Genomic DNA, 261,926 nt, shown 5'->3' with positions numbered 1-261,926 from the left:
GGAAAGTACAAGGCAGACATATTGTTAGGAGTTCTTTTTCCACTCCCCACTGAGGTATCTTCCTATGCCATCCTATGTCTGCTGAAGCTTCTGTTTTTACTATATTACAGACAGAAGTCCTTCACAAACTCGCCAAAGTAAGTACTTAATTTGTGAATCTCGATGTAGAGGTTTGGCAGACCGGTTTATCATCAGGGCCATCACAGTACAGTCTGATTTTGTTCCCATCTAATGTCTACATAGACATTTCCCAGAACAAGTCAATGGATAGAAATCAGGAGCTGGAACCCTTCCCGAGCCCAGGAAATAAGGGTTCCCCAAGTGCTGCTAAAACTAGGTCAGCTAATTTAGCACAGAACAGGAATGAAACTCAGATTTTCTGGTCAGTAAAGCTTAGTGCTGGAAAGTGGCTATGCTTTAGGCCACTGGGGGAGCTGCAAGTGGATAATATTTAATATCACTGTTTGTTGATATATGTTTTATTTATACATCAGTTTAAAAATCATTTCAGATAGTTTCAATTATTTTTGTTTGCTTATGTCTGTGTAATGGGAGGTGACATAATGGCATTTTTTGATGCAATTGAAAGCCCACAATTAATTGTGTTGGTGTATGCTATAATAGAATAACAGATTCTGTAATAAACAAATACCTACAAACTATAATTATACTAATTAACTAATAGCATTTTAACAATGCTAATCACAGAAAGCAAAAAACTTCCAGCAACAAAAAATTCAAAGCAAAAAGAATACAAAGAAATCTAAATGCAATGGTACAAAATCTCATAAAATGAAGTTTGTAAGTAACTACAAATTATCTACACCTTTCTAAACTCAAAATAATATCTTTGTTGCAAGGAATACTGCTTCATTAGCAAAAGCTTGACAGATGCTATTTAATGTGGAAATTACATTTAATTATTAAGGATATTTGCAGTGGATGTTGTATAGCTACAGTAGGCTATATTATTCAACAATCTAGATGTAATGATATGATGGAATTTTTTGTATTAGTGTATTGTTAGCATTTACTGAGTTTGAAGTAAACATTTACTTTTAATTAGTGCTAACATGGCACATTTAGAAAGGATATTAATTTAGTCTGATTGTTGCACGTATTTTGTTGAATATATTTATCTGAGGCAGCTCGTTTATAATGTATACAATCTATAAATTAGTTTCCATATTGGGTAGACCCCTGGTACTGTTCAAAGTTTTTGTATTGAAACAGTAAATTGTTCTGCATTTCTAGTTTGAAATCCAGAGGGTATAAGTCTGATAAATGTGCCCATACAAATAAGTTTGATATTATGTCAATGGCAGATAGGGTAATAGATATTTAGAAACATTCGCAGAACACTTAATTTTTGTAACTGAAGTGAATTGCTTCAAAGTTGATAGTATTGGACTTATTTTAGCATTGTATTATTTGGTATCCTAAATTGTCATTCTCAGATTCAGTGATCGAATGTGTTTGTAAATGTCTTAAAATCATTCAGATTCATTGAATAATTTTCAGACATTCAATCTAAAACAATGAAGATGTCCGCAACTCAGAGACTCAAATGTGGGATCTCAAATTTAATTGGCTATATCCAGTGTAATTTTCATTTAGATATGCCATTGATATGATTTACAATGGATGTCCTGAAATTTATAGATTTCTTCTAATTTATCAAAAGAATTTAATAAATTTCATAAATGTGATCTATATTAAAGGTTAAAACAATTTCTCTTGAAATCAGTTTTAAAATATATTGTTTAATAGTGCATCTTGAGGTTATCTGGAAGGCATTTAATGCAGTCTTCAATTATATTTAAGCTAGGTCAAGATATGTCAAAATAAATGTGATATATCAGATATCTTTCAATGATAATTTGTGTTGTACAATTACCTTGAGGAAGTAGAATTCTTTGGTCTTTGAGTTTACGAATTGAATACTAGTTTGGATTAATGAATGAAAGGAACATATCTTTGTCATATGCTTGATAAATTGATCAGGAATACAGTGAGAAACCTCCTAGATGTTAAAATGTTCTATGTGATCAATGAAATACTTGGTAATGTAATACACAACTGCTTAAATTGTTATCTCATGAAGAGTCAACAGAAGGTTGTGCGTTTAAACAAAGTGTAGTAACTACTTGAAACAATGTCATTTATAAATGAGAAGAGTTAACCCAAGTTCCATAATTAATATTTAAGAAGTTAACTTTGTATCAAAGAAAATGTGAAATTTTTGATTTTCCTAAGTTAACAGTTGATATATTTTACTGAACTGTATAAGTTACTGAAAATGTGATATTAAATAAATTAACTATTGGTCTTTTTTTTTAACTAATCTTGATTTAAAAATGTACATAATTGGAACATCGATATTTGTTTAAAGTTAGTTATTGCCTTTAATCACAAATTGTAGTCAAAAGTCTGAGGTGAGAAATTTGGAGTTGACAAAATGAAGTCTTTCGCTTAAGAAAAATAAACTTAATGTGTAGCTTTAGCACAGAAGGAACATCAAGACTGAAAAAAAGTCAAAACCTCAATAAATTAGATAAATTGTCTAATTTCAAAGTAAGTCGACAATCATTTTAATATCACTAAGGAAAAGACCTGTTAAGATATCTAAAACACCCCCATTTTTTTGGAGAATGTGCCTCAACAAACAAACCCTAGCCTGCAAAACAATTATAACCTTCCCAACTAACAACTTCGAAGCCAATCTTAAATTCATTTTCACAGTTACTTTCTACTGACTTTTTTGTTTATATTGTCCACAAATTTCAGTAGCCTCAAGTGTTGGGTTTTTACTATTCAAGATTTGCTCTCACCAAAGTCAAGTTTTCTACAGGATTTATTAATTTTGGACAGAATTTTCAGTGTAGTTTTTAATATAATCTTTTAACTTTCCACTTGAGAGACATTTATATTACACTTTCTTTTTACCCCATTGGTTGGAACAGTACATTGGTTGGCAAGCAACTCTGATTGGTAGGATTGGTAAAAGCATTGCTATGGAGAATGCACCAGTTAAATGATGACAGTTTATTGCTATGCTTTGTTTAAATTTATAACTGGGTAAATTGACCCGGACTGGTGAAGGCATTTCTTGGCAGAATGAACCAGAGAATGGCTGTTGCCTATTTTATTACGTTTAAATACGCACTTTGTATGCATTCGGTTGCTTGCAAAGAACAGGGCCCTGTGTATATCTGTAACTTCCAGTATGTTCAGTGTACTACACTACAAGTCCAATGACAATTTTAAATTGGTTTCACCATACATCTCACTACAGTCGGTGTGATTTAGCAAATATTGCCCAAGGAGAGAATCACACCTAATTTTGGATGCTGTGTTTTGAGTTTTGTATGCTCAGATTGTTTGGGTATGGTCAGTACCTATGGTCTGTTATAAACTATCAAAGTTCCGTGCAATTTGATACAATTTGCCGATCTTTGGGACATATCTCTCTGTACCTAGCATCACATTGGTATTGAAATTCATGCATTCATAACTCATAGGAATCCTGATTGCTTGTCTTCAGTTAGGGCAGCAGGGTGGCTCAATGGTTAGCACTGCTCCCTCACAGCGCCGGGGCCCGATTCGATTTCACCCTGGGCAACCATTGTGTAGAGTTTGTACATTGTCCCCATATCTACATGGGCTTTCTCCGGGTACTCCGGTTTCCTTCCACAGTTCAAAGATGTGAAGATTAGGTGGATTGTCCATGCTAAATTGTCCATAGTGTCCAGGGGTGTGCAGGCTACGTGGGTTAGCCAGTTAGCCATGAGAACTGGAGGTTTACAGGGATAGATTAGCGGTCTGGGTGGGATGCTTTTCCGAGAGTCAACATGAACTTGATGGGCCAAATGGTCTGCTTCCACACTGTAGGGTTTCCTATGATTTCAATGCTACACAGCTCATTTGAGCAATAGGCAAAACTTCTTTCGATTTCCAAACACCATTTCTGTTAAGCATCACAACAACGTGAATCAACTTGGTTCACCTTTCCTTAGATTTTTGAGTTATATTACCCAAATGTAGGATAGATTTAAGGTGTGGAAGTGGCAGCCTTAAGTAACTCACCCAGACCCATTACCCCACTACTCTACATTTCCCCCAACTGGTGTACCTAACCTACACATCCCGGAATACTATGGGCAATTTAGCATAGCCAATTCACCTAACTTGCACATCTTTCGACTGTGAGAAGGAACCGGACCACTTGGAGTAAACCCACGCAGACACGGGGAGAATGTGCAAAAACCACACAGATAGTCATCTGAGGCTGGAATTGAACGCGAGTCTCTGACGCTGTGAGGCAGCAGTGCTAATCACTGAGCCACTATTTCAAAGGTGAATTTTGAGTGCAGAATGGAGCCCATCAAAATATATAAGGAAATTGTTAAATACAGCAACCAATTCACATATAGTAACTATGTTATCTGCATATTAGGAATATCCAGGGTTAGGGAGGTTAGATGTTATTCCATCAATTACACGATTTTCATGAAATCCAAAAGACATTTGTGAGAGCTAGACCTAGCAGGAATTCTTTTGCAACATATCTATTTCAGAATGCATGGCCTCATTAAAAATTGAATTCATAAGTTCAATGATTATTGATTCATGATGGTGGCAGTTCTAGATTGCCATGATGTGGTCGTGCAGTTTATGTGGCTTCCTTGAAAACTAGTGAACAGGCTAGCAATGTCAAGAGCACTGCTATTGGTATGAAAGGCTTGCTGTGTTCTTGCGAATGTGAAGGATTCTGTCACCACATAAAATATTTGCTACAACCAGGTTTCATTGTGGAGAGCAGAAATTGGGGCAATTTTAGAGGATGTTGTCATGGCCACAAACACTGCCTATGCCAAAGCAAGCACCCACTCCCAGCCTCTAGTCCCTGTACTCCAAGGGTTGATACTTGTACATCCACTTAGCCATAACATACTTTACAGAAGCAATATACCCTGTAGTGACAGTTAGATATGTAAACAAAAAAGGATTAAGTCATAACTTTTCACTTAACACTTCAGAAGAACCTCCATTCATTGCAACTCAATAACATTTTGATAATTCAAATTATTTAAGGTTTCAATAGGTGAGATGTCAGGGTTACTTGAAACAATTTAAGCCTGTTTGAATAAAAATCCAACAAGGCAGAACTTAGTGCAAGGCAGGTGACCGAAGTGTCAGTGGGGGAGAACTTTGGGGCCAACAATCATAATTCTATTAGTTTTAAAATAGTGATGGAAAAGGATAGACCAGATCTAAAAGTTGAAGGTCTAAACTGGAGGAAAGTCAATTTTGACAGTATTAGGCGTAAAATTTCAAAAGTTGAATGGGGGTAAATGCAGGTAAAAGGATGGCTGGAAAATGGGAAGCTTACAGAAATGAGACAGCGAGAGTCCAGAGACAGTATATTCCTGTTAGGGTGAAAGGCAAGGCTGGTAGGTGTAGGGAAGGCTGGATGACTAGAGAAATTGAAGTTTTGGTTAAGAAAAAGCAGGAAGCATATGTCGGGTATAGACAGCAGAGATCGAATGAATCCTTAGAAGAGTATAAAGGCAGTAGAAGTATACTTAAGAGGGAAATCAGGAGGGCAAAAAAGGAACATGAGATAGCTTTGGCAAATAGGGTTCAGAAGAATCCAAAGGTACGTTATAAATATATTAAGGAGAAAAGGGTAACTAGGGAGAGAATAGGCCCCCTCAAAGATCAGCAAGGCAGCCTCTGTGTGGAATTGCAGGAGATGGCGGAGATACTAAATGTGTATTTTGCATCAGTATTTACTGTGGAGCAGGACATGAAAGATGTCGAATGTGGAGAAATGGATGGTGACATCTTGAAAAATGTCCACATTACAGAGGAGGTGGTGCTGGATGTCTTAAAATGCGTAGAAGTGGAAAAAAATTGTAGGACCTGATCAGGTGTACCCGAGAACTCTGTGGGAAACTAGGGAAGTGATTGCTAGGACCCTTGCTGAGATATTTGTATCATCGATAATCACAGGTGAGGTGCCAGAAGAATGGAGGTGGCTAACGTGGTACCACTATTTAAGAAATGTGGTAAGGAAAAGCCAGGGGACTATAGACCAGTGAGCCTGACATCAGTGGTGGACAAGTTGTTGGAGGGAATCCTGAGGGACAGGATTTCCATCCATTTGGAAAGGCAAGGGCTGAGTAGGGATAGTCAACATGGCTTTGTGTGTGGGAAATCATGTCTCACAAACTTGATTGAATGTTTTGAAGAGGAAACAAGATTGATGAGGGTAAACCAATGGATGTGATCTATTTGGACTTCAATAAGGCGTTTGACAAGATTTCTCATGGTAGACTGATCAGCAAGGTTGCATCTCAGAATATAGAGAGAGCTAGCCATTTGGGTAGAAAACTGGTTTGTAGGTCGACTACACTGGGTGGTAGAGGGTTGCTTTTCAGACTGGAGGCCTGTGACCAGTGGTGTGCCACAAGGTTCGTTGCTGCTTTTTGTAATTTATATAAATGTTTTGGATGTGAATTTAGGTATAGTTAGTAAGTTTGCAGATTACATCAAAATTGGAGGTGTCGTGGACAGCAAAGAAGGTTACATCAGGACAATGGGAACGATCAGATGGGCCAATGGGCTGAGGAGTGGCAGATGGATTTTAATTTAGATAAATGTGAGGTGCTGCATTTTGGAAAGGCAAATCAGAGCAGGGCTTATGCACTTAATGGTAAGGTCCTGGGGCATGTTGCTGAATAACAAGACCTTGGAGTGTAGGTTCATAGTTCCTTGAAAGTGGAGTGGCAGGTAGATAGGATAGTGAAGGCGACATTTGGTATGCCTTTCTTTATTGGACAGAGCATTGAGTATAGGAGTTGGGAGGACATTGGTTAGGCCACTTTTGGAATATTGTACATAATTCTGCTCTCCACCTTATTCGAATGGAGGATATTGCCAGGATGTGAAACTTGAAAGGATTCAGAAAAGATTTAAGAGGATGTTGCCAGTGTTGGAGGATTTGAGCTGTCGCGAGAGGCTGAATCAGCTCAGGCTGTTTTCCCTGGAGTGTCAGGAGTCAGTGGGGATATCAAGGTTTATAAAATCATAAGGGGATAGATAGGGTAAATAGACAGGGTTGTTTCCCTGGGGGGGGGGGGGGGGAGTCCAGAACTAGTGGGCATAGGTTTCCGGTGAGAGGAGAAAAATTTAAAAGGGGCCTAAGGGACAACATTTTCACCCAGAGTGTGGTGCACGTCATAGAGATGTACAGCCACTGAAGGCTGGTAGAATTATTAAATTTAAAAGGCATCTGAATGAATATATGATTTGGAAGGCTTTAAGAGGGACATGGGGCATGTGCTAGCAAATGGGACTAGATAAGGTTAGGATATCTCGTTGGTATGGACGAGTTAGACCAAAGGATCTGTTTCGTGCTATGCATCTCTATGACTCTATAACTGTCAATCAACGCGGAGTTCAGATGTTTTGCAAGAGTAATGATGTTTGGGCTCTTGTACATTAACAATCTGGACGAAAGAATTAAGGGCATTGTTACAAAGTTGGCAGATGACACAGGAAAGGTGGAGTGACAAGTCATGTCAAGGAGGTGATGAGGCTGTAGAAGGACAAGGACAGGCTAGTACATGGGCAAATAAGTGGCATTTGGAATACAACATGGGAAAGTGAGGTTATGCACTTTGGTAGGAAGAAGAGGTGTAGACTATTTTCTCAATGGGAAAGGCTTCAGAAATCTGAAGCACAAAGGGACTCGAGTATTTTTCAGGATTGTCGTCAGGCTAACATGCATGTTCAGCTGGCAATTAGGAAGGCAAATGCAATGTTAGCATTCATTTGTGAGGGTCACAGACTAATAGCATGAACATATTGCTGAGGCTGTATGAAGCTCATCATTCTGCATTTGGAATATTGTGAGCAGTTTGGGTCCTGTCTCTTAGGAATGATGTGCTGATCTTGGGTGGGTTCCAGAGGAGGTTCACAAGAATGATCCCAGGAATGAAGGACCTGTCATATGAGGAGTGGTTGAATGGTAATGGCTCTGTACTCAATGGAATTTAGAAGGATGGGGCATGGATCTCATTGAAACTTGAGTACTTAAAAAGCCTGGATAGACTGGACATTGAGATGTTTCTACTAGTTGGAGACAACAAGATCTGACTGCACAGTCTGAGAGAGAATGAACAACCTTTTAGAACTGAGATGAAGAATTTCTTTATTTAGAGGGTAGTGAATCTATGTAAGTCATTGCTGCAGTAGGCCATGGAGACATTGAGTGTATTTAAGACAGAGGTAGGTGGGTTCTTGTAATGTAAGGGCTTTAAGGGTTAGGGACAGAAGGCAGGAAAATGGGGTTGTGAAACATATCAGCCATGATCAAATATTGGAGAAGACGTTATGGGCTGAATAGCCTCATTCTGCTTCTATATCTTATGATTTTATGATGTATGGTCTCTCAGCCAAGCCTTATTGAATTCTTGATGTGGAGTTGATATAATGCTAATGTCAGTGGACTTGCAATCCAAAGCTCACAATGCCGCTGCTCGTTTAATCAGGTTATACTGTCCATGGCCCTTTTTGTTTTTAAGAGAGGTCGTAAAAGCAGCAATTCTAAAAGGTCTGGCTTGGATGGGTTTTAAGGCCAGTTTGATTATAGCTAACTGATACTGTTTGGCAGATACTCAGACAAAAGGCTTTCAAGTTAAACAAAAACACTTGTACAGTCAGCTTTTCCATTGCTTGGTTTAGTTTTAGCAGGAAAGTTTGAACCTGCTGCACCCAAAGAAGCAGGTCTATGCTGATCCTCCACTCTCTCTCTCTGACATCTCTTGTAAGATACTGTTTGATTTTACCTTCTGTGCCAAGGGATGTTTATGGGGATTGTTACAATATTTGGAACAACATAATTAAATAGGGGTAATCTGTTAGGTTTTTGGACAGGCTGCTATTCTATGTTCTGTTCTCTTTTGTGTTTCATTTGGTAATCTTGAAAATAAATTCTATTTTGTTTAAAACGAAGTGGTTTGACAAGCTGCGTCACTCCTATAATATCCACACTACACCTGCTTAAAACAACTATCAAAGTTAAGGTCTGGACTACCTTCTTGACATGTTTTGAGGGGGTCTAGCCTGGTCCATAACACAATGCTGTAGGAACATTAATTCTAGATTTCTTTTCACTGAATTCAATGATAACCATCTAACCATTGTCAATTATCACAAAAAAACCCCTCTAGTTCACCAATGTGAATTGGCTATCTTTACCTGCTTTAATCTAGCAGTGACTTGCAACTCCAGACCCACAGCAATGAGGTTGATTATGAATTAGCTGGAGTCAATTAGTTCCAAAATAATTAGAGATAGGTAATTAATGCCAGCCTTCCCAGTAATGTCCATATCTCAAGAAAAGAAAGTAAATTTTTCTTGTACTGTAGCAATGGGAGTTTCTTTTTAAAAAGTGGTTTTAACAGTGAAAACTTGAGTGAATCTTCTTTAATACTTGTATTAAATCCATGCAAGTGTCACTGTCGGGTTTGTTACTTCTATACAGTGAATATTTCTAGATGGTGAAATAGCATGAAAATGCCATACTTTGACAAGAGGAGGACCTTCAGAATTTAACTTGCACAAAGTTTCTCCATGCAGACTATAATTCACAAAGCATTTTAATTGACACGAGGGTGGTTGGGGGTGGGGGTGCTCAACAGATTTTGATAAAAGAATGGTACATATTTGGAATGGGAATTATGTACCTCAAATAGCTTTGGAGACTCAATGACTGAGTATGTTCAAGACAGAGATGGATAGATGTCAAAACATCAAAGGAAATGAGGATAGTCTGAAAAAAAATTTGGCATTGAGGTAGATTAGACATCATATAGTTGTGGCAGGGCTTAAGTGGCCTTTTTCTGTTCCTACTTCCTAAACTATCTACAGATCAAGTATAGGCCTAAATATGATTTTTGGTAGCCAGGGAAGCTGGCTATTTTACAGATCAGGTCAACTGACATACCACATATACACAGACTCTCACAGCACGGAAACAGACTCTTCAATCCAACCAGTCCATGCCAACCATAATTCTGAACTAAACCAATCCCACCCTACCCCTTCAAACCCTCTGCATAACAAAGTTGCACCCCCCTTCATATTTGCCCCAAATACTTCTCTCATCCCAAAAGATATATATCCCCCTAGTTTTGAAATCCCCTACCCAAGGGAAAAGACACCTGCCATTCACCTGTTCCTCCGTCAATGCGTCCTCTGGTACCACTCCAACCCCAAGTAGCTGCTGGAGTTCTCTGTCCACACCTGCCTCTAACCCATTGTTTCTTGCTGACTTTAGCTGACCTAAAGTACCATTCTCCCACCGTGCGGCCTTGGAACTACTCATTCATTGTCTTCACACCATTTCCTGATTATCATCAGGAATGTGTCCTGTTGTAAATTGCTCTTGCCTTCAACAGCTGACAGGATCAAGTGCTCACCACTAGATGGTAGCAAAATTAGATTTTTTTAAAAAATGACATTCTTATGTTGTGACACAGGGCACACCAATAAAAGACAAGGCTGCAAAATAAATAAGTCACAGAAATCTGCATATGTGGAAATTGTATTGTTATGCTGCATGAGTTTTATTACAACTCCAATAATACTAGAAAGCTAATTATGAATAAATAAATATCATAAAGCCCAGTGATGTTGAGTCTTTCTCCCTCGTGTGGGAATCCTTCAAATGCTACACAGTTGCAGGAGAAGGGATCTGCCAGTAAAGATAAGAGGGCCATTTGACCCATTGAGCCTAGGTCAGCCCATAGAAGTTACATGGCTTCCCACATTGTTTATAGCTTGTGGTGGCAAACAGAATTTTTTAATTAGTCTGGAGAAGGTAATCACAGGATAATATGACACAGAATAAGGACCATTCTGCATATTATGGCTCTCTTGGCTTTTTGAGTCTTGTAGACCTAGAAATGCTTCCTTTCAAGTGTTGATCTCTCAGCACTGACCCTCCCGACAGTGCAGGCCTGCCTCAGCAATGAGCTCCCCACCCAGAGGGTCACTGACCCTCTGACTGTATGACTCAGCTCCATCAGTACTGCGCTATCTTAGCACTGACCTTACAACAATGCGATGTTCCCTCAGCATTGCCCACCTCTTTCCACCCCGCCCCCGATAATGCTGTGCTCCCTCATCACTGACTCTCAACTGTATTGTCTGGCCCCATCAGTACTAACCCTCCTCCTTTTAATATGTTGTACTTGGATTATAAAGAAATCTTCATTTGAGTAACAAGTTTCATATCTACAAGATGGTAAATTTACTTTTATTATGAATAAAATGATAATGCCTACAGTGAAAAATATTTTATTTTCCAAAAAGCAAACAATAATTCAAATAAGTTCAGTAGATGTTTTCTGTTTCAGTGGTAGAAAGTACATCATTTCTAAAAGACAAAAAGTAAAAGTGATACAAAAACAAAATGCCATTGATGCTGGAAATCTGAAATAAAACGGATAGTTAACACTCAGCTTGTGTGGCAGCATCTGTGGAGAGAAGAAAAAGAGTTATCTCTAACAGACCTGAAACCTTAACTCTTTCTCTCTCAGGTACTGCCACGATGGAAGTGATGTTCTAATTTCAGTCAAGAATTGTTAAAGCTATCCAGAAGCTAGCTATAAAAATACATTGAGAAAAAGTCAATATTAGGTCAATTTTTAGGTACATTTCATCAAACTAACAAATGTTTTCCTTCACTGAAGGGGCTCTGCTGTAGTGTGTTTCAACTAATTTCTTCTGTGTGGGTTATTTTCACTTAACAGTGTTAGATACCAACTGAAACACATTCAAAGTTTCAAATATCTTGTTAAACAATTCATGATACACTAGTAACCTATCCAAGAGTTTTTTAAAAAAAACTATGACCTTGACTTTTCAATTTTGACACAATATTTCACAAAAGTTTGGCATTTTGTGAAGAAAAAAATTTTCCACCCCCCCAAAAAGTCATTGGTGTTTCACAGTTCATATTACCTGTGGATGTAAACTTGTAGCTCTGAACAGCTGCACACTCCAGTCTAATATCTTTCAAATAATCTATCGCTTTCGTTCTCCTTTCTGTGTTCTCTTCTTCTCCTTTTCTTTTCTTTCCTGTTTGGCAAGTTTATCTTTCTCTCGCTGTAGTTTATCTTGCTCCTTCTTTTTTTGTGCATCTTCCCGAGCCTTCTCTCTTTCTGCTTTTTTTGCAACAAGAACTGATTCAACATTTGTGTTTTTGAAAAGAGCTAGTATCAAAATTAAGGAATTATACCAAATGGCATTGTTACAAGGGTACTAATAATTTTTCTTCATGATTTTTGTTTAATTTACTACCTCCTTTACAAATTATTTTGAAATAGAAGAACTGAAAGAAAATAAAAATACAGCCTATGGTGAAGTCAAAGAAGCAGAACTTGGCCCCACTTCCGTGGGAGGTGTCCTTATTATAAATATACTGAGGATACACACTCAACTTAGCCTACTCTATTAAAGCCACTTTCCTGATCAAACCCAAACAGCAAGTCTAATTTTCACTTTTCTGTACGATTTGAGGTTTTCTGCCTATCTGATGTCAGGTTGCCTAAAAATCATGATGAATGACCAAGGAACATCCAATTTGCCCATAGCAAAAAGATAGTAATCCTATCAAAACACCTCATTTTTAGTTAAATTCATAAACAGATGAGACAGTGCAACATCAGTAAATCAACAGTGCTTTCTCACAGAACTTGCTTAGCAACGCACAGTAGCAGCAGTGGTGTTGTCTAAATGTACTGCCGAAATTCACTAAGGCTCCTAAGACAGTACTTTCCAACCTATGACCATGACAATCTAAAGAGGCATGGGCAGCAGATACATGAGAATAGAACCAACACCTGCAAATTCCACTCAAAGTCTTTCGCTATCCGAAATTGGAAATATATTGCCATTCCTCGACTGCTGATTGGTCAAAATCCTGGAACTCCCTCCCAAAATAACACTGGGGGCTACACAAAATGTACTGCAGTGGTTCAAGGAAGCAGCTCACCACCTTAAGGGCAGTTAGGAATAAGCAATAATGCTGGGCCTGCCAGCAAAGAATTATAAAATACTTTTCAGATGTATATACAGAATTGGCATAGCATGTGCAAAGCATCATGGGTTCCAAAACACCAGAACTAGCATACTAACAACAAAACAGCCTCACATTGGAGGTTACCAAGAATTTGGGGAAGGGGCAGTGGGATCCTGGTGCCCTAACGGTTGGAAGTTCATCTGATAAAATAAATTCAAGATATAGCATTACAGCTGCTTGAAAACAGGTGAAGTCTATTTGATTTTTCCTTGCCAACTTCAGAATCATAACCTAATTTAACATGAAGAGTCATCATATCAGACTTGAAACATTTATTGTGTTTCTCTCTCCAATGCTGCTGGACCTGCTGAGTTTCTCAAGCATTTTCTGTGTTTGCATCTAATCAACTTGCAAGGCATGTCTTAATCAGTTGTCAAACTTAAGAACACAATTATTGCCTTAAAAGTTTTCTGTAAACTTGGCCCCATTCAACAGTTGAAACTTTGTAATAACGTCTTCCAACAGTCAAGATGACATCCTGGCATACAGCAAGAATAAGCACGAAGACTGTTTTGAGGAAAATAATGAAAGGACTTCCCATCTCTTCAAACAGCAGCAGTTCATGATTGAGAAGCATTACAGTCATCAACCAAATAAAGCCTACAAAAATGTAAATATAATTTCCAGTGGGCTTGAAGAAAAATGCAGAGTGACTTGGTACAAAGCAACACCCATTTTGGCATGACCCATTTTCCAAATGTGAAGACGATACATTAATCCTTAATTCTTTTCTCTCAGCTGTTAGGTGTAATCTTCGATATGGCAGCTGTAGCAGGGCTCTTGTGGCACAGTGGTAGTGTCCCTAGATCAGGAGATCCAGATTCAAGACTCACCTGTCCCAGAGGTCTGTAATAATATCTCTGAACATGTCAATAAGAAAATGTCAATGGTTGTTGTAATGTAAAGGTGACAAGTCAATGGGATGGGTTGCACAGAGTCAATACTTCAAGCCTGTTTCGTGAGGACCAAGTCAACTGGAAGCACATTCAATTAATCCAACAGAATGCAAAGTATTTGCTCTTGTATTTGGTGTCACAAGATTCCATACATACCCATTTGAGCAATTCACCAAAAAAGCCATTGGAAACAATTTGGCACAAACTACTGATACAGGCAACAGTAAGTTCTGCTACTAAAATAGTTCTCTCACATGCAGAGTAGATTACCAAATCTCAACATGAATGATGAGGTGGAAGATGTGCCCAAGATCGATTTGATGAATTTTGCACAAATGCAATCAGCTGCAGAAAGATACAGCTAGTGATCTACAAGTGAAAGCACAATGGAAAGTTATCACAAGATGGCCTTGGATGATACATGAAGTGCTGCACGCTCTCAAATGCTTTTCTCCATCCACGTATGAACTTGATATCTCAAGAGAAAGACTTTTATACGCAAAACTCTTTGGCAAGACACACTGTCCTGGCTACATCTAGGAGATATAGTCCCATATCTAAATGCAGACTTGGACAACATCCACACTTGAGTTGAAAAGTGACAAGTGGTCACACAGGAAAAGATGCCTGTCACAGGACATTATAGCGTGGCCAGAGATTAACAATGCTAATGATAAGACAGTGAGGATGTGGGAGATATACCAGAGTCATCAATCACAACAGCGTAAAGAAACACCCTCACGAGATTCCATCAATCCCCTGTCCAAAGTAATAGAAGATTTATTCACCATACAGAGGATAGGAAGGAGACCAGAATTGCACGCAGTATTCCAACAAACAATTGGCCTAACCAATGTCCTTTACAGCCACAACATAACTTCCCAACTACTGTACTCAATACTCTTAAATCTTCTTAAAAAAAAAAAGAAAAACTGAGATGGTATATTACCACATCTGGAATACAGTGTGCTGTATTCATCTTATTTCAGGAAGGATAGAAGATGTTGGAAGCAAAACAATGTTGGTTTATTAGACTCTGCAGCTCCAACTGACCAATTTCTCTGTTAAGTAAATCTGTTTGAAATTCAGGTAAATGGAGTCTGTTAGTTACTAATGAATGGTAATTCATGTTAAGGAATACAAGACAATGACAGGCACAGAGCTCAAACTACCTACAATATCCACCGTCTAAGTGTAATAGCCGGACAGCATTACAAACAAGGTTTTCTATGGGGCTGGGCTCAAAAGTTGAACAGGCTACATCTCTTGCATGACCACATAAGCTCAAAGCAGAACTTCTATAAGCAATGTCTCAGGAAAAATGATATAAAGGTGGGCAAGTGCCAGTTCAGTAAACTTACTTGCAAATCTCACGTTGGACTACTTAGTTAAAAAGATCCACATTCATAATTTGAACATGTTTGAAAAGATCAGAAATCTATCATACAACGTATAAAACTTTGTACATGTGGAGAAGGTATTTCAATAACACTATAGGAAGAGGTTACTTAGCTATTAAACGTGTACCAGCTCTTTTGAAAAGCTCTTTTCTCACATCCCATAATTCCTTTTGTCCTCTGGCAGAAAATGTACTCAAATACACCTTTTATTTATGTGTCAGAAATTTGTTCCCCCACTCTACTCTGAATGCCCCTTCCACACTGAGATAAAGTCCCCCAATATCATCACTCCTTCACCTCTCAGCAACCTCTCTCTCCCATTGCTTGCTAGTCTATTAAATATACCACGTAGTATATTCTATTGGCTACAGCAGTTCAATGTAGAAATTAGCATACAATGACTAGAGCAGCTTTTTTTAAAAAAGTTATTGGTTTGCAAAAAACACTATATTCAAGATTATTCTGCATATCAAATGTGCAGATTTGACTCTTAAAACTCAAATGAGAAAGATTTTTATCCCGAGTAATTGTTTTTAAATAACTATTTTAATTAGAGTCAAATCTAATTACAAACTATTACTATTGCAACTGATCTATCAAAGCAACGAGAAAAATAACCAAAGCTTTGCACGTTCCCCGTGTCTGCGTGGGTTTCCTCCGGGTGCTCCGGTTTCTTCCCACAGTCCAAAAATGTGCAGGTCAGGTGAATTGGCCATGCTAAATCGCCCGTAGTGTTAGGTAAGGGGTAAATGTAGGGGTATGGGTGGGTTACGCTTCGACGGGTTGGTGTGGACATGTTGGGCCGAAGGGCCTGTTTCCACACTGTAATCTAATCTTTAGGACATTTGATTGATCATAGTTACTGGTGGGTATTGAGGTCAGAATGCTGAAGAACTCATCTGATAAACTGTAAACCCTGTTATAGAATCCCTAGTGTGAAAGCAGACCATTCGACCCATCGAGTCCACATTGACCCTCCAAAGGGCATCCCGTCCAGACTCACCCCCGAGCCCGATAATCCTGCATTCCCCATGGCTAATCCACCCAGTCTGGCCACGCTAAATTGACCATAGTGTGCAATCGACCTAACCTGCACATCTTTGGCCAGTGGGAGGAAACCAGAGCAACCAGTAGAAACCCACACAGACAAGGGGAGAACGTGTAAATTCCACACAGACAGTCACCCGAGGCTACAATCAAACCGGAGTCTCTGGAGGTGTGAGGCAGCAGTGCTAACTACTGAGCTACCGTGTCACCCTAAAGCTGTGAAGTACCAGCAGCTTTTCCATGCAACCAAACACTACAGATAAACTTTATACGACAATTACAAATGGCTTCTTAAATAAAGAGATTACAATTGTTGCCCCACAATAACCTTCAATAGTTTGTGCAATTAATTTTAAGTAGATCAAGATATTGCATAGTTTTGAATGATATTCTTAATTTGCAAAGAAGTTGTGACTATGATTAAATTAACTTAAGCTGTTAACAGATGATCAAGATAAACACATCAGAAAAAGGATACATTTGTCTTCAAAGTTAAATGCTCCACTTGTTCCATGGGATTCTTCATCTTCAGTGCTCAAGTTAAAGAAACTAAAAGTTTACACTATACGCAACAAATAACATCAACAAATGATTAGCATTGGAGGACTTTTAATTTGATCACACTGCTTTTTTTTTTATATATGACCTATAACCAAACTGAATTTAGCCAATTTCATTCAATATCCACCTTTCCAAAATATGTAGGATTAATTTTCCTCCTCCACTGCTCACATCTGCATTTCTTTTAAAAAGCAGCAGGAATGAACTGACAGTAGCATTATGCAACCTCATTTATTAATTCCCAAAGAAAGTAACTTGGAGAAGTACTGCAAACAGGAAAACAAATAGGCCAGGCAAAGAGGCTAACCGAATTAACCTGCAGTCCCTTCACCTCTGGGAAAAAGGTTAAAAACAAAAGTAGTATAATAAAACATTTTGTAAACAAACATTAATTTGGTCAGTATCAAACAAATTTCAAATGGAAGAAAGACACAAATGTACAGGCCGTTATGCTATAATCCACGTTTCATTAACACAAATTAGCTATAACGCGATTTATGAATTGAGGACAGTTTCTAAAGGTAAATGTTTAAAACATGTGTTGCGATTCCATCAGCAACACTTTAAGCGCCATTTCTAAAGCAATTTGTCTATAATGCGGGATTGCACAAGAACACAACCATCATGTTACAGGAGAACTACATGTACCCATAATTTGGCATAAGGTGGCAGAAGAAATACTGGGACGCGAAGAATAACCATCACCGAAATCTGTCTGAATAGACAGATTAACATCTACAATTAAATGGAGGACTCAATGACTCTCAGGTTTAAAAAAAATCCAGATACTAAATGCAGGCAGCAGTTCAATGGTAGGATGAAAGACATACAGAACAAAGATGAAACCACCTTTAGCAGATCTGGCCATTAAAAGGTGTTAAAATTAGAACAATAATTTGTGATTTCATCCTCAGAATGCCCAAGGAACAGTTATAAATGACAGTGAGACTGGAAGTATCAGGTTTTGAAAGGCCCAAAATGATGAGGCACAGTCCTCAAAATGACACAAGAAAGCAAATTCTGTGGACGAGGATAAAGATAATGGCAAATCAAAACAAATGATACAGATTACATGACTACCTTGTGATCAATGTGTTGGTCATTGATTCTTTTACTGTGCAGTAGCAATTCTCACTTTATATGAAACAGTTAAAATGTTACTTTAATTCATTTAAGTTGTGAAATTTACTAAAGTTGAAGCACTACTTACTTTAGGTTTGCAATAAATTTGTGGATAGTAAAGAGAAAGGCAAATTCCACTAGAAATAGATGGTGTTTACTTTCTAAACACTGATTTAGTCTTGTGGGTTGTTCACACTCGACTAAATTTTTAAGAAAAAGGCACAAATTAAGCTTAACAGAGCGCAAGGTGTTTTGGGAAGTCTGTGGTTCTGCAATGAATTTAATCAAGACATCATTACAAAACCTCAGCATGTCAAATATTAATAGCATCAATTGATAAGAATCCAAAGAAAAGCAAATTATCTTGAAGTTATATAGACAAGATTGTTCACTCTAACTGTTAATACTTAAAATCCTACAATGGTTAACACAGGGTAAATGGGAGGGATTTTAAGAAATGTCCATTCAGTAAAAAAGTGAAGGACACTATCATGTCTGACTGTATGCCTTCTATTGACTAAAGGTATGGGACAAATACATATTTTCAGTCCAGATTTTACAAAGAAAAGGCAAAGTCCCCAAAATAACACTTGACTAAGTGAATTCAGAGGAAGAGGACCAGATTCATTCTTTCAACCATATTGTATGGCTTGGAGTTATATTATCTCAGCCTCTTCATCACTGAACAGACGGGTGCTTCCCTCCAAAAGGGGAAAAAACAAATAGTTTCCTCATGCCATTTTCCCCACATTACTTTCTCAGCAATTGATTCAGGACCCTCTCTACAATTGTTCTGGGAAGCAAAATGGAGGTTTTCACATACACATTGATAATAGCCAATTCATTCCCATCACTACCTCTTTCAATTCTTCCACTGTTGCTAAATGATCTGATTGTTTATCCAAAATCTAGTAGTGAGCATAGATTTTCTCCAGTTAAACACTAGGGAGATAAACTATTATCTCCAGACCCTAAAAGTTCCAAATTTTATTGCTCTTGCTGGTAATGAGGCTGAACTAAACTGCTCCCAACCTCAGTGCCATATTTGATTCAGAGATAAGCTACTGACCACTCACCCATGTCAACACCTCGACCATTTATTTCCATTTTTGCATTGTTGCCTCTTAGTTCATCTGTTACTAGACCATCATTGATGATGCCTTTAATCTTATGTATTTTCTACCTTGCATAAATTTGAGGCCATCGAATACACTCAGTTAAATGGGATTTAGTGTATCATCCAAGTGCTCACAAACTGATAATATCTCCCACTCAAGCAATGCCTCCTTTTTAAAGATTCTCAATCCCTCCATGGCTTCAGCCCTACTTAACTCTAATCTTCTCTAACTCCACAAATCAGAAGAGGGCTCAGCTAATTCTGGTCACATAACATTCCAGATTTTAACTGTTGTACAATGCCTGGATTTATTAATTTCCCATTTAACAAGCTCTGGAATTCCCTCACAAAATCACTCCTTCATTTATCCCATACCTGACAGTAGAATACAGGTATCAGAGTTTTGGATGAGCTCAGGTCTGCAGAGGATGCATGCCAAGAGGCCAGCCAGGCAATTCAGTCTTTGGAGTGTTAAGGAAGCGAAAGCAGTGGTAGCTAAGGAACAAACATTGTGGAGAGAACCAGAAACCCTCTTCAGTCCTCCCAATACTTAGTTGCAACAAATGTGTTCATCCAATTGTAGAAGAAACACAACAGAGGCAGTGGAGGGTTTGAGATAAGCAGAGCTGGTGCCTGTGTAAATGTGAATCCTGAGGTTGTGACTTTGCATCCCCAAGACATCCAAAAATGCTTTGTAATCGGTAGATTATTTGCACAGTTCAAAGCACCTGCCAATTTGCAATAAATTACAATACATTAATGCCAGAAAAGTGGTATTCACAGGCAGCTGAAAAGACACAGATGAGCCAGAAATAGAAAGAGATTTAATTTCATCATGTCTACTTTTTAAACAATACAAAAAATTATATCTTTGACCCAGTTTTGATCATTAGCACTTTCTTCATTCATATTAAAGACATTCATACATAGGAAAGATTGAGCACTGCAATAATATTACAACCTGCAAAATGTTTTACTAACATTACCTTCATTCATTTTCTTCCTTTCCAAAGTTTCTTTTATCCAATGTCTTTCAAAAGATTTAGCTTTTTTTTTACAAAAATCATTGAACTGTCCAATTAAATTTGTACCCACTAAAAATATTCACTGATTATGTTCTTTTACTGGAGAGGAAGGATGGAAAAAGAGAAAGCCTAGTCTTTCAAATCAATGTCAGGAAAATAATTCCACTGAATAAATCTTAATTCTTCTTCCCAAAAGTCAGTACCAGAAAGGATATTCTTCCTCATCAGTTATATTTGCATACTGTGCAAGAACTGCAGCTTTCCTCGATTTCTCCTCTTCTGAAGTGTCTTTTTGTTTCACAACAATCTGAGCCTGTTTCTCAATCATACTTGCGATGGCATGTACTTCATCTTAAAAAAAATAAGAAGAACTCCAGTTAGATATTAAACTTGTATAATTCAAACACCAACAGAAGCAATGATTTTTCCTTCTCAAATTATGTTCATAGTAATATCTAACATTTATAAATACAACATACTCACCCAATTAATTGACTTTATGCATTTAAAATATGCAAAAATACAGCAATTACTGGACATCTGAGATTATCCTGATCTTTACCTTCAACATTTTTTTCTTGTGTGATACTGTTTGTGGTTTCAGACCATTTCTGAATTATATCTTTGCAAATTACTGCCAATGAATCTTCATCCTGAAAGTAATAACAAGAGTAGGATTTCAGATGTATGTGCTTATATCCGAGGAAAAATTAGCAATGAATTCATGATTAACAAACAGAGTCATGTACAAGGATCAAAACTGGTTTGGCCTTTTGTGAAGGTGTTCTGTCCACACACAAAAAAAGGGCAAATTCAACCTAAAAAAATTACCATAATATTTCACAGGATCCCGACAGAATGGAAACAGGCCCTTTGGCCCAACAAGTCCACATCGGCCCTCCGAAGAGCCACCCACCGAGACCCACTCCCCCATCCTTATACTTGACATTTACCTATGACTAATGCATCTAACCCAAACATCCCTGAACACTTTGGGCAATTTAGCATTGCCAATTCATCTGACCTGCACATCTTTGGATCATGGGAGGAAACCGGAGCACCCGGAGGAAACCAACGGGGAGAATGTGCAAACTCCACATAGACAATTGCCCGAGGCTGTGATTGAACCTGGGTCCCTGGCGCTGTGAGGCAGCAGTGCTAACCACTGCACCACCATGTCTCCAATCATCAGTAAAGTCATCATTAATTCCATCAAGCAGTGCTGATGAACTGTTCACCAAAGCAGTTTGGGTTTTATTAAGACCATAAGGTTCAAAACAAGGACAACGAAAGTTCAACTGCAGGCTGAAGTAATCATGACCACCTTTAACATCAAAGTTATTATTCAGCTTCAGCACACTAGAACAGATATTTCTCACATTCTTAGTGTATTTTGGCGTAGCTCAAGATTCTTCGTTCATGATGTTGTTACTATACAAGGATCAGCATACTGGAACCCGGCACTGATCATTTTGGTATTCATTTCAAATTGCAATTCCACAGAAGTTTATAATCATATTCAACAAGACCTGGACATCCAGCCTTAGGCAGATAAATAGCAAATAACATCTCATCTAATCCAACCATTTTCCCTTGATGCTCAAAGGCATTACCATCACTGAGTCCCCAACTATTAGTTGCCATTGACTAGAAACAGGAAGAGCATAGCTATACAAAAACTGTGGCTGGAAGTTTTAGGGTTGGTAATTGACTCCAAAAGCCCACCACCATCAAGAAGGCATCAAATAAGAAGTGTTATTGAACAGTCTCCATTTGCCTGGCTAAATGCAGCTCTAACAACACTCCAAAAGCTTGACAGCATGCATGATAAAGCAGCCAGCATAACTGACACTCCACCCAGCCATCACCTTTAGCATTCACTCCCTTCACCGGTGATGCTCAGTGTCAACAGTTTGTACCATCTGCAAGACGCACTGCAATAACTGGCCAAGGTTAATTTGACAGCACTTTCCAGAGCTGTGACCACTTCAACCTAGAAGGATAAAATGCAGCAGGTGCCTGTGAACACCACCACCTACACATTCCTTTCCAAACCACATACCATTACAATTTGCAACTGTAATTGCTGTCCTTTTACTGTCTCCAGTCCAAAATCCTGGAACTTTCTTAATGTCAGTGTGGATGTCCCTGTACACCCAAAGACTGCAATGATTCGAGAAGGCAGCTCATCATGCAATACTCTAGGGCAATTAGGGATAGGCAATGAATTCTGGTCTAGCACAGAACACATGCACAAATAAAGAAAAGACCTGGACCGAGACTAGGTAGCAAGTCACACAAGTTCCCAGCCACAATCATTTTCAATCAACATTCAGACCTTCACCCATACCAGAAATAACAGATTGCAAAAGCAGTGATGTTTTCAGTGGAGTGTTGTTATCGGTCATTTGGAAGAGGAAGTGGACACTACATGAGATGGGGAAATAATTTACAAAATGATCTACCATGGGCCCAAGAAGAGAAGTTACTGGTCTGGAGCATCCTGAAAACGGAGTTGTGTAAGCAGTAAGTGGTCACATGACTGAACCCAGATTACAGGGGGCATGAACAGTGGGGAGAAACTAAAAAAGTAATGCGTGTTGTTTAGTACAAAATTTGCTGCCATGAAAATAGCCAGACCTGGATCAACACGTTATGTCATATGCATGTGGTCCTGTTGTAGTTCTTATATGTCACAGAATTTGTGACAAGGATGTCATCGAAAAATCAATACTTATTCATAACCACCAATTCTCTCAATGAAAAGTCTCAGTGAGGAGGAAGACTCAAAAAAAGTGTTGGTTTGTTTTCTGTTGAAGAAGCGAAGCTGAGGAAGGAGTCTGACTGAGGCACACAAAATTGAGAGGTATAGATAAGGTAGATCATGAGAACCTTTTCCCCATGGCAGATACTTCTAAGACCTGAGGGCATAAGTTTAAGGTGGGGAATAAATGGTTCAGATGAGATCCAAGAAAACGATTCAACCCAGAGGGTGGTAGAAATAAAAAAACACGCTGCCTGAGAGGGTGGATGAGACTGGTCCTCTCACATTTAAGAATCATCTGGATGAGCGAGTAGGCTATGGATCAAATGCAGGGAAAATGCGATTCTAGTAGCTTGGTTTTTGTTGGTCAGCATAAATATGGTGATCCAAAAGACCAGTTTCTATATGACCACCTTTGTATTTCTGTCGCTTTTAAAACTGGAGTTCAATGTGACTATTTTTGAAGACTGCATTTACCAGGATAGTTGCATAATTTCACAGTAAGGAATTTGATACTGAGCCTAGGAATGTTATAGTGAATAAAGGCTGGAGTGAGATAGAATACTCCAGAAAAAAAAAATCTAATCTAATACTCTCCTGGATGAGTTCAATTCTAACAACTTTGAGAACCTCAGCACCATCCAGGACAAGCATTTTATTGCATTTCAATGCAGTGCAACCTCCAATGCTGATGTGCATAAATATGCTATTTAGCAACTCCACAAAATTCCTTCTCAGCTTTCAAATCTGCAACCTCTACCACCGTATGCAGCAGACACAACGGAACACCATCATTTACTCGTTCCCTCAGCCAAATACTATCTCTATATATAGAATTGTACTGCACTACTTTCATTGCCTTACGATCAAAATGCAGGCGCTCCCCAGTAACTTGTCCAAGTGGACAGCAGTTGTTTATCTGTACATACTATTCCTGGACTATAGTATTATTGGACAAGTACATAGATAGGAAAGATATAGCGGGATGCAGGCTAAACAGGCAAACGGGACTAGTTCATTTTAGGAAGCCTGGTCGCCATGACGAGTTGGACAGAAGGGCATGTTTCCGTGCTGAATGACTCCATAACCTTGATTTATCCCTGCTGTATAAAAATGAATGACCCATAAATCACACAATGTTTCAGACACTGGGCCATACTTGCATATTCCCTGTTTTTTTAAAATCTAGTCTGCAAACCTGATCATTTTCGGAATCCGTCCACAGTTAATTTGAATCATAAATAGTTTAAGAGAATAAAACTCCAAAAATAAATTCTGGAGAAAGCCGTGAGAATTAAATCAATTATTTGAGCATTGCGAGAAACGACTTTCATATCCAAATGAAAATTTTAAAAAACGCTAGATAAGCAGTTTTCTTCCTCTCCCTTAAATGAAATGTTTTCAGAACAAAATACAGAAAGCAGCGCATAAAGTGCATAACATTGGGAGCGGCTCAGGGTAAGTGTGTCTCAGATTCAGTAGTGACCTGGTGGAATATTTCGTCTTTCTATTTTCATATAAACACTGTTGGCAGCTACGTGAGGGGAGATGGCTAAATATACCGCTCGGTGGAACAGAATTAGCCAGTGTATCGAATAACAACAAACATTTCAAATTATTGCAACATCAGCACTCGAAACAGATAAGTATGTTTCCCAATGTTAACACTGGAGCGATGCGTTTTTTTTTTAAAAAAATAAACTGCAGAAAGTACACTTAACAGAGAGTGAAGGTGGAGAAAGACTCCGACCAAGCCCACACAGCCATGTTTCAGGACTGCACTCACCATAAAAGCGGATAATATGGCTTGAAGAGCTTCAGACTTCTCTTCTTCGTTTTCTTCCTCTCGCAAAATTCCGTTGATGTACGAGCCGTAAACATCTTCATCTATTTCCAGCTCCTCCAGCCGTTGACTGAGCCATACTCCAAACGGTGCTACCGCTGCCTCTCCCCTGGGCGCCGCCATCTTGTGGAGGAGGAGAGGGGGGGTCCTAACAGAACAGCAGATGCCCACGGCGATGCCTGCCTAACATTCCAGATACCTCTTTCCCGCAGAAGACGCCGGAACTACTGACCCCGCCCCTTCCCCACCGGCCCCGCCCCTTCACTAGCTGATGCCGTCTCTACCAGATATTGACTCGGCCCCTTCACCACTGACCCCGCCCCTCAACCACATGGGGAGACCCCTATAGATTGCACGCGGACTCCCTTCCCCTCCCACTCTTATCCCCTCATTTACCAACCGCCCCGCCCCTTTATGTAAATACAACAGCAGTCTCCGCCCCTCCGAGCCCGGCCCCCAGTGCAGCCGCGGAGTGACGCCCAAATTAACAGACCCCTCCCCCTCCCCCCCCCCTCCACACGGCTCCTGCCCATCCCCCACTTGTTCCGCTCCGCTCCTCCCCCTCTCCCTGCGCACGAGCGGCCGCCGTCTCTGGGGCTGTTGGCGGTAAAGGTGGAGCGGGTTTGAAATCCTGAGGCTGGTCGGAGCGTGCCCGGAGCGGCTGGAAAGGTATAGCTTTACCCAGTCAGGAATAAAGCAGCTTTGTGCTGGTAACGGTGACCCTACCCCCCACCCCCCGGGATCGGCCGGCTGCTGATTTGAATTCAGTTTGAAACCCTCCGTCCGCACGGTCTGGGGCCCTGTTTGACTCTGGAGACGGCCTCGGGCCATTAGAGAGAGGCCAAATCGCGGATTAAACCCCATTCGGTGGGAGGAACGGGCAGCTTTTTGTTTGGGTAAAAGTTGTTTGTTGTTTGGTTCAGAGACAACATGTATATAATCGGTTATTTATTTGGGTTCTATCCAGTCAATATTTGTATTTCTGAGGGAACTTTACATAAACTTTGATTCTCACGCATGCATTTTCCCATTATATTGGTGTTAATATCCATTTAGACGTGTAGATTCAATGTCAACAAAACTTACGTTTATATAGCACCTTTCACGACCACGAGCACCACCTTCCGCCCACTCCACCCCCAAGACTTCAGGAGACAACGGAGTACTTTTAAAGCACAGTCATGTTATAATTTGGAAGTGCAGCACCTAATTTGATATAATGTCCTCATATCTTTCCCATCTACCTGAGGGAGCAGATTTACTTCAATCTCATGTATCATTCAAATATTGTAATAACTATCTCTGACAGTGCATTATGCCCTCAGTACTGCACTGGAATGTCTGCCTTAATTTTTGTGATCCATTCCAAGTCTGGCACTTGAACTTAAAGAGTTCTGATTTAGAGATTAAATTGCCACTACCTGAGCTGATGCATGAAAATTGTTATTATGAAAATAACAAGTTTTTTCCCAATATGAATAGAGAAATGTATAAGATGGATGCCTGTGTATGTTGATTATATCTGGTGTATTGTAAGACCGTGCTTGAAAGGTGTAGAAGCTACAACTTCAAGTAAAACTACTTCAAGCATTTCCATGAAATGGCTGTAGTTAAATTCAGTAGAATCTGTCTCATCAACGTTTCTGTGTCTACCCTGTCAAGTCTCAAGATTCTTGCATCTTTTAATCAGGTTGCCTCTCATTGTTCTATATTCCAACAAACCCAATCTAGTCATAAGGCAGTTCCCTCCATACCTAGTATTATCCTTGTGGACTTTGCTATCTGACTATCATTGTTACTATAGATCCTCCAGTTCACAATTGAATCCAAAAGATGGTAACCATCCTTGTCACATTTTAAACCAGTGACGAACTGGCTGTTCACTTTGGAATTTCACTTCTCTGTTGCATGAAACTGCTACTTCTGCTTTTGTTTTCAGAGTTAGTTTAGGATCCAACTCAAAGGTTATTTTGCTGTGCATCGATATTCAAGTTACAAAGGTACAACTTCGTTATTTAATTGTCACTCACTAATGCTAGAACTTGAAATCAACTGGCCAACACATGAAGAAATATATTTTTCAAATGCATCTTTTGAATATCCAAATTTAGATGAACAAAATCTATTAGTATACAGTTGATTTTATTATTCAAAAGAGAAATGCATGAAAATCCTCGGAAATATTTGAAGTTGTTTCAAAATTGAGAAACATCTCTTTCATAAGCTTTATGTTAAGCATATTTTGAAAGCTATTTGCTAACAAAGAACATAAACAGTAGAGTTTACCCTACACATCAAACAACTGTTATGATCCCAGCTGATGATGTTATTGGACAAATTAGATCACAGACTGAAATCTGGCTTGATAGATCAGTTTGTTTTGCTTCTGTTGAACGATATATATACACACAATGTTGCAGATTTGGTTTTAACAATAAAGTAAACTTATTTCACAATAAATGAAATTAAAAATGAATAAATCCAAACTGTTTACATAAAACACAAGTTCAAAGATTTTGAAACTTGGAATTTAATTTCATTAATTCAAAAACATTATTTGCACATCTTAAAAATGCCCTTGTGCAGTTCTCCCTTTCAGTGAATGGGATGCACATGACACTCAGTTCTTATTGCACCTTCCCCTTTCTCAATCTATCACCATTCAGGTAATCGACCTTCCTGTATTTATGACGAAAGTGACTAACCTCACGTGTATTCATGTTAAACTTCATCTGTATGTTTCAGGGACCATCGTTAAGGAGCAAAAAAATGGTAGAGTGATAATTTCAGAGCTTAAGATCTTGGCAGCATGGCCACCAGTGTTGGAATGATTAAAATTGGGATGTTCTAGAATCTAAATTAGAGGTGCAGAGAATTCTCAAAGGGCTAGAGCAGATTATAGGAGATACGGTTAACAGCAAATGTTAATGTTTTACTTCACTGAATGTTCAATATCTTTTCCCTTCCAGATACTGTTTGACCAGCTTTCCAGAATTATCAATTACTATTTCAAGATCCCAAGTTTCCTGATTTTTGAATAGGGCAAAATATTTTTATCACAAAAATGGTATCAACTGTACAACAATTGGTTCAAAGTCTGTCTTTTTGAAATAGGTTTCACAACTGTAGTAGCTGTTGGTTTTCAGGCTTTTTTATAGAACTTATGATATATTTACAGTTGTTTCAGTTCATGTCAAAACCCTGAAAACATTTTGTTTCAATTACCTATTCTCAACAAGTGAACACTGCAGTAATGAGTTGGTTTGAACATCTTGAAAGCTTTTTGCTTCTTTCTTTTGAGCAAGTGTTGTTGTTTCCCCTCATACACATTCATTTTAACTGGAAGGAGAACTTGAAGAAACGTGGACTTCATTAATGATAAAAATGAACAGTTAATATAAGCAGGAGTAGACTGCACAAATCATTGAGCCTGCTCTACCATTCAGTTTAATTAAAACTGAGCTTTTGTTTAACTCCACTTCCATTGGTTTCCTGACAGCCCAAAAATCTATCAAACCGAAACACATCAAACCGAAAGCATCCACAACCCTTGAGGATAGAAAATTTTAAAGATTCACAATGCTGGAGTGAAGAAGTCTGCTCATCTCAGCTCAAATGATTGTCACCTTATCCTGTGATTATACCCTTGTGTTTAAGATTCTGTAGCTAGGGATAACAATTTCTGTGTCAATCCTGTTAAACTCCTTCAGAATCTGATCTTTTTTTTAAAATTAAGATCACCTTTCATCCATCTGTACTCTCTAGATTAACTAAATTACTAAATTTCCCAAGATTGGTCAACCCAGAAACAAATGTAGCTATTGTCAAGCAATTTTACAACCTTGAGGTTCCAATAAGTATTTTTTCAAGTAGCTTATGATAGTTTTTGGGTGAATATTAACAATATAAAGTCACCATAGTCTTACCAGAGCAATAGGGCTGCATAGAGAGAGAAAATTGGTGATGGTTTAACCTGAGGGTCACCATGCCTCAGCTGGTGCAGGAATTAAACCCACACTGTTGGTGTCACTCTGCATCACAAACCAGCTAACCAACCAACTCAGCTGAATCAACTCCCACTAACAGAGTCTAACAGGAATCAATGTCACTCAATGATATTAAGATATTGCAGTTACAAAATTAACATTGTTTTACTTCAAAAAGTAATAAATTGATTTAAAGATACATGCACAAAGGATAGATTTCTATGTAGTGGCAACAACAATGTATTTATAAAGCTCAGGAGTCCTTTATCTAATACTTTGGGACCAACCGGTTTTTGGATAAAGGATATTTTCAGTTTTCAAATACACTTACCATTATGGGTCTGGTTTGGTCCTTTGGAAAGATCTTCATTATTTTCCCCAAAAGGTCATTTTTAGCAAGGTCATTGGGGGCATTTAAGAGACTACAGGACATGCATATGGTCACAGAATTTTGAGGGTGCATACATGAGGATCAGTGGTCGGCACAACATTGTGGGCTGAAGGGCCTGTTCTGTGCTGTACTGTTCTATGTTCAAGGTCCAAACAGGCCTAGAAGCTAAGTTTTTTTTTCGAAGGGCCCAAACTCAGCATGTCTACAAGTCCATTCAGGTCTACTTTGAAAAGATCTTCAGGTTTAAAGTCGTCTTGATTTTCAGACTTGCGAATAAAGCACACTTGAACAGTGTAGCATGTTAAATGTAATGAAATGTGGTAAGGATCTTCACAGGACTGTTAACTAAACATAATGTGACACTGAGCTACATAAGGAGATATTAGGTCAGATGACCAAAAGTTTGGTCAAAAAGAAAGGTTTAAAAAGGCTCCACTCACTTCTGCTCTGAAGCTCAGCTCCTTTGTCTGCGTTTGGACCAATTTTGAGTAGCCTGGGCAAGACCCAAACTGAGTGTCAATGCGCTGGTTATTACTGAACCAGTGTCATTTGAAAGCACTGTTAACAAACTTACTTCTACACTGGTGATGGTTAAGAGAAGATTAATGAGTCAGTAATTAGCGAAGTCAGATTGTTCCTGCTTTTTGTAAGTAGGAGATATGTGGACATTTTTTAACATTACTTCTTAAAATTCAGTGTTATAGCCTTGCTGGAACAGCTTGATTAAAGGTGTATAGCCTTTACAGTATTCAGTTCCTACAGCTTTTTCTTGATATCACATGCATCAAATAGAATTGACTGAAGACTGGCATCTGTGATCCTGGGGATCTTAGGCAGAGGCCAAGATGGATCATTAACTCAGCACTCCTGGCTGAAAAGTATTGAAACATTTTCAGGCTTATCTTTTGCTCAATGTTGTGGGCTTTGCAGTGAGGATGGAGTTATTTGTGAAGTTTCTCCTTCCTATTTTTTTTTAAAATTATCCACCATAATTCACAGTTCGATCTGGCAGGGCTGCAGATATGTGTTGGTTGTAGGATCATTTACCTCAGTTTACTGGTTGGAGATTCAAGAACTAGCAGGTACAGTCTCAGAATTTGAGCTAGACTGTTCAGGAGAGGTGTCAGGAAGCACCTCTACACACACCTATGTGAAATTATCCACACACAGCAATTGATTTTGGAACAGTTGTTAGTTTTAAATCTGAGATTTTTTTAAGTGAAGGTATTAATGGACATGGGCTAAAGGCAGGTAGGTATGTGGAGTTTGACCAGCCATTAACTCATTAATTGGCAGAACAAACTCAAAGCACTGAATGGTCTATTCCTCCTGTGTTCCTCTGTTATGCAGCTTTTGAATTTGCTATGTAAATAGTCCTGTAGCATAGCTTCACCCAGGTTGACTAATCCCAGGCCAGAATCCCATCACCAAGTCACCCTTTATTTACATGTGCACAGTACCAGCGAGCTCAGAGCCAGTCCCTAGATTCAGGAGACTGTGAAACTCCTGTTTATTTATTTTTTTTCCTGTTTATATTATATTTTATTAAACAAATTACAAAAACAGTTTACAACAGACAGTTACATTTACAGCTGCATACAAGAGACAGCAATTTTACAAGGGAGAGGAGCAGCAAAGCCAGGCCCCAAACCCTACCGTTCAAACAGTTTACAGGGACATGAGGACAAACCTCAAATCCCAGTTTCACATAAAGATATAAAGAGACAACAGCAATGACAGTTGTACATTACACAGTACTGTTACATACAAAAGTGCAGACAATACAGACTCAGCAAGCCCCCGCCCCTCCCACCCTCCGACCACTAAGGAAGCCCGCCCCTACCCATCTTCCGGTTCTCGGTCCACCCCATGCCCCTTCCAGTTCTCGGTCCGCCCTGACACACCTTTCGACCACCTCTAGGACAGCTCGTCCCGGGAACCCGCCAGGGGTGACAGTGGTGAAACTCCTGTTTGTATCTGTCCACCAGGGCTCCCTAATTGGCCCAGGTTAAAAGCCCCAAACAGGGATCGCCTACTCAATGAGTTCCACCTAGCCAACCTTGTTCTAATCACTACATCCTCCTACACTCTTCATTGATCTGGTAATGGTAGAGTAGGGATCATGCTGGATCTTGAGGTTATAGATCATGGTTGACTATTACTCTGTTGCTGTTGATGGTCCAAAGTACCTCTGTGTTGCCCAGTTTTGAATTGCCACATCTATTTGATAGATATCCCATTTTGTCATAATGCCACACAACAAACGTGAGATGAGCCAAGACTTTGTACACGTTGCAAGGGTTTGTATTACTGGCGTTCTAATCAAGGTTCTTTTAAGGCAGAATATTGAGTGCATCTCATGTTCCTGACATTGAGTTAAGGTTTTATGAGTGCTACAAATGTTTATGCTGCTCCTGCTGCAAACTTGTGAATCTCTAGCGGTGTTCCCAGCATGTGGAAGAGAGCGCTATTCAAATGTTCTTAGTTGTCCTAAAGATGTCAGAATGAAGACTCTATAAAGTTTGTTTTGAAGTGGTTCAGAAATATGCACTAATTAGTGCTCCAAGTAGATTTCACAGCTAAAGGGGCTTTATTGAGAATTTAAAAAGAGCTACTTTAACAACGTGTGATAATATAAACTTTATAACTTTGCTAAATCTTTCAATCCATGAACAGTTATTCTTGGATGCTGCCTGACCTGTGCTTTTCCAGCAACACATTTTCAGCTCTAATCTCCAGCATCTGCAGTCCTCACCTTTCTCCTCAAGATGAAAGGGGCAAGGAGAAACTGATATAAAGAAGTTAAAAGCAAAGTGTGAACTAACCATCTCTGGGAAGAAGGAACATTTAAATATCTGTTTCTTGAAGAGAGAGAAGATTACAGCTGCTTAATAGCCTACTGCCCCATGACAAATGGGCAATTAAGTCTGCCTGAAGAAGTAATGTTCTGAAGTAAAGGGGTTAATTGCAAGAAAAGCTATATTTTAAAGAGTTAGCTAACCTCAAATGTAATGAGGAACAGGGGCGCTACTTCTGATAAGAAGGCAGGCCACAGACATGAGGTCTTCAAAAGTGTAATAAGTGTTGGGAATGAAAGAATCTAATTATTTATCAATAATGTCACACCTAACCTTGAAAGAGAGAAAATTGTAAAAGAATCCAAAAACAGAATTTTGAAGAACAACATTGCACAACGATCGAACCCTGGATACTTCCAGAGGCAGACCACTGTTGGTGGGCTTGTGGCCAAATTCGACCATTAATCAGGTAATAGCCAAGGTTGGGTTTGTGAGCCTTCGCTTGCTCACTTGAAGGGTCTTATTTTGTTTGCTACATGCAATAAAATGTAAGTAATTGTTTTTGTACTTGAGTCTGCAATTTCTTAATAAATAGTCAAATTAAAGGTAACTTGTTTGCTCATGATGTTGGCTGGCCAGCATTTATTGCCTGTCCTTAGTGTCCTTGAGAAGGTGGTGGTGAGCTGTCTTGTTGAACCACTCCATTCCATGTGCTGTAGGCTGACCCACAATGTCTTCCTGGAGGAAATTCCAGAATTTTGACCTACAGACTTGTAAGGAACAGTAAGGAACAGGCCCTGAAGAAGGGCCTGTGCCCGAAACATCGAATCTCCTGTTCCCTTGATGCTGCCTGACCTGCTGTGCTGTTCCAGCAATAAAGTTTCAACTTTGATCTCCAGCATCTGCAGACCTCACTTTCTCCACAGTAATATATTTCCAAGTCAGAATGGTGAGCTTCTTGGAAGAAGTATGCATGTGGTGGTGTTTCCAGTTATCTGCTGCACTTGTCCTTCTCGATGGAAGTGGTTGTGGGTTTGGAAGGTGCTATTTAAGGATCTCTGGTGAATTTCTGCAGTGCATCTTATAGATAACACACGCAGCTGCTACTGAGCATTGATGTTGGATCAATGTGGCACCAGGCAAGTGGGGAGTGCAACATCACACTCCTGACTTGAGCTTTTTAGATGGGGGACAGACTGTTGGGAATCAGGAGATGAATTATTCATCCAGGTATTCTTAGCCCCTGACCTATTCTTGAAGCACTGTGTTTATGTGGCAAGTCCAGTTGAGTTTCTGGTCAATGGTAACCTAAGGATGTTGATGGTGGGGCATTCAGTGATGGTACAACCATTGAATGTCAAGAGGCAGTGGTATGCTCCCACTCACCTGGTCAGCCACATTTTTCTTTGTTCCTTGTTTTTGTTTGTTTTGTTTCTTCATTTCTCTTTTATATTAAAGTTCACCTTTTCTTCTTTTCTGTGGCTGAGGTAGAGTAAGATGGTTGCGGGGGCCTGTTGTGGCAGCGGCAGAGTGATGGATCCAGATGTCCATTCCTTGTGGCCACAGTGGGCACAGCTTTATTGTCAGTGGGTCTGTTTCATTCTTACTGGCCAGTGATGTAGCAGTTTGTGGGAGTTATAATGGTGGCGGCATGGTGGTTCTGGATAGTTCCTCGTGGCTATGCCAGAAGTGGCAGTGGCTTCATCATCCCCCACTTGGTAAGTCTGGTCTATCCCTTATTGCTGTGGCAGCTTTGCAGTGGCTTTGGTGTCTGTATCTGCAGTGGCTGCATGGTGGGTACTGTCCAGATATCCTTGCTTTAGCAACTTCAGGGGTGTCTTTGGCTGCATCCCGCAGCAATTCCATAAACCCAGATTGCCATGTGGGCACCAAGCGATGAACTTTGTCCTAACTTTGTTTCAATTATTTCTTTTTATAATTTCTGTAATTAAAATGGTACCGAATTATGGCAATGCATGCACATCTCACTGCATTTTCATAAATACAAGTAACAATAAATTGCTATTCTGTTCTTAGTGGTGATGTTATTGCCTGGCATTTGTGTGGTATGAATGTTACTTGCCACTTGTCATTCCATGCCTGGATATTGTCCAGATCTTGTTGCATTTGAACATGGACTGCTTCAATATCTGAGGAGTTGTGAATGGTGCTGAACCATTGTGAATGGTGAGATGTCCTAAGCCCAGCAAGTTTGTTGCTGATACTCATTGATTCCAATTTTGCTAGGGCTCCTTGATGCCACACTCGGTCAAATGCCTTCCTGTTGAAGACTGTTGTTCTGACCTCTCCTCTGGACTTCAGTTCTTTTGTCCATGTTCAAACCAAGGTTATAATGAAGTCAGGAGCTGAGTGTCCTAATGGAACCCAAATTGGGCATGAGTGAGCAACATATTGCTCAGGAGGTGCTTTACTGATAATGGAGAATGGGCTGGTAATTGGCTGGGTTGGATTTGTCTTGCTCTTCTTGTACAGGATGTACTTGTCCAAGCTCCTCAACTAGGAGATGCGGGTTTAAGTTTCACTTCAAACGTGTCTTAAGATGTCTGAACAAATTGAATAAAAGACATACGTAAACAAGGATTCTTGTGGTTCAGTCGTGGTGTCCTTTCCATTTAACCAAGAGACCTGGATTGAATTGATCAGTGCATTGAGTATAGGAGTTGGAAGGGTACGTGAATAAGAAGGATTTAGAGGGATATGGGCCGAGTGCTGGCAAATGGGACTAGATTAATTTAGGATACCTGGTCGGCATGGATGAGTTAAACCGAAGAGTCTTGTTTCCGTGCTGTATATCTTTATGACTCTATGGTGTTGAGTACTGCCTGTTCCAGAGTTGTGCAATAACATCTGAATGGGTTAATTAGAAAATATCCAGGAAACATTCTTTACCACAATCATTGGAGTATCAGTTTCACACAGTACAAATAGGACCATGATGTTCTTCTAGTAACCAGTTTGATTAGTTTTGTCAGACATCTGTCTTGGTTACAGTCATTAGCAGGTGTCATCCAAAATTTGCAATAAACTACTGAAGCTTTGTTATGCTTGTTTTCTATTTAGCTCTGAGATTATAAACATTGCAAAATCAGTAATTTTGCTCTTTATGTTCTGAATTTGTGGAAGGCAGAACTCCAAAATGGTATGTACTCAAATGCACCCATAATTCTATACTTTGAGCTCCCAAATACAATAAATACCGAAACTAACTAAAGGATCAGTCATTTGGCATCTTAAATTACAAAGCTGATACTTTTTGTTTTAAAATGTTTCCTTAAGGTGAAGAGGTATAGTGATCAATCTAAACTCTGCCCAGAGACAAGCCCGTGTGATTTGTTTGTTGTGGTAAAAGGCCCAGACCATGGCTACAAAATATCAAGTTTTAGTTTTGTATCTTGATACAAAAGAGGAGTAACTAGTTTTCTGGGTACAGTGATCCACAGGGCTGGACCAAAACAGTTATTTTCCTCTGATTTGCACAGCAATATCGTGTTGGATCAGCCACTAATAAGGATTCAGATATGAATTGGTTTCCTGCTTGAAAAGATGGGATTTGTGAAAATTTAAGGTCAAAACAGTTGTTTGAGTGCCTTGCTGTTGGAATTTGTCTTTGGAGTTCTCAAAAAATGAGTAGAGTGGCTTTCAGAGGACATTGGAAGACTCGCTGTGATGTTGCAGGCAGAAGTGTGGGACAAAATCATCAAGGCTGCAAAATTACACGGAGGGTGACATAACATACAAACAAGCTGTAATGTATTTGATATGTAAGTTAACAGTGAAAATCGTAACAGTCTAAACTGTGAATGGTGGTGATCTTCGCAACCAAGCTTTTTGAATTTTAAAGTTGATAGCACCTTGATTATATTAGTATTCAAACTTGCTATCTTTTTTGATAATGATATTTGATTGATATCTAAGAAAATGATGCACCATTACCAGAAATGCAGTAAAGTAGCCAACATAATTAGTTTAATACAGTAATCTAATACTATGTGGGCCTATTTAACATTAATTTCTTGACCTGAGCTGCAACAAAATGAATCGAAGGACAATAACAAAAGATGGATTTTATGCTTTTTGAGTAAAATTGGAGAAGTTAGAACACTTGTCCAGGATTTGAACCTGAAATTTAATTGAAATTTAACTGAAATTTGATATTTAATAGTTCAGCCAAGCTTTTTTTTTACAGCAAGTTTTGGTCAATTAAATGATGAGTAGTTACAGCCACAGAAGTATTGTAAAGCTACTTTGATAATCCAAATTTTGCAACTGTAATGGTAGCAAAAAATGATAGCAAGGTTTGGCTGTCATCACACTGTAAAACCAATGAGTTCTGATGTCTGTAGTGTTCTATGTGATGTGCCTTTGAAGTCTTCCCAGTCTCTCAATTTCTGCTTGACAACCTCTAGATTTGTGTAATAAATTTTATATTTGAAAAATACCATTTCTCTCTCAGATTAAAAATACCATAAATTAAATGAGCTTGTAAAAGATTTTATAATAGCTACCATAACCCATGTATATGTCCAAACATTTACTCTAATACTTAAAACAGTGATTGATAAGACCTGATTCTTGCACACTAATTTTTACCAACATTGTGGCTGGTAGCTCTGTGATATCACTATCAATAGGCATGAGGGATCCCTCTCTGGTTAGTGCTAGAATGAAATGAATGTCAGGAAAGGTGAAATCCACAGGCACAGCTAGCAAGGTATTCATGGACTGTAGCATGAGCATTACTTTGCCATTGTTTTCAAAATCCAAGTCTTGTTTAGTCTAATCAACTCCTAGTACATGAGCGTTTGAATCCATAATAACAAAGCAAATAAAGTAACAAATTAATTGCTAAGGTGAACAGCTAGGAAAACCGCATTTCACCCCAGTTTGTCTACTTGATAACCATAAAGTTTTCTTCATTTCAACTGGCTAAACAATATCCATACAACTTAAGCCAACACAACTGGAACCATTTGTAAACTGTTTGTAGAACAGAACATCAAGTTCAGGTTACCTCTTTGATGGTCAGTTTCACGTGAATTCACAATTGAATGTGTTGACCTGTAAGTTTTTTACACAGTTGACCTATTTCTTTTCAGAAAATCTTCAAGGACATTTGAACCACAGAAGATGCCACACAGGTGCTTGGTGCAAGGGTATGAAAATGGCACAGTAAAGAATTGTTTCATTTCTGGCAAGACATTTTACTTGGATCTTCCAAATAATAAAAACTCAAAGTACCTGGAGGACATTGTAAAGAAATTGGGAGGGGTATGTACATCTGAAACTTCCCATTAACCCTGTTATTGCCTTTTAAAATATTTTGACCAACTATATAAGAATATTCCAACTATCCTTAACAATTTCATTACAAATAAGGAATTGGTTTGATTGAAATTTAATAATTGCATGTCATACTGTTTCCGTGCAGTTTCACAGTAAGCTTTAGGTTAAATAGTTAATCAAGAAAGTTGCAAATAAAACGATATTTTCAAACTAGACTTGAAGAGACTTGAGCTCTTGAGAGATGCTGTGCATAAGTACACAAAATAAACCCAGAACAATTACGAATTAAGTAATGGAGGGTAGGACAAGAAGACACCGGTTCTAATCAATAGAAATTTAATACCAATGACAGCAAATGTTTAAGATAGACTGATCCGTGAAATGGGCTTCTAATCAACATAGTTTAAATTAATTTGATTCCATTATGATGAATGTTCTCTCCTGTTTATGTGGATGAGTTAAAGTGAATTGAAAGTCCTCCTTCATCCACTTCCAGCTTCTGATAACTGGGAGCAATAAGTATAAATGATAGTAAAATGACAGACAGGTCTGTTGATTTTTTTTTCTCTTTAAAATCAACCTGTTCAGTCATGTTATGACATACCCCTGGAGCAGGTGAGATTTCTGACATTCTGGCCCAGAGGTGAGGAGAGTACTCATTTGCCACTTGAGACCTTTGTACAGCCAACATTTTGATCCCTGGGTTGGACTTGAACCAACAACCTTTCAGTTAGTAGCCAAACATTGTAATCAATGGCCAGGCCAGGTGTCAGAACTCTTGGTGAGAGAGCACTTCAGTGATAATGATCACAGCTCCCTGACCTTTATTGCAGGCATGGAGAGGGATAGGAGCAGACGTTATGGGAAAGTATTTAATTGGGGGAGGGAATAGCACTTCTATTAAGCGTCTAAATTGGGAACAGATGTTCTCAGGAAAATGCATGACAGAAATATAGAGGTTGCTTAGGGAGCACTTGCTGAGAGAGTTGGATAGGTTTGTCCCACTGAGGCAAAGAAGGAATTGTAGGGTGAAGGAACCTTGGCTGACAAGGGATGTAGAACATCTAGTCAAGAGGAAGAAGGAAGCTTATTTAAGGTTGAGGAGGCAAGGATCAGACTGGGCTTAAGAGGATTATAAGGTAGCCAAGAAGGAACTGAAGATTGGACTTACGAAAGCTAGAAGGGAGCGTGAAAAAGCTTTAGTGGGTAGTATTAAGGAAAATCCTAAGGCATTCTACACTTGTGAGTAGCAAGAGGATGACCATAGGGAGGATAGGGTTGATCAGGGATAGTGGAGGGAACCTGTGCCTGGAGTCGAAGGTGGTAGGGTAGGTCTTTAATGAATAGTTTGCTTCAGTATTCAGTACTGAGAGGAAGTTTCCTCATTTGAGGACAGACTGAAACAGGCTTATATAATCGAACAGGTTGATGTCAAGAAGGAGAATGTGCTGAAAAATTTGAAAAACATAAGAATAGATGAGTCCCCTTGGCCAGCCAGGATAGTACCAACGTTGCTACAGGAAGCAAGGGAAGAGATTGCCGTGCCATTGGCAGTGATCTTTGCGTCCTCACTGTCCACTAGAGTAATGCCAAATGATTGGAGGGTGGCAGATGTTATTCCCTTGTTTAAGAAAGGGAATAAGGATAATCCTGGGAATTACAGACCAGTCAGTCTTAGATCAGTGGTTGACAAACTTTTGGAGAGGGTTCTGAGAGACAGGATTTCTGATTACTTGGAAAACTATAGTTTGATGAGGCTTTGTGAGGGGCAGGTCATGCCTCAAGCCTTATTGAAATTTTTGATGTTAAAAATCACACAACACCAGGTTATAGTCCAACAGATTGATTTGGAGGCACTAGCGTTTGGAGCGCTTGTGCTTCCTGGTAAACCTGTTGGACTATAACCTGGTGTTGTGTGATTTTTTTTAAACTTTGTACACCCCAGTCCAACACCGGCGCCTCCAAATCATGAATTCTGTGAGGATATGACAAAACACATTGTTGAAGGTAGAGCAGTGGATGTGGTGGACATGGATTTTAGCAAGGTATTTGATAAGCTTCCCCATCATAGGCTCATTCAGAAAGTAAGGAGGCATATGATACAGGGAAGCTTTGCTGTCTGGATACAGAATTGGTTGGCCCATCGAAGACAAACGGTGATAATAGATGGAAAGTATTTAGACTGGATCTCGGTGACCAGTGGTGTTCCAAAGGGATCTGTTCTGGGATTTGTGATATTTATAAGTGATTTGGATGAGGAAGTGGAAGGTTGGCTTAGTAAGTTTGCCAATGGCAAGAAGGTTGGTGGAGTGGTGGATAGCGTGGAGGGCAGTTATAGGTTGCAGCTGGACTTTGACAGGATGCAGAACTGGGCTGATAAGTGGCAGATGGAGTTCAACCTGGAAAAGTGTAAAGTGATTCATTTTGGAATGTCAAATTTGAATGCAGAATACAGGATTAAAGGCAGGATTCTTGGCAGTGTAGAGGAACAGAGGGATCTTGGGGTCCACGTCCATAGATTTCTCAAAGCTGCCTGGTAGGGTTGTTAAGCCATATGGTGTGTTGGTTTTCATTAGCAGCGGGATTGAGTTTAAGAGCCGCGAGATTGTGCTGCAGCTCTTTTAAAGCCCTGGTTAGACCACACTTGGAATATTGTGTTCAGTTCTGGTTGTCTCATTATAGGAAGGATGTGGAAGCTTTAGAGAAGGTGCAGAGAAGATTCACCAGGATGCTGCCTGGACTAGAGGGTATGGAGTGTACGAGATGATGAGGCATAGATAGAGTGAATAATTAGATACTTTTTCCCAGGGCAGAAATGGCTATCACAAGGGGGCATAATTTTAGTGATAGGAGGAAGGTATAGGGGAAATGTCAGAGGTAGGTTCTTTACACAGAGAATGGTGGGTGCATGGAATGCGCTACTAGCAGTGGTAGTAGAGTTAGATACATTAGAGCTATTTAAGCAATTCTTGGATAGGCACGTGGATGATAGTAAAATGTAGGGTGCGTCAGTTACTTCGATCGTAGAGTAGGATAAAAGGTCAGCACAACACCAAGGGTTAAAGAGCCTGTACTGTTCTATGTTCTAATTGCACCTCATTGACTGCCATGGAGGGTTAGGTGAATTAATGCTTTTCCCAGAAACAAGGGAAAACGAGAGCTTTAAATGAATTCAGTAAGTCAGTGTTTAAAGAAAAATGTCAAATTCTGGATGTGTTTACTTTAATTGTGTGTAAAGTCATTAAGTTTTTAAGTTTTGAATTATATACAGAAGATATGGTGTATTAAAAAAAATTATTGAAGGAATTTTAAAATTCTGTCTTAGGAATATCATTAATCTCATTGCTAAACTGAAAATTTAACAATCTAAGGCCTTCAAAAGAAAAAGTGAAGGAAAAGATGGGTTTGGATCGGTCACTCCATCATTATGTTCTTGTATATAGAAGTAGAAGAATTAAGTTGTCAGAACTGAATTTTCATTCTAATCATTATTCTTCGATTCGGAGATGCCGGTGTTGGACTGGGGTGTACAAAGTTAAAAATCACACAACACCAGGTTATAGTCCAACAGGTTTAATTGGAAGCACACTAGCTTTCGGAGCGACGCTCCTTCATCAGGTGATTGTGGAGGGCTCGATCGTAACACAGAATTTATAGCAAAAATTTGCAGTGTGATGTAACTGAAATTATACATTGAAGAATTGATTGTCTGTTAAGCCTTTCATCTGTTAGAATACAGTGATAGTTTCACTTCTTTCATGTGTAAATCACAAAACCCTTTTTTTTAAAAGTTGCATTCTCAGGTTAGCTGTTAACAATGGTGATAGCTAGACAATGTGTTGAAGGTGTTAGCCCCCTGTGTTCTCTGTCTATGACCTGATGGTTAGATTGATTCCAATCTAAAAAGTGAAATAACAGAGTTTTACATAACTTCATGCAGTTTTTGAGCTCAGAGTTCGACATGAATCTATGTGGTTTTTGAGCAAAGTGCAATGTAACTTTGTACCAAAAAAATTCACCACACACAAAATATGTGTGTGCATGTGGGTCTTTGTCTGTCTGGGGTGGGGGTTGTGAGTGTGACAAAGTGTGTGTGTGTGTAGTGAGTGTTATTCTTCGAAGATTGTTTAGGTTTGGATGTTTAAAATTGGGGATATTTGATGTTACAACGAAATCTATACATAAAAATATTTAAGTATCTCTCAGGAGATACCATAACTGAACATATGATGTTTGAAAAATAATTTTAGGAACCCTTCAATGTCTCTTACTAAAATTACCTGTTGCAATTATAACAAATCTAGAAACAGAAGCTCTGAATTTTTTCACATTATCAACTCTGACTACTGCGGCTTGAAGACTTCCTTGAAAGCGAAGCTGGTTTGTCCAGCAAGTAGTTGAAATACAATTCAAAAAGTTGATAAGTTGGAAGTTGTTACCTGCCCTTTTAATTTTACTTGAATTATTGAAAATACTATTATGGGAGCTGCAATTTAACTCTGTCACATTGGAGTGGTAGGATTAGGAAGATAAGAACAGGTTTTTCAGATTTTCTGTTAATGTTGTGCAGTGACTTCCCATCAAATCTATCTGCAAACGTTAACTGATGCGATCCCAAGTGCTCTTTACAAATATAAAAGCCGTTTTTCTTCTCTTTTCCTAACAGTACAGCATTTGCTTTCCAATATTTCGTCCATCACTGAGCTACCTATACTGAATCTAATAAGAGGGGGTTGTAATGCAATATTTTTAAATCTTTCAATGAAAACGTATTCAAGGCAAATGTAAAGTTACTTATCTGGGGTTTATCGTGAGTTTTCTGGGATTTTATATTTAATGAGTAAAGTTTTCATTATGATTTTTCTGATTCACATTTTTTCCTTTTAGTACTTTTCTCCTTTCTATTTCAGACAATAGAAAGTTTTCTCAGTAAAGAAGTGAGTTATGTGATTTCCAACAGCAGAGAGGCAAAGCTGCAGAATGCATCCGTCAATTTAACACCTATTCCAAACAGAGAGCGTATAAAAAACAATCCAGTTGGTACCCCTCAATCTGTCAGTCCCAGAAATAGCCAGATGGTAAGTGAGCAAACTAGAAATGGTACATTTTGCATATTTATGTTCTGCTGTATAAGGTGCTGAATGTAATTTGATGATGTCTACTAAGCTGAGAGTTTTGTTTTAGATCCTCTTAGTGCTACTCAAAATAATTGGCAATTCATTTTGGCTGAGTTTGTTGCTTAGGCAGCAAATTAGCTGATCGCATTTGAGATTAACTTCTGTGTTCTGTAGGACCTTAAATAATCAATGAGCAACAGTTTCTTGGGGGCTTTCACTCCTAGAAAGATGAGGATGAGAAATTTAATTGGCCTTATTAGCCTAATGTTTGAGTCAGTGCCTTATCAACCTGGTATTGGAGTGGTGCTTGGATGCGTAGCACTCTTTACATTCAAGAATGGGAACTCTGCCTGCCATTGGGAGTCGTTCCGTTAGTTTAAGAGAATCCCATATACGGAGCATAGGAGTATGTTTGTCTCTGTGTATTTTAAGGGATGATGTACAGTCAGGCATGGGTATCCTCAATCCCATGATGTTGCATTAGACCGAAACAAATGTGTTGAATTATAGCTGCACCTAATTTTCCTGGATCAATCAGTTCAACAGGGATAAGTCATTGAACTTGGGGGAACTTTGTAATTTGTGGTACTAACGAATGGGCTGCAAGGCCTTCGGGATCTTTTTAAGTAAATAAAACCTGTGATGGTGGTGACTGGAGAGGCAGTGACACATGAAACGAAAAATTATTAACCTTGCAGAAATTAATTTGGTTTGTTATTAGCTTGCATAAACTGCTTCTGTCTGTAAGATTTCTCTTTCATTGTGACAAATAACACAAATGGGAATTTGAGATGGATCTGATTTTAGTTTTATTATAAATTAGGAATTATATTTAGAATCAAAATTTGAGTGAAAATGACAAGGACGTATGGTATCCTGAACTCTACATCTTAACTGCTTTCAATAACTGGGACTGAATAACTTTGTCTGCAGTGATGTTATACAGTCATAGAGTCTTAGAGATGTGCAGCACGGAAACAGACCCTTCGGTCCAACCCGTCCATGCTGACCAGATATCCCAACCCAATCTAGTCCCGCCTGCCAGCACCCGGTCCATATCGCTCCAAACCCTTCCTATTCATATACTCATCCAAATGCCTCTTAAATGTTGCAATTGTACCAGCCTCCATTACTTCCTCTGGCAGCTCATTCCATTCACCTACCACCCTCTGTGTGAAAAAGTTGCCCCTTAGGTCTTTTTATACCTTTCTCCTCTCACCCTCAACCTATGCCCTCTAGTTCTGGACTCCCCAATCCCAGGGAAAAGACTTTGTCTATTTATCCTATCCATGCCCCTCATAATTTTGTAAACCTCTATAAGGTCACCCCTCAGCCTCCGACACTCCAGGGAAAACAGCCCCATCCTGTTCTATAGCTCAATTTCTCTAATCCTGGCAATATCCTTGTAAATCTTTTTTGAACCCTTTCAGGTTTCACAACATCTTTCCAATAGGAAGGAGACCAGAATTGCACGCAATATTCCAACAGTGGCCTAACCAATGTCCTGTACAGTTGCAACATGACCTCCCAACTTCTGTACTCAATACTCTGACCAATAAACGAAAGCATACTAAACGCCGCCTTCACTATCCTATCTACCTGTGACTCCACTTTCAAGAAGCTATGAACCTGCATTCCAAGGTCTCTTTGTTCAGCAACACTCTCTAAGACCTTACTATTAAATGTATACGTCCTGCTAAGATTTGCTTCAACCCCACCTTAGCTCATGGGTGCTAACATCTTACAGCTTAAAGCTTCCAGACGAAAGGGGTAGCCATGGGCACCCGCATGGGCCCCGGCTATGCCTGTCCCTTTGGCTACATAGCACAGTCCATCTTCCGTAGTTACACCAGCACCACTCCCCACCTCTTCCTCCGCCACATTGATGACTGCACCGGCACCACCTCATGCTCCCGCAAGGAGGGTGAGCAGTTCATCAGCTTCACCAACACATTCCACCCCGACGTTAAATTCACCTGGACCATCTCTGATACCTCCCTCCCCTTCCTGGACCTCTCCATCTCCATCAATGACGACCGACTTAACACTTGACATCTTTTACAAACCCACCGACTCCCACAGCTACCTGGATTACACCTCTTCCTGCCCTACCTCCTGCCAAAATGCTATCCCGTATTCCCAATTCCTCCGCCTCCACCATATCTGCTCCCAGGACGACCAGTTCCACCCAGAACACACCAGACAGCCGCCTCCTTTAAAGACTGTAATTCCCTTCCCTCGTGGTTGAAGAGTCCCTCTAACGCATCTCATCCACGTCCTGCACCTCTGCCGTCAAACCTCACCTCCAACTGCAACAAGGACATAGCCTCTCCGGACCTCACCCTCCACCCTACCAACCTCCCCATAAACCACGTCATCCGCTAACATTTCCGCCACCTCCAAACTGACCCCACCACCAAGGATATATTTCCCTCTCCACCCCTTTTCTGCTTTCCACAAAGACTATTCCCTCTGTGACTACCTGGTCACGTCTATGGCCCCCAAAACCCACCCTCCCCTCCTGGCACCTTCCCCTGCCACTGCAGGAATTGCAAAACCTCCACACCTTCCCCCCCCCCCCTCACCTCCATCCAAGGCCCCAAAGAGTCTTCCATATCCATCAAAGTTTCACCTACACATCCACCAATGTCATTTATTGTATCCATCGCTCTGGCTGCGGTCTCCTTTACATTGGGGAGACTGGACGCCTTCTTGCAGAGCGCTTTAGGTAACATCTCCGGGACACACGCACAAATCAACCCAACCACCCAGTGGCCGAACATTTCAACACCCCCTCCCACTCTGTTGAGGGCATGCAGGTCCTGGGCCGCCTCCACTGCCACTCCCTCACCATCTGACGCCTGAAGGAAGAACGCCTCATCTTCCACCTCCTGAACACTTGAACCCCAGGGCATTAATATGGACTTCACCAGTTTCCTCATTTACCCTCCCCTCACCTTACCCCAGTTCCAATTTGCCAGCTCAGCACCATCCTCATGATCTGTCCTACCTGCCAATCTTCCTTCCCACCTATCTGCTCCACCCACCTCTCTGACCTATCACCTTCATCCCACCTCCATACACCTATATGACCCTTAGCTACCTTCTCCCCAGCCCCAACCTCCCTCCCATTTATCTCTCCATCCCAGAGCTCCTTGCCTCATTCCTGATGAAGAGCATTTGCCCAAAACGTTGATTTTCCTACTCCTTGGATGCTGTCTGATCTGCTTTTCCAGCACCACTCTAATCTAGACACCTAAATCTTCCCAGCCTATGATGTATATAATCCAACAAAGTTGTGCGCAGTTGTTACTATCGACTTCATTCTCTACCAACTGCATGAAAAGCTGAAGTCTTGGCAATTTAATAAAAATATATTGGTTCAAAATCTTGAAAGTAATAGAAGATAAGTAAAAGGAAGTACGATAATTTCACACACTTGAAGTAGCCTGGAAGCATCTGCATTTCACTACAACTCACAAAAACACTAGAATCTTCTGGCCCCTCTTGCTGCAATGACTTTACCACATTATGCTATAATGCGTCCCTGACTTCTTGTCACAGAAACATTTCAGACCACCTTGTCAGCCACTTGCACCATGATGAGATCCTGGTACAAACACCATCTGCACTGTAAATTTTTGTATGTGTCTTTCCTCAAATGGAGTGTTGTCCAAGCACATCCTTCTGCTACTTCAAGTTTGTACAGGAACAATTTGTCAGATAGCTGATTAGCTACAGTTATTGTATGCCTCAAGATGTAGAGAACCAGTTACACTCAAATCAGAAAATACTCAAGTCATACCTTTATTGAGGTAGTTTGTCAAATATATTAAAGGAAAGTTTTTTTTATTTTCCTACATTTGATCAAAGTAAGCAGGTGTTTTCAGCTGTTAAAAGTGAATACAATTAAAATTTCCAGAGTTCTCCTTGAAATAATGCTAAAACTGTGAAGTTGATTATAAAAGCATTTAAATTGTAATCTTCCACTTTCCTCCCTGAACCCTCTTCTCTCAAAGGATAACGAAGCAAATGTTAAATTCCATGGGTAATATACTTCCCAGTCAGCTATTTGCAGGCTATTTGACTGCATAATTCATTTCCAGTTGAACTTGATCCTATTGATGTGCTCAAATTCTTCTTGATCTCTCTTTCTCCTCTCTACTCTGCCGCCCACCTGACCCCCAATTGGCACAAGCAAACTTTCTTTAGGCATTGGTTTTAAAATTTGAAAATGGCCTGTGCTGCCATTTCAAGGATTCCACTTGGAGTTAGGTATTAGAATGCCATCCATGGGTGGGGAGGAGGAGGCTGCAAGGTGTGACTGATAGGAAGGAGGAGGCTGCTGCAAGAGGGACGGGTGCGTACCCGGAATTAGAGATTTTGAACATATCTAGCAACTCAAAACTTGATTTCAAGCCATCTTCAAGATGCAACCCAGCACTTACCAAGATAACTTCAACAGCAGTTTCCAAACCCATGACCTCCACCCCTGAGAAGGACAAAGGGAATGGATGAAAGGGAACATCACCACCTCCAAATTCCCTTTCAAGTCTGTTACCATTATGCCTTGGAACTATATCTATGTTCCTTCAGCATTGCTGGATCACAATCCTGGAATTCCTTCCTGACAGCACTCTGGGTGGCCCTAGAATCCAAGTACTACAGCAGTTAAAGAAGGCAGCTTGCCACTACCTTCTGTAGGACAATTAGAGATGAACAATGAACATTGTCCAGGCAGTGGTGTCTAGATCCGTAAATGAACCAAAAAAAGAAAAAAACGGTGGTTATTTTTGATTGTGGAACAGGGAATGATTTTGGCAGATAAGGCCAGAACCTAATGGGGCTTTTCTTTTAAATTAACCAACCTAATCTGGCAGTTCTTTACCATAACCATTCACTCTGTGTTCCCTGGGCTTGAGGGACTGACACAAAAGAAAATAGAATTCAGATGGGGTGAGTGACAGAGGAAAGTGTAGCTGGAGGTTGATGCATAGATGTGTTCAGAAATTTCCTTATCTGTGATTGTGACTATGGGAATACTGAGCCCATGAGAGTTGGCATGATGAAGAGAGTGAATATGGGTCGTATAGTATTCAGGTTATGGAGGATAGAAAAGCAGTTAAGTCAACAGAGAGAAAACAGGATGAATTGAGATTTAAATCACAAAAGTGTGCAGCATCATTTAGTGTCACTAGTGCGGGAGAAAAGCAATGAAGAAATCTCATTGAAAATTTTGTAGAACTTTGGGTGAATAGTAAGGAACATGGATTTCAAATTTGAGACAAAAGGAGAAGACAACTAGGAGGGATGCTGAAATGAATAGAAAGGAAATAAGGTGTGTTTTAGTGGTGAGAACTTAATTGTTACCAGTTATGGCAACTGGTGAGTGGTCGAAGTGGGGAGTGAGGTTTCCTTGAGAAGGAATGTGTTTTCACTTTTCAACCAGATTTCTATCAAGGACATTTACTGTCCTGAAACATTGCTCTGATGTTTGTAACTAATCTGTTTTTCAGATGCAGATCAGCAGGGGAAAACGATTACTTGAAACGGTGATCAAGAATAATGTAAGAAACATTTTACAACACAGAGGTGAACCCCTCTGTTATTTAAACTCAAACACCCAGAAAAGCACACCTTGCCTTGTAATCTGTTAAAATATGAGTCACAAGGAACTCCCAAATTCCACTACTTAAAGAAAATAATGTCAATTTATTTTTTTAACTCTAAAAGGGAACATTACACAACAACTATTCATAACTCTAAGCACCCTCCCTTCTCTTGACTGCTTATTATCTGCCTCCAACTCTATAACAATATACTGTTCCAATGAGACACTTATTAAAATTATATCAAATTAATTTCAAAAGCACACAGCCACTATTGTCTTCTGTGTCTTCTGGCTGAGGATCTCCCTGCATTGTCGTCTTTCTTTTACTGCGATTATGTTTCACATGAGAAGGTTCTTTCGATAGAGAGTGTTTCCTAATTTCTCAGAGAGCAAAATGTCCCTGTGTTTCTTTCTCAATGGCAATTGCTCTCTCTCCAATTTTCAAAATGTCTGCATCTTTGTACCCCCAATATCGGATTGTCTCATTGATTCGATGATGGCAAAACAATAAATTCAAACTCGATTGGATTTTAGTATCCAGGGCATAATTTAAACTGGTTAAATTTGAATTGTTGTCAAAACAGCAACCAAAACTCAGATATCAATTTCACAGTCAAATGTTGCATTTTCAATTTTCCAGTGTACTCGCGGACTGCCATCTAGTCATATACACAGGTGCTTGTAAGCTCTTCAGTTCAGAACAGCATTCACTATCTCTTCAAGATATAGTACGTGCCTTCAACTTCGTTAACACCTCCCCCCTTAAGAAAAAATGAACCATCATAATGAAAAGATGTCTTCATTTTTTTTCTAATTTTTAACCCCATTACAATGAAATGCATAGGTTATTAATTTGTTATACTTTTCATATTAATTTCTGCACACGCTTATGACATTGGAATTTGTCCAACCTTATCTATACTTTTTCCTTTAAATCCAAGATAATGCTATCACATTTTTATGACCCACAACATGTACAATTTGTAAATTAAAAGTCTGTAATATAACTCTCCAACGAAATAGTCTTATGTTTTTTTCTTTAAATCTTTGCAAGAATGTAAGAGGATTGTGGTCCCTGTATACAACAGTCTCTGACACATTATCCATCACATAAACGTTAAAATGTTGTAAAGCTCAGACCAAACTCAATAATTCTTTTTCGATAGTAGCGTATTTTCTCTGATGGGTGTTGGATTTCTTTGAAAAGTAGCCAATTGGCCATGCAATTCCATAATCATCCTCCTGTAGCAGTATAGTTCCAACTCCTATATCGCTAGCAGTGATTGCAACTTTGAAGGGTTTCAAAACATTTGGTGTCGCTAAAACTGGTGCAATCGTTAATACTGCTTTTAAATTCTTAAATACCTTCTGTCCATCAAGATTTTGTGTTCTTCTTTAGTAAATCTGATAGTGGTGCCACCATGTTGCTGAGTTTGGAACAAGCTTCAGGTGGAATCCATTTCATCCCAAAATCAAAGCACCTTTTTCTTTGAAGATGGTCATGGAAATTCCTCTATGGTCTTTGTCTTCGCGTTCCTTGGGGTCAACCTTCCATGACCAATGTTATGTCCCAAGAACATAATCTCTGCCTTCACAAATTCTGTTTTCTTTTAATTTATTACCAGTTTTGTTTCTTGTAATCATTCAAATTTCTCTGCCAACTGTACCAAGAGATCTTTCCATGACTTGCTAAAAATCACTACATCATCCAGATAAATGGTACAATGTGTTAATCCGGCCACAGCTCTGAGAGTCTTTGGAATGTGGCTGATGCATTCTTCATTCCTAAGGACATCAGTTTGAATTAATGCAGCCCATTTGGGGTTACAAACGCTTTTGCTTTCTCTGATACTGTGTGGTTATTGGCAGAGAAAGTAAGTCCAACTTGGTGATAGAAGTGGCTTGTTCAACTTTTTATATACAGTCCTCCAATCTTGGTATTGGATAGCAGTGCGTTTTTGTTACGCTGTTGACCTTCTAATAGTCAACACAAAATCATTGAGTCCCGACAGATTTGGGAACTAACACTATCGCGAACCCCACTCACTGACTCGGTTCGATAATATCTTCATTGAGCATCACATCCATTTCCTTCTGGGCCTGTGTGGTTTTGAGAGGAGTAAGTCTATAGGGGTGGTGTTTTATCAAAACAGAATTCCCTACTTCCACCTCCTGCACGATAGTATTAGTCCTCCCCATCTTATTCCTGCATATGTCCTCATTCTGCTGCAACAAACCTTTCAACTTCGTTCTGTGGTACTGAGACAGAGCTCACTAACCTATCCCACTCCTCAAAGACTTCCTCATTATTTAATGTATTTGGAGGCACATCAAAAGCCATGGCATCTGGATTTGATTCCTCACTCTGCAGTGCAGTAACTAACACCTGATTTTCCAGTTCCCTGCCTGTATTATAGTAAGGTTTCAACATTTTCACATGACATACAGTTTTTTTCTATCTGCATCTTAACCAGATAGTTTACCTAAGTCAACTTTTCCTCGATTTGATAGGGACCACTAAATCTGGCTTTGAAGGGATCTCCTATTACTGGTAACAATGCCAATACATCATCCCCATGGGAAAACGTCTGAATTTTAGAGTTTTTATCTGCCACCTGCTTCATTCTATGCTGTGCCATCTTCATGTGCTGTTTAGCTAACTCACCTACCCGATTTAATCACATCCTCAACTCCGATACATAATCCAAATGTGAGATCTCCAACTTCAGTCCGATCAATTTTTCTTTAATTAATTTCAAAGACCCTCTCACTTTATGTTCGTATGTTAACTCAAAGGGAGTAAACTGAGTAGATTCGTTTGGGGCATCTCTAATGGCAAACAATGCGAATGGGATACCTTTATCCCAATCATTTGTATAATCCTGACAGTACACTCTTAATATTGTCTTCAGAATCTGATGCCATCTTTCCAGGGCTCCCTGGGATTCAGGATGGTACACACTGGATTTAAAGTGCTGCATGCCTAAGCTATCCATGTCTTCCTTAAACAGCCTAGCAGTAAAGCCTTTAGTCTGACTGAATTTCTCTGGGTAGCCCATACCATGTAAAGAAAGCTACCAACTCCTCCTCCACCCTTCTTGCCTTAATACTTCGTAGTGGAATTGCCTCTGGAAATCTGGTAAATACATCCATTATGGTTAGTAAGTACTGGTTCTCACTTTTAGACCTACGCAATCAATGATAACCTGCATGAAAAGTTCTTCGAATGTGGGAATTGGCAACAAAAGTGCTGGTTTTATGACAGCCTGTGGCTTACCTACCATTTGGCACATATGACATGTACAGCAAAATTTAACCACATCCTTGTGCAGTCCAGGCCAATAGAAGTGCTTTTGTACCTTACCCTGAGTCTTCCTCACACTTAGATTACCTCCTACAGGTAATTTATAACCCATAACACTACCTGGCTCTATGCTACCGGCAGCACAATCTGGTGCACTTCCACCCATTTCTACTCTGCACTTCTCTTCTAACCTGCTGTGGTCTCTGTTTTTGTCTTAGGATTCTACCTTTAAGATGATAACCCTCAGGAACACATTCTGATTCCATTTCTGAGCATGCATCAATAAAATATATATATATATCTTTCATTGTCTTGTCTTTTTCCGTTGTAAGTTCATTAGCCTTTCAGGGCTAAGCACTTTTTTGCCTGACCTTCTGCCTGATCCTCTACCTGTTCAGGTTTTTCCTGCAGCATTACATCAAACAGTGTGTCAGCTAACTGAACCTCAACTACTTTGTCCTTCTGTTTAGGTTTTGCTTGTTGCTGTGACATATGACAGTGGGATCTTGTTACTATAGAGTTTGGAAAAACTCCAGGGTATTTTTCTTTTTATTCCTCAGTTCCCTGGTCTTCCTTTAGCTTCTCCACAACAAGGGGTGTCACTCCCACCTTGGATCCTGTTAAATCATTCCCAACAACAAACTGTATTCCTGGAACTGACACTTGTCAATCACTTCCACTGTTACTGCCCCAGTCTTGATTGGCTCTCCAATCTGATCTTACACAGGGGAATGCTAAATTTGTGTCTATTCCACAAATTACCATTCTCTTGGATAACATGTCAGAAAGAGTGCATATGCATTCCTCTTTTACGATTTGAGACTGATTAGCTCCTGTATCTCTCAAAATTTTAACTTTCCTTTCTCCCTGTTTTCTTGAGTAAACTTTATCCACAGATGAAGTTTTCATAGAAATCAAGCACTAACTCAGTACCCAGCCCCTGCCCCAGCTGTGCACATTACTGCAGCTCCTTGATTTTTCTTGGGGTTTCCTTTACTACTTTCACTAATTCCACTGGCTTAGCCTCTTCTACCACATCTTTTCCCACAGTGCCTTTCTTCAACGACCAGTACTGTGATCTTGTGTCCCACCTTCTGGCAGTGCAAACACCTGAGGCCTTTCACCTCCATTCCACCCTCTTGGGTTTCTTTTTTAACCTTTGGTAAACAATTACCAGTGTGCTCTACACTTTGTTTTGTAGTGTAAAATCTCCCCTTCTTCCAATTTCTATCATTCAAGGATGAAATTCTTGCCGGAAGCTACATTTTGCCTTATGCACCAGTGCATATTCATTTGCCATCTCTGCTGTTTTTCTTGCGTTTTGAACTTTATTCATCGACATGAATTTGTATCATCTCTAGAAACTCCTCCAGCAGAATAATTTCTCTTAGAGCTTCATAGGCCTTATCTATTTTTAAGGTCCGTACCCATTGATCAAAATGACTATATTCAATTCTTTCAAACTCAACATAAGTCTGACCTGGTTTCTTCTTTATGTTTCTGAACCACTGTTTATATGCTTCTGGTACCAATTCATAAGCACTCAAAATAGCCTTTTTGACATCTACATAATCTCTTGACCTCTCCTCTGATAGCACTGCAAATACCTCACTAGCTTCACCTACCAGCTTAGTCAGAACAAGCATTACGTACAAGTTCTCTGGTCCTTCTATCTGTCTAGCCAATTTTTCAAATGGAATAAAGATGACTTCAAAATGTGGCAATGTTTTAACTTTTTTTAAAATCACTACCTTCTCTCTTCATCTCCATCCTGTTATCTTGACTTTCCTGACTAATTCACAATTTCTGAAGTTCAAATTCTCTCTCTCTTCATTTTCTCTCTCTTTTTTGCTCAGCCAAGAACCTTCTCTCCTTTTCTTTATCGTTAACTCCATGTGCTTCAATTGCAGTTGAAGATTTTCTAACTCTTGTACTTGTCTGTTTCTCTGGTACATCTAAGTGCTTGACCAACTCCATTACAAGTTCAGCTTTCCTTTTGTCCTTCGTTTGGAATTGGGTTTAACTATTTGCTAATTCTAACAGGATATCCTTTCTCTGACCTTCTAAACTTTCCAGGCAAATTTGGGAAGCATCTTCAAAACCCAGAACCTCTTTAGCAATGTTAAGAGCCATATCCCTCACTTTTGTTTTTAATTTCACCAACCACAAGTAACTGAAATCAAACAAATTATCTCACCTATGTTTTATTTAAAGATCTAGGACACTAATCGGCAAGTGTTTAAATCTGCTGAGACCTTTTGTACCCCACATCTCTTAAAATCTGTCAAGTCTCAGACTGGATCTGTCTCAACCTGTCCAAATCTCAGACCTGAGCCCCTAAACTATTACAGCATTGAGGTGAACCCCTCTGTGAATTAAACCCAAACACCCAGAAAAGCTCACCTTGCCTCTTAATCTGTTAAAATATGAGTCACAAAGAACTCCCAAATTCCGCTATTTAAAGAAAATAATAGCAATTTTTTTTTAAAACTCTAAAAGGGAACATTATACAACTATTCACAACTCTAAGAACCCCCCCTTTCACTTAGCTGCTTAGTGTCTGCCTCCAACTCTATAACAATATGCTGTTCCAAGAAAACGTTTATTAAAATTACATCAACACAATTTCAAAACCACGCAGCTGCTGTTGTCTTCTGTGTCTTTCTTCTTGTGGCTGAGGATCTCCCTGCGAGTACGTCTCATATGAAAAGGTACCTTTTGATAGAGAGCATTTTCTAATTTCTCAGAGAGCATGTTAGCTGTCTCTGTTACTTTCTGAATGGCAGTTGCTCTCTTCAATTTTCAAAATGTCTGCATTTTTATACCCCCAACATTGGAATGTCTCATTTGGTTCGATGATGGCAAAACAATAAATTCAAACTCGATTGGGTTTTAGCAACCGGGGAACAATTTAAACTGATTAAATTTGAATTGTTGTCAAAACAGCAACCAGAACTCAGGTTTCCATTTCACAGCCAAACATTACATATATTCAATTTTCTAGTTCACTCTGCAGCTGTCATCTAGTCATATACACTGTTGCTTGTAAGCTCTCAGTTCAGAACAACATTCGCGCTCTCTTCAAGGTATAGTATGCCTTAAACTTCATAACAAACTGTTTTGTGAACATTTATTACATTGATAAAACTGGATAGTGGAATGCTTCCCTGTAATCCACAAAATCTGATGTGGCTTGACAGATGAGTTGTGGTATCAAGCATTGTAAAAGGAAAGTCCCAAACTTCAATCACTGGTCAGTTGAGTTTGCTGATCTCAGTTGGTTTTGCATATAGATGAAATGTTTGGGCTTTGGGGATACAAAAGACAAACATCAGCCACGTTCCCTCCATATTTATTATCTAGCAACTCTATATGGTGTTAATAAGGCTGTAGCACTGCATGGAAGCTTCTACATAATGAGGACCCACCTAAATAGTGTTGATTCAGTGAATCTAATAGACCTCGAACATCTACTGTATTTAGGCTCCTTGTTCACTGCTTGGGTGGATATATCCTTGGATATGATTGTAGCAGCTTCTTGTCCAAAGTTCTTGTCACCTTCTAGTGTGTACTGTCTGGTACATCTCTCTTTGACTATAGATCTTTTGATAAAATTACATTTTTTCACTGCTACCCGCACATAAATTCCTCAAGATATCTTATCTGATGATCTAGAGCTTTTGCTTTGTTTTTCCCACTGTTTATTTCTCTTTTGTTGTTTCATAATTTTAAGATGTCCACAGTAAATGCCATTTAAAGATATAATGGAAAAGTTAAACTACTGAATTAAGGAGGGATCCCAACAAGGTATTTTTACAAAAATGATATGAAGTAACTGCAAATTATTTTTTTGAATCCAAATAAGGAAAATAGAACTAAATTATGAAACTGAATGAAAAATAAGTTTAAAAAAGTTTTTTTCTTAGGTTCAGTAAAATGTTTGTGATCTGCCTAATAGTGGTTAAACATTAAAACTTCTAAAAAAAAAAATGAATGCAAAAGTCAAACATTTTGAGCATTCGAGAGAAAAACTTCATTTGGCTAACCGGTCTTAACAGTTTTGTGTCGAAGTTATATTTTTACAATTATAATAATGTGTACAAAAATAGAACATTTTTGTCTTTTCACAGAATTACTCTGAAGTAAATCAATTTTTAATTTAATGTAAATGATTTAAAAATAAGTCTTGCTAATAAACTAGCTAAATTATTGTAGCAGATATAGTTTATTCTATCAAATAGCAAATGTTTACTCATATTAATGTAACTTTTAAAAGCAGAAGTGGAAAAGCAACACTGCAAAATGTCCTCTAATTCTTTCTTTCTTTTTGACAGGAATGTGGTGGTAGTAACAGTATTTTGGTCAACGCACGTTCCTGGGGAGTGAAAATCCTACATCTTGATGGTATCCTTTCTAATTGTGTATGCATATTTGTATTATCATAACAATATTAAAGATATCATTAAATACATTTGTATTTTAATATTTAATATGATTATTAATTTGAATTTTTAAAAAATCATTTATGGGATGTGGGTGCTGCTGATTGGCCAGCATTTATTGCCTGCCCCTAATTGCCTTTGAGAAAATAGGGTGAGCTTCCTTCTTGAACTGCTGCAATCCACCTGCTGAGGTCTGACCCACAATGCCAACTGGGGAGGGAATTCCAGGATTTTGACCCAGGAACGGTGATATATTTCCAAAACAGGATGGTGAGTGGCTGAGGGGAATTTGAGGTGATGGTGTTCCCATGTATCTGAACTATTTACAAATTGCACGACTGTGCATGTTAATCTGTAGTAGCTTAAAGCTACCACTGTGTGGCAAATGCAGTGTGTGTATTTGTCTTAACATGAAGTTTGAAAAAAAAGCCTGAATTACAAAACCGATGCAATAGCTACTACAACCTAGAATGTTAGCAAAATAGTCTATCCTTGGGGGAAAGAAACCTACAATTTGTCAACTAAAAAAAATGTTTTCTGGCTTTGTTGAAATTCCAACATAATTTTTGTAATAGTATAGTCACTCATGGGATGAGCTTTCTTCCTTTACTTAATTTAAATGCACCCTTATAGAGTATGCATATTTTGCAAGCTTCTTTTTTACTTTTTATTTCTAGGATATTGGCACTTCTAGCAAAGTTAATATTAGTTGCTGTCCCTACTTGCCCTTAAGAAAAGGGTGATGAGTTACCTTTTGAGCTGTTGTAGTTGATCTAATGGAAATTCTTCTTACAATATTATTGAGCAAGGAATTCCAGGCTTTCTTTTTAACTCAGCAACTATGATGGAATGGAAATGAGATATATGTTCAGGTATGTGCTCTAGAGGCTAATTTGAGTGATAGTGTGCCATTTTGTTACCCCTCTAGGTGGGGAGCGATTGTAGATACTGAGATGCTTTTACCTAACTGTAAAGTTTTCATAAATAGCTGGTATAATTCAGTTTTTTAAATAAAAAAAAGCCCTTTAATTATCAATCATTATATACAATTAGATAAAGTTTCCAATAAACAGCATCCCAATTTTCAGTTAAGAATTCTTTATACCATTTTAATTCATTTCCATCCATTTTGTTATTTTTAACCAATACTCGTACCCACAGTTAAAGTCCCTCTCTATCAAATGCCTCCTTCATGAGCAATGCCACAGAAAGTTCACAACCTACAGAAAAATGTTTTTTTTCATGAATTATATGTACTCTGACAACTGTTAAAAATCTTTATTACCATCTCTCAAAAAATGCCTTTAAACCTTAACTACTGCCAAGATTTACTGGAACATTTTGAAAAAAGAGGTGTTAAATTACTACATGCCAATAGGAAAATTGAGGTGTGTTTTGCATGTGTACATATGTTTTATATCTGAAGTATCTGATCAGCCTGTGGTTCAACTAATAAAGGTTAGAACAGCAATTTTGAGAGCTCTGAACAAAGGTATCACGCTCTGCCATTTATGGATTTTTTTGTGTGTTCATTAGCTTCAATAAAGCAATCAACATTTTAAGGAGATATCTCTAAAGTGCCAAAATGCTGGCCTGGTAAATCTTTGTTTTAAAGATCCACAATTTCCGATTTTACTCTATAAACTGTTGCTACTGTGTTAATCAGTGTAACAACTGCAGTGTTAGAACTGTTAGTAATTGTTTTCATAGCCCAGGTTTACTGCATGAACATCATACCTGCTTTTACGAGTGAGTAAAACTGAAGTAACCTCAGACATCTTAAATATGCCCAATTAAACATGAAAATCTTTAAATTCGAGTCTACAGCTCACTTTTATTCTTTGCTGATGGCATCTACACAGAACTCACTGTAATGCTGTGAACAGGCTAATTACTCACTGTTCTTGCTCTAAAGGCAGCTATGAATGTTGGGGCTTGTACAATCAGGCGTGGCTGAGTTTTTAATAGCGTAGTAAATGAACCTGATACAATCCTGTAGAATGATTTAAATGTAATTAGTTTTTTATGCTATTTTTACTACCTGCATTGAGGTCTGAGTGTCTGAAGGGATTATTAATATTGATTGGAGAATCTCCCTGCAGTTTATCCTGCTCAAAGATCCCACAGATCCCCTGTAGAGGGTGCCACAGTCAAACATGCTGGCTGACAAGCTAGCTTCACAAACAAGTTTGATAAATGTACCGAGATAGTGATAGTCAAGGTGAATGGTAAAAGACATTCCTTTGACACGCTACACAATCCAAGTCTACAATATAAATATTCAAAACAAAATTAAAATTTGTCAGTTGATAATTTCATTTTTGTTTTTGTTTCTTTTGTCACCTGAACCTCTTGAATGAATATGATAACAAGTACTTCATGCCATCTGTGGTCTTTGATCAGTCAAACATGTATTATATCAAAGCTTTAATTGCTATATGTTTAGCCTTTTTGTAAAAATTATTTAAAAATATAAAGTTGTTACTAAGAACAATATCAATCCTGAAGACAAGTTACTGGTTAAACTGCGATGCAAAATTATAAACTGTTTCTTGGTAAATTTTATATCATGAGTCACACTGATGTGTGTACTCTTAATTAACCTACAATGCATTGCTCGCTTTTAAGGTGGCAGGAAAACGTACTTGACATTAAAACTCTGTTTTAAGTAAAACTTTCCATAAGTACCATTCTACAAATAAATTGATTTGTGGGTGTTTGGCAGGGAAATGGATGTTTGCCTAAACCCATGTGCAAGAATACGAAAGGTAAGTTATGATGGAACTTGAGAATTTTGCATGTAATTTTTAATGCCCAGTGACAAAAATAATTTGGCAATATATTTGTGCAGTGTTTGGCTATAGACATGTAAATATTGGCTATTGGCAATGTTCTATACATGTAGAGGCAATTCATTTTTGTTAAACATAACATTGTTGTTGCTTCCATGCCCCCCTCAAAATAATAGATACTCTAAGTTGCTTAGTTGCATATAGGGGACTTCCTGCTGTACATGTCGGATTAAAATAGACCATTGTGTTATGCATTTCCATATAAAAGATGGTAGTATAAACAAAAGTGAAACTCCGACAGAATGTTACACTTCTTAAAAGATGTGAAAATAATGAAACTTGACTTTTAATTGGTGACGGTAAATTTTGGAAACAAGTAACCACATCTCATTTCAGGACATATATATTATATATATTTTTAATTTACATTATTCATTTATGGGATATGCTGCACTGATAGCATTTAATGTCCATCCCTGATTGCCCTTGAGAAGGTGTTGAACTGCTGTCTTGAGCTGCTGCAGAGTATGTGGTATAGGTGTACTATCAGTGCTTTTAGGAAGGGAGTTTGAGGATCTTGACTTAGTAACAGTGAGGGAAATGCAAAATAGTTTGAAGTCAGGGTCATGTAGTTCTTGGAGGGGAACCTGCAGATGCTACATTCCTGTGTATCTGCAGATCTTGCTCTTCTACCTAAGAGAGATTATGGGTTTGAAAGGTGTTTTAAAGATGCTTTGGTGAATTACTTTAATGGATTTTGTTGATGGCACACGTTGCTGCCTATGGGTGTTGGTGGTGTGAAGAGTGAATGTTGATGGTAATGAATATAGTGCCAATCAAGAGAACTGCTTTGGTTATTAGGCCATCAATGATGTATGAGTAGGAAGGGTTAAGAAGGATATGGCTCAAGTGCTGGCAAAAGGGACTAGATAAGGTTGGGATATCTGTTCGGCATGGACAAGTTGGACCGAAGCATCTGTTCTGTGCCATACATCTCTATGACTCTAAGTTCTCCACACCAAACGACCATTGGAGGGTCCATGACCTAAGACATCAAGTCTGATTCTCATTCAACATCTGGTGCTTGACCTCAGTGCTACCAAGGTTTTCTCTTTTCACGTTCTTGGCAGTGTTTTTGCTTTTAAACAATGGAATTATCACATCTAAAGAAAAGGAGGACATAAAATGTAAAACATTATCTACTTATTATGTTCAAAGGTACTTTGGTAGTCAGTTGAACTGTCATAAACAAAGCCAGCATTTTGAACTTTCACAAAACTAACTATTTTGTAAAAATAATTAATCAATCATCTGCTTTAGGTGTTGGCAGAGGAATTACTCTTCAAATAGAACAGTAGGAACTTTTATATCCACCCAAGGCCAGATGAAGCCACTGTTTATTGTCTCATCTGAAAGTTTGCAGTTTCGACAGTACAACACTCCCTCAGTACCACGCTGAAATGTCAACCTCAATTATACGTTCAAGTATAATTGGGCTCCTACAACCTTCTGATTTTGGCAAGAGTACTACTCCTAATCAAAGGCTGGCAATTAAGAACAGTCAGACTGCACAGGTTTGAAGAAAAGTCAGTTCACAGTAACAGACATTGTGTACTACATCATGTCCTCAAAAGATTGCATCACCCAAATTACGATAGCATGTTGTGGAAATAAGAATTGCAATGTGACTGAGCTTGATCCACAATCCAATTTTGAAGTAGAGCCTGTAGAAAATTACAGCATTAACAATTTGAGATTTGAATGAGTGTTCAGCACAGTGCAATTAGAATCAATGGTTAATCCTGAGAAGTAATTTCATGTTATAACATTGTCATGTTAGTCAATGCTGGTCCTGTGTACAGCAGCTCCTGTTGATCTAGAACTGCTGTTAATTGTATTTCATTTTATTTGTGTTTGGAGCAGTGGGAAAACTAAAGCAGCCTTTTCTTAAAATTGAAGACTCCAGTCGGTAAGTCAACTGACATCATGTCCATACAAGAGTTGCATTGTGTCATTTAAAACTTGTTTATAACTATATCTTGAATATTGAACATTTGGACACCTTTCAAAATTAGTCCAGTGAACAATAGGTATTTATTAAAGCCTAATCAGAATATTCGGCATTAAGAATGAAACATTGATAAAGTGAAGTGAATTATTGTAAAGTGCTTATGACTTATGTGAAATAATTCATTGCATACTTGTAAAGCTTCCAAAGTTTTTAAAAAAAACTTGATTAAAGGAGCTAATATCATGTTGTATCTGTGGAACTATTTCTAATTGTTGACAAATTGTATGTATACAGGCATTTTAGACCTCTCTATCAGCAATATATAAGCTATCCAGAACTCAACTATGAATCTCATAGAGGATTCAGTGCATTTGATCCTCTGAAGAAATCTGAGAATGCACATCAGGAGCAAGAAAAGAGTAAACTTAGGTAAATATTTATATATAGATTTACTGTGCTTTGTAGTAAGTATTTTGATTTGAATTTTAACTCTCAGAAATTAGGTATTTCCACTTTTTAAATTAAATATTTAACTGCCATGTATTTAATCTAAAGTGCCATTGAGTTTGTACTGTAACCTTCCCAATTTATTATTATTATCTAGACCATCCAGCAATTAAGTTTCACTGAAGTAAACCACCATTAAGCCTTTACAGTTCCTCATTCACAAAATCTGTTACTGTTGCCTCATTTTTCTCTCTCGAAATCATCAGGAGAGGATGTACAATTTGTTGAGTTACGAAGCAAGACTGAAAGGTCTAATTTATTGAACTTGTAGCCATTGTCTGACAGCCATCATGACCAAAATATTTTGCCATTATAGTTATTTTCTTTATTCCATTTGGAATATGGTTTAATCTTGTGCTTTTTGATTTGAGTGAAGACACTATATTTGTTTGTAATCTGAATTAATTACCATTTTAATGGTTTCCATTGGGCAGGGGCTGGAGAATGACTAACAGTGAGAGAGATGAGGAATCTCTCACAAAACCAGCAGCAATGCATACAGAGAAAAAACGACAGCAGCGATTCTGTGAATGTTGCCATGAGACATTCTATAACCTTGTTGAAGTAAGCATATGATCTACTTAAATGGTGTTTAACATAAGACCACGTAAAGTCTTTATAATTTATTCCTTTTGTTGAGCATCGGGAGATTGGCTATTTTGTTTTTGCAGAATAATCTCTCTGTAAAATCTGAAGTTTTCTGAGCTTCTGATGGGTGTTAACTATTTGTCTTCTAAATAGATCCTTGGAATTTCACTTTCATATTAGACCTGTTAAATAACCAGCTCACAATTCAAACAAGGAGCTTGAAGCAGATTAGCACAAATCTCATTTTTCTACATTATTTATTAATTTTCCTTCCCTTTGTGCCTCTCATTTGTTGCATTAAGTGGTTACACATCTTAAAGAAATCTGCGTTGGTACAAATCTTGTTTGTTCCATGTATGACACATTCTCAGTTACTGCTTGTCTGTTTACCTATGCAACTTCGAGGACACATCAAAAAATGTCTGTTATAGGATCAAAATGCCTTTTCCACAATTTAATGTCTAACTGTCTTTAACTGTCTTCATAAATTCTAATCGTAGATTCTCTCTACCTCCCTCGTCTATGACCTCAAGTCAGCATGGTAAATGACCAGCTTAGCTATTCATTGTCATAATTATATGACTGTCTCAAGTTGTACTTTGATCTCCTTCCATGTCCAAATCCAATTAGTAGTTCAAAATAACCTTGGTGCTAGGAAAAAGTGAACGGCATCACCAACAATCTTGTCTTACCCTCATTTTCGATATTAGATGCAACAGATCATTAAGTTTTATTGAAATCTGCACAGTTCATGAGATGTAGGCTCTTCCCATGACTACTTTTAAAAACTTGTTCATGGGATAGAGGCATTGCTGTCGAGGCCAGCATTTATTGCCAACCCCCAATTTTCCAGGTGACACATTGCTATGGGTCTGAAGCCAGACCAGAAAAGCAGGACACATTTCATTTCCTAATGGCCACTAGTGAATGAGATGGATCTTTCCAATAATTGGCAATAGCTACATGGTCGCCATTAGCCAGTTCTTTTATTCTAGATTTTATTAAAATCGTGTTTCACCATCTGCCATGGTTGGATTTAAAGCCATGTTCCCAGAATGTTGACCTGAGATTCTGGATTACTAGTCCAATGACAGTTCCACTACATCAAACTTCCCTATTCACCTCTGTGGCTATGTCTCCACCCACCACATACTCAGTCTTTCCTTTACCTCACATCATGCTTACTTATGAAACAAATTACCTACTCCCTTGGTTCTTTGCTGTTTCATCCCATCTTTATTCCACACCTTAACTTTTACTGCAACAGGAGCCCTGCTTCCTTCAAAACTATACTTATAACCATTGTTTATATGGGTTTAGCATAACCTCCCTACTTTTGTGCTCAATGCTACTATTTATGAAGCCCAAGATTCAATTTGCTTTGTTACCTACTCTTTCAATAAATAGACTTTGCAAACTTTGAAATACATGCATCCTGAGGCCTTCTGCTGTTTTCACTTCTTAGAACTCTGCAATTTAGACCAGAGTGCCTCTCTGTATTCCATCTGCCACTTATCTGGCCACTTTGCTCGTTTATTGTAATCGATTAGTATATTATCCTCCCTATCAACTGTACTGCTAAGGTTGGAGTCCTTGACATGTTTAGATAAGTTACTTTACATTCCAAGACTCAAGTCAATTAAATATATCAAGATATATATTATATACTAGGACTCGAGGGCACAGCCTTAGAGCGGAGAGGCCACTCTTTAGAACTGAGATGAGGAGCAATTTCTTCAGAAAGAGGGTGGTGACTTTGGAACTCATTGCCATGGAAGGCTGTGGAGGCCAATTTATTGAGTGTCTTTAAAAGAGAGATAGATAGGTTCTTGATTGTAAAGGGATCAAAGATTACAGAGAGAAGGCAGGGGAGTAGGGTTGAGGAGCATATCAGAGCTGAAAATGTGTTGCTGGAAAAGCGCAGCAGATCAGGCAGCATCCAAGGAACAGGAGAATCGACGTTTCGGGCATATGCCCGAAAAGTCGATTCTCCTGTTCCTTGGATGCTGCCTGATCTGCGCTTTTCCAGCAACACATTTTCAGCTCTGATCTCCAGCATCTGCAGTCCTCACTTTCCCCCCTGAGGAGCATATCAGCCATCATCAAATGGCAGATCAGATTCAATGAGCAGAATGGCCTAATTCAGCTCAAATATCTTGTGATCTAAAACACTCGTCTAAGCACTGACCCTTGGCAACAGCATAGTCTGCCATTCTCCAGTCTGAAAAGCAGCTGTCGCAGCTCACTGTTTTATTAAGCCAATTTTTAAAACTTCAATTGGACGCTGACAATCTTATGAGGCTCAGATCTGTTAACCTGCCTTTTATGTGGTACTTTATCAAATATTTCTATAAAATCCATAAAAGAATTGTCCATTGCTTTCCTTTAATCAACTTTCTCATTTCATCAAAAAGTTCAATTGGATCAATGAAGCACAATCTACCTTTCACAAACCCATGCCGCTTCTCCTTAATTAACTCCAATCTCTCAGACCAAGTTCCTGTTGATTGTTTTTTTTTTCCCCTGATTTATTTATAAAATCTTGCCTGCTGCCGATGTTAAAGTGACCAGCTGTAATTACTGAAATGTCACTGCATTCTCTTTTTAATTAAGGTGTCACATTTGCTACACCTTCCCATTATATAGGGAAGATAAGATTAATGGCAAACCATTCCACCAGCAACCTGTGATGTAAATCACCTCGACTAGGAGACAGACCAGCCTTTCCAATACATCCTTCAGATCACCCTGTCCATATCCCATCCAATACTTTACCACTGCCACTTTTACCAATATTTTGGCAGCATCAGCTTCCTAAGTAAACAAATACAAAGTATTTAAGTATTCTCAGCTCACTCTGCACCTCAAAGCATATATCACCCTCTCTTGCCCTAATAAACCCCACCCCACCTGTTAATACCTTTATTATTTATGTGTGAATTGAAGATTTATGGGTTTCCTTCTGTGTTATTTGGCTTTCTATCCTAATTCTCTCTTGGCCAGTCATATTTCCCGCTCCTTTCAAATTACTGTAGTTGGCCTGATTCTTTCTTGCAGAATTCAACTGATATGTGTCATGCCCTTTTTTTTGTTTATTTGTTTAGTCACATTCATTCTCTTCCCTCCCCATTTTACCGCATTCCTTTACCTTTTCCACCTCATTGGAATGAACCAAGTCTGTTTCTAAAACCCCATTTCCTTAAAAATCTCCAGTGTTCCATTTCACCCTGGCTAGCTCTCCTCTCATTCCGTTCAAGTTTACTCATCCAATATTGAAGTTTTGCTCTATGTTAATTACTAATCCAGCGTTAATCTATATTTTAAAATACAGTGACCCTCTGTGCATTCTAGGTCCAGTTGGCCACCTCATTCCACAGCACCAGTTTTAGCAATGCCTCCTTCCTAACTGGACTAAGGACATAATAGTCAGGCAAGCTCAAACACTTTTTTCACAATTGATCATCTTCCGTAGCCTTTATTCCCAATATCCAAAATAATATTTGGGTGACTTAAATCCCCCAAGCTCTCAACTCTATGGCTTTTGCAGATTTACTTTTCTATCTTATATTATTTGAAGCCCTTTAGATGCACCTGACGGTGTGATCATCCCCTTTTCTGCTTCTCAACTGTAACCAAATAGATTCTGTCTTTGTCTCTTCCAGAAGTCCTCTCTTTCATCCCTTTCTTCTCTGAACACTTGAATATTAAATGCCCAAACCTCTCTATTTTTTTAAGCCATGCTCCCCTTGACAGTACATGATGTGCCTACATAGTTAATTGTGCTTAAAATGTGCAACATAAAGCCGCTATATTATGCATTTTGTGAGTCTGACTTGGTATTCATCAGACTCCTTCTCAGTCTGCACATATCTAATATGCTGGAAAAGCGCAGCAGGTCAGGCAGCATCCAGGGAACAGGAGAATCGACATTTCGGGCATAAGCCCTTCTTCAGGAATCCTCTCATTGTCTCCTTTGTCAATCTACATTAGCACCTTCCTGAAGAAGGGCTTATGCCCGAAACGTCGATTCTCCTGTTCCCTGGATGCTGCCTGACCTGCTGCGCTTTTCCAGCAACACATTTCCAGCTCTGATCTCCAGCATCTGCAGACCTCACTTTCTCCTCAAACATATCTAATATGGTCCTGCTTTCTTCTCACCTACTATCCAAGCTCTCACCCCTTAATGTTGTATTCCTCCTTTCTACTTCTGTGTTGGTTTCTCAGTGCTTATATAATTTAAATTCACCAGAACAACCCAAGTGAATTTTGCTGCAAGCACATTGGTCCCAATCATGTTGGTTCCATGGCGAGGAAATTACTATGTCATTTTAATAGGTGTATCCTGTCTCTGATCTGATCCTAATGCCCCAAGAATCTGCAATCCTCCATTCTGCATCATTCCCTGAAGTGACAAATTGATTTTCTTGATCTTAATATTTCCATTCTCACTTGCAGAGGGTGTAATTTAGATATTTCTACTTTTTGAGATACTACTACTTGATTTTCTCCCTAGTTCATGAAAATATGATTTAGACCCTAATCCCTGCTTTCTCTATGCCACTGATAATAACGTACCACAACATCTGGCTCACTTCTCTTCCCTTTGCAGGATATTCCTGTGCATTATTAATCCTATGTATTATTCCTACACGTTCCTATGCATTATATTCTTTGGCATGTTGTGGACTCTGACAGATACAGATAATTATGCAAACAATAACAACTGCATTTCTACCCTTGCTGTTCTCTCATGTACATTATTATTAGCATTAGTGCCTTTAGCTGAACTGCAAACTTCAAAGTGTCACACTCCCAGCACTGTCCAAAGCTATGTCTCTCATGATGTAGGATTGCAAACAATATCACTCACCCATCTAAGTAATTTTCATTCCCTTTTTTAAAATCTAGTTTGCACCTGTTTAAATTACCAATTTTATTTATTGCCTCTAAACCTGCTTTTTATTAATTTACTTACTATTATATCCGGCTTAAATTCTTGATTTCCTAGTTTAGAGAGGGGAAAAAAAAGAAATTTTACCAACAAACTTGCCCATTTTCCTCTGACATCGCACTTTTATTTGTTTTATCTTCTTTCAAAAGTGCCTTGCTTTGTAAATAACTTCCTGTTGCCATTTTAAACTAAACATTTCTGGCATGATCGCTTTCATCCTTATTGCTCCACTGACTTCGAGGCACCACTTTAAGACCATAAACATATGAGCAGAAGTAGGCTGCTTCACCATTTAGTAAGATCACAGCAGATTTGATGACCCTCAACTCCACTTTCCTTCCCTTTCCCTATAACCCTTGATTCCCAATGAAACCCAAACATCTAAACAGAAAGCAGGTTACGCTACCAGTGCTTAATTCGGAGGTTCACTGAAGATGTTACCTTGTATGGTGACGAAACATCTGAAAACGAACCTTCCAGCTCAGCGAGCAAACCTACGTCCAAAATGATTTAGATAAAAACAACACTGATCCTGAGAAAATAGTTTTATATTTCTGAAATGTTAATTTTCACCAAATTGTATCATGTTTTAAATATTTTCACTTTGAACTTCAAATAAAGTTCCATGTGTATTATTTCAAAAAAATTAAAAGAGAAGAAAATTGACAGTTTAAACTTTCTCATCTGCCTGAAAGTATACTTCAATGGGATTGGCTATTTGCCCTTCTTGGTTATATCTGTTACCGGAAATGTAGCAATCCTGTAATGTGGTGCCAGATCCTCACTGATATCAGGAAAGGGGAAATCAACACTTAGAGGGAACTTATTGGCCGGTTGTTTCTTGGTCAGTGAGGATTGGCATCACTTCATTGCAACATCTGAGCCAAAGTTTTTAATGTATTACTTATGCTAGACATAAAAGTCAAGGTATTATTTGGGTTATACTTTCTAGTACTGAACTAATTGGTTATCACTAATTGAGTTTGTGGTTACAACATTTTTTAAACAAAAAACAAAGTAGGAAAGGTTAAACATTTGATGAACTTTTCTTTTGCAGCATCTTCTCTCCAAGCAGCACCAAGACTTTGCCAGTGACCCTTCTCAGTTTGCAGCCCTTGACGATATTATGTCTCAATTAGAAAATGAATTTGTAGAGTACCAAAGTGATGGATACAGCCATCGGTAAGACTCTTTTATATATATTTGACTCTAGAACAATTTTGTGCGGTGTTTATTAAGAATATTTTATAGGATGCTGTTAAACAGAAAATTTTGTTGTTTTATAAATTCCCTCACATCACTTGAATGTATTGAGTCACTGTCAAATTATAAAACAGAACTTCTAGTTTTCGACTTTAAAATATAGGGGAATAATTGCTACCACAAAATATATTGCATTTCATCTTCGAAATATGATTGTATTTTTCAATGATGACTAAAGATCCTCACATAACATAGTTCTGGCCAAGTCTTCTGGGCCTTATTGGGAAGAGGTTAGATTCCTGTTTCAAATGAGTCCAAAACAGCAAACAGTAGTTTCATAGGGAGAATCTCTTAAAGGACAAAAGGAGATGTTGAGGAGTAAAGAAAAATCCTGCTGGCAAGACCAGCATGTGTTGCCCTTGAGAAGATGATGGCAATCTCCTTTCTTTGATAGATTTGAGTGTTTGCTAGGCCATTACCCATAACAGTTAATGAGTTACATATTTGCCAGATTAGGTAAGGATGAGAGTGCATTAATGAACCAAATGGATTTTTACAATGGCATGATCTCTTTGAAAGACAAAAACTAAATTTAAAGTTTTGAAAATGTTTTGAAGATGATCTGATGATGTTGGTACCATATTCAAGTCCACTCATACCAAGCAAGTCCATGTCTATATGCATCATGACCTTGACAACATCCAGGCTTGAGCTGAGTAGCAAATAATGTTCATGCTACACAAATGCCAGGCAATCACCATCTTCAACAAGAGAGAATCTAACCATCTGCCTTGACTTTGCTTAATCCTCCAAATTCCAAATCTAGGAAGTTACGCGTGACAAAAAAACTAAATTTGTTACAAAAGGCTACAGTCACAAGAGCAAACCAATGGCTAGGAGTTCTGCAGTGAGAAACTCACCTCCACGTTCCCAAAGCTTGCCGATAAAGCACAAGTAAAGAGTGTGATGGAATACTCTCCACTTGCCCAAATGAGTGCAACTTCAACTTCATGCAAGATGCTCAACAGCATCCGGGATGAAGCAGTCTGCTTGACTAGCACCCCGCCCAATACCTTCAACGTTTCCTCCATCCATCAATGATGTAGAATGGCAGCAATGTGTACCAAATACTAGTTGCTAAACCACAATGTCTGCTACCTAGAAGGGCAACCGATGCATGCGAAGACCACAACTTGCAAGCTCCTCTCCAAGCTTGCATTATATGGCTTGGAACCATAGTGTTGTTCCTTCAACATCCCAGGGTCAAAATCTTGGGACTCCTTTCATAACAACACTGCCTGTGTACCTACCACTATGAATTACCCCTATAGATCAACTGATTGCTGATTTGCCACCTTCTCAAGGGCAATTAGGGATGTTGATAAGTGGTGGTCGAAACAGCAATATGCATAACATATGAATTAATAGAAAGTAACGTCTAATCCCTGAACTGGCTTTTTGATGAAGGCTCCCAAAACATTTGGTGAGTCTTCCAGTATTGATTAAATCCTCACTAGTTTTATCTCTCCAATCTGAGCACAAGCTGTCTATGTTATTACTTGCTGCCCCTTTTTTTGACTCCCTCTGTCTCATTCTGACAGAATCTTCAATAAAGTATAGGGTTTAGTGATATTTTTAGGAAAGCACCCTATAAACTGATAGGGCTTCCAATGGACTCTCCTGCTCCTCAGATGCTGCCTGACCTGCTGTGCTTTTCCAGCACCACACTCTCAACTCTCCTCTCTCGCACCCTATCCTCGTGCTACTGTGAATCAAATAGACCTTGCATCCAGGTAGAAATTATAATTAGCTGAAAATGTGTTGCTGGAAAAGCGCAGCAGGTCAGGCAGCATCCAAGGAACAGGAGAATCGACGTTTCGGGCATAAGCCCTTCTCCAGCATCTGCAGTCCTCACTTTCTCCTCAGAAATTATAATTAGTCAGTCTTCAAGCTCCCATATTTATATAGAAGTAGAACCATTTCCAAAACCTGACATACCTCATACCTTAAACTTTGGAGATTAACAGCTGTTACAACAGCTGTTTTTGTCATTAGTTACAGGTATGAAAACCTTGTGTTTTTTTTCCCCAACAACCTCGGCTCTTGTTAATCTTTAACATCCAAACCACTGAAACTTGCTGTCAGCAGAATTTGGAACCGGTCACTTTGTTATTTCTTCATTCCATCCAATCCCAAAACATAACCTTATAAAACCTCTGATTTGTAGCAGTGACAATGCAGTAGTTTTATGTTTACCATTACTGATATTAGCTTTTTAATCGTTGCCTCCTTACAGATATTCGAGACAGGTATTTGCATTTGAAGTAGTTCAGCGGGAACTCAGTGGGCAACTTACCAGGATGAAGGGGTTGTCCTCCGAGGGAAGGTTGAACTTCGAACACTAATTTTATTTTTTTTAATTTGAAGAGTATCAGGGTGATCTTAATGAAAAATAGAAGCTTCCAGGGTAGCTTACCAGCATAGGTGCTGAAAGCATGTTTTTTTGGCAAACTTTGAACTAGGGGATACAATTTGACAATAAAGTGACTCCAGTTTAAGACAGAGATGCAAAGGAATTTCTTTTCTTAGATCATTGGCTTTCCAATCAGAACACTGGAAGCAGAATCACTGAATGAGTTCGACAGATATTTGATTGACAAGGATGTTAAGGGCTCTCCGACAAATAAAAGATAGCTGTGATGACCATGGTCAGATCAGCTGTGATCTTACTGAATGTGGAGCAAGCTTGGTGGATTCACTGGCTTATTGCTCCCATTTCTTATGATCTGTCTTTAATAGACCCCCACCCCACCTCTTTCTACATTCTTAATGTTTCTACGCCAGTTAGTGTTCTGGGTTTCCTTCTGTGTTCACTGACATTCTATTCTCACATTCTCTCTTTGACATCCATTTCCCCCCCCTCCCACAACTTATCATATTTAGCCTGATTTCCAAACGTACAATTCACCCGATATGCATCATTTTTTGTTTCATCAGATTCTCACTTTCCTTTATCAACCAAGGGATCTGTGCCTATGGCTCCTTTACCTTTTGCATTCATTAGCATGTACCAGAAGTGTCACTTTACGAAAATGGGATTGAATAAATATAAGGACAGGGTGGATAAATATGATACGAACTACTTATTTGTGTGGGTCAATGCTGACTGTTTGGGCTAAATGGTCTGTTTCTGTGTCATAACCATTTTTTATTCCTTTGCCTGGACCAGTCTATAATTCTAAAAATAAATACTCAAGGTGTTTTGTTTCCCCATTTTTAAATAAAGGCAAACTCCAAAAGATTAGAAAATAATCTATTTTGTGTCTAAATGAGGATTTTTTTCCCTATGAACACTGTGGCATTTGTTGAAATTGATTAATGGTGAACAAATTGAATAATTAAAATTCCAAAATGCAGGAGTTGGAACTCTTAGCATCAACTTCACTTAAAAATTATACAGGACAATGGCAAGATTTCAGGTATATTGAATTTTACACCTGTATGTTCATGTAGGTTTATGTTTTTATTTCAGATCCATGAAACCTGCTTCAAGCTCTGGAATTTTACTGTCCAAAATGTGTGCAAAATCGATACAGGCTGTTAATGACTTTGTCCTTGGAGAAGACCGATGTCCACTTGAGCCTATGGCTGCAAGCCAACAGATAAACCTTCCTGTAGAAAATCTGGAAAGAACTGATGAGCACCATGTGAAATCTGACAAAACAACAGATAAGCCAACTGCAGAAAGCCTGGAACTTAATGGACACAGATCCTGCCCCCTTGAGCAGGAACATGAACTGGCATCTTTGAGCTCTCTGGGTCAAATAACTGCATGCCCTAAACAGTTGGAGGTAAAACCCCCAGGTTGTATTTTACTAGACTTCAACGCAGGAATATCAGCAGAGAGGACAACTTGCTACATTGTTAATGAACAAATAGGTGAAGTTAGTATTGTGCAAAACAAATATGGTGCTGACAAAGGTGAAATTTCAGATGAAGAAGAACATGTGAAATGTACATCAGCTGAAGCTTCGTATTGCGTAGGGGCAATTCCTAACTCATGGAAGGCTGCTTGTGATATAATTACAACAAATACCAACTATAGTTTTAAAAAACGCAAACGCTCTGACAACACCAAATCGCAAATTGAGAGAAGTCCAAAATGCAGATTGGATGATTTGACTGGTGTATGTGATAGTTTCTCTTACCCTAAAAGTGGCAATTGCCTTACCAGTAATTTCAATGCGCACATTTTTCAACCACATACCAAATTGCTTTATTCATCAAATCTGAATAAAACCTTTTCTGCTCATTCTTGTATTGAAAAGAACATGTTCAATGAACACGCAGAAGAAAACATCTCCATGGGAGAGCATTTTGATTTAACTGGCAATTTCAGTTTACACAGGCCTTTGACTAGTAAAGAAAGACTTGTAAACTTGCAAAACAGTGGAGCCAAAGGTGAATGTGAAAACTGGGAGAAGTCACAAATCGTCATTTTGGATTCAGAAGAAAAACCAAGCAACTTAGCAAATACCACATCTGCAGCTGATCGACTTGCTCAACCCAGGGGACCTCTGCATTCTGAAGAGCAAATTGCCATTCCTTTAAGTGGAGCGATCATTCAAGCTGAAAAAGATTTGCTGTCCCCTCTTCAAAATATAGAAAGCTTGACTTCTCAAAGCAATCAAGTTGTTCTTGATGTTGAAGCTGAAATTCAAAACACAAATGAGGAAATTGAACACTCAAATGTAGCAGGATATACTGCAATGCAGCTACTTTCTTCCTTTAACTTCAATGGCCAGAAATCTTTGGGGTCTGATGCTCTCCTATGTACGAAAGCTGATTTTCAAGTGGATGACAGTAGATGTAAAAATTCTGTCAACCAAACTAACTTATATCCATCTTCCTTTAAAAATAGCACATTTCACACAGATACCTTTTCATCAGAATCTGAATGGGATATTCAGTTGCCTTCAAGACTTGACAATAGACAAATTAAAGACCAATCTGTTGACTTGGAGCTCTTGCGAAAGACTTGTGTTAGTGTGAAAGATGCCAAGTATGAGACACAGTTATACTCTGTACTCAAGGACAAAGCTGGAGTAGATTGGACCAAAAAAGAAGAGAAATGTCTCGTGAGCTGTCAAGCAAAAACATGTACGCCATGTTATTTAACACTTGTGCCCTATCTGGACGGTTATACTAATTAATAATACTGTGCCAAAGTTATTTGAACGATTCAATTGACTCTTTCATTACACTTTTCATAAATTGTAAATGATTTTACTTCTGAGGGCTAATGGGTTCATAAATCACTTTGCAATCATTATTAACATTCTAAGTCTCAGGTTAAATTAGTTATGATTGAGTTTATATTCCAAACTAACAAATACAACGCATTAGAGTAAATGGCGCATATACATCTAAAATAAGAGCTTACTTTGTCAAAAGGAAGTGCTTTTACTTTCCTATTATGCATTCTTTCTTTCCCTTCCCAACTACTATGATTTTGCTACACAACAGGAACAAAATAAAATCTAAACGCTTACAAGAAATAAACATCAATGTTCTAATTTGGTAATGCAATGAAAGAGCAAGTTCATTGTGCTTTTCCACCTAACAGTAGGATATTTTTGTATTCACAGTCAGGTACCAAATCATTAGAAAAGCTGAGTATTTCTTGCCTTCCCTGTCAAAAAGCAACGATTAAGCTTATTTCATCTTAACTCTTAGTTCTGACTGAACATTCAACTGACATTGGTGTAGGTCTAGGAGCATGTTACACAGGCTGCTTACCTGAGTACATAATGTGGTAGTATTTAACATTCATGTGTTCAACATTATCTTTATAGGTGTATGCATTTACCAGAGGAAGAGTATATTAAATTAGAAATTAGAGTGTGGGGACTGTTGGCAGCTTTTTGAGATAACTGTACAAAGTGTACCGCATGGCAAATAAGTCCACCTAGTTGTATTTAATGATTGAATTTTTTTTTTTATCATTTCAAGCAATATGAATCTTGTTGAGATGGTCCTGCAAATATTGCATAAAATCATTAATATTTACTCAAAACCATCAACTGTGACCATTCTGCTGCATTTATTGACTTCCTGTATTGATGTAGAGCTTGTTAGCAGTCTGTACAAGGTAGGGTATGTAATTTGCATTTGCTGTTGTCAGAACGCAACAAAGGCTACAATGCAAATATATGCTAGAAAACATTAGATGCAAACCATCTGTAGGCATGGATAAAGGCACAAGCCCTTCTTATACCTTTGTTAGCCTGAAAAAAAATCTGTTTGCGCTTGGTGTTACTAGCATTTAATGTATTACATCCTTAAACCTGATATTGAGCGTCTCCATTTCACTGATTTGTGATGTGAATGTGCATATCCGTTGAACCAATTTGTGTTGAATTATTTGTCTTGCTATTGGTTCCCTTGGCTCAGACACCACCTAATCAGCATATCTGCTTCAAAGAATGGAAGTTAAAAATTTAAAAATGCTGTTTCCATTTAATAAAGGGCACCAATATGGTGAGGAGTTAGGAAAAGTAAAATAGGTTTATGGAGACAGATTTGTAAAATCTATGTTATTAAAAGCATTTATATCTTCTTTTACCCAAATAAAATGGTTACCTTTTGTAGAATTTACATCTCTGATGTTGTGAGCCCTTAACAGCTCCACATTTAAATAAAAATCTAGTTTAATCTAAAATGCTTATGTTAAAAGGTACAAGTTTTATTTTCAGTAATTAATTTTTAAACCAAAGTAGTTGCCTTTGATCTTTGAAAGTGTTAAAGGAGCAGCAGGATATTTGTTATAGTTCTGTCACTAGAATTCTGCTAATCAAATATTTTTTCTTTAAAGTAGCACTTGCTGCTTTTCTGCTGTTGGCATTTTGAACAAGGTGAACAGATTGCAGTTAAATTCCTTCATTATCCAGGCAAAGTGTGATGTAAAGATAGATGCAAAGATAGGCTGGATTAGATTGACTAGAGTTACTAGATATGCCAATTGGAAAAAAGTTTCCTGCATTATCCTAATCATTCAGATGTTTACAAGTGTTCATTTGTCAATATATCTTAAAAATGAATCTAATTGATAATAGCATTACTTGCGGTATTTTCATTGTTTTCTAACTATGAAAACTCAATTTTAAAGTAATTTAATGAACAGGTTCTGTACATAATGTCATTCTTTTGATAGCACGGTTTTTGTTCATTGTTTTTAATTTGTCTCCAGTAAATCCTTTGTACTATAAAACATGAGCTCTTGAAATCTGTACAGATGTATAGTTTTAATCATGACATGTACAGGCAAATAAATAATTTTGTGCAAAATCATTGAATTAAATGTTGAAATACAACTTTGTCCATAAAATTAATCAATTTGAAAAACTGGAAGGACCTTAAAGACCACCTATTTGCAAAAGTACAGCTCACAGGTATGTATGTAGTTCCTCTAATGTAATTAAAGATCATAAGATGCTTCACAGGAATGTTATGCAGCAAAATTTGAAACTGAACTACATAAGCTTTGGGTGATCTGTCCTGAAATCTTGGTCGGAGCAGTAGGCTTTAAAGAGCAACTTAAAAGGAGTTTTAAGGAGTTTATGGAGGGAATTCCAGAGCTTGGGGCTTTGGCACGTGATGGTCAAACACCAGTGTTGAAGTAATTAAAATCTGCAATAGTCCTGAGGTCGGAATAAGTGGAGCACATTTATCTCGCAATTTTCTTAGTCTTGTAATCTCCTCCAAGAGCTACAGATATAGAAAGGGAAGATGTGAGGAAAGAATGAAGACAAAACTCAGCATTTTAAATTCTAGGTTTGCCAAATCATAAGTCAATGCAGATAATAAACAAATGGAAATAAGAGTTAGGATATTGTAGTTTTTGATGGTCTCAAAGTTATGGAAGATAGAAGGATGCTGACTAGGGCTGCTTTAGAATATTCATGTTTTGAGATAACACAAAAACAAGGATGAAGGAATCAGCAGCAGTTGTCCTGAAGCTGGGAGTGAATTTTTTTTTTTCATTTTGCTTCCTTCTGTTCAAATTAATTTGACTAAAACATTTGTTTCTTAAACTGGTTTTAAAAAATCCTACTTGCCCAGTTGGAAGAGACAGCTTCATTCTGATTATTTCCTGTTCATTCATTCCACTGAGAGAGATATTTGGAGAGAGGAAAATCAGAATTACTCCCAAATAATAATAATGGAATTTCAGAAGAACAATAGATTAATGTAAACTGGCCTCATATGTCAGAAGATATCTGTGAAATACTGTCTGTTTTGATAGAACACAATAATGCAATTTTGCATTATATTGGCGCCGTTTAAACTAATGGGGCAAGAATCGTATTATAGCCAATACGGGTAAGGAAAGCTCATGTTCTACAAATAATGATCTAAATTCTTCAAAAGCAAAAAAGTCAACTTGGTTTGGAGAAATACATATTATAGTAGAACCAACTGTAATTGGCACACCTTTACTAATTCTAACACTGCCTTGACCTTCCTGTTAAATATCTGTAAAGAAAAACTACATCAGTTCAGACTATATTCACTGAAGTTTAGAAAAATGAAGAGTATCTCATTTGAACCCTCTAATATTGTAATGGGACTAGACAGAATGAATGCAGGATTGATGTTCCTGATGATTGGGGAATGTAGAACCAAGAGTAACAGTCTATGGGTAGGCCATTTGGGACTTAAATCAGGAGAAAGTTCTTCATCCAGAGTGTGGTGAACCTGTGGAATTATCTGCCACAGAATGTGGATAGTGAGTGTTTCAAGAAAGATTAAATAATTATTGGGAGAAAGCAGGGACAGGGTATTGAGCTGATCAGCCATGATCCTATTGCGTGGTGGAGCAAGCTCATAGAGCTGAATGGCCTACTCTTATCTTCTATGTAATGTGTTTGTATGTGTCTTTCAATGGTCTATTTATCATTATTTATCCTTTAAGGAATGGTATCTGCCATCGTTACCAAATCTAGCCTATATGGAACTTGAGGTAAAAACAATGACTGCAGATGCTGGAAACCAGATTCTGGATCAGTGGTGCTGGAAGAGCACAGCAATTCAGGCACCATTCGAGGACAGGCAAAATCGACGTTTCGGGCAAAAGCCCTTCATCAGGAATAAAGGCAGAGAGCCTGAAGCGTGGAGAGATAAGCTAGAGGAGGGTGGGGGTGGGGAGAGAGTGGCATAGAGTACAATAGGTCAGTGGGGAAGGAGATGAAGGTGATAGGTCAGGGAGGAGAGGGTGGAGTGGATAGGTGGAAAAGGAGCTGGGCAGGTCGGACAAGTCAGGGGATCATGTTGCTGGAGGCTAGAAACTCGGATGAGGTGGGGGAAGGAGAAATGAGGAAACTGTTGAAGTCCACATTGATGCCCTGGGGTTGAAGTGTTCCGAGGCGGAAGATGAGGCGTTCTTCCATGCGTCTGGTGGTGAGGGAGTGGCGGTGGAGGAGGCCCAGCACCTCCATATCCTCGGCAGAGTGGGAGGGGGAGTTGAAATGTTGAGCCACGGGGCGATTTGGTTGATTGGTGCAGGTGTCTCGGAGATGTTCCCTAAAGCGCTCTGCTAGGAGGCGCCCAGTCTCCCCAATGTAGAGGAGACCGCATCGGGAGCAACGGATAAAATAAATGATATTAGTGGATGTGCAGGTAAAACTTTGATGGATGTGGAAGGCTCCTTTAGGGCCTTGGATGGAGGTGAGGGAGGAGGTGTGGGCACAGGTGTTACAGTTCCTGCGGTGGCAGGGGAAAGTGCCAGGATGGGAGGGTGGGTCGTAGGGGGGGCGTGGACCTGACCAGGTAGTCACGGAGGGAATGGTCTTTGCGGAAGGCGGAGAGGGGTGGGGAGGGAAATATATCCCTGGTGGTGGGGTCTGTTTGGAGGTGGCGGAAATGTCGGCGGATGATTATATGGAACTTGAGCCTTTTCTGCTCTCTAAAGTAACCTAGGAAGTCATTCATCTTTATCAACTGGCAGAGGTTAAAGAAGAAGGCCTGTCATCACCTTCTGGAGCTATGGGCAATAATGCCATCTTGAGTGATGCCCATAACCTGTAAACATTATTGAAAAATGTGGCCGTGTTTATGTATGCAGCTCATTTCAGGAGTGATTTTCTTCCACATGGGATCAATGTCCTCAAACACTTTCACCAAGGTCTACCAGCCAATTGATGATCTCAGTAAGTATGTTAATAGGCTTAGTATGTTATTTAGTGACAGATTGTCATTTAAATAACAATTCCATATACCCTCAGGAGTAAACCTTCATATTAGCAGTATTGCAGACAAGTGAACTATGATTGACAGAGAGGCACACCTCATTTAGATTTAAAATTAGGTTTATTGACACATGTACTCAAGTTACAGAAGAAAAAGAGTGCACTGATAAGTGCATAATGTGACCCGGTACAAAGTGCCGAGGTACAAATCTTAGATGCAAAAGGATAAGAGAAAATACAGAAAAGCAGTTACAATGCATTATGGTAACAGCATAAGTTAGCAAAATAAGAAATAAAGCTTTTAAAAAAAATAGACATTACAGTCTCTCCACAAGAGCTTCCACGTAGTCTGACCAGGTTCCACTGACTCCCAATCAGTAGCCATCTTTGCGCCAAGGTTGTCATTTGGGCCAGGAGAACAGAGGAAGAGCAGGAATTTGATACCTTTTCGTTCAATTCTCTTTGTTTTATTCATCTCAGTTGATCCAAGATTTTATGCATTCTTACGTTATAATGATGCACCATTTCTGAATGGGCTTTTCATACCATTGTGTCTGAGCAAAAAGAATATTCCAAGACATTGGAAGCAGATTGGATAAATAAGGTGACAAAGTACTCGTAGGTGATGCCAGTTTGTGATCCTGACCTGCTTCTACCCTCTTGCTTTTCCCCAAGATAGCATTGAAGAGAACCAGAGAAATGCCCCCTGACCAGTTGGGTAAATAGAGATTTTGGTGAGGTAGTTAATTTAATTGAAAAGTCTGAAAGCCTTAAATCCTAGATTTACAGGTATGGAACATGCCCTGATGAGATGCTGATAGATCAGAAGATATGCACAGTAAGCACAAATGTTCTGATGAGGCTGATAGCCTAGAAAGGCTTTAATCTGTGAAACTGAAGAGACTACTGTTCAAAGTACTTATCTCAGTGTGCTTTCACTGTTACACTTTTTTAGAAGGCACTTGACCTGCATAGCACTTCCTGTGTCACCTAAACCTGAAGAAAACGGAATAAGAGTATATTTTTCACTTTTATTTTGAGTATTATTGACTTCTCACATTCAGCAGTGCTTTGTTGGCAGCCCTTACTGCAGCAAGGGAGCAGATTATGCAGCTCCACTTTGAACTCTTGTGAACTAAGGACAAATATCATGCCACCATTAGCAATTCCAGCAGCAGCCGGAACAACGTGTGTAGCAGCATCATCTCCTTAGCTGCAAGCTCCTCCATAGGATAGAGAGATCCAGCTGGAAGGAGACAAGAGCATTGACACTGTCATCAGGCAGAGGTGCAGAGCCCTCTCGACTATAGCTGAAAATTCATGCCTCAGAAGAGTCAAAGTTTCACAATAGGTTGTTTCTGGCACCTGAAGCTCCTTGGAAGAAGACCACCTTCCCAATTGCAAATGGACAGACCTCAGTAACTGATGAAGGACTTGTGCCCGAAACTTCGACTCTCCTCCTCCTCAGATGCTGCCTGACCTGCTGCGCTTTTCCAGCACCATACTTTTTTGACTCTGGTCTCCAACATCTGCAGTCCTCACTTTTTCTATACCTGAGTAACTGCTGACAAGGTGCTTACCACTGGAGGCTAACCTGCTCCCTCAGTCACCAGGTTATGTATTTTCTTCCCTGAGATGAGGGAAACTGGTGTGACAATTCAAAATCGTTAGCTGCAGACAATGGAGATGAATCATTTATGAAGGATAACTAAGGCTTCAGTGGGAGAGAGCAACAGGGAGATAAATGGCCAACCAGATGAGGATGTGAGGTGCAATGGAGAGGCAAAGAGAATGAATGGAGCTGTCCAATTTGGTGTTCTGAGCTTTCTGTTGCAGGGGGATGCTGGGAAAGTCAAGTGTTTGGGCTTGGCACCTGCAACTATCATTCACCCCTCTGACCTCTCAAATGTCCTGATTCCTCCTGGTGAACTGTACCCAGATTGGAGGGAGCAGAAGTCAGCTGCTGTCTCCTTGGCCACTTACATGTACATCTACTTGGTTAGAGAGCTTGTCGACTTCCTCCCATCTTTGGTAGAGCGCACAACGCTGTGTCCCTCTGATTCCCATAACCTCTAGGTAAGACTGAAAGATCTGGAGCAGACCTCCACGAGGTCCCCTTTCCATTTGTGTGATTACTGAGAGCTGAAAAATCTTAACACTGGTGATTTACATACTGCGGTCCCTTTTAATTAGAAATTCTTGCTTTGACAAAATGGACTCATCATCCCACCCACTTCCCAAAATGATCAGGGGACACATGAAGAGGATATCAATTGGCTTGTTCTGATAAAGTAAGTGGTGGGCATGTGTCCAGAGAATCCAGTTTCAAACCAAAACTGACTCTGTCACCTTTTCCTTAAGGACTAAGGCTGGAAGATTCTCCTCATAGTCTTAAATTTGGGTCGTATGACCTCCTCTTACCTTCGTTCTGATCTTTACTACTGCTTCTCTGTTGATATTATTCTTAATGGTAATTGTCTAATCATTCACCTGAGATGGAGCTATTTGACACCCTTTACCTTTATTTTTATCTTCAATTAGCCAGGAAGGATCCACTATTCTACCTCTTCCTCCCAGTTATAAAATTTGCATCGAACATTACTTTATACTATTGGAATAATTAAGATTATAATTGTGTCCTTGACTTCCTGATATAGCACACATACTTAAAGACGTAGGCCTTGCTTAATGAATCCATAAGGAAGTCATGGGTCACAGTTTTCATAGAATCCCTACAAGTGTGGAAGCAGGCCATTTGACCCAGCAAGTCCATACTGACTCTCCAAAGAGCATCCCTACCAAACATGCCCCTCTACCCTATCCCTATAACCCTGAGGTAGGGTGTCACCCCACGATAGTATGGGGTGTTATATTTTAAGGTATGAGGATTGATCATCTTCACAGTTGCATAGTTTGTAACTAAAAAGCAGACCGTAGCAATTAAATTTCAGTCTCCATCTACTCTTGCGTTGAACATTCTGAAAAGTTAAATAAAAGCAGCCTGTAATTGCTTTGCTCTTAATGTCAAGGATGTTACTGAACAGCTGTAGAGTACACTGATAGTTTAAAGAATAAGAGAAAGGGATCCAGCAAAAATATTTTTGGAAGCTTGGAAGGCGATTAACAAGTAAAGCCTCAAATACATTCCAGAGGCAAACAAAGTAAATAGGAGACTTAGGAGGGAGGAATTTATTTTCCTGGGATATTGGGACTGGTTTTCAGGTAGGTGGGATCAATAGAGACCAGAAGATTACATCTTATCAGAATCAAAAGCAGTAGTATGATGGTATGAGAGATTTCTTCTGTCCTGGTTCTCTTGAAGAGAGGTGTTATCAACCTGTTGCAAAGATGTCTGCTCTGTGGAAAGCAGAGTAAATATGTTTGGATTTTATTTAGACAAACAAGTATGAGTGGGTGGAGTCAGGCTCACACACACTCATGGCGTTTTAGTTTTTGCTTTCAGTTGTTCAAGATGATTTTTTTTGGGGAGAAGAATTGAAGCTGCTAGAATAAGCTCTCTCGCTGCTGCAAAAAGCTTGTAGTGTCTCTCTCCATTGCTAGATTCATTCTTTGTGTTACCTTCCTCATGGACTGGAGGAGAGAACAAGTGAGCAAATTTGTTTTGCTGAATTTGACCTTAAAAGGCACATTTATGGGATGCTGCTGTACTGAAACAGTGGATGAGTAGTAGTTAAATAATATTTTATTAAGTATTTCAGTAGTTATAAATTCTTTGCATTATAGCTGTATAAGCAAAATATATTTTGTTCTTAAAGTCTAGTCAGTTTGACCAATTGAATCACACCTGGAACACAATGCCTTACACTTGCCTTTAATCAGATAAAAGTTAGTATCTAAGCTTTCTCCTTGATATATTTTAAGGGGTGGGGGGTCATCTGGTCTGTAACAGTGGTCTGGCAAGGCAGTTTGCCAGTGGTTTAAGAGTTTAAAATAAACTTGCAGGTTAACAGGAGCCAAAGGAGAAAGAAGGTGCACAAATATTGGAAGAGACATGCTAATAATGTAAGAGTTAACAAGGTGTGGTCAGAATAAGAGAGAATGTAATAACTTTGAAATTACATTGTTAGTGTATCTTTGTAAGCACATAAACCATGGTAAATACATTGATAAACTATCGTCTTTTGACATCAACAGGGACATGGTCTGGAAAAGTGGATGTTAAACATTTGTGGATTTGCAGGAAAAAAAGAATAGGAGAAGTTGACAAAGGAGAACTTTATTGTTAGTAGGGTTGGCCTGGAGTGGCCAGATCTATTTGGTACATAGCAGCCATAGTGCCAAGGGGGAGTGAGTACTGCAGATGTTGACTGAGCTGTTAATTAAGCAGGCTACATTGTCCTGGATGGTGCCCAACTTCTTAAGTTGCACTCAACCAGGCAAGTGGAGAGAATTCCAAACTATCAGGAGATAAAATATTCACTGCAGGATTCCTAGTCTCTGACTTGTCCTTTCAGTAACAGGATTGATATGGCTGGTCCAGTTCAGCTTCAGTCCAATGATGACCCAGAGGATGTTGACAATCGTGCACGTTGGCTGCTCGTCACTGCCAGGCTGGTAGTCTGTGCTAGTGGTAACCTGCCTTTGGGAAGAATGCCTGGATTGTGTCTGGCCATCAATGAAGCACCTCAGAAATTCCTCCCAGTCTCACCTTGAAGCCTGCCCCTATTGGACAAAAAGGATTCCACCCAAAGTTCAGATCAGTGACCTTTCATCAGAGGAAAAGACTTTTATTTCATAAGTCCTTCAATAAATTCTGTGTAATGCTGCATATCATTTTGCAGAATGACATCTTTCACAGGGCCAAGTTCTTATTTTTTTTTCAGTCACTGATCTCGACCTCTGATAAATAATTTGAGTAAGCAAATGACTGACCTTTGTGCAAATTCAAACTTTACTGAAGAAGTCAACTTTTCAACAGCGGGTGGTAAGTTTCACTCAGTCTTAAGAACAACAATTACCTGACACGGGGTGCGCTGCACTTACAACAGGATTTGTCAAAATGGCGAGGTTAGGAGCTGAAATTTTGGCCTCCAGAAAAGCACTGACCATGTCGAGCTCTGACTGAGCTATTAACAACTGCTCTCGCTAACAGAACCGTCCCCCCTCCCACCATCACCTCCCTTCTCAGTGGGAGACCGTGACTATTTCCAAGCCAAATAGGATGACAGTGAATGGGAGGGTGGGAAAGGAGGAAATTTTGGGAAGCACTGGTTTAGAGAAACAGCTCTCATGGGGGGGCGGGGGCATGTGTTATCTAAAGAAACGATTCTCAGTCAACTCGCTTTGCAGCTGATGAATAACGCGATTTGATTGGAGCCAAGTGGTTTGATTTCCCATCATCGAGAAGAAAACAAACAGTGGTGACATTATTGTTCCTCATTGCAGGATTCTGGGATGTAGGCTGGCTTTATCTGGACTGCTGCATCGAACTGGAATGCAGCAGGTGCCAAAGGCTCGGAGCGGGATGAGAAAGAATCTCCTCTTTCATCCACGGAGTTGCTGATGGAACAGACTGCGGGAATATGATAGACAGCTTCCAGCCCCTCTGCAGATCCCCATCATAACACCTTCCTTTGTATGAAGAGGGGGCGGGGAGGAGGGGGCCCAGGCAAAGGGTGGAGGGTGGGGGGGGAAAGTAAACTTCAAATATAGATTTTAACCTTCAACATTGTGTAAAAAGATATGCAACCATGACTTTTGTGCCGTCCTGGATTTTTGTTGTAATCACCTACCTCACTTGTCCTACAGGTAAGCTAGTGCACTTATTTTCCTTTTGAAAATTGGCGCTTTTCGGATAAATGCCGATGCATCCGTTTTTTTTCCCCCCCCTTCTCGTCTGGGCGAAATTTAGCTTACACTTTATTTTTGGGAACCTGCAATTCATCCATTATTTTCAATGCGGTTGCTGCATCGACACGATCTGCATTGCTCAGCAGGGTAGGGACCCGTCATCACCACAGCGTCGCCTCATGGGCTGTTTCTTTTCCTCACAAAATTAGTCACCCTTCACATCCAAATTTCAGAATCGATCCCTAATCGGGCATCTTCGATCTTTGCAGTGCACTTTTTCACGGTGCTGTCGTTGTTATTGTTCTTGAAGGGTTTATCAAAGCTGAGCTCCAGGCGGGGTGGAACGTCAGGTTAGTCTTACAAGAGACCACTCAACCTCAGCGATTAATCCACAGTGTTCACTCAGGAAAGGAAATCAAACACAACCGACTGAACACCAGGGTCCGGAACAACAGCACAGCTTCTCATGTAGGTTTTTTTATTTAGCGTTCTGTGTCCAATTGTGTTTATTTTTTTAGAAAAAAAGGTTAAAGATGTTTTTATTTCAATGCCATTATGGACAAGACTTTATTTTTACAATCAAATAAATGTTCGGCAGAATGAATTGTCTAGTGACAATACTGTAAATGGTGCTTTGGGACAGGACTGTATGCACAGCCTGTTTAACTCCTGCGGGGATCTTGTCTTTTGAATAGTTTTCTCAGGTTAATTTTATAAACCATACATGGAACAGGATTCCCCAGCAGGCGTGTTGTCTGCCACTGCATTGCATGCGTCAGCTGGGGCTCAGTTGGTAGACCCTGTTGAGTCCCAAGGTTCTGGTTTGAATATGAAAGTCGAGGCTGACAGTGCAAAGCAGGACTTGGGGAGTGTTGCCCCATGGGAGATAGCTTTCTTCAGATGAGACCAGAGCCTCAGCAATTTACCAGAGTGAATTTAAATAATCCCCTTTAGTACAATGTTGAGGAAAGCAGGGGTGTAGTTTCCAGCTGTCCCACCCAAGGATCATTCTCTGCCAATATTGCAAAATCATTATCCAGGTCTTGCTGGGAGCTTGCTGTGTGCATATTGACCACCATATTCCTGTATGACAGCAATGACCACACTTAAAAAAAATTCCTTGGCTGTAAAGCACTTTGAGAGACTGATAATTATGAAAGATGCTAGATAAGTGCAATTGTTTTTATTAAAGTCAATAAAATGCTGGCGAATTAGTTGCAGTTTACAGTATGTTTAATGTAACAGATACCAATCAAATCCTAAAAAGAATTAAACGTACATTAAGCAGTTTAGTTTTTGTTTGATTTGCATTTAAAATGTTTGGAGATAAGGTCCTATTGGAGTATTTTTAAAATTGTCATTTTTTTAATAACACCGTCTATTCTGTTTTATAGTTTATTCACCTTGCACAAGCAAGCTTCCTGATAGAAGTATTTGGTTCATCCTTCATTTTGGACCTAGATTTGAACCAGTGAGTATTGTATTCAGAACTGTCAAACAACAGGTGAATGTGAGTGGAATTGTTGACCCAAGAGAGTGCAATAAGTTTAAAGGGGCTGGGATTTCTGATGGCCAGATGATCTTTTCTGCAGTGTAGATGGGAATTGCACAGGGAAACCCTGAGGAATTGCTGAATTCCATAGCTGAAGAAAATGTCTGTGTAAATCAGAGGGTTCAGCACTGCTGCCTCACAGCACCAGGGACCCAGGTTCAATTCCAGCTTTGGGTGATTATCTGTGTGGAGTTTGCACATTCTCCCCATGTCTCTGTGTGGGTTTCCTCCAAGTGCTCTAGTATCCTCCCTCAGACCAGAGATGTTCCTATTAGGTGAATTGGCCATGCTAAATTGCTCATAGTATTCAGGAATGTTTAGGTGAGGTGCATTAGTCAGGGGAAATGTACAGCAATAGAGGTAGAGGTTGGGGAATGGGTCTGGGTGGGTTACTCTTCGGAGGGTTGGTGTGGACTTGTTGGGCTAAATGGCTTGTTTCCACACTGTAGGGATTCTATGAATTGAATACATAGTTTAACCCTTCAGTAACTGTTAAACTGAATTTCCAACTTCATGCACACACGGATCCAAGTATGCCTCCTCTTGACACCATATGCCCCCCAGATACCCTACAGCTCTCCTCTGGGACCCAGCAGCACACTTCTGCCCAGGATCTAACATACTAGGTACTGGACACAACTTTGTATGCCATTCCTGGAAGCTGGCTCCTCATCACATCTCTTCCTCCCAACGCACACACACAGGCACAAAATCAAATGCGAGCAAGCTAACACCCCAACCCCGCCCCTTTAACTGACCAAGGTCAAGGGAATGAAAGATTATTGGGGGTTATGCAGGAATGTAGAGTTGAGCTTAAAATCAGATCAGCCATGATCTTATTGAATGGTAGAAGTTTGAAGGATAAGAGAACCTATGTTCCTTTTTTTTGTTGCATGCTTATCTTGTAAAGGATGTAATAGCATCGGCATTGTAGGCAGTGCAGAGATCAGGAGGAATTTCTTCTGAGGGCAGTAAATCTGTGGAACTCTTTGCTGTCAAAGCTGTATATGTTCAAGGATAAAGTTAACAGATATTTAATTAGTAACAGAATCAAGGGATTTGTGGTAAAAGTAGAAAAATGGAGGTGAGAATGATCAAATTTGCAATGATTTCATTCAATGGTGGAGCAGACTCAATGGAGTGAATGGCCTATGTCTGCTACTGTCTTATGGTCAAATGGTCCAAGCAAGAATCAGGTGGAGACAGTCACATCCCTACAGATCCCACTTTCTCCAGACTGGTGTCAGTTCCAATGAACCATAACCCAATTATCCCACAGCAGTGTTTGAGCCACATCTTAATCTCTCTCATCTGATCTGCCCATGCCAATTTGCACATGGCACAGTTAGTAATGCAGAGATTGCGACCTTTTAGGGTTCTGCTTATTAATCTGGCACCTATCTCCTCATACTGACCATAAGAATTTCCATGTACATCCTGCCTGTGTCATTTGTTCCTACATAAACCACAATGTCTGTGTCCCCCTACACCCAATGCAAGACTCCTTCCAGCCATGACTGATGTCCCAAACCCTGCCACTAGGCAGGCAGCTCAATTATGTAGAGAAATTGATTAAGATGTGCATCAATTTGGTTTATCCTTAGTTCTATCCTGCCATCATACTGGGAAATATGGGATGGATGAATGCAAGTTTCAAGGTATTTGGAACTTAGACAGGGCAGGGAAGCAGCTGTGGATAAAATTGACCTTTGATTGATTTTCAGTTGACTTTAAGGAGTTCAAACAGCATGTGATTCTCTAATTAGCCATTTTGTGCTCACATTAAAGACTAATTTTACCTCTAATGGGTCACTCTTGAGAGTGCCATAAATGCTGGGGATTTTAAATTATTTATTGAATGAACTGAGAGAAATTTGAAATATGACAACGTTGAGGAGTGTTCAGCAGCAAAGTGTTGAGACAACCAATTTTGAAGATTGTGAAGTAACTGTGCTTTTTGGAAAATAATGTTTTGTGAAATAAGCAAACCATTATCCAACCTCTTACATGTTCTGATCAAAATGTACGCACTGAACACTTGTCAAATCACAGAGAAAGCCCATTTACCACGTGGATATGAATTTGGCCATCTTCTCCCAAGTTCCTTGATTTTTGTTATTCAAGACCTGAAACAATCGTCCAAAGTATCTGATCCTTTGCTTCTCCCAAGTTCTTGCCCAGTGATGAGGAGACATACCGCAGCAGCCTAGGAATAAAGGAAAAGTTTTACTTCTCTTCTTCAGAAGGAGTTCTGATCAGCAGGTTACCAGCCCAACAGTGTATGAGAGGAAAACTTTCTGAAGTTGGGAAGGAATGCAGTTGGAGAACTGAAATTCCAGAGGGAATGCTTGTGTCCTTTCTTCTGTCTTACTTTGCATTGTTGATCGCTTTTTATAAAGCGCTCTGAAAAAGTAAGAGCCTGTGATGATAAAATTAACCATCTAAATTGTGGCAATTAAAAGGAAATTGCAATTGCTATTAAAATATTTGATTTATTGAGCAATAGATGAGTATTTTTAGCAAAAGATGTCAAACCAATGCATGTCCAGATGCCTGGTTTCTTGTCTCCAGTTAGTCTTGAAGAGAGCAAGTTTGAAAGTGTTTTGTAAAATCTAAATTGTTGAACCTCTCCCATTTGTTAGTGCTTCTGGAATGACAGTATGTTGTGTTACAATGTAACAATCAGATATTGGGTCACATTGGATGTTCAAGAATTAGTAGCAGATCAAAAATCCCAATCAAAGCGATTGACAGAATAGGATGTGAATGCTGAAAACTAACAACACAACAACTTTTTTAAGAAAATCTGACGCAGGATCTGAAAGTGAGCCTTGAGTAATTAGAAAGTCATTATCAATCTTGCAATGTGGAAGCGTACAGTAGTACTTATGAACAAAATAAAGAAAATAAGATTAATTGTAACAAATACTCTGCTAATGCAGTTGTAATTTAGCTGCATTATCTTCATTGCCACTTGTATCTGGGTGAGTTTTACAACTGTTTATTCATTTAGACAGGGTGCAATGACTGAATGTTAGCACTTGTATAAAGTGATTGTCATTGTCAAGGCCAATCTTTATTTTGCTCTTTGCTGGGTAGAGAAGCTTTGTGCTGGGAATTATTGAAACCGTTTTTTTATTGAAAGATCTGGATAGTGCCTCCCCCTCTTCTTAGGAATGTTAGGGATGTTATCGAACAAAAGTCTCCAATTTTCCTATCTCCAAAATGTCCTACAGCTAATGTAAAGCGATTCAAGAGATTAGGTAAAAAGGTACATAAACTTATTAGAGCCCATTTTTATATAGACAAAAGGCACTAGGTAATGTAGTGTATTGTAGTCTGTTGGCAAAATTGAAGAAGCATTAGTAGTGTGGCTACAAAACTGATGGAGAAACAGAAGCAGAGAGATTGGTGAGTGGTTGAATTTCAGATCAGAGAGAAATGTATGGTAGGGCCACATATTTTATATATTAATAACTGGGACATGGGTATTATAAAGGGGATAATTTCAAAATTGGAAATAAAGGAATAAATAGAAACAGAACAAATTAAATGGTACAACTTTAAACAGAAGCAGAGTAGGTTTCACGGGTACAAATCTTTAAAGTGGGAAGCAAAGTTGATAGCTGTTTTTTAACAAAACATGAGGTCCTAGGCTTCATAAATACAGTTATGAAGGTGTACAAAATATTTTGAAATCACTGTTTATGCTTCAGCTGGTGTTTTCTGACTATTTCTGCATACATATTTTCGGAAGGATGACAAAGCTTTAGATGGGGTGCAGAGGGGATTTACAAGAAAGGCAACATGGATGAAGGTGTTGTTGTGGTTCTGTTTGCCGAGCTGGGAATTTGTGTTGCAGACGTTTCGTCCCCTGTCTAGGTGACATCCTCGATGCTTGGGAGCCTCCTGTGAAGCGCTTCTGTGATGTTTCCTCTGGCATTTATAGTGGTTTGTCTCTGCCACCTCTGGTTGTCAGTCCCAGCTGTCCGCTGCAGTGGCCGGTATATTGGGTCCAGGTCAATGTGTTTGTTGATAGAATCTGTGGATGAGTGCCATGCCTCTAGGAGTTCCCTGGCTGTACTCTGTTTGGCTTGTCCTACAATAGTAGTGTTATCCCAGTCGAACTCATGTTGCTTGTCAGCCGCGTGTGTGGCTTCTAAGGATAGCTGGTCGTGTCGTTTCGTGGCTAGTTGGATGAAGGTCTCCAGCTTTGTGCTAAATGGGAAGATGATCAGGTTGATCTCCTTAGAACAGAAAGTAAGGGCAGATAGGTGTACAGGTTTTCAAGATGATGCCGAATTTTTATGGAGTGGTGAGCTGGTATAAATTGAATGGCCTTATTCTGCACTGTATAATTCTTATAGTCTCCTGACAAGTTAACAAGTTAGGAGTCAGGAGTGTGGTGCTGGAAAAGCACAGCAGGTCAGGCAGCATCCAAGGAGCAGGAGAATCGACATTTCAGGCAAGAGCCCTTCATCAGGAATGAGGCTTGCGGGCCAAGGAGGCTGAGAGTAAAATGAGAGAGGAGTGGAGCTGTGGGGGGAGGTAGCCGAGAATGCAATAGGTAGATGAAGGTGGGGGTAAAGGTGATAGGTCAGAGAGGAGGGTGAAGCGGATAGGTGGGAAGGACGATGGACAGGTAGGGCAGTTCAAGAGGGCAGTGCCGAGTTGGTTGGATCTGGGATAAGTTGAGGGAAGGGGAAATGAGGAAACTGGTGAAATCTACATTGAATCCATGTGGCTGGAGGATCCCAAGGGGGAAGATGAGACGTTCTTCCTCAAGGCAGCGGGTGGTAAGGCTTTGGCGATGGAGGAGGCCCAGAACCTGCATGTCTTTGGGGGAGTGGGAGGGGTAGTTAAAATTTTTGGCCGTGGGGAGGTGGGGTTGCTTTGTGCATGTGTCCCGGAGATGTTCTTTGAAGCGTTCCGCGAGTAGGTGTCCTGTCTCACCAATGTAGAGGAGACCGCATCGGAAGCAACATTGACATGGGAAATTACAGCTAAATCTCTGACAGATGTGGAAGGCACTTCTGGACCCTTGGATGGAGGTGAGGGGGGAGGTGTGGGCACAGGTTTTGCAGTTCTTGCTGTGGCAGGGGAAGGTGCCAGGAGGGGAGGGTGGATTGGTAGGGTGGTGTGGACCTCACAAGACAATCGCAGATGGAAATATCTTTATGGAGCACAGGTAGAGCTGAAAATGTGTTGTTGGAAAAGCACAGCAGGTCAGGCAGCATCCAAGGAGCAGGAGAATCGACGTTTCGGGCATGAGCCCTTCTTCAGGGGTATGTTTGTAAATGGGAGAAATGGGCGGAGGATGATGTGATGTATCTGGAGGTTGATGAGGTAGTAGGCGAGGGCTAGAGGGATTCTGTCCCTGTTGCGTTTGGAGGGGTAGGGTTCGAGGGACTGGATGTCCATGGTGAAGATGAGACTTCGGGGGTCAGGTAAACAAAAGCCGTGGAGGAGCTGGAGGGCATGGGTGGTGTCCCGAATATAGGTGGTGAGTTCCTGGACCAGAGAGAAAAGACGGTGTTGAGGTATGTGGAGATGAGTTCAGTGGGGCAGGAGCAGGCCGAGACAATAGGTCAGTCGGGGCAGTCATGTTTGTGAATGTTAGGTTGGAGTTAGAACCAGGCAGTGTGGGGTTCCCGGACTATGAGGTTGGAAGCTGTGGGTGGGAGCTCCCCTGAGATGGAGTTGTGTACAGTCTGGGAGTTGATGGTTTGGTGATGGGAGGTGAGGTTGTGGTCAAGGGGGTGATAGACAGTTAATAAGTAAACCAATCATCTGTAATTTGATTTCTAGCATCTGTAAATGCTCATTGTAAATATTAAACTGTATTTGGAGGACAAGGTCATGAATTCTGGAGGTTTGACCTGTCTTAAAATTGTAACGCATATTTGATTTTAATACTACTGTTCATAGAATCCCAACAGTGTGGAAACAGGTCATTTGGCCCAACGAGTCCACACTGACCCTCTAAAGAGTATCCCACCCAAACCCATTCCCCTACTACTCTACATTTCCCCTGACTATTGCACCTAACCTACCCATCCCTGAACTCTGTGGATAATTTAGCATGGCCATTTCCCCTAACCTGCACACTTTTGGACTGTGGGAGGAAACCAGAGCACCCAAAGGAAACCCACGCTGACACGCGGAGAATGTGCACACAGACAGTCGCCCGAGGCTGGAATCAAACCTGAGTCCCTGGCGCTGTGAGGCAGCAGTGCTAACCACTGGGCCACCGGGAAATTCCAGGGTTGACAGTATTGTTAGAAGCTTAACTGCCCCTTTAGTTTCAATCAGTTTCTTAATTTTAAGCAGTGGGAAAGGAAGTAACATTTTCAGAATGACATGATTGAGAAACTTTATCACAAAAAATTGCTATGCTGGACATCAGTGACCGATGTCAGTGAGGACGGATGTCATTTACTGTATCAGAAATATTGTTCAATATACATAAACATGTCATCAAGAAAACCTGTGGACGTTTTCCATACATTTGAACAATGCTTTGTATCTCAGGACTGCCTTACCTTTCAGAGTCCTGTTTTAAATTTTGAATCAAAAAACGAAGGTACTAATTATTGGCTTTGCTTCACCAATCGGACACAAAGATGCAAATAGTGGAGCATCCCATGAATATCTGACCTGACACAGAGAGGCTCAGTATAGAATCCTCACATTAACTGAATAATTTTTGAAGATCTAAGATGTTTATCGGATTTATTATTTTGAAACAGTGTGCTGAATTAAGTATGGATTGCAACATGGGAGAAATGTGTTCTGTTTGTATTTTGCTTATATTTAATCCTTTTAAATATGATTATTAGTTGAAGTCAATTCAGTTTCTCAGATGTTTTGTGTTGAAGGACGTTTTCAAAAATTTGTACACAGGGTGTACGAGTATGAAGTGTGGCTACTTATTGCCCATCCCTAACTGCTCTTGAGAAAGTGTCGATGACCCAGTCCATGTGATGTAGGCACACCCATGGTGTTGTTAGGAAGGGAGTTCCAGCATTTACACCTAGCAACAGCGGAGGACCGATGATCCAGTTCCAGGTTAGGATGATATATGGTTTGGAGGGGAACTTGTAGATGTTGATGTCCCCACATATCTGCTGCCCTTGTCCTTCTAGATGTTAGATGTCACAGGTTTGGAAAGTGCTGTTGAAGGAGCTTTGACAAGTTGCTGTGTATCTTGTTATGGTGGACGCTGCTGCCGTCCTATTTTGGTGGAGAAGGGAAAACGGTGTGTTGAAAATGTGTTGAAAATGATGGGTGGGGGGCCAATCAAATGGGCTGCTTTCACTTGGATAGTGTTGAACTCTTGAGTGTTTTTGGAGCTTCATTAATCCAGACAAGTGCTGAGTATATGATCCCACTCCTGACTTATGTGTTTTGTAGATGATAGTCAGGCACGGGACAGTCAGGAGATGATCATACACCACAAGAATGCCAAGTCTTTGACCTGTGGAGCAAGCTCAAGTAAGAAGATGGCAATGTCATATACTCAACACTTGCCAATTCAAAAGAAAAGCCCTGATCAAGATTCCAAGCTAGTTTATGATAATTCATTTTTAAGCAGTTTAACATCAAATGCAGAAGTAATTTTCCATATCCTCTCTGCCAGCAAACAGCTGTGTCCACTGGCGGTCTAAATCAGCAACACAGTTTTGCATTATGCACAATCCTGCATTCCAGTTTTAAGATTAGACAATCATGGGCTGTATATGCCCAAATTTCCAAGGAGTTGTCAGCCTCCCTGTTGGGTCTGCAAATCTGGAAAATGACTTGATACATGTTTCCTTAACGACTTTGTGGAACTTCAATCAGAGATCTCCGGTTTTGTATCGACTTGATTGATCTATACTTTGGGTATTGAAAATGGTATCTAAATGGTAAGGAACTTCAAACTATGGAGAAGTAGAAGGTTTAGGATCTGTATACAAAATAACTAAAAGCTAGTGATGGCAAATAAATATTTTTGATGGCAACTTATCTCAAAGGCTGAAAAGGAAAAGTGTGGTAGTTAGGTTACAGCGATGTCACATTTATGTTCAGACCCTCTTAAGAATATTGTGTCCAGTTCTGCAGAAAACACCTGAGGAGGAAAGTACTGACCTTGGAAGGTTTGCAGTGAAAACTTACCATATTGATATCAGGGATAAATTATGAGGGGTGGTTGCACAAGCTAGGTTTATAGATATTTCCTGATCAGCCTGTTCAGAAATGTTATTGTACTCCTCTGCAGCAGGTGGAACCCATACTTCCTGGCTCAGAGGTGGAGACACTACTACGGTGCCACAACAGCCAGATCAAACTAGGTCCGCATTCCCTTAAATGTAAACAGTTTGGGGTGATACAACTGAAGTGTTGAAGATTAAAGAATTTGACAGGGAGAAGAAATTCCATTGTGAGAGAGTCCAATAAGGGACAATAACCCAAATAAGGGTAGCTGATGGCATAGTGGTAACCTCACTGGACGAGCAATTTAGAATGGGGAGAAAGTGAGGTCTGCAGATGCTGGAGATCAGAGCTGAAAATGTGTTGCTGGAAGAGCGCAGCAGGTCAGGCAGCATCCAGGGAACAGGAGAATCGACGTTTCGGGCATAAGCCCTTCTTCAGGAATGAGAGCAATTTAGAATCCCAAACTAATGTTCTGGGGATAAGGGTTCTGAAACCCACCATGGCACTATGCCCATCAATAAATTGACTGAAAAAGTAAAACTTAGATTCCATGAGATGTCACATTCCTGATGAAGGACTTGTGCTCGAAATGTCAACCCTCCTGCTCCTCTGATGCTGCCTGACCAGCTGTGCTTTTCCAGCGCCACACGTTTTGCCTCTGATCTCCAGCATTTGCAGTCCTCACTTTCTCCTCTTTGATGTTGCTCTATAGATGTAAGTTTGCTCGCTGAGCTGGAAGGTTTATTTTCAGATGTTGCATCACCGTACTAGGTTACATCATCAATGAGCCTCTAGTAAAGCACTGGTGTTTGTGACCCACTTTCTGTTTGTGTTTAGGTTTCCTTAGGTTGGTGATGTCACTTTCTGTGATGTCATTTCCTGTTCATTTTCTTAGAGGGTGGTAAATGGGATCCAAATCGATGAGCATGTTGTTAGAATTACAGTTGGAAATGTCTGAAAATGAACTTCCCAGTTCATTGAGCATACTTACAAGCAGAACCTCAACTTGAGTTAGAAATCTTCTCAAAACTCGCCATGTTGCTATATGCTTTCTTCCATAATTGTTACCGCTAATAGTCTCCTGGGAATACTAGAATCCAACTGTTGATGGCATGTGAACATGAGACAGCGGAGTTTTAAGATGAGCTGATGGTTTCTGACAGTTGGAAGTTCTGTTTACAGAATAACAACATAAGAGTTAAATACATTCCAACTTGTATTCATACTTGGTTCCCTCAGCAGCTGCCTCCTCTGAAGGCTTACCTTCAAGGCAAGTTGCAGTGACATTTTTAAGATGAAGTGGATGCTTCTTGGTGTAAAAGCACCAGATTTTGATGATTATTCTCGCTGCATTTATAAAGTTGTGCTTGGAAGCAGGTAAGGGAATAGCATTAGAATGATTGTGAATTCACATATGGTGCAGGGAAATCTCCATTTCACAAGTGTAGTTTCTAATAGTGTATAATTGCAATGCTGACATAGAAATGTGGAAGTACTCAAGTGCTGTTTGAGTTTCATAACTTAGAAAGCTTTTGTCATAGCTGAGGAGTGAGTCTACACTATGCATACTTGAATTGTTGTCAAGCATGAAGATCTGCAAGACAAGCCCTTAATAGTCAATATGAGCATAAACAGAGTGTAGGCAATCAGTCACATCGGCCTGACAGCATTAAATATCGCTCGCTCTTAATGTTTTTCAATATTTTTATTTTTACTACAGTGTAGTGAATTATCAAATCCTAATCCAAGCTCAAATGTACTGTTACCCCCATAAGTAGATTAAGTCCTTCATATTATAATAGTTGACCAGGAACAGTGATCTGATCTGCTTGGCTATTTGCGGGAGAGCCTGTAACAGCATGGTGGCTACTGGGAAGATGGGGAATGTACAGGACCATCGGAGGGTCAGGACAAAATGACAAAGGAGCAATGACCACTGTCAGACTAACAAAATATTGGCAGAGATTCAGCAAGAACTTACATTCATACAGTGCCTTTAACATCGGAAAGATTGTAAGGTACTTTAGAGAGTGGGGAGAAAAGAACAAACTGGACAAAAGGAATTGATCCTGGGCTATAAACTGAAAAGTTAGCAGAGATGAAAGAAGTTTGGCTAAAAAACTGGACTCTGAGAAGTTTATTTTAGAAACAGAAAAGTGGCAGTAAAATTCAATGGATAGGTAGCACAACAGGTTTTAAAATTAAGAAACCAACACTGATATTTAAGGATAGAAATGATATGCAAGTTAAAGTTAACACACGTGAAGATTTATAGCTGGCCATGTTTGGATAAGTTGGAGTTCATTGATGCAAGAAGGTGAGAAGCTTGCTGAAATTGAGCATGTAGTTTTCTAAGAGTGACTGACTAAGGATTTGCAACAGCATTGGGAGCAGTGGTTGGCAAATGTTACACAACTGGAAATAAGTCTTTGGTGATGAATAGGATATGGGAAATGAAGATCAGCTCACCATCAGTCAGGCAGGCAAAATGTTGAGACAAAAACAGAAATTTCTGGGAAAACTCAGCAGGTCAGGCAGCATCAGTGGAAGAAAAAGTAGAATTAACGTTTTGGGCGCAGTGATCATTCTTCAGAATTGATTTTACCTCCGAAAACAACTCATAAAATTAGGGCCTGGGCTACTTTCTTCTAATGTTTTGAGGGGATCTGGCCTCATCCATAACAGTCTCCCAGTTTGCATATAGTCTCTCCTATGTAGAACAGGCCACGTTGTAAGCAGTGAATAAAGTAGACTATATTGAATGAAGTGCAGGTAAATCGCTGCTTCACCTGGAAGGTGTGTTTGGGATCTTGGATAATGAGTATACAGGCAAGTGTTGCACCTTTTGCGGTTGCCATGGAGCTTGTAGAGGAGGGAGTGCTATTGTGAGTAAAGGAGGGGTGGGCCAGCATGTTTCAGAGAGAATGGTCTTTGTGAAAGGCTGATAAGGGATAGGAATATGTGTCTGGTGGTGGCATCCCACTGGAGGAGGCAGAAATGGTGGTTAATAATCCTTTGGACATGAATGCTGTTGGATAGAAAGTGAGGACTGAGGGACCCTATTGCTATTGTGGGCGGGAAGAGAGTTGGTGAAGGCCATAGTGCGGGACTGAGAGCCAGTCAACAACAGTGCTGGGGAATCCTTGATTGAGGAAGTTAACGTCGAAAGTGTGGTGCTGTAAAAGCACAGCGGGTTAGGCAGCATCCGAAGAGCAGGAGAATCAACATTTCGGGGAAGTGCTCTTCATCAGGAATGAGGCTTGTGGGCCAGGAGACTGAGAGATCAGTGGGAGGGGATGGGGCTGGCGGGGAGGTAACTGAGAGTGTGATAGGTAGGTGGACTTTCAGAGGACCCCCTGGTAGATGCTGGCATCATCGGAAAAGATTCAACGGAGACTGAGAAACCAGGAGAATGGTGTAGTGTCTTTACAGGAAGCAGGGTGTGAGAATGTATCGTCCATGTAGCTGTGTGAGTCAGTGGAAGCTGCAGTGGTAGAAGCCTCACTATCCACTAATCTAGCTTCTTGTGGCACATTACAGGTGCAGGGCAGGCTTGTTCAGAGACGTCAGCTGACACTGACTTGCCCGGCAAGGGTCAAAGCCATGAACAGCCTGCTCCCCTGCCCCTATCATTTTCTCTCCCATCTTGGGGATAATGTATAGCTGTTGGAGAACAGCCAGCACAAGGCTACCCACGGCAGTAAATCCAATGCTATCAAGCCTCTGAAAATTCAGTTTTGGGAGGTCTTGAATTTTCAAGGTTTTAGTTAGACTTGAAAGGATTTGCAGCAAAATAAGTGTTCCTCTCCTTTGGTTTTGCAATAGTCAATCATAAGAAGATTTCACAACAGCATAGATTCCATTGAAGCTAAACTCAAACTTATTTATTTATTTCCCTGTTAATTAGTGAGCTGCTGTGAAATAGTTATGAAGATACCTGAAGCTGTCTAATGCTTATTAAACTTTGATTTTGGGGTGAACATTGAATAAACCCCTTTGTATGTTGCCAAATTCTTTGGCTTCTTCCCTTGTTTGTGCGTAGTATGACACTGAACTCTACCCCTCATGATCAGCCTCATGATGAGCTTTGATAGTATCAGACAGGAAGGCTGACACAAAGTCATGGATGGGCCAACACTTGCTGCAACTGAACGTCAAGCAAACCCAGCTGCTCTGGGACAAAATCTGGGAATACAAGCAAAGCCAGAATTGAAAACACGCTGAAACTTAGATTGGTTCTAGGGCAGGAGGAGGTAAAATGTGTGGAGGTGGGAAGCTAGAGGAGGAATGTGAAGGATAAATGAATATTTTAAAACTGAGGTATTGAATTTAATTTTAGATGTGAAACAGTGTTTGTCCTTGATGGAGCAAGTGTTCCTTTACAATGGGATGCAGCTTTATATTCTTGTATTATTTAAGACTAGCTGTATCGTAAATAATGTAAAACTGTGAAATTATTCTGGATGACAGAAATTCAACATGACTTGTATTGCTGAGATGGGGAACTGGTGAATATTTCATGTAAGAAGAAAATTGTTTTTGAAATGAGCGCATTTGTATGCGGAACTGCACTGTGCAACCATAGCAGCTTCTTTATGGAAAACATTCGCTTTCCACTTTTTTCTTGATATCCCTGAAGGCACGGGCTCTTCAAAAGTGCACTCCATTGCTTCCTGTATTCAAATCGTGTAAACCCATTTTTGTCTTGATATGGCGCCTGTTATATCTGTCTGCATTTCCAAGCATGGATCACCAGATGCAGTTGAGAGTGGAGTGGGTTCCAGAAGCAGTCAAATATAAGAGGGAAGTATAAGGCAGGAAAGTTTCTAGCTTTCAAGCTCCAACAAGACTCAACCAGCTTGGTACGATCCCAGACAAAGTTTGACTGGTACCATATCCATGAACCATCACATAATCCACCACTGATGTTGAGTCACAGTCGTGTGTACCATCTATAAGATGCACTGCAGGAATTCACCAAAATTCCTTCAGACAGCACCTTTCTGAGTTTTACTTCTGGCACTTGGAGAAACACTCCGGTGCCCTCTGGCCCACCAGTAGTGCCAGGAAACCACTTGTTTAATATAGAGTCTTCAATTTATCACTGGCAGGTTTTGCAATGCTTCAGAAACCCACACCGAATCAAGTAAATTTAAATCGGATTTCCAATTGCAGGTGCAAAGCCTATTTAATTTTTTAAATTCATTTGTGGGACATGAGTATTGCTGGCTGGCCAGCATTTATTGCCCGCCCCTAATTGCCTTTCAGAAGGTGATGGTACAGGTGCAGCAGGTAGACCCACCATGACCTAGCGATAGTGAAGGAATGGCGATATATTTTCAAATCAGGATGGTGAGTGGCTTGAAGGAGATCACAAAGGTCATGGCATTTTATGCTGCTGTTCTTTCAGATGGAAGTGGTCATGAGTTTTGAAAGTGCTGTCTGAAGGAATTTTGGTGAATTCCTGCAGTGCATCTTATGGATGGTACACACGGCTGTGACTGAACATCAGTGGTGGATTGAGTGATGGTTCATGGATATGGTACCAGTCAAACTTTGTCTGGGATCAGACCAAGCTGCTTGAGTCTTGTTGAAGCTATCCAGGCAAGTGAGGAGTATTCCATCACACTCCTGACTTGTGCCTTTTAGGCTTTGGGGATTCAGGAGGTGATTTACCCACCACTGTATTCCGAGCCTCTGCCCTGCTCTTGTAGCCATTGTGTTCATGTGGCGAGTCCAGTTGATGATAAAGTTCGAGATGTTGATAGTGAGGTATACATTTACAGTAACACCACTGAATCTCAATGAGGGGTGCTTAGATTGTCTGTTATTGGAGAAGGTCATTGCCTGACAGTTGTGTGGTGCAAATATTTCTTGCCTATCAACACCAAAAGCAGTGCATGGGTGGGCTCGGAAATCATACAACGTTGCAGCACAGTACAGCACATTGACTCTCGATGTTGTGGTAACCTGTGGAACCAATCTGAAGCCCATATAACTTACACTATTCCATTCTTATCCAATGACCATTTAAATGCCCTTAAGGTTGGTGAGTCTAGTACTATTGCAGGCAGTGCATTCCACGCCCTTACTACTGAGTAAAGAAACTACCTCTGTCATCTGTCCTAGATCTATCTATAACCCCTCAGTTTAAAGTTATGTCCCCTCGAGCTGGCTGTCTCCATTGGAGGAAAAAGGCTTTCACTGTCCAACCTATCTAACCCTCTGGTAATCTTTTGTCTCAATTAAGCCGCCTCTCAACCACCTTCTCTCTAACGAAAACAGTCTCAAGTCCCTCAGCATTTCCTCATAAGACCTTCCCTCCATACCAGGCAACATCCCAGTAAATCTCCTCTGAACCCTTTCCAATGCTTCCACATCCTTCCTGTAATGCGGTGACCAGAACTGTATGCAATTCTCCAAACCAGAGTTTTGTACAGCTGCAGCATGTTCTCATGGTTCTGAAACTCAATCCCTCTACCAATAAAAGCTAACACACTGTATGTCTTCTGAATAACACTATCAACCTGGGTAACAACTTTCAAGGATCTATTTACCTGGACACCGAGATCTCTCTGCTCATCTACATGACCAAGAATTCTGCATTCCTGTTACTACTTCCAAAGTGAATCGCCTCTCACTTTTCCACATTAAACTCCATTTGCCACCTCTCAGCCCAGCTCTGCAGCTTATCTATGTCTCCCTGTAACCTACAACACCTTTTGTCACTATCCGCAGCTCTACCGGCCTTAGTGTCATCCGCACATTTACTAACCCATCCTTCTATGCCCTCATTCAGGTGATTCATAAAAATGACAAACAGGAGTGGACCTAAAACATATCCTTTCAGTACCCCACTAGTAACTGAACTCCAGGATGAATATTTCCCATCAACCACCACCCTCTGTCTTTTTTCAGCTCGCCAATGTCTGGTCCAAACCACTAAGTCACCCTCAGTCCCATGCCTCCTTATAAGGTGGGAAACCTTATCAAACACCTTACACACCACATCAATCACTTTTCCCTCATCCACCTGTTTGGTCACCTTCTCAAAGATTTCAATAAGGTCTGTGAGGCACGACTTATCCTTCAGAAAACCGTGTTGACTATCCCTAATCAACTTATTCCTTTCTCGATGATTATAAATCCTATCTCTTATAACCCCTTCCAACACGTTACCCACAATGAAGGTAAGGCTCACAAGTCTATAATTTCCAGGGTTGTCTCTACTCCCCTTCTTGAACAAGTGAACAACAGTTGCTATCCTCCAGTCTTCTGGCACTGTTCCTGTAGACAATGACAACATAAATATCAAAGCCAATCTCCTCCCTGGCTTCCCAGAGAATCTTAGGATAAATCCCTTCTAGCCCATGGGAGCTATCTATTTTTACACTTTCCAGAATTGCTAACACCTCCTCCTTATCCACCTCAATCCCATGTAGCCTAGTAGCCTGTATCTCCGTATTCTCCTCGACCACTTTGTCTTGTCCTAGTGTGAATACTGATGTAAAGTATTCATTTAGCACTTCCCCTATCTCCTCTGACTCCATGCACCACATACAACTACTATGCTTGATTTGCTCTAATTTTACTCTCGTCATTCTTTTATTCCTGATACAGCTATAGAAAGCCTTAGGGTTTTCCTTGATCCTATCTCCCAATGACTTCTCCTGTCCTCTCCTGGCTCTTCTTAGCTCTCTCTTTCGGTCTTTCCTGGCTAACGTGTAACTCTCAAGCGCCCTAACTGAGCCATCACATCTCATCTTAACGAAAGCCGCCGCCTTCCTCTTGACAAGAGATTCAATTTCCTTAGTAAACCATGGCTTCCGTGCTCAACAACTTCCTCTCTGCCTGACCAGTACATACTTAACAAGACCTGCAGTAGCTGGTCCTTGAATAATCTCCACATTTCAATTGTGCCCATCCTATGCATCCTAAATCTTGCTTAATCTCATCGTAATTGCCTTTCCCCCAGTATAACTCTTGCCCTGCGGTATATACCTATTCTTTTCCATCACTTAAGTAAACCTAACCGAATTGTGGTCACTATCACCAAAGTGCTCACCTACTTCCAAATCTAACACCTGGCCGGATTTATTACCCAGTACCAAATCTAATGTGGCTTTACCCCTTGTTGGCCTGTCTAGGTACTGTGTCAGGAAACCCTCCTGCACACATTGGACAAAACTGATTTATCTAAAGTACTCGAACTATAGTATTCCCAGTCAATATTTGGAAAGTTAAAGGCCCAATAACAACTACCCAGACACTCTTGCTCCTATCGAGGATAATTTTTGCTATCCTATTCTCCTCATCTCTGGAACTATTCAGAAGCTTATAGAAAACTCCCAACAGGATAACCTCTCCTTTCATGTTTCTAATCTCAGCCCATGCTACAACAATCGACAAGTCCTCAAATGACCTTTCTGCAACCGTAATACTGTTCTTGACTAACAATGCCACACTTCCCCCTCTTTTACCATTTTCTCTGTTCTTACTGAAACATCTAAATCCCGGAACCTGCAATAACCATTCCTGTCCCTGCTCTATCCATGTGTCTGAAATGGCCACAACATCAGAATCCCAGGTACCAACCCATGCTGCAAGTTCACCTGCCTTATTTCAGGTGCTCCTGGCGTTGAATAGACGCACTTCAATCTAACTTCATGCTTGCCAATGCCTTTTTGCAATCTTGAAATCTTAGTTCTGACTTCACTATTGTCATCCTCCCTGATACTCCAAGTACAATTCAGGTCGCCAGCCCCCTGCTGAATTAGTTTAAATCCACCCAAAGAGCATTAGCAAGTCCCCCCACCCAGTGCAGGATATTGGTACCCCTCGGGTTCAGGTGTAGACCATCCTGTTTGTAGAGGTCCCACCTACCCCAGAATGAGCCCCAATTATCCAGGAGTCTAAGTCCTTCCTCCTGCACAATCCCTGTAGCCATGTGTTCAACTACTCTCTCTCCCTATTCCTCGCTTTGCTAGCACATGGCACGGGCAACAAACCAGAGATTTGTTGTTCAGTCTCTAAGCTTCCACCCTAGCTCCCTGAATTTCTGTTTTAAATCCCATCTCTCTTCCTACTTATGTCGTTAGTGCCTATGTGGGCCACAACTTGGCGCTGCTTCCCCTCCCCCACAAGGATCCTGAAAACATGGCATCGCGAACCCTGGCACCTGGGATGCAACACACCCACAGAACCTCCTATCCGCCTCCCTAGCTATGGAGCCCCCAGTGACTAATGCTCTGCTCCTCTTTTCCCCTTCCCTTCTGAGCAACAGGGACTGACTCAGTGCTAGAAACCTATACCATTGTTGTTCCGCTCAACAACGGTTGCTGAGGGGAACGGCCACAGGGGATCCCTGCACTGCCTACTGCTTCCCTGTCTGTACCCTGACGGTAACCCATCTACCTTCTTCTTTTACCTGAGGCGTGACTACCTCCCTGTAGCTCCTCTCAGTAAGCCCCTCCACCTCCCCAATGATCCGAAGTTCATCCAGCTCCAGCTCCAGTTCCCTAACATGGTTTTTGAGAAGCTGAAGTTGGGTGCACTTCCCACAGATGCAGTCAGCAGGGACACTAGTGGTGACCCTTACCTCCCACATTCTGCAGGAGGAACATTCAATTGTCCTCCCCTCCATTCCCACTATTCTAAATTCTTAAAAAAGACTACTGAAAACTTAAAAAAATAATAAACCAGTCAACTTATCAATTGGTGCACAGAACCTTTGTTGGTTCGAGGAGGAGGACGGGTGGGAGACACTACCCAAGTAGCAGTTCGGGTAAAGCAACCACACACATATAAAGTCTCACTTATTCAGCCGCCCAATGTCTGCTGCTGCTCAGTGTGCGCTCCACCTATACACGAGGTAAACTTTTTATATCTTTTAAAATTTACCTTCCCATCGGGCCCCTGGTCCTCACTGTCGCTCCTCCCATTCCAACTGCCGCCAAGAAAAAGTGAACAACGCTGAGCTCCTGAAGTAAGCTATTATATCTTTTAAAATTTACCTTCCTGTTGGTAGAGATTAAAATCAAGCACAATGGAAAACAGGATAACAAAGCTAAATTCTATGGCTTCAAACACGGTTGGTTGACTGGTTTTGGCTTATGTCGTCTTAGTTTGGCCATGAGTGTGTTAAAACATACAGCAGGTATGAAGTTTTTCCTTTGGCAAACTGTACAGCTGGGAGATCATTAGAGAAAGAAACATTCACCAGTTTCTCCCTTGCAATGCTGCTGCTGGTGTGTTTCGCAGTTGACCTCTGCTCTCCGAGCTGAACCTCACTTGATGACAACATGGACTGCAGAATCATGCACAAAGCTCAATGATTTGCCTCCTGTCTGATCTTGCTGGAATTTACTTCTGTAGCAGGAAGATCACTTTTGCTGCAAATGGAATTGACTCAATCTGATTTTATTTTTTGCACTGAGAAGCACTGAGAATTGGCATTAGTCAAAGTTTGAATTTAAATATATAGATATTTTCTAATCAGCATGTTCAGTGATGTTATGATTCACCACCTGGAACAAGTGGGACTTGAACCCAAGATTCCTGGTTCAGAGGTGGGAACACTGCCACGGCATTACCAGAGCCTCTTATACTGAGCCAGTGTTTTCACTGTACAAAATACTTAGTTCTCCAACAGTGTACAGTTTAATATCTGGTTTGTCATACATCTAGAGACTTACTGTATATCTGCTGAGAAACAGAGCACTGCCAGAAAACTGCTCACTTTCCACAAATCATTACGCGTATTTGTCTAACCCAAATTATACATGAGACTTCGATACATTCCCTCATTAAAGGGAAACCAATCTGCTGGATTTAAAAGAACTGAAAAAGACAAGATGTTCCCTTACAGAATAAGTAAGTTTATTGAGGTCCTCTATTTGGAATTATGCTGCATTTACACTCTGAACCAGGGATTGAAAACTCGCTGTACCGATTGCAGTTGTATTGCAGTCTGCATTGTAAGCCAACAGATGTAATTTAATCAGTTGTTCAAAGTGAACATTGAGAAATCGTTTGTTGATGGAGAGTGAGCTATTAATAACTTGGTGCAGAGTACTTCAGTTATCACTGATATTGTTGGCCTAGCAACAAGGAATGACCTGTATTAATGTGACTTTTTCAGCTTCTCTGCTTTCATTTTTGTTTGGCGTGTTAGCTGCATTATTACAACTGAAATTGTTCATAACCACAAAAGTTGTTTTGATAAAAACATTAATCTCTGGCATCGCATATTAATCAGTGTACTCTTGTATAAGATCCAATAATGATCGCTTGTCATGAAACAGCAGTATTGATAGCAGTCTAATTTCTGATGGGGTCTGCAGTAAGGTAGATGTTCACACTTTGGAAAGGCCTGAGGGAGTGGGTTGGGAATATTTAAAACACTGCCCATATATCTGTGATTCAGTGTTCTTACATAATTTACATTTCTTTGGGAAGACAGTTCAAACCAACTTATTGGGGAAAGCAGTTCAATTGAAAGATGCACAGAGAGCCTGAGAGATGAGCAACATTGGAATAAATCATTGTTCAGAATTGGGTGGAATCTGAACAAGGGAGAAAGAAGAGGAAGCTTCATGCAGGTCAAGTGGCTAAATTCATTGAGCTGGAATTGTTTAAAAATTGTGCCGAAGGTACAAGATTAGATTAGATTACTTACAGTGTGGAAACAGGCCCTTCGGCCCAACAAGTCCACACCGCCCCGCTGAAGCGCAACCCACCCATACCCCTACATTTACCCCTTACCTAACACTACAGGCAATTTAGCATGGCCAATTCACCCACCCTGCACATCTTTGGACTGTGGGAGGAAACCAGAGCACCCGGAGGAAACCCACGCCGACACGGGAGAACACGCAAACTCCACACAGTCAGTCGCCTGAGGCGGGAATTGAACCCGGGTCTCTGGCGCTGTGAGGCAGCAGTGCTAACCACTGTGCCACCATGCTGCCCACTAATAGCCAAATAGCCACATGATCTAATAACAGTAATAGAGACCTGGCTCAAACAAGGGGAAGAAAATCTACTTAATATTCCAGCCTACAATGAACTTAGGATAGGTAAAGTAGAGAGATGCATTGCCAGTGTTACTGCCACATTCGAGCAAACTCTGATATGCTGGAGAGTTCAAAGACCCTGGTCTGAATTAAAGACTAATGGATGAGCTGCTCCATTTATACTATAAAAGACCAAATAATTGCAAGGGGTTAGAGGAGGACATTTGGTCAGGCAATTGCAAGTGAAATAATAATGGGGATTGTCATCTATTCTAATATAGACTGGAAAAATAGCAATGTGAAGGCCAACACGGGAGGGAAATTTCTGAAATGTATACAAAATAACTTTCTGATCATTTCCCCAAGAAATGTTTGTTTGCCTTCTTATTTACGATCGACATTTTGACCGCATAGTAATATAATCTACAGGCAGAAGTTTGACTTCACTATGATGTACTTCTCTGTCACAATCATCAACCCCAAGGCAGTTGCATTGTCCAACTGCTTGCCTGACCTTGAATCTTGAATGTCGTGCTACTCAGTGTCATCAAATGCAAACACAACTATCAGGCTCTCGTCTGAATGTGCCTCAGGGCTGCATCACCTTCTTCTTCAGTTGCTCCATGAAGCTCTGCCAAATGGGCACCACCTTGATGCTGCTTGACTGAGTTTCCATCCTGACAAGTCATAAGATTACTATCATCTATCTCTGGAATATCTCCTTTTTTGAATCTCTCCTTGTCTCTCTCTCTGTCTCACAGATGCAGACATTCTCTCCCTCAGTAATGTGGGAAAGCATGAGGTAGGAAGAATAGAAAATTGGTGAAATGGAGAGAAATGCAGTGGTGTAGCGATATCTTCATAGATGAAGTACAAAAAGCTCATAGGCACAGCAAGTACAAAGGAGGCAAATAGAACCTTGGCTTTTGTGTACTGTTCAGGTCGCCACATAACCTGAAGGATGTGGACGTTTTGGAAAGGATACAGAAACAGTCTGTTAGGATGTTGTCTGGTTTACAGGATTTTGGTTATGAGAAGAGATTGGATAAACTTGGTTTGTTTTCACTTGAATGTTGAAGGATGAGGGGCGACCTGATAAGAGGTTTACAAAATTATGAGAGGCATGGATAGAATGGATAGTGAGAGTCTGTTTCACCTGGGTAGAAATGACAACGACTAGAGGACATGGATTTCAGGTAAAAAGAAGGATGTGTTTAAAGGAGATGTGAGAGGCATGTTTATTTACACTGAGGGTGGTAAATGCCAGGAATGCACTGCCAGAGGTGGTGGTGGAAGTGGTTACCATAACAATGTTTAAGAAGCATCTTGACAGATGCACGAGTCGGCAGGTAATAGAGGGATAAGATCCGTGTAGAGGCCAAGGGCTTTAGTTTAGATGGGTGTCATGTTGGCATAAGCTTGGTAGATTGAAGGGCTTATTCTTCGGTTGTACTGTTCTTTGTTCTTTATCACAGTCTCCAGCTAATCCAAAATACCTCTTTCATAATGTCCTGTATTATCCTCTTTGACCTGAGAAAGGTCCACTCTATCTTCAAACATATTTTGATCAAGATCCTTATTCTCACTCCTAAGTCCTGCCTCAGATTCAATTTGCCAATATCTGCCCCAGCCATATATCCAAACTTGCTCTATTAATTCTCCCAATTTTTTTATCATTAATAACTATATCTACTGTCACTGCTCCCCTGCCCTGTCAACACTTTTCTTGTAATTTGTGGTTCGATGTTTTTTCTGTTATGATTGTTGTTCAGATTCAGCAGATTCTGAATTGTTGCTTCTGTCAACTGGTATTTGGCACTGACTCCTGTACTTAATATTTGTTGTATGATCATCTATTCAAGCAGTTTTTCTCCTCCATCCATTAGTTGGTAATTGTCTGATCTGAAGCTAGTTAGTTAGAGGGGAGCCAGATTCTTCAGAAAGGTACTCAACGAGAAACCAGTGACACTGACACCCTGAGCCATTGTCACATATCTCCTGATCTCGAGTGTTTGGAATAAATAAGTGACCTGTCATCACAGTAATAGCATGCAGTCACAGGAAATAACTGCCCAAAAATTGAAACAATTTGCTTTTTAAATAAAAGCCTCACCATTTGCAACCCTATCTTAAAAGGAAGTTAAATCATGAGCCTTTTATGATTCAGTACATTTGTGTCTGTGCATGCAGCTGGCAAGCTATTCCATTAGAGTGATATGCCCTCTGGACAATTCAGTTTTGCCTTCCATCTCCTGATCATAATCTTTTTTTCTCTTTGTGCTTTCCTCTCCCAGTACTATTCAGTCTAGTATGCAACCTGACTGTCTTAATTAGTGAGTTTGTTCTGGGGTGAAATGGCTTCTTTCTTCATCTTTGTGTCTTTAAGTTTTTTTGGTCAGAGACAGAGAAATAATATAATAAAGTGAAAATTACGGTGTTTGAAATGAGGAACTCAATGCAAATTTATCTAAATCAAAGCTGTTAATATCTGAAACTGTAGAACATTACACCATAAGGGTAAATTATTCAGTTAGTCAAGGTATTTTATTTTCCATCCCCCTCCACTTTTTATTTGCATAATAATGTGAGATCTAATCTCTTGTGAGTGAACAATATTAGGACTTATTAAACATTATCATTTACAGAGGATGGTAAGAGAGAGCTATGTGTTCTGACCTCATGATATGGCTCCTTTTGCACATGCTCAGTAGCTATACTTGGAGTCATGGTAGAATTCCCTTTACACTATGATGTGGAGGTGCTGATGTTGGACTGGGGTGGGCAAAGTCAGAAGATATATGACACCAGGTTATAGCCCAACAGGCTTATTTGAAATCACAACCTCTCGGAGTGTTGCTCCATCATCAGGTGAAGTCCAGAAGTTTGTGATTTCAAATCAACCTGTCAGGCTATAATTTAGTCTCGTGTGACTTCTGACTTTGTCCCTTTACCTTGTAGTGAGGTATTCCTCTTTCCAAGCAAATCTAAGCCGCTTTGAAAGCACTCCAGCACATTTTAACCAGTGATGAAGTATTCTCTGCACTTACATGTATAACTGATCCCCTGTCTGTATTGACATCCTCATTGTCAGTCTTAGGTCCATCTCTCTGAGATATCTCTATTTGTTCATGGTCTATTATACTCACCTTAATTTCTGTTGAGCAATTGACCATAAGATCATTATTATTAACTTGAAACTGGCCATACCATCTGGTGTCACCCATAATCTTAATTATTATACTTCTGGCATTTCTCTCATCACTAATGAGCAAGGACAGTTAGGAACATGTGATAAAAATGTTGAATTTACTACTCACAGCCAAATGCCAAGAATTAATTAAAAACTAAAAAAAGGTAGGAATCTAATTAATCTGAGGAAGCCTATTAGTAAACAAGTCTCACTGGAAGGCTATCCTATTTAAAACAACCATTTATAAACATTTTCATAGCCAATTTATCATCCATCTTCCAACTTCATTCCACACTATTAGATCAATGTTTATTTTTTGGCAATCTCTCATGCCAAAATACATCAAAAGCCTTTAGTTGATGAAGTTTACTAAGTCTCCTTGATTATGCATTCAGAAACTTCCGGGTTCAGTGGGTGTGATCTCTTTGGGTTGAATGTTCCCCGTAATCTTAATATACTCTACATGCTGACTTGTACTCCTTATGGTTTGTCTCGCACTGTGTTTTTGACATTGCCTATTGTTTCTTGGATAAAAGATGGAAGAAGAATAGGGAATATGCATGTGGACTAGGCCGAGACAAAACAGATTTGTAAATGCTTCAATAGGGATGTATCAAATGAGATTAGTGCAAGCAAATATGCTTCCTTCAGAGACAGAAAGCTGAATACTGTATTGAAACTGGAGTCCATTGAACTTCAAAGTCAGGACAGGGCCCATTTCAGCTTGGCTAACTGCAACCATTTAATGGCTGTTAATTGATTTCAGGCAAAACTTCCATCCTACTGAGGAGAAAGTCTTACCTCCAAGAGCTGCTGTCATATCCCATTTCCTCTAAATCCATGGGACGGTCATGGACACTCACATGGGCCTGAGCTACGTCTGCCTCTTTCTCAGTGACATTGAACAGTCCCTCTTCATACATACACAGGTACTGTTCCCCAACTCTTCTGCTGTTACATCGATGACTGCATCAGTTCTGCATCCTGCACCCAGGCTGAACTGGAGCAGTTCATCGACATTGTTAACAACTTACACCCTGTCCTCAAATTCATTTGGTCTATCTCTTCACCTTTCTTGACCTCTCTGTTTCCAGTTTATGGACTGACATTTGCTATAAACTTACAGACCCCCATAATTACCTGGACTACACCTCTTCCTATCCAGTATCCTGCAAAACCTCCATCCCATGTTCCCAATTCCTCTGTCTCTGTCACATCTGCAGTGTCGAGAAGACATTCCACACCTGAGCATCCCAGATGTCCACCTATCGTCCTCTCTCAGTCATCCAGACAGCCCTCCACTGGGCCCGTAAGGGGAAACCTGGACTCCTGGTCACCGCCCATTTCAATTCCCCCTCCCATCTGCTCTCTGATATGTCCATCCTTGCCCTCCTCCATTGCCACAGTGAATCAGACTCAGGTTAGAGGAGTAACATCTTTATCTTCGGCCTGGGCAGCCTACAGCCCGGAGGGCACAACGTTGAGTTCTCCAATTTCAAATATCCTTCCCACCCATCCCCTGACTGCCTTTCCAGCCACTCCCCCTCCCTTCCAATCCTCTGGAGGATTCATTCCTCTCATCGACCAACCAAGTTGTACGCACCATCTGTCCCTACCTCACTATGCCGGCCCTTGCCCTACCCAACATCCCCCACAGCCCCACATCTGCAACTCTCCTGCCCCCCCCCCCTTACACCCGAAACCGTAAGACCATAACATATGGGAGCAGAAATGAAACCATTCAGCCCATCAAATGTCCTCTGCTATTCAATCATGGCCGATAAAGTTTCTCAACCCCATTCTCCCACTTTTGTTGACTTCTCCACCTCCTGATGCTGCCTGGCTTATTGTGTTCTTCCAGCCTCCTGCTTGTCTACATCATTACCAGCAGCACCACCAGATCATATAACCTGTTGAAGGACTTTGCCTGAAATGTCGATTTTCCTGCTCCTCGGATGCTGCCTGACCTGCTGTGCTTTTCCAGTGCTACACTCTCGATTCTAATCTCCAGCATCTGCAGTCCTCACTTTCACCCAGATAACCTGTTAACCTGACATCAGTTGTAGTGAAAATGCTGGGACATATTGTTAAGAAAGTGGTTTCAGCGTATGTGGAAAATCATAATATGACTGAGAAAAGTCAGCACATAATCTGATAAGGAAGTTACGTTTGTCTATCTGTTAAAGTTTTTTTTTGTTGAATTTATATCCATTAGGTTGGATAGGGATAGTCCAGTGGAGGTAGATTTGGATTTTCAAAAAACATTTGAAAAGATGCCACATGAAACTGTTAAACAAAATGAGGACTCATTAAATTGTGGGTAATAGGAGGGCGTGATCTTGATTGATTAAAGGACAGCAAATAGACAGTAAGAATAAACAGGTCATTTTTGGAAGTCTGTAGATGATATGCTACAGGATCACTATTTGTGCCTCAGCTATTTTCAACATATCAATTATATAGGTGAGGCCACCAAGTGTAATGCGTTGGAGTTTCCAGGTAATAGAAAGCGAGGTGGAAAAGTAAGCTGTGAGGAGGATACAAAAGGCTGAAAAACAATATAGACATGTTAAGCAAGTGTGAGCGAGCATGTTAGATGCAGTGTAATGTGGGGAAATGTGACATTATCCATTTTTGAAAAGTCAAATTCAAAAGCAGAATATTTTTCAAATGGTGAACGTGATGTTCACAGGAATCTGGGTACATGAATTGCAAAGTTGTTATGGAGCTACAGTATACAATTAAGAAGGAAAATGATGCATAGTCTTTATAACAAAATAAATAAATCTTACCACAATAGTATTAGACCTTGGTGAGATCACAGCTAGAGTGCAGCAAAGAATTTGTATCTGCTTTGCAAAGCAGGTACAACAAAGATCCATTGAAATGGTTCCTAAAGTGAGAGAATTGCCCTTATGATAGATTGAGTAGTTACCTTGAATTTAGAAGAATGAAAGGTGATCTCATTGTTACACATAATCAAACAAGAGACAAACTCAGAAAAATACATTAGTGGAATTAAAGAGGTTAATCCAAAGCATTATTAGAAGCAATAGCAGAACTAAAGGGCAAGAATATAATCTGATCAAAGGCAAGCTCAGATCAAGTTCCGAATGTAATTTTTCCATGTTAAGTGTAATTAAATAGAACTGCCATCTGGCAAAGCAATGTCGGTGGAATCCCTGCATTGAATTAAAGTGTAGTTAGAGATTGTAATGGAGCGACTGGGATTTAATTGTAAATACCTTTGTTATCTTTTATGATGCTCAATATCCTGAAGTATACTGACAAATTGAGATCTAATCCCTGTAGAATACCAGGTCAGTTTGTATGCTCACATTTCCATTTTTTGTTCCCTTGTCTTTATCAGTGAATTGCTGTCAGCACATTACGTTGAAAGGCATTTCGGGGATGAAGGAAAGACCACACAGGCTTTGGTAAGACAAACATATTACTGGCTTATGGAACAATGACAAATTAAAATGACAATATAAATACATAAATAGTGTGTGAACAGTTCAGAATAGGAAGAAACAGCATTTGAGCAGCAGGTAACACGAACACACAAACTTCTGCAGCAATTACAAAAGATTTCTGAGACATTGAGGCGAAAAACCCCAAGTGATGTCCAGAAAGGAGCCTCCAAAAACTGCAACTAATTTTATCTGAGGACCCCTCCACTTCAACAACCTATTCTGATTTGTATGGACTATTGTTGTGAGTAAGAACTGTCAAACGTCAGCCGCATAAAGATGAAAATGACGCTGAGGTCTCAATGACATTTAGATTTAATCTTACAGTAGGAGCTTAGCTTGCTTCTCTAAACATATGGGAGTTCCCCCCCCCCCCCCCCCCTTGAGAAACTAAAAGATCTGGAGGCAGTATGATTGAGGCCTTTAAAATTGTGTCTGAGTTGGACAAGATGGATATCAAGAGACCTGGGCGGCCTGATTGTATCTATGGAGAGAGTTTCAGTATATTCAAGATTCTGGTTACTTGTGCTGGAACCAGAGGTGGAGCACTGTCTGTAAATGCAGTCTGTGTCTGCGATGTCACTGTTAGCAACATCCCCTGGATATGTTTGTATTACAGACAGCCAAAGATTAAAGAGAGAGATAAAAGAGGGATTAGTCAACAGCATTCTGGATCCCCCCTCGCCCCTTTCCCAACTGCTGACAGTTTCTCATACTGGACCCTTGCCACTCCCTTCACTGCTCCCTTGTATTAGCCTTTTACCCTGTTCAGCCCCTTGCTGCTTTTTTAACCACTCCATTATATCTCCTTGCATTCCACCCCCTCCAATGCCTTGCTGCTTCATCCATTGCTCCCTTGCATTTCCCCATTAGCCCTTTGCTGTTCCCTTTGCTCATCTCCCCCCCCCCCCCTCCCCAACGTCCTCCAATCCGCCAACTCCCTCCTACTTTTCTCCTGTCTGCCTCCGTGCTCCCTGAACAGTCCTCCACCACTTCTTCCCACCCACTCGCCACATACTCTGTTGCGGTGAGGGGCCTTGGGAAGATGTGTGGCATCAGCAAAGAGAGTGGTAATGTGTGGAGGACGGGGTGGAGGAATCAGCAAAGAGACTGGTGAGGGGAAGCAAGCCCATTGTGAATGGAGCAGTGAGGGGATTGGGAAGGAGAAGGCCAACGATGCATTATGAGTGAGATCTAGAATTTCAGGAAGAGGATAACGGGTGGTGGATGTACATTGGGATGTCAGTGATTGGAGAAACAACATGTGCTCCCACAATTGGAGCGAGAACTGACTTAGTGATTTGCTGTCTGGGGACTGGTTGCAATTACAGGAAATACTCAAGTGTTGAAAACTTCCCAAGTGTAGGTTGAAAAGGACATAAATGCTGCAGAAGTCAACATTTCCAACAACTCCTGATTTAATTCTACCACTGGCTCATTTTAGGGTGAAAATGGGGCAGTAACAAGACATAAGCCTCCCTTGGTGTCTCATTTTGAACAACCTCTTGTGTTAGAATATTTCATTTCATTATTCAAGTTCATCTTTGTTCTTCACATTAATTTTTAAAATGCTAATTATCATTTACCAAGATAGCAAGAGAACATTGAAGGAATGCTGCAATATCCAATCCTGTGTCTCAACAGGGAATGCATTATATAATAAGCCTAATGGCCGGCTAAATTTGCTATTCGTAAGGTCTCTTGGAGGAGCAGGTTTTGTACAAAACTAGTGATTTAAATGAACATGACAATAATAGAAGATTACCAAGCCAGTAGCAGTTTAGTTCAACTCATTCATGAAAGGGAATAACTTCCATAATGTTTTTTCTTTAGTAAATGCACTAAATAATTGAAAGTTCTTATCTAAACACTATTTAGGAAGGATTGCTGCTCTCAAGATGCATGACGATTTGTGCTCCAACCTTTCTACTGGTTGAAATTGTCAGTACTTTAATAGTATCGACCAGAAGGAACCTTACTTCACAAAGGGATTCTGGTGCACTCTTTGTCTTCCGTGACTGTTGTTGGTCTAAACTCTTGTTTGAGTGCAGACCTGAAAATAAAGAAATTGAATTTATGTAGCACCTTTCACATTCTTCATGTCCAAAAATGCTTCATAATTAGTGAGTGACTTTTGAAATAACACCAGTGAAGCAGAATACTCTTTGCATACCAAACAGAAGGGAGATAGTTGTTCAATTGATTAGTTTGGGTGATGGTTTTGAAGGACCAACGCTGCATTTTGTAAAGACTGAACCAGTCTTTGAATTCTTCCTTTAGTTATTGTTGTTGTTTTACTATCTTGACAAGATGTCCAAATGCTGAGGGTTTAACTTGGTCTGACAACACCTACTTTCAAACTGACTGAAAATTCACAAATTGACCCTGACTGCAGGAGTTGCCAGCTGAGAACAAGGTACTGTAGATGCTGAAGACACGAAATAAAAGAAATGGAAATGTTGGAAATACTCTGGTCTACTGGCATCAAAGGAGAGAGAAAGAGTTAATACTTCAGTCCAGTTACTCTTGTCAGACCTTCAAGAGAGTTAGGGGGGTATTACCAGGAGGCAAGATGAATGTTATGGATATACAGTAAGCGTCCTCTTAGTAGAAGAAGAAAGTCAATTCCTCTTTTAAGATAATCAAGAGTTAGAGGTCACTCACTAAAAAATCAGGTCATCCATTTAAAGAAAGGTGAAGTAATCAGTCTTGCAACTTAGAGGGGGCATTCAGTTGGAATGCAGACTTGCAGTTACAATCCGATCAGCCAGGATTTTATTCAGTGGTGGAATGGACAGGCTTGAGGGGCTGAATGGCCTACCTGTGCTGCTAATTTGTGTCTTTGTTTATATCTATATATAAAAATCGCACGCACGCACACACAGGCTCCAAAAGCAGAATCAGAATTAGGGTACAGAAGAAGGCCATTTGGTCCATCATGCCCACGCCAGCTGTGTTATCTCTCCTGTTTGGATTATCTAGTGCCAACCTTTTGCTTTTTCCCCACATCCATGCACACCATTTTTATCCAAAAAGCTATCCATTGCCTTGAGTGAAGGTCGAAGCCTCAGAATGCAGTGGCAAATAACTTACCTCCTGACTCCAAAATTCTGTCAATTGTCTATAAGGTACAAATCAGGAATGTGATACAATATACTTCACTTCCCTGGGGGCTGCTGCTCCAACAACAGCTAAGAAGCTCAACACTTTCCAGGACAAGGTAGCCCATTTGATTGGCAATGCAGCTGGCAGGTCAATCATCTCAGTCACAGGACATCACTCCAGGCATTACACCAAGATGGTGCCTTAACCCCAAATATGTTCAAATGTTTTTTCAATGACTTCTCTCCACCGTAAGGTCAGAAGTATGGGTGCTCGCTGATGATTGCAGTGCTCAGTAATAGTCACAACTTCTCTGATAGTGAAGTAACCATGTCCAAATGCAGCAAGATCTGGATAATATCCAGGTTTGAGTTGATAAGTGGCAAGTAACATTTGTGCCACTCAAGTGCTAGTCAATGGTCATCAACAAGACAGGATCTAACCATCAGCCCCTAGCATTACCATTAGTAAATCTCCCTAGATCATCATTTTGGGGTTAATATTGACTGGATCAGCAATAGAGATAGTCTATCTACAAGAGCAAGTCAGATGCTAGGCATCCTATGGCAAGTAAATCACATCCTGTCTCCTTTAACTGTTCACCATCTGCAAGGCATTTCTCAAGAATGTGTTGGAAGAATTCTCCACTTGCCTGGATGAGTGCAGCTGTAACAACACTCAAGTCTGACACTATCCAGGAAAAAATGGCTTGTATGATAGACATCCTGTTCACCACATTCAATATTTGCTCCCTCCTCCATTGACAAGTAGCAGCAGCGTGCCATCTATAAGATGTGTTGCTGTAACTTGCTAAAGGTTCTTTGACTGCATTTCCAAACCCATGACCTGAAGGATAAGAGCCACAGACAAATACAAACACCATCACCTTCAAGTTCCCCTCCAAATCATACCCAACCCTGATTTGGAAATAAATTGCCATTCCTGTATCATTCGAGTCCTCCTTCCAAACAGCACTGTAGACAAGCCTCCAGTGTACAGACTGCAGCAATTCCCCACTACTTGCTCAAGAGCAATTGGAGAAGGCCAATAAATGCTGACTTAACCAGTGATGTTGGCATTCTATGAACAAGGTAAAATAGGACCATTATGCCTTTTCTCTGTAGAACATTTATGGTAAAATCCAGTATATATTGAGACATTGTAGTCGATGTTTAAATGATTTCAGAGTAGTGGAGAGTGAATAATTCATCATTGCAGATTACAATCAATATACACCAGCTGCCACATTTTAAATATTTCTAACTGATTACCATGCAGTTTCAATGAGTCATCATTGCCCTATGTGGCTGAGTGCTGATTCTAGGCATATATCTGGGAGACCCTTTTGTATTTATTGACAGGGAGTTGGGAGGTTCAAAGGCCATACTGTTGTATATTTTTGAAATGTAAGAGAATGCATTTTTAAAAGATTTGAGTGTATACGTCGGAGAGCAATGGGAAGGATTAGAATTGCAGTTTCCCTCAGAAATTCAACAAACCTTTGTCCAGTCAAATATTTTCCTGATAAACTTTGACAGGTTTTCTTGATAAAGGAAAATTGGAGGTTCTGATAATCATGAAGAAAGCAGATTAAGTAGATACCCACAGACCAGTTTATCAATATTTTGTTTCATTGTGATGCTATTATCCTGGATAAGCCAACCAGATTGATTAAAACGTGAATAAAACGATCTTCTTGACGATATGAAAATCGAAATAGTATATGAAATCTGATACCATAGGCAAAATTCTCTGTTTGCAGTAAGTAGCTGAGGGTGATTACTGTACATTTGAATGAGCTGTAGACTTTCTCTATCACAGTAATCTCCTCCAGCATGCTAAAGATCCCTGCATTCCTCCAATCCTGCATGCACGCATGCCAGGCAGTGAAAGAAAGGAATGGAGCCTAATCTTTACACACTGAAAAGCTTTTACTTACAGAGGGAATCATGCATCTCCCACACTCAACTGCCAGTTTAATTCTGTTCCTGTAAAGATCCAGCCATGGATCACTGCAGATCTGTATGAGATAGACTGCATGAGCAGACAGAGGATATTATTGTTTATTCTTAGTGAAAGTACAACATTTTACAATGTTGTCTTGAAGGCATTTTCTACAGAATAGCACATTTTGAAGATTAAAAGTATAAAGTTCTCATAAGAGAGAAAATCAAGCTCCATATTCAGAATGAAAGTAATTAGAGGAAACCTCGCTCGAGTATGTAAAATATTAACCAGTACAGATGGTAATTATGGAATATTACTTCAGTGTAATCTAGGACAGCAGGATCATAAATTAATTTAAATTTCTGAAGCTTAATTTGAAACTGATGTTCGGAAAAACTGCATTAGACAAAAATTTCACTTGCATAATTATAGTAATTACTGTCTTTGGGGAAAAAATGGGCTGATTGTGAAGCAGTGTGAAATCTCCTTCGCACATGAACTATACTATAAAAATAGAAGGTTTTCTTCTATAATGTTTGTAATCTGATTGCTAGGAGCAGGAGAGGCAAGTGATTAGATACATTCAGAGGGCAATATCATGATGTGACAACAGTTGGGTTATAAAACGAATGGATTTCGATGGCACAAATGGGTTTTTCCCATTCTTCATTCTATTGTTTGTTGCTAATTCAAAAATGAAATTAAGCCTGGTGCACAGAATCCTATCCAGAAATGGGTGTTGTTTGCTTCATGCTCTATGTCAATTGAAATGAGTTGTCGATCAGACTGTTACAAACTTTTGACTTCCTGTCAGAAGCTCAAGCTTTTCAAATGTAGCATCTATAATGTGCCCATATTCTGCTATTTAAGTCTGTCTTCCCTGTTACATGTATAGAAGTTTTTTTTAAAGAAAATAAGATAGTCAAGTGAGGGGAGGATGCTAATTGTTTTGGCTGCTTTCTGGCTCACCTAATCCAGGATGGTTCCCTTCCCAATCAGTCCACTCCATCTAATCACATTAATTCGGTTCAGTAGGCGATGGCCTGGTGGTAGTATCGCTAGAATATTAACTCAGAGACACAGGTAATGTTCTCCAGACTGGGGTTTGAATCTCACCATGGTAAATGGTGGAGTTTGAATTCAATAATAATCTGGAAATAGGTATTTAATGATGACCATAAAACCATTGCAGATTGTCATGAAAAACCTATCTGGTTCAATAGTGTCCTTTAGGGGAGGAAATCTTCCATCCTTAACTGGCCTGGCCTACATGTGATTGAAGATCCACAGCAATCTGATAGACTCCTAACAACCCTCTGGACCATTAGAGATGGGCAATAAATGCTGGCCTAGCCAGAGATGCCCTCATCCTGTGAATGAATTAATAAAACTTTATATAATCTGTTGAGTTCTAATCTCACTGTATTGCTGGCTATGCTTTAATGTTCCCTTTAAAGTTCCTGCTCCTTTAACCAAATGTGTTGAGTTTTGTTAGATTAAAATGTATCATATTTTGAGTTTTACTTGATGTGAATAACTGAGATCTCACCGAGAAAATCACACATTCTCTTTTGGATCCTTGGTGATTCATGGGAATGTTAATTGCAAGTTTAGAATAATTTAATTTTTTTTATTAATCGGTGTGTTGGAATAACACTTTAAATGCCTTACAATATACACATATGTAAACTACAGTTTATTGGAAGTTCATGTAATACTCTATCCAAACCAAGACAAGTAACTGCAGTGGGCTACATGGAGGAGTGTCTATGCTTTGTTCTTTGTTCAAATTCAGAAGCAGGGCATTCTTTGGTGAGCAACTCACCACCCGTCTCCTACACACCACTTATCCACCATCTACAAGGGAGAGATCAGGACTGTAATGGAATGGAGTCCACTTGCCAGGATCCGTGCAGCTGTAACAACACTCTAATATCTGACACCATTCAGGCCAAAGCAGCCGCTTGATTGGCACCTCATCTGCCTTTAGCATTAACCCCCATCCTCAGTGATGTACAGTGACAGCATTGTGTACCATACAGAAGATGCACTGCAGTGATTCAGCTCGGCTTCTTCAACAGTGCTTTTCAAACCTGCAACCTCTCCCGCCTGGAAAGACAAGAACAGCACATACATAAGTATACCAGCAGCTACTTGTGAGTTCTCTTCCACTGGGAAGGGAAGGTGATGGCTTAGTGGTATTATCACTGGACTGTTAATCCAGAGGCCCAGGTAATGTTCTGGGGACCTGAGTTCGAATCCCATTATGGCAGATGGTGGAATTTGAATTCAATTTTAAAGAATCTGGAATCAAGAGTCTAATGATGGCTATGAATCCTTTGCCAACTGTTAGCAGAACTCATCTGGTTCACTAATGACTTGTAGGGAAGGAAACTGTCACTCTTAGCTGGTCTGGCCTACATGTGACTCCAGACCCACAGCACTATGGTGGATTCTTAAATACCCTGTGGGATGGGTAATTAATGCTTGCCTAGCCAGCGATGCCTTCATCCTGTGAATGAATAAAACAGAAATCATACACCATCCTGTCTTGGAACTGTATCACTGTTCCTTCACTGTTGCAGAGAAAATCCTGTATCTCCCTAACACATGGACTACAGCAGTTCAAGAAGGCAGCACACTTTTGTGAACAAAAAAAAAGCACAACTGCTCCTTTTAAATGTGTCTTAATATCATACCAAAAAAGAATCATTCCTTGGGAATCGGTATCTATTGAAATCTGCTTATCATTCTTCCTGAAAAATGGTTATAAGTATTTTGTCAGTCTAAATAACCCATTTAGTTAAATACCTGCATATGCAACGTATGATAAAAGTAATCCAGAATATCAGTGCATATAGTGCAAGTTTGCAATTGTTGTTAAACATAGACAATTTTAATTAACAAGTATAGATGGCCAGTTGCACCGTGAAAGATTACAGAAAGAGACCATCACTGTAAGTGTCTCTGGAAGTTGTTCTCTTTCTCAATCATGTCAGCTATCTTGCTTAATTTTCCCCTATTTGGTCAGTGTCTATACTGTCCAGTAGTTAGCTTCGGCAGCACGTCTACTGAAATTGGAAATATACAGAGACAATTAGCATGGCCCCTGCACAAGGATGACAGGCACATTCGTGAAGTGTTCCATATTTCACACTTCCACCACATTACATTTAAGGGACGGCACGGTGGCTCAGTAGTTAGCATTGCTGCCTCACAGCACCAGGGATGCGGGTTCGATTCCAGCCTCGGGCATCTATCTGTGTGGAATTTGCACATTCTCCCAGTGTCTGTGTGGGTTTCCTCTGGGTGTTCTGGTTTCCTCCCACAATCCAAAGATGTACAGATCAGGTGAATTGGCCATGCTAAATTGCTCATAGTGTCAGGGGTGAATATAGGATAGGGAAATGGGTCTGGGTGGGTTAATCTTCGGAGGGTTGGTGTGGACTGGTTGGGCCAGAGGGCTTGTTGCCATACGTAGGGAATCCAATCTAGTTTAGGAAATGTTTCAGGTAATTTGTCCTGTAAATTACTGTTGTAATTTTCCTGACCTGCGGAAAATACTGTGATGAAGGAAAATTTCAGCAGCAAGGATACAGAAGATTATATAGAGCTGGATATTTTGCTGCGATGGAGGAAAGTCTTCAGCTAATCAATGACTACATAAATATTGACTTGTTTTTGTTTGTTTGCTCTTAGGATATAGATAACACTGCAGATTCAGTGCTTACTTTATACCATTTAGTTCCTGTAAAAGCATTAAGTGTCAATGTCAAGGTGTAAGAGGAAAGTGATACATAGAGACTGATCAGGTGGGATCCTGAAGGACATTAGTGTTTTTCTGATCATCATAAAAAATGGCGGAGGAGTAGCAGTGCAATGTGCAGGCTTCTCAGCCCACAGCTCATCTGCTCTTCTGCTTTTAATTTTTTTAACATGTTTCCATTTATTATGGTACGTTACCGTCTTTTAACAACTTCGGCAGAAGGCCTCTTCTCCTGGCCCAGGTCCAGTAACGAGGTGGCTTCCAGTGGTCCAGAATGGAAGTATGGGCCTGGTGCTGGGTGCGGCAGTCTCCTGGTTTGGCTGGTTTGTTCAGGAGGGGTGATCTTGTCCCGACATGGACATCTTGTTCTATACTAGTGGTCCTCGGCAGCCTCTGGGTATTCCAGCAGCTCTGTACAAAGGTCTAGTCTCTGTGTGGGGTATCACCTTGGTGTGGAGGTCTTGTCCTGGCTTTAGAGGTGGCTTCTGGGTATTCCAGTGGCCCAGTGTGAAGGCCTGAGCCGAGCATGGAGGCCTCGTCTCGCAATCTCAGTCCGGATTTCCAATGTACCCCAAGCCCAGGGGCCGTTAACTGAATTGTGATGAGTTTTTGCTTATTTTTTCTTCTTATTTATGATTTCTGTCATTAATTTAGGCACCTATGATGACTCTGTTCTTCACCTGAGGCCTAGCCATTTTTCATAAAGATTTTAGTACAACTGATTGGTTTCCTTGTGTATTGTGATTAAATTATGGCTTAAGAGGTGTATTTTATCCCCTTTTTTTGTGAAGGAGGGTTGAGACAGAGGTGCAGAGCAATCTGCTCAAATCGAATAAAGTAAACAACTTGTGGAGCCTTGGGCTTTTTTTAGGTTGGGAACAATAGAAGCAACCTGAATGGAGGGGGCGTGGGGGCAAGCTCCCACAGAATCAGAACCTTTGGTTTGAGCTTTCTGCAGTTGCTGGGTCTTGAAGCTGGATGTGGGAACTCTTATTTTTCTCTCTCTGTTACAGCTGAAATTCTTCCTGCTGCTAGAATTACATATGAGATAATCTATTTTACTGAATTTGCCTTTGCCAAGAGGATAGTTATAGGATATTACTATCATTGGAACAGTCAATGTGTAGTTTATTATTTTAAATATTTCAGTAGAGTCACAATTAAGCTGATCCTTTTCTTCTTACTTTATTCATACACTATGGTTAAAATATGTTTTGCTTCAAGCCTGGTAGCTTGACCAATTGAATTGCATCCAGACTGTAAGGCCTGGCACCTGCCTTTAAAGTAAGCAAACGTTAGGGTCAAGGCTATTTTTTTGACATGCTTGGAGGGGTTTTGGTCTGGCCAATACTCAATTCCTCCACTAATAAACTAGTCTTCCAAACACTACAGCCTTCTCACTCGTCCTGGCATTTTCAAAGATTTTTGTGCATCCATCTCCAGATTTCTCTCTGTTCTTGCATTACCTTTGAAACTATGACAGTTCATATCTCATCTCCTCATCATTTCTGCCAAATTATTATCAATTCACACTTTTCTCAGTTTAATTTAATCTGCCAGTTTTCTACTTCACTCTGCAATCTGTACTGTCTTCAGGATTGTCCCCCAATCCATAAACTTTGAAGTAGTCGCCTGTTTATCCATGTTCACTTCATTAGCATATACTAGAAGTGCGATGGCCCGAGAGAGTGCTGTTATATACTTCCCTGCAATCTGCAATACAACTAATCACCATCATCTCTGCTTTCTGTCTCCCAGCTACTTTTGTAACCATGCTGTCACTATCCTTTCAATACCAGGAACTTTAATTTTGCAATCATGTCCATTATGTGATACTTACTCACATGCCTGTTGCAAGTTGATAAACACAGCATCAATTACACTATTATAATCAGCTCTTTCTCTCTGTGCTTCATCAAGTAACTCAAATAAGCTGACAAAAAGCAATTTGTCTGTAACAAATGATTTTAATTTATTAGTCCATGCTCTTCCAAGTGGCAAATAATTTTGTCTTGGATTATTGTCTCTGGAAATTTCCCCATCATTTGATAAGGTACCACATAAAAGGTTTTTGCACAAGTTAGGAACTCATGTTACTGGACTAAGGTATTAGCATGAATTGAGGAATGTTTAATGCACACAGGACAGAGAGTTAGCATTAGTGGGTCTTTTTCAGATTGGAATGCCACTAGGATACCTCAATTATTTGCAATCTGTATGAATGGGTTGGAGGACATCAGAGAGCAATATATCTATATTTGCTGATGATTCCAAAAAGATATGGAACGGCATGTTGTGATGAGGGCATAAGGAATCTGGAAGAGTATATAGATACATTGAGTGCTTGATTTAAAAACTTGACAGATTGCGTTTAGTCTAAAGGTGTGTGGTCATGCACGCTCGGAGAAGAATAAAAGGCAGATTATTACTTAAGTAGAGAGATTCCAAAATGTGAAGGATAGAGGGATCTGGGTATTCACACAAAAGCTTTTCTTGTAAATCATTATGAATCCAAAGGTATTTTGACCTTTACTGGAAGGGGGAGTTTAAAAATAGAGAAGTCTTGATCCGACTATACAGGGTGGAGGTGAGTCCACAGCTGGAGTGCTGTGTTATAGTACTGGTCCTTGTGTTTGAGAAATACTATTGGAAGCTATTTAAAAGGGATTCACTAGGCTGATTTCTGGAATGAAGTAGCGACTCATCAAGAACAGCGAAACAGGTTAGACTTTTATTCATCAGAATTTAGAAGAATGAGAGGTGATTTCATTGAAGCTTACAAGATTCTGAGAGGGCTTGAATGATTGATGTTGATAAGATGTTTCCACTTGTGGAAGAGTGATAAACTGGGGCATGGTTACAGAGCAAGGAGCATTTGTCTAAAACTGAGATGTGAAGGAATGCAGAAGATGGCGAATGTCTGGAATTCTCAACCCCAGAGTATTGTGGAGGTTGGATCACAAAACATTGAAAAAGGTAGATTGACTTTTGAAATATTGAGGGCTGTGCTGAGCTGTTTGTCATCGAAGAGAAGTCAAAGCCTGAGACTGATCAGGCATGATCATAGTGAATGGCAGGGTTGACCTTGCTTGAGGGGCTGAATGGTCTAATTCTGCTCCTATTTCTTATGTTCACCATCAACATAAAACTGAGTGGATTGTAGTTACTGGCTTCTTTCCTCTCTTCCTTTTCAAACAGGACTGTAATATTTGCAATCTCCAGTTCTCTAACACCATATCGCAGGTGGGTGGATGATTGCAACTGGAGCCAACTCAGTTTCCACTCCTTCTTTCCTCATAACTTAAATAGCATGCCATCTGGAATGCATGACTTCTGTGAGGAATATAGAACTTCTAAATACATCCTCTTTCTCTATTTTTATCCTATTCAATATCTCTACCTCCGCCTTTATTGATACCTTGGCAGCATCCTCTTCTGTAATGAAGGAAATTGAATCCATTATTGGCTTAGTGGCAAGAGGCAGAGGGTGATTGGCTTCTTTTTTTGTGACAGGAAGTCTATGTCAATGATGTACCACAGACTTCGATGTTGGGTCTCTCATTGTTTGAAGTGTACATCAATGACTCAGACACAAATGTAGTGATATGATCAGTATGTTTGCTGATCATGTGCAAATTCTTTGTGTGACAAGTAGTAAGGAAAACCAAAAGACAAGAAAGATGGGCTGTCGGGGTGGGGGGCTGAACCTTGACAAATAGAATTTATCTAGAAAGGTGTGAGGTGATGTCTTTGGGAGGAAGAACAAGGCAAGGAAATACTGATAAAACCCTAGGAAAAGTACAGCATCAGAGGGAATTTGGTGTTCATGTCCATAGGTCCTTGAATACAGCAGCACAGATGGGTAAGGTAATTAAGAAGGCATACAGAACACTTATCCGTATTAGTCAAGGTATTGAATACGAAAGCAAGGAGGTTTTGATGGAGCTGTATAGGATGTTAGTTAGGCCACAGTTAGTTAGGCCGGAGTACTGTGCAAAACTCTGGTCACCACAATATCAAAAGGACTTCATTGGAAAGGGTTCAGAGGGAATTCACCAGGATATCGCTTGGGCTACAGTGCTTCAACTATGAAGAGAGACTAGATAGGCTGGGTTTGTTTACCTTAGACCAGAGAAAGCTGAGGGAGAGTGGACCTGGTTGAGGTGTACAAAATTATAAGGGGCATAGATAGTCCTAATAGGAATATATGCTTCCCTTTCATAGAGTGGTCAGTAACCAGAGAGCGGGGAGTGGAGGCATTGATTTAATGTAAGAGACAGGAGGTTTAGTGGAGATTTAAGGAAGACTTCTTTTCGCCCAGAAGGTGATAAGAAGATTTCCTTTTAGATTCCTTCATAGAACCACTATTTTTTGACTATCCTTTTGGTCTTTCAGTGATTATACATGTCTTTGGCTTCCTTATTATGTTCGCCATTAATCTATTCTCAACTGTCTAATCCTTTCAATCCTTTTTGTTTTAATCTCCACCCTACTTTTTAGGTTTGCCTTGATAACTTCTTATTTTAATTGACCTAATCCTTTACTTTTCTGACTTTTATCTCTTTATCTTTAACAATTCAGGAAGCTGTAGCTTTAGTTGGCCTTTCCTTCCCCTTCATGTAAAGGGATTTAGACTGTGCTGACCTGTCTTTGTGAAGGCCTCCTGCTCAATTATTGCTTTGCTTACCAGGCTTTTATTGCAATGGACACCTTATGGTGCAGTGGGTAGCATCCCTGCCTCAGAGCCAGCGGTTCTGGCCCTGAGTCCACTTTAGAACATGATGACCACACGTATGTTAAAAATGCTGCTAACAGGTTGATTATCAACCTGCAAATGTTTTCAACACACTTATGACAGCGGTTAGGAGTGGGTTTGTCCTCCTAGCAGAGCGCTTTAGGGAACATCTCCGGGACACCTGCACCAATCAACCGCACAGCCCTGTGGCCCAACATTTCAACTCCCCCTTCCTCTCTGCCGAGGACATGGAGGTCCTGGGCCTCCTTCACCGCCGCTCCCTCACCACCAGACACCTGGAGGAAGAACGCCTCATCTTCCGCCTCAGAACATTTCAACCCCAGGGCATCAATGTGGACTTCAACAGTTTCCTCATTTCCCCTTGCCCCACCTCACCCCAGTTCCAAACTTCCAGCTCAACACTGTCCCCATGACTTGTCTTACCTGCCTCTTTTCTTTTCCACCTATCCACTCCACCCTCCCCCCCCGACCTATCACATTCATCCCCTCCCCCACTCACCTATTGTACTCTATGCTACTTTCTCCCCACTCCCACCCTCCTCTCACTTATCACTCCACCCTTCAGGCTCTCTGCCTGTATTCCTGATGAAGGGCTTTTGCCCGAAACGTCGATTTTCCTGCTCCTCGGATGCTGCCTGAACTGCTGTGCTTTTCCAGCCCTACTAATCCAGAATCTGGTTTCCAGCATCTGCAGTCATTGTTTTTACCTTGTCTCCTACTGAACCATATTTGATACAAAATGGTGCCCCTCAAGCTACAGCTTTTGGTCTCAGGTTAGTGACCTTTTTCAAAAAGAATAATAAATAGAAACAGATTTTTATGTCAGACTCATCTGCCTCATGTTTCTCTAAATGTGAAAATCTTCTAAGTTCATGATTGAAATTCATCTCGATCAGATCCATTTTTAATTCACTGAAATTAGCTGTTTTCTGGTTAAATTATTTTGTTTGATCATAGTTGACCTTTTCCATATTTGTTTGAAATTATAATATGATCATTGTTCCCCAGATGCTCTCTTACTGTAACTTGCTTCACTTGTCCCACTTCATTTCACATCCATCCTCATTAAGCTGGAAACAAACTATTAAGAATGTTCTCTTGTACACATGACTGTCATTCTTTCACCTCCCTGCCATTTATATCTTCACTAGTGGAAGTTCCCCATTTGTACCAACTAGTCTCCATCTCTTGCATCTTTCTGTAATTTGACTGTAGGTTCTGCCTTTCAGTTCTGAACGCTGTCACTTTCAGCGCTGTAATAGTTTGCTCTTTGTCATTTTGCAGAGTTTTAAAATTGAATTTTGTAACCTGTCACAACAAAAATCTTAACTTTCACCCTCTGAGTTAACAGTCTGTTAGGACCACTGGGGAGAGATACCACATCCTTAAATGGAGTAACAAAGTATTGCCAGATGTTTTGAACATCATGTTGGTGTGGGTTAACAGAGAAAGATGAGAGCTCTGGGTTAGAGGGGGATCAGCGAGCAGAGGAGAATCTATTATTTCTGTCCTGTCTAAACCTGAAGGCTAGTCTCTCTTGCAGTGGGAGCAATTCCCAAGTCTTCAAAATGTTTCAGCTTTAAACTGAATTCATGTGAGAGATAGATTTGGGGTGATTGACTGTATTAATCAATGCATGATGGCTAGATTTGTTTCTAAGCAAGAAACAATTGCTTTTCCAGAGGGAAAGTACTTTAGAAATGGATCATTTAAGTATTTGATGACTGTGCTTTTTAAACCGATAGAGAAAAGTAATCAATAAATGCAGCAGTCTTCTCTGATGAAAGGGTCACTAGACCCAAATTGTTGCTTCTGCTTTTCCTCCTCATGCTGTCACATTTGCAGAGTTGCTCTTGCAGTATCGGTTTTTGGCTCAGATTTCCAGCATTTGCAGTTCTTGGTTTATATCAATGCACTCGTTTTGTTCTGTTGGTCCTTAATTTTTTAATGGATCTGTAATAAATAAATGTTTAAACATCTAGAAATTTCTTGGTGGCTTTACTGGAACACAGAATTCATTTCACGACACCCATTGCTGCACATTTTTTCACCCAAACACTAATATTTTGGACAACATCTTTGGAAGCATAAGAAAGACAGTTCCAATACTGTTACCAAGTCCAGAAGTGCCTGAGTCTGTTGCATGGAAAGTACTAAACATGAACTGTTGGAATGATTCACAGGAATGAAGTGGATCTTAAGTGCAACTTAAGAAGTGCAGTCTTCTCTAACGTATGATTATTTTTTAAAAATCAGTTTTAAAAGATGCTGGTTTATAATCCTGAATTGATGCAACCTTTAAAAGTTCAAAAGTAGATTTAGGTTGAGTCACTTTTTATTGGCTAGTACAGATTTGATTGAGTGAGCTGTGAATTTTCTGTGTTTCTAATTGCTTGGATGTTATGAGGATAATGAATTGGACCCACGTGTAAACTTGAAAACACTGGGCAGTCAGATTACGTCAGATTGTGTGCTTAAGAGCATTGAAAGGCAGGTGGGATCTATCTGAGAGGGATTTAAAAGGCTGGGGGAAAAATGAGAAGTTGTACATGTGTAAAAGCTTAGAAATCTTGGTGTGCAAGAGCTAGCTGCACTGATCGTGGGGCTCCAGGCACCACATTACATTAATGCTGAGACCTCCCAATGATTCAGGCATGTAGGCAATACTTGCCTTCTCTGGCTATTTTGGGTGTTAGGAAATCACAGATGTCTCATGCCTCTATGCCAGCCAGACTCTCATAGAGGAAAATTGCCATCCGGTTACATGGCTGGGAAACTTTAGGGATGAGAAAAATGTTTTTTAAAGAGGTTTAGAATCTCTGATACCTCTCTGAAGGTTCATGTCTGAAATAAAAAAAAGTTGGAGTAACTCAGTGGGTCTGGCAGCATATGTGCAGAGAGAAACAGAGGTATTTCTGTTTGTCTCCCTTTCAGAAAGGATAACTACTAATCACTGATCCTTGAATTGATCTTTGTGACCTATCAAAGCACTCTGAGACCATCCTGCCCTTGTTAGATTGCTGGTTACAGGTGTTGGAATATCCTGTGCCTTGAATGTTACAACCTCTAGGTAACTCTCTCTCTACAGTTGCCAACTTCAGAACATTAGCAAATGACTTTTATTTGGTTATGCCATCTTCAAGTTTTTTTTTAACCCCTACTCATAATACCAAGTTATGTCCATAAAGGATCAGTCATCAGACCTGATGGGATGAATGGCTTACCAGTACTTCAGCTCTTATGGACCGAAATGTTTCTAGCTGGGGAAGAATCTTGGCCAAGTCATTCTGATGGTCAGCATTATCTTCTTGGATGGTGTCTTCTTGTTTAAGTGCCCAACATGATATTGGGCATGAGACTGACATTCAGTGTGTAATTCCTGACTGCTGCTGAGGTAGCAGACTTCAGTTATCGTGATCGTGGGTCTGTCATTATTTGGTTCCTAGTACCTGTTTTGAATGACATTTTCAGGAGAAAGCATGTATGTTGAAATAAAATAGGAACTAAGTCATGATCATCTGTGATATCCCTGATAGTATAATTTCATACAAAGGACTGCTATGGAATGCTAACCTGGAATAATGTGGCATTTCCTGGAGAGGATGACATTAAAAACATTTATAATATTTTGCTGCATGTGTGCAGACGTATGAATAAGTGCTGAGAGCTTTCCAGAAGAATTCCTGATGAAGGGCTTATGCTCGAAACGTTGATTCTCCTGCTCCACAGATGCTGCCTGACCTGCTGTGCTTTTCCAGCACCACACTCTCGACTCTGATCTCCAGCATCTGCAGCCCTCACTTTCTCCCATATGAATAAGTGCACCATTCTTTGTATAGATGTTCAGATGAGAAAGTAAAGGTTAAATTGTTCTTGTTCAAAACAATGAAATAATGGGTCAATTGTGGGAGAAATTTAAACTGGTTGGAACAGTTTAACTTAACAGTTGACAGGAGTTTTAATTATAACTTGAAAACACCAAGGGAACAATTTTATTATAGGATCTGTAATTAATTTTGAGGGCAGCAGTCAAGACAGTAAAATGCTATGATGTGATCAGGAAGTTATGCAAGTCTCCATATTGGTGATCAGTTAGATATTGAAGAGCAGGTGCTCATTAGAATATTTCTGTAAAATAAACACTAATGCTCCCTTATCCATAGATTTTTGACACCAGTTCAGAAGCCACATACTGTGTAAGCATGCTGGAGGGAATATATTGCTTCATTAGTCTAACCCTCTTGTTATTTCAGGTGCTTAGACTAAACATTAAAATGAACATAAGTGCCTATCTTCCTTTCCACCTATCCACTCCAGCCTCCTCTCTGACCTATCACCTTCATCCCCTCCCCCATTCACCTATTGTACTCTATGCTACTTTCTCCTCCCCCTCCCCCCCCCCCCCCCCCCCTCTCATTTATCTCTCCACTCTGCAGGCACCCTGCCTCTATTCCTGATGAAGGGCTTTTGCCCGAAACATCGATTTTCCTGCTCCTCGGATGCTGCCTGACCTGCTGTGCTTTTCCAGCACCACTCTAATCTAGACTCTGGGTTTCCAGCATCTGCAGTCATTGTTTTTATTCTGAACATTAAAATTGTCCGTTCTGCATATTAGTACCAACAATTCTTACTCGGCAAAACATTAGCTTTGTTTTCTCCTTTTTGGTCTGCACATCATTTCCTGGCAGAACAACCTCCTATGAGAGTGACCCAGACTCATCTCCCTCCCAATAGCCTTCCTGCTGTGTGGGACAATGAGCTCCTCATTAAGTTCCCCACTGGCAGATGGAACAACATTAAAATTATGATTAAAATATATCAAGTAATATTAAAATTAATACAAAGTTACTAATGTCATTTCAGTTAATTCTTCACTGACAATTTGATGGATGAAGAAGTGACATTTCATTTTTGCCAATTTTGGATTTATCAGCAACGATTCGCAGAGATCCATCCACTGACACGGGTTTTAGTTGTGTTGTCAAATGGACATTGAGATGCCAGCAGCTGCTCTCTTCAATATGGTCATAGAAAATATTGACATTTTTGGAAATATTCTGCTCATTGTTGTTGTTTTGTTTTCACTCATCCACCTTGGCCTACAGTGATTACACTCAACTTGGATCAGCTTTATTATCTCCTAACTTCACTTAAATATTTCCAAGTGTTGATGCTTCCCTACATTTAAAGGTTATGACTATCTTGACTATCTTTCTAGCTGCAATTCCTAGTCCTGAGTCCATTTCTCTATTGCCACCTTTTCCACTTTTCTCTTTACCCTGCCTGCTCTCATACCTCCTTTCTTTTCTTTATTCCTCGGTACTAAACCTTCACAAACTCCAGTCATTTAGCATTCGTCATCTTGCCTGTTATTCTGCTACCACCTTAGGCTTAACCTTAACTTATCTTGCAACCCCTCTGTGTCTCACTTAGTCTCTTCCAAAAGATGCACCAAAGTAGTCATCATTGCCTCCCAATGAGCAGCACTCCCAATTGCGCCATTGTACTCTTGCCCCATTGTACAGGCTTCCCAGGGGATATTCTTGATAACTCCTCTTTGTGCCTCACTTACTTCCTACTTCTGACATATGGAGCCCACTTTTCCATGCTAGTACAAAGCTAAGGTTTACTGGGTAGGCTTGGGTGGCACATAGAAGCCAGTCCAGGATTACAGACCCAAATCTGACATGCCTATGTCCAACACAGAAGCCATTTTGGAGCTAGCAGTGAGCAGTTCGCCAGGTGTCCATCTCTGGGTTACAAGTCAATTTTTTGCAACATCTGGCGTGTTTGCTGAGTTTGGTAAGATAGCTTAATATTAATGAGGTGGATATTGAAGTTAACCAAGCTATAATTCTCCTTGAATTAGCAGCTCTCTGTTGCCTAGTGAAAAATTCAAATCACTGCCACAAATCTTGCCAAAGGCCACATCCTTCAGGCCATAATGGATTCTGCTGAAAGGCACTCTGGAAATACGAGGAATATGATAGCCTATTTGTACACAGCAAGATCCCACCAATAGCAATGTAGTAATGACCAGATAATAGTTTATTTTTGTGCATGTGCAGGAATAGTCTTTTTTGTGACATACTGGCTTGGAAAAATCTCTGTCACTGTACTTCAAATAGTGCCATGGGATCTTTAATCTCTGCTTTGCCTGTGACAGGACCTATGTTTAACATCTCCTCTGAAAGGTCACCCTTCTGACAGTGCTGCACTCCTTTCGTACCACATTGAACTTTGTCATTGTTTGAGGACACCTTGCCTGTCATAAACAGCAAATGCCATCATTTTGGTCTCTCTTCTGGTTTTGCCAGAAACACAGATGAAGTAAAATTAACATGTACATCACTTTCTGTCAGCAAGAATCCAAGAGCTGCAAATACATTGTCCAAAACGCTCCAGTGAATTGCATGTTCTTGGGTCAGAGCATAAAATATTTGTGGCTATAAGTTGTGACTGCAATGTCACTTGATTAGAATTTAGTTAATTAGAAATATGAAATGGAATATGGAGAAGGTTATTTCTCCTTATTCTGTGAATCTGTAGTGGTAGTAATTTTTTTTGAAAAGGATGGCAATTGGAGAGGGGAATCCCTTTTGAGAAACGGGACAGTTCTAATCCAGACTAATTCAGCTGTGAAAGAAGACCCAATGCTGTAGCTACTTTCTCAGAGCTACTGTCTCAAAGCCCTAATCAGCTGTGTGACATCGTTTTTGTTTAGCTATTAGCTCTTCAGTTGTTAATTACAGAGATTAAACTGCCTTTAAAGAAAATAAGAAAATAAAGTGCTTGCTGGTAGGATGTAACACAGTGTTGTGGGAACCTTGCAAAGGATTTGATGCAACAGCCACAGGCTGACAACAGCTGTTGTCGAGGAAGGTTCAAACAGGAAATAGAAAGTTTTTTTATGAATGAGCTCATTAGTGTCAAGTAAAAGCAAGTTCATACTTTTCTGATCCAAAGAAGTCGTTCTTTCAGACACTATGTTGATGTAAACATTTTTCTCATAAGATAGTGTAGCGCTGAGATAGGTTGGTATCTATTATCCATCTCTTACTGCCCTGGAGGGGGTGGTAGTGAGCTATCTTCTTGAACTGCTGCATTCCTTGAGGATGTAGGAACACCTGCACAGCTGTTGGGAAGAGAGTTCCAGGATTTAGACCCAACAAAAGTGAAGGAACGGCAGCATAGTTCCTAGTCAGGATAGTGAGTGGCCTGGAGGTCAATATTGCAGGTGATGATTTTCCCCATGAACTTGCTGTCAAAGGAGCCTCGGTGTGTTCTCACAGTGTATCTTGTAGATGGTAAACAGTGCTCCCACTCTGGCCGGTGGTGAAGGGAGTAAATATTGAAGGTGGTGGATGGTGAGCAAGTCAAGCGGGCTGCTTTATCCTGGATGGTATCAAGCTTCCTGAGTGCCATTGGTGATGCTGAGGTGGAGAGGGTACATCACTCTTCTGACCTGTGTCTGGTAGATTTCTTTTTACAGTACCAATTGTAACTTAGCACATAAGCCTATCTTCTATCTAAAAAAGGATGCAAAAAGATTGATGCAGAAGGCATTGCAAATCCTGAATTGGAACTATAAAATTCTAGGAATGCACAGTAAGTCTGTTAAGACCGGTAAAGGGAATAGCAAAGGCAATATTTGGGAGGAGACACTTCATTGGCTGCTATGGATTTCTTTGTTTTTATTTTAATGTCGGAAAGCTACAAATAATCTGAATGGAGAAAGTGAGGGCTGCAGATGCTGGAGATCAGAGCTGAAAATGTGTTGCTGGAAAAGCGCAGCAGGTCAGGCAGCATCCAAGGAACAGGAGAATCGACGTTTCGGGCATAAGCCCTTCTTCAGGAAGAAACGTCGATTCTCCTGTTCATTGGATGCTGCCTGACCTGCTGCGCTTTTCCAGCAACACATTTTCAGAAATAATCTGAATGCATGATTTCAGTCTTCCAGGCAATCACGGATTCTTTTGGCTTTTCCATTTTGTGCTATACGTTTTTTTCTCAGAGTTGTCAGTGTGAAAGATTTCCGCTTGTCGAAGGGGGAATGAATTAAGCATCAAAACATTGTGTCGATAACCAAGTTATTTTCTCTGAAGTCAGTCATTTTTTTCAAAGTGCAATTCAGTCACGTATACACTAACTGTTAGCAAACAAATCAATCTCAGTCATAAAACAAAGAACTGCAGATACCAGAGATCTGAAACAAAGAAAAACACAGACATTGCTGAAGAATCTTGACCTGAAACTTTAATTCTCTTTTCTCTCCCCAGATGCTGCTAGACCTGCTGAATTTCTCCAGAAATTTCTGTTCTTATTTTTTTCAAATCTCAGTCACTTTGTGCATTTTCAAATACATGCAAACATTCTGTGGATACACCAATTCCTCACCATCATACTTTTGAAAGTGCAAAATGTAATCAAAACTGTATTGCAAAAAAATTTTCATGACTTTAAAATATGACTCTTATTACAAATGGGTTATTTACAAATGATAATATGGAATATGTGGTTTGAACGACATTGTTGTTTGCCACTCCCCAGTACTGATGATTTCCACCTTGAAAAATGCACTATTGACGAAAATCTGAACACATTGCCTGATATTGGTGGTGGGATAATAAATTATAAATTTAATAGTAGTCTAGACATGGCAATGAGCTTTATATATTTCATGATGAAGGATTTCAGTGACAATAAACTATGAACATGCACTATGTATTTTATTAAGCATGGGGACCCATCAGAATTATTGAAAATTGTGCTACTTGTGATAAAGTGCTTAACACTTGAATGTGATTTGTTTGTCCTTCTATTGTGCACACTATTAAAACATCAATTCCAGTTAAGAATGTAAGAAATAGACATAGGAAGAGACCATTCTGCCCTTTGTATCTGCTCCACCAGTCAATACAATCACGCTGGATCTAACTTGACTCCACACTATTCCCATTTGACTTAATTCCTTTATAGATATTGAAAACCTGGTGATCTCTATTTTGAATCTATTCAACGACTGAGCGTCTACTACTTTCTGGAGTATCTAATTTCCACATGGCAAACTCTTCATTCTGAAAATGTAAGCCCCAAGGCCCTAGTTCTTGACTTTTCACTCAGAGAGATGTCACTTGAGCATCTACCTTGTCAAACCTGTGAAGAACTTTACATGTTTCAATAAGATAACTCCTCACTCTTCTAAATGCTCAGAAACATAGCCGTAGACGACTCAATCTCTCCTCAGGAGAATCTTCTCATTGCAAGAATTAATTCAATTGCATTAAGGTAAGTATAACCTTTCTTGTGTATTAAGGCCAAAACTGTATACAGTACCCTCTGCACTGCCTGATGCAATCGCCTTAAGACTTCTTTTACTCATGACAATCTCGTTTAACAAAAAGCTTTCTAATTGATTATTGTATCTACATGATAACTTCCTTTGACCTATGTAGAGGGACACCAGGGCCCCTCTGAATCCCACCTTTTGGATTTTCAGAACTTATTCTGTTTTTGTGTATTTCCTTCTAAAATAGATAACTTTGTATGTTCTCACAAAAGTTGTGGGAAACCGATTTATGATCATAATCAATAAGCACTTTGCAAGGTATGAAGTCCATTATCAGACACATGAAGATGAGCTGATTAATTGGCCTGTATGTTATATATGAATAATGAATAGATATTATATTAAAGCTTGGTACATAGATTTTCTCTCTGTAAAATATTACTAACTCCCTCAAAAATTGATATTACTAACTTAACATCTGCTTGAACTTATAATTTGAGTCCTTTTTTTTCAAGGAGTTGAGAGATATGTAGTCCACATGATCTATCACAAAATCATTTCACACTCAGAATTCATAGTCAAGGACTAGAACTGTAAGAAAAACACAGGATGTAAAGCTCTTTTGACATGTTATGCTTGAAACGCATCTTATGATGTACTGAAAATTCTCTGACCTGTGAAAGCTGTTCACTGTTGCTGCAAACTCTCGTGCTTTCGAGTGATACAAGAGAGACGTGGTTTCACTGGAAGTGCATTGTCCTTGATGAGAAGGTTGTAGGTTCAGATTGCTTTCTCGGGCTTAAGACAGTTGTCAAATCCAACATTCCCGTGCAGTACTAATGGAGTGCTACTCCTGCCTTTTATTAAACAGGCCTGCCTGCCTGCCCTCTCCAGTGGCCATAAACAGTCTCATGAAGCTATTGTAAAGAACAGCAGGGGAGTTATTCCTCTGGTCATTATCACATTGACTTTAGTAGAAACTCTGTGTGTGCAAATTGTAAAGCATTTTGGGACATTTTGTGGTCATGAAGAGTGCTATATAAATGCAAACCTTTCTCGCAGCAAGGTTTATCCCCTGCATAAATTCCAAACTTCAGGCAGTGATCAGAGATGCAATGAGGGTAGAAAAGGGAATGGTGGGGGTTGCCATGTCAAGTCAACCAGCTGCTTAGCTCTCAGTTGTAAAGTATTGTTGGAGCTGAGGTGGGTTATCATGTACATCAAATTAATTTATTTAATCTGCCTTAAAACTAGAGTGGACAATCACTGGAATCAATGAAAAAGAAAGTCTGGTGGTGTGTAAAGTTGAACATTGTTTTGCTTTTGCACTGTTGCCCAAAACCAAATTTAAGTTCTTCCCTCTGCCCAGCCCATAACTCCGGTTTTTAGTTCCCTCATAGCAATTTGACAGTTTGCAAATGTCACTTAGTTTCCTATTTATCTCTGCTGAATTATTCAGATCAGTGCAACTTTAACCTGAATTTCAGAGAAAATGGCTGTTCTTTGAGAATATAGTCTGATTTCTAGCTACCTGTTGTAACAGGCATACAGTCCACATCCAACTGGTACTGACCTCCAAAAGAAAATCCATTTGTGACCTCCATCACAACAAGAGTAAAGCACAAGGATAAAGGGGGTTGAAGAAAATAGACTGCTGTTGAGTGAGGTCTTAGAATGGTCACTGTCCAGTTTGATTCCTGAAGAAGGGCTTATGCCTGAAATGTTAATTCTCCTGTTCCTTGGATGCTGCCTGACCTGCTGCGCTTTTCCAGCAACACATTTTCCAGCTCTGATCTCCAGCATCTGCAGTCCTCACTTTCTCCCACTGTCCAGTTTTACACTTACTAGCTTCAAGCCTATTGCAGAGCAGGGTTAGCACTAACCAGAGTGGTATTGATGTTGTTTTTCAGGGCAGTGAACATTGTTATTACCATGGAAACATCAGAGGAAACCCCAACTCCTTTGTGGCTATGTCAACATGTCATGGACTGAGGTAAGTAAAACTGCCAAGGATGCACCTCTGTGCCACAAAGGCTTTGGCTGTTTATGTCTATTGGGTGGAGGGACAGGGAGATACACATGCAAGGAGAAAGCATGGATGTGATTGGAGCACTGAGATCCTGTTGTGTTTGATAGCAGGACCTCTTTAGCATTTGTATTTCTCAACATCCAGCCGAGTTGCAAAGGTGGCTGACTGGCAGAAAATGCTGCAGCAGAATCATAGAAGTCCTACAGTGTGGAGGCAGACCATTCATCCCATTGAGTCCACACCAAACCTCCAAAGAGTATGCCATTCAGACCTGACCCCCAACTCTATCCCTGTTACCCTGCACTTAACATGGCTAATCCACCTAGCTTGCAAAAAGGACCTGAGGGCAAACTTTGTTACACAGGGTGATGCGTGTATGGAACAAGCTGCCTGAGGAATGGTGAATTACAACATTTTAAAAGGCATGTGGATTGGTATAGGAACAGGAAGGGTTTAGAGGATTGATATATTTTTAGATTTTAATGAAATCAAGGGATTTGGAGAGACAGTAGGAATAGGGCATAGAGGTAGAGGATAGTCCATGATCATATTGAATGGCAGGGCAGGCTTGAAGGGCCAAATGGCCTCCTACTGTTACTAGTTTTGATGTTCCAATGAGAAATTGATGTAAATATGGTGATAAATTGTCCATCACTGATACTGGGATGCCCAATAGACACAGTCTACACACACACAAATTCTACACGCATACACACATTGTAGAGTAACAGATGGGTTGCTGTCATGTTACATAATTCACTCCATTGGCTCTCTAAAAATGCTACTCAACAAAATAAAGTAATTGCTGGAGAACTTCAACAGATCTGGTAGTATCTGTGAAGAGACATAGAACAGTACAGCATGGCGCAGGTCCTTCGGCCCTCAATGTTGAGCCAACCTTTTATGCCACTCTAAGATCAAACTAACCCACGTACCTTTCATTTTGCTATCATCCATGTACCTATCCAAGAGTCATTTAAATGTTCCTAATGTATCTGACTCTACTACCACCGCTGGCAGTACATTCCAAGCACCCACCACTCTCTGCATAAAGACCCTACCTTTGACATCTTCACTAAACCTTCTTCCAATCACTTTAAAATTATTCCTCCTTGTAATCACCATTTCTGCCCTTGGAGGGATCAGTGGATGTGTACGGCAAGATCCTTCTGTTCTTCCACACTGCCTAGAAACCGACCTTTAACCCTGTAATCCCTTCACACTTTTCCAGGTTGAACTCCATCTGCCACTTCTCAGCCCAGCGTTGCATCCTGTCCATATCGTGTTGCAACCTACAACAGCCCTCCACACTATCCACAACTCCACCAACCTTCGTGCCATCGACATACTTACTAACCCACCCTGCCACTTCCTCATGCAAATCCTTTCCAAAAACCACAAAGAGCAGACGTCCGAGAACAGGTCCCTGTGGAACTCCACTGGTCACTGAGTTCCAGGCTGAATAGTCTCTATCTACTACCACCCTGTGTCATATCTGGCCAGCCAATTCTGTATACAGCCAAATTTCCCTGTTTCCCATGCCTCCTTACTTTCTGAGTGTACCCACGATGGGGAACATTATCAAACACTTTGCTAAAATCCATATACACCATCTGCACTGCTCTACTATCATCAATATATTTTGTCACGTCCTCAAAGAATTCAATAAGGCTTGTGAGGCATGACCTTCCCCTCACAAAGTGATGCTGACTATTTCTAATCAAGCTATGCTTTTCCAAATAATCATAATCCTGTCTGTCAGAGTCCTCTCCAATAATTTGTTCACCACTGATGTAAGACTAACAGAGAAAACACTGGAAATTGTCAGCAGGTTTGGCAGCATATGTAAGGAGAGAAAAGAGCTGACGTTTTGAGTCTAACTGACTCTTTGTCAAAGCTAAAAAAAGGGAGAAATAGGGAGGTATTTATACTGGGCTGAGAGAAGGTGAGTCATGGCTCCAGAAGCAAAGGTAGCAATAAAGAGGTGATAATGACTGTGCATGGAGAGATTGTAGGGAGATTAGGAGCTGTGAATGACCAAGGTTGAAGCCAGTGCTATGTGACAAAATATGGGGGGGATGGATGAAGCAGAGGCCAAACATTAAATTCAATATGGCCTTCCCTATAGTTGGCATATCTATGTATTGAGCCAGGAATCCTTCCTGGGCATACCTGACAAAATCTGTGCCATCCAAACTATTTGCAGAAAAGAGGTTCTAATCAGTATTAGGGAAGTTGAATTCACTCATGACATCAACCCTGTTATCTCTGCACCTTTCCAAAATCTGCTTCCCAATCTGCTCCTCCGTGTCTCTGTTGCTATTGGGCTGAGGGGGGTGGGGTGTTGGATCCAGGTAGGACGGTTTGAGAGGGCGGTGCCAAGTTAGAGGGTTGGATCTGGGATGAGGTGGGGGGGGCAGTGAGATGAGGAAATCGGTGAAATCGAAGTTGATGCCGTGTGGTTGTAGTGTCCTAATGTGGAAAATGAGGTGTTCTTCCTCCAGGTGTTGGGTGGATTGGATTTGGTGGTGGAGGAGGCCCAGGACTTGCATGTCCTTGGTGGAGTGGGAAGGGGAGTTGAAGTGGTTGACCACAGGGCGGTGGGGTTGCTTGGATGCTGCCTGACCTGTTGTGCTTTTCCAGTGCCACATGTTTTGACTCTGATCTTCAGCATCTGCCGTCTTCACTTTCTCCTGACCTTAATTAGATAGGTTAATATTTGAAGAATAAATACGTGTTGCAAAAATTATACAAAAGGAAATTATTCTAACTATGGGTAACAAAAGAAACAAAGAATAGCATTAGATCTAATGAGGATTCATATAAAGTTGCTAGAAAAAGATAACAAGCCAAAGGATTGGGAGAAGTTTAGAATTTAGGTAGATAAAGTAGATGGAGCTGGAAAGTATGGGTGCATTGTTCGTCATCTTCCAAAATTCTGTAGATTCTGGAACAATCTCAGCAGATTGGAGGGGCAGATGTAACTGCAATAGTAATATTTTTTTGAAAAAGAATGGGGGAGAAAACTGGGAATTACAGACTGGTTAACCTAACATCAGTGGAAGGGAAAATGCTGGACTCCATTATGGAGGATGTGCTAACAGGACAGGGAAAAACACAACAATGTTACACAATGTCAGTATGGAATTAAGAAAGGGAAATCATGTTTTGATAAACCTACTAGAGTCTGTTGATGATGTGGCTTGTAGAATTAATGATGGACATTCCGTCAGTGTGGTCTCTTTAGCTTTTTGGAAAGCCTGAGATGAAGTTCCACGGAAGAGATTAGTAGGCAACATCAAAACACATAATGTTGGTGGTAATATACTTGGCGGTATTATACTTGGCATGGATTGAAAACTAGTTCATAGACAGGAAACTGAGATTAGTAATAAATAGTTTTTTTCCCAGAGTGGAAGGCTGTGAGAAGTGGGAGGGCTTTTGCCCGAAACGTCGATTTCGAAGCTCCTTGGATGCTGCCTGTACTGCTGTGCTCTTCCAGCACCACTAATCCAGAATCTGGTTTCCAGCATCTGCAGTCATTGTTTTTACCCTGTGAGAAGTGGGAGTCAGTTCTTGGTCCGTACCTGTTCATTGCATATATCAATAGATTAGATGGGAATCAAATGTAATATTTTACAATTTACAGATGACTACAGAGTGAGATTGTGAGTAGCGAGGAAGATGTAAAAAGAACTTTCAAGGTGATTTAGACCAATTGAGTGAGTGGGCTAGTGCATGACAGATGCAGTATAACTTGGCTAAGTGTGAAGTTGTCAACTTAGTTTGGGAAAACTGAATGGTAGGGTCTGTTTTTGGAAAAACCGAATGACAGAGTAATTTTTAAATAGATTGAAAAATGTTCTTTTAAAAGGCACACAAAGGGACCTGAGCATTCTTGTACATGGGTCACTGGAAGCAAGCTTACAGGTGCAGCACACAGTTAGAAAGGCAAATGGGACATTGACATTCATTGCAAGAAGGTCTGAGTCTAGGAGCGGGAACATATAACTGCAGCTGTCCAGGGACTTGGGGAGAGAGAGCACTTGGACGGTTGTGTGCAGTTTTGGTCTCTTTACCGAAGAAAAGGTCTACTTGCAATAAAGGGAGTTCAGCAAAGTTTCTAGAGGCTGCTTCCAGGGATGCTAGCTTTGTCTTATGAGGAGAGATTAGGGCTGATATTCTCTGGAGTTTAGGATAAAAGGATATCTCACTGAAACATATAAAATTCTGACAGGGCTGGACAGACTGGATACAGGGATGATGTTTCCTCTGGCCATGGGGTCCAAAACAAGGGTTTACAGTCTCAGGATGCTTGAATTATATACCCCTGCTCCCATTTTCCTTTGTATCTATATTTCTAAGCTAGTGCAGCTCATTCTCTGGCTATGATTAGCAGATAAAGCAACTCCAACCCAGAGAAGAATTGGTGCGGTCAATTGTGTGAAAAGCTGCAGACGAGTTAAGTAGGATGAGGGAAAATAGGTTTCTTCTGTTATAGCCATTTAGGATATGACCAGTGTGAATAATCGATCTTTGAGTGAACTCCCACACTTGCTGTTGTTAGTCAGTGTACATTATTTACTTGGGTTGTAAATTATGATGTATCTCTCAATTCACTGTGGATTCTCTTCAACATAAAATGATTTATTGAAAATATAGTTTACATAAATGCTATACTTGATCAAGAGTTGGTACCTGGGGAAGATGGATTTCAACATTGTGGGTGTATGCCGATATACAGAAGTGACCAAAATGATTTATAGGAGGAACAAAAGGTCCTGGGAAAAGAAATGACTAATTTTAAAAAAAACAGATAGAGGTTATAAAGAAGGACTGCGTTTTAAAGATAAAAGCAGGTTTTCTATTAATGCAAACATTTCTAACACATATAGCCTACAAGAGATCAGTCAGGATTGTGAATATACTTTGAGCTAATACCTAACTATGAATTCCTTCTCTCTAGTGGTGTGTTTAATGATGGAAACTTCACTTACGTTATTGAAGTAATGCACGGCAAAACCGATCAGGTAAGCCCAGATCTTTATGTCAGATCTTTATGTCAGATCTTTATGTCAGATCTTTATGTCAGATCTTCATGTCAGATCTTCATGTCAGATCTTCAATAACTTTCTCCATCTGTCCAATGTTGTGCCAGTAAAATATTTTCTTTGGAGCTCTAGCCATTACAAGTAGGTAAAAGAATCTGTCTTTCAAATTGTTTTGAGTGTCTCCTTGAAAGGTAAGATCTGAAGTAGTGCAGCATGGTGAGCTGGAAAAATCTTTCTTTGATAATTGCATAACAAATGTTGTTCTTGGAGACTGTACTGAGAAATGGCATGGTCATTCTGATTGTACTCATCTTGCTTTAGTGATAACAGAATAAGTTCACCTTGTGCCTTACAAGAAATATGTCCCAATACATCTGCTTCCTTACAAGCCTCATTCCTAATGAAGGGTTATACCCGAAACGTCGATTCTCCTGCTCCTCTGATGCTGCCTGATCTGCTGTGCTTTTTCTGCACCACACTATCAACATCTGCTTCTTTGTCTAGCCTTTTTAGCATCTAACAGAATAACTTTATTGGCTCCTGTGAGATTAGTTTAAAAAAAAGTAGCAAGGGAGGTGGTCTCTGGACTATACTGAGCTGTCACTCAGCAACTTGGAGAGCATTGTCCTCACAGCAGCTAATCTATGTGTGAATGATCCATGTGCTAACATCCGAAGTAAGGAATTAATTACAAGTAGGTCTAGTAAGCAAAGTATCACCTGGAAATCTAGAGTATCAAAATTACTGATATATTGCAAATTGAATTGCATATGTCATTTCAATTGGTTGAAGATTGCGATCCTAGATTGGGTTACCGTCTGCTGCAAGACATAACATTTGATGGGGCATGTTCATCTATCCAAGGTTTCAACACTATTGGAATTACTGCTCAGTATAGAATGGTGTTCACATATATTGCAGATGAGACAACACTAGCTATACTGATTAGTTATGTTGCTTGTCTCACCATTTGGCTCTGCTTTCAGTAATGAATGACCACGTAGTCTGGCTTATTGTACATCTGCCACCGAAAAGCTGAACTGTCCCCAGCCAGTTTTGGATAATCCTGTATACCAAGGCCCAAATGAGCAGGCTGATCCTGGCTGAACAAGCAACTGGAAGCTTACCTGTGCATACAAGCTTTAGATGGTAAACCTCCAGCAGCACACCCCTAATCTGTTGAAGATTTTATGAACTCATGCCTGAGTTCCCTGGGTTAAAAATGTATCGAGAGATTCGAATGTCTGATGCACCTGAAAATGTATTGAGATATTTGAATCTCCAGCAGTTTGTAAATAAACATCTTGCATTGTTGTTTGGAGACTTGGCTCCCTTATTTCACAGGATTCTGAAAGCTCAACCAGGTAAACATTTTGAGCTGGATTTTCGCCAACGAGGCGGGAAGGTTGAGTCAGAAAGTTTCTCAGCTTGGCAGAACCGTCTTCTATAAAAGTGCCCCCACCTGCCATAAATTCAGTTCAGGGCTGCAGGGATTGAATCTCTAGGATGGGAGCTTGCTATTTCTGGAGGTGGGTGAGTGCTAATGAGGAATTATTAGAAGGCCAATCTTGGTTCTCTAAGACTTTGGCCTAGTTATACTAAAAGCCCATTTGCCCTTTTCCCTCCCTCCCTCAAGTTACCTCCTATCTACTTCCAATAATACCTCTATGCCCCTTCCTCATATATATCCTTTGCCACTATAGGCAAACCATCTCCTGTGGAGATGAGTGTTATCCAACTTCCAATAATCTTCAAGATTCACATTCACACTTGATATTGTAAAAAAGCGCATTAAAAAAAATGTAAAATTCTCACAAAGTCTCAATAATTTCCAAAATTAACAAAGATCTACTCACTTAGCACATTGAAAACAGCTAATCCTTTAATAGCTTCTTAAACCCATGAATTAAACTCTGAATGTAGAGGCCCCCCCCCCACTGAAATAAGTAGTCTTGAAGCTTTTGAACCTCAGCCAAGCAATCATAATGAGCTCCGTTGTAGTAAGAGTTCTTGAGAAATGGCAACAATTAAGTCCACTGAATTTGCAAGAACAGATGAATAATGATTTCTTTTTGCCTTGAGCTACAACAAATGGCCTTTTAATCAATTCCCTTGGCAGTGGATATCTGCTTTTTTTTTTACTCAAAAGAGCTGCAATTTAACTTCATTTCTAAAGGATTTGGAATTTAAGTCACTTCAGATAATGACACACAAACAAGCCCAACCACCCATTATAAGCATTTACACTTCCTTCTCAAGATCATAGTGCCCATGATACAGATTGAGGCCATTAGAGCAGCAAGACTTCTGCTTATTGGAACTCAGCATTAACTTCAAATGGCCTTGTTGAGTCAAGCTTTACCACCTGCATGATCATGCCGTTTTGCCAACAATACTGGGATTTATGAGAAATGGGTCAGGATTTCCATATCTGGATTACACGTGTTGTTTTTAAAGGCCTGTGGAGTTTACCCAGTATCACACAAATCTAGCCCTCACACACAAATTGACAGTGCATAGGTTTCTGGGTTAACATAAGATAACGAGAAAGAGGACATGAGGAAAGTATTTGGCCATTTGAACCACCTCTACCATTTAATAAAATCATAGCTAAGTCTCAGCCTCACTTTAATTATTGTCCACTTGAGCCCCCTCTTCCTGAAATAAAGCAGTTTTAATGCCAATCAAAATAGTTAGCTCACAGGGAGAAGATCCTGGCCTACGAATTAAAATTGTGCCACCAGACAACAGCAATACTACCAGATGCTTTTATTAGAACAGCCAGTTAAATGACATTGTGGATTTGATTGCTGAGCTGCTGTGTTTATCTGCAGACATTTCGTCACCTCGCTAGGTGACATTGTCAGTGCAGAAGTTACACCGGCTCGGTGAACGAATCTACAACCTCATCCACAACCCGAGCTACAGATCTTTTCAAACATTCGACCCAGTTAAACATTGAAAATCCAAATATGCTGATCTATTTATAATTGTAGTTTAAATGTTACAGCACCTAGTAACGTGCCTTACCATTTTATCGTTGTCACCCATCGTTAAACTTAGTAACTAACACAAGACTCTCCAGCATGCAGTATAAATAAATCAAGATGTATGGCAAACCATTGAAAACACAGTCACTTTAGTGTCATAGCTCATATTTACTGCAGTGTTGACTTGGCAATGAACTGACATAGTAATTAGGTTACTGCAGTGCAGGCAGACATACAGACAGGATTAGATTTCGTAAGAGTTAAGACTGTCAGACTCTGCGAAGGTCTTAGGAAAATAGAAAAATTGTTGAATGGTCAGGGAAAAAATGAAGAATGCTAACCTTGTTAGTGATCCCTGAAAGGGTCATCTGTATTAATGACTCCAATATAATGCTGACAACGGCTGTGATACCTCAAGCGCTTAGAGGAGAAAGGGTGATTTCTGGCTAACTCAAAATCACACGTAAATGGGGTGGAACTGGCCAGAAAATTCATTGGGCATGTTTTTTGCCAGACACAGTCTGGCCGTAATGCCCAGCATATTTTTGAAGAAGTGTATTTGGATCCCCAATGCGATGCATGCTCAGAGCTTCGATTGTTTTGTAAGAGACCGTGAGGAAAAGCGTCATTCTATCTTTTATCCCGTGAATGTGTTTTTTGCCGCTGTCTGAGAAATGAACTCTGATCGTCTCTGCCTCTACCACCCGTCCCCTTCAGCACTCCCCACACCCAAACTCCCATCATCTCATCTGTCCATTTCAGATCGTACTAATTAGATCCCTGTGAGGTTATTTCAAGATCCCAGTACACACATCTCAAGGTTTCTATCACAGGTCAAGAAAGTATTGATGTATCTCTAATATCCCGTGGTTTGCATGTGGAATGAGCTTCCTGTGGAAGTGGTGGATGTGGGTGCAGTTACATTGTTTAAACGCCATTTGGATAAGTACGTGAATAGAAAAGGTTTGGAGGGACATGGGCCAGGAGCAGCCAGGTGGGACTAATTTGGTGAGGGATTATATTCGGCATGGACTGGTTGGACCAAAGTCTCTATTTTCTTGCTGTATGAATCTGTGACTGTACGAGGAGGAGACCTGTACCTTCATAACGCCTAGCACAAATGTTAAACAACCAGTCTCAATAGAGTCATGGCTTTGTACTAGGCCCTCACTACTTTGCTGGATATGGAGACTGACACCCTTACACATCATAGAGGAGAAAGTCAGGACTGCAAATGCTGGAGATCAGAGTTGAGAGTGTCATGCTGGAAAAGCACAGCAGGTCAGGCAGCATCCGAGGAGCAGGAGAAACATCAGGAATGAGGCTTGTGGGTCGGGGGCTGCTGAGAGATAAATGGGAGGGGGAGATGGGAGTGGGAGGAAAGTAGCCGAGAAAGAAGGTGAGGGAGAAGGTGATAGGAGGGTGAAGCAAATAGATCTTTCAGGTGATGGAAAGGCCACACCCCCCCCACCCCAGTCCTCATTTTCCACTCCACCAACTTCCATATACATCACATCATCCTTCGCCACTTCCCTCCCTCACAAATGGACGCCACCACCAGAGACATATTTCCCTCCCCGCCCCATCAGCATTCCGGAGAGACCATTCCCTCGACGACTCCCTCGTCAGGTCCATGCCTCCCACTAGCCCACACCCCACTCCTGGCACCTTCCTCTGCCACCGCAGGAAGTGCAAAGCCTGCATTCACACCACTCCCCTCGTCTCCATCCAAGGCCCCAAAGGATCCTTCCACGTCTGACAGAAATTTACCTGTACCTCCACCAAAGTCATTTACTATATCCATTGCACCCGATGTGGTCTCCTATCAGGGATACAGAACGCCTACTTGTGGATCCTTTCAGAGAACATCTCTGGGACACTCACACCAACCGACCTCTCTGCCCCATGGCTTCAACTCTCCCTCCCAAGGAAATGCAGGGCCTGGGCCTCCACCATCGCCAAACTTTTACCACCCGACCCTGCAACCTCATGGGATCAATGTAGATTTCAACAGTTTCCTCATTTCTCCTCCCCCCAGTTTATCCCAATCGCAAGCCTCCAACTCGGCACTGCCCTCCTAACCTGTCTATCACCTATCTGCTCCAACCTCCTCTCTTGACCTATCACCTTCTCCCTCATCTTCATCTACCTAATCACTTTCTCAGCTACCTTCCTCCCCAGCCCCACCCCCTTCCATTTATCTCTCAGCTCCCCCACCCTTCCCCGGCCCTCAAGCCTTATTCCTGATGAAGGGCTTTTGCCCGAAACATCGATTCTCCTGTTCCTCGGATGCTGCCTGACCTGCTGTGCTTTTCTAGCACTACACTCTCCACCCTTACACATCATGCCCTTCACAGATTTCAGAACAGGCACACAGGATCCCAGAAGTGTCCAATAATAAAACTATCTTTAACTAGCTAGAGAAAAAAAAATCTTTGTATCTGCTGGATATCTCCCAGACCCTGTCCATCCTTTTACCAATCTGGTGTGATGTTGAACACTCCGACGCCTTTGCCATGGGTTAGCCCTGAATCAGATTTGATTATAACATCACCAGAACTGGTCTACATCTTTTGTAGGACAGAATCTGTCCTATTCACAGCTGAGTCATACAGCATGGAAACAGACCCTTCGGTCCAACCAGTCCCTTCGACCATGTTCCTAAACAAAAATGTTTGGCCCACTTCCCTGCAAATATTTTCTAGTTTTGAACTGCCTCATCCTAGGGGAAAAAAAAACCCTCGTCATTCACTGTACCCCTCATGATTTTACAAACCTCAATAAGGTCACCCCTGAACCTCCTCATCTCCAGTGAAAAAGTCCCAGTCTTTCCAGTCTGCTCTTATTACTCAAACCCTCCATTCCTGGCAACATCCTGGTAAATCTTTTCTGAACCCTCTCCTGTTTAATAATATCTTTCCTATAACAGGGAGACCAGAACTGCACAAAGTACTCTCGAAGAGGCTTCACCATTGTCCTGTACAACCACAACATGACGTCTCAAGTCCTATATTCAAAGGCCTGAGCATTGCAAGTGTGCTGAACACCTGCTTATACGTGACGCAAACTTCAAAGAATTGCATACCTGAACCCCTAGGTGTCTCTGTTGTACCTCACTACCAGGACCCTACCGTTAATTGTATAAGTCTTGTCCTTGTCTAGGTTACCAAAATGCAATACCTGATATTGCACAATATTCCAAAAGCTGTTTGACAAAGCCCACCGTGTCCAGCATGGCCTTTTTCAAATTATGCATACATTCGAGGACGTAGCCATGATCAAAATAAACAACCTGAATGGAAGAGTTGAACCATATATCCATTCCCTGAGAAACCCCTGTTAATTCTTTGAACCACGTTTGCTTTCAGATCCATAAATTCCACAAAGAGCATTAGTGAATTGGGAAGGGGAAGACCCAGCCTGTCAGATAACTGAGTAAGACCAAAGGAATGCATGGAAACAGATCTAAATGAACACTATCTGCAGCAGAATGTGCATGGTCCAGTTCGTTGTCCTTACGGAACATCATACTGAAGCCTGAACTAATCATGCTTAGAAATTAATGAGAGACACATGCTCCTCTTTCTGCCGGCCTTTTGAACAAGATAGTAGAACACAGCTTTGAATACGACAAGTCTCGTAATTCATGTAGATCTGGGTTTATGGTTGAAGTGTTTAATTACTAGAGCAGCATTGCTACTACAAAACAGCATGGGTCCTTCTGGAACTATCTAACTGCTGTCACTTCAGAGGATCACTAACCACAGCAACGAAGCATCACTAGAGCGCACGTTAGTCAGAAAAGGCACAATATGAAGTGGAAGGAAATACAAAGGAAACCAATTACTATGAACCTAGACTTCTCCCAGACAGATCCCACAAGAAATGTGGGTGGCACGGTGGCACAGTGGTTAGCACTGCTGCCTCACAGCGCCAGAGGCCCGGGTTCAATTCCCGCCTCAGGCGACTGACTGTGTGGAGTTTGCACATTCTCCCCGTGTCTGCGTGGGTTTTCCTCCAGGTGCTCCGGTTTCCTCACCTCTGGTTTCCTCCCACAGTCCAAAAGATGTGCAGGTCAGGTGAATTGGCCATGCTAAATTGCCCGTAGTGTTAGGTAAGGGGTAATGTAGGGGTATGGGTGGATTGCGCTTCGGCGGGTCGGTGTGGACTTGTTGGGCTGAAGGACCTGTTTCCACACTGTAATGTAATCTAATCTAAAAAATAGAAATGCAATTAGAAGTCTCCACAAAGGACATTGCCCAAGCTTTGCAATGCCAGAGATCAGATTTGACAACTGCTAACTGAAACAACTTGCCAAATGTTGTCAACTTGGCTGGACTCCCAGATAGCACTTTGTGTGCAAAACATAGTACCTTAACATGCAGAATGATTAAAACAGCAAAATACTGCAGGTGTTGGAAATCTGAAATACAAACAGAGCTTGCAAATACTCAGCAGGTCAGGCAGTTTCAGTGGAGGGAGAGAGGCAGAGACGGGTGCATTAACCAATTCGCGGTGTTATTACTGTCTAGTTACGAGTACCTGCAGTAAAATGGATTTCATGCAAATAGAAGGAAGCTGGATAAGGTTCTGTTTGAGTGGGAAACACATATGTTTGTCCAATAAGGAATAGACTTCACCTTGTTAGTAATAAAGGTTGTGTTTATCTACATTACATTTATACAGCTTGCTTTTTATTGGAGTAGTATGCAGTGAATTATTTGCTCTGTCGTTGACAACAATAGACAATAGGTGCAGGAGTAGCCATTCTGCCCTTCGAGCCTGCACCACCATTCAATATGATTATGGCTGATCATCCTTAATCAGTATCCTGTTCCTGCCTTATCTCCATAACCCTTGATTCCACAATCCTTGAGAGCTCTATCCAACTCTTTCTTAAATGAATCCAGAGACTGGGCCTCCACTGCCCTCTGGGGCAGAGCATTCCACACAGCCACCACTCTCTGGGTAAAGAAGTCTCCTCATCTCTGTCCTAAATGGTCTACCCCGTATTTTTAAGCTGTGTCCTCAGGTTCGGCACTCACCCATCAGCGGAAACATGTTTCCTGCCTCCAGAGTGTCCAATCCTTTAATAATCTTATGTCTCAATCAGATCCCCTCTCGGTCTTCTAAACTCAAGGGTATACAAGCCCAGTCGCTCCAGTCTTTCAGTGTAAGGTAATCCCGCCATTCCAGGAATTGACCTCGTGAACCTACGCTGCACTCCCTCAATAGCCAGAATGTCTTTCCTCAAATTTGGACACCAGAACTGCACACAGTACTCCAGGTGTGGTCTCACCAGGGCCTTGTACAGCTGCAGAAGAACCTCTTTGCTTCTATACTTAATCCCACTTGTTATGAAGGCCAGCATGCTGTTAGCCTTCTTCACTACCTGCTGTACCTGCATGCTTACCTTCATTGACTGGTGTACAAGAACACCCAGATCTCTCTGTACTGCCCCTTTACCTAAATTGATTCCATTTAGGTAGTAATCTGCCTTCCTGTCCTTGCCACCAAAGTGGATAACCCATACATTTATCCACATTAAACAATGGGGAAGCTCAAGGCGATACCATGTCAGAAGTAAGATGACACCAGTTTTTTTCCTGCATTTTAAATCAATTTCCTGCCACTAAGTTAAAAATCACACAACACCAGGTTATAGTCCAGCAGATTTAATTGGAAGCACACTAGCTTTCGGAGCATCGCTCCTTCATCAGATGATAGTCGGTGATGCTCTGAAAGCTAGTGTGCTTCCAATTAAACCTGTTGGACTATAACCTGGTGTTGTGTGATTTTTAACTTTGTACACCCCAGTCCAACACCGGCATCTCCAAATCCTGCCCTAAGATTTTGAACTGAGATATTCGCTGAAATTGTAGTTGCTGATCTGGATATGACTTATGTTAATTGTTTGAGGAAATGCAGCTTTCCGCTAACTTCCAAGAGTTAATTGAATGGAGGAGTGCAGAGAGAAAATATGGCCTTTAATGAGAATAAATTCCTTTTTGCTGGGGGCAATTTATATTTTATAACTTCTAATGGATTGTGTTCAGCCATGGTGGCTTTTAAGTTTAGATAATTGAAAATAGGTATGCAAACAGCAAGAAAATGGGTACCTTACAAACAAGACTGAGTGGTTTGCATTTGCTGAAATTACTAGGAGCCAATGCATATCTCAGCCAAGTTAGTTTCAAGGGGTGTGTTAGCCTGTGCATTTTAAAAAAAATAATTCTCAGTGTTATGTATTGCTTATGAAACCATCCTTGTAGCCTGAAGTTTTAAGACTGCCTTCTAACCACATGGTTAGAAGCTCAGTATTCTTAAAATGCAGCTCCCTCCTCTCCCTTTTGTGACAAAACTATGGCTTTAAGAGGTGTACATTGTCTGGTTTATTATGAAGAAAGGTTGAGAGAGAGGTAGAGGGCAATCTGTGCAGAGCCAGTAAAATAAGCAGCTTGTGAGGCCTGAAGTTTCTTTTACACATTGGAACAATAGAAGCAGCCTGAATGGGTGGGGTCAGACTCCCACAGAACCAGAATTTCTAGTTTTAGTTTTTCAGTAGCAGTTGCTGGAGTTCAAAGTTTGTGAGAAGATTTGTAGCTCGGGTGCTCGTTGCTGTGGTTCTGTTCGCCGAGCTGGAAGTCTGTTGCAAAAGCTGGAGTCTTGAAGCTTCATGCTGAAGATGTTTTCCGTCTCTCGGTTACAGCTAAAAGCTGGGCGATTCTCTTCTTGCTGTTAGAATTGCATGTGAGACGATCTGTTTTACTGAATTTGCCTTTGCCAAGGGTGTGTTTATAAGATGTTGCTATTATTGGAACAGTTACTGTTCAGTAGTTAAAAGTTTTGTCATTCTTTTAAGTTTTCCGGTAGAGTTGAAGTTATTCCAATTTCTTTTTTTTTGTTGTCTTTTGTCTATAGTATATGAATAAAGTGTGTTTTGCTTAGAGACTGGTAGTTTGGCCAATCAAGTTTCATCCAGAATGCAATGCCTGGCACTTGCCTTTAAAATAAGGAAAAGTTAGAGTTTAGTTTTCTTAATATATTTTGAGGGTGTTTGGTCTCATCCTCAACACTTTCTGCTGTGATTCATTTGGGACGGCTGCCATCTCTTAGCTGGAAGATTGTGAATTCCAAGTGGATATAAGTACCTCAAGCAACATTAGACAGATGTGTAAAGTGCTCCCATATTTCATACATAACAGAGACTAGAAATCCACAGTGAAGACGAAGTGTTGGAACATTTAGTGGATCAAGTAGCATAATCCTTCAACGTCATTGACCTGAAAGGTTAACTCCACCTCTCTCTCCACAGATGCTGCCTGGCTTGCAGAGTGTTCCAACACTTTCTGCTTTCACTTCAAAAATGCTAAATCAGTTGTAAAGTGTTTGGAGGTGACCTGAGGCTTTGATGGATACTTTAAAACTGCATGTTGTTTAGCCTTTTCTCTGTTGCTGAAACAGGCAATGGTACCTGATTCATGTAGACTAAAGCAGTAACAGAGATGACACAATTGACCTTGATGTCCCTGGATTCCTTCTTCTGCTCCAGCCAGGTTTCCTCCTATTGGTCACTCTTCATTGGGATGACAAGAAGTAGGTTAGTGAGGACAAGAGAGATGGGTGAGCAGAATGATGTAAGATGGTGGCAATGATCATACTCAAGATAAAGAAGAGTTTAGTTTAAGGTTGAATTTTGAATGCATAGCAATCAGAATAAGACATCAAAACTATGGAAAAGATTTTATGCTGCAAGATGGTGAAATGTGCAGAGGTAGGCAGCATTGAACAGGTTTAATATATGCTCCTAACGGCCTAACTCAGCCTGAATGAACACCCTCAGATAGGAATGGATTTGAGGACTTGATCTTTGGCTCCTTCTCCCGGTATATGTGCAATATGGTGAGACTGCCATGAAATTTCAGAGAGGGCCAATTCTCCTTCCAACCAGTACACACTGCATCACTTCCAATTTCAGATATATCCTACAGGGAGATGGAGGTGCTGAATCCATCATCAGTTCCTGCAGACTCATACATTTTCCTGGGATTCCCTTTTCCATCATTTTGCCAGTCACTTTTCAGTCTTTCCTACTTCAAAACATGATACACAGAATATTTCCCAACTGGCCCACTTCCATTGCAACGATGTACTCAGAGGAATTTAGTCAGTGTCACCAAAGAATATGGTGAATTAGAAAATTAACCAACTGTGAGACCCTAAATAAAAACAGGAAGTGCTGGAGAAACTCAACAGGCTTAGCAACATGCCTGTGTTTCAAATAAAGGATAATAACAAAATGCTGGGCATCTCAGCTTCTTTGGAGGCAGGAATAGTACTAAAATGTTTTGAGTGGGAGAAGACACAGCTATGTGTCCAGAATGGGCAAGAGTGAGGACTGCAGATGCTGGAACCCAGAGTTTAAATCAGAGTGGTGCTGGAAAAGCACAGCAGGCCAGGCAGCAGCCGAGGAGCAGAAAAATCGACGTTTTGAACAAAAGCCCTTTGTCAGGAATGAAGCGCTTTTGCCCGAAACGTCGATTTTCTTGCTTCTTGGATGCTGCCTGACCTGTTGTGCTATTCCAGCACCACTCTGATCTAAACTTTACGTGTCCAAAATGCATGTGCTTCATATTGTTGGTCATTCCCAGGGTACCCTCAGAAAAGAGAATTATGGTCCACAATTGAGCATATTGACAATTGGAATATTCCAGTAGTTTAACTGATTAGTTGTTTGCAAAGTGAAGCAAATATCAAAGTCTCTCAAAGTCAATGTATTGTTAATTTAGTACTTTTCATTTGATAGCACCTGCTATCTTCTTTTTCAAAAAAAATATTACTACACTATCACCCTTGCTGTAATATAATTTTGGTTTATTTCTGATGTGGCCACATGCCATGGGTAAGTATTATAAAGTCCCTTGCAAAGTGACATTATGTATTTTACACTTTTCTGTCCCCACTTCCTGCAGTGTGGTAGTTTCATGGCGCTCCCATTTTGTGCTGACTCATGTCGTATTATGTTAAGTAATTACGTGCAAGTGCTTAACACAATCTATCCAATTCCTTTATTATATTAAGTGAAGTGGTAATTCATTTAAAGTAATGGCTACACTTTGAACAATTATAATTCTGTTTTGAACTGCTGTCAATTTGAAAATTACGTAATTGTCCATCTGTGCTGCTGTTACTTTTCAGTGATGTTAGAACTTTGCCTAGAAAGAGATTCTTGCTCCCACTCATTCTGCACTACTTCATTTCAGAATACCATCTGACAAGAGAAATAGTTTTTATTTTACTAGCTGGTGAATTGCTCCAATTTCTTCAGGCCTCTTGAGAATTGATGTGAGATATTTTTATGTGAAAGTTGTGGTGTACTTATTTGATGTACTTATACTTGTGTGCTGTATCTGCGGTATAATTTTAGGAATTCAACAACTGACAGACTCTAAATAAAATTAGGAAGTGCTGGGGAAAGTCAGAGGGTTTAGCAACATCTGTGGCCAGGAAAACAGTTAATGTTTCACTCTTCTCCAAATTGTCAGACTCCACCTTGGCAAACATATATCATTTTGAATTTAGTACAAATTACTAGTGTTTTTCCAGTGTTTTCATAGGTTAAGACTGCAGACTGATTGTCTGGGAGGAGGAAGTGCAGGCAATTTTTGTTTCAGGTGCACCAAACTGTAAATACTCTTTTATTTAAATTGCATATAGTTTTACATGAGAGTTTGGAACAGAAATACCAAGACTTATTGATTTGAATTTAAATTCCACCAGCTGCCTTAGAGGAGCCACAAGGGGAGCAGGAAACGAGGCAGTGAGGATGGCAGATAACACAGAATGGTGTAGCTGAATTTTTATTTAGGCTAGATGTTGTATTTTCAGGAAGTTCCATACATCGATTGTAAAATATACATTTTCTTCAATCTATTTCAGTGTTTTGTGACAGATGTTTTTTGAGCCAACTGAGTTTTAGCTCCAATATACTTTTCACATAAATTAGGATTTAAAAAATGGTGTAAGCATGCCTAAAATTGTAACAACTAATTAAGCAAATAACAGTGTTAATGTGACATTAGTTCTTCAACATAGAGTAAAATTACCTCAGTTCTATTTTTGTCAATGTTCTGATTTAGATCAGAATGCAAAGTTTGTTCCTGATAACTCATACTATCATTCTGGTCAAATACAGTTCATTTCAGTTTAAGACTATTGTGAGTGAATGAAACCAGTGAATAGTGATATCCAGTGGTGACCTTTTGTAGTTGATTTGCAAGTATCCAAACCTTGCAGTCATAAGAGCAAGACTCTAAGCTTTTCAGTTACTCTTAAATCTTTCTGATAATGTTAAAACTTAATCAGCAACAATACACAGTAATGTGATCAAATTCATATTTTTCTAGATTAGGATTAGGATAAATTTGTCCTGGTTTACAAGTTGCTTTATTTTGAATGGTTCCTCGGAATACTGGCATGCTTTTTCCTTCAGATGTTTTCCTATGATTGTATTTCACTGCAGTAGTTAGATGGTGAAACAATAGAATCATTTATCCTCTAACATTACATTACATTATGCAGAAAATGACCCTTACAATCTAATAATGGCCTGCTGTGCATTATTTAATGTTTGCACGCAAAATATCACTTTGAATGCAAAATATGTATGAATGCATAATCACATAAATAGAGATCTTCTCAAATTGGGTCCTGAAATGTATTCAGATTCATCAAGTTATAGGGTTAATTCAACATGTTCGACACTGCTCAGATATAACATTGTTGTGCTCCTCTTACTTATAGCATGATCAACAACCTCATATTATATACAGATCTCCTGGGTTTGAGATCCCTGTGGGATGTACATCATCTGGTAAGGAATTTTTCTTAAACTATTTTCTGCTACAGATATACATTAGTTGAGTTAGTGTCAAATGAGAGGGGACGAAATATAAATTGACCATTGTCATGTTTCACTCTGCTCTAGCTGCCATCGAGTTGTTACATTGCACAGCCCAACTCTGATTAAGAACATTTTTTCAATTAGAGCATTGGGTGCAATTTGATAAAGGAATTTTGCAGTCAGAGAATAGGTTGGTACTGGAGGACGTGTTGTATAAAATAATGTTTTGGAAGGAATTTATGTTCAAATCATGTTGAATGCCACCATTTGTATTGATATCACTGTCTGTGAGTGTAGATAATGAGTTCTAGACTGTCTGGGGAGCAAATGTATTCAGTACAGCTCCTGACAGTCAAAATAACTGCCTGACTAGTAATGTGGTTGCTTTTGTTGCTTTCATAAACATCTTATTGACCAAGAAGAATGTCTTTTCTGTGCATATCAATGGCAGTGTCTCCTTTACAAATGATCAATAGATAGACCATACACACTTGGTGAGCTACCAAAAACAACCTTTCACTCTAAATGACGTTTGTTGTGGCTGTACAGGACATTGATTAGGCCACTGTTGGAATATTGCATGCAATTCTGGTCTCCTTCCTATCGGAAAGATGTTGTGAAACTTGAAAGGGTTCAGAAAAGATTTACAAGGATGTGGCCAGGGTTGGAGGATCTGAGCTACAGGGAGAGGCTGAACTGGCTGGGGGTGTTTTCCCTGGAGCGTCGGAGGCTGAGGGGTGACCTTATAGAGGTTTACAAAGTTATGAGGGGCATGGATAGGATAAATAGACAAAGTCTTTTCCCTGGGGTCAGGGAGTCCAGAACTAGAGGGCATAGGTTTAGGGTGAGAGGGGAAAGATACAAAAGAGACCTAAGGGGCAACTTTTTCACGCAGAGGGTGGTACGTGTATGAAATGAGCTGCCAGAGGATGTGGTGGAGGCTGGTACAATTGCAACATTTAAGAGGCATTTGGATGGGTATATGAATAGGAAGGGTTTGGAGGGATATGGGCCGGGCGCTGGCAGGTGGGACTAGATTGGGTTGGGATATCTGGTCGGCATGGACGGGTTGGACGGAAGGGTCTGTTTCCATGCTGTACATCTCTATGACTCTATGGCAGATATCAAAAGATACCCATAGTGGCGCCAGGACAACAACACATAGTGAGCTACACTGTGGATTAAAATTCCTTGCAGAGACCTTCATCATGAGGAGATGATCCAGAAAATGAAATTTGGAAGACAGATGTGTTTACCACTTTGAAAAGGATTGCCACTTTAAGAATACAGATCGTCAGCAGCTGAAATATGATAACCAACAGAGAGAGAGAGACTACAGCAACTGTGGAATTAGCAACAGGACAAGCTTAGAACCCCAAAGACAAACCTTCAACAGCATTAGCAAAGGAGGGAATGAAGGGAAGGGTCCAGGAGTAAAATTTGCTATTCCAAAGGGAAAGGGGATAAACTATGAATAAAATGCAAAGACCAGTCAGGAACGCCAGATAGTGATAAAAGAGTTTTCCCTCTCTCACAGTGAGTGTCACTTCCAACAAGATTAGGCTCCATGAGGTGTGGCTGTGTAAAAAACATCAATGAAAGGCCAGAAAATACATTTATATACGCTCTGTGGAATTGAGAAAACCTCTAAATATATTTAAGCATGCAAAGAGCACATTTAAATAAAGCTAGTGAAAGATTCTAGTAGAAGAAGAAAAGTTAGAGAGATTAAAGATTTAAAATGACTAAGTTACAAAATTAAACTGTATAACATTTATTTTTAGAAAGTTGCGTAGGAGAAAGCGTTTAAGTGTTTTAGACCATGCAGGCTAAGAAAATATTCTTTTTGTACAGGAAGAAATGGGAAAAATAAAAATCATGAAAATCCTGGAAAGGATAGGTAGTCACCATTTTGACCAATAAAAATGAGGAAAATCCCTACAAAAATGGTGAGGATACCGTATTACAAATTAACTGTGTTTAATCGTTGAAAGTAAATCATGACAAAACAGAATTTAAAACTTAGTTAAAGAATTTAATAAATAATCACTGTTAAGCAGAATTTGAAAAGGCCAGCAACTAAAACATCAGAGCAAGTTCGACTGTAATTGAACTTAAAACAGTACTGATGAATATAAGAATATACGATATACTGCTTCAGGTTAGAGCTCTTCTTATAAAGTTTCATATTCTCCACTTGGATTCAGTAATTACCCTACCCTGACCTACAGTATCTCTCACATGTGACTTTCAACCCTATCTAACCATGTGCCATTCCTGGAACAACTCGTCACTTATCAGATATCCCAGAATTTACTGGCATTCCTTGGGCATGTGCCATCTTTAAAAGGCTGTTGTAGACTGAACAAGCTCTTTCAGCCAGTCCGGACCTGTCCCACATGGATATCAACATTTCCCTGGATATCTATGGGGAGATGCACAAGTTGGACTGCCTCCGCCCTTTGTCCCAGCAGTGGGGAACACAACAGCAGAGCAGGTCAGCCTGGTCCAAGATTGTCATCCTGGTAAAAAAAACTGCTAGTTGGAGGAATGCCCAACACTGTAGGAAAACTGTCGATGTCCATCTCCACTCTGCTAACGTATGCACCACCATCTTCTCTCCAATACCACTCGCTCACTCTACCTTCACTACTGCACTCACCTCTCACCAAGACTCATTGTCTACCAATCTCCTGATTGCCTAAAATATCTTCTCTCATCAACCTAAATCCCAACACCACTAACATGGCCAGGACTGGCATCAGATACAACCCTTAACTTTCTGAGCCAGCAACAATGACATGGCAAGGCACAATGACATGGCAAGGCAGCAGTACTATGAGTCTGATGTGTCTGGCTGAGTGGACAAGGTGCAAAAAGGCAAAGCAATGCAAGTCAGTAACGCTATGAGCATTGAGACAGGCTCAGAGTGAGTGAGCATTAAAACGGTGAGTCTGATTCAATCCATTACCTGAGTTCACGTACCAGAATGCATAGTATCCTCGCCGTAGCATTACAATGGCAGTTGTCAGTGCAGCATTGCAGTGCTGAAGGATCCTGTAATTGGATCGGAGATGTGCCAAGAGCGGCTGTGGAGGCTGTCACGTGTCAGATGACAATGGCGTAGATGTGGCTGAGTGTGGCCAGTGTCTATGGAAGGCTCCCACAGATGCTGGTGCCCAGTTTCTAAGATGGACATTGGTTGGAGAAAGTGAAGAGCTGAATTTGCCATGCATTCATATTGGTTTCCATGAAGCATTTTCCTGACATCTCATTTATTGGACAAGTTTGGTGACATGGGAGGCTGAATACTAATGTGTCAAGTTGAGCTGCTAACAAGATGTTTAAAACGTGTGAATCCCCATCTATTGGCATCTTGCCTCTGCCCAGTGAGAATCTCTGCACATTGCTTGTGAAAACAATATAAGCAGTATTGAGGTGATTTATTGCCCATCCCCAGTTGCACTTGAGAAGGTGGTGGTGAGCTGCTTTCTTGCACCATTGCAGTCCATCTGCTATGGGTTAACCCACAATGCCCTTAGGGTGTGAATTCTAAGATTTTGACCCAGTGATTGTGAAGAGCAGAAATATATTTCCATGTCAGGATGATGAGTGGCTTGGAGGAGAACTTGAAGGTGGTGGTGTTCCCATATATCTGCTGCCCTTGTCCTTCTAGATAGAAGTGGTCATGGGTTTGGAAGATGCTGTCTGAGGATTCTTGGTGAATTTCTGCACAATATCTTGTAGGTAGAACATATTGCTGTGACTCAGCATCAGTGGTGGAGGGAGTGGATGCTTGTGAATGCAGTGTCATGCACAAAATGAGCTGCTTTGTCATGGTTGGTGAAAAGCATCCTGACTGTTTTTGGGGGCTGCACTTATCCAGACAAGTGGGAAATATCCCATCACACTCCTGACTTGTGCCTCTCGATGGTGGACAGGCTTTGGGGAGTCAAGGGGTGAGTTACTCGCCACAGTATTACTAGCCTTTGACCTGCTCTTGTAGACGCTGTGTTTATGTGGTGAGTCCACTTGAGCTTCTGGTCAATGACATCCTGTTGATTTTAAGTTTGATACAGGACTAAGTGTTGCTCTCTTGTCAGACCAATTACCATGGCTGAAGAAATAGAAACTACAGCCTACAAAAATGAGACTGCCAAACGCAATAACGGTCAAGAAAATGGTACAAGTCACATTGCAACGCATGTAAGAGATTTGAAGATTTTTATGTTGTTTGTACTCAAAAACTTTTGAGCTTGACATCAAATTATCAGAAGAACTGGAGAACATGGACAACCCGACCCCAGAGAACAACTGGTTCAGAAACAGTGTTTTTGTTATTTATTTATTCACTCGTGGGAGGCGGGCATCACTGGCTGGACCAGCATTCATTGCCCAACACTGGTTGCCCTTGAGAAGATGGTGGTGAGCTGTGGTCCGTGTGCTTGTAGGTAGACCCACAATGCCCTTAAGGGGAGAATTCCAGGAATTTCACCCAGTAACAGTATAGAACATAGAACCACGCAGTGCAAAACAGGCCCTTTGGCCCTCGATGTTGTGCCGACCTGTGATCTGATCTAAGCTCATCCCCCTCCACTATCCCATCATCATCCATGTGCTTATCCAAGGATTGTATAAATCTCTCTAATGTGGCTGAGTTAACTACATTGGCAGGCAGGACATTCCATGCCCTTACCACTCTCTGCATAAAGAATCTGCCTTTGACATGTGTCTTAAATCTATCACCCCTCAATTTGTAGTTATGCCCCGTGGAGCGGTGATATATTTCCATGTCTGTTTGGTGAGTAGCTTGGAGGAGAACTTGTGGCTGTAGTGTTCCCATGCATGTGCTGCCCTTGTGCTTCTAGAACATAGTATAGAACATAGAAAAGTACACACAGAATAGGCCGTTCAGCTCATGATGTTGTGCCGAAGATTATTTCTAATCTAAAACAAAATAACCTAGCCTACTCACCCCTCAATTCACTGCTGTCCATGTACCTGTCCAGCAGTTGCTTAGATGTCCCTAATGACTCTGCTTCCACCACCACCGCTGGCAATGCATTCCATGCAATCACAACTCTCTGCGTAAAGAGCCTACCTCTGACGTCTCCTCTATACCTTCCTCCTAATATCTTAAAATAACGACCCCTGCCCTGGGGAAAAGTCTCTGGCTATTGACTCTATCCAAGTCCCTCATTACCTTGTATACCTCAATCAGATCACCTCTCTTCCTTCTTCTCTCCAGAGAGAAAAGTCCGAGCTTAGTCAACATCTCTTCGTAAGACAAGCCCTCCAGTCCAGGCAGCATCCTGGTAAACCTTCTTTGCACCCTCTCCAAAGAAGGCTTCCAGGTGGAAGTGTTCATGGAGTCGCTGGTGGAATTTTCCATTGGGCTTCCTAGACTCATAGCACAGCCCAAACAGAAGAAAAAATCCACTGAGATTACTCCGAATTAATATAGATCTGTTTAATATTGTTAACATGGGGGACATTGGAGACTTCATAGGGCTGATGGAAATGTACAATTCTCTGTGTTCTAAAACAGTCGGTGCCTGTAACAGAAATAGCCTCAAGTGTGCAGTGATCTCTTAGTAACAAGGTAGGGAGTCTAAACAATCTACTTCAGCAGTCAAGCCATCACAGAGGGCACCTGAAGATATCCAGCTTGATCAGTAACTGAGGGGAATAAACTTTAATAAATGTCATGAGATTCCATGCCCACAGATTCAGGATACTCTCAAGAGCATTTAGAATATTGTGAAACAGAGACTACTTCTTCCAATTACATATTGCCCAGTCAAAAATCTAATCTGCTACAAAGTATAAAATGCTTGTTTCATGGAGCAGCCATCTCCCTTGATGGACATTCGTGAGTTTAAGGGTCCCCCTGATGATGTAATGGGTCAACTACCTCAGTTCGCAGGGAAGAGTTCAACCTTGGGTGACTGTCTCTGTGGAGTTTGCACGGTCTTCCTGTGTCTGCGTGGGTTTTCTCAGGCTGCTCCGGTTTCATAGAATTCCTACAGTGTGGAAACAGGCCATTGGGTCCAGCAATTCCAAACCAACCGCCCCCAAAGAGTAACCCATCCAGACCCCATTCTCCTACTACTCTACATTTACCCCTGACGAATGCTCCTAACCTACACATCCCTGAACACTATGGGCACTTCAGCGTGGCCAGTTCACCTAACCTGCACATTTTTGGACTGTGGGAGGAAACCAGAGCACCTGGAGGAAACCCACGCAGACACGGGAAGAATGTGCAAACTCCACACAGACAGTCGCCTGAGGCTGGAATCGAACCCGGGTCCCTGTGAGGCAGCAGTGCCAACCACTGAGCCACCATGTGGCCCCACAGTTCTCCCACTGTCCTCAGATGGGCAGGTTATGTGGATTGGCTGTGCTAGTGTTCGGGGATGTTTAGGTTAGGAGTATTAACCAGGGGAAATATAGGGTGACGTGGATAGGGGATGGTCTGGAGGGTTGGTGTGGGCTTGTTGGACTGAATGGCCTATTTCGACACTGTGGCGATTCTATGAAGAGTTTCTGTGCAAAGGAAATTTAGAAGATTGAGGATCCTCCAGATCAGCAAATGAACGAGCACCAAAGTCCACAAGAAATTATATCCTCTGCAAAGGATAACTCAGAGATAAAGATCCTCCAGAAGTGATCAGAACCAAGCTCAACAGTCCTCAAGGTGAGGACGTACTGATTTTCCAAGTCTGAACAGTCTTCAATATTCTGAGGTTGGAGGCTGGGGATTGAGATAGGATAGTAGTAAATGTTATATTAGATTAGATTAGATTAGATTACTTACAGTGTGGAAACAGGCCCTTCGGCCCAACAAGTCCACACCGACCCGCCGAAGCGTAACCCACCCATACCCCTACATTTACCCCTTTTAACCTAACACTACGGGCAATTTAGCATAGCCAATTTACCTGACCCGCACATCTTTGTGACTGTGGGAGGAAACCGGAGCACCCGGAGGAAACCCACGCAGACACTGGGAGAATGTGCAAACTCCACACAGTCAGTCGCCTGAGTCAGGAATTGAACCCGGGTCTCTGGCGCTGTGAGGCAGCAGTGCTAACCACTGTGCCACCGTGCCGCCCACATGTACTTGTGTTCAATAGGTTAACTAATGGGAAAATAGCTAGAGGAACATTGTATAATGTAATGGTTCTGAATGAGTGAATGTTCCTGCTACACTGAGCACCACCCACACAGTTTGTCCATGGAGACAGTAGGCTGTACACTAGCCTTCGGGGGACAGCTGTATTTGTATGGCTCCCCAGAGTCTGAATAATTGTGCCTGAAGAGTAATGCAGTTGTTCTTACTACTGTCATGCTGACGAGAAGCAATGCCTCTTCCGGTGGGAATTTTCTGATGGTGTATCCGTGACTTGCATGTACCAAAGCAGGGGGTGGACCTTCTCGATCCTAGGTCACTGTGAACCAATCTGCCAGCGCTCAAGTCATACAGTCAAAGAGATATGCAGCATGGAAACAGACCCTTAGGTCCAACCTGTCCATGCCGACCAGATATCCCAACCCAATCTAGTCCCATCTGCCAGCACCCTCACATCCCTCCAAACCATTCCTATTCATATACCCATCCAAATGCTTCTTAAATGTTGCAATTGTACCAGCCTCCACCACTTCCTCTGGCAGCTCATTCCATACAAGTACCACCCTCTGTGTGAAAAAGTTGCCCCTTAGGTCTCTTTTATATCTTTCCCCTCTCACCCTAAACCTATGGCCTCTAGTTCTGGACTCCCTGACTCCAGGGAAAAGACTTTGTCTATTTATCCTATCCAAGCCGCTAGGACCTTACCATCAAGTGTATAAGTCCTGCTAAGATTTGCTTTCCCAAAATGTAGCACCTCTCATTTATCTGAATTAAACTCCATCTGCCACTTCTCAGCCCATTGGCCCATCTGGGCAAGGTCCTGTTGTAATCTGAGGTAACCCTCTTTGCTGTCCACTACACCTCCAATTTTGGTGTCATCTACAAACTTACTAACTGTACCTCTTATGTTCACATCTAAATCATTTATGTAAATGATGAAAAGTAGTGCACCCAGCACCGATCCTTGTGGCACTTCACTGGTCACAGGCCTCTAGTCTGAAAAACAACCCTCCACCACCACCCTCTGTCTTCTACTTTTGAGCCAGTTCTGTATCCAAGTGGCTAGTTCTCCCTGTATTCGGTGAGATCTAACCTTGCTAATTAGTTTCCCATGGGGAACCTTGTCGAATGCCTCACTGAAGTCCATATAAATCACATCTACCACTCTGCCCTCATCAATCCTATTTGTTACTTCTTCAAAAAACTTAATCACGTTTGTGAGACATGATTTCCCACGAACAAAGCCATGTTAACTATCCCTAGTCAGTCCTTGCCTTTCCAAATACATGCACACCCTGTCCCTCAGGATTCCCTCCAACAATTTGCCCACCACCGAGGTCAGGCTCACCGGTCTATAGTTCCCTGGCCTGTCCTCACCCCCCCCTTATACAGTTGCACCACGTTAGCCAACCTCCAGTCTTCCGGCACCTCACCTGTGACTATCGATGATACAAATATCTCAGCAAGCGGCCCAACAATCGCTTCTTTAGCTTCCCACAGAATTCTAGGGTACACCTGATGTGGTCCTGGGGATTTATCCACCTTTAATCGTTTCAAGACATCCAGCATTACCTCCTCTGTAATCTGGACATTTTTCAAGGTGTCACTATCTATTTAACTACAGTCTATATCTTCCAGAAAATCCACAACACTGCAGTGGCAATTAATTTCCAATCACTCATTAGGTTAGATCTTTGTGTTGATTCTAAAATGTGCCAGGAGACCTTATTTTTTACTTCCATTCAATCAAAACAAAATATTGAATTGCTGTCATCCTTTTCATACAATTTCACAAATTTAGAGTGGTCCCTATTATGTTTACCTCAACAAACATATTTTGATCATGGAAAATACTTCCCATTTTATCCAAATCTCTTGAACTATTGTTGCTAAATGTGTGAGTAATTTAATCCTTTGGAGTCTCTCGTGTTTCTCAACATTAAAATTTTCAGATGTGAAACATTCTTCAAACAGACAAGGAAGTGATTGATGAAAGGAGAAAATTCTGTGTAGAAAGATCATATTAAAAAAAAATTAATTAACTGCTGCACTAAATTATTGGTCCAATATATACAAAGCATTATGATTAAGTGCAGTCAGTACTTTGCTCGTCAGAACCAAGACTGCTGTGCTTGCTAATTCTTTTACTTTCCACTGTCTGTATGAAGAACCCATCCATTTCTGAAATATTATGTCTATATTACACAGAGCGACCATATTTTTACATATTCTTTCACTGTGTGTCTTCTTAGGGTGCTTTACTGATGCCAACATGCAACAGAACTCTCCTCCAGAAATTCAAAGGACACGAACCAAACGACAGGTGATTGTAAAGTCTTCACAGTCAATTAACAAGGAGATGGTGGTGGATTCACCTGCTGTGACAACTGCAAACAGAAATCACCAGAGGTTTAGTTGAGAAGAGAGTTGAATTCAGAAACAAGTTTTAATTTCTCTCCTGGCAAGCATTTTCCATTCAAACCAGCCACCACAACAAGCAGCGTTTTTTCCAGTTTGTGAAATCTTCTAAACCAGGAGGATTTTGGATTAGAAATCTTTAGGTGGTTAGAATTGAATAAGTACACCCCATCAGAATTATGAAAAGTTCATACTGTCAGACTCTGAGAGGAATTGTAAAATTGTCAGCACAGTTCAAGGAAGAGAATCTGGATTGTGCCAGTTGATTAGAAACTTCAGGTTGAGATAGGGGTATACTTTTGCTGGGCCTGAATCTTTGTAATGGATAGTGTTGAGAAAATTGTGGAATCTTTGTTTTAATGTTTGTGTTAAAATCTTTCTAACTGATTACAGCTTTGTTTGTATACACTCATTCTATTGTTAAAGAACATCTACAGCCATGTGAATGTGATTCAGTAAGTAACCACCTGGTTAACTGAGTAAACTAAAAAAGGAGGACCTATAAAATCAGATTGTTTTTCTTGGATCTATCTCATCTAGTAATACCATCAACTGGGATTATAGCACTAATGGTTAACTACTAGAGCAATTCCCCAAAACTCTGAGCATCAAATTTGGAATTGTAACCACATGCCTATCCAGATACCACCCTAATTTTTGACTGAGTTTCATGAAAGGGGAATTATGTTTAAATTTATTATTTTTATGAAATTCTACAGGAATTAGTTCTGAGGCCTCAATTGTTTACAGTCTATTTGTGAGGGAAAAGGAGGTGGCCAGTCTATGGTGCAAAGGTCTATGGATAGGTTGTGATTCAGCAGCTGGAATGTACAATGTGGGAAATTCTGAATGTGTCTGTTTTGACAGATAGAATAGAACGGCAATATATTTAAATATAGGGAGTTTACAGAACAAGAGGAATCTGGATGTCTTGCTGTGTGAATCTCTCAAAGTTGGTTTGCAGATGCAGCAAGTGATTCACAAGGCAAGTTGAATTTTTAAGTTCATTTCCAGAGGAATGAAGTGTAAAAGTAGGGAAATTTTACTGATCTGTACTTGATGAGACCACACTACTGTGCACAGTTTTGATCTCCTTATTTCAAAACTGAAAAACAGCTCAGTGAAGGTTCTCTTGACTCAGTCCTCAGTTGAGAAGTCATGGTGGAGGATTGTGTCCAGTTCTAGTTGCCCAGTTATAGGAAGAATATTATTAATCTGGAGAGGGTTCAGAAGAGACTTACCACGATGTTGCCAGGTATGAAAGGTTTGAGTTATAAAGAAAGGCTGGGACTTTTTTTTTACTGCTGCGCAGAAGGTTGAGCGGTGACCTTACAGAGGTTCATAAAGTCATGAGGGGTATAGATAAGGTTAATGGTGAGTGTCTTATCCCTAGGGTGGGGAATTTCAACACCAGGGGGCATGTTTTTAAGATGAGGAAGTTTTTTAAAAAGACACAAGAGGCAAATGTTATACACAGAGGGTGGTTCGCGTGTAGAATGAACTTCCAGAGGAAGTGATGGATGTGGGCACAGTTACAACATTTAAAAGACACCTATATTAATACACGAATAGGGGTCTGGAGGGATATTGGCCAAGTGTAGGCAGGTGGGATTAGTCTAATTTGGGATTATGTTCAACATGAACTGGTTGGGCCAAAGAGTCTGTTTCTGTGCTGTATGAATCTATGACCTATTCCTGGATGAGAAAGGGGTTTGTACAGATGTTCTGATAGTGTTATTGGATTGGGAAATGCAGAGGCCGAGGCTAATGCTGTAGGGATAAAGGTTCAAATCCTACCACAACAAGTGGTGGAACTTAAATTCACTTTATACCTGTGATTTATAAAGTTCGCCTCAGATGGGGTGCCATTAATCTATCATCAATTATCACACAAGTAACCTGGCCCCTATACCTAAGCCTCCATGTGACTCCAGACCCAATGAGGTTGACTCTTAAGTGTCCTCTACAATGACAAAACAAGCCACTCAGTTCAAGAGCAATTAGCAATGACCAACATATGCCAGCCTTGCCTGAGATGCCCACATCCCATGGTAGAAAGGAGGAAAAACGGTTGAACAGTTTGGGCTTTAACACTTGGATTTTTGGGGTAGCTAAACTGGATGCTGAGAGAATGTTTGTCCTTAACGGAGAGGCAAGGAGAAGGGACACAACTTTAGAATTCAAGATCTAATTTTTAAGACCGAGTAAGATTTTTTTCTGAGTTGTTAATCTGCGGAATTCTCTTCCCCAGAAAACATGGATTTATTGAGGCTCAGTTAGATTATAAGAAGTCAGGTGTGGCGGAAGCTGCAGGAACAGGGTGGTGAGGGTGAGCAGGGTATCTCGAGCAGTTGTCCAGGACCTCCAACAGCAGGTGGCGTCATGAGTTGGTCGCAGGGAATGGGCATCAAGCTGGGCTTTTGGAGCAATTAAATGGACTCTTTCTGGAAGAAAGTGTGTCTTTGGGGGAATGAGGACTCTTGGAGAAAAGGATCAGATAGACAAGGAATTTCCTCAAGCAGATATAACCCATAAAAGGACCATGTCTTCCTTGTTTCCATGGACATTTTCTCACCACTCCCCCACCCAACCTTTGAAAGACATTCACGCTGTCTCTCAATCTTACTGAGTTCCCATTGGAGCTTTATCTGCAGGAATCTAATCCCTTTCGTACAGATGGTTTTCTTGCAAGTTCACTCTCCAGTTTTGTATTTTAATCAGTTGTAGCACTCCTTGTTATTAAATCAGAATATTGTAACTGACGGAATGCAGTGAGTTTTCACACACTCCATAGCTGCCCAAGTGAACTGGGCTCATCTTACCTCATGATGTCAGTCTTCATCTTGTTAGAAGATTTCTGCCTCTGCAGGTTATTATTGATGAATTCCTTTGGTTTTCTTGACCATCTTATGAAGTAATAGACAGGCTTTAATATTTGAAATGTCTTTTGATCTCTTCCGTTTGTAGGTACACCGAGGCCCTCATACTGTTCTGAGAGAAACCAAGTACATTGAGCTGATGTTGGTCAATGACTACACCCTGGTACGTTAACCATGTTTGATTTTAAATTGGTTTGTCAAACACTGTTGCAGTTTTCATAACATTTGCAGACTGACTTCAGATGATAATTGCCCTAGTTGAGGTTTAAATCGATCCCTCTTCATATTGGAGCTAAATTAGGAATTTTCTTTTGTTGAGAAAGTGGCTGTTTGAAAACAAAATAACATGGAAAGTACAACAGATAACAATAGCAGATAGCCCTTGATGGAATCATTTGACCCATTTCCACTACCTCAAAAGTAGCAATAACCAACCAATGTGTAAATTAAACAAAGGAATGTCACATAAATTCTTTTAGATTCCAGTCACTATTATTAACAAAGGCTATTTTCCAATCCCCTAATGTGTTGGTCAAGTCTGTATTGATATTCTCTGCTAATCCTATTGTTTTATAAGCTCATACAGGTCTTGAAATCTGATTGTTTAGAAATAAATCCACACTTCAAAATATAATAATTTTAGAATGTTATAAGTAACCGATGTTAGAATTAAGCTAATAGCTTCAATTTGAAGAAGCACATGGGGATAGAATTTTATTGCGGGCAATGAAAAGTGTCCCTCACCAAGTTTCTGCTCAAACTGATTTTAATATCAGTAAATACAAAATCTGTTGCGAAACAATAAAATCAGTCAGAATTTCAGCTCGGAATCTAAAAAGGCTTATGATATAATATTCTTTATGTATTTAAGAATGGAAAACATGGTATTGGTAAAGTTTGACATCAGATGAATTGGTTAAATATTTAAATTACTCTGTTTGTCAGAGAGAATTTTCTCTCCATTAAATAAGGCACCTGAAACACTGATTTTTCTTTTAATGCTGAGCATTTATCTCTTTGTCAGAAATCAAGGGTCTTAATGTTTATAAAAAAAGGAAATTGATAATAAAATAATACCCACATCTTGTATAGTGATTTATTCTGCCTGTTTTGCTTGTATTTCACATGCACTGAAATTCAGTCTTTGTGCTCAACAGTTCACAAAGCGACACTACTCTGCTTCACTTACAAGCAACTTTGCCAAATCAGTTGTGAATCTTGCCGATGCTGTAAGTACTTCTGTAAGAGTCACTGTCCTCCTGTGTAATAAATGTCAACTACAATGTTTAAAAAGGGCAACAGTGTTGCTCTGTTGTTCACTCTATAATAGGGATTGCTATCGGATCGTGAACGAGATCGTTTCTGAGCTCTTTTTGTTAATTTACCCATTTAAACTCAGGGTTTTAGTCAGTTTCTATTAGCACCAATTCAAATTAACTCAATCTGTAATCTCGTGCAGTGATCTGTTTGCATTCATTTTGATAAAATGCAGCACATCTTTTTAATTTGGCAAGAAGGAATGCCGTGTCGATTTGTATTCTCAGTGTGTCAGTCCTTCAAAGTATTAAATGATATCACCTTTTCTCTGGTCAATAGAGATCATTTGATTAGTCAGTCAGTGTGAAGCTGATTCGGAATCCAAATGTGGTAAATTGCATATCCAATTATGTAAAAAGAATTAATAATGGACACTGTCTTTTGGCAAATACTCTCATGCTCACATGGCGTAGGTGCATACTTGGTAAAATAATAAGATGAGAAATACTTTATCTCTGGTTTCTGAATGTTTACAACTGGTGCTTATGCTACATGCAAAATAATTTACTTGGGTCCCATCTTCAAAGATTGGTAAACAGTGTTGACCAGTACCAGAACAATAATAACATCAGAATATTGTTCCTTATTATCCCAGAGTTGTGCAGAGGAGAAAGTCACCGGATTCTTGCACCTGATCTCAGGCCTCTTTGTGCAAAGCATTACATATGTGCCGTGTGTATAAGTAACATGTAGGGTAAAATCAAGCTTAGACTGACTGTATATCAGTGTAGGGTGTCTTCTATGACATGATGCTTATGACCATCCAAATTAAGAAGCCTTTCAATCCCTTGAGCCTGCTCTGCCATTCTGGTTTTATCTTATTGTATACTCAAATATGAATTCCTGCCTATCACTGACAATCATTCCCTATCCCTTAGTTAGCGAAACCTATCTATTCCGTTTGAAAGATACTCACGGATTCTCCTTCCACCGTCTTTTCAAGACGAGAGTTCCAAAGACTTGAGGGGAAAAAAAAAATCACCTTACCTTGGTTTCCCTGATTTTTAAACAGTTGGGCCATAAGAAGAAACATTGACATTTATTCTTGTCAAAATCCTCAAAGTTTTATATGTTTCAATCAGGTCACCTCTTACTGTCCTGAACTCCATGGCATATAAGCCCCTAATGTGTCCAGCCTTTCTTTATAAGGTACCCTCTCCTTCCAGGTATTAATTTGATAAACCTTCCCTGAGTTGTATCCAGTCTATTTATATCCTTCATTAAATAAGACAACCAACACTGTGTGCAGTGCTCCAGATGCATTATCATCAATGTTCTGTATAACTGAAACTCTATCTCTCTATTTTTGTTTTAAATACCCCTCGCAATAAATTGTAACGTTCTATTAACTTTCTTAATTACTTGCTATACCTGCATACTGATCTTTTGTGATTTCTGCACAGAGCTCTCAGATCTCTCTGCAACTCTGCACTCAATGATCTCTTCCCATTTAGCCATTTTTAGTGTTCTTCCTGCTGAAACAGGGAATTTGTGACGGACAAAATTGACTTGCATTGTGCACTGCATGACCTGTCCCACCTGCCAATCTCCCTTCCCACCTATCCACTCCAACCTCCCCTCTGACCTATCACCTCCATCCCCACCCCCATTCACCTATTGTACTCTTTGCTACCTTCTCCCCACCCACCCCTCTCCCCCATTTATCTCTCCACCCTGGAGGCTTCCTGCCTCTATTCCTGATGAAGGGCTTTTGCCCAAAATGTTGACTTTCCTGCTTTCGGATGCTGCCTGACCTGTTGCTTTTCCAGCACCACTCTGATCTAAACTCTGGTTTCCAGCATCTGCAGTCCTCACTTTTACCTTGCATTGTACTCTGTTTGCCCTATCTTTGCCCACTCACTCACCCTGCCCATAAAATAGGTTCTGGACCATGAGGCTGCTCTCAAATTAGACATAAGGTGATTTAACCTGAGGGTCATCATGCCTTAGGCAAGCAGAAAGATTGAGAAGGAGATATTTTCATGCTAACCTCAGGCTGTACCCTGCATTCAATCCAGCTGTCCAGCCAACTAAGCCAACTGATCCCCATATCCTTTGTGCAGGACTGTTGTGTCCTTTTCACAACTTAATTTGTGTTTCACCAAGTTTCATAACCTCACTTTCCATCCTCTCAGCTAAATCATTAGTAAAACTTGTAAACAGTTGAGGTCCCTGCATCGATCTCAATGGCACAACACTTGTTACATGTGAGGTGAAAGTGAGGACTGCAGATGCTGGAGATTAGAGATGGAATGTGGTGCTGGAAAAGCACAGCAGGTCAGGCAGCATCTGAGGAGCAGGAGAATCGACGTTTCGAGCAAAATGATGAAGGATTTGTGCCTGAAGCGTCAATTCTTCTCCTCGGATGCCGCCTGACCTGCTGTGCTTTTCCAGCACCACATTCTCGACTTGTTACATGCTGCAACCTGAAAAAGACCCATTGATACCTACTTCCTGTTAGCAAGCCAATCTTCTATCTATGCCATCCCTACACCATGAGCTTTGACGTGGTACCTTATCAAATGTCTTCTGGAAATCTGAGCACAGTACATCCCAACATGTATTATCGCTTCAAATAAAGCCAGTCAGTTGGTCAAGTATGATTTCATTTTAACAAAAACATGTTGACTCTAGCTGATTACCTTGAAGCTACTTAAATGCCTGCTATAACCTCTTTACTAAATAGCTTCTAACATTTTCCCAAATATTAGGCTAACTGGCCTGTAGATTTTTGCTTCCTGCCCTTGCCCTTTTGGCAAAGAAGAGTTGTATTTGCCAACTTGCAAACCACTGGGATCACCTCGGAATCAGCTCTCTCACTAACCATTTCTCTTCAGGCTGTTAAATGAAATCCATCAGAACCCAGGCATTTGTCAATCTGCAGCACTAACAATTTACTCAGTGCCACCTCTCTGCTGATCCTCCTGAGTTCCTACATCCCTTTCAATTCCTGATTTATTGTTGCTCCTGGAATGTTACTTGCATCCTCTACAGTGAAATCTGAGGCAAAATACCCAACTCACCTGCCGTTTCCTTATTTTTAATTCTTTATGTTAAGATTTTAAAGGACAGTCAGTCTGTATGGCATTAAATTCTGCCTTGTCTCCAGAGAGGATCAGACAAACTTCTGAAAGTCATGCCGTGATGGATACCCACTATACGAGATCACAGTGTAAGCAGAAGTATATACTGAAGTTTCCTTTTTAGTGAGTTGGTCAATCTAGGTACTCTGCCAAGTAAAAGTGCCGAAACAAAGGAAGGTTTAAGTCAGATGCTGAGGCTCTTTTGTTTAAAATAGGTCATGGAATGTGGGTGATACTGGTGAAGCAGATTTCTGTACCTCCTTATCGGAGTCATTACAAAAAGTCGCATCAGATGATGAAAAGTGTGTGACTGAGTAAAGTTAGAACAATGGGCAAGATGGCTAAAATTTACAAATTGTTATGGACAAGACCAGTGTGGTAAATAAATTCCTCTCTTTTCACTCCTGGCATTGATATGACAGAGTGTTGATTTTTTTTTTCTTTACATGTGCTTCTATCAATCCAGTTGGTGTTTAATCCGATGTGAAGTTATGAAGGACAAAGCCGAACAGATACCTTAAAAATGCAAGAGTTTGTTCTATTCTAAACTCGCTCAGTCAGAACTATAAATATTGTCAAAAATATAAAATCCATTCTGAATTCTGCAAAACATATGCCAATCGATTATATATTCCAATTTTGATCTTGAAGTTTCCATTGTGGCTGAGCTGGCTGTTCTCCTCAAGACGATCTCTTTATATTACAATGGCATTTGACATTCCACTGATTTTGAAATTCTCTATCTTTGTAATATATTCCAACTTGTCACAGTGGATGTGTGTATGAGAGAGAGAGAAAACATCCTACAATGGCTTCTCATAGGAAGGTGTTTTGATGTGTGAGTACTGGCTGTTCACCCACAATGGAGACAATCCATTTTTAACATTCCACTTTCCCCAGATAACTTTTGACACAAATTAATGGTTTCAATCCTTCTCTTTGTGTAATGGCTGTCAGAAGATGGTCTTTGTTCCAGCTATACCTGTAGTACAGAAGTCTCATTCCCAGACACATTTGAAGTTTGACCTGTTAGTTATATGTTCCAGATGATGATTTCAATATCCAAGTATTAACACTTGGAACACCTTTTGGATGTATGGTAAACAGCCGCAGCCATGCTATTTAGATATTTCTAACTAAGTTTTTGTAAGCTCAACTGTTGTCAGGTCAGGTGACTTTGACAGTCATTTTAAAGTGCCACAGATCTTTTTAACTCTTTCCTTTCAAATCAAAGTTCAAGGTTTTTGAGTTAGTCAATGCGATTCAAGAATTAATGGTCTGTATTTATGCCAGCATGACAAAATGGAGAGGAGAATCTGTTTTGGCAAGTATAGGTTTAACATGTTGCTGATATTTTTCCTGAGAGAGAAATGTTCAGTCTGAACCATATTAAAGAAAGAGGTTATGTTAGAAGCCTTGGGCCACCCCTGGGATACCATAGCCCCCTCCAAACGTTGGTCCATAACTCTAGATATGCATGAGCATTAATCATACATTCAAAATATATTTCTAACAGGAGATTTATAACTGCAATCATCGATATTTGGTTTGTGATGTTTTCGTTTTGTGCTTTAGATATTCAAAGAACAATTGAATACACGGGTTGTGTTGGTTGCTATGGAAACTTGGGCATCTGGAGACAAAATAGATATCAATGAAAATCCACTGGTGACGCTGAGAGATTTCATGAAGTACCGACGAAGCTCTGTCAGAGAAAACAGTGATGCCTTTCACATGCTTTCGTAAGATGACTTGGGTTTTGTAGGTTTACATAATTTTATAAAGAAGAAAGAAAGTACATCACAAAGTTCTTACGTTGAATGTATTTTTGAAATTTGGTGTTTCTCTTTGAAGTTCGTCTTCTGTTGACAAAAAAAATCATCTTGTTTGTTAAACTTTAATGAAAAATTACTGCTATTTGATGACAATATCAGCCTTGATTGCTTATTTCCAATTAGGTAGCATTAGGACTAACTTGCGATTCATCGCCATGTTAACTATTTTTGCACGTTGTATCCAAAGTTTACGTTGCCTTGGATCCCATCAGGTTTTACTTTCTTAGTCTCCTTTGAGGTACTTTATCAGAGACCTTACTGAAGTCAACGTAGACTACATCTTCTGCACTACCCTGTCCTATACAAACAGTACAAACCTCTGGAAGCAGATCAACCTTAGCATTCACTGTGTGCCAGCTGGAACCTTAACAAGCATCCTCTAAGTTTTTTGGGTTTTGAAGAGTAAAATCATTTTACTTTAAATCTGTACATCCCAAGCTCTTTCTCTATAAGAGTGGGGGTCAGCAGCTGTACCTGACATAACAAGGTATGAACATTCAGTTTAATGATCAAATTTATGAATTCACTAGAATTTATTAAGAAAGATTTTATAATTAGTTATCAAAAAAAGACGACAAACATTTCTTGTTCTTCAAGGCCCAGGATTATTTGAATGCTTCCAGCAGAAGCCATGGTAAACAGTGCCAACAAGTACTTTGAGCTTCCGATTCTTATCCCCAATGTTGAGGATTTTCTCATCCCTTAGTAGGAAATAATCTGAGTTGCACCCTTTCATTGGCATCAGGTAATTGTGATCTGGTGTCACCTCACCTCTGGAACTACATTCATGTAGTAAAAAAAAAGTCAGATTCTATTTTCTTAAACCTCAGAAGTTACATTTCATTGTGTGAACAAATGATATAAACTTTTAGATATAGAGTAGTTGTGCAATTATTGGTATCAATAGGTATCGATATTGAAGACAATTAAGAAAAAGTGTTCCTAACAGAATTTCAGGATGTCCTTTTAAGTTGTGGATGTTTTGTCTGACACACGCATTTGAGAGATCACGACAGTCATTAAACTATTTTTTAAAAAGTGTCAAACTCAGTTTCAGCCATTGGGTTCAATTTCTTTTTACTTATTTCTTTGAAGCTGATAAAAAAAGTCTTGCACCTATTGTAATCAACCAGACTAATTGAAGCTAGACTGTTTGGCATCTTTAGCGCAATTTAAGCCAGGGAGATCAGTATTTTAAAATCAGCTGCCTTAACTGTCACTAGAAGATATTCAAACGAAACTATGTAGAAGGATAGCTGAGACAAATCCTAAACTGTTACATCAAACTAACATAGAATTTATGTGGAGCCCCAGGAGCTGGGGCAGATACTAAAAGAGCATTTTGCATCAGTATTTACGTGAAAAAGGAGATGGAAGATATAGAATGTAGGGAAATAGATGGTCACATCTTGAAAAATGTCCATATTACAGATAAGGAAGTGCTGGATGTCTTGAAATACATAAAAGTGGATAAATCCCCAGGACCTGAGCAGGTGTGTCCTAGAAGTCTGTGGGAAGCTAGAGAAGTGATTGTTGGGCCTCTTGCTGAGATATTTGTATCATCGATAGTCACAGGTGAGGTGCCGGAAGACTGGAGGTTGGCTAACATGGTGCCGCTGTTTAAGAAGGGTGGTGAGGACAGGCCAGGGAACTATAGACCAGTGAACCTGACGTCGGTGGTGGGCAAGTTGTTGGAGGGAATTCTGAGGGACAGGATGTGCATGTATTTGAAAAGGCAAGGACTGATTAGGGATAGTCATAATGGCTTTATGCTTGGGAAATCATGTCTCACAAACTTGATTGAGTTTTTTGAAGAAGTAACAAAGAGGATTGATGAGGGCAGAGTGGTAGATGTAATCTATATGGACTTCAGTAAGGCATTCGACAAGGTTCCCCATGGGAGACTGGTGAGCATGGTTAACTATCATGGAATGTAGGGAGAACTCGCCATTGGATACAGAACTGGCTGAAAGGTAGTAGACAGAGGGTGGTGGTGGAGGGTTGTTTTTCAGACTGGAGGTCTGTGACCAGTGGAGTGCCACAAGGATCAGTGCTGGGTCCACTACTTTTCATCATTTACATAAATGATTTGGATGTGAGCATAAGAGGTATAGTTAGTAAGTTTGCAGATGACACCAAAATTGGAGGTGTAGTGGACAGCGAAGAAAGTTACCTCAGATTACAACAGGATCTTGACCAAATGGGCCAGTGGGCTGAGAAGAAGCAGATGGAGTTTAATTCAGATAAATGTGAGGTGCTGGTAAGGTAATGGTAAGGTCCTAGGGAATGTTGCTGAACACCGTGGGCGGCACGGTGGCACAGTGGTTAGCACTGCTGCCTCACAGCGCCAGAGACCCGGGTTCAATTCCCTCCTCAGGCGACTCTCTGTGTGGAGTTTGCACATTCTCCCCGTGTCTGTGTGGGTTTCCTCCGGGTGCTCCGGTTTCCTCCCACAGTCCAAAAATGTGCAGGTTAGGTGAATTGGCCATGCTGAATTGCCCACAGTGTTAGATGAAGGGGTAAATGTAGGAGAATGAGTCTGGGTGGGTTACGCTTCGGCGGGTCGGTGTGGACGTTTTGGGCCGAAGGGCCTGTTTCCACATTGTAAGTAATCTAATCTAATCTTAAATCTAATCTAATCTAATATAATCTTAAAGAGACCTTGGAATGCAGGTTCATACTCCTTGAAAGTGGAGTCACAGGTAGATAGGATAGTGAAGAAGGCGTTTGGTATGCTATCATTTATTGATCAGAGTATTGGGTACAGGAGTTGGGAGGTCATGTTGTAGCTGTACAGGACATTGGTTAGGCCACTTTTGGAATATTGCATGCAATTCTGGTCACCTTCCTATCGGAAAGATGTTGTGAAACTTGAAAGGGTTCAGAAAAGATTTACAAGGATATTGCCAGGGTTGGAGGATTTGTGCTGTAGGGAGTTTGAATAGGCTGGGGCTGTTTTCCCTGGATGTTGGAGGCTGAGGGGTGACCTTACAGAGGTTTATAAAATTATGAGGGGCATGGATAGGATAAATAGACAAAGTCTTTTCCCTGGGGTGGGGGAGTCCAGAACTAGAGAGCATAGATTTAGGGTGAGAGGGGAAAGATATAAAAGAGACCTAAGGGGCAACTTTTTAATGCAGAGGGTGGTATGTGTATGGAATAAGCTGCCATAGGAAGTAGTGGAGGCTGGTACAATTGCAACATTTAAAGGGCATCTAGATGGGTATATGAACAGGAAGGATTTGGAGGGATATGAGCGAGGTGCTGGCAGGTGGGACTAGATTGGGTTGGAATATCTGGTCAGCATGGACGAGTTGGACCAAAGGATCTGTTTCTGTGCTGTATATCTCTGCGTCTATGACTCTGTAACTATTATTAATTATAGCATCAAAATCTTACAATACCAGATATGAATGTGTTCATCTTTGCCTCAAAGATGAATAAGAAACAGAATAAACTGCTGCAGTCCGCCTTCCGTCTGATTAATTTCTAGTGACAGTATGTGAGATGAATCTGTATTATAACATTTTAATTAATCATAAACATTATGTTTCCTTTGAAACTGCATAACATATGAAGGTGGTTAAATTACTCCATGATTTACAATTCATATCTGGAAACAGGAAAGTTCAGAGATGCCAATCCATTAGCTAATTATATCAGAGCTTTAAAAAACATCTCTATGACTCTATAACTGTCAGTCACACACTGCTTCCTGGCTTCTCTTGTTCTGCACCTTGTTTCACAGCACTAATAATCGTCGTGTCCAAAGACGTCCTTGAATATTAATCAAAACAGTCATGCATTCCTGTGAACTACTTCGTCGAAAAGTTTAGTATTCTGTGAATGAGCAATCTGAATGCCGGTTTGCAGCCAGTTGGAATCTGGTTAAATGGGTTGTCAAAATGGTGTCTTCTGTGTGCTGGCCCATCAAAATGAGAGGATCTCAAAGTACCTGCTCTTCATCTGTATGAGAGGTTGGAGATAAACTTTGTAAAGGTGCATTTTCAAGTGCTGATACTGACCAACCTGAGGGGAATTCTTATTTGCACATGGGATGTGAACGTCCCTAGCACGGCCAGCATTTGTTACCTGTTCCTAAATGTCTGTAAGAAGGTGATGGTTAGGTTTGGTCCTTTAGTGTGGGTAGGCCCACTGTTCTGTAAAGGTACAAGTTCCAGGATTTTGTTCGAATGATGTCTGACCCCGCGGGGGGTGGGAGGAGGGATACCTAGTAGTGGTGGTATGATGTTGGGGTGGGGGGGGGTTACCTACTGGTGGTGTGGGCAAAAAGGCATGACCCATTCTTTAAGACTGAAAGATCAGAAATATAGTGTTTTCTCTCCTTAAGGAGCAATTTCAAAGAGACTCAGTAAACTTGGTAAATCTTGCACATGCAAGGCTTTGAGACCGAGGCAGATTTGAAATTGTCCTTTTTTTTTCATTTTAGCAGTTTCAGTTTGGGTTCATATTTGGTCTTTTTAAATGTGATCCATCACAATAAGTATTCAAGTCAAAGCCAGGTCATTTGTGCTTAACTATTCTACCATTTTGCCACAGAGCCAACAAGTTTCATCTGATAATCACAGTCAGTCTTTTGATAAAGCACTTTGTATTCATTATAATCCTTGAATGTATGGACTGAGAAACTGTTTCATGTTGTCTCGCAATTCATTTGTTCAGCAACATTGTGCCTGTGTAGGTGAGTCAATGAGGAGAAAGTGAGGAGTGCAGACGCTGGAGATCAGAGTCGAGAGTGTGGTGCTGGAAAAGCACAGCAGGTCAGGCAGCATCCAAGGAGTTGGAGAATCGACGTTTCTGGCAGAAGCCCTTCTTCAGGAGGGGTTTATACCCAAAATGTCGATTCTCCTGCTCCTTGGATGCTGCCTAACCTGCTGTGCTTTTCCAGCACTGTACTTTGACCCTGTGGAGGTGATTGTCTGTCAATAGGGAGCACATTATTGAGGTTGGTTATTATAGGTTTTTCTCTTTAATCATGGAATGTGGCCATTACTGGCAGGGCCTGCATTTATTGCCCATTCTTGTTGTCTAGATTAAAATTTTAATTTGTGTTGTGATATCCCTTACTGATGGTGACTGTCCCTTATTGGCTTTAGAATAGTTGGAAGTATTGTGTGACACATTGAGCAGGATTTTTCAGCCTTCTGCCAGCATGTTTAAAAGAGAGAGTGCTCTTAAATCACAGCACGTGACCTGCTCGCCATCTTCCCCTGTTTTAAAGAAAGGCAGTGGAGCTTCATCCGTGGTCCAAATTAGATAATTAAATAGCCAATTAATAGTCATGGACACTCCTTAACATGCTGATTCCCCAAAGCCTGACCATTCCCCTCCAAACCACTCTGAAGAAGCTCTTCCTTCAGTGTCATTAGGTCAAAATCAAATTTGCAAGTGATTCTACTTACTGCCATGACATGAATATGCAGTATATTCCAGGGCATACATAAAGTATCATTGGTGGCATTAAGAATTAAATAAAGGCTGTGTAAATGGAACTTGAAAAGGGTTGGTTTACAGGAGTCATAGAGTCATAGAGATGTACAGCATGGAAACAGACCCTAAGGTCCAACCTGTCCATGCCGATCAGATATCCAACCCGATCTAGTCCCACCTGCCAGATTTGGTCCCAATACAGCAGGAGGCAGTAAGAGTACTAAGTCTATTGTCATGTCAGCTCAGTTTAGAAAGTAGACTATATATAATTGAGCCTTTCAAGCAGATTTTCAAAGAGAAGTGCTTTTGAGAAATAAGGCAAGTTTCATGAGAAAACCCCAAGTATGGGAATGACCTGTTTCCAATGTGATTTGGGTATCTGGTTTTCTCTTCCACAGAGGCCGGACATTTGAGTGTAGTCACAGCGCAACAGCCTACATTGGAGGAATGTGCTCTTTATCAAAAGCCGGAGGGATTAATGAGGTTTGTTGTTTTGTTGTCCTGCCCCTTGCCTTGGCAGTTTTGTCTATATTCTCTTTCCCCCTATCCATTTTAACATAACTAACATCCCACCCTTGTTTCTGTACTTGATACATATGTGACTTCTGTTTACCATTGACTCCTCTGGTATAACCTGTTGCAGCAACATCATCATCTTCAAGTAAAACGGCATCAACTGTTAACTTTCTGGTCACAGGATCCTTCCAGGCAATAGCAAGGGTCAGTAATGCATTACTAATGTCTGGGTTGACCCATCAGGAACTGGATTAATTTCAGCACTGGGTGCAACAAGAACAAGAGGGACCCACAGGGTGGAACGAGGTTGTCTTTGTGCTAAACTGATGAAGCAGGTCAGCAGCCTTTTATGGAATTTGCTCAGGGGAGGAGCATGGATTAGGTCTGTTCTGCCATATTGCTGCCCACTGTGAAGACAAAAGTCTATTTCCACAGAGTGTTACCAATGCACTAAGTGTTTACACAGGTTTTGTATCTCTCCATGTTGGCATTTAACAATTGCGCCACACCCCAAACAATTTCTTTTCTTCAGGTGTGTGTGTGTGTGTGTGCGCGTGCGCGTGCGAGCACGCGTGCGCTGCTGACTGGCCAGCATTTATTGCACTTCCCTAATTGCCCCTCAAAAAGGCAGTGGTGAGTTGCCTTCTTGAACTGCTGTAGGTGGACCCACAGTGCCCTTAGAGAGGGAATCCAATGATTTTGAAGGAATGGTGATATAATTCCAAGTCAGGATGGTGAGTGACTTGGAGGAGAATTTGTTGATGGTGGTGTTGCTGTGTATCTGCTGCTCTTGTCCTTCTAGATGGAAGTGCTCATGGGCATGGAAAGTGCTAAGGATCTTTGGTGAGTTTCTGCAGTGCATCTTGTAGATAGTGTACACTGCTGCTACAGTGATGGAGGGAGTGGATGTTTGTCAATGTGGTGCCAATCAAGCAAGCCCCTGTAATTGAATGCTGTCAAGCTTCCTTTCATCAACAGAAAGGATTCTTATATTGTAAGAAGCAAAATTATCTGCATTCATTGCTGAAGGATTCTAAATGTAGATGCCGCTGATCAATAAAGCCTTGGCTTGCTCATGTTCAAAGGGATCATGAGTTTCCCACTTACTGCAAGGTGACAATAGGTGAGGGATGTGTTGTTCAGAGCTGTATTTAACGCACTGGAAATGTGTTTCTTGACACTGATAATTAAGCTTTATAACCAGTGTCATCACAGGCTGTGCCTGTGAGAGGTAGAAAACTCACTGTGCAGACATTTGTGGTGCAGAAGCAATGGGCCTGACAATTTGGGGCTGGAAAGTGTGTGCCTTGTCAGGTATGTGAGATGGACATTGAGGTGACAAACCCGAAAACAAGGGCTTCTCACCAGCCCCTCCTGAATTCAGTGGGAGGATCAGTTTTGAATTGCCTCAACAGGTTTCCTGTCCGACAACAAGACTGAGGGGCAAGGAGATGAAACATCCAGTGGCGTGGGCTAGAAAACAGTCAGTCAATGGCTGATGACTTAAACGATGGGCTGAGTCATTTTGGAATGCACCGCTGCTCCTCTTGTTCCATGTGGGATGTCATAAAGAGCTCCTAAACCATGGATTCAGCCGTTCTCACTTCCTTTTCATTTTGCTGCATTTTCCAAGGTTTGGAAAACCGGGCTTGCAAACCTAATCCTAGCGAGATTGTCATGGAAGTGTGGGAAGTGCTCAGTTTTAGCTTAACCTGTTGCATATATGCTTCTCAGAATGTCTTGAAGATTCCTGATAATTCATAGAATTCAGTCGTCGAAACACTTATATCCTATTAAATCTGCTGACTACGGTTCACCTTGTGCATGTAAGCTCATCTGTCTGAAACAAGTACTTATTGAGTCAGTTATTCCAAAAGCATATCAGGGCAATTATTGAGCATCAAATAAAAACCAGAATCCTGCATTAAAATTGCTTGTTCAGCAAATGCAAATGGAGCAAGTTTGGCTCGACTTAATCTAATTCTTATAGTAATACCAAGCCATCTGTGATCTTTGCTGAGCTGATAGTCTCAGCCAGAAGATCGTGAGATTAGCCAGTTTGGCACTGAAAAAACTTGACCCAGTAAATTGAAACAAGGAACTAAGGATGCTGGAGTTCTGACATGAAAAACAGGAATTGCGGGTGGAACTCAGCAGGTCTGGCACCACCTGTGGTAAAGAAAGCAGAGTTAACATTTTGAGTCCGGTGACTGACGAAGTTCTGATGAAGAGTAACCAGACTTGAAGCATTAATTCTGCTTTCTTCTGACGGATGCTGCCATTCCTGCCGAGTTCCATCAGCAATTTCTATTTTGTTTCACACAGTGGCACAGTGGTTAGCACTGCTGCCTCACAGCGCCAGAAACCTGGGTTCAATTCCCACCTCAGGTGACTGACTGTGTGGAGTTTGTACATTCTCCCTGTGTCTGCGTGGGTTTCCTCCCACAGTCCAAAAATGTGCAGGTCAGGTGAATTGGCCATGCTAAATTGCTAAAGTGTTAGGCGAAGGGGTAAATGTAGGGGAAATGGGTGTGGGTGGGTTGCGCTTCGGCAGGTCAGTGTGGACTTGTTGGGCCGAAGGGCCTGTTTCCACACTGTAAGTAATCTAATCAAATGTTCTGCAAGCTTTTCTCAAGTTGGGATCATGAACTGTTGAATTTTACTTTTAGCAGCGCTCGTGGTGGAGGCATGACTGTTGGAAAAGAAATACAAGAATATCCCATTCTTCAGCACTGCCACCTGTTAATTTAATTTAATTTAATTTTATACAATAATAGGAAGGAGACATTATTTGGGGACAACAACAACTTGGTGCTGCTTCCCCTCCAACCACGTTACTTCCTCTGAAATGCGTGTGGAAGCAAGTCTTCCCCAAAGTAGAGTCACAGGAGCAAGTTGCCAACCAATCTCTGCATTTCCAAAATATAAGGAAAGAAATATCTTATGACGTTATATGAAGAAAAGCTTTAATATCCCTGGGATAGAACCAGGAGCTCATTGGGAAATCTGTACCCAGGGCCACAGGGTTAAAATTTCCAATGTGCAGTCTCACACAATCCAATGTGCATATTGCATTGTGTACAATTCAATAAAGTATTGGATAAACTGTGAACTTACTCATGGAATTGATAATAAGAATATTTTATGAGGTGGTTGGGATATTCCATACATCTTGTGTTATTGTAAAGCTGAGTCCACTCTATTCTAAGCTGTTGCCTGCAGGAACTAATTTTACCCCTTAACAAGTGACCAAATAGATACTTCACAATTCTTGGGTGTGTGAAAAGTTGATGAATGATTAGCTGCTTTATGAAAAAAAAAGTATTATAAATAATGCGTTGAAGCCTCTTACTTTTTTTGTTTAGTATGGAAATTTAGGTACAATGGCTGTCGCGCTCGTTCAGAGTCTGGGTCAAAACCTTGGAATGATGTGGAATAAGCATCATGCAGGAGCAAGTAAGTTATTTTAATTGAATTCTATACACACTGAGCAATCACATGCATAAAACAATAAAAATGGCTATTGGAACAGAATTACTGCAAATTAAACTATGTTTTAGTTTAGATTAAATTCCTTACAATATGGAAACAGGCTCTTTGGCCCAACAAGTCCACACTGACCCTCCGAAGAGTAACCCACCTAGACCCATTCCCCTTCCCTTTATTTACCCCTGACTATGACCAATTCACTTAACCTGGATTGTGGGAGGAAACCGGCGCACCCTGAGGAAATCCATGCAGACACGGGGAGAACGTGCAAACTCCACACAGTCAGTCACCCAATGTGTGAATCTAACCTGGGTGCCTGGCGCTGTGAGGTAGCAGTGCTAACCACTGAGCCACCATGCCGTCCTGAATGCTGTTGGCATTTTGATGTTCTAGAAACTGTTTCTTACTGCGATGTACATTAATTTCAACTTGTGCAATCCTTTCAGCAATTTCTTGTTTTATTTTAAGATAGCTGGCTGGTCATTCTCAACATTGAAACTCATTCTTTCTTTATATTCAGATAATTTTGGTACATCCAAAGTTGGCATATTCATGGGCTTTCAGTAATGGCACCTCATTCCTCTTACATTTCCTTTGTAGGGTTGAGGATAGATAATACCTGGTTCTGATGCCTCATATTATGGACCAGGCCAGACCCTCTCAAAACATTTCAAGAAGGTAGCCCAGAGCTTAACCTTTCTCATTGTTTTGAGCAGGTGTAATTCAAGAGTAATGCTGCTGGTCAAAACCCCTCGGTTTTCAACAAAACAGAACTTATTTATAGAGTACTGAATGAAACACACACAAAAGGGAACAGAATACAGAATAGCTTAACCAATCTGAAAACCCAGCAGATTATCCCAACTAATGAAGCTGTTCCAAATTCCTGCAACAATCTCCATAAACATCCCTTTGCAAAAAAGGTAATATCAAACACAGGGTCTTACAAGAGAGAGAGAGAACAGATAGATTCAACATCCATGTAGCTGTTTCTTTTGGATTCCCAGCTAACAACTGACCAGCAGCTCTGAACAGCCAGACTGCAAAAACCAAACCAAACCAGAGAAAGGCAGGGCTGGGTGAACTGGCCACTCCCCTTTCATTGTACAAATGTTATTTTTAAAACTTAAAAGCTTCTTCAAGTAGGCAAATGCCGACAGACAGGAACCTCTGTCTTTACGCCCCCTCTGAAAAGAAAAACTAAGGACAACCTAACCTTGTTCAAGGAGCCGTATCATCACACTAACATATATCAAAATCCTGTAAGTTCAGGAAGACTTTGTCCTGTGCATGAGTGAGGTGAATACTTGATTAAAAACATGACTTCAGTGAAAGTGACTCGGTTGAGTAAAATAGCCTTGTTTTGCATTTATAATTCTTGCTAATTTAACGAAGGCCCATCTATATTTTCCACTGCCACTTTGGACAGTTGTGTTTTGGTGAGTGAAAGTAGACAGTGTTTCTGGCTTCCCTTCCGTTGTGCAATGTCTCATCTGCACCTGCTGCAGGTGGTGGAGTTTGAATCAGGACATTGCCGTGTTGGGGATAACTGTGTGAACCCCCTGGATGCAGTCACCTTTCAAAAGGGACAAAGTTGGACCAAATTTAGTTAACTCTTTTATGCTGCAAAATTTTTTATCATGCAACAAATGCTCCCAACTGTAAATGATGACAATGCTTAACATGGATGGCTTATGCAAAATATAATTATTGCTAAGTCATTTATGTAAGCTCATAAATAGCATATTAAAGGTTCAGCATATTTATTCATGCTAAATAGGCTATGCATCACCTTACATCATTTGGAAGCTGTTCTCTTTTTCTTCCTGTTTGAGTCTGGATAAGATAATCATCATTAGGATAAACCTCTCTTGTTATTGCTCATTTAATGCTTTTACTCTCACTTTTGCCCATTCTTTCATGTTTGAAATGAGAATTCCTCAAGTGCCTACACTTTATTCATTATACTCTGCTGCTGTTAACTAGATTGACAGTTGTTTATTTCTTCTTCAAAATCAACATGTTTTTCAAAAACCAACTACAGATTCTTCACATCTGAGACTCTCCTGTTACTCTGCGGCAGTTTTCAGTGACTACATATTATAAACTCTAAAATACACGAGAGAAAAGATTCTGTAAATATTTCATGTGTCACAGTTAGATGTAAACATCCCAACAATGGTAGAATTATACAACATATTTACCATAATCACAAACCATGTATTTAACAGCTGAGCAGACTGTCCTGCAATGACTCTCTATCAGTACCATCTTGAAATTTATTCAAATTCACAGGTCAGAGCCAACTTGACATGTATCTGTGTCTGACCTCCAGGTGGCAGTGTTAGCTGGTCAACTTTATGACTATATGTCATAAAAAGTTAAGATACAGAGTTATACAGCATGGGAACAGACCCTATGTGTATTTATTAGTGCACGGAAGCAGAACACTTTGCAATTCTAATACTCAAATCTAGCATCAGGTGCACCCAGAGACTGAGTAAAGCATTTTACCCATATAATAAAGTACAGCAATTTCTACAACCAGCCCTGCAGTCCTGCCACAGTCATGAAAGGTGCCAGACAATTAACAAGAGGAGGCTCCATAAACATCCTCCTCCTCAATAATGGGGAAGCCCAGTACATTAGTGTAAAAGAATAGGTTGGAGCATTGATATCCATCCTCAGCCAAGGTTGCTAATTCACTGTTCCATCTTGGCCTCTTCCAGTGGTCCCCAGCATCACAGATGCTAATCTTCAGCCAATTTGATTCACTCCACATGATATCAAGAAATATTTGGAGGCATTGGATACTGCAAAGGCTATGGGTACTAACAATATTCTGGCAATAGTACTGAACATTTGTGCTCAAGAATTACCGTATCACGCCATTGACGTGCCAAGCATGTGATTTTTTTTTTTAACTGAGTATTGTACTAGAAATCTAATCACCATGGCCTGCTGTCTATGCAAAAAGCCTAAATTCAGGTTGACATCTATCTTTCTCCTCATGCTGTTATGTTGGGCAGAGAATTTTTTGTCACATTCTTGACCACCATATTGAAGAATTGGACATCCATTTAGTGGCTGAAGCATGGATGCTGCACCATTGAATTTCTAGATTGCAACCTTTGCAAAATAAGATTTCTACAGATGCGTTGGTAACAATGTTTCTCACAAGGTATTGAAATGTTGTTTATGTTTCACTAATCCAATTCCTGTTTCCCTTTCACAGGTGAGTGTTGGTGTCCTGATGCCTGGTCTGGTTGTATAATGGATGATATGGGGTAAGATCATTTTTCTCAAAATATAGATGCATAGAAGATGGGAGTAGGAGTAGGCTATTTGAGCCCTTGAGCTTGCTGCACCATTCATTATGATCATAAAGCTCAATGCCCCAATCCTGCCCTTGCCCCGTGTTCCTTTATCCTATAGCCAAGAGCTATATCTACCACCTCCTTGAAAAGACCTGATGTTTTGGCCTCAACAACTTTCTGTGGTAGTGAATGCCACAGGCTCACCATTCTCGAGGTGAACAAATTTCTCCTCATCTCAGCACTAAAAGGTTTACCCCACATCCTTACATTATGACACCTGGTCCTGGGCTCTCCCATCCTTGAGAACATCTTTCCTGCACCTAAGCTGTCTAGTCTTGTTAGAAGTTGATAGGTTTTTATGAGATTCGCCACCACCATCCCTCCCATTTCTAACCACCATTCTTCTAAACTCTTGTGAATATAATCCTGAACAAATCAATCTCCTCTTATACACAAATCTTGCCAACTCAGGCATCAGCTATACCTTTTGCAGATACACAGCAAGCTGTCACCTGGAAGGAGACTAAACATTTGATTTACAAAACACTGGTTAGTCTCCTATTTGGACCATTCTGATCAGGTAAGCTGAATTTCCTTTTAGGTGTCTGGACTGCACACAGGTCCTGAGCTGATGCCTTCACTCATCGGATCAAATGTATATAACGTAGCTTTTTAGTGCATACATTAGATGTGCATCTGAAATTCATTTGAGGGGAAGAGTTTGAGATGCTGCAGTGAAATATAAAGACCAACAGCTACTTACTTAAAGGCATAAAATTGCATAAAATGGGAGAAGGGAGATCAACAACCTATTTAAATTCTGTCTAATTTTCTTTTCCAACTTCTTTGTGTGAAATAGAGCCTAGTTAGTCCAGTTGACTGGATGGCTAGTGTATGGTTAGAATAATGCCAACAATGTGTTCAATTCCCATTCTGGCTGAGGTTGGCTCTTGCTCGCTTCCTTCCCCCGGCCTGAGAGTAGAAAGTCATGGCAACCATACTCTGACAGAAAGTGTAAATTATTGGTCCAGCATTTTCTCTGCTTCAGATGCAGGATTGACTGTTTGCATGGTTCCCGCTCACTCACTTTTACATTCTGACAAAATGATGTATTCATGTAATTCAGGGATGCCTCAAGAAATCTGCATCTCAACAATTCAGTAGCTTTCTAGACTTTCGCTAACATGCAATCCAATGTGACGTGAATCACATGGGCCTTGTACTCAGAGGTTTATGAAATCATGAGGGGCGTGGATATGGTAAATAGACAAGGTCTTTTTCCTGGGGTGGGGGAGTCCAGCGCTAGAGGCCATAGATTTAGAGTGAGACGGGAAAGATGTAAAAGAGACCTAACGAACAATTGTTTTCACACAAAAGGTGGTGCGTGTATGGAATGAGCTACTAGAGGAAGTGGTGGAGGCTAGTACAATTGCAACATTTAAAAGGCATCTGGATGGGTACATGAATAGGAAGGGGTTAGAAGGATATGGGCCAAGTGCTGACAAATAGGACTAGATTAATTTAGAGTATCTGCTTAGCGTGGACAAGTTGGACTGAAGGGTCTGTTTCTGTTCTGTATAACTCTATGACTCTATAACTATATGTAGAGATGTTAATTCGCTATCCTCTAGCCCTCAATTCTATTCTTTCTTGGAATTAAATAGATAGATTAAAATGTCAGACTTCGTCAATATTTGTTAATGTGTCCCTGTGAGACTTGGATATGACCAATCTGCCCAGAAACAGTACCAATGCTTATGTCATTGTCAATGGGTATGAACACCTTACACCACCTTCCCAGTAAAGCAACTTATACCACCACTCGCCCCACCCCACCCCAATTTTTAAAAATCCTCCAAGGAGCCACTCCATCTTTAACTTTTAACAAATGAACTTTCCAAGACATTGTCAGGCAGAATTAGAGTGGGTTGTATAATCCCACTTATTTCTGCTTTATCCAAAGTAAAAGAGAGAGTCCAAAAGCATTACAATTGTATAAACTCCATGTGGAATTTTCCCAGCCCTTTTGTGACATTAGCATTGGCGAAAAAGGTGGGAAAGTACAGAGACGGTGAAAAAGTCAGAATCTTAGTGTTGAGAAACCTCTTTGTAATTTTCCCGTCAAGTCCTAAATGAAAACTTCAGGATCTCCCAATTGAGCAGAGACTACCTATTTCATCAAATCACCACCTCCACTTCTTTTATACATTTACATCTAACGATCCTCTCCTTCCCCAAGAAACTAGACAACAACATTTTGTTTAGACCAACTTACTTGAATAACCGCTGCACCTGCTCCATGACTTGCACTTTCCCACTTGTCCAGACCTCAGCTGTCGCCATCTTGGCCTATGTTTCTTTCCTTTATTACCATCATGTCTGATCTGCACTGACACTCCAATGAAGTAGCTAGAGAGGTCTTTCCTGGAGCAAAGCATTACAGAAATGATAATTCAGCCCTGACAAAGGAATTTAAGGTCCTGCAAACACAAACTCAACTTAGTTCTCCTTATAGTCTAATACACTACATTTCAGTTTCTTTCCAGTATTGCTATTCCCTCTTTCTGGCTGACACTGGTTTTCAGTATTCAGATAAAGGTTCTGATGAAGAGTCACTGAACTCAAAATGTTAACTCTGTTTCCTTTCTGCTGGTGCTGCTGGATTTGCTGAGTTTCTCCAGCAGTTTCTGCTTTTGTTTCAGATCTCCAGCATCTGCAGTTTTTCATAATATCTTTTATCAACAAAAGTTGTTGGCTGCTTTTTAATTTCCAGTATTTATTTTTAATAAAAGCATCATCGAAGAATTGGTCTTTGGAAGCCTACTAAAAGGAAAAACCTGCGTAACAGGCAAGGTCTGCTAACACAGGGGTAGCCGTTTTTAAATGGCTGTCTGTTTACAGTGAGCATTTCATGAACAGAATTCATTTAAGATGAAAAAGTGTTGAATCAGGTCTTCCCCGAAGTGATTGCTGAGAAAGGATGTTACGGAGCTGGAGTGCTTCTCAAAGAATGTTTATACTAACGGTCCTATTTTTAATGTTTATTCTTGGAATGTGGACATCACTGTACAGCCAGCATTTATTGCTCAATACCTTAAAATACCTTTGAGGAGGCGATGGTTACCTGCCCTCTTGAACCATTGCAGTCAAGTGGTACATGTGCAGTCAAGGCGCATGCACGCAATTATTCTGTATTTCCTGTCTGCATTTTCCAATGAATGATAGACCTTAAACTTCCCAGGTCCAGGTTCCAGGTTCCTGAAGTGTTCCAGAACCCAAACACTGCAGCTAACATTGTCATTACAAAGGCAGGATGTTGTTATATTTTTTTTACTGCAATGTAATCAGAAGCCATTGAAGTCCCAAAAATCTGACAATTCTTTTATTTATTTAGATTTTGATGAATATAGAAATTTCTGTTCCTGGCCTCGTTCTGCTCATTCAGATCTTCCTTGTCCATTCCTGTCAAGTTGCCAACATTGGCTATTTGCATAATGCGTGTTTGGCATCAATGTCTTTTTGCTTCCTCTCCAACTTATTACCAATCTGCAGGTTTTCACCTCCTGACTCCCATGCCCAGATATTTTTGCCACAATGATGTACAATTTGATGCACTCCATTCTTCCATATTAATGACTACCTCAATTTATTAAATGGAGTTTGAGAGTTTTATGAAGCAGGCTGCGTTTATGAAACCTGGATGCATCATGTCAGGTCAATACATACGAGAACCAAGGGAGAACCTATTTTGGAAGTCAAAACTTTTGACAGGTAAATTTAGAAAGATGTTGCCAAAGGTAAATAGCCATTAAATTGACTAACATTGTTAATATGTACAGGCATTCATTGGAGAACTTCAACAAGTTGATAAAGGACTTGTTTTCATTGCACTATATGGAATATTAAATTTTAACTTATCACCTGAACCCTGCGCTTTGATCTTTGCACTAACTCTCAGTTTAACCATCTGTTGAACCTTTGAAAAAGCTAAACATATGGCTGTGTTCTTTGATTCAAATTGTCTGAACAGACAGTGAAGATGTCAAAGACTTTAAGAAAGTAGCTCTGGATGTTTTGTTGACATAGTTGTGCAATGGAATCTCATTATGAATGTTAGACTAGGCTAACAATAAAGCACTAATGCTGGGGTTCTGATTCTAAATGGGGTCACAGATTTTACATTTGGGGCCATAACTTACCGCTTCTCTGAGGTAACATTGGCAACCATTGGGAGGAGAGGAACCAGCTCGAATGAGATAGCAAGTCAATGGCACCAAACAGTAATGGGGTGGACAGCGAGCCCTGAAACATCAGAGCTCACATTCAAAGATGAGTTCAAGAAGGCCCAGGATGTTTGTGCATTGACTTTGTCGGCAAAGCCTAGTAAAATGGGAGTTTGTGTGGCTAAGCTGGGAAGGTGGATGCTGGCTTCAAATTTTATTGTGTTTCTATTCCTGTCCACCTGCTGTACAGGCTCCTTCACCGGGATAGCGAATGTATTTTACCGACACCAGCAGCTAGATCCAAAGCAGAGATTAGGTACGGAATGAGAACTGGTGAACGAGTACAAGGAAGGAGGTTGGAACACGTGGGTTGGAAGAAGAGGCTGCTTAGTGAGTGACTAAGTGAGGGAGTAACTTGGAAAGCATGACTGGTGGCAGGAAAGGGGTGGTTGGGTATGTGTTGAGGGGGAGAATGACTTTACAGTCTTCAGTCATCAGGGAATATAGAAATATTGGCTGTACCCTAAATGTGTATATAAGATAATTTTGAACTGTTAATAAAGACAAATGTTTATGTGTATATGATGTTCACATGCACTCTTATGACATTGACTTTGAGTCCAGGACTTGTGGAAGATGCATTGGTAATGTGGCCAAACAAATTGATAGTCAACCTGTAAATCCTTCCATTAGACCTGATGCTGGGCAAGAAGAATGGGAGAGAATCACCTGGCCTGCTATTGTGCTGAAGGAAATTACAAAGGACCTGGCACTTTGCCATAAGCACGAACCAATCCAATGGAAATCGATAACTCATCCCTCAGAAATTCAGGGTGGCAGGAAAGACAGACTGTTCCATAACACACAAACATTAATAACTACATACTGAATGTCAGTGATGCGTTGTTTGCTATTTTGTTTTGCTTGCATCTGGGAGACATTAATATTCAACTTGATAACTATTGAAAGATAGTTTTGTAAATATTGTCCTGGAGAGTTGAGTTTCTGTTTCAAGTTTAGTATGCTTTCCTTTATTGGTCAGAACATTGAGTATAGCCATTTGGATGTCATGTTGCAGCTGTGTAGCACATTGGTTAGACCACTTTTGGAATATAGTGTGCAGTTCTGGTCTCCCTCCTATTGGAAGAATGTTGTGAAACTTGAAAGGGTTCAGAAAAGATTTACAGGGATGTTGTCAGCTATGGAGGGTTTGAGCTATAGAAGTGCTGAAGAGGCTGGTACTGTTTTTCCTGGAGCATTGGAGACTAAAGGGTGACCTTATTGAAGTTTATAAAATCATGAGGGGCATGAATAGGGTAAGTAGGCACAGTCTTTTCCCTGGGATGGGGGAGTCCAGGACTAGAGGGCAAAAGTTTAGAGTGAGAGTGGAGAGATATAAAAGAGAATTAAGGGGCAACTTTTTCACACAGAGGCTAGTGTGTGTATGGAATGAGCTGCCATAGGAAGTGGTGGAGGCTAGTACAATTACAACATTTAAAAGACATCTGGATAGGTAAATGAATAGGAAGGGTTTAGAGAGAAATGGGCCAAGTGCTGGTAAATGGGACTAGATTAATTTAGGATATCTGGTCGGCATGGACAAGTTGGACTGAAGAGTCTGTTTCTGTGCTGTATGTCTCTGAGTCTAAGTAGGATTTGAATGGGTATTTGTTTATGTTGACAGTTTCATTAGCATCTCTAAGACATCTCAGTGTTACCCTTGGGCTCTTGAGCTCAGTACATCGTGAATACTGGATAAGTGGGTCGTGCAATTAGGGAGTATATAGAACTCAGGTGGGTATGGAGAGGGCATGAGGATGTAGGAGGGCATGGCTGGCCGAGGATTAAGGAGAAAGTGAGGACTGCAGTAAAAGCACAGCAGGTTAGGCAGCATCCGAGGAGCAGGAGAATCGACATTTCGGGCAGGAGCCCTTTATCGGGAATGAGGAAATGGCTGAGGACTAACATTCATTTGCATTTTCAAATATATCAAGGAGATTAGCAGACAGGGACTGGATGTTGTCCCTTGAACTAGTACTGAAAGTCAGGCCATTTCCTGACAGCCTGTCCTGGCTCCTGTTATTTGCCTGCCCACAGCTGGAATCTGGCTGCAATGGGGCTGCTATTTCCAATTTAGGTCTCCAGTTCACTCTCGAGCCTTTTAAACTGTCACTCTGGCAGCTGCCTGCCTTCCTTCCTGAGTTGGAAGCAGCAGCTCCACTGCAAACCAGATTCCAACTGCGGGCAGGAAAAGAACAGGAGCCATGAGACTAATCACAATGTCAGGAAATGGTCTGACTCTCAGTGCCTGTTCAAGGGACAATATCCAGTCCCTATCTGCTAATCTCCTTTTATATATTTGAAAATGCAAATGAGGGGAGGCAGTGGTCTAGTGATGTTATTGCTGAACTGTAAATCCAGAGACCCAGGAATGTTCTGGGGATCTGAGTTCAAATCCCACCACGGTAAGTGATGGAATTTGAATTTGATAAAAATCCGCAATTAAGAGTCTAATGATGACCATGATACCATTGTCAGTTGTTGGAAAACACCTATTTGGTTCATTAATATCCTTTAGACACAGAAACTGCAATTCTTACCTGGTCTGATCTACATGTGACTCCAGACCCACAGCGATATGGTTGACTCTTAACTGCCCTCTGGGCAATTAGGGATAGCCAATATATGCTGGTAGACAGCAGTGCCCTCCCAGTAAATGAATTACAAAAAAGCTTTCAAAATTTGGAGGTACAAAAACCAGATAGTCTGTCAAGACTGTTCCTTACTCTCACTGGAACGTTACAGATGAGAGCCCTTGAACCCCCCTGCAGCAGCTCCATGGTATAACCTTTTCTCATAGGCAAAACAGGGAAAATAATCATAGTTACAAAATGCCTTTTCAACTCCCTCAGTTTGTCAGGATATCACATGAACTAAGTTTTAGCTTTGAAGATATTTACCTTCTCCATGATATGAACTTTGTCTAATACAAAGATTGAAGTTTTATAGATTTGGACACTGCAGCGATGACCTTGCATCTTCATTTGTATCTCTGCACTCTATTATCAGCTGAGCAAACCATTTCAAAGGATAATTGTACCAGGGGATAGTGCCCCCTCAGATGAAAGAAGTAATTTAAAACAATGATTTAGACCGTAATGTAATTTTTCTGTTAAGTGCTGTATCAGGTAAATAGGGGGTATTTATGTGGGTGACAAAGACTGTACTAATCGTGAGTATGGTTTGTACCCACTTGTGGTTGAAGTAATCCTTTAGATCCTGTTTTATGTAAGTACCTACTATTTTCTAAGTGTAGGTTGTTGTAGATCACAGACATGAGCAGGCTAAATTTGGATCAGCTTTGATATGTCACTATGGGTCCTATCCTCAGAGATGCATTTCCTGAAGTATAATTAAGTGGCATACTATAACGCATTATCCAGCTCACAAACTGCAAAGTGCATCTGCCTTGTGATGGTGCAAAGCTTTAATATAAAAACATCTACTTTCCTGAATATTAATGCATTGTTTGAGAAGATTATACAGTATGTTAGAAAACATGATTAGCATTGATACATTTTGTTTAATGGCACCTGAAAGTTTTCAGAGTTCAGGGAATGCATTGCCTTTTGGGTTGCCTTCATTGCCAGCTCACTAACAATAGGCTGAGACATTTGTGACCAATTACTTAAGGTGGTCATACATCCTTTCTGTCTCAGTTATGTTGGAGGAATATTAAATCCAATGTTAAAATAGCAGCCCGAAGCTCATCGCATGAACCTACTAGGTATAGGTTCACTAAAACCGCTTATAGTCTCAAAATCAAGGTTGTTGTGGTAAAATACAGATTCATGATTTCACTATGGAACCAAAACACATTGTGGTAATGGATGGTGTTCCTGCGTTATCTCACAGTCTTAGATTTGCTATGCTTTTCCCCAACAACTCTGATGCTATTTAAGCCATGCATTATGATCACTGTTTGACTTTCAAAATATTGACATGCCTGATTATGCAAAGCATCAGTTATGTGGGTAAGTTCCTGGCCCTTGAACACTGAGAAAGTTTAATAGAATGCAGCCAGTTGAAGAGAAATTGATACAGATAATAATAAACTGGCCTTTCCAAAGGCTACTTTAATGAATATGTTTCAACCATTGCAAAGGTTGTTTGGTAACAAATAATGGCTGATATAACATGTGGGGAAACAGAAAACTGATTGGATCTTCAGTTTAGCGATAGAACAGTGCTGCACTTCAATGCTTTTTCATGTAGCTGGTGGAGCATGAGGTGTTGGTGAGGGACAGGTCTCTACTTACCACTGCAATGCCTACGTGGCATAGGTAGCATGACTTGAAGAAAGTGGAAGAAGAGAATCTGAAGGCTGCAACTGAACCTTATGTCCATAGCAAGTCTGGTCCTCTGGTGCATGGCGTGCTGCTTATTGTGGCTTGCTTTGCACGTGTTTCCATAAAATACATTCACTAATATTCCTGTCCTCCCATTATACAGATCTTATATGACTGAGTAAACAGATGCAAATGTTAGGAACGCACAACAATATCTAAGAGATTTTTATATACTTTTTCTTGGAAATTGGCTGGTGCTATCTGGAAAATTGGGTGGGGCATCAAGTTGGCAGTAAACTGACATAATGGGTTACAAACATTGAAACCTAGAAACTAGGAGCAGGAGTAAGCCTTTTCAGTCAGCTCTGCCATTTAAAATGATTATGGCTGATCATCCAACTCATTCTGTCCTGCTTTCTTCCCATATTGCTTGATCCCTTTATGCCCAAGAACAAATCTAACTCCTTGAAACATTTAATGGTTTGCCCTCAACTGCAAAGAATTCCATAGGCTCACCACTCTGGTTGAAGAAATTTCTCCACATCTCAGTCCTAAATGACCTACCTTAGACCATGACCCTGGTTTCTTGTTACCGCATCATCCTTCCTGCATTTACTCTATCAAGTTCTGCTGGAAGTTTATATGTTCCTATGAGAACTCCCTTTATTCCTATAAACTCCAGTGAATATGATCCTAACTGAAACAATCTCCCTTTATACATTATTCTTGCAATCCCAGGAATCAGTCTGATAAATCATTTTTCCAACACTTCCCACCAATTCATTTCTTAGGTCGGTCCTTGCATTATTTGCAAGTAATTAGTTGGAAGATCTGCTGAGTTCTGTGGGCTATTAATTATACATGCCTCTGCATTAAATTGAAGGTACCTTGCAAAATATTTATTTGAAATTTCTGTTTAGTACATCTAATTGTCACTTTTGTCCTTCCTTTACTTACCAATATCCCAAGCTCTTCTGTTAAATTCTTATTTGAGTCGAGATAACAAGTGTTGTCAGCATGTGACTGATGACAGCATTGAAGCAGAATCCAACCTTGTCTTTATTCAGGCATTTCTTTTCCAGCAATAATGGTTCTGAAATCTTTTTGTATTGCCATTGCTAGCCCAGGGGATACTGAGATCTGTTGTAATACTTCCCCTGCTCCTGTAAATCAGGTCAGAGTCCTAGATTCAATTACTGGTCGGCATGGACTAGTTGGACCAAAGGGTCTGTGTCTGTGCTGCGCATCTCTATGACACTATCTCACTGTAGATTTCTTTCAGCAAAGGGATAAGGAACACAACTGATTGCAGCATCTACAGGGCAGGGACTGGAAACATCAGTTGGAATTTTCACTTTTGGGTCCTGTGACTCCTGCTGGCCAGTGTGCACAAGTCGTTGGGTTGAGGACCTGATTAAACCTAGCTGTGATCTTGATTTGAGAAACACTTCCCCAAGTGTCAGAGACTCGCACACAAATTCTGGCCATTTATTGAAGTGCCAGGGCTTTGGAAGGGACAGTGTTGTCGAGGTGTTCCGGAGATGAGGGGAAGAGAGAGGAGAGAAAACAAAGTAATGGTCAGTATACAACCACTCACTGGTCACTGGTCACTGGTCACTCACTGATCAGCCACAATGCATCAATGCTGCCTAATAGACTCTAAGAATACTCCTTTACCTGGAAAGTGCTATGAGATGTCTCATGGTCATAAGATGCACGATATGTGTGAATGTCATTGAGTCATGACAGTACAGAAGAAGGCCATTCAACCCATTGTGTCCATGCTGGCTTTCCTAAGGAATAGTTCATGAATTGCCCCATGTCCACTTTCTCCCCATGTCCCTACTAATTCCTCCCCTTTTGCTATCTAGAAGGTACCCATCTTGTCTATGACAAAATGATGAACCTCCCAACCTAATTCCGTTTTCCAATACTTGGTCAATATCCCAGAGATTGCAAACCTTCAGGTACGTAAGCAGACATTTTTCAGATGAGTTAAGTTTTTCTGTCTCTGCTACCCTTTTCACGCAATGAGTTCCACACCCTCCTCACCCTCTGAGTCAAAAATAATTTCCTCATCTCTCATCCTTCTGCCTTTAAATCTCTGTCCCCAGCCACTGACCCCTCTGCAAAAGTGTAATCGATCTTTTCTGACCACGTGTCCGGGCTCATCACAACCTACTGCAGACAAGTGAAATCTCCCTTCAGCTTCACCTGTACCAAGGGAACACCCTGCCTTTCCCCAAAGCTGCAATTTTCCAGTGACTCCTTGTAAAACTCCTCTGTGACCTTGACATTGCAGAAGAAGGTAGAGAAGATTTGGAGGAAAAAGAGGAGTCTTTCTCAAGCTGCTAGAGTCATTCGGCAGGGTGGTGCCAAATTGAATTAAATGGCAGATTTACGAAATAATATGCTGCAGTTCATTGGTCATCTATGTTCCTGTTTATTCCACTAGATACTATTTCCCGCAAAAATTTTCAAGGTGCAGTACCAATGAATACAGACAGTTTCTGCAGGCTGGAGGTGGCACCTGTCTTTTCAATAAGCCTCAAAAGGTATGATCTTCAATAAACAATGAATATACTTTACAAGTGACCATATGGCATATAGCATTTTGTAGGTTGGAGATTATTTTGTATTTGTCAACCTCATCAGTGATAAAGAAAGAAGAACATTTTAGTCTTTGTTTCCCAGAATTACTTTAATCAACTATGGTTCAGTAATTTCAGATTGGATTCAGTTGAGTATCTCCTGTGTTTATCATTGTGTATGAATCCTTAAGTGCACACAGTGTTTACTTAATAGTGAGCGTAATCAATTAATCGCAAGCACTTTGCAATCCTCTGGGGTTATGATAGCATGTTATAGAAAAACAACCTTTAGATTAGTCTTAATGTCCTTTGATTGCCTCAGTCATTGAAGGTTTTCACCTGTTTAAGGTGCTTACTGGTGTACAATAGATCTCTATACCTAATGTATGGACTAGGAGAAAGTGAGGACTGCAGATGCTGGAGATCAGAGTTGAGAGTGTGATGCTGGAAACGCGCAGCAGGTCAGGCAGCATCTAAGGTGCAGGAGAGTCAATGTTCGGGCATAAGCCCTTCATCCGGAATAGTGAAGGGCTTATGCCCGAAACATCGACTCTCCTGCCCTTTGGATGCTGCCTGACCTGCTGTGCCTTCCCAGCGTTTTCGACGTTGCTATAGACGAGGTGCATTCATGTTCGTAGTGAAAATTAAAGAGGACCAACATCACTGTTGTGTAGATATGAACAAACATGCAATCAAACTTGTGAATTATGAACAGGAGTAAGTCATCCAACTCCTTGAGCCTGATCCAGTATTCAATATGTTCATGGCTGACCTGATTACTATACTGTCTGCCTACTGCCAATATCCTTTTGTCTTTTAGTTATCAAGAATCCATCTATCTCTACCTTCAGAATATCCCGGAACTCTGCTTCCACTGCACTTTGAGGAAGAGAGTTCTGTCTGTGGGGAAAAAAAAATTCTCGTCACTGTCTTAAATGGGCACCCCCTTTTATTTGGAAACTGCAAACACCCAGCTCTAGATTCTGTCAGAAGGAGAAGCATCATTTTCACATTTATCCTGTCAAGGCCACTCAGGGTCTTGTACATTTCAATCAAGTTGGAGAAAGTAGGGATTACAGACGCTGGAGATCAGAGTCAAGAATGTAGTGCTGGAAAAGCACAGCAGGTCAGGCAGCATCCGAGGAGCAGGAGAATCGACGTTTCAGGCAAAAGCCCTTCATCAGGAATGAGGCTTGTGGGCCGGGGGGGGGGGGGGGGGTGCTGAGAGATAAATGGGAGGGGGTTGGGGTTGGGACTGCAGGGAAGGTAACTGAAAATGCAATAGGTAGATGAAGGTGAGGGAGAAGGTGATAGGTCGGAAAGGAGGGTGGAGCACATAGATGGGAAAGACGATGGACAGGTCAAGAGGGCGGTGTCTGGGATAAGGTGGGGGGTTGGGAAATGAAGAAACTGGTGAAATCCACATTGATCCTGTGTGGTTGCAGGGTCCCAAAGCGGAAGATGAGGCATTCTTTCTCCAGACATCGGTGGTTAGGGTTTGGCGATGGGCGGAGGCCCAGGACCTGCATGTCCTTGGTGGAGTGGGAGGGGAAGTTAGTGTTTGGCCACGGCGCAGTGGGGTTGGTTGGTGTGGGTATCCCACAGATGTCCTCTGAAACAATCCACATGCTGGCATCCTGTGTCCCCGATGTAGAGGAGACTACATCGGGTGCAACGGATACAATAGAGATATTTATGGACGTACAGGTAAATTTCTGTCGGATGTGGAAGGATCCTTTGGGATTTTGGGCGGAGGGAAGGGCGGAGATGTGGGAGTAGGTTTTGCACTTCTTGCGATGGCAGAGGAAGGTGCTGGGAGTGGGGTGAGGCCTGGTGTGCGGGGAGCTGCAGAGGGAATGGTCTCTCTGGAACGCTGATAGGGGTGGAGAGGTAAATATATCCCTAGTGCCGGGTCTGTTTGTAGTTGGCGGAAGAGGTGGAGGATGATGCGATGTATACAGAGGTTGGTGGGGGGGGAAGATGAGGACCGAGGCGTTCTGTCCTTGTTGCGTTGGAAATGGTGGGTTCAAGGGCGGAGGTGCGGAAAGTGGAGGAGATGCGCTGGAGGGCATCATCAACCACGTGGGGGGGGAATGTTGTGGTCTTTGAAGAAGGAGACCATCTGGGATTTTCTGTGGTGGAATTGGTCATCCTGGGAACAGATGCAGCAGAGGCGGAGGAATTGGGAATAAGGGATGGCCTTTTTGCAGGAGGCAAGATGGGAGGAGGTATAATCCAGGTAGCTGTGGGAGTCGATGGGCTTGTCGTGGTTGTCCATAGTTAGTCGGTCGCCAGAGATGGAATGGAGAGGCCCAGAAAGGGGAGGGAGGTATCTGAGATGGTCCAGGCGAATTTGAGGTCAGGGTGAAAGGTGTTAGTGAGCTGTTCACCCTCCGTGGGAGCACGAGGTAGCACCAATATAGTCATCGACGTAGTGGAGGAAAAGATGGGGGATGGTGCCGGTGTAGCTGCGGAAGATGGACTGTTCGATGTAGATGGGATTAATGTGGACTTCACCAGTTTCCTCATTTCCCCTGCTCCCGCCTTACCCCAGTCCCAAGCCTCCAACTCAGCACCACCCTCTTGACCTGTCCATCGTCTTTCCCATTTATCCCCTCCAGCCTCCTCACCTTTCCCCCACCTTCATCTACCTGTTGCATTCTCAGTTACCCAGCCCCACCCTCCCTCCCATTCATCTCTTTGCCCCCCGGCCCATAAGCTTCATCCCTAATGAAGGGCTTATTCCTGAAACGTCGCTTCTGCTGCTCGGATGCTGCCTGACCTGTTATGCTTCTCCAGCACCACACTCTCGACACTATTTCTATTACGTAACCTCATTTTTCTGAACTCCAGTGGATACAAGCCGAGCCTGTCCAACCTCTTATCATTAGATAACCTTCCTCTTCCAGTCTAATAAAATGGCTTCCAATTCATTTAAGTAAGGAAATCAATATTGCATACATTTTTCCAGATGTTGTCGTCTCACCAGAGTCCGGTATAACTGAAGCATAACGTACCCTCTTTTGGATTTAATTCCCCTCTCAATAGATAACATTCAGCTTTTCTAGTAATTAATTCTTAGTTATTTTCCTAATTACTTGCTGTACCCACATGGTAACCTTTTACAGTTCATCCATTAGCACACCCTGATCCCTCTTCATCTCAGAGCTTATCTCTCACTATTTAGATCATGTGCTTTTTAAATTCTTCGTGCCTAACTGAGCAGTTTCACATTTTGCCATGTTATATCGCATTTGCCCAGTCTTTTCCCACTTGCTTGATCTGTGTATTATCTGTAATTGCCTCCTATGTCCTCTTCATAGTTTATTTTCCTACCTCTCTTTGTATCATCAGCAAATTTAGCAACTGTACCTTTGGTCTGTACATCCACTTTATTTACATATGAAGTAATTCATTGATCATAGCGATTCAAGCATGACGTTTCAGAAGCAATGGGTTCACATTTAGGAAGTGACTAGTTCACAGACTTTAGAAAGAAAATATAATTTGGGCATAGGGCCATAGTTGGTTTAGATGAAAGATATTGGTGGCAGATTTGAAGAAGAGGGAAACACTATGTGAGCAGATGGATATATAACCAATATCAGCTAAGGTGGACACAGGTGGAGAAATGGACACAATGTCTAATCTAAGCTGCAAAGATCAATGTAAAAGGGACCATTAAGTGCAAAAAGCTGACCATGAGCAGCAAAGGAAGTTAAAGGGGAAAATTTGGTTTCAATAGCAGCAGTGGTTTCAAGGGAGGTTGAAGGGGGCATCATTGACAAGACTAATGTGAATGTGTGATGAGAGAGAACCAAGAGAAAGGTAAAAATTCAGAGTAGGGAGGAATTTTTTTTTTTGTTTAGATGTTTGATTCAGTGGACTGGGGTAATGGCAGAGGAAGCTGATCAAATGATCTCCATCGTGGTGACAAAAAGGTCAGTGAGCTGTTTTCACTCTTCACAATGGAGAGTGGTTTTAGAAGCTACAGTGGTGATGAACAGAGGATTATATGAGTGTTTTCGGAAAAGTAAGCCAATTAGATCTGTCGACGTTTGTCAGTCAGAACAACGAGTGGGGTGAATAGAAGATGATAGGAATCTGGGGTGAAATCAATTTAAATTATGCCAGCAATGAGGTTTGAGGTGAATTTTGGCTTTTGTAATTTTGACACAATATTCAAATTTATCAGGAATCTTCGAGCCTGTTGTGCTCATCAGGTTTTTTTAAGGTTTTGATGGGGCTCTGGTTTATCAGAGGAACAAAAGGGGAAGAGTGATGGATGGGCAGAAGTTCTATTCTACCTCTGCCCTGTCTCCTGTTCTTACCAACTCCAAACATTTCTTGATGAATGGCCTAACGTTCACTCAGTAATGTTTCATTCAGTAAGTGATTTTTTAGAAGCACATTGACACTAAGCTTTATAAAAAAAACTCAGGATTTCATGATTTTATGTTATTTGCTATTGAAACTTGTTTAGAATTTTCAGTAACTGTGAGCCAAGTCTCAAAATGATCTGTTCAACTATTTCCACAGCTAATTGATCCTCAAGAATGTGGAAATGGGTTTGTCGAAACAGGAGAAGAATGTGACTGTGGTTCTGAAACTGTGAGTAAATTTCTCTCCGAGGCTCAATGTGTGTGGTTCTATTTCTGTACTTTACCAAATGAAATTTGCTGAATTATCACATGAAATGTGTTTTAGCCCAATTTTGATTTGCATCATTATTTACTGTGGAGAAAGACATAGAAGCTAGACAACTTGGAGAAATAAATAGTGATATCTTGAAAAGAGTCCACATCATATTGACTGTTTTGGAATATTGTGTGCAGTTCTGGTCTCCATCCGATAGGAAGGTTGTTGTGAAACTTGAAAGGGTTCAGAAAAGATTGACAACGATTTTGCCAGGGCTGGAGGGTTTGAGCTGTGGGAGAGACTGAACGGGCCGGAGCTTTTTTCCCTGGAGCATCAGAGGCTGAGGGGTGACAAGAGAGAAGTTTATAAAATCATGAGGGGCATGGATAGGGTAAATAGACAAAGTCTTTTCCCTGGACTGGGGAGTCCAGAACCTGAGGGCAAAAGTTTAAGGTGAGGGGGTAAGATTTATAAAGGACCTAAAGGGCAACTTTTCCATGGTGCGTGTATGGAATGAGCTGCCCGAAGAAGTGGTGGAGGCTGATTGATGGGAAGCAGAGTGTCGTGGTAAATAGTTGATTTTCAAAGCAAAGGTAGGTATGCAGTGAGGTTCTCCAGAGGTTGGTATTAAGGCACTGTTTTTCTCAATATCCTTACTGACCTAGACTTGAACACAAGGAGACAATTTCAGTATTATGAACTGTCATAGACTTCAGTAGGGGACAGACTGGTAAAATAGGTGGAATAAATAAGGAGAGACAATGTAAAACAAATGATAAAATTATAAAGGTATGCAGGTGCAGAAGTAACAGTATGGTGAGGCAGATTAAAATTTCACAGGGCTTGGGAGAAATGGGTGGAGACCTGACAGATATGATGGGCTGAATGACCTTCTGTCTTGTCCTATGATTATTCTTTGACTCTGTTCTCAGAAGTGGGAAATAAGGGAATGTTGGGGGAGGGGGTTGCAGGACAATGTGGGTGGGCACTTTATTGTGCAGGGGATTAACATCAGCTTCTTGAAGGCAGGATGAAATTACAGTATTAAGTTGAGGAAAATTGAGCTTCCTGAGCAAGCATCACAACCTCCTTATTATATTTGCACATCATGTGTATACTTTAACAGACAACTTTGCCAGAGTTATGTGTACCTTTCCAATTGAGTAATTATCAAGTGAGAAACATGTGCCTTCAGTTTCCTGTCAACTTAAGCATGAGCTGCAACAGACATTATTGGACGATCTGGTGTGCGCTGAGTCGGAGCTGCTTTTTCTGCTATGGGTGAGCTTTAAGAAAGTGGGATATTGATGGCTGAGTTTGGTGGAGGCAGTCAAAGGAGAAGTTGAAAATTGAGTGAGGGAGAGAGGGAAGGAATTGGCCACCTCACAGTGTCCTCTTAAGGACAGAGGAAGGTAGGTAGAGCCATAAAAGAAAGATGAAACTCTAAAGATGACATGTCAGCATGATTACGGACGATCTTAAGTTATACAGGGAAGGTGAATGGGGAATGTCCGAGAGTCAAGGGTAGCCAAGGACAACAGAGCATGAAAGAAGGGAAGTTAGTGATGATAATCAGCAGGGATGTTTCAGTCTACTGAAGGAAGTTTGAGGGCCAATGGCAGCAGGTCAAAAATGATAGGAGGTGGGTCACAGTCAGTGTTGAGAGAGGGAGGGAATGTCAAAAGTTGATTGAAGGGGATTGCATTGAGAGTGATGGCTTCAAGCTTGGGGGATCCGGGTGGCAGGTGGAAAGGATGTGGCAGCAATTACACTTCCCTAAAGCTCCTCAGACAGTGAGAATAGTGCTCTTGACTTGCAGGAAATGCGCTTCCTAAACCTTTGCATCCGGGAAGTAACAGTGGGGGCAGTGACTTCCTGTCTGCCTTCTCCACAAGATTTCCCAAGTTCCTCTCACATAAGTACCTAATTGGTTGACTGCCACATGACCATATATGGCCAGTTGTTTGTTAGGAGAAATGGAGCTCATTTACGGTTCCACTTCTGACTATTTTAACCCCTCCGGAACATTCCGCTCTATGATTCTACTGCTGCCACTTTAATGAACAAAATGTTGGTTAACATTGAACAAGCACACATTTTGTAGTGTCTAATGTAATGGAACCATTGGGAATTATGAACAAGTTACAGAAGTCAGACAAAATGGAAAACATGAAACTAGGTGGGAATGGTTGCATTTATGTCATCCACTACTCCATTAGTAATTTTCAAGATGTGAAGTAGACTGGAAGCCACCTTTAGATCAGAGACAGCAGAGACCTTACTGCAACCTGATTACCCATTGTCAATATGTTCTTACTGGAATTATGTTGAGAGTCCCTTTTGATGTTGGTACTGGGAGTTCATGTCGTTGGCACCTGTTAGCCACACTCTTCGACGGACCATCACCCATGAATTTCACAAAGTAAATGAGTTCTAATTGTTGATTCTGATGGGTTTGTTTGAAGGTGCACTACGGCAACCTGATTTCCACACCTTGCCCCCTGCCCCACACCCCACAAGCAACGTATGGGGGTTGGACATTCTGTTATTTGTGAACTACACCAGTTTTCTATTCACTAATTTAAATAGGCAGTGTCACAGACAGCTCATGTTTTCTGATTCAGCAGTCTCTCATTACTGAAAACATCTAATTTAAGAATCATCTCGCTGTTGCCTTCAGACACCCAACAGTAAACGATGCTTTTTTTGTCCAAACAGACTATTTGTGTGCAGCTTATTAAAGTTCTCAATTGGTCAGGTTATTTGTATAATTTCAGCAAAGCTTACTCACAACTATCGCCTGCACAATTTCTGCTGCTTACAACAGGCTTATACGTCATGCATACCAACTATCTTAAAGAAACAAAATAAATCGACATCACTCTGAATTTGGGTAAATACGTAGCTGAGAAAGAACTTGTATTCACTAGTGGACATTACGTACACATCGATGATGAGTTCTTTTTATTTCATGCAGGAATGTGACAAAGTTGGTGGCAAATGCTGCAAGAAGTGTACCCTTACCCACAATGCAATGTGCAGTAATGGACTCTGTTGCCGAAATTGTCAGGTAAGATGTTTGCTTTGCCACACACCTCAGCAGACAGAGATCTACACACACTGTTTTAGTCATCTTTTCAATCATGATTCTAGCCTTCGTACACAATCTTCATACACAGGGTGTTCTTGATGACTGGGAATAGTCATGTGTAATTCAGCTGGACATTCTGATCCACTAAGTTCCCAATAAATTAGTTGCTAGCATCAAACTTTGCTGCAATCCAATGTAGCTCAAAGCACAGAACATTTTGCTCTCTGGACCCAGAAGAGGGCACACTGGTCAGGGTTTTGAGTTGTCCCAGTGTCTGTTCTTTCCAAGGGCCATTTGACTGCACTCATTCCCCAGCTCTTTTCCACAACTTGCAAGGCTTACTCAACAAAAAATTATTTAAGGATGTTAGCACAGTATAAACTGTAGATCAGAAAATGTTTGATTAATGTATTTATCCCAATTAAACAAAGATATGGTTATAATGTCATATGAAGCATATGCACCATGTACTGTCAGTTCTGCTATAACACGGTAGTTTCATTCTCATGCAATCAGTGTTAAAATTAGCAACATTATAATGAGGTCAGAATCGCACTATAACCAATACACGCATGAAAAGTGTGAACTGCAGAAACATTGTCCCCAATTCGTAAATGATATTATAGCGAATTTGCATTAACAAAACGCGTGTTAGAGCAGAATGACCTGTAGAACATTACTAAGCTTTTTTAACCCTCCCCCTTGTCAGTTGTCCTTTACGTCATGGAAAGCACCTAGTCAGCATTGTACATGACTGTCTTTGGGTCTTTAGATGCCTAAACTGGCCAATTCTCAACCCACAGTTGTTTGGGCACATGAGGCAAGACGTCATTCATTAAAACATTGGGATCTGTGGACAAATTGTCATCATTCTAAATGATTTGTAGCAAGCTCCTCTCGGTCACCAAGGTCAATGCTTCCATACTTGCCTGGGAATGTTGGCCATTTGATCATTAAGAAAACCAGATGACCCGGTAGGAGAAACTGTTTTTCCATCGTCCAGACACTGTGTACTATTGCATAAAAGTTGATTACGAAGCTAAAACTATTACCTGTCTGTAATACAATTTTAAAGGAGAGTAAACAAATACCTCTCTGCTTTGTGATGATGCCTCACTTGTCAGCCTTTCCCAATACCGGTTGGGTTCCCATCAGGTTCTCCACTGCTTTGATTGATTGATTGGCTCAATTCTTGCTCTCAATCCAACTGGTTTATGGCCCCAAATTCCTCTGATCTCTCTCTCTCTCTCTCTTGCACTGGTTTTATGGCCTCAAACATTTGCTTTGTCTCAGGGTTCTCTCCTCACCTGCTCCTTACATAAAAAACAAACTCGAGCACCATGTGTCTTCCTCAATGATTCTATGATGTCTGCCCAATTTCGATCCAAGACCATTCACTTGGTGGGCAAAAACAATAAACAAATCCCTATGGCTGCTAACACAGGACGCTGGCTGGTATCGATGTGAGCCAGTGACCTTGTGTCATCGTCGCCATGCTGTAACTATCTGGGTTAACCAGCCTGCGGGTTCTCTTTGTTGTGCTGAGTCTAAGGACCTGTCTAATTGTAAATAAGAAATGGTAGACCACTCATGAGTCTTCACAAAGACAGGTGCTTTTTCGACATGTGATGTGTCGTGTATTGTATGAAAGGAATAGGTGCTATTAACATCAATTCGTTTGACATAATTACAGTCATCAGGAGCCAGGTTATATCATGTCCGTTGTGAGAACACTGTGGTTTTAAGAGGTTTTAAGACAGAAGTAACAAGCTGTCTGTTTGAGTCCAATAAAGTAAACATCTTGTGAGTCCTTGGGAATTTTTTTTAAAGTTGGTACAATAGAAGCAGCATGAATGAGTGGGGTCAAGGTCCCACAGAACCAAGACTTTTAGTTTTAATTTCTCAGGAGCAGTTGCTGGGGTCCTGAAGCAGGTTTTGAAAACTGCAGTACATCTCTCTCTGCTGCCCTTTCTCTCTCTGAGTTTTCTCTTGATGTTTTCCCTCCTGAACTGGAGAATTGCGTGTCAGATAATCTATTTTACTGAACTTGCCTTTGCCAAAGGTGTGTTTATGGGATGTTACTGTATTGGAACAGTTACTGTTTAGTGGTTAGATAATCTATTAATGTGTTAAGTTTTCCAGTAGAGCTAACTTATTCCAATTTCTTCTTCCTTTTGTTGTATTTTAGTGTATGAATAAAGATTGGTTTTGCTTCACGACTGATAGTTTGACCAATTAAATTACATCTGGAACTCAACACCTGGTACTTGCCTTTAAAATAACAAAAGTTAAGATCTAGGCTATCTTCTTAATATATTGTGAGTGAGTTTGGTCTGGTCCATAACACAGTCTCCTTTGGGACCTTGGGCAATACTAACTGTTTCTCCTCTCAAAGATTGTGTAACACAACTAAGTTGGGTGACATTAATGCAGCTTCAGTGTTACCTCTCAGAATCATTACCTGATACTGTAGGTTGATACACAATTGTTTTGGCAATATTCAAGGAGTTCCTTCATTTTTTACATGCAGAATTGAAGAGTTTAAGAATGGGCATCAACACTGCAGTTATCCTCAATCTGTACATTATGTATGCCCATGGTGGGCTTTTTAGAGTTTTCTCACAGAGAGCACTTTCTACCAAGATGGAATTTAATACTGATAACAGAGGGCAGTTGATCTTTGAGATGAACAGAAACTGTCAGGTAGTGTGAGGGCTATTACACAGTCTTGCTTGACCCCAGTCTGTATTGGAAGGCGTCTGTTTCAGAATTTCCACTGAAGACAGTTGTAATGGAACCATCATCAAAGAGTTGCGGGATTGTCATGAAGTTTCTTGGACGTGCAAACATTCAGAGGTAATCCACGGGACCTCGAAATTTGCAAAGCCAAATGCTTTGGTTTATTCTATGAATGCAATGAAAAGCTCACAGTGTTGTGCTTGACATATTTCTTGGTATTGTTGCCAGACCAATCCATGTTCAAGCTTTTACTGGATGGTTTAAACTCATTGTGTTTCTAGGAGAAATCCCTCAGTCCCCAGAAGTAGATGATTCAGGTGAGAATGTGTCAGAATTTTCCCTGCTATGGAAAAGAGGGAAATATCTTGATAGTTTGGATGGCATGACTACAATTGTCATACCCCTGAAGTCGATGAGCAGTCGTTTTGCCTCCTAAATCTTCTAAACCTGCATAAGCCCTCCAGCTTTGAAGACCTCTGTTGAAATCACAACTTTGATTTTTCTTTTTCAACAATCTCATTGATTGCTTGCTGCAGCACTCCCATCAATGGTGGTCCGCCATGGATTCTGCCAAACGTGTTTGAGGAATAGTGAGAGAGGAATAACTGCGACTGTGGATTCACAGTTAAGAAGTTGTTCACATTTGCCTATGTAGGGTTGCTCTACCTGGAGCTCCTGACAGCAGGAATTTTCAGAGCAGAGAAACCCCTCCATAATTTCAAGATAGCAATACCTGGAGAAATATTTTAGTCCCAGGCAGAAAATGAACAGAGTCAGTATCAGAGTCACATCTTGACCGCACTATCATTATTCCTAATGGTCTGGTCTTCAAATGTGTGTCACCCCCATTGCCTGTGTTTTTGCTTCATCCGCCAACTTGACCTCTGCTGCTGATAGTTTCAGGAATTTTTACTGATATATCTCATGTTTGAGTTCCTGCATATTTGGATAAGGTTTGAGCTGGGATTATGTCTGCAATAAAAATCCAGACATGATGCAGCTTGCATACATCAACAGCTAAGGGATGGGAAGGGCAAAAGGAGAAAATGTCCAACACTGATGGAATGTCCACAGACAATCAAGCAAAGCCCTGGACAGGGTACTGGTTCTCTGGATCTCACATCTGCCCTCTTTTAGTGGGATTATAAAGGCTGTTGAATTAAGTCCTGATTTGATGATTCATTCAGAAAGATAGCAGCAGCTCCGTAACAGTTCCTGTATGAGTGCAGTGCACTCCTGTGAGACAGCAGTGGTTTTGTAACACTTCATTGTCATAGAGCCATTGAATTTATTTATATTCAGTGAGGCTTGGTGTCCAGCTCTTTCCCAGAAATGTTTCCCTGCAGCTAATGGAACACATACACATCCTCATGCTTTGAAGAAGGGTGCAGAGTGCAGTGACTGAGTTTGATACCAGAATAAACAAATGACTGGCCTTTGAACAGGCTAGATTTGCGTAATTCCGAGGCCAGTGATGTGTGGCAGAGGGTGGAAAGATGACACAGCAGATACAATCATTTTCTCTTCCTGATTCAAGATTTACAGTTCTAATGAAATGATCAGCATCTCAATCTCCTGAGACAATGATTGAAATAAAGTGCCTCTTTTTCTCCATACTTTTTCTGATTTTTTTTTTGTGCGGAGGAGCCGGTGTTGGACTGGGTGGACAAAGTTAAAAATCACACAACATCAGGTTATAGTCCAGCAGGTTTATTTGAAAGCACTAGCTTTTGGAGCACTGCTGCTGCGTCAGGTAGCTGTGAAGGGCAGCTACCTAATGTTGTGTGATTTTGAACTTTTGTGGTAAGCCATTCATAAAGTTCTCTTTGCACGAGGATTTATATTTCCTGACAGCATTTACTATGTAATAAGAAAATTAGACCATTGAATGTCTTTTCATTCCAGCAGACAGACATCATGCATTTGGCTCCCCAGTCAGTCAACATCAATGTGCCCCAGACTTTATTCTTTTTCAGACTACACTGAGCAAAGCATTTGAGTTCAATGTCTAACTAACATAGCCATATTGCACAGAAACAGACCCTTCAGCCCAACCAGTCCATGCTGACCATGTTCCCAAACTAAATTAGTCCCATCTGCCTGCACTTGGCCTATATCTCTCCAAATCTTTCCTGTTCATGAACTTATCCAAATATATACTAGTTCATCCACCACTGGGGAAATCCAAGCCCCAGTATTGCTTGTACACTGTGCATAAAGTGAAGCCTGCATTCTGCCTTTTTTCCCCCCAGTATGAACCACGAGGTGTGATCTGCAGGCAGGCAGTGAACGAGTGTGACATTGCAGAGACTTGCCCAGGAGACTCCAGCCAGGTAGGAGAGTTTCTTCTGTGCTCGTTACAGATGCTTCTTGACCAACCCATACCAATAGATGTGATTGATCTCCTGACCTGTCTAAAGCAAAGAGAGAAAAGATTTGGCACTGCATTTTCAAAAAGATATATTTCCTTCAAAATTTGTGTCTGGTATCATCTCTTTAGTTTTAATTCAAAAATAAAACTATTTTCTGATTGACCTTTTTGAGAGATGTTATTATGAACCTCTGGAAAAAGTGAGACTTGAACCCAGGTAGGGAATCTACCACTGCACCACAAGACCCCTTTATTCAGCACGTAAATGTGACAGGCAGTGGTAATTATAATGGGCATTTATATATATTCATCCTGCAGTCAAGTAATGTGAAAATAACACAGTGAGATGTACTGGGGATGAGGGATGCAGCGTTATGATACCTCCTTTCATACAATGCCTCACTTTCAGTCTTGTATGAAAAGCATATTTATTAGTAATAACTTTGTTTTGCAAACAAGTTGCAAATATAAACTACAGGTCTTCAGCATCTTGGCCTATATACTGATGTACTAGAGTGCTTTAAACATGTAAGTTTCCTAGCATTTGCAGGTCTATTCTTAGTTGTTAGAGAAACAAATATTTTGAGTTTGATTTTAGACCCGTTACCTAAATTTCAACATGAACAGAAAGAAGAGGCCTATACAGAATGTTCCTAACAGATATAACTTACCCTCTCATGCTTCTGGCAATGGGAAAGTTTGTACTTGTGTGCTTTGATCTCCAGAATTTGAGTCACATTCCATGCTTCGACCCTAACATATTGTTTCCCATAAATGCCCACAGCTCAAACATTGCAGCAGAGGCAGCAGCAACTTGCAATGTTGTTGTGTTTTTAACAGAGCAAACATGCCGATCACATCACAGAGGAGTTGGGGGTTGGATGAATGAACATGAAAGAATGCAGTGAGATCTTGTGGGATAGTCCATAGAAGTAATTGTGAACTAGATTGAGAAAAAAGATTCTAAGATTTTTAAATGTGAGAGAAGAATTAGAGAAGGATTGAACTCTTTGGGATGGAGAGCCAAGGCATTTGATGATTATTCCATCAACAGTTGTGTGATGGAGAAAGTGAGGACTGCATTAGCCTGAAGAAGGGCTTATGCCCGAAACTTGGATTCTCCTGCTCCTCGGATGCTGCCTGACCTGCTGTGCTTTTCCAGCACCCCACTCTCGACAGTTTTCTGATGGTAGTGGCAAATCCATTAAAGGCCAGAGGCCAATAGCCAAATGATTTGAAGGGTCTATACGATTGGAAGTGATTTTAGAGCTGGGATAGAGCAAGATCGAACAAGGTAAGGGATTTACTGAGGGCTGAGCAGCTTATCACATCAACTTGCCAATCAAATATTTATCTTGTGCTCCCATTTGGACGAGGAGGATTAATAATTTTAAAGCATAAACTTATAGCTTGCTTGCATCATCACATCTTGATATTTGAAAAATATGATCATGTTCACCTATGTTCATCTATACCCCAGTAAAAACAAATTCAATTTTGCAGATCTTTCTTTATAACTTACTCAGAATCATTAACAATATCCAAGAGCTTCCAACATACATTAAAATAGTCTACAGTATTTCTGTAATCTATGTACTGTGTAATTTAGTAAGGCTGGATACTTAGCTAAATGGAGAAAATGTGAAGAAATTCATGTGAATGATATTTTTGCAAATCTACAAAAGGGAACCATTCTAAATTGTCTATGCAATAAGGATATTACTATTAGGAGTAGTGGTGTCTTTTGTTACTGAATTGATACTTGTTCATTTTTCAGGCCAGAGTGGGAGCAAGTGTCCAAACTAGTGTGGAGCTGGTAATGTCACTGGACCAGTAATCCAGAGGCCTAGACTAATGTTCCTGGGACTTCGGTTCAAATCCTGACATGCCAGCTGGTGGAATTTTAATTAAGTAACTAACCCTGACAATACAAAGTTAGTTTATGATCATGACAACTATTAATAAATGCTGTAAAAATTCCACTTGGTTCACTAATGTCCTTTAAAGAGACAAATTTGCTGCCTTTACCTGTTCTGGCTTCATGTGACTCTTGACTCTCAATGATGTAGTTGACTCTGAACTGCCTTCTCCAATATCTGAGGAAGCCGCTCAGTTCAAGGCCAAGTAATGATAGCCAACAAAAAAATACTGAAGACCTCATGAATCAAAACTCAGAAGGAAAAACTCAGAAAGTCTGTCAAATATTGATGGCAATATGGTCTAATTGAATAAATACTTTATCTCTCTCCAGTGCCCTGGGAATGTGCACAAACTGGATGGCTACTATTGTGACAATGAACAGGTAAGGTGCTTTGTCAGTCAGACCAAAGATTGGGCAGTTCTTTTGGAGTAAAGGCAGGCTTCTAGTTTCTTTTATCATTCTGTCCTGTTTGGATTGTTTCCCTGAGGTACTGTGTCCAGTTCTGGTCGCCCTGTTAAAGGAAGGATATAATAAAGGTAGAGAGAATTCAGAAAAGATTTACCAGGATGTTGCTGGGTATGGAAGGCTTGAGTTAGAAAGAGAGGCTGCATAGACTGGAGTCTTCTCTCACAAGAGCATAAGAGATTGAGAGGTGATCTTAGAGATGGTATTCATGATTTGGAGGTGCCAGTGTTGGACTGGGGTGGACAAAGTTAAAAATCACACAACACCAGGTTATAGTCCAACAGGTTTAATTGGAAGCACGCTAGCTTTTGGAGGGTCGCTCCTTCATCAGCTGGTTCATCAGACAACCACCTGATGAAGGAGCAGCACTCCGAAAGGTAGCGCTTCCAAATAAACCTGTTGCACTATAACCTGGTGTTGTGATTTTTATCTATGATCTTACAGAGGTTTGTAAAATAATGATGGGTGAATGGCAGTGTCTTTTCCCTAGGGTGGGGGGTTTCAAGGTTTGGGGGCATATCTTTCAAGCTGAGAGGAGAAAGATTTTACAAAAAGACATGAGGGACAATGTTTTTGCACAAAGAGTGGTTCATGTGTGGAATGAACTTCCAGAGGAAGTGACGGATGTGGGTACAGCTACAATGTTTAAAAGACATTGGAATGCACAAGAATAAGAAATGTTTGGAGATATATGGGCCAAGCGCAGGCAGGTAGGACATGTTTAATTTGGGATTATGGTTGGCATAGATTTGTTGGACTGAAGGGTCTGTTTCCATGACCCAGTATCTCCTTTCAGATAATCAATCTTCATGTTTAGGTATCTCGCTTAATATGTATTTATCTTGAAAAAGATTCACAGTTGAATGTGTGGTTTTGTCCTTATCTTGTCCTTTCTCTCCCTTTTTACATTGATTCTTTGCCAATCTTTTGGGTGGCATGCTGCCTCACAGTGTTAGGGACCTGGGTTTGATTCCTGCCTCAGGCAACTATCTGTGTGAAGTTTGCACATTATCCCTGTGTCTGCGTGGGTTTCCGCCAAGTGCTCTGGTTTCCTCCCACAATCCAAAGATGTGCAGGCCAGGTGAATTGGCCATGCTAAATTGCCCATAGTGTTAGGTGCATTGGTCAGGGGTAAATATAGGGTGGGGAATGGGTCTGGATGGGTTGCTCTTTGGAGGGTCAGTGTGGACTTGTTGGGCCAAAGGGCCTGTTTCTATACTGTAGGACACCTAATCTAATCTATTTCCTCCTGAGGCTGTTGGATCTTTGCCGAGCACAACTCCATCAGTGCCAGTCACCTACATATCCCACAAAAAGATTATCTTTGCCACATTAACAAGGTAAGGTTGCCATAGTCTTTTCAAAAAATAGGGCTATTCTCTCATTTTAGAAAAAGAGAGAGTTGGCTGGTGGTGGTTTAACCTGAGGGCCACCACGCCTAATGTGAGGGGAGAGGTTGAGAAAGACAATCCCTCATGGTGACCTCAGCTGGTGTGGGGATTGAACCCACGCTGTTGACATGCCCAGCCACTCAGCTAACCTACCTCCCTCCCCACTCAACAAACCCCCCACTTCTCCCTGCAGCATCAGAGTCCCACTGTCAGGGTTAAGCAGAGTCTAGGTCACACTGTAAAGGAAACAATAAGTTGACATGATTTTCCATCAAATTAATCAATTACTTTCCAGATTGCTATCCAGGTAAGGATGGCAAGTGATGGGCTCTCAAAGCCAGAGGGCTGTGGAATTCACTCCAGCTTGGAAACAGCAGCAAGTTGCCATTAGCAGGGAAGCAGCTGTGGGGGTATGGGGCAAGACCCAACATGGAAGATGTTACAACATGGCGGTGAACCCTTCTGCTAATTAAACTAAACACCCAGAAAAGCTCACCTCACCTCATAATCTGTTAAAGTATGAGTGATAGAGAAATCCAAATTTCCACTATTTAAGGAAAGAAAATATAAATTTATTCTTTAACTCTAAAAGTGAACATTAAACAACAGCTATTTACAACTCTAAGCCTCCTTTCTCCGAACTGATTGTTATCTGCCTTCAACTCTATAACAATAAACACCCTTATTAAAATTACATCAACTTAATTTACAAAATGCTACAGCAGCTGTCATTTGTAGTGTCTATCTTCCTCTGGCTGTAGATCTCCCGGGGTCATCTTCGGTCTTTTGTTGCAAAGATAGTTTATATAAAAAGGTCCCTTTAATAGAGAGTGTTTTGTTAGCAGTTACTCTGATGATTGCAGTTTATTCTGTCAGGCTAACTCTCAGAATGGCAGCTTCTTTATATCCCAAACATTAGATCGTCTCATTAGTTCAATGTTGTCAAAACATTAACTTCAAATTTGATTGGGTTTTAGTATCCTGAGGCATAATTTAAACTGATCAAACACAAACTGTTGTGAGAACAGCCAAATGTTACATATTTACAATTTTCCAGTACACTGAGACTGCTGGTCAGTCACATGACAGGTATTTACAAGCTCTCAGTGCAAAACAGTTTTGGCTTTCTCTTAAAGATACAGTACATGCCTTCAACCTCATATCAAAGATCCCCTTTCAAACTTGCTAAAATTGAAAAACAGATTATAGATCTGCCTGCCAAGCCACCATTGTTGGGCAGAAAACGAGAGTGACCAGTCACTACGGCTCACCTTAGCTAGGTAGAGATCTCTGACCCTGCCTGTGGGAGCTGGTCTCTGATACACATTGGGGAATCCACTTCCAGGCAGCTGCATTGACTCTCACACTATGGAGGCCACCTGGAAAACTGGCCTTAAGCATTGAATACCAGGCTTAATTGTATGCCTGGCCTCCTACCCATCCCACCTCCTGGCACTAGATGGAACCGGGTACTGGCAGACTGGTCGGCAGTGCCATTTCCTAGCACCTACCTGCCTCTGTGATCCAGAAAATGTCAATCCATGACTGCAGTGTAAAGGGTTAGTGTAAAAAGGCAGTCTAAATCTATGGTGATAAAGATCACATTCCACTGGAGTCTAGTGAGGGATGGTTCGATGGGAAGCCTTGTTCTATGTATAATTGAAAGTTTGTAAGAAGATTTGTAGCTCGCGTGCTCGTTGTTGTGGTTCAGTTCGCCGAGCTGGGAATTTGTGTTGCAGACATTTCGTCCCCTGTCTAGGTGACATCCTCAGTGCTTGGGAGCCTCCTGTGAAGCGCTTCTGTGATCTTTCCTCCGGCATTTGTAGTGGTTTGAATCTGCCGCTTCCGGTTGTCAGTTCCAGCTGTCCGCTGCAGTGGTCGGTATATTGGGTCCAGGTCAATGTGCTTATTGATTGAATCTGTGGATGAGTGCCGTGCCTCTAGGAATTTCCTGGCTGTTCTCTGTTTGGCTTGTCCTATAATAGTAGTGTTGTCCCAGTCGAATTCATGTTGCTTGTCATCCGTGTATGTGGCTACTAAGGATAGCTGGTCGTGTCGTTTCATGGCTAGTTGGTGTTCATGGATGCGGATCATTAGCTGTCTTCCTGTTTGTCCTATGTAGTGTTTTGTGCAGTCCTTGCATGGGATTTTGTACACTAAATTGGTTTTGCTCATGCTGGGTATCGGGTCCTTCGTTCAATCTGAAAGCAACAACACCCCCAGATTCTATGGACTACCTAAAGTGCACAAACCAGACATCCCACTCAGACCCATAGTATCACTACCAGGGACACCATCACACAAACTGGCTAAAGAACTACAGCAGAAACTGAAACACCTGATCAGCGAATCCAGACACCCTATACAGTCAACACAGGAATTCTTGGACATCATCAGAAATATACACATAGACAAGGAAGAAACCATGGTCTAATATGATGTTACGGCACTGTTCATCTCTATCAACAAAACCCTAGCCAGAGAAACAATAGCCAACCTGCTGGACATATAGAACAGACAACAGGACATTGAACCTATCAACAAAGACGGCATACTCAAACTACTGGACCTGTGCCTCACAACACACATCACATTCAACAACCAAATATATGAACAAATCAATGGCACACCCATGGGCTCACCCATCTCTGGACGCATAGCAGAAGCGGTAATGCAAAGGTTAGAACTAACAGTCTTACCGCAAATTCAACCCAAACTCTGGGTCAGATATGTGGATGACACCTTTGTAATCATTTAAAAACACAGAAATACAGAACACACACCGGATCATCAACGCCACCCTCACAGGAATCCGATTCACTAGAGAGGAAGAAAAGGACAACCAACTCCCATTCCTAGACGTGATGGTACAGAGAATACCGAACGGAGAATTCACCACAAAGGTATACAGGAAAGCCACACACACAGACCAAGTCCTAAACTACAAAAGCAATCACCCCAACACACACAAAAGAAGTTGCATCAAGACACTGTTCAAAAGGGCCATAACACACTGCAGTACACCAGAACTGCAAAAAGAGGAAGAAGAACACCTATACAATGTATTCGCCAAAAATGGATACCCCCGCAATTTCATCAACAGATGCCTAAGGGAAAGACAACGGAACGAGGACATGCCACAACGCAAAGGACTAGCCACACTACCACATATCAAGAGCATTTCCGAACTGACAGCCAGACTACTGCGACCACTAGGACTCAAAACAGCACACAAACCAACAGCCACTCTCAGACAACAACTCACCAGAACGAAGGACCCGATACTCAGCATGAGCAAAATCAATGTAGTGTACAAAATCCCATGCAAGGACTGCACAAAACACTACATAGGACAAACAAGAAGACAGCTAACAATCCGCATCCATGAACACCAACTAGCCACGAAACGACACGACCAGCTCAATTTAGTAGCCACACACATGGATGACAAGCAACATGAATTTGACTGGGACAACACTACTATTATAGGACAAGCCAAACAGAGAACAGCCAGGGAATTCCTAGAGGCATGGCACTCATCCACAGATTCAATCAATAAGCACATCGACCTGGACCCAATATACCGACCACTGCAGCTGGAACTGACAACCGGAAGCGGCAGATTCAAACCACTACAAATGCCAGAGAAAAGATCACAGAAGCGCTTCACAGGAGGCTCCCAAGCACTGAGGATGTCACCTAGACAGGGGTCAAAACGTCTGCAACACAAATTCCCAGCTCGGCGAACTGAACCACAACAATGTATAATTGAGTTTGCCTGCAGCCTTGCCTCGAGTAAACTATCAATCCTAACCAAGGACACAACTTAAACTAAGACCCACAGCAATGGCATCTTTAAAACAGAATAGGAAGTAGGTGCAGGAGTAGGCCATTCGGCCCCTCGAGTCTGCTCTGCCATTTGACCAGACCATAGCTGACCTTGTACTTCAAAACCCTTTTCCCTTACAGCACTGTCTCCATAACCCTTGATATAAGTAACTCAAGAAATCTGTTGATTACTGTCTTAAATATATAAAAAGGCTGAGTGTCCATCATTATTTCAGGTAGAGAGTGATACTAGCCAACACCCTTTAATTATTTGTCATTACTGGATAATCTGATGGGTGAATTTAATAAAAAATCAACTCAGGTGTAGCTTGATCCCAGTGATGTTTTTGGCTATCGTGCAACATTCAGTTGATATCGTCATCAATGCTTAGAGGTAAAAACAATGACTGCAGATGCTGGAAACCAGATTCTGGATCAGTGGTGCTGGAAGAGCACAGCAATTCAGGCAGCATCCGAGGACAGGCAAAATCGACGTTTCGGGCAAAAGCCCTTCATCAGGAATAAAGGCAGAGAGCCTGAAGCGTGGAGAGATAAGCTAGAGGAGGGTGGGGGTGGGGAGAGAGTGGCATAGAGTACAATAGGTCAGTGGGGAAGGAGATGAAGGTGATAGGTCAGGGAGGAGAGGGTGGAGTGGATAGGTGGAAAAGGAGCTGGGCAGGTCGGACAAGTCCGGACAGGTCAGGGGATCGGGTTGCTGGAGGTTAGAAGCTAGGATGAGGTGGGGGAAGGGGAAATGAGGAAACTGTTGAAATCCACATTGATGCCCTGGGGTTGAAGTGTTCCGAGGCAGAAGATGAGGCGTTCTTCCTCCAGGCGTCTGGTGGTGAGGGAGCGGCGGTGGAGGAGGCCCAGCACCTCCATATCCTCGGCAGAGTGGGAGGGGGAGTTGAAATGTTGACGGAGACAGGCGCTGAGGAAGCAAATGTGGCTGTGATAGCGAGTTTGTTTCAGGACATGGTTGAAGAGCTTCAGGGCTGAGGAAATGACCTGGGAGTTGCAGTGAGAGAGAGACTCCCTGAGATTCTTGTAGAGAGAGGAGGAAAACTTCTTCAAGGCAGACATCCTTGCAAGAGGATTCGCAGTAGGGTTAAAATTAACGAGGTAAAAACAATGACTGCAGATGCTGGAAACCAGATTCTGGATCAGTGGTGCTGGAAGAGCACAGCAATTCAGGCAGCATCCGAGGACAGGCAAAATCGACGTTTCGGGCCTCCTCTCTCTACAAGAATCTCAGGGAGTCTCTCTCTCACTGCAACTCCCAGGTCATTTCCTCAGCCCTGAAGCTCTTCAACCATGTCCTGAAACAAACTCGCTATCACAGCCACATTTGCTTCCTCAGTGCCTGTCTCCGTCAACATTTCAACTCCCCCTCCCACTCTTCCGAGGATATGGAGGTGCTGGGCCTCCTCCACCGCCGCTCCCTCACCACCAGACGCCTGGAGGAAGAACGCCTCATCTTCCGCCTCGGAACACTTCAACCCCAGGGCATCAATGTGGATTTCAACAGTTTCCTCATTTCCCCTTCCCCCACCTCATCCTAGCTTCTAACCTCCAGCAACTCGATCCCCTGACCTGTCCGGACTTGTCCGACCTGCCCAGCTCCTTTTCCACCTATCCACTCCACCCTCTCCTCCCTGACCTATCACCTTCATCTCCTTCCCCACTGACCTATTGTACTCTATGCCACTCTCTCCCCACCCCCACCCTCCTCTAGCTTATCTCTCCACGCTTCAGGCTCTCTGCCTTTATTCCTGATGAAGGGCTTTTGCCCGAAACGTCGATTTTGTCTGTCCTCGGATGCTGCCTGAATTGCTGTGCTCTTCCAGCACCACTGATCCAGAATCAATGCTTAGATCAGAGTGGTGCTGGAAAAGCGCAGCAAGTCTGGCAGCATCCGAGGAGCAGGAAAATTGGATATATTTGGATTGATTAAATACTCACCAATAAGATCCCTAATGGGATCACTCACTGAAAGTCCTTTCGGAAGCACCATCACAAAGAAATGTTGAATCATCAAGTCTCCATAGGTGCTTAAAGTAGAAATGAAGATTGGAGATTTGGGTTATTTTGACCATGACTTGGGCAGACAGGCACTGTTCCTGCCACAGCTTTCTCCTTAGTTGACTTTAGCTAACTATATTTCTGTTTTATTAAATTGCATAAGAGTTTTGTGCTTCTGTTTTCAGGGGCGTTGTTATGGTGGAAGATGCCAAACCAGAGACAAACAGTGCAGTTACATCTGGGGTCGCAGTAAGTAAGCTTTCTCATGCAGAGAGACATAGGAATAGACCATTTTTCCCCACAAGCCTGTTCCACTATCTGATGAGATGAAGACCAATCTGACTGTGCCCTCAACTCAAGTTTCCTGCCTGACCCCAATACCCTTTGAGTCCCTTGTTCGTCAATCATCTATCAAATTCTGCCTTAAAAATATTCGATGACCCAGCCTGCACACCTCTCTGGCAAGAGAATTCCACAAACTCACAACCCTTTGAAAGAATGAATTTTTCCCATCTCTGACTTATTTCTAAATAGTGCCTACAAGGGAGACATCTTTTCAGCATCTACCCTATTGAGTCCACCAGGCATCTGAAACTGTTCAATAAATTACGTCTCATTATTCTAAACTGTGGTGGAAACTGTGTTGGACACAGTTCCATCCTGTGTAACCTTTCCTTGTATGATAACTCCCTCAGCTCAGCAATCACTTGAGTAAGTTGAGTAAGTTGAATGGTTTAAAGAGATTAACGATCCTGATGAGACTTCCTTTTAATTTTAAACAAAGTAGCACAAATGAATTGATGTATTCATAAAGCAGATCATTAGTTGTTAATGTCATAATTTAGCAATTATGCTTGTAATGTATTTTTAAGATCTAATGTTAATGTTTAGAATCTTGGAGTCTTGTGAAGCGGTCAAGAAGACATGAAGAAAGTAGTCGGTATTTGTATATTAACACCTACCACACTGGGTGGCATTTTCTCCAAACAGGTCTGCATGTAGTGAGGATGTTGGGAGTGAATCAGGAATCCATTTATAACTATGGATTTCGCCTTTGCTTTCTAACCTCACCACAGCCTCAGCACTCTGTGCCGAAGTTTCCTGAGTAATGATGTCGGGGGGGCATGATGTCATATGTACCTCTCACAATGTCTGCTATTTGTCTGTTTGCCTCTTTTTCTCTTTTGAAGCAAAAATTAGAAAACCCCCTGAAAGCAAAATGTTTAATTTTTTTTAAGATTCGGCCGATCGATTCTGTTATGAAAAGCTGAATGTCGAAGGGACCGAGAAGGGAAACTGTGGCAAAGATGGCCAAAGCTGGCTTCAGTGCAGTAAGCAGTAAGTAGCTGCTATTCGGCCAATCTCAATGAGCTGCAGCAGATGATGATGCATCATTTTTGATTCACTGTTTATTCAGTTTGTATTTCCTTTTCTTTTTGCGCATTTGTATTTGTGCTTGTGTATTCTGAGGAAGAGAAGACTAACAAATGCATCCAATCTCAGTCCCACCTCAGATTCTTCAAATGTCTTCATTAAAAGGAATTAATTTTTACTCATTCCTTTGGAATCTTGCTCTAATGGTCTCATCAAGACTTTTGAAATCCTCTTCGACTGTCCTTAATAATCTTTTTAAAAGCTTGCATTTAAATCCTCCCCCATTGCCAACAGAATTGATTGTTGCTTTGCATAACTCTTAGAACTATCTTCAATAAATATTACCAGTCATAGATTGCTGATTAGTTGAAATATTGGATGTAATTAGAGGATTTCATCAAACATTTTACATGCATGTTGTAGTTCAGGGCTATGAATGGTGATGATAGAGGTTCCAATTTTCTTTCCATCACACTCAAAAGTACACAATTAGTCCGAAGCATGCTACAAATATAATACTGAATTAGCAAGGTTAATCATTTGTAATGCACAAATCAACTGGTATATTCAAGAAAAAAATAGACACACCATGAATTATGAGCCAGCATAAGCTGCTGGTAAATTTGGACCAGAGTTTAATTAGAATGGTGCTGGAAAAGCACAGCAGGTCAGGTAGCAGGAAAATCGACGATTCGGGCAAAAGCCCTTCATCAGGAATGGCCTCCAGCATCACTCTAATCTAAACTCTGGTTTTCAGCATCTGCAGTCCTCACTTCTACCTAGTAAATTTGGACCACTCTGCCATTTTGTTAGAGGAAATGTAGAGGATGTAGGTCAGTTTGATCCTAGAGTAGGATAAAAGGTCAGCACAACATTGAGGGCTGAAGGGCCTGTACTGGGCTTTACTATTCTATCTTCTTTGTCTACTATTTTTAAGAAATTGCTGGATTTTTAAATTAAACTTGTTGGAGCTGGTACTCTCCTAATCCAATCTTGCCTTTCCTCTTTTTACTTCTCTTTCTATTCCTGATTTTACTGTGATCACCTACCTTCTAAGTTGTTCCTCTGTCGCTTTCTCTCTCCTGAAGTGCCACTGATTAAGAAAGTGCACCAAAGTCCAGATGACTTCTAGCCTTTGCCATACTATTGTCAGCTTGCACTTTCAGGGGAAAAAAAAATTGAGCTGAAAAATCTGCAAGTACACATTGCCAGATGCCCTGCAACCAGCAAGATTTGAGCCATCATTTGTTAGGAGGCAATTTGAAAATAATTAAAGCTGACAACTGCAGAGTGTGTTTTCCAGCAAGGATTTATTGAGACCATCCTTCAGCTTTCTTGTTCAAAATGACAGAATTTATGGAATGCCAAGTCCTCTGTGAATTGAGAGCTCCATTTGGTTTTTATTTCGCTTTTACAGTTTTTTTTAAACATTTGGTTGCTATTAGGATGTATTCTGCTATTGTACAATTGTTTAATGAAATTGAGTAATGAATGCAATAGTTTAGGATAACATATTTGTGCAGGATTTGTCACTGGCTGAAGACGTTGCCTTGAATTTTCATTGGAATCTCTTTCAGATGTTAGTAACTGAATTCTCCCTGTTTTATGTAGGGATGTGCTTTGTGGTTATCTTTTTTGTTCCAATATCACTCAGCCTCCAAGACGTGGGGAACTCAATGGAGACATTACCAGCATGGTATTATACCATCAGAACAAGTACATAGATTGCAGGTAACAATCCAATTCCACTGAGTTTTGTAGCAAGTGCTCAGGTAAAACTAAAGTACCGAATGTGAAATTAAGTTATTTTGAGATACAGTAACCGAGCAAGGTTTGTGAAGTTTAATCTTCCCATGCTCAAAAGATATGCTGATATAATTTCCAAAACCACTTTCAAACAGGGGTAAAAGATGATTATTAAAGGTGACCACAGTGGTCTCGTTTTTGCTGCCTATGGCATTGTTATAAACTGTGGAACCTTACTGCAAACTGTGGCACATAGAAGCTTACACGCAGTTGCTATTCTTTTGCCAGTTATTTAAAATTAAAACTTGTCCAAGTCAAAAAAGTAATTGTCTCAATAAATTTTAAGTTAACTTGTTTGCACTATTGTTATTAAGAGCAGAGATAATCGTTTGCATGTTATACAATATATTACAGAAATAAGTTATTAATTTGATGGCTCATTCGAATGAAATCAATATTCTTGTTAAAAATTTCCTTTGCTCCACACAGAAGCTTTTCACATATAATTAGACCAAAATGACTTTGTGCTCCCTGCTATGGACCAGACCAAACCTCCTCGATATATATTAAAAAGTAGCCTAGACCCTAATTTTTACTTCTCTTCAAGGCAAGTGTAAGGCGTTGCATTCTGTATGCAATTCAGTTGGTGAAAGTAATTGATTTTAACCAACCACACACTGTTTTTGCACTGCAGTGATAATACAGACAAAATAAAAAGAAAAGAAAAGAATTGGCTTAACTGTAACACCATCAAAATGCTTAACAAACTAATATATACAAATTACAACTAATTAACTGTTCCAGTATCATAACATCCCATACACACACCCTTGGCAAAGGCAAACTTAGTAAAATAGATTGTCTCATACACAATTCTAGCAGCAGGAAGAGAACCCAAGCTTTTAGCTATGAGAGAATGTGGAATAAGAACTTTCACATTCAGACTCCAGCAACTGCAGAAAGCTAAACCTAAAAGTTCAGGCTGCTTCTATTGTTCCGATTTTTTTTAAATCCCCAAAGTTTCACAAGCTGATTGCTGCTTCGTCTATGACCTGACCATGCTGCACCGCTTCATTAAAAAATAAGTACACCTCTTGAAAGCCATAGTATCACTACATATCTCAAATTAGTTTGACAGTTTGGGGCTTGTTACTGGATTCTGGGAGCATCAGAATAATATTGCTTAACTTTAGGGGTTTTCTTGCAGTAGTTTAGCTGACTGGGGAATTGGGAAGGTTCACCATGCCTCATTATGTCACCTGACTAGTGCAGTATTTTGAGTGCACTGACATATCTCATTGCCCCAGGTTGTTTTGTTAATTTGGGATTAGGGTGCCATTTGCAAGTGAAGAATTCATTGTCCATCTTTGATTGCCCTTGAGAAGATGCGAGTGAGCCATCTACTTGAGCACCTGAAGTCTGTCTGATTTAGGGTGAGACTTTAACCTAACAGCAGTTTAGGAATTGTGATTGAGATTCAAGTCAGGATGATGTGTGGTTTGGAGGCAATTTGCAAATGATAGTCTTCCTTCACATCTGCTTCTCCTTCTCCTTCCAGCTTGTAGAGGTTGTGGGTTTGGAACTTACTATTGAAGCTGCAATGTGTCTTGTAGATGGTACACATTGCTGCTACTAAGTATCGGTGATAGATGAATTGAGCTTTCAAGATTTTGGCTTGGATGGTGTCAAGGTTTTTGGGTGTTGTTGGAGCTACACCCAACCAGACAAGTGGAAAATAACTCTTCACATTCCTGACGTTTGCTTTATAGATGGTGGACAGGCCTGGGGAGTCAGGAGGTGATATCTGAATTTACAGCTGTGATTATTCTCCAGTAAATAAACCCAGAAATACAGCTATATAGGAAACCTGAACAGAAGCAGATTCAGACATGATGCTTTATTTGGTTTATAGTCTGCTGAAAAGAATTACTTGGAATCGGACATGAAAGTTGGACTTATTATGAGGGAAGGTATCTCAAAACAGTCTGGAGAGAAGGGGAAAATATGGCAGAGAGTTTTTTGAAGTCCACATTTTATGTACAGTATTCATAGTCATAGAATCATAGAGATGTACAGCACGGAAACAGACCCTTCGGTCCAACTTGTCCATGCCGACCAGATATCCCAACCCAATCTAGTCCCATCTGCCAGCACCTGGCCCATATCCCTCCAAACCCTTCCTATTCATATACCCATCCAAATGCCTCTTAAATGTTGCAATTGTACCAGCCTCCACCACTTCGTCTGCTGAAAATGTGTTGCAGGTCAGGCAGCATCCAAGGAGCAGGAGAATCGACGTTTCGGGCATGAGCCCTTCTTCCTGAACATTCCTGAAGAAGGGCTCATGCCCGAAACGTCGATTCTCCTGCTCCTTGGATGCTGCCTGACCTGCTGCGCTTTTCCAGCAACACATTTTCAGCTCTGATCTCCAGCATCTGCAGTCCTCACTTTCTCCACTACTTCGTCTGACAGCACATTCCTTACATGTACCACCCTCTGCGTGAAAAAGTTGCCCCTTAGGTCTCTTTCATATCTTTCCCCTCTCACCCTAAACCTATACCCTCTAGTTCTGGACTCCCCCACCCCAAGGAAAAGAATTTGTCTATTTATCCTATCCATTCCCCTCATGATTTTATAAACCTCAATAAGGTCACCCCTCAGCCTCCGACGCTCCAGGGAAAACAGCCCTAGCTTATTCAACCTCTCCCTATAGCTCAAATCCTCCAACAACCTTGTAAATTTTTTCTGAACCCTTTCAAGTTTCACAACATCTTTTTGATAGGAAAGAGACCAGAATTGCATGCAATATTCCAACAGTGGCCTAACCAATGTCCTGTACAGCTGTAACATGACCTCCCAACTCCTGTATTCAATACAGTGTCCATCTCTGAGCCACATTTCTGTAATTGCTATGATATCCCAGTCCCATGTTCCTAACCATGCCCTGAGTTCATCTGTCTTCCCTGTTAGGCCACTTGCATTGAAATAAATGCAGTTTAATTTATTAGTTCTACCTTGTTCTCTGCTTCGTTCCTGCCTGCCCTGACTGTTTGACTCGCCTTTGTTCTCAACTGTACCAATCTCAGATTGAAATCTTTCCTCACTACCTCCCTGGGTTCACCCCCCCCCCCCCCCCGCCTTTATTAGTTTAAATCCTCTTGAGCAGCTCTAGCAAATCTCCCTGCCCGTGTATTAGTCCCCTTCCAATTCAGGTGCAATGCGTCCTTCTTGTACAGGTCCACTTCTACCCCAAAACAGCTTCCAGTGATTCAAAAATGCGAATCCTTCTCCCGTACAACAGCTCCTGAGCCATGCATTCATCTGCTCTATCCTCCTATTCCTGCCCTTACTAGCTCGTAGCACCAGGAGTAATCCAGATATTACTACTCCCAAGGAACTCCTTCTTAAATTCCTGCCTAACTTTCTGTAATCTCCCTTTTCCCTTCCTATGTCGTTGGTTCCAATGTATACAGTGACCTCCTGCTGGCCCCTCTCCCCCGTGAGAACATTCTGCACCCTCTCTGAGACATCCTTGATCCTGGCACGAGGGAAGCATCACACCATTCTGATTTTTCGCTGCTGGCTACAGAAACTTCTGTCTGTACCTCGGACTAGAGAGTCGCCCAACATTATCGTTCGCTTGGAACCCGGCGTACCTCTCATTACGTTACATTTCAGAGGAGAAAGTAGCATTTTAGTAACATCAAAGTGTTGATTAGATTCAACATTGACAGGATTAAAGTGTAATTGCAATGTTCTCAGGGGAGGCCATGTTGTACTTGATGATGGGACCAGTCTTGGTTATGTAGAAGATGGCACTGCCTGTGGACCCAACATGATGTGTCTCGATCGCAGATGCCTACCAATACAAGCCTTCAACCTGAGCACCTGTCCACAGAGCTCAAGTGGAGAAGTTTGCTTTAACCATGGGGTGAGTTCATTAGAATTTCAAAAATGCAGAATGTTGATATTTTGCTAAATTGTCGCATGTTTGCAGAATGTGAAAATCTCCATAAGTCATGAGTAGGCTAAATAACTGTACCCAACACTGAAATCTTCAACGTATGATGTTTGTGATGGCCAATGTGTCTTCAAAGCAGGAGGTTTTGGACTGTAACTTGCTCATGTTACATTAAGCATACAACACTGGCAAGAAGAAAAAAGACCAGCTGTACATGAAACCTGTCCACACCGTGGTAGCTAAGACACTATAACTAAACATTTTGTGCAGAGTATTGACCCAGATGAGGGACCTGCAGGCATGGTTGTGAAACTTGCAAAATACGCGTAAACAGATAGGAAAGGATGTTGAGAACAGGACATAGGCTGAATAAGTGGACAAAAATCTGGCAGGAGGAGTATAATGACAAAAATTATAAAGTTGTTCAGCAGGAAGAATAAAAATCAGAGTTTAAATTAAATGGAGAAAGAATGTAGAATTCTAAAGAGCTAACAGATCTTGGTGTTCCAGTGCAAGAGTCACAGAAAGCTGGAATGCAGGTACAGCAAGGAATTAAGAAAGCTAATGGAATGCTAATCTTTATTATAAGAGGAATTGGAAGTAAAAATAAATGTATATGCTTCAGTTATAAAGGGCATTGGTGAGACCTCATTGAATACTACGTGCAGTTTTGGTCACCTTACTTAGGGAAGGATGTATATGTGTTGGAGGTGGTTCACAGGAGGTCTACTGGATTGATTAGCGTAGTGCGGGAAAAGCACAGCAGGTCAGGCAGCATCCGAGGAGCAGGAAAATCAACGTTTCAGGCGAAAGGATTCCCGATGAAGGATTTTTGTCTGAAACATTGATTTTCCTACTCCTCGGATTCTGCCTGGCCTGCTGTGCTTTTCCAGCACTACTCTAATCTTGGCTGTAATCTCCAGCATCTGCAGTATCCACTTTCGTCTACTGGATTATTGCCTAGAGTGGACTATAATATTGGTCAACATTGGATAGGCTTAACTTGTTTCTGTTGGAGTTTGGAAAGGATGAAGTGTGATTTAATGGACATGTAGAAGGTCCTGAACAATCTTGACAATGTACATGAGGAAAAGGAAGTTTTGTCTTTTGACTCCAGAACCAGGTTGCACTGTTTTAAAATTAGGGGTCACCCTTTTAGGGGAGAAATGGGAAGAACTTTTGTTTTCTCAGGGAGTTGTACAACTTCGAAACCTTCTGCCTCAGAAGGAAGAGTCAGGATCATTCATCGTTTTTAAAGCACAGATTGACAGTTCTTGATAGGCAGCAGAATCGAGGTTATTGGGGAGTTAGGTGGAAATGTGCAAAGATCAGTTGTGATCTTATTGAACAGCGGGAGTGGGCATGAGGTCTGAATGGCCTACTATTGCTCTTAATTTACATGTCTCTAAAGAGGTTTCACCTCTGGCTGTGATTCCAGTGTTGAGTGCCTGTAAATTCTCCCCAATCCCTTCTCCAGCTTCAGCCAAAGGCCAATATGTGGACCCAAAAATCTGCATACTGTGGTCCCAGGATACCAGAAAACCCAACACACACTTGCTTGGTGACGGCACAAACTACTTTTCTGTGAAATCTGTTTTACAAGGCTAGGGCGGAGGAGTGTTGGTCCGAGTGTTTCAAAACATCGCCCTCGCCTTTCGAGTCTCGGCCGCTTCCCAAAGTGGGGCCTTTCAGATGGCAGTACTCAGACATACTCCTAGTCCTATAATGGGCCAAGGAAGTAGGAACTCCCAGTGTAGGTAGCCACTGAGCATTTCCATCAATAAATACGTGGAGGCCGAATGGAGGTTGTGCTCCCTGTAATGCCAGCTGGGACTTAGACTGTATGTGTGCATTGTCATACCTCCACCTACTTTCATATGATTAATTATATATTCTTATTGTTTATAGTGTAGGTTTGTTGTGAATTTAAAAACATTTTATTTGTAATTTTTAGTCTTACTTGGATTCTTGGTGACATGTACTCAAAATTTTGATGACAGCTTAAATTGATTATAAAAGTAATTGAAAATATATATAGTTCATATAAATGTTTATAAAATGAACTACAGGCGAGATGAACTGGTTGCTGCTTTGAGATGTGATCTGGTAAGGTGGTGAAACGGTTTCTCAAATGGAACAGGCATTTAATGTATGCTTCTGTTCTATTATCAGATATGTAGTAACGAGGCAAAATGTATATGTGTCCGTGACTGGACAGGGAAGGACTGCAGTGTCTTTGATCCATACTTGGAACCAACTCCAGCAGGGAGTACTGATGGACAGTACAAGGGTTTGTATCTATCCTTCATATAATTCTCTTGACTGATGTATGCCCGTTTGTTGTGTGAAAAGCAGGGTGTAATTGTGTTTGTGAACAGCACAAAGATCTCCACTTCACTTTGTAAAGCCTTTACGATAAATTGCAGCAGTAGCTAAATAAACACTGTGATGGAGATCTTTCAACTTGGATCAAAATAGTGCTATTGTTATGCAGGAACATTAATATGTTTCCTAAAAACCATTTGTCCAGTTCTGTGAATAGAAATGCAATTGTCTTCGACAAAGAAGAAATTCAGTTTTAGGTCAGCACAGATTTTGAAACTTGGAAACGACTGACCCGGTCCTCAGCAAAATTGTTTGTTCATGTTCTCGAAGAAATTGGCTTGTTAACTTGGCTTTAGCAGTGAAATGAAATTTACAAAAGTTAAATAGAATATTAAGTGCATTAATAAGGATTGTGCTTCCAGAGTAAATGATTAATGTAATCAAATCGGAAGAGGGAGACTTGGAAAGTAGTATGGCTCATAACTGTGGACAAATCATTCTTAATACATAATGACACTGCAAAACATTTAAGGAAAGTGAATGCTTGAAAATGTAATCAGAACACAAATGAGTAACTGTTCGAGTTCACCCTTCTAGTAGATCCACTCAGTGGCACCATCCATCAGGAAGTCATTAGCAGTCGACACCCTTACCCCCTTTAGCTGCTGCCTGAACCCAAGCTCCCCACTGGAAGCATGAAGTCAAAACCTCCAGAGATTAGGATGCGGCACAGTGGCTCAGTGCTTAACACTACTGCCTCACAGTGCCCGGGATCTGGGTTCAATTCTACCCTCGGGTGACTGTGCAAACTCCACACAGACGTTCTCCCCATGTCTGCGTGGGTTTCCTTCGGATGCTCTGGTTTCCTTCCACAGTTCCAAGGTTAGGTGGATTAACTATGGGAGATGCAGGGATAGGGTAGAGGGAATGTGTCTGGATGAAGTGCTGGTCAGAGGGTTGTTGTGGACTTGATGGCCCGAATAGCCTGCTTCCACACTGTAGGGATTCTATGATTCTAAGATATAGCACGGATCAGAATATACTTGCACAATTTTATTGAGTCCTGGTTGCTAGAATACATTAGACAGGGTACAGGGAAGAGGTCCAAGTTGGGTGCCAAGTGTAACATTGCTGAGCTATGTAGAAATTTCAGAGAAACATGAGACTTGCAGTCTGGGAGGAAGTTGTTCATGGGGTGCCTTACCAAAGGTATTTTAAAAGTTAAATGATCTCACCTAGGTAAATCTTTTAAATAATCTACAAATGTAAGGCAAGAGAATGTAGATATCAACTTGTAATATTAGGAACGTCTTTATTTGTAAGGTTTAACCACACAAGTTAGTAGAAGCAACAATATTAGATATTTAAAATGGGCACTAGAGTAGTGAACTTTAATGAACATTAGATCACTTCAACTTTACCTCACACTTTTATATTTTCTTGGTTCTTACATTTTGATAACTAATGTGAGCATGTTTTTTGGTATAAAGGTTGCATATGTTTGTAGATCCCAGTATGTTCTACCGCAGACATCAATGTGTTTGCTTTAATTAGCATTAATGGATAACAGAATTTAGCATTTCATTCCCTGCACAAGATAAATTCTAGTTAATAGGACACACAATTTGTACATGGAATTGTAATTTCATATCTTAGTGGTATTTTGTGTGTGTCTAGAGGCAGGCAGCCTGTATGTGAGATAAACCAAAGATGTGCCTTATATGACCTTATGGGGGGATTGGGGAAGGGAAGCAATGAGTCTGCAAGACAGATCATGCTATTTGTGTGAAATATGGGAGAGAACAGGGATGTTTCTCGCCAGAAAGGCCTTCTATTGCTCACTGTTCGGATTTAAAGGTGAAGGATGGCCACAGGAGTTACAGAAACCCAACCAGTGTCAGTGATTTACTCTCAGCATCAGCCAGTTCCTTTTGAAGAGGGTGATTTAAGAAAAGCTAAGGTTAAACAAAACTCACCATGTAAGGACATGGAGACACTAATACAGGAGTATGCTTCCAGTAACCAATTAGCTGATTATAAATTTTAAGAAAATTACAGGTATCTTTTTGTCGAGAGGGTGGTTGAGTTGCTACAAATTGGGTATAAAAGGGATGGAATCAACTGAGACAATAGTGTGAAACAAGCTGTGTGCATATCGGGCAGAGTATGAAGTAAACTGACCTTTCACTGTTGTTTGAATTGAACAGTCAGATGTAATTGTTATACTGTTTGGCTTTTAAGAATAACTGAAAGGAATTTGGTGACCTTTATTAGTCCTGTCATGCAGTTGCAAGGGACATGGGGCATAACCGAAGTAGGGAGGATAGATAAATTATGTCCAAACATAAATACCGTGTCATAGTGAGTCTGGGAGCCATTCTGTAAAATAACTGTAAATGTTGTCTTCCTTGCTCCACAGCCCAGGGTGAGCACTACTATTAAATGGAACATGGTGCATAAGTCATACAGTCATAGAGATATACAGCATGGAAACAGACCCTTTGGTCCAATTTGTTCATGCCGACCAGACATCCTAAATTAATCTTAATTATTAGATTACTTAATTATTAGATTACTTACAGTGTGAAAACAAGCCCTTCGGCCCAACAAGTCCACACCGACCCGCCGAAGCACAATCCACCCAGACCCATTCTCCTACATTTATCCCTTCACCTAACACTACGGGCAATTTAGCACGGCCAATTCACCTAACCTGCACATTTTTGGACTGTGGGAGGAAACCGGAGCACCCCGGAGGAAACCCACGCAGACACGGGGAGAATGTGCAAACTCCACACAGTCAGTCGCCTGAGGCGGGAATTGAACCCGAGTCTCTGGCGCTGTGAGGCAGCAGTGCTAACCACTGTGCAACCATGCCCATTTCGAGTCCCATTTGCCAGAATTTGGCCCATATCACTCTAAACCCTTCCTATTCATATACCCATCCAGGTGCCTTTTAAATGTTGTAAATGTACCAGCCTCCACCACTTCCTCTGGCAGCTCATTCCATACACATACCACCCTCTGCGTGAAAAAGTTCCCCCTTAGGTCAATTTTAAATCATTCCCCTCTCACTCCAAACCCATGCCTTCTAGTTCTGGACTCCCAGACCCCATGGAAAAGACCTTGACTATTTACCCTAACCATGCCCGTCATGATCTTAGAGCATAGAACGTAGAACACAGCAGAGTACAGGCCCTTTGGCTCTCAATATTGTGCCGATCTTTTATCCTACTCTAAGATCAAACTAACCTACATGCCCTTCATTGTACTATCATCCATGTGCCTATCCAAGAGTCGCTTAAATGTCCCTAATGTATCTGACTCTACTACCACTTCTGGCATTGCATTCCATGCACTCTGTAAAGAACCTACCTCTGACATCTCCCCTAAACCTTCTTCCAATCAGCTTAAAATTATGCCCCTTCACAATAGCCATTTCTGCCCTGGGAGAAAGTCTCTGGCTATCCACTCTATCTGTGCCTCTCATTATCCTGTACACCTCTACCAAGTCACCTTTCATCCTTCTTTGCTCTAGTGAGAAAAGGCTTAGCTACCTCAACCTTTCTGCATAAGACATGCCCTCCAGCCCAGGCAGCATCCTGGGGAATCTCCTGTACACCGTCTCTGAAGCTTCCACATCTTTCCTATAATGAGGCAACCAGAACTGAACACAATATACCAAGTGTGGTCTAACCAGGGCTTTAAAGAGCTGGAGATTAACCTCATGGCTCTGAAAGTTAATTCCCCTGCTAATGATAGCCAACACACCATACACCTTCTTAACAACACTATCAACTTGGGTGGCAACTTTGAGCACTCTGTGGACATGGACTCCAAGATCCCTCTGTTCCTCCACACTGCCAAAAATCCTACCTTTAACCCTGTATTCTGCATTTAAATTCGACTTTCCAAAATGAACCATTTCACACTTTTGCCAGCTAAACTCCATCTGCCATTTCTCAGCCCAGCTCTGCATCCTGTCAGTGTCCCATGGCAACCTAAACAGCCCTACACACTATCTACAACTGTACCAACCTTCGAGTCATAGGCAGAATTACTAGCCTACTCTTCCACTTCCTCATCCAAATCATTTATAAAAATCACAAACAACTAAGGTCCCAGAACAGATCCCTGCGGAGCACCACTGGTCACTGAGCTCCAGGCTGAATTCTTTTCATCTGCCACCACCCTCTGTCTTCAATGGGCCAGCCAATTTTGTAATGTGACGACACGGTGGTGAACCTCTCTGTTAATTAAAACAAACACCCAGAAAAGCTCACCTCGCCTTGTAATCAGTTAAAATATATCAGTAACAGAAAATTCACAAATTCCACTATTTAATGAAAATAATATCAATTTATTCTTTAACCCTAACCCTGAACATTAAACAACAACTATTCACAACTCCAAGCCCCCCTTTCTCTTAACTGCTTATTATCTGCCTCCAACTCTATACCAATATACTGTTCCAATAAAATACTTAGTAAAATTACATCAACTTAATTTCAAAACCACATAGTGGCTGTCGTTGTTGGTGTTCTTTTTCTTCCGGCTGAAGATCTCCCTGGGTCGTCATCTTTCTTTTTACTGTGAAGATGTTTCATATGAAAAGGTGCCTTTGATAGAGAGTGTTTCAATCTTTTGGAGGTCTCTCTCTCTCTCGATGGCAGTTACTGTTTTGATGGCAGTTAATCTGTCTGACTTTCAGAATGCCTGCCTTTTTTATACCCACAACATTGGATCATCTCTTTGGTTTGAGATTGGCAAAATAAATTCAAGTTTAATTGGGTTTTAGTATCCTGAGGCATAAGTTAAACTGATTTGTTAAATTCATATTGTTGTCAAAACATCAACCAATTCAGGTATCCATTTCACAGCCAAATGTTACATATTTTCAATTTTCAGTACACTCTGATACTGCTAGCTAGTCATATGACAGATGCTTGTAAGCTCTCCGTGCAAAACAGCATTCACTCTCTCTTAAAGTTACAGTACACACCTTCAACTTTATAACAGTATCCAGAGACCCAGATTTCCCTGTGTCCCATGCCTCCCTACTTTCTGAATGAGCCTACCATGGGGAACCTTATCAAACGCTTTGCCAAAATCCTGATACATCACATCCACTGCTCTACGTTCATCTATGTGTTTTGTCACATCCTCAAAAAATTCAATAAATCTTGTGAGGCATGACCTGCTCCTTTCAAAGGCAACTATGCTTTTTCAAATAATCATAAATCCTGTCTCTCAGAATCCTCTCCATTAATAATTTGCCCACCATCGACATAAGACTGACTGGTCTGTCATTTCCAGGTTTATCCCTGTTCCCTTTTTTGAACAAGGGAATAACATTCACCACCTTCCAATCATCTGGCACTACTCCAGTGGACAGTGAGGACACAAAGATCATTACAAAAGGCACTGCAAACTCTTGCCTCGCTTCCTGTAGCAACCTTGGGTATATCCCATCTGGCCCAGTAGACTTATCTATCCTTACATGTTTCAAAATTTCCAGCACATCCTCCTTCTTAACATCAACCTGTTCAAGCATATCAGCCTGTTTCCTGCTGTCCTCACAAACCACAGGTTCCTTCTCACTAGTGAATACTGAAGCAAAGTATTTATTAAGGACCTCCCCTACCTCCTCCAGGCACAAGTTCCCTCCACTATACCTGATCGGCCCCACCCTCACTCAGACCCTCCTCTTCTTCCTCACCTAAGTGTAGAATGCCTTAGGTTTTCATTAATCCTACCTACTAAAGCTTTTCATGCCCCCTTCTAGCTCTCCTAAGTCCATTCTTCAATTCCTTCCTGGCTACCCTGTATCTCTCTAGAGCCCTGTTCTGATCCTTGCCTCCTCAACCTTAAGTAAGCTTCCTTCTTCCTCTTCACTAGATGTTCTACATCTCTTGTCATCCAAGGTTCCTTCACCCTACCATCCTTTCCTTGCCTCAGTGGGACAAACTTATCGAGCACTCGCAGCAAGTGCTCCCTGAACACCCTCCACATTTCTGTCATGCATTTCCCTGAGAATATCTGCTCCCAATTTATGTTCCACAGTTCCTGCTTAATAGCATTGTAATTCTCACTTCCCCAATTAAATACTTTCCCATACCGTCTGCTCCTATCCCTCTCCATGACTATAGTAAAGGTCAGGGAATTGTAATCGATATCACCAAAATGCTTTCCCACTTGACACCTGACCTGGCTCGTTGCCAAGCACCAAATCCAATATGACCCCCCCTCTAGTCAGCCTATTTACGTATTGAGTCAGGAATCCTTCCTAGACGCACCTGACAAAATCTGCTCCATCCAAACTGTTTGCAGTAAGGAGTTTCTAATCAGTATTAGGGAAGTTGCAGTCACCCATGACAACAACCCTGTTACTTCCTCACCTTTCCAAAACCTGCCTCCCAATCAGCTCCTCTGTGTCTCTATTGCTATTGAGGAATCTATAGAAAACTCCCAATAAAATGACTGCTCCTTTCCTGTTTCTGACTTCCACCCATGCTGACTCGGTAGACAAACCCTCCTCGATGACCTCCCTTTCTGCAGCTATGATACTATCCCTGATTAGCAATGCCACTCCCCCACCTCTTTTACCTCTCTCCTTTTTGAAACATCTAAACCCCAGAACATCCAACAACCATTCCTGCCCCTGTGATATCCAAATTCTGAAAAACCTGGGGAGGAGATCTTGTGGGGCTGGGGGGGGTAACAGTGAGTGAACTAGGGGAGATGTGACAGATGTATGGGAGATGACAATGAGACGGTCTCTCTCTCTCTCCCTCTCACTCTCTCTCTCTCTCTCTCTCTCTCTCTCTCTCTCTAGCTCTGGTTTCAGCTCTTGTCTGAGGCTTCCATTCTCTCTGTCGTTGCATAAGTCCCAAGTTTCGGCTCTTGAACAAAATCTCCTCAGGGTGGGGAGAGAGGGCTGGCCCCACTGTGTGCAGCTTGTCGAACAGGCCAAATCATCAGAGAGAGTAATAGTGAACCCAATGGTCTTTATTCATGTTTCTCTTCATATGTCCACAAGGTTTTCATTCAGGCACAGTGTTATTGAGCTTAAACATTTGTGCTTCTTTTTCCACAGTCTTCCAAAGAAAAGTTTGGTGACAAAGTAGGACGCATAATATAATGCAAACATCCGGGCCTCCAGTAAGCAAGACATGCGATGTCATAAAGATGTCTCACTGATAAGTTTATGCTCTGATTCTGACATTTGTATTCCCATGGTTTCGTTCCCCCTCCCCTTTGTCACAGGTCCTAGTGGTACCAATATCATTATAGGGTCCATCGCAGGCGCCATCCTGGTGGCAGCCATTGTCCTAGGGGGGACTGGATGGGGATTTAAGTAAGCGACAAGCATGCCTCTTCCTGACTGCTTCTTACTTTACTCCATTCAGAGTTAATACTCAAATGCCTTTGTGCTAAAATTCTGCAGTAGATGCAATAATTTTGAGGTTGTTGGGTGAAAATTCATGTAAATATTTCAACTGTTTTCTCCCTGCACAGACTGAAAGGGATATCCTGTCTCCAATGCTCAAAGCCACAGCCCATTTTAAAAGAAAAATATAAATCTCAGTCCACAATTTGACTAACATCTACTTAATTTTCAACTTAATAAATAATAATTCATATTTGTCAATTCAGCCATTAATAACAGCTCTTGTTTCTTTAGCGCTTTTTTTAAAAGCCTGAATTTTTCTCAAAGTTTAGTATGTAAGAGTGTGATACTGAACAGCTAAAGTACATATTTAAAACATCTGAAATGATTAAAACCAATTGTAGAGCTTGGGATATTTTTGTTGTCATGTGTTTTTAAGCCATTTTGAAGGCTATTTCCAGGAAACAATCTCAGGCTTTTGCTCTAACAACGAAATTTGCCAAAAATCAGTGAGAATATGAATAAAGCTCCTCAAAATCACAACCACTGGTTATGAGCAACAGGCAAGGATATACTGTAACTTGAAAAGGGGTAACAATCGAGTCCAGACTTTTCAAGTCAAAAGCAAAATGAATTTGTAATTTATCTTGTGTCTACAGCAGAATTTCTAGCTTTAAAAAAGGAACAAAATTTAGTGCAACTTTACCTGCATGGAATGGAATCGCTGCTTTCACATTTATTGAAATGTGGAATGCTTGGAGCATGTGTGAGATTTTGTGCAACGCATCACACCTCCCTTATTACAGGCCAAATGTTGGAGTGCCAAAGCAAGAACGTCTACTAACATTGCAAATGCTATTATTGAGACCATTTCAGTCTTGGCAGGTTTAAACACAACTTTAAAAAGTTAAAGTAATTTATCACGTCCACTTTACCAAAAAACTTCATAATCACTGAAATGCAGACAGTTTAGCATCTATATATTGGCCAGTAGTGCACTGTTCTGATGGTCACAAGCATTCAAGAAACAATTTCATTTTGACAATATATCTACAATGCAAGTGTCAACTCAGGAAAAACTGAAGGAAATCCTTATTTGTCAGGAAATAGTTTTGGGGAAATTGATGAGATTAAAATCCGATAAAATCCCCAGGGCTGCCACCTACCTGCTCCACCCTCCCCACCAGCCTATCACTATTACCCCCCCACCTGCAACCACCTATCGCCTTCCCAGCTACCTTCCCCACAACCCCACCCCTAACCCCCTAACTTTTCTCTCATCCCCTTTGCTCCCTCCACATTCCTGCTGAAGGACCTATACCCGAAATGTCAACTCTCTAGCTCCTCGGATGTTGCCTGACCTGCTGTGCTTCTCCAGGGCCATCCTTTTCAACTCTGATGCTCTGCATCCCAGAGTACTTAAGGAAGTGGCCCTAGAACTGGTAGACGCATTGGTGATCATTTTCCAGCATTCTGTAGACTCTGGAAGAGTTCCAATGGGCTGGAGGGTAGCTAATGTAACCCCACCTTTTAAAATAGGAAAGGAGAGAGAAAGCGATGAATTATAGGCTGGTTAGCTGACTTCGGTGCTGGGGAAAATGCTGGAGTCAGTTATTAAGGACATTTGGAAAGCGGTGACAGAATCAGTACTAGTCAGCATGGATTCACTGAAGAGAAATCATGCTTGACAAATCATCTGGAATTTTTGAGGATGTGACCAATAGAGTAGACCAGAGTGAATCAGTGGATGTTGCGTATCTGACTTTCAAAAGGCTTTTGACAAGATTCCACACAAGAGAGTTGTTAGGAAAATTAAAGCTCATGGTATCGGAGGTGTTGTATTAACATGGATAAAGAACTGGTTGGCAGACAGGAAGTAGAGAGTTGGAATAAACGGGTCTTTTTCAGAGTGGTAGGCAGTGACAATTGGTGTACCACAGGGTTCAGCGCTGGGACCCGAACTCTCCATAATATATATTAACGTTTTGAATGAAGGAAATGAATGCCATAACTCCCAAGTTGCAGATGACACTAAACTGGGTGGCAGTGTCTGCTGTGAGGAGGATACTAAGAGGCTGCAGGGTGACTTGAACAGGCTGACAGAGAGGGCAAAAACTTGGCAAATGCAATATAATGTTGATAAATGTGAGGTTATCCAGTTTGATGGCAAAAATAGGAATTCAGATTGTTATCTGAATGGTGGCAGTTTAGGAAAAGGTGAGGTGCAAGTAGACCTGGGTATCATGGTGGTACAGTTGCCGAAGGTTGGCAGGTGCAGCAGGCAGTGAGGAAAGCTAATAGCATGCTAGCCTTCATAGCAAGAGGATTTGAGTATCAGAATAAGGATGTCTTGCTGCAATAGTATAGAGCCTTGGTAAGGCCATACCTTGAATATTGTGTGCAGTTTTGGTCTCCTAGTCTGAGGAAGGACATTCTTGCTATTGAGGGAGTCCAGCAAAGGTTCACCAGACTGACTCCTGAGATGGCAGGAATGACATATGAGGGAAGACTGGGTTGACTGGGCTTGTACTCATTGGATTTTAGAGGAATGAGGGAGGATCTCATAGAAACATATAAAATCCTGATGAGACTGTACAGGCTCGGTGCAGGAAGAATGTTCCCAATTTTTGGTGATATCCAGAACTAGGGGTCTCGGCCTAAGAATAAAGGGTAAGCCATTCGGAACTGGGATGAGAAAGAATTTCTTCACTCAGCGAGTTCTGAGCCTGTGGAATTCTCTACCACAGGAAGCTATTGTGGACAGTTCATTAGATATATTCAAGAGGGAGCTGGACATGGCCCTTGCGGCTAGAGGGATCAAGGGATACGGAAAGAGAGCAGGAGTGGGATACTGAGATTGTATGAACAGCCATGACCATATTGAATGCTGATACAGGCTAGAAGAGCTGAATGGCCTACTCTTGCACCTATTGTCTGTTTCTAAAAGCAGTGTGAAGAGAAATTACAATAATTGTCATTCCTTATCCTAGTAACCACACAGGGTTGTTAAAAATATATTTTCCGTTCTTTGTTTTGATGTGGTAAAAACGGGCTAGCAAGCTTTGACTTCCTTGTCTAATTTTTAATAGATGGAAAATCTCCTAGGCTAAAATGGTTTTAAAGGAAATCACTGACGTAAGGTGGTTGCAGGAAATCATCTGACCTGGTTGATCCAGTACATAAAATCATCAATTAACAAGATCCATGGTGAACTGAAATTAACATGACATCCAGATGACTGAAACCAGTCTTTCAGATCTGTGTTTCATGTTTAATTTATAGCTGTCTGAACGATTTGCATGTTAAAATAAAAATCATCTGTTGATCATCCATATTAGGAAAAATAATGAAGCACCAGTCCTTGCTGCACGCCACTGGTCACAGGCCTCCAGTCTGAACAACAACGCTCTATTACCACCCTCTGTCTCCTATTGTCAAGCCAGTTTTGTATCCTGTTGGCTAGCTCTCACTGCATCCCATGTGATCTAACCTCACTAACCAGTCTATCATGCGGAACCTTGTCGAAGGCCTTGCTAAAGTCCCTGCGTAGACAATGTCTACTGGTCTGTTCAAAATCCTGAAATTGCCATTGTATGTGAAAACAAAATCAAGAATATAGAAGCACAAAGGAAGGCCATTGAGCCCGTCAAATGTTATAAAAATCATATTTATCTGTGCCAAATACAGGGGAAAGCTTTCTCCTTTTACTTTGAAATAGATCTGAGTTTTTCTTTTGATAATTAAGTATTTGATATCTGTTAGATGTCTGAAAGTTTGCAGCCATTTCTATCTCGGTCTGCTTTCAGCATGTTTATTTGTATCATCATGGTCTACTAAATTTTCAACTTGTGTTCTTTGAACCAATTAATCTTACAGTGAAAGCTTCTCTTATTTCCAAGAGGAAAGAGCCCAGTGACTGTTGACATTGCATGCTTACAATTCCAGCCTTCGCCAATATGCTGTGCTCAGTCTTATTGAGCACGTGTTTCCTCCCTACTGGAGGCCTGTAAGGCCATTTAGTAACTGACAAATAAGTGGTGTATGGATAAATCTCTTAGCCACACTCGAACATTTCTCTTGCTTTTTCCATTATTTTCAATATCTCCAATATTGTTACAGTGTGCCATGTAAATAGTTACATATCACACAGCACAAAGCTAGTGCTTCCAAATAAACCTGTTTGCACAATAACCTGGTGTTGTGTGATTTTAACTTTGTACACCCCAGTCCAACACTGGCATCTCCAAATCATATCTTGTAAATGTTTGTTAAACCCAGCAATTAATTTTGGACAACTAATTTCAACATAGGCTAAATGCTGCTAAATGAGCTGAGATCGGAGCGATTTTAGTCCATGATTGCCAACAATTGTCATGACTAATGGCTTGATTTAATCAACAATGCCCTTTAATTGCTGGGCTTTGACCCATTTACTACTGGTGAAGGAGGTGAATATTTAAAGGCAAAAGTGGCTTATTTGGTGATGATCCATCCATTTCTGAAAGAATCAAAACAAAATTGTCTAGAAGCAAAAATATCCTTTCATGTCCAAATATATCTCAGTGGCCAAAAGATTGTGTTTCAAATGTAAACCAAACTTGCTTCCTGCAAGGTCTTGTATTATTCCACCTCAGCGTTAATATCCTGCTGTTATACCAGCTTAGTGTTAATTATGTAGATTAATTTTCAGGTACATGAAAGTACCATATTGATTTCCATGCAAGTTTGTTCCAGATACAGATTCCTTCCCATTCACTCCTGTGGCACTAAATTCTTATGAAGGAAAAAATGATTTTCATGTAAAGTTGTTTCTTTGTGCAGTTTATTCCAATGATGTGCAATGTTTTGCTTTGTTTAAGAATATAATTGTTGCTAACACAGAGACGAATTCCTCATTGTAAGAATTCCCTTTTTTTGGTTGGGATTAGTTTTGATTTTAAAGAAATCACACATAAATGAAATATTCTTCAAACCACCAATTGCCCCACACTAAGCCAACTCCGGGGAGGTGAAACCCTCAGTGTGTTTTCTTATCTGTGATATGTGGCCTTTCTTGCCTCCTTTGTGATTTTTAACTGACTTAGCACCTTGCTGGAACTTTATAGCCGTGATTCCTATCTTCATCAATTCTTCTCGAGTTATAAGGGAAGCACATTTTCAAGCAATTGCTTAGCAGTTATGCTTCTTAAAACTCTAGCGTGCATGAGATGTTGTGGTGTTTAAAAATACCACAATTGTGAAACAGCAATAGCTGATCCAGGTGGAATCAATGAAGATAGTAATATTAAACATGCATGTTGTGCTTCCATTACACTGTGCATGTCTCCACTCTGCTTGTTATGTTGGTCTTGATTTGCATAACAGCCAAATGTATTTGGAAAACTGAGCCTTAATTCAATATACAGGACTCTACAAATTTGAACGTTAAAGTATATCATGTATTTCTGTGTGACATTAGACTGAAATATCTCGCTTGGAAATCTAAAGCTTATTCATTTACTTGTTGAAAGCAATTGTACTATATTTGAACTCTTCCACTTCTGTAAAATTTGAGATATTTAATTTAAATTTAGTTTCTACAGTTAATGTGTTTTTTTTTACATCATTTAACATTCAGACTTGTTTTATCTATGCTCAAATGAGCAAACCTGTCCTTTTTCCAGAAGATCTGTATGTTGTTTTTTTTTCAAATTCAATCAGTAGAATGCATTCTTCTTGAGAAATGCACAGCAACAAATATCTTTTATAACTTTCTCAATCATCTTGAACTGAGCAGTGACATTTCAATTAGGGCAGAACAGGATGGAAGAGACATTTTGTTACACAGTGTTGTGGGTGACTGCTTTGCACCACTTATGTGCCCAGTTACAGTGAACAGTAAATATCCCTGAAGTGAACTTGGAATTACTTTAAGAAGAACTCATTGGCCATTAAGCCAACCCAAGTGCTCAGTTCTGACAGCTGATACGTGATATTTATTCAAGAGTGTTCAACATTTTGGTGTATTATGTCAATCAAGTCCTAATTGATTACTAACTATTAATGATTTTCTAGTAAGTGTTGAAAACTAAACGTGTCTCATTTTTTTCTTTGCACCATGGAAAGGAACATTCGGAGAGGAAGGTATGATGCCACACAACAGCAAGCAATTTAAATACCTTGCATTAAATCACACCACTTTATGATTATAAACCAGCCTTGGTTTCATTGTTTCCGTATATACAATTTACAATTGTGAAGCAATTACTTGATCATTAAAGATTTGTATGTTCAAAGTTAATAAACAGATCAAATCACATAATAAGCCAGTGTAAAATTGAATAACCACTTTAAAAAGGTGAAAATGAGACTGCCACTTGAGTTAATTAGATTAGTATGCGACATTGGTGTGTGACTGATACATACAGAGCAGACTGATCCTTATTTTGACCGCTGACCTGTGATAACCAAGCTGGGGTCAGCCAGGTCAAAGTGTTCCTGATATCAATAGCACCGCTAAAGGAGGACAATAACCAGAGCTCCCACTTCTGGCCATTCCCTAACCCCTGCTGGCAGGTGCAACAGAATGATGGCTTCTCATTTCTGTCGAGGTTTAGTCAGTTGACCGGTCTCCTATGACCCTGGCCAAACGACCTATTTTCTCCTCGTCCCCAGTACATGTATGACTACTGAAATGAAAGTGTTCAAACAAAAACACTTACTTTAAATGTTGTTATGATTTTCCTTCTCTGGAGATGCCAGGATAATGCTGGAGGGTTGCCATGGCGACTGTATGAAATCAGCAAAGGATAGACTCAGCCTTGATGCTTCTTCTTCAGACCCTGGTCATTTAGATTGATAACGCTCAATGTTCTGCTTCAAACATAAAACTAATCATTTCGGCTGACAACCAAAATAATTTGCTACTTTTGAGAATAGTGGGGTTGTGGAAGGGTGAGTCAGGGATGAGGGGTGGGTGAATGGTTGATGTTAGTTTTGGGATAGGAAAGGGCAGCAGCAGGATCATTGCAAAACAATAAAAATTGGCAATGATCTTGAAGTCTGATTTTCAACTAGACTAACCATTGCTACATAGACTACGCATTAATTAATATTATGTTCTGTGGAGGTTCAGATTAGGTTTTCATATTTCCTTGAGGTTATTTCTAATTTGTTCCTCGCAGTTAATTTGTAAACTGAAGTGCTGAGCCATTTGTAACTTCAATCATCTTGCAGTTCAAAGAACATCTGTGCGTCTGTGTGTGTTTTAGTACTGACTGGTTGATATGCTTCCTCCAGCTGAACTCTTGAAAGAAATATTGAACTTTATGACCCCAATTGTATAGAAAATCCACATCAACACAGAGCCTTTGTGATGCTGTGCAACTATTGAATCCATGAAAGATAGTTCTTTGAACCTTAGTTTGCACAATATAAATAGAACATTTAGAAACCACTCAAAAAACCCTGAAAGCTTTACAGATTAAAGAACAGTTTTCAAAATCCAGCGTCCAGTTCAGGTTTTAGTGAGCCACCTTTATAGTGTACTTGTTTTGAAAAATAAAAGTCAACCTTTAGGCTCCAACAAAGAAGTTTCTTGTTGTCTTCATGGGGAGATTTCAAGCTGTCGCTATGTTCTTCCAAACACGAGACATTGTGTAATTCTCAAATATTAACTGTTTAACATTACATTTTATCAAACTATTCATGCCTTTTGCTTATTCTGTTAGCTACAACTCACTTTGGTTTTCAAATGATTTTATCAATCAGGTCTCCAGCCTGAAGTTGCATTTCTCCACAACCATAAAGCCTTAAGAAATAGGAACAGGAGTAGGCCATTCAGTTAATTGAATCTGCAATTTAGTAGGCTCATGGCTAATCCGACATTCCTCACATTCACTTTCCTGCATTTTCTCTGTAATCCTTGATTCCCCTACTAATCAAGAAACCATCTATCTCAGCCTTAAGTGTATGTGAGGATTCTGCCCCCACCGTTTTCTGTAGTAAGTAGTTCCAAAGACACTCAAGCCCACAAGTGAAGACATTCTTCCTCATCCTAGTCTTATATTGGCACTCCTTTATTCTGAGACTGTGCTCTCTGGTCCAGGACTGTCCCATGAGTGAAAACTTAACCTTCGTATTTACCCTGTCAAGCCCCTTAAGAATCCTGGCATTCAGCAAAACAGCTTCCAATCATTTTTATTTTGAAGTGGCAGTAACTCTCAGTATTTCACTAAAAGAAATTGACTTCTCCATTTTCTATTCTTCTTCCACCTGTTACCTGTAAGGTAGCTATGTAACTTCTAACTTCTTTGTTGCAGATCTGGAGGAGCATAAAATGCCTTTCATCTGTATACGATACTCTCTTTACTCCAATAAAACCAATGTCTTCCGATGCTCAAGGAACCAGACCTTCTCTGTCTTGTTGCTGTGGAATACACTTATAGGTAAACTTCAGGGCCTGGAAAAAGAAAGGAAAGTTGAACCGGGCTTCAATGAAAAGCTGAAGAAAACACTTCTGAAACGTACTGAAATCTATGCTGTGTCTTTACTCTGTTTAGAGCTTTGGTGCATGCTCCAGCCCATGAGAATAAAGATAATAGTTTCAGGCTTTGGGTGAGGTAGGTGGCCATACTGTAAAGCATGCCAGTTTTGGGTTTAAAAAAACAACGTTCTAGGTCTTGCCACAGAATCCATCTGACCCTGTAGATTCACTCAAATAATCATTATATTGTGAGAGAGCACGAGAGCACAAATTGTCCTGAATGTCACTGGTTTACTGCTGTCCTGATGTCAAAGCTCTAATGATCTGGCCTGCAAAACCTACCTTTTTGTCCTTGTATTTCACATTTGCTGATAGCCCTGTTTGAATTTTCTTATGTTGGAGTGCTATTCTTAGCTCAAATGAATCCTCATCTCATCTACTAATGTAAGCAACATGAGATATGTGCAAATTCATGTAAAGATGTATTTAAACTTGCAAGTAGTTTCCAATGCTCTAAATTTGGCTGTGAAATAATTCATGGGGCAAAATATTTTTGCCACCTTTCTAACTTCAGTGGTGGAAGAAATTTATGAGTTATTGAAAAAAGCTGGATTTTGTCATGAAAATATTTAGTGAGTTGCCTGTTCGTTCTTTCACTTGCAGAAGACCTAAAAGAGGGAGAGAGAAACTTACAAATGGTGACTCAATGTGGTGAGCCTTAGTACTCCCATACTAATCCAGCAATAAATCCTGGCTACTCAGTTTCCAAAGTTAGATACATTGGGCAGGAATACACCAGCAGAAATTGTGACAGCTGAAGGATCAGGGAGCAGTGACATATCTGGATGATTTGTACAGAGCAATGTTAAACCGAGATGATATTTTTCTTTGAAAGAAAATCATGAGAAGAGGGAAACGTACATTAAAATTGGCTTTTATGAACTATGACTGCTTCTTAGAGTTTAACCTGAACTAAGAAAATTGCATGTTTGTAACAGGTATCCTTAATTTTACAGATCAAGAATTTGAAGTTAAATTGTAAAGATTAGTTTAAATTAAGTAAAATACAAAGCTGGCTTAAAATATGGGACACAAATAAATTGACAACTTCGGACTTAAACAGGGGACATGGAATGTTTGATATATGATGAAGGCTCAGAAATGAAGCTACCTCGATTCTTAGAACAGTTGATACTATCAAACCTTGTTATGTTAGCTCAAGTTAACCATCAGAAATGTATCTTATTATGGTTAAAAATCTCTAAGGTTGAGCTGGGACCAACAACTTGCGTAAAAAGTGGCATTTGTTTAAGTGAAGAACTACCATTAACTCCATGAAAGTAGCCTTTCTCAAAATGGCTTCTCCCAGTTTCTAAACTAACACTGCCAACATTACTGTCCATGTCATTGTACTATCTTGGTATGTTTTTCCTCTGTAGTCTTCCACTGGAGAATTATCACATGAAGTGCACAATGATTACAACTGATGATTGCATTTAATTAAAAAGGGTTTTTCTTTCTGGACTTTGCAAACTCAAACTACTTCTTAAAAGTTGCAAATATAGAGCAAGTAGGCTCGAAATTTACTGCAGCACTTCTACATAATTTTGGTTTATACCCATAAAAATCCTACACTGTATACAGATATATGATTATCTGCATTTCATGCTATTCAGTCTGAATTCTCAACACAACTCATGGCCATCCAAGTGAACATTCCTGGCTCTTCACCTTCCCACTCAGGAGGGTGGAGCAAGGGAGAAGGAAGTTTTGAATGACAAATTGGAATTTATTATTTTTCTAAACATGAAGTTGAGAATTATTTTTCTTCAGGCAGATGGTGTGGAGTCAGGGAAATATTCTATGAGCAGTCCACTCCAAAAAGGCAAGTCCCACACTTGTACCTGTCACCACGTCAGATGTGGTACTTGCTTGATAAGATTCCTTACTTCTCAAAGCTGATAAACCTCTTATCAAGCAGAGAAAATAGTAGCCTGTCAAATGGAGAGAAAGATTGTTCGCAATCTGAAGATTGAAAGTATAAAACATTTTTCGAGAGCAGCCCAAATATAAACCATGCTGTATCACGAGGATGCTACCTAATAAAGACAGTGTAGAACAAGAGCTGCAGGATATAAATGTAGATCGCAATCCAGGAATTTTGAGGAAGGAATTAGAAAGATAGGCAGGGGATATTTTTTGAACAAGAACATGAAGATCTTGACAGCATAATTTATCCACACCTTGGATACTTGTGCAGCAAAGACTTATGGCCATGGGTCTCTACAACTACAGCCATGGGTGTAAGCTGGGACTTACTGTTCCAGGACTGAGAAAGTTCAGTGAAGGTGTGTGAATTATCTCACCTATTGGAGATGGAATGGTTACATCTTAACTGGTTATGAATTCTCAATAGGATGAGTTCCGTCACGTCAACTAATTCACACAGCTTAAGTACCACCTTTGTGTGTTATTGACTGGCTGTAATGTGTGGAGTTTTAGAGACACTCCTTGAATCCTTCTTTCCCAACTACAATGCTCAGAGACGAATGTTTCTTTCTGACTCAATCGAGGACATAAGACCATAAGACATAGGAGTGGAAGTAAGGCCATTCGGCCCATCGAGTTCACTCCGCCATTCAATCATGGCTGATGGGCATTTTAACTCCACTTACCCGCATTCTCCCCGTAGCCCTTAATTTCTTGTGACATCAAGAATTTATCAATCTTTGCCTTGAAGACATTTAGCGTCCCGGCCTCCATTGCACTCTGCAGCAATGAATTCCACAGGCCCACCACTCTCTGGCTGAAGAAATGTCTCCGCATTTCTGTTCTGAATTTACCCCCTCTAATTCTAAGGCTGTGTCCACGAGTCCTAGTCTCCTCACCTAATGGAAACACTTTCCTAGAGTCCAGCCTTTCCAAGCCATGTATTATCTTGTAAGTTTCTATTAGATCCCCCCTTAATCTTTGAAACTCCAATGAATACAGTCCCAGGATCCTCAGCCGTTCCTCATATGTTAGACCTACCATTCCAGGGATCATCCGTGTGAATCTCTGCTGGACACGCTCCAGTGCCAGTATGTCCTTCCTGAGGTGTGGGGACCAAAACTGGACACAGTACTCCAAATGGGGCCTAACCAGAGCTTTATAAAGTCTCAGTAGCACAAAGGTGCTTTTATATTCCAACCCTCTTGAGATAAATGACAATATTGCAACACTGAACCCTGCGGGACACCACTTGCCACCGGCTGCCATTCCAAAAAAGAACCTTTTATCCCAACTCTCTGCCTTCTGTCAGACAGCCAATCCTCAATCCATACCAGTAGCTCACCTCGAACACCATGGGCCCTCACCTTGCTCAGCAGTCTCCCATGTGGCACCTTATCAAAGGCCTTTTGGAAGTCTAGATAGACCACATCCACTGGGTTTCCCTGGTCTAACCTACTTGTCACCTCTTCAAAGAATTCCAACAGGTTTGTCAGGCACGACCTCCCCTTACTAAATCCATGTTGACTTGTTCTAATCCGACCCTGCTCTTCCAAGAATTTAGAAACCTCATCCTTAATGATTGATTCTAGAATTTTACCAACAACCAAGGTTAGGCTAATTGGCCTATAATTTTCCATCTTTTGGCTTGATCCTTTCTTGAAAAAGGGGGGTTACAACAGCGATCTTCCAATCATCCGGGACTTTCCCTGACTCCAGTGACTTTTGAAAGATCTCAACTAATGCCTCCGCTATTTCCTCAGCCACCTCCCTCAGAACTCTAGGATGTAGAGCATCGGGGCCAGGAGATTTATCAATTTTAAGACCTTTTAGCTTTTCTAGCACTTTCTCTTTTGTAATGGCAACCATACTCAACTCAGCCCCCTGACTCCCTTTAATTGTTGGGATATTACTCATGTCTTCCACTGTGAAGACTGACGCAAAGTACTTATTAAGTTCTCCTGCTATTTCCTTATCTCCCATCACTAGGCTTCCAACATCAGTTTGAAGTGGCCCAATGTCTACTTTAGCCTGTCGTTTGTTTCTTATGTATTGAAATAAACTTTTACTATCATTTCTAATATTACTGGCTAGCCTACCTTCATATTTGATCCTCTCCTTCCTTATTTCTCTCTTTGTTATCCTCTGTTTGTTTTTGTAGCCTTCCCAATCTTCTGATTTCCCAATGCTCTTGGCCACTTTATAGGATCTCTCTTTTTCTTTAATACATTTCCTGACTTCCTTTGTCAGCCATGGCTGTCTAATCCCTCCCCGGATAATCTTTCTTTTCTTGGGGATGAACCTCTGTACAGTGTCCTCAATTATACCCACAAACTCCTGCCATTTTTGCTCTACTGTCTTCTCCGCTAGGCTCTGCTTCCAGTCTATTTTCGTCAGTTCCTCTCTCATGCCCTCATAATTACCTTTATTTAACTGTAACACCATTACATCCGATTTTGTCTTCTCTCTTTCAAACTGCAGACTGAACTCTACCATATTATGATCGCTGCTTCATAAGTGTTACCTTACTTTAAGATTTTTAAGACATCAATGGTTTATACTCAGGATGTCCAAAGGCAGCTTGATTTTCCTGTTTCTCCAGCCTTGGGCCAGTCTTCTCCTCCCACTCTCTCATACAAGGGAGGCAATGATAAACAGTTCCACATTCCTTGTGACAAGTTCTGCACTACTCGGGCATCTAACCTCTCCAAGAGACTCCAAATTCAAGAGTCTTTGATTGTTCTAAGCAACAACAGCTTCTTGGTCCAAATTAATGCCCTAGCCATCTTCCTCTCCATGGTTGTCCAGTTGTTCTTCAGCTCACTCCTGCAAGACATTTAATGCTTCTATTTCTAACTCCTCTATTGCCCACTCTAATAGAGCAATCGTTCTCTACTGGTATTTCCCCTACGCTCAAAGATTTTCCTTGTGCTGCCAGGACAGAGTACCCATATCTGTAATCTCCATTTAACTCAATCCACTATAATATTGTCCCCATGAGCATATTTCCAGTTTTTCTCTGTTTGGTAAAGGTTTTCCAGTTTTTCGCTCATTTCCTGTTTCAAAATGTACTTGTGTCTTGAGTGGCTTCTAAAGGGCCCACAGTCCTCTAGGAGTTTACTATTTTGGTACATTTTGTCACACAACAACTGACCCCAATCTTCACCCAAAGCCTTGAAATGTGCTTCCAAGTTGCCTTGCCCTCCATTAAAGATACAGGAAAGTTGCCAGCCAGCACATGCCGGACCAGAGAACGTGGATATTACACCGTCCTGATGTAAATACATACCAGGCCTTACATCAAGACTGCAGCTTCATTTCACCATTGCTTCTTTTGCTAATTATTTTAAATCCATGCTTTCTGGTTTTTAATTCTTCTACAGCTCTCGATTTTCACTTTGTTGCATATTGTTATCCTTTTGGAAGAATATTTCTTGAAAGATTTTGAAATAAAGCAGTTAGCTAGACTTATCAAAGTTTCTGTTATGAGCACAGGAAACAATTCCAGATATCAGTCCACCAATATCGCTTATTTTGGTTAGTGTCCTAATCACCTTCCACTCCACATCTTGCTTTGCATGCAACATAAAATGATAATTAGCATCTATAATTATTACTGGAAATAGCAAGAGATTGTTTCTACAAAACTTGTAAAAACAAATATTGAATGTAATTAAGACAACAGAATGTTACTGAACTGAATTTAGTACTGTTTTAAAGGTTATCGTATAAAGCTTCACATTATAATGCATATGTTAATGTAACTAATCTAAGTAAATTCATAATTAATACACCGAGCATGTACACACTGGTCTATTGGAGTCCTTTAACTAGAGGAAGTACTTATATTTACCTGTTGTTGCCATGTTGCATCTAACATCTGTTATTCTTTCTGAACATTATTTATGGAAATTACTCATAGTCTTAAAAGTTATAGCAAAATGGTTCGAAGAATTAATTTTGATCACCTCATTTGTCTCACTTCCACATAGGATTGCCTGAACTGCTGTACACAGAAAACAAACACTGTCACAGGGGGAATGTGATGCTTTGATTTGGTTTCTCAGACATGATTTTTCTTGCATTATGCAGTGAAGTCTATTCTGGTAGCTCACACAGTTCGTTGTATTGTTGCTAATCATTTATTTGATGTCTTGAGCCAGGAAACATATTCTTCCTATCTTATCCATGCTGCTTCCTCAAGGATTATTTTAAATAACACCAGTGACTTCCGGTTAGAGGGAACTAAAGTCTTCATATCAACACTCCGAAAGGAGTGAGGTTCTGTTCAAATTCTGTGATCAGCTTGTGTTCAGTCATGCTCATCCTTCCTAGTTCAAGAAGATCAGATACAAACTTTAAGGAATTTGTGTGATGTTAAAGTTATTTACTTTAAAACCTGCTACAGACTACTCCTTCATTCTTTAATGCTGTTTATTCTCCACGCACCTAGTTACCAGATGTTAATTTTTCTCTTGGGCTTAAAATTTTGTGTTTGTGTGAATACATGCTACATCTGTATCAGTTTAGTTATTTTAGAAGAAGCTGTGATGCTGTCAAAGGTGATCTTATATACAGCAGGATATGGGAGAATTAAGATCCACATGTGGCTAAAATGGGGTGTGACATGGTGGCTCAGTTGTTAGCACTGCTGCCTCACAGCACCAGGGACCTGGGTTCGATTCCCGCCTGTCTGTGTGGAGTTTGCACATTCTCCCCGTGTCTGCGTGGGTTTCCTCCAGGTACTCCGGTTTCCTCCCATAATCACAAAGATGTGCAGGTCAGGTAAATTGGCTATGCTAAATTGCCAATAGTGTTAGATGCATTAGTCAGGGGTAAATATAGGGTAGGGGAATGGGTTTGGTGGGTTACTCTACGGAGGGGCGGTGTGGACTTGTTGGGCCGAAGGGCCTGTTTCCACACTGTAGAGAATCTAATCTAAAGGGCAGTGACCTGTGTGTTTTCTTTTTCCTCAGTTTCATGATACATTATCATATGCATGTAAATCTATGAAGAGGAAAATCATTAGGAAAAAACAATCACTTAGAATTGTATGTCCATGTGAGCTTTCAAACACAGAATGTAATGCTTTTTTTTGAGTTAGCTCCTCCAACACAACTGAAAGCTCCTCACAAGTTTCTAAACTCATCACAAAAATATTCTAAGATTTGTCACATCAAAGTAAATGATCATTTCAGTTTTACTAGTGATTTAGTTGTTTTAGTCAGAAATCTTTTGTTACTTTTCAGACAGTTATTCAAAACAATCTCTTAACAGTATACATGTTAGATAAAGTAGTATTACACTGTGTAATCAGTTATTATTTAAGGAAGAACTCATCTTGTTTAAAATACTGTAAATTTTATGACAATTTGCAGTTATGTAGCACGTTTAACACGTTCCAAGGCCCAAAGAACAGAATGTTGAGTCAGGGATGAGGTTGGTAGAACTTGTAAAAGTTTTGAGGCGGTTTGATGGAAAGGAGGTTTTTAAAGAATGCAAAGGTCTCAGGGTGATGAAATGGTCCAGACAACAGAATCCATGTGGCATGAGGCAGTGAATGCACAGAGAGGAGCAGCAGACAAAAATTACATCCAGGGTCGCAAAAATGTGATTTCTGACATGCAGCACTTCGAACTTAATTCTTTGGACAACAGGAAGGCAGTGCTGTTCTGTTATGATGAAAGGGATAGACAAATGAGGCTTTGTAGAGTTGCATTTGGGTCTAGTTGAAATCTGTGAAGAATGAACACATTAATGAAACTGGAGTTGACAGACAGCTAAAGGCGTCTCTGGTAGAGAACTGGAGTAGGATCAGGGGCAGGCAACATTCTAAATATGAAAATATATGGTTTGGGGAATGGAACAGTACTGGATTTAATGTTGAATGAGAATTGAACAGAGAATTGAGATAGTGGTGAGTGCCTAAAACAGTGGCTGAGACTTCCCAGTATTTAACTGAAGGAAGTTGTGATTCATCCATGATAATAGAACGGTGGTGAGGGGACTTGGAGATAGATGTTACCCATTTACGTACAGAAAATGAAGTGCAATCTTCAGGTCATGGAGGTTAGTTAGCTTCATTGGGGGATGACTAAAGCCAACAGAGCGGGCTCCATCCTTGAACTGGCTAGCGTAGTTCAGGGAGGCCTGTCTTGTCCCCTTGCTCCATAAATGGTGTGGTTACCCTGAAGCTATTACACAGCCAATTGTCTTCCTCAAATGGAGAAAGATTCCTCTGGTCCTTGCCTTACTTCCAATTCAGTGACACTAAGGAGCAGAATGTAGGGATGAGAAAAAGGGAATGGGGTTGATCAGAAGACTTTGGTGGTGATGTTACAATGAATGGAAGAAATTGCTGGAGGTGTGTCGGCTGTATTTGTGCATCCACGAGCAGATCTACCTAATAGAGGATAACATGTTATTTGCTAGTGAATTTTAGAGAACTTTATTCATGACTTTAACCAGGTTGTTGTCTTTACTGTGACCTGGGTAGAAGCAGAACTGGAGTGATACCAACAAAACAAATGTTAGAAAGAAAGCGTTGACATGAGGGGTAAGGGTAAATTTGAGAACTTTAGAGCAGAAGAGGTGATTGGAAAGGGTGTGTTGGTGAGCAAATATGAATGGAATAAATATTCCATCTTTATTGAGCTTTGAGGGAAGTAAAGTCCCCTCAGGGATCGGGAACCTCATGACTGAACCAACGTGTCATTGTTGTGTGGAAATGTGTCAACTATTGGAGACATGATTCAATTGTGAAAAGCATCTTGATGACCTAGTTCTATGTAAAGTCGCTATCCTACTGCAGAGGTCACTCATTGCTGGACTGTGATTGCATAAATTGGTAGGACGTGCTAGCTTTTAAACAGTTGATTCTTTTACAGTAATTCAATTAATTGCACAGCTTGCTTGTGTAAATTGTATATAAATATGTATATAAATTGACATAAGTATGAACTTGTATATTGTGTATATTTCAGAATTGTATTTGCAGTAGTATTGTGTAAATAGGCACAAACCTTACTGACCATTTGTAAAAATAAATGGCTTCTTTGTGACGATGTGGTTCAGGATTTGCTGCTCATTAAAACAATGATTCTTTGTATCTATAGGGGCTTATAATGGAGAGCTTGCTCCCTGGAAGAAGGTGAACAACTCTCCCAAATTAGTTGATCTCTCTTTTTAATGCTATGTTTTTACAATGCTTCTGGTCGTCGGCATAAGTGCATTTGAACCCAGTACAAATAAACAGAATCTGCTGCACATTGCTGTTTCGTCTGGTTCCTCACGTTGAAAGTGCATGTAATATTCAGGTCTAAGTGGCGGATTGGGCTTTGATTTCTGGTTCATACCTCTTCCACTTCTAATACAATATTGATGCAAATACAGTTGAGGCAGTAGTCTCTGTATAAATGCACCATTAGGCATCTTGTATGGCTATGGATATTAATAGTTATGACTATTATATAGCTTTGATTTTTAATGTTCAATTATAATGACTAGGCTTTTGTTACTTGTTTGTTACAGTTTTAATTTTCACAAACTTAAGTACCTTAGAGTAGGCAAATAACATAAGACTTACATGCAACAGGTTTGAGTTTTTTTTGCTATTGTTCTTTCCACAAAGAAGAAGAAAGCATGTCTACTGTTTTTTTACAAACTATACAGATTGGTGATGAAAGCCTTGTGAAGTAGTGTTCCTTTGAGGAAGATGAATAGCTGCAGTTAGATGAAGCAAAAGCCATTGGGAATGTTCTTGATATATGGTTGATTAACAAACCATTGAGAACCAATCACCTCGAACATCTCATTCAATAAAGTTTAAAAATCACAACACCAAGTTATTGTCCAACAGGTTTATTTGGAAGCAATAGCTTTCGGAGCACTGCTCCTTCACAACCACCTGATGAAGGAGCAGCATTGGGAAAGCTAGTGCTTCCAATTAAACCTGTTGGACTATAACCTGGTGTTGTGTGATTTTTAACTTTGTACACTCCAGTCCAACACCAGCAATGCCAAATCATTCAATAAAGACAGTCACAAATCTTTCAAGCATTCCACATGCCAGCTTCAGGTTATTTCACTTTCTACTGAACACTAGACCATAAGATGTAGGACCAAAAGTTGACCATCTTTCCACAGTCTGCCATTCAATAAGATTATGCCTGATCCGATAATCCTGAACTCCATTTTCCTGCCTTTTCCCAGAAATCCTTGATTCCCTCTGTAGTAAAAAAAATCTGCCTATCTCCACCTTGAATATTACTGAATGCTCCAGCTTCAACAGTTTTCTGCATGAAAGAAGTCCACAGATTCACAACGTTTCGAAGGAAGAAATTCCTCCTCATCTCGGTCTTAAACATGTGACTTTTACTCTGAGATTACGCCCTCGTCTCTCCAAGGGGAATCAACCTTTCTACATCTGTCCTGTCAAGTCTCTTAAGAATCTTGTATGATTCAGAAAGGTTGTCTTTCATTATTCTACAGTCCAGCAATTACAGGCCCAATTTATTCAACAGCTCCTTAAGCTGGTGGCAGTAACAGAGTAGGTGGTGTTCTGGCTGTGTGCCTAAAAGCTCCCACTCCCGCTCACCTGGCCAGTTTCATTCTCCTTTTTTTTTTCAATTTTGTTTCATCATTTCTCTTTTGTGTCAAAGTACAGTTGTTTTTCTTTTGGTGGAGGAAGGCAGTTCCAAGGGCCAGCTGTGGCGTTGGCAGTGTGATGGATAAGAATGTCCGTTCCTCACGGCCATAGTGGCTGCAGCTTCACTGAGGGTCGGTGGGTCTGTTCTGCTCCTCCTGGCTGTGGTGCAACACTTTCAGTCGTGGCTACAGCAGAGGCAGCCTGATGGTTCCGGTACATTCCTCGTAGTTTTGGCAGCTTCAGGCGGCAACTGAAGTGGTGAGACCTTGAACGACAGCTTCAGTGTCTGCGACTTGGTGGATCTGGTATGTCTCTCGTGCCATGGTGACAATGCAGCAGCTCTGGTGCTGGTTTTGGTGGTATCAGCGTGGTAAGTTTGGTCAGGAAATCCTTGCCTCGGGCAGCTTCGGTAGTGGTGTCCCAAAGCCGCTCCAGAAACCTAGGAACCATGGAGGAGACAAAAGATTAACTTTGTCTCAATCATTTTTTAATAATTTCTGTAATTAAAATGGCACCAAATTGTGTCAACTTACACACATCTCACTGTATTTTCATAAATACAAGTGACAATAAATCGCTATTCTAGTCATATGACAGTCTCTCCATACTTGGTATTGGCCGAGCGAACTTTCTATGGACTGCCTTAAATGCCAGTATACCTTTCCTTAGATAAGGGCCCAAAACTGTTCACAGTATTCCAGCTGTGGTCTGATGGTGCTTTGTATAGTTTTAGCAAAATCTCACTACTTCTATACACTAACGCCTTTGAAATATATTATTTACTTCTGAGTAAATTGTTGAGTAACCCAAGGGTCCTCAGAGGTTCAAGAAAGCAGTTTGTTACCATCTTCTCCTGGGCAATTAGGCCGGACAATAACTACTGAACAAGGAACAATCCTTAACTACTTAATTCCTTATAAAAATGTTTCCTTCAATTACTTAATCCTTATAAATACAACTCCCAGAGGCAGCTAGCCACCTGCACTGAGGTCCTTGGTGTCTGGAATCCATAGTGCGGAGATTATACCAGTCTATTTATTTCAGATAGTGACGGTACCACTTTGCAGAGCTGATGTATTCCTGTGGATGTGGTCCCAGGACACCTTGGAGGTAGGATCTAGGAGATTCTGTATAAAGTATCCTTTACATGTGGAGGTCAGGGATCTTCCAAATGGAAGACAGTGGAGCAGGTTCAAGTGCCCTTTGGGACTGTTAACTGTGGAGAAAATTGGAATTGTCAAACTGCGAAGGAATTGACTGAGAAAATGTGCGATGTTTAAGCGATAGGTGTTTCAGAGTGCATGTTCCCATACACTATTATAGGGTTTGTGCTGCGTGACTGATATCCCAAACTATCATTCTCTCAGTTGGAAACAATAAGTGAACCATATGTTGGAGAGCTTCAACTCCTTACTGACTGGAAAGGTTTGTTTACGTAAGGGATTACACACTTATGGGAAACTAGTTTAATGAAATCTTTGTTTTCAGAGTGAATGAGTTGTAATAATTTAACATTATTGAGTCTTTGTTACTAATGAGTTTTTTTCCAATAGTAAAGCCATTGATAGTGTGGTTCCCAAAGTTTGACCATAGATTCTAAGTGGATTGGTGTGGAGAGAGAAGGACAATGTTGTCTTTAATCTACCATTTGGAAATTCTGTACATCAATCCATGTGCCAATGCATGACTTCCACTTTTGGAAGTCATTGCCACACATGGACTTCAGAGGTCCACGCAGTAAAAAGAAAATCAGTTGAAATGTTAGTAGTGGGTGAGGGGTGTGATTGGAATTGGGACGAAAAAGGGTCACGTTGATGAAGCTGGTCACGGGAATACGGGAGATAACAAGGTTCAGGGAAAGACAACTGGGCATCAGCTGATACAGGATTCATAAAGAGCCGTGGGAGTAGATAGAAGCAGAAAAGCTTGGATGGGGAATGTTTGGCGATGTCAGGTGCTGTGCAGAATGGTTGTTTTTATGTTTCCATGTCTATTTTTAAATTTTCTCCACATTGCTGAAGCCCTGAGAGTCAGGTTTTGAAGCCACGGGAACTGGCCATCTCTAAGGCTGTTCCTAGGTCACTGAGTTCAACTGCCAATCCAGCCTGCCCCCTCGAACTAAACATTAGAAATGTGGGTGACCATTTTTTCATATCTCTGACATTAGCTGACAAGACCCAGGAATGAAAATAAGGGCCTAACCTTTCCTTCAAAGACTTAAGTTGCAAAGGTTGTTTTTATAAGAGGTTAACAGCTTGGTGCTGTCAAGCAAACTTAAGTTTACACAATCAAAATGAATGACTAAATAATATATTTTAAGTAATGTTTGGGAGAGAAATGTTCACCAACACATGAAGGAATGTTTATTTTTCAACAAACACTATGGGATTGTTTCATCCATGTCAGCAGGTAACCTTTAAGATTGCCTTCTCACTGATGAGCAGCACCTCCAAATCCCTCTGTATACATCATCAGACTCAATCTCAGAAATTTCTAACAAGACTGCAAAGTGAGATCAACCACATCATTGTGGCACATTGGTAACATTATTAACATTGGCATAAATAACACACTAGCTGTCAGTGATATACAGATCCACTTAGTACCAGGAAACAAACTTTTGGAGGCAGACCTCAGTAAAATACTTGTTAGGAAGGAAGATGTGTTGGACATTTTGAGCAACTTGAGGATAGACAAGTCCCCCGGGCCTGACGGGATATATCCTAGGATTATGTGGGAAGCAAGAGAGGAAATTGCAGTACCGTTGGCAATGATCTTCTCGTCTTCACTGGCAACGGGGGTGGTACCAGGGGACTGGAGAGTAGCGAATGTTGTGCCCCTGTTCAAAAAAGGGAATAGGAATAACCCCGGGAATTACAGGCCAGTTAATCTTACTTCGGTGGTAGGCAAAGTAATGGAAAGGGTACTGAGGGATAGGATTTATGAGTATCTGGAAAGACACTGCTTGATTAGGGACAGCCAGCACAGATTTGTGAAGGGTAGGTCTTGTGTTGCTGGAAAAGCGCAGCAGGTCAGGCAGCATCCAGGGAACAGGAGAATCGACGTTTCGGGCATAAGCCCTTCTTCCTGAAGAAGGGCTTATGCCCGAAACGTCGATTCTCCTGTTCCCTGGATGCTGCCTGACCTGCTGCGCTTTTCCAGCAACACATTTCCAGCTCTGATCTCCAGCATCTGCAGACCTCACTTTCTCCTCTCCGAAGGGTAGGTCTTGCCTTACAAGTCTTATTGAATTCTTTGAGGAGGTGACCAAGCATGTGGATGAGGGTAGAGCAGTGGATGTAGTATACATGGATTTTAGTAAGGCATTTGATAAGGTTCCCCATAGTAGGCTTATGAGGAAAGTCAGGAGGCATGGGATAGAGGGAAATTTGGCCAACTAGATAGAAAACTGGCTAACCGGTCGAAGTCAGAGAGTGGTGGTAGATGGTAAATATTCAGCCTGGAGCCCAGATACAAGTGGAGTTCGGCAGGGATCAGTCCTGGGTCCTCTGCTGTTTGTAATTTTTATTAATGACTTGGATGAGGGAGTCGAAGGGTGGGTCAGTAAATTTGCAGATAATACGAAAATTGGTGGAGTTGTGGATAGTGAGGAGGGCTGTTGTCGGCTGCAAAGGGACTTAGATATGATGCAGAGCTGGGCTGAGGAGTGGCAGATGGAGTTCAACCCTGCCAAGTGTGAGGTTGTCCATTTTGGAAAGACAAATAAGAATGCAGAATACAGGGTTAATGGTAGGGTTCTTAGTGAAGTGGAGGAACAGAGGGATCTTGGGGTCTATGTTCATAGATCTTTGAAAGTTGCCACTCAGGTGGATAGAGCTTGTAAGAAGGCCTATGGTGTATTAGCGTTCATGAGCAGAGGGATTGAATTCAAGAGTCGTGAAGTGATATTGCAACTGTACAGGACTTTGGTTAGGCCACATTTGGAGTACTGTGTGCAGTTCTGGTCGCCTCACTTTAGGAAAGATGTGGAAGCTTTGGAGAGGGTGCAGAGAAGATTTACCAGGATGTTGCCTGGAATGGAGAATAGGTCGTACGAGGATAGGTTGAGAACGTTGGAACGGCGAAGGATGAGGGGTGACTTGATAGAGGTTTATAAGATGATCAGAGGAATAGATAGACAGTCAGAAACTTTTTCCCAGGGTGCAACAGAGTGTTACAAGGGGACATAAATTTAAGGTGAAGGATGGAAGGTATAGGGGAGATGTCAGGGGTGGGTTCTTTACCCAGAGAGTGGTGGGGGCATGGAATGCGCTGCCTGTGGGAGTGGTAGAGTCAGAATCTTTGGTGACCTTTAAGCGGCAATTGGATAGGTACATGGATGGGTGCTTAAGCTAGGACAAATGTTCGGCACAACATCGTGGGCCGAAGGGCCTGTTCTGTGCTGTATTGTTCTATGTTCTATGTTCTAAAACTTATGTCAGATTTGCATATAGCCACATTTAAACAATGAGTTACCTGCTAGAAGTTCTATTAACACAGCAACATCTAAATCAAAGATGCCCCTATCCAGACCCTGTGACCATGACTTTCTGCAACTGGGAGATGCTAAATTACAGTCACAACCAGGGCTGTATAGTAAAAAGGCTGGGCGATCCACTCAGCAAGTCGGAAGAAAGTTATCTGGCATTAGATCATTCGCAATTTGATCAGAAAATAGATTACCAATGCAAGTAAGTTTTTTTTTGCTA

The 261,926-nt window shown here is 40.7% G+C and overlaps 3 protein-coding genes and 1 non-coding gene across 11 annotated transcripts; 3 read left to right on the top strand and 1 right to left on the bottom strand.

The window, feature by feature from the left end:
- Window positions 1-11,299: 11,299 nt before the first annotated feature.
- Window positions 11,300-25,103, bottom strand: ccdc43 (coiled-coil domain containing 43). Of its 2 annotated transcripts, XR_015752508.1 has the most exons (6): window positions 24,875-25,102; window positions 20,887-20,977; window positions 20,540-20,675; window positions 16,978-17,030; window positions 12,037-12,287; window positions 11,300-11,449 (listed from the first exon to the last, which is right to left on the bottom strand). XR_015752508.1 is itself a non-coding variant. In XM_087977891.1 (5 exons), exons 1-5 carry the CDS (start codon window positions 25,052-25,054, stop codon window positions 12,100-12,102), a joined length of 648 nt encoding a protein of 215 aa, XP_087834017.1. In that variant the 5' UTR covers window positions 25,055-25,103; the 3' UTR covers window positions 12,087-12,099. The 2 variants fall into 2 exon arrangements, 1 of the variants encoding a protein (XP_087834017.1); XM_087977891.1 differs by lacking the exon at window positions 11,300-11,449 and having other exon boundaries at window positions 12,087-12,287; window positions 24,875-25,103.
- Window positions 25,104-25,503: 400 nt separating this feature from the next.
- LOC122539973 (uncharacterized) lies at window positions 25,504-75,303 on the top strand. Of its 2 annotated transcripts, none has more exons than XM_043675220.2 (12): window positions 25,504-25,600; window positions 37,224-37,395; window positions 42,321-42,488; window positions 48,044-48,094; window positions 55,777-55,846; window positions 57,211-57,272; window positions 58,610-58,652; window positions 60,600-60,645; window positions 60,982-61,116; window positions 61,629-61,758; window positions 67,791-67,915; window positions 71,469-75,303. In XM_043675220.2, exons 2-12 carry the CDS (start codon window positions 37,255-37,257, stop codon window positions 73,147-73,149), a joined length of 2,652 nt encoding a protein of 883 aa, XP_043531155.2. In that variant the 5' UTR covers window positions 25,504-25,600; window positions 37,224-37,254; the 3' UTR covers window positions 73,150-75,303. The 2 variants fall into 2 exon arrangements, with proteins under 2 accessions (XP_043531155.2, XP_043531153.2); XM_043675218.2 differs by having other exon boundaries at window positions 60,597-60,645.
- Window positions 75,304-83,863: 8,560 nt separating this feature from the next.
- Window positions 83,864-246,944, top strand: adam11 (ADAM metallopeptidase domain 11). Of its 6 annotated transcripts, XM_043675213.2 has the most exons (27): window positions 83,864-83,952; window positions 84,305-84,462; window positions 85,389-85,465; window positions 112,317-112,383; window positions 137,190-137,272; window positions 142,275-142,338; window positions 156,153-156,222; window positions 165,640-165,710; window positions 168,773-168,847; window positions 169,842-169,913; window positions 174,660-174,826; window positions 180,769-180,853; window positions 184,252-184,342; window positions 187,611-187,662; window positions 198,720-198,819; window positions 203,395-203,466; window positions 206,471-206,563; window positions 211,576-211,656; window positions 213,946-213,996; window positions 221,507-221,570; window positions 222,560-222,659; window positions 224,307-224,426; window positions 228,204-228,372; window positions 230,575-230,692; window positions 237,994-238,084; window positions 244,223-244,240; window positions 246,418-246,573. In XM_043675213.2, exons 1-27 carry the CDS (start codon window positions 83,895-83,897, stop codon window positions 246,431-246,433), a joined length of 2,283 nt encoding a protein of 760 aa, XP_043531148.2. In that variant the 5' UTR covers window positions 83,864-83,894; the 3' UTR covers window positions 246,434-246,573. The 6 variants fall into 6 exon arrangements, with proteins under 6 accessions (XP_043531148.2, XP_043531145.2, XP_043531147.2 ...); XM_043675210.2 differs by lacking the exon at window positions 237,994-238,084 and having other exon boundaries at window positions 246,418-246,944; XM_043675212.2 differs by lacking the exon at window positions 246,418-246,573 and having other exon boundaries at window positions 244,223-244,440.
- LOC122540060 (U6 spliceosomal RNA) lies at window positions 120,515-120,622 on the top strand. The gene has a single exon (XR_006309236.2). It is a non-coding gene; the product is annotated as a U6 spliceosomal RNA (small nuclear RNA).
- Window positions 246,945-261,926: the final 14,982 nt, after the last annotated feature.

This window comes from Chiloscyllium plagiosum, unplaced genomic scaffold (genome assembly GCF_037043375.1).
Source record: "Chiloscyllium plagiosum isolate Xiang-an unplaced genomic scaffold, Cpla_swu_hap1 HiC_scaffold_32, whole genome shotgun sequence".
NCBI lineage: Eukaryota > Metazoa > Chordata > Chondrichthyes > Orectolobiformes > Hemiscylliidae > Chiloscyllium > Chiloscyllium plagiosum.
The sequence above is the reverse complement of the archived record's forward strand: the minus strand, read 5'-3'. Positions and strand labels throughout refer to the sequence as shown.

Bases quoted from the DNA above. Each gene is read 5' to 3' on its own strand.
- ccdc43 (XM_087977891.1), bottom strand. From the start codon at position 25,054: ATGGCGGCGCCCAGGGGAGAGGCAGCGGTAGCACCGTTTGGAGTATGG. The intron at 17,031-20,539 runs ATATCCTTTCTG...TAACTTGAGCAC, and splicing joins AATATAACTGATGAGGAAGA to TGAAGATGAAGAATCCCATG. The intron at 12,288-16,977 runs GTATCCTTTTTC...TTTTGATACTAG, and splicing joins ATTTAACTTTGAAGACAAAT to CTCTTTTCAAAAACACAAAT.
- LOC122539973 (XM_043675218.2), top strand. From the start codon at position 37,255: ATGCCACACAGGTGCTTGGTGCAAGGGTATGAAAATGGCACAGTAAAG. The intron at 60,646-60,981 runs GTAAGTCAACTG...GTATGTATACAG, and splicing joins AAAATTGAAGACTCCAGTCG to GCATTTTAGACCTCTCTATC. The intron at 67,916-71,468 runs GTAAGACTCTTT...TTTTTATTTCAG, and splicing joins AGTGATGGATACAGCCATCG to ATCCATGAAACCTGCTTCAA.
- adam11 (XM_043675210.2), top strand. From the start codon at position 83,895: ATGACTTTTGTGCCGTCCTGGATTTTTGTTGTAATCACCTACCTCACT. The intron at 142,339-156,152 runs GTAAGCCCAGAT...TCTTACTTATAG, and splicing joins TGCACGGCAAAACCGATCAG to CATGATCAACAACCTCATAT. The intron at 221,571-222,559 runs GTAAGTAAGCTT...ATTTTTTTTAAG, and splicing joins CAGTTACATCTGGGGTCGCA to ATTCGGCCGATCGATTCTGT.